We start from the raw sequence: 209,279 nt of genomic DNA on the forward strand, positions 1-209,279 counted from the left end.
GGGTGCCCTCTGGTCCCTGCTGTGCTCGGGCAGGTCAGTGCTACCCTGTGGGCGCTGCTGTTGATGCCTGGGGAGAAGAACTGTCCCTCTGCCCCAGGGTTTAGGGATCATTGGGTCTGTTCCCACCCAACACCTTGAAATCTCCATCCATCTCCCGCTGCATAGTGATATGGAGCATAGAGATTCTGCAGAGGCCTTGGAGATGGCTCCTTCTTGCCTGGCCAGTGACCATCCCAGCGGTGTTTTGAGTTTGATTTCACTGCTCTGGGATGCCTTGGAGCCAGCCGCGATGCTGAGCTGGATGATCCCCTGCACCACTGCTTGCTCAGCCCTGGGTCATGGGGCTGGTATCAGAGCTGAGCAAAGACCTCACCAGGCAGCTCACCCCTGCCCTGGGCTGTATGTCCCATCTGTCCTTCTCTCTGGCCCCGCCCTGGCAGCCCAGGATGCAGAAGCAGCACGGGGACACACTTCTCCCAGTGCTGGACTGCTCCAGTCCCCTCCTGGTGCCGCTGCAGGGACCCAGCCCCAGGCGCAGGGAAGGGGGTGCCGGCCAGCCGTGTGTCCAGACTTCTTCCCATGGTGTGGCGCTAAAACCCACTGCCAGCATTTCAGATTTTAGGTTCTCTTGTATTTTTTTAGCCATGCTCAGGAGGTGAGAGTGGGGTGTTGGGGGAGACTCAGAGCAGGGCCATGCATGGCTGTGTGCTGCAGGGAGGGTGGCGGTGCAGCCACTGGCCCTTTTGCACCCACGGGGTGCATTGTGCCATCAGCCGCAGGCAGTAACGAGCTGCTCGGGGATGCTCCTGCACCCCCTCCAACATGAACCCCTTCTCAGGGGAGCACCCAGATATTCGGGTAACACTTTGCAGCCTGCTGTGGGATACTGGTCGATACCAGGAGCCTGCACAGGGTGATGCTGTTCCAGCGGTCCCGTGCTCCTGCGGGTGCCTGCGGAGCGGAGCCCCCCTGCTGCCCCCACTCGCTCACTCCAACGAGCCTCAGGTTACCGGCAGCTCCGGCCCGGCTCCATTTCTCCCAGACGCGCCAGGGCCCCGGTGATTTCCCTGAAAGCTCCTGTCGTCGGCCCGGCTCCAGACAAAGCCCCGCTCCTTCCCAGCGGGGCCGCGAAGCGCCGCGCGCTAACCTGCGTCGCGGGGAGGGGAGAGGGGGCCTGTGGGGTCAGGCAGCACATGTGGGTGCCTGCGCTATAGGAACCAGATGCCCACTGTCACCAGGAAAGGGGATCCTCGCCGAGAGGCTTTTGTCTCTGAACAGAGCCTTTTCCAAGCCTTTTCTCGCCACGTGTGAGGCAGGAGGGGGCCGGGCACCGGGGGCACGATCCAAACGCTACTGAGGCACGCAGGCAGGCGCACGCAATCCCCCAGCACCTGCACTTTATTGGTGTGAAAGGTATTGCAGCCCGGGGCAGCGGGAGCGCAGGCGTACCCTGCGCCCTCATTTATTTGGAGCCTTTCCAGCCCTCCCCCCCGCCGATTGCTCCAGCATGTGCGTCGCAGATGAGGAGAGACGCACGGCACCGTCCCTTGCCCACCGGGCAGGGCAGGGCAGCCCACAGGGACCCGTGTCCTCTGCACCCAGCGGGCAGCAGGGCTCCCTGCCATGCCTCTCCGTTAGCTTCTTGTCACTCCCAGGTGACACCCAAAATGCCACCAGCAAGGTGGGTCCCTGGGTGCCCACCCGGAGCTCTCCCCTTGGCTCATGGCTCAGGCACAACCCGCCGACTGCCCGGGCTTTGATTTCTGCAGCTGCAATTCCGGAGGCGCATGATGCATGTGGCTATTGAGGGGAACGAGGGTATGAGATTGTTGTGTTCATTACCTGATTCATTAGGTGTTCATTAGCTGTCCTTAATGGTAAAGCATTTTGCTGTCGTAGGGGGTTTACAGAATTAAGGCTGGAATAGGCGATGAAAACGGACAAAGAGAACGCGTTGCCTGCGTGCAGGGCTTAAACACTCTTGAGGTGGCTTCTTGGGAAAAGGGCTCTGTATTGCCAGGGGCTAAAAGTGGGGGCTAAAAGTCAGGTTTCTGACCCAAAGTTTCAGTTGGCTTCTTCTGCTACTACTGAAAAACTACCGAAGTTTAGGCTTTCTCAAATTAAGCTCTGCAATCTGTGTTGCCCATAGTGTTTTGCTGGGTCTGGGGGTGCAACCGCCAGGGTTTAATCCAGTGGTTACTTTTGCCTCCCCCTTCACCATGCTGTTTTTTTGCCAGTCTCCAAAGGCTGCACACGTGTACCCCAGAACGACACCTGGGAGGCTGCCTGCCCCCTCGCTGACAGCGGGGAATCCTTCCAACGCTGCTTTTTCTCCTCGATGCATTTGAGACATTTCTTTAAAGCTTCATGTTTCGTTATGGCTCAGCTCTGCTCCAGATGTTGCCGTTGTTGGTCCCACACCTTCCTCTCTGTTTGGCCACTGAAAATTTGGCTGAATTAGAGCCAAATGAAAGCTACCCCCCACCTGTGCAAGGAATTAGCAGTGGGCATGCCAGAGTTTCATAGACTCGTAAAATGTGGCCATCTGCACCTTGTGACATTTTGTTTCAAGATGAACAGCAAAACAACCCCCACTGCAAAATTTATTTATTTAATTATTTATTTTTCAAAAAAGAGGAAACTTGTAAACTGAATTGCTTGAAAAAAGCCGGTTCCCGCAGAGGCTGGGCACAGCGGTGTGGGGCTCACCAGCTGGGGCTTGGCGTGAGCAAACTGCTTGATGGAGAGCAGCTCTGCGCGCTCACAGGGCTGATTTTGCAGGTGGTGAGGGCACAGTCCTCCACCTCTACCCCCCAAAACCACAAGTTTTGCTGGTGTTTTATGGCACGGAGGTGCCCGGATGGGATCCAGCCCTCCCATCCTGCCCAAGTTGCTTCCAGAAGTGGTGGTTTTGGGGCTGCCTGGAGCCAAATTCTTGCTGCATCTCCCCCCGCCCCCGACCAAAAGGGGTGATGCCGGTGGTGCAGACCTGCAACAAGCTCTGGGTGCTGAAACACCCGGCAGAAGGAGTACCTGTGCTCGTGTGCAGACCGATGGCTGCTGAGAGCCTTCTTTGGGATGCTTCCAAGCACATTAGAGATACATCTATCTGGCATGTAATTAACTCTAAATGAGATCGGCAATGAACACATAATTATGGTTCCACTGAGTTATTAAGCTCATAAAGAGCAGGTAAGCAGTTGTCGAGATACCCTCGGCCAGTCAGCAGCCGCTCGCCGTGCGGGCTGACGCAGCAGACAGGCAGAAATAACGGCGGGGGGATGAGGGGGGCTGCTAACAAGGGGCTGACGGTGGGGTCTGAGCCTGACCCTGTGCCAGCCTCGCTTCGTCTGGGAAAGGCAGAGGCACCACGGGCTCTCCCACAAGTTGTGGCTCTGGGAGACCCATGGGGACTTTGCTGCCTTCCCAGCACCAAGCCTCCCTTGTCCTGAAGCTGTCTGGGCTGCAGATGCCCCGTAATGCCCCACCAGGGTCCCCAGGCACCGTACTGAAGGTCCCACTACATCTCTGGGCTGCAGCTGGACGCGCTCCCGCACCATCAGCTTTGGCTATAGCAATATTTCCCCTGCAAATACAGTGATATTTCATGGTCTGGCTACATGGCATCTTCAGGAGGTGACTTTCTCAGCTGGAAATGGCCTTTTGTCAGGCTGGAGCACCCAGCAGTGTGATGGCTGGGTCCTCTGATGAGCTGCCAGCTCCTTTTGGTTGGGTTTTTTCCCCATACATCTCCGTAGGATAAAGAAATCCCCCTGCTCCCATAGGGGGAGTGTGACCAGATGCTGGGGAACAACAAATCAAACAGAAAAAGCACCTTTGTGCATTATCCTCCCCCAATCCCCGTGTTTGTGCAGTTCCAGCGTGATGTCAAACTGTTGTCGCTGCTGTGTCTTCGCCCAGGAGGGCACCAATAAGGGAGTAATTGCAGGCAGCCCGAGTTTGTTTCTGCATGGAAAAACGAGAAGTAAAATGGGGCCGGGTGGGGCTGGGAAGCTGCGTGGAGGATGTCTGAGGGCTCTGGATGGCACAGTTAATAGCTGGAGTCCTGGGGACAGAGGTTTGGGTAGGAAGGGCTGCGTCTGATACCCTACAGCTCTGCCTACTCTCATAAAACTCGCACATTTCATATATATTATTTTTTTTAAATTGAAGCCTTAAAAAAATCAGTCGGTTTTGGCTGCTTTATCCCCTTATTGGGATTATTTAAATCAAAAACAGAAATATGGGGCAGGGTCCCTTTGTAACCGCAGATGGCCTGCAGCCAGCTGCCTCAGTGCTGCTGTGGGCGGGCGGCGGATCCTGCGCGGGCACGGGCACGGCGGGGACCCGGGGATGGGGCCACCCCCCTGGGACCCCCGTCCTGCCCTGCCACCACCCCAAAGGCTATTTTGGAGAGAACAACATGGAGCTGAACCCTGGGCTGTTGGAGGGAGCTGGGACAGCACCGGGGGCTCAGGATAACCCTTCTCCTGCGTTGGGCACGCTGTGAGCACCAGATTTGCCCTCTATGAAACACCGCGTTCCCGTTCAGGTTTTAAGGGCCCGAACGGGTGGCACGGAGCGTGGCACAGGAGAGGCAGCTTGGGGGTGTTTTTGTTGTGTAAACGCTCCCCGAGCGGGGCTGTCTCCAGCTCGCTGGTATTGCTATAGCTACGGGCAATTTTCTGCGTTCAAGTTTTGCAAAACCATATTAAGAAAAATCTCGCCCTGGCGCTGCTGGCTCTCCTCCAGGCTGGAAATTGCATTCCCCTGCTTGAAATTCCTCACGGAGTTTCAGATGGAGAATGTACAACTTCACTTTCCATCTCGAGCTGCTGTCACACATTTTAATAACAGGGGCTGTGCTACACCCCAGAGGTGGCCGCGTGCCAGTATTTTGAAGCGAACCCGTTGGAGCGGTTGCGGTGAAGGCTTGGACGGCGGCGCAGGCGCTGAGCGAACGGTGGAGGAGAAGGAGCCGCGGCTCCAGCCCAGCTCCAGCCGTGTGCCGTGTGGCCCCTTCTGCCTCCCGAGCCCCGCTCAGCCCCTCGAGCGGAGGTCGGAGTTTGCGGGTTATTTTCAGCCTCCCAGTGGCCGCGGTGATGAGCTCCCCGCTGTCTCCTTCACCCCAGGTGATGGGACACCCCTGCTCTGGACAGGATCAGATCCGTTTGCTGCACCGTAGCACCCTTGATCCTGGTTAGGAAGAGACATGGTTCTTTCCTCCTTTATCCTCCTGACAGTCCCTGTGCTCACGTCCATGAAAACAGCGAGGGCCTGGCCCTAATGAGCTCCAAGCTCCTGTAAAGCCATCCCAGGTCTCTCCCTGTAAAAGCTGCCTCTTCCCACAGGGAGGATTAGGGCAAATCCCCCCATGCTGTTATTTCGAGGTCGGGACACCTACAATGCCCAGAGGGCAAACCTCAAAACTCTCCAGGTCCCTGGGGAAAGACTCAGTAATGTCACAGAGTAGCTGAGCCTGGTGACAGGGGTGGCCTTTGCTGGGACCCTGCAGGGGTCCATCCCCAACCTGAACACCCCCAAGGAGACGTAACCCGCCTCCTTAGCTGGCCTGGGCTGCTTTAGGGACGGGCATGGGGCTGCTCTTCTGGGAAACATCACTATTCGCAGGACTCAGCCATCCCCAGCCCCATCCGTATCCGCATCCCGGGGCACAGGTCTGGGCTCTGCCTCCCCGAGCCTCTCCTGGCTGCAGGCACCGCCTTGCCCCTTACCAAGCCCCTTCTCTGGCTTGCTCTTTGAACCCGAGGAGCCGGGTGTATTTGTAAAACACACCGCCGTAATCAGGGAAACAGCCGTCCTAATTGGATTGGAAGGGCCCTGAGTAATTGGCTGTTTGGGAGCAGCCGTTTCGAATCAAGCTGTGCGCTCTTTAATAAGTTTACTCGCCTTTATCAGCTTGACGAACTCCGCTGCGGAGGTGACCTGTTAAATGATCTCCTGTGTTTCTAAAGCGCTTTTTATCCCCGCTGATCCCTTGAGCCATTTTCTTTCTTTCTTTGTAACAACAAACTTCAGGAGACCCACAGCGCCCGCGCTGCAGCTCCCGCCTGCGTGCTGCACGGGCCGGGGAGGTCCCAGGGGAAGGGGCTGGGTGGGGATGCTCCGACCACTATCTGGGACCCCATCCCGCCCAGAGGAGATGGTTCGGGGCTGGGGGAAGGATGGATGAGGGGAGCACCGAGCTCACACAGCGCCGTGCTGATGTTGCTCTGCGTGGACTGTGAAGGACCTCGGCTGCTTGAGTCCAAGGGCTCCAGGGGAGGTTGTAATAAAGGGAAAATGGGGGCGAGGGCTGGTGGAGGGTGCTCCAGGTGAACCCCTGCATGGGGCACAGGCAGTTTTGGGGAATGCTGCCCTGGGAGTTTGCTCTGTCCTGGTGTCAGGATAAATCCCTGGTATGCTTCAGGGATGCTGGCAGGTATGGCCATGGGACAGGGCAGCCCAATGCACCTGGTCAGGGGGAGCCCTCCCCTACCCCCCAAAAAAACAATTCAAACCACACGTATGTGCACCACAATGTCTGGTGGCAGCTCCTGAGCTCGGGGATGTGTCTCCCTCACCTCTTCTGCACTGACAGCCGCTAAAAGCTCCTTCGGCCACGATCCACGGAGCATCTTTGGCCATGCAGATGCACAGCCACTGTGCCACGGCTCACCCCGGCCAGTTGTTAGTCCCCCAGTCCCTGGGGAGCTGCCAAGCCTGCAGTCATCTCCCCTGGGACCCCCGGTTAGTCTGCCTGGCCCCAGGAACGATGACCCTTCCCTTCCTCAGTGCAGCCAGTCATCTCCAGGGCTCGAACACCCCTTGCCCCTGCCAGGGGTTGAGGCAGTGGTGATGTAGTGAGTGCAGCGGCCAGCCCTCGCATCTCATCAATCAGGGCTCGGAAGCGCGGAGGCTCCCTCCACATCCGCAGTGTCTGCACGACGCTCCCCACGAGCGCTCGCAGCCCATCCATAACGCCGGTGACAGCCCGGAACACTTTCATCTGCATCTGCCAGGGCAGCCGGTGGCTCTCGTGCACCCCAGTGGCCCTGGGGACCGGCTGTGCCCAAGGGGTGCCCGCGGTGGCCCTTGGGGTGTGGAGAGGCTCCCCTCCACCCAGGTTTGGCTCCTTGGGGTGAGCACATCAGTGCCCATCGTGGTGGCATAGCTTGCTCCTGGCAAACGCGGCCCCATCCGGCTGGGCACCCGCGGCAGGGACCTTTCAACACGATCGGGAAACTCTTGAAAAGCGGCGCTCTCCGGTGGGTTTTGTTATCGGAGCCGCAGATGAAGAAATGCTAATGGAGGGAGAAGACAGGCAGCGTCCCGGCAGACAAGGTGGCCGGGAGATCAGAGAGGGCCCGGTCCGGATCCCGCATCCCGCTCAGCCTTCTGCGCTGACTGCAGCCACCGCCAGCCAGTGGCACTGCGCACAGGGACGTTGAAGCTGCTCATTTCAGAACAGCCTTTTTTTGGCTGAAGGCTGTGGAAATGCTGGCACCGAGACCCCCGGGCCCTTTCCTGGCTCACTGCCTGCACAGGACTCTGAAAGCGTGTCCCCAAAAATGAAGTGTTTTGTCCTTAAAAAGCTCCTCTACTCGATTTAAAATTATATTGAAATGACAGATTGGGAAGAAATCTCAAAGTGCTGAAAATTGCTACCCACCTATTTTGTTTCAAGTCAATTTGAATGTTCTAATTTTGCTGAAAAAGTTACTCCCGAGTGCTTGTTGCCTTCAGTTGTCTGAGCCTCCCGGCCCCAGCACCGAGCTCCAGGTCACCTTTTAGGCCTTTTCCCCCAGCCTGGCGGGCAGGCAAGGAAAAGGCGCTGCCCTTTGGGCCCTGCCCTGCTGTGCAGCGGGCAGATCGGGCGGTGCCAAGAGGCAGCACCAAAAGGCAGCACCGCACCATCCTGCTGCACCATCCCCAGCACGCTGGGATCCTCCCTGGGCTGAGGATGAGGACGGTGCGGGTGCCGCACTCCCCCACCTGCCTTTCCTGAGCCTCCCTGGCTGTGTTTAGACAGAATTTTGTCAAAATGCGTATATTCCTGCCAAACGTTTCCATTTTGACAAATTGGCATTTTCCAACAACAACAATTCCCCCCCCCAACCCAAACACGGAGCTGGAAAAATTCCCACCAGCTCTAGCCCCGAGTGAAACAGTTCCTATTTCTAATCACTTACGTAAACTCAACAAGAGCTGGCAAGTGCCGCGCGGAAGATTTTGGATGCGTTTTTATTTATCAAACTGCTCCCGATAACAGATTCACTTCCTCGTCACAGCCTTCCCTTCGCGTTTTTCCCCGGGGAACCTTCCTGTTGTGAATTGGAAGGTTTCTCCGTCGCGCCCGAGCGTTTATTTCCTCTTGTTGAAAAGCTACCGTGCGCGACGGGCCAGGCAGCCCCCGCGCAGCCTCCTGCGAGCGCCAGCCACGAGAGGGCACAAAGCCCCCTCCCGCAGCCGGGCGACCTTGCAGCTTTGCCATTGTGCCACCACCCAACCGTGCTGAAGTGTGCATTCAGGTGTCCGTGGCACCGTGCAGCCTGCCACTTGTGCCAGCGCCGCACAGGATTGTCACTGCTTGGTGGCGATGCCGCGGTGTTTGCGGAGCTCCGCACCCCCAGGTCTCGGGCCGTGCTCGCCCCCTCCCCGCAATGCTCTATCTCTTGGAAGACTTGGGGGATCTAATTATAAAAAGAGCTAATTATATTGATAGGTTAATTAAGGCACTGCTGATCTCAGAGAAAAAAAAAAAAAAGGCTTTATCACAAGGCTGGAAGTGAGGCTCGGCATTTCGGGTGTGTGCCGGGGCAGATCCTTGGAGCGTTTCAATGAAGCCACAGGCAGGCTGGGGGGACAACGGCCCCCAGGGGCACCCCCAAGCCGGGCCTGGGCTGGTTTGTGTCTGCTGCAGGTCCGTGCTGCCAGGAGGGCAGGGGCGAGCGGGACGGTGCTGCTGCTGCTCGTGAGGCCCAGGCCTGGCCAGCAGTGCCCGGGGATGCCACCCGCAGAGCCGCTCGCTGCAGGGTCACCGTGTGCCACCTGCACTGCAGCACCGCTGGGGTTCACTTGGCACCTTGGTGCTTTGGGATGGGGGAATGGCGTTTCCCCAGCTGGTGCTGCCCCCATCCCACTGCTCATTTCACATGCACATTTTGGGGTGCAACACCTGAGCTGCTGCTTTGGGGCGCATTTCACCAGGTGCAGGGCTGGCACCCCAGGTTCCTCCCATCCCAACCAAGAACTATACGCGCATGCTGGCTGCCTTTCCACGCTTGCAGCAGAGCTCGTGCAGCCCAATTAGCGCTGCCCCGGGGGTGCCGGCTGCTAATTGCGGGCCTTGGGGCTCCCAGCACGGCAAGCACTGGGTGCGAGTAGCACAGCCCCCACCGGGACCCCGCTCCCGGGTGTGAGCAGCTGCAGCACGGCTCCAGAAATGATAAAAGGAGGGGAAAAAAATGAAAAAGGGGAAAGAAAAAAAAAAGAGGGAGAAAGGGGAAAAAAAAAAAGAAAAAGGAAAAAGGGAAAAGGGAAAAAAAATGAGAAAGGGAAAAAAAAAGAAAAAGGAAAAAGGGAAAAGGGAAAAAAAAAGAAAAAAAAAAAAGGAAAAAGGGGAAAAAAAAGCAGCGGCTGGGAAATCGCCGCTCCCCGGCGGGGGCTGTCCCGGCGGGGTCTCTGCCCTCCCCGGGGGCTCCCCACGCGTGAGCCCCGTCCCCGGGCGGGGCCGCCCCACGCGCGCTCCCGCCTCCTCCCCGCGGGTGGGCGCGGGGGGCGGTGCGCGGAGGGCGGGAGGGGAGGGCTGGGACGGGCCGGGGGGGCGCGGAGCAGCGCGCAGGGGGGGCGCGGAGCGGAGCGGGGCCGAGCCGAGCCGAGCCGAGCCGTGCCGGGCAGGGCAGGGCAGGGCAGGGCAGGGCAGAGCGGCCGCACGGGATGCGCTGCCCGGCGGGGCGGCGGCGGCGGCGGCGGCGGGGGCGGGCTGCGCCGGGAGCGGCCCCCGATGGGATGTAGCGGGCGGCTGCTGGGACCCGTCGGGGGGCGCCGCGCCTCGCTGCTCCTCACCATGATCCTCTTCTTCACCTACTTCTTCTACTGCCTGCCCGGGCCCTGCGAACCGCTGCCCCCCGCCCTGCTGCTGCCGCCGCCCGCCGCTCTCCCCGACGGAGCGGCCCCGGGGGCGGCGGGGCCCGGGGGTCCGGGGGCGGCGGGCGGCGGCAGCCGGCGGTTCCCGCAGGCCATCATCGTGGGCGTGAAGAAGGGCGGGACGCGGGCGCTGCTGGAGTTCCTGCGGGTGCACCCCGGGGTGCGCGCCGTGGGCGCCGAGCCGCACTTCTTCGACAGGTGCTACGAGAAGGGGCTGCGCTGGTACAGGTAACGGCCCCCCCCCCCCCCTTCCCCCGAGCCTCGGGAACGGGGGGGTGCGGAGCTGGCCTCGTGTCCCCCCCCCCCTCGGGCAGGTGGCGGAGAGCTGGGCAGCGGGCGCTTGGCTTTTTTTGGTGACCCCCCCCGTTTGCGGTCGTGGCCCTACCGCTTTATTCGCAGCCGTCCCGTGGCTTTCACCCCGCCGACTTCCTCCTTTAGGGAGTTTTTTGGTTTTTTCTTAAATCTCGGTTTCTAAAACTAAAGGGAGCGAGGAGCTCCGCTCGCAGGACCTGACTTGATCCCGGCGGATTTTGGCATTGAAACCTCGAACTGGCGCGGGAAGGGGAAGGGTAAAAGCGTATCACTTGAATTCCCCGGGCTGCTTGTGTCAAAGGGCAGAGCTGTATTGATTCAAGGGAGTTGTTTAGTTTTGAGGGTTTCAATGGAATTGAGCTCTTCGGGCGATAAAGCATCGGAAGAGCAGCTACCGTGCATGTGTTGTCCATTAAACTCCCGTATCGTGGCCAACTCCAAAGTGGCCGGCCAAACCTAGTCGGAGCGCTAAGCCCCTTGAAGCCAGCGAAAGAATCTGGTCCGTTATTTTGAAGACAGTCCAAGAGTACAGATTTATAAAAGCGCCGCGGTGTTCTCGCGAAACATCTGAAAACAATAAAAGGAGTAGCTCTCCCTGTCCTTCCTGCTCCTCCACCGGGCTCCCTCCAAACCCCGCAGGGATACTCCTTCTTACGTGTGCTTAATGGTTCATTATGTTTTGGGGAAGGATGCAGCTTAGCAATGCTCGCCAAAATAATAACCTGTGAAAAATAAGCACGCTTAATGGGAAGCGTAATTTTAGTGGTAATTTTACCTGCAGAGTTTCGGCTCTGTAAGACCACATCTGGACTGTAAAGTTATTGACTTAACACACCTTTAAACGCAGTAAGTAGCACGCTTATTTTTATGACTGTATTAATATTGCTGTGATTTATTAGCTCATTTCTCAGTTCCATATGTATGTGCGGCGCACTAGGAACAATAATGATGATAGCTAATTTTGGGGGGGTGAGGATTACAAGATAGATCTTGCTTGGCAGGATGGGAGTTTAATGACCGCAAGCACGTAATTAAAGTGTGGAAGATCGAGCGCTTTCATATCGTTTGCTGTAGTCCGGTGAGGCATTTGCAGGATGGACCATGGCAAGAGAAGAATAAATAAAACTCACTTTGGGATTGCTGCGTAGGGAGTTTTCAGTGCTCTGAGTGCTCGCAGGGAGCCCGGCCTGGAAGCAGCTAGATGATATAAGATGATTCTCTCTGTATGGCTATGGTAAATTTGGAGAAACAGAGCAGGGAACATTTTTGGTGCAGCCAAATGCAATGCAGGGAAGCGTACCGTGTGCTGGGAAGCAGTTGCATCCTTTCTAGTCGGGGGAAAAATTATTAGATGTTTTGGTTTAACTCTGCATAGAGCACGTGTGTTTTCAATCATATGCACAACAATTTTTCAGAGTTTCCTCTTTTCCTTGCCTCTCCTGTTTTGTCTTCTTACAAGATCCTGCTATACTGAGGGTTTTTTTTCCCCTTGAAAGCCAGACAGAGCTAAATGTTTAAAGCTGGGGTGTGTTTGGGTGGAGGAAAATAGAAGTTGGACAGAAGTTCAGGTTTTTCCAATGATTATCTCAAAGTGGTGTAAACATTTTTAAAATATTTGAATGTGCTAGGAAACCAAAATTACACCAACTGCTTCTCATGCCAGGATATTTGGCCTGAAGGCACCTGTAGGTCGTTGCTTGTCTTAAGTCAATGTAAGGAGAAAAAAGGGAGAAGAAGGAAAAAACAACAACAACGACAACAAAAACTTAGAAATATTGCCACAGAATTTTCTTTCTTCATAGTTTAATCCCATAGGGATTTTGCTTCTGTGGAAGGAGTATCTTCTTGTGGGTGCCGAGTAGTTTACATTATAATGTAAGTCACTGACTGAAACCATTTGTTCTTACTGGAGCGTTTTATTTTATTTAAATTTGAAATAGCTCAAAACCCTCCTTTTTTTTTTTTTTTAAAGTAGTTCATTTTGCTGGTATGACGAAAATACTCGGTAAAAGCAGCAAGCATCTCATCTGAAATTCCTTGAGTTACTATCGGTTTAGCTAATTATAAGAAGATTAAACACCTTCTCTAGCCTGCAACATAAATTACCTAATGGATAATCCAAGCATGAAGTGAAATTTTATCCTAAAGCAAAACAGTGTTTTAACTTTTTTGGCACTTGGTGCTGCTTAGGGATAAACCCAAATAAAAAGAGAACGGGAGGGATATCCATGGGCGTGCTCCTCTCCTATGCAGCGGCGCTGGGAGCGCGAGCGTCCTGCCGGGGAAGCTGGCGTGGTGCTGTGCCCCTTGCCGCTGGCTGCCCGCCCCTCCACTTTGTGGCAGCGTGGGCAAAGGCAAATGTAAGAACCGAATCTGAGACGTTTCCTGGTGGTATTTCAAAATTCATCACAAGCTTGTGAAGCGGTGCTCGGTGTGATGGCACGGGGCTGATCCTGCCCTTGCTTGCATGGATATAGAAAAGTTGTGCTCGCAGCGGGCTGAGCGGCTGCAGGCTGCCACGGCCATAAACCAAGTGGTGCTTGTGGAGGCTGGGGTCGGAGCTGGGGGCATTTTCTCATTGTGGTGCCCGTGTCAGGGCACAGCTGGGAACCTCCCACTGCCTTCCCAGTTACCAGAACCAGCCTCATTTCCCACTCGGCCGCCCGATGCGGCTGTGCCCGCAACCAGCATCCGTCTGTCCCGCACCTAACTTAGCGCAGCCTCTGCGGTTCTGGTGCTGCTGGCAAAAGGACGTGAGGAAGGGGGGACAAGAGCAGGCGTGGGGCATGAAGGCGGTGCAGGGAATGGTCTTTGCGGATGTGGTTTTGCATGAAAGGAAGTTTGGGGGAATGCACGTTGCGAGCACTCGCTCTGCTGTCGCTCGTACAAAGTTCCCTTGTCTCCGTCCACTGACTCTTTGCAGTGGTAGCAGCTCCATCAGGCAGCTTTGCTCTGTCTTGTACTTCCTTGTATGATTTATGATCTGAGTCCTCTCTTCCCCATCTCCTCTTCCTGTTTTTACCCAATATCTAAAGAAAGCGCCTCACAGCCGGAGGGCTGGGCCAGGGCTCCCGGTGGCCGTTCGCATCGCTGAGCCCAGCGCGCCACACAAAAGCAGCCGTTGGCAGTTGTGCTCCGCGAAACTGCGCTCTGCGTGATGGTGCATGCTGGATTTCATAGGAATTGCAATTCCTCCCTCATTTTCTTCCGCATTGGGGCAGACGTAATAAATCTACCCAGTGTGGGTTTGCTGGTAACAGTTGGCAAATGCCTCCATGTGAGTGTTAAGGCTCGAGCTCCGCAGCGGCGGCACGCAGCTGGGTGGGCATGGCCAGCACTGCCGAGCAGCCCGGCGCTGCGCTCCTCTGCGGCTGGCTGCAACGATTCCTCCTCGGTTTGCCTTTTGACGGGCTGCAGCGCGTGCAGGTCTGCATGCTGGGGGCTGCGGGGGGAGGAACCCTTCATGTGGTTTGTCACGCTCAGCGCTGTGCTTCTGTGCATGCATCGAGCAGCCGATGGGTGCCAGGGCTGCGCAGAGGGCGTCCCAGATTGGGAGCATGTGTGTGCGCCTGGCCGAGGTGGACGGGGAGCAAAAGCTGCCACATGCGATGTTTTCCCCCTTCGAGCCCATTCATGGAAGCTAATAACGTTCTTGAAAGGCGTCCAGGATTTCTTGAGCCGGACTTTGTTATCTCCGGACCTTGCAGCCTTGGAGCCTTTGAGCGGCAGGGAAGGGACGCGGCTCCGGCGCTGCTCTTTTGACTTTTGCTGTGAGTGTTATTGGCAGCTGAAAAGTAGAGCTAAGTAGATGCCTTGAGGGGGTTTTGTGTGTGTTGTGGTTGTACAGACGGATCAAGACACTCTATAGCACAAGCTGTTGAATAAAACCCGGGCGCGGGGGCTACTCGGGAGTCACCAGGCTGCGTTTTGGCACGAAGCTCGGATCCCCTTCCAGGCAGAGCTTTTCACAGGCACATTTAAGAAACACATAGGTGGCAAGAGACAAAGGGATCTTGCGAGGAGTCAGATGGCGATGCACTGAGAGCTGCTCCGGGACATTATCTTTATTCATTGACACCGGCTAATCTGCTCTCCTAATGGACTCGCGTTTCAGCACTCTGCGCCTCAAAGTGGCCCTTGTTTTTCCTTCGTGCGTTTGCAGAAACTCAGTCCTGGAGCTTGCTTCTTGGGTTTACTACTCTGATTTTGTGATCTCTCATTTCTTTTTTTGGTTTTCGTTGCAAAACAGGGCCTTTTTGTATCCGCTTCCTCTGTCCTCACCCCCATGTTTAAAAGATTAAGAGCAATCCTAAAATAAAAAGAAAAAAAAAATGCAGGAAAGCTGAGGAAAAGCTGCAATTTTCTAACTACAAAGAAGATATTTTAATGCTTTATTTGGTGCAAGATAGTTCAGATTTGTCGTTAGATGGAGAAAAACATGTCCACGTGTACGGGGCTCTGTGTCCCTGCTGTATTGCTGGCTGTTGAGGCAATGCTTCAGCCCCAGCTCTGCGCCAAGAGGAGGGAGCAGGCGCTGTGCTAGCAGCAGGATGGGTCGGCCCCGCCACCGCGTGCCCCGTCCCACGGCTGCCTGGCTGCAGCAGCGCGTCGCATGCACCGCGTGATACGCGCAGACTTAGGTCTGCTGCAAAGTGCTTTCACGTGGGATTAAAAATAGCTTGTATTGCCACGATGAGGAATTAACATTTGAAAGCGTTTAAAGCGCTCATAGGCAGCCACCACTGAGGGCAGCGGGGCTGGGCTGGGCTCCTGCTGCCTCGGGAGCTTCTCCTGGCCCACCCTGCGCTGGGCAAGGAGCAGCAGGGACCCCTGGCTACCAGCTCCAGGCCACCGCTGGCCACCAGCTCAGGGCTTTGCTCCCACCCGCATCCTGCTGGAGCCTGTGTGGCGCTGCTCGCTGGTGCGGGCAGGTCTGAGCATCAGGGTTTGAGGCTGCGAGGCTCAGCTCGGGCTGGCTGCTCCGTGCTGTGGAGATAGCGCCAGGCGCAAGCGATTGAAGCTGCGTGTTAGTCTTGGCCCCGGGTTTTCTGATAGACGCTGTGACTCGTGGAGTGTAACGAGTCGTGGTCTTCCCGACTGAGGAATTCTTTCTCTGGTGCTGTCTCTTTTAAGTAAATGGTGGTTTTATATACATGCTGTGCACTGGAGTGTGTAGAAGTAACCCGAGTTTCTAAAAGATTTCAAGTATGCCAGCGTTGCTGTCCCAGGCTGCTTGAATAAATAGATAGGGCTGGGCACCTAGAAATCCTGGAACTGTTTTAAAAAATGAATATTGTATGAATCAGTGTCTTTGAAAAACACTTCCTCGGTCTCGGCCTTTTCCTTGGGTTCCCCAGTTACTCTTTTGTAACCTCAGGGGCTGGACATTTAAGCACATAAATGTGGACATTTTTTATTGCCCCCTTGTAACTCCGGAGAACTTTTGAGGCTGAGTGTAAGAAATTTTCATGGGCAGCAGTGGAAGCGGATGGGTTTCTAGGAGTGCAAGTGCCGAGGGGCTGGAAAAGCATTTGTGGCAATGTGAGGGGCTTGGGGTGCTAATGTGGGGCTTTGGCGGCCTTGGCCACGCTCCAGATGAGGCCAGGGGGCTGCAGGGGCAGCCTGTGCAAGCACCCCTTGCGGGGGGCTGCTGTGCTTCCTACCCACCCTGCTTGGGACAGGCAGGGTCCCCAGGCCCCCATCTGTATTGCAAATTGTCCCCTGTTTTGGCAACTTTGCCTGGAACCCTGTGGCAGCGGCGTGCCCTGCAGCGTGCATCGCGTTGTGCCGACACCCAGCGAAGCGTCGCTCAGCACCACGGGGGTTTCTTCTTAAGAGCATTCTGTTTTTTTTTCTTCCAGATTATTTTTAGACGCGGATTGTGACAGAAGGTGGAAAAGGCCAGGGGGTTTAGGGTGCTTTTATGCAAGGAGAGACTATTACTTAGGGGTGTTCAAAGCTTTTTACCAAACAGTAATTATCGTCCCTGGAGACGGAAGCGGGCAGCTCGCATCCAGTCGAGGAGGGAGTTACAATAGTTAATTGGCAAATATGCTTAAAAGCTTCTTCCTGACCTTTTAAAAAACTTTTCGCTGAAACGGGCTCCGGTAGAGATTGAAAACCTGACTAATGAAAGGCCAGGTTTAATACCAGGACTTAGCTCTAAATGGCTTTTCAAAGGGCTTTGGAAATCCGCCTGCTTACAGAGCTGCTCGGCGGCAGCCCGATGCTCCCGTTTCTTTCCTGCAGGGCCGTGCTCTGCCCCGGCGCGAGAGCCGACACCGGGGACAACGCTCTGCTCCCTGCCAGGGGGTGGCCAAAGGGCTGAGCATCACGGCGGGCTCGGGTTCCTGCAGGCATCCAGCCCCGCAGCAAGAAGCCAGCTGCAGGGTGCCCGGGGTGCTCACAGCCCTCGCAGCTCCAACGCCACCAGCGCCTGTGCGCGGGGGCGTGGCGAGGGGCTGGCGGTGCTGTGGGAGCCCCTGCTCTCCTCCCGCCGCATTTTTCTGGCGCGTTTGTTTATAAATGTATCGAGTGAGGAGAAAAGGGATATTGTGAACAGCTTTCTGCAGGGCTTTGAAAATCGCAGTGGCTGCACGCGAGAAATACATGGCAGCTGTCTGCAGCTGGGCTCAGAGGAGGAGGCCTGATCCTGCACCGCTCTGTTACTGGGGCTCTGCCCAAACTCGCGGGCATCACGCCTCTGGCCTCCCAGTGTGTGGGGCACTGCCCGTGCTGTGCAGGCAGGGACTGGTTTTGCAGCTGGGGTCCCCAACGCACTCTCTGGTCTCTCAGTGTGGCTGCCCAGGACTCAGCACGCTCTCGGTTGCTCACATTTCACGTGCTCACGTTTTGTGGGGATGGTCCTTGGCGAAAAATTTACAGCAGCTAATTCAATTTGGCCTCCTTCTCCCTCCGGGTGGGGACAGCTCGCAGATCACAGGAGTCTAGGCGTCTTCAAAATTATTCATGCATCTCTTAAGTGAGTCACTCTTGATCTGAAGAGTCATTTGAAATGCAAATGGTGAATATTGCAGTCAATCAGACCACTCTGCTGTCATTGGGGCACGGAGGCAGCGTGTCCAGCTAACCCAGCGTGAACATGCAAGCGATCCCCGTGTACAGGTTGTAAATGCCTGACCCCGAGGACTACTGCTATTTGCGGACCAGAGCGATGACTGTGTGCAGGAAACCCAGGCTTTGCCACGTGCCAGGTGCTGGAGAGCCGGAGACCAAAAAGAGCATCTATCCCTGCTCCAGCGCGCGCTGCTTGCCTGGCAGCCGGGGTTGCCACGAATCGCCCAGCACAGCAGCGCACGAAGCGCTCTGACCAACGCTGCTCACGTCTGAAATGTGGAGCAAAATGTTTGAAATCTGCATCTCCTAACCAGTTGCACTGAACTCCTGCAGCTGGACTCCTCTCAGAGTGATTTTGCAAAAAATGGCACTGGCCCGGCACGGACACGGCTCCGCGTTCCAGCCAGCAGCCCCGCGGTGGCTGGGGGCGGCACGGGAGATCTCAGTGTCAGAAGGAGCTGCGGATTTTAACACAGCAAATTGATTACAGGCAGGAGTGAATTACATTAATACATCCACTTGTCACCGAGGTCTTATTAGTAATCTCCGCTCATTAGTCTGGAGAGAATAAGGATGTGACCTTGTTAAGCATCCTTGCTGCTGGAAGGGCTGGCCACTTTGCTATCGATTTATTGCTTGGTCCCTAAGCAGCGCAAACAGCTCCGTCTTTTCATGCACACCTACGTGCACCCGTGGCTGCACAGGGGGCATTTGGGCGGTCGTGTTGGAGAATTTGTGATCTCGTGCCCGGCCACCACGCGCCCCTTGGGCTGGCCCAGCTGTGAGCTAGCAGCCGCTGTCAGCAGGCACCGCGCTGTGCAGGAGAGGGAGCGGGCGCTGAGTGATGGGAACGCACAGGGAACGTGACGGGTCCTGTCCCCAGGGGCCACATCTCAGCTCTGCCTCCTGCCGGGGTGCAGCGGTGCCAGGGCCATGCTGCCGGAGCCCTCCTGCATCTCCCAGCTGCTCCAGAGCCCACAGCATCCCAGAACCTGGTCCTGGGGGCTGAGCTGCCTGCGCCCGGCCGAGGGCAGGACCTGCTGCTGCTGCTGCTGGTAAAATTAAGCCCTCAGAGCAAAAGCCATGGCACAGCAAGGTGGTGACCAGCTGGGGCCCAGGGGGCAGCGTCCCCTTTCCCTGCTCTAAATGAGGGCGGTGGTGCCAGGAGCCTCTTTTTGTTGCTTCTGCCTCTCTGCACCCACAGGGCAGGACACTGAAATATATCTGCTGTGTGTCTGGTCCAATGTGAGAGTTACATATTTTTACGTAGCTCCTTGGATGCTATTTGGCCATGTGCAGCCAGGTTTTGGGCTGGACCCTAAACCAGCAAGAGCAGCTCCAGCATCTCTCCTAACGTTGGAGCACTTTTCCAGCTGCTGGCGGTGCCCTGAAGGTTTCCCTTGCTTTTCCCTCTGGATGCTTTGCGCTGTGTGCCATGCCACTGTTACCAACCTTGCTTGTGCCATTCAGCTCTCCCATAGCTCCGAGTGGCAGCATACCCTGCTGGCACCCTGACGGGGAAAAACATAAATAACAGTGGAGCCGAAAGAAATCCTCCAATTACTGGGAGCACTTGGGGCTGCCGTGGCGGCTGAAGGGGCTTCCTTCACTGTGCATTGATCAGGGCTCATCAGCACATCCCTCACTGCTGGCACTTGTCGATAGCTGCCGAGGTCCCCGGCCAGCGCAGCTGGGTGCTGCCGGGGCTGCCAGCGCCGTCCCTCCGAGTGACAGCTCCATGGGGGCTCCGTGCGATTGGCACCAGCCGGGGAGGGATGATTATTCTTCAACAAGAGCATCGGCCGCTTCCTCCGGCTGCCTTTATACTGCAGAAAGTCATGTTCCTAAGCCACACAAGCCATGAGGAAAAATTTCAAAGGGTCGCTGCCAAGTGCTTTGGGCTCAGAGTTTAGGTTTTGTTGAGGGAAGGGATCGTTTGTCTCCATGAAAAGCCTGTTTTGGGGGCCGGAAGGGGGTTGAACGTCCCCCGCGGTGTCAGAGACCCAGTGTGACAACCTGCATCCGCTCAGCTGCCGCTGGGATGTGGAGCTACTGCTGGTGCTGGCCCTTCCCAAAGGGGCTGCCGGGCAGGGTCTGGGCTGCTCCCAGCAGGAGGAGGGAGGGGGGCGTCCCCAGGGCCTGATCCTGCTGCAGGGAGGGTGAGTGGTGCTGCCAGGGCAGCATTCTGCATCAAGGTGAGGGAGGGAAGGGCCTGGCTGGGAGCATCCCAGCGCCTGGTCCGGGCAAGGCAGGACCCAGCTGGTGCCACTGGCGCCGAGGTGCCATTGTTGGAGAGGGGCTGATTGCTTCTCATCCCCAGGCATGAAACGCAGCCTGGTTCTTGCCCGGGCTGTTGGAGACCCCAGGGGCATCCCTGGCCCCAGGCACCCTGGCAGTGGGATGCTGGAGGTGGTGGCTGGCTCCTTGCACCAGCGGGTCCCTGAGCGCTGCCGCCTGATTTCCTGGTGCGGAGCTGGGCGCCGTGGAGCCCAGCTGCCTCGTCCTTGCCTGCAGCGCTCTTCGGTTTGAGCTGCTCTTGTTCCGTGGGTCACAAGGGACTGCCTTGTTCAGTTCTGGTCTTGTGTATATTCCAAATTAATATTCCTCCACTTCAGAGTGTATTGGGAAGTGTGCAAGGGCAGGACAGACCAGGGCTCTCTCTAAGGTCTCTATCGCATAAAAGGTTTGTAGAACTTGAACTACAGAGTGTGAAACTTGAGCAAGTGATTAATAGCATAAAGCAATTTAGCATAAAACATTCTGTTAGGGCAAGATCTCTTCTAAACCTGTTTCTAGGCAAATGTTAATTAAAATAAAAGGAGCTTAAGGCTGACTTTATGTGCTAGTCGCATCAAGGGCTGCCTTTAGCCCATCTGAAAACAGCCCTCAAAGCTTTGCTTCAAGTGAAGTTGGAGGTAAGTTCATGACAGAAAGAAGTACCATTAAAGCCATAGCTCCTGGAGTCATAGGATGGGGGAGAGCCTCAGTTCTTCCCTGAAGTGAGTGTGTCCTGAAGGTGAGAAACACGAGGGCTCAGGAACCAGAAGAAAGCTGTAAAGGACCGTAGTCTGTACGTATGTGCAAACTTGTGTTTGAAGACAATCCCATAAATCTTGGAACATGAGCTGTGACTGAGCTGAAGTTGCTTAGCGTTCTCACCTACAGCAGCACCTCTGCAGTTATTTCATGCAGTTACGAAGCCATCCAGAGACAGCTTACAAGCCCAAGATGAGCGCTAGCGACCAGTGGCTCCACCATGCTTTGTGCCTCTCTGTGGAGCAGGAGCGAGCGGTTCGGAGCAGCGCAGTGCTGGATGGTGGTGGAAGGTCCTGAACAGGCCTCGCAGAGGCACACGGCTTCTGCAACTCCTCCTCGTCGCCTGGGGTTTGAGGAGGACGCTGGACGCAGAAGGGGGAGGCTGCCGGGGCAGGGGCTGGGTGCTGTGGCCGCAGGGCCCTGCACCGGCTGAGCTGCCTCGTCCCCGAAGGCTGTTGGCGAAAAGGCACCGCACGTGCTGCACATTAGTTCCCCAAGTCACCGTGCAGGACATAGAGGAACAACTTTAAAGAACAAGTAAAACTGTTGCCACTTCAAAACTAGTCTCAGAATTGATGCCAGGACTCCAACAGACCGATGCTCCTTTATTCTCCTTTTAATTAATTCCTTTGCCTCCAGTGAATTTCCATCTTTTATTTCTGCTGCAATCAAAGGGCTGCGAGCAGCAAGGCTCACATTAGGAACAGACTGATCCAACCTTTTTTTAATCTTCCCGTATCAGTTACTTGTCTCTTTCTTGCACTGCCACGATGCATCTGAAGCACATATGCCAGGAGATGACTTGCTGAAGGAGAGATGGGGCACGAAAAGCCCCGTAGCTGCAGTTTGCTCCCAGCGGGTCTCCTTTGCTGGCAGTTTTTGTATGGCAGCAAGGAGTGAGAGGCCAGATAAGCTTGCTCGGATACACAAATGAGCAATTACGTGGTCACCTGAGAAGTGCCTGATGATTTATGGTGTTATTAAAAGGTGATGGTAAGAGTAGAAAAGATGTGTAACATCTGCATTGAAACCCCCAGCTCTGACCCTCGCACCCCAGATACCAACATATTAAATATCCAAACAGGCATTCGAGCCTGCAGATCGCTCTGACAGAGATCCCTGCACATCTGGTAACACTTGGCCTGATACCCAAGCCCCTGGACAGTGTGTGAGCAAAAGTAATTCACTCCTTGCCCTGCTGTGGGCTCGAAGAGCACTGTTCCTGCTGGAGGGGTGGCCTTCAGGGAAGCCTCGTGAAGGAGGAATGTGCAGGCACTGCTGGCGTGGCGGTGGCATCCCATGAAGACGAAGAAGTGCTTGGCTGCAGGACAAGAGGCCTGGCGCAGGTGGCAGGAGAGCTGGGGCTGCCGTGCGGGTGTCTGTCAGCAAGCGAGGCCTGGTCTCAGCCAGCAGCTCCATCTCCTTGCTGGGCAGGGAGCAGTGGTGGCTGCAGCTCCAAAACAGCCCCTGTGGCTCGTGGGTCTGAGCAGACGTCCCTGAGCACGCTGTGGGGACTCCTCTTGCCCTCCAAAGACTGTAGTGGCCAGGGCCGCGATGGGCTTGGGCAGTGGGAGCCTGCAGTTGCTGGCGCTGCCCTGTGGTGCCACAGGCCTCCTTGTCCCTTTCCATCCGTTGTTTGCACTTCTGGCTTCTGATCCCCCTGGACACGTCTTCTGCTTGTTACAGGGAAGAAATCATGGCTGGAAGTGAGAGGTCCAAACGGTGGGCTGATCAGAGAAGATGTTCTGTGGGGCTACACCTAGCAGGGGCGGCCTGGGCACGCTGTTGCACTTGTTAGTGTGCTGCAGGGCCTGCATGTAGGGTGGGTGGTTGGGCAGCAGGGCAGTGCATGTCCGTGCTTTGGCATAAGCAGGCGGTGATGTCCCCAAGGAGAATGGCACAGGAACCTTCATGGGCTCTGCTTCTCTACACCTGCTGCCAGACTTGGTGCTGCGGGCTTCAGGGGGCTGCTGCTGCTTGGCACAAGTGGGGTTTCCAACTCAAAACTCCATCTCAGGCTGCCAAGGCTGCCTTGTTTTTGTGCAAACATTGATTTTTGGGTACAAGTGGGAGAAATGTGCTGGTGGAAGTGGCTGTGATGGGCATGTTCACTTGTTAGGAGCCCGCACTGTGTGTGGAACGCACAGCCTGTGCTTTGTGCTGTGCTGACAGCGAGCAGGATGGAGGATGCACATGTTTTCAGAGCACAGGGGAGAGCTGGCAGTTGTGGGGATAAAAGCAGCATATGTCTGATTGAATAAATGGAGAAATGCAGGCCAGATGGCTGGAAATGCTAGGAACTGTTTAATAATTTCTAAACTCTTTGCTCTCTAGAGCAAGATTACGGGCACTTGCAGTCTTTTCCTCTCTGCTCAATTTGCCTCCTGTGCTGGCTGCATTACTCTTGGCTTCACGTAGAACATTTAATATTGTTTGTGACCTTCACAAATTTATGGAATTATTATCTGGGGTATAACCTCTGAGCATCTTTCAGGGAGCAGCCAGTGATTTGTGAGGGTGTCTCCTCCGTGCCTGGGAGGTGGAGCTTTGGAAATGCCTCGTGGCTCCCCGATCCCATGTACATTAACGGGTCCAAAACCAGCTCAGCAGTGCCTGGGGGGCATCCTGCATCCAATTCACGCCGACCTGGCTGGGTTGAAGTCAGGCTCTGGAGCAGCAGCCCCAAACACTGAAGTCGCAGGAGCTGTGCCTAGGACAAGCAGGCGCTGTTCCAGCTGCCGCACGGGAGCAGAGCTGGCTCTGGTACTCGCTGCCTCTCCTCTGGCTCCTACCAAACGCGTGACCCAACAGAGGAGCTTGGCTCAAACCGATCACATCGCAGCCATCGTCTTTCCTGGGAGGGGGTTGGAAACTGTCTCTTACCAGGTGCCATCTCCCTGGCACTGGCTGAACCACACATTATGTGGGGAAAGGGAGGAGGGGGGATGTGTTTGGAGGGCTTTGGAGATGAAGGTGCTCACTGTGCTCCTGGGGATGGGTCCTCGGGACCCACTGAGTCACTTTCTTACTAGCAGGGGGATGAAGTAGTGCAGGAGGTGGATGGGGGGGGGGTGTGTGCAAGGACAGGAACCTGCCTCCTGGTCCCTGCTGTGAGGTTAGCCACTGGTTGGCTCCCTGGGTTTCCAAGTAGATCCTGAGGTGCCAAAATGAGATGGAAAGATGCTGACCGAGCAGTATTGCTGACAGGACCAGGAGAGGAGACATTGCAGCATGGAGTGGAGCTGTGCTCTGCCACGGGCAGCAGCCAGCTCTACAGGTGGTGGAGCCCTGCACTGTGCCCTGCGCAGCAGCCCAGGTGTGCCGCTGGTGCTGAGCACAGAAGGGGACCCAGCTTGTCCCCACACATATGCCACTGCAGGTGTGTTTCCCTATGGTGCTGGTCTCCAGGTGAGAGGTGCTGGGGTGAGGCAGGAGCTGCAGGTTCAGTCCGGGTCACTGTACAGTTTGCTTTGTTGTGGTCAAAAGCCCCATTTTCTCCAAAGCAGGATTTTGCTTTTATTTATTTATTTATTTTTAACAAATTAAGAAAGTAAAGAACTTCTGAGGAAAACCTTGAATTTAGTGTTTCAAAACCAGGAAGTTTTTGAGCAGAAAACTGACTTTTGTGTTTCAGGGGAACACTGATCTTTTTACTGCCTCAGTACCTTGTAATCGTCTGCAGAGTTTCTCTGTGGCCACTTGTAAAAGTAGTTGTATTTTTGCTAAAACACTTGTTACTTTGGGCCTGTGGAACTGGTGCAGAGCCCCAGCTTGTCTGCGCAGGGCCAGATCCGGCCCCTGGAAGAGGGGTGTGCTCCTCCCGCTGCAGAGGGGAGAAACTGGGATCGTGGGGTGATGGCGATTTAAAAAATAATAAGTCCTAGTGTTCCATGAGGTGAAGAGCATGATAGGAACAGAAACTGCAATTCTAATAAGGTGGAAACCTGAAGTATTCCAAAAATAATGCAGGTTGCAGTTCTTGAAGGAACTTCCTTTCCTTGCGCAACTTGAGGGAGAAAAAAAACAACATATAAACCGTGTTTCAAGGAAAATGAAATGCAAATAAGAAAAAAACAAATTTGAGTTCTTTTTTTTTTTTTTTTTTCAAGCACAGCTCCATTCAACATTTTAAGAGTCAAGGGATTTAGGGATCTGGAGAGAGCATCAATGTTTTTTGGTAACAAGTACAAACTGTAGTGGGTTGTAAGACTTCAGAAGCTGTTTCTGATTAGTATCTTTTCTTTTGACAACTTCTTTTCTTTTCAGAAGAAAAAAAAAAGAAAGGAAAGGGTTTTTGTAACACAGTTGGGTTAGAGATGGGGGAAAATCTGTTTAAAATATGCAGGAACCTGAAAGAAAATCTTGAGTGAATAATAAGTTTAACTGACCTTAAAATATCCCATTGCCATGAGGGATTTGAGAGTAACACTTCAAATGGATTTTTGATGAGGCTCTCTAGGCTGTGGGGAATTGAACGTTTTACCCAACACGTTTCTGAGCTAAATTTTCATGATAACTAAGAGAAACTATTCTGAAATGCCTAAAGAAGTTTTTGTCTTGTTTTGTGTTGCTTTGTGGTGTGTTTTTTTTTGTTGTTTTGTTTGTATTGTTTTTCCTTTAAAGCTACTGACAGAACAAGGAAAATCAATTTACAGTAAGGCGACTTTTCCAAACTGCTTTTTCACCGGGCTCAGTTTCATGCTGGAGCAGGATGTGTCCCGGCAGTGGGTGCTGTACTGGGTGCATCCTGCTCAGCTCTCAGCCCGGCTTCGCCTCTGAGCCAGGAGCTGCGGGGCTGCAGCTCCGTGCCCAAGGTGCTCTGTCCGGGTCTATCTGTCCGTCCGTCCATCCGAGGACAAAGCAGGGGATGGAAACCTGGAGCTGAGCGACTGCAAACGGGTCTGTCTCGGGGCTGAGCGCTGCCTGTCCCTTTGTCTGTCCGTCTCTCCCTGCAGGCCTTGGCGCTGCATGTCCTGGGGCTCTGCATGCCCAGCGCTGGGGTACGGGATCGACCTGCATCGGGTTTGTCTGTACGCTCCGTCCCCGTGCTGCAAGTCCCAGATTGTGCCTATCCCACGGTGCTGCTGCCACCAGAGCCCAGCACCATCCAAATTGCCCACTGCGAGCCTGCTCTGCCCGGCCCTGAGCCAGGAGGGGCCTCTGGCGCATGAGGATAAATTATTGTCTTTGCTGATAATTATTATCACTGCTGATAAATTGAGGTGTGACAACTGCAGGCTCTGAGCGAAGAGCTGAGCACTTGTGGAGCACCCCGCAGTGCCCGTGCCCCTCCAGCCCTGTCCTGGGGAGATGCCTTATTTACGGGCAGCTCGGATGTTGCAAAAAACAAATAACAAAAAACAAAAACAAAAACAAAAACAGGGAGGTCAATGTGTGCTGTGTGCTGGCCTTTGGGAAGGTTTTCAAACTTAGAAATAAAAGTCAGCCCCTCGCTTCCTGGAAGCACGTAAAAATTGATGGCTGGAAGCAGGCCAAGTGAAATGAAATACGCGTTATTGTCCCTGCACCAGTGGAAAAGGCTGGGCAGGATTTGCTCCTCTCCTCTATGGGGGCCAAATGAATAGCAGCTTTCTGCTGCTGACAGCTTGCTGCGCTTCAGCCCTCGCTGCTCCGCTGGCCACCGGCTTCTGAAGGCTTAAGACTGTCTTGAGTACACATGATGGCACATAATAACTCGGGAGCAAATAATGTAGCCTTTGAATTCCTGTGCCGCTGGAGGTTCCCTCTTCCCAAAGCTTTGTGGGCTGTGAAGAAATGCCCTTTCTTTGCTGCTGCTCCTCTGCCCAGGGGTGAGGGCCGGGCGAGTCCATCCTGCTCGCACGTGTTGTCGCTGCTGATGGAGATGGTGTTGTGCCCTGCTGCCAGGTCTGCTCCTGCCCAGGGCTGGTCCCGCAGGGCTGGGCAGAGCTGCGGTGCTCCTGGGGACCATGACAGCACGAGGACACGGGGCTGGGCGTGCTGGGATGCTCGTCCGAGTCTTGTGCGTGGGATGAGGCCAGCAAAGCGCATTCCTGGTGGTGTTTTCCTGATGGGGCCGTGCTGGAGCTGCCTTTCCCCGAGCCAAGGGCAGCTGTCAGGGTCATGGCTCCTGCTTGGCCGCAGCTTTTCCTGGAAATGTGTAAAATTCCTAGTTTTGATCCTTCTCCATCAAATCAGATTGGAATGGGCCGGTGGGATCAGACGCGGCCGGGGGAAGACCAGCAGACAGGCGGGCGGATAGGCAGACAGACCGTGTGATTGCTTAAGCCACATTTCCTTAGGAAGCCAGGCTAAAAATAATAAAAATCCAGTCCTTTCCCACAAACAGCTCCGGTTGCCACAAACTGATGCTTTTCCAGTGCCGAAATGCTTTGTGAGAGAATTCCCAGTTGTTCCCGGGGAAGGGAGGACGTGGGGAGGGCCAAGAGCCTGGCTCCACTGCTGGGGTCTGGTGGAGCCCCCAGGCCCCATTGCTGGGCTGGTTTGGGATGGCAGGGGACCTGCAAATAGCCTGGCTGGGAGGGCAGGGATTTCCTGCACTGGGGACCAGCAGGACCCCCCCAGTGCCAGACGAGAGGGACGGATGCAGCCCGGGGGGCACCAGAGCCACCCCTGTGGGCTTGGCTGCCTTTCTGAGGCTTCTCCAAGGAGGGAGCGGTTGTTGGCACACGTGGGACGGGCTGCAGGTGGGTGAGAAAAGTCCCGTGGATGCAGGGAAAAGGCTCAACAGCTTGCGAGGGAGGGGAGCCCTTGGGCAGCCCCTCGGGGCTGGTTCCCCCTTCCTTTCGGTGGATGCTGCAGGTGGGTGATGTGGGATGCCCCTTGTCCCCGGCACGGCCCCGCATGGCACTGCTGCGCTCGGGGCGAAGCTCGCCTGCGCTCCTTGCCAGGAAACGGGGCTTTTTCTGATAGTAAAAAACAACAAAAAAAAAAGAGCTAAATTTGTTTCCCATCTTCCCCGAGGCTGTATTACAAATTTGACACAGATGGGGATTTTTTTTGTTGTTGTTTTTTCATTTTTGTGGAAAATTGGATACGTTTTCCATCGCAACAAGAGCTTTTCTGTGGCAGCATGACAACGTTCTGCCCGAGAGCAGCACCAAGCAGCCCGGATGGGATTGTTTGTCGCTGACAGAGGCGGGGAGGGGACACGAGCCCCTCGAGCCCTGAGCTGTTGCGAACCCTCGCACAGGTAGCGCGGGCTCTGCAGGGCGCAGGGTCTGCCTGGGTGCAGGGTCAGTGACTGTTACGGGGTGAGGGCTTAACTCAAAGCTTCCCTTGTTGAACCCACAGCCAGGGCCAGAGGCTCCAACCCGCAGCACCGGTGCCCTTCTCACAAACAGGGAGGATGCAGCAGCCACGCCATCGCCTGCTCGAGGTGTCGGGGACATCACTGGGGAGACGCCTCGGGGGGCACCGCCGCATCTCTGTGCACCCCCTGCCTGTGCACAGCTGCGGCATTGCTGTCTCCCCCCATGGGCAAGCAGCCCCGGTTCCCCGCACCGCAGCCGCTCGCGGGGCTGCTCCCACACCTGCTCCGTGCCCCATCGAGAGCCGGAGCCGCAGCTGGTGCCGCTCACCTGCCAGCTACCGAACCCAGCCTGGCGGTGGGCACGGCGGACCCGCGGAGATGTGTGTAACCCAGGTAATTGCACCAATATGGTGCCCTTCCTCCCTTGGGCCGAGTCCTACAGCTCGGGCTCTGGTTTGGGCTGTGGAAGCTGCTGGCAGCAGCACCCGGCTGTTGTGGTGTCCTGGCTTCCTGCCCCGTCCTGCTGCCCGTCGCCGCCGGGGACGGGGGTCCAGTGGCAGATGGGTTTGGGGCACGCAGTCCCTTGTGCGCGGGGATGCTCGCCAGCAAGCTGGGGATGCAGAGGGCCGGGAGACGTGGAAGCACAGGGCAAAGCGAGGCACCAGCTCAGCTTCTGCTTCAAAACCCAACGCAGCGCTCGGTGTTGTTCTCAGGAAGGCCGGGGCGGCTGCCTGCAGGAGATCACCTTCCTGGGGGGATTTGGGTGCTCAGGTACCGGCGATCTCAGTGAGCGTTAGGTTCCCAAATACCTTTGTGGATCTGGCCAAACGAGCTTAAAACTGTCGCGGGAAACTTTCCCGATGGATCCCAAAGGCTTCGCCGCAGACCTCAGGCCTGGCTGCGGTCCAGGAGCGAGGACTGATTTATGTTTTCGTAGGTAGAAACGAGACAGTTCTGGATGCGTTTCAGAATGGCTGGCGGTTAGCTTGAACCTGCAGCTTCGAACAGGACCAGCGCTTGTTCAGCAGCGGGAAGCCAAGCCAGGAAAGCATTTCCGCAGAAGTCTCCGTGGAGTGGAACCGGTGGAGTTGCCACGTGCAAAACTGGCACACTGGTGGTGGGAGGGCATCGGTCCTATGGCAGCGGGCAGGCTCTTGCCTCACTGATAGCTTCTTTGACTTCTAACTCGTCACATCCCACTGCTGCAGTTCTAGACCGGATGCTGAAGGTGCTGTGGGCAGTGTAATTGTATGAAAATCACATTAGTTAAAGCAATTGAATTTGCTCAGTTTAAAATACAGATGGTGTGAGCAGCTTTTACTGCTTATGGTTTACCTATTGGAGTAGGACCCAGGGTCCTCGGTCAGGGAGTGCAGGTTTCACGCAGAGCCCGTAAGATCGTGCCATGGGCTTCCAAGCCCTGGGGAAGCCCTGGACTGGCGCGGATGTGTTCTGAGCCCCTGGTCCTGTGTCACGGAAAAGAGCTGCTGTCCGTGGCTGGGTGAGGAGCGAGATGGGCCCGTCACTGCCGTGCTCCCTGGCCACGAGCCTCTGCGCACCCACCCGGGTTGTTTCCCCCTGGCTTTTTGTGCACGCAGCGGTTCCCAGCTGCAGGCTGGCCTGGCCTCCCTTTGGCATTAGGAGGGAACCTGCTGAAGAGGCAGGTCTTGTGGGTTTTTTTTTTGTCTTTTTTTTTTTTTTTTTAACCCTGAACGTAGCTTCCAAGCAGCCTTCCCCACACCACCCACTGCGTTAAAAAATATAAAGCTGGCTCTGTCCCTTGGCCAAATCTGACAGCTTTTCCACACCAGATTAGCTAACCCATCTCCGTAGCCTGCTCATGTTTCATGGAGCAGTTTCATCCCTAGGAGGAGAACGCCTGCCTGCGCCGTGCTCTGCACGGGGACCGGGGATGCTGCCCCTGCGTCCCGTGTGCGGGGCTGCACCTGCGGCCACCTGCACATTTCTTTTATCCTTATTTTCCCTGCCAATGCTCACATTTCTGGGTAGTCCCAGGGCATGCTCCCCACCTGCAGTGGCTGGCGATGAGATGCAGGGCCCTGCAGGACGGGGGCTGCTCGTGGCTGGAGATGCTGTCCTCCCCACACCCCCTGTCCCCATCCGATGCTCAGCAGTGTCACAGTGAGGGTTGCGTGTGCTGCAGGTGGCCCTACGCTGTCCCAAAGCTGCCCAGAGAGGAGCTGACAGCATCTCGGGGAGACCTCAGTGAGGGTTGTTCTCCATCCCTTCTGCCCACAGCATTTTCCTCGTGCTGCCTTGGCCTGGCTGTGGTCTTGCACCGCTGCCCAGCCCTGGCCATCGCTTCCCTGGATGCTGTGGTCCGGAGGCTGCCTCGGGCGGGTGGATCTGTGCCATACCACGGCGGGCTGTGGCCACTTAGTTACTCAGAAATGCATTCATTGTGCTCTACCGAGCATTGACTCGCTGATTGCAACAGAACCCGGTGGCCCTGGTGCAGAGCCTCCGCTCTCTGCTCGGGTCCAGAGTTCCCATTTCTATCCATGTAAAAGGGGAAATTAAAAATAAATAAGCGCTGGGCTCAGTTATGTTCATGCCATGCTCCCCGTGCCCCCCCAGCTGTGCAGGAGGTGCAGGTGCACGGGGGAAGAGCACCCAGCACCCTTCCCAGCCCCAGCGGGGCCGCGGGGCGCACAGCGCCGGATGGGGCGGCAGCGCCGGCCAGCCCCATGCTGAGATCAAATAAACACGAAGGCAGCGAAATTATTCATGGCTCTGGGGACTTCTCTTGATGCCTCGTCAGCATCTGCTGATCAAATCAAAGCATCTGTCGGTGCAGCGGCCGGCAGGAAGGTCTCGCTCTGGCAGACACGTGTGAATTCCTCCTTTCTTCCTCCCTCGCCTGTGCTCCCGCTGGTCCCACACCTGCGGCGATGCCGGGGCCGCGGAGGGAGCCGTGGTGGACGCACCCTGTGCTGCTGCGGGACGGGCACACCCGGCACATTTGAGGATTTTGCCCGTTTTTTGTCCCGCTGTTGCAGCTGCTCAGTGAGGCTCGTGGGCGTGCAGTGCCCCAAGGCCCCGCAGGCAGAATTGCAAAATTATAGGGAAATCAGCGTGGTTTTTTTTGTCTTTCCCCTCCCAAGGGCAGCTGATGCTGCAGGGAGAGGTTAACCCATGAGCGGTGCTGTGGGAGGGATGCGCTCCCCTCTGTTTTTTCACTGCGTGCCGGGGGCTGGCTCTTGGTGCACGCCTGCTTTCCTTTCACCTGCTTTGGCATCAGGATGCTGGGGAATTCCTGTTTATGTGGGAGCTGCCGGCCCTGTCCTGGGCTACCTGGCAGGAGCTGGGGTGCAAGCAGGACTCAGGCGGGAGACACGAGCCGTGCAACTTTAAAGCTGAAAAACTGAGATTTTGTGGTCTTTTTATTTCCTTCCTGAAACCAGGAAGGATCAGCCCATTGCTGCAAGAGGATACTTTAGTCAAAACTGATATGTGCGTTATTTTATTTGTAATTGTAAGCAAAGATTTTGTAAACTCTGGCTGTGCTTTGCCCATCTGGGGTGCGTGCCCCCCCCTGCACTTCGTGCTGCCCTCCTGCTCTCCCCTGGGCGTCTCACGGTGGTGATGCACAGCCCCAAGCCTGGCAGCCCCGCCGAGTTTTAAGAGGAAATTTTCCTTATTTATTGGAGCGCCCAAGGACCCGGTTACCGGAGGTATAAGATTTGTCACCGGTGCCTCCGCTCAGTTTGCAGCAGAGCATAATTTTTGTTTCGCTGCTCTCAGACGGCCCGTCGGGTATCTTCAGCGGGTCGTAAAACATAAGATGCACGGCCAGGGGAGAGCGTATTTAAACGGCTGATTTCACCGAAAGGTGTAATAATCTGCTGGATTACTTGCTGGGGTAGCTGCAGGAAAATTTACTGCCTTGGAAAGAGATTACCAGCAGCCGCTGCAGGCAGCGGATTTCTTCCTTTTCTGCTATAAAGGGAAGGAAGCTTTTCATTGAATTCCTGCTGGTTGTGCCCGTGAGCGATGCTTCCCCTCCCGCAGTTACACTGGGTCAGCTCGCCGAACTCTGAAGGGAAGAAAACAATGTGGGCAATGCCTGATATTGCTGTTATCTCCTCTCTCGGGTGTTAGAGGGCAATTCCAGCCTGGCACAGCGAGGCGCTGCCTGCTGGGAGCTGTGGGGACCCTGCAGGACCTGGGGCGCCTGGTGCTGAGCACCCTGGTGCTGTGCTGCTGGAACGAGCTCTGCGCTGATTGCACCAGGGATAGCAAGCAGAGACCGAGGCCCCGATCTTCGCCTTCTGCGAGAGGGGAGAAAACCCGTTCCTGAGGGTCTGCACCTCCCCGTCCTTGCAGAAGGCAGAGCGAGAGCACCGTCCCGTGCCTGAGCTCAGCACCATTCGTGGGCTGAGTTTGCAAATCTCTTGTCATGCCCCAAACTGTACGCTGCAGGGATGGGGCTGTGGGGCGGTGGGGGGCGTGTGGAGGGGTTGTTTTTGTTTTATTTCATTCCCCTGCAAGGGAGGAGGGCCGTGGCGGGCCCAGGCAGCTAACCCCTTTAATTGTGTGCAATGAAGGCTGACAGTGGCGAGGCTCGGCCTTTAAAAGGGGTACTGAACCTTTAATTCCTGAATAAATCATCTCCAGTCTGCTGCTCCTTCATCTGCAAGCTGTTTGAGCGCGGGTACACATATTCACTGCTGGGCAGGGTCATTTGGAGATCAGAGCCCTCGGCTGACCCGGGTCACAGGCAAGACACCTGCCGCCGGCCGTCCCTGCGCCCCCGGGGCCGGGAATCAAAGGGGCGCGGGGAGCCAGCCGCCGGGGAGGGCTCTAATTGCGGCGCTGCGGCCGCGCTTCGCTCCGGAGGGAGCCCGCAGCATCCCCGCTCCCCGTGCAGGTGACCTGCCTGCCCGCTCTTTCTGGAGGTGTTTTTCTGGGGGGGGGGATTCCTGTTGCTATTCTGTTTTTCACCCGCTGTAACTGTAAAAGTGGGTTCAGCTGCTTTGGCACTGGTGGATGTTCAATAGGCGTCTTTGCTCACTGCACGTGAAGTGCCGCAGGGAACGGAGGAGCTTTTTCCTCCTGGTCTCTCTCCAGTCGTGGCACCTGCGGGCTGCAGGCGTCCCCGTGCTGCTGTGGCACTGCAGGACCCTGCCCGGGGCGGCGCTGCTGGATCCTCGTCCCCGTCCGGCCAGCTCGCAGTGCTTGTCTGGTGTATGTGCAGGAGCACGTGTGTGTGCAAGCAGCCAGGCTTGCGAGCAGGAGCGATTGTTTTGGGGCACCCCGTGCAGCACCCCCTGCCCACCCTGCGCTGAGCGGCCTCATCCAGCACTGCCGCTCTGGGGCCAGAGCTGCGCTCGCATTGTCTCTGGTTTCTGCTCTCCATAATGGTATGCGTTGGGTGTATTCACCAGTAGCCCTTTTGGCCTTAATGACCCTGCTGGAATAACCACGGAAAGAAAACACCGTAATCGCTCAAAAACCTTCAGGCCTTCGAGCTGCCCATAATTGCAATTCCCAGCCATAAACATGAGCGTGGTCCCAGTGCAGATGAAGTGCGGTGGAGGGGAGCAGGCGTGCGTGCCGGGGGGCTGTAGCTGCCCCACGGTGTTAGGGGAAACGTCCTTTTCCTCTTCTTATGGCCAGGATTTGAGACTTGGGGTGTGCAGAGGGCTGGATGGTTTTGTAGCCTGCAAAAGGGACATGATTTATTCTTTTGAATGGCTTCTGAAACGGCCCTGCTTCTTATCAGGGGCTAATAACCGGGTGTCGGGTGACTCGTAAAAGCAGCCACTTGATTAGAAATGCTAATGCTGGCTCAGGCTTCTCCCCTTTCCATCACTCCACATCCCCAAGAACAGGATGCTAAATAGGTCGGAAAGCCTAACACAACATTCCCCAGCTCCTGGCTCTTCCCTGAGCCCCTTCTGCTGCCTGGCCCGGGTGGCACCAGGCAGGGACCCATCGCTGAGGCTGGAGGAGCCGCGGGTCCTCTGCATCAGCTCAGCACCTTCAGCCTGGTCCTGGGCCGCTGCGGGTGCTGGGGGCTGAACAGAGCAAACCTCTGGGTTGTTTCTTGTATCAGTCTGTAATTAGGTGCAGAGGGCGGGGGGGATGCAAAGGAGCATTAATAAATTATCTTCCTTGTTGTTAATTGACGTGTCTCGAGTCAGCCGATCACTGAGCCGAGGGCTTGGCTCCCCTTCCAGGCGCATCCCGGGCTCGTTACTGCCCCCATTAGCATATTCAGGTTTCCCTGCTTAAAGCCAATTAGCTCATGGCCAGGCCCGATTGGGAAGCTGTGGCCTCATTTGCACATTTTTGAATCGGCGAAAGAATCAAAAATAATGGAGGCAGGCGGGGAGGCAAAGCGCCGCAGGGCTCTGCCCGCCGGTGGGGGCGATGACGGCCCCTCTGGCCCCTCCGAGGGGGCGACGGGGAAGGCGAGGGGAAGAGCGCAGTAATGAGGAGCAAACGTGGCCGCGGCCCTAATTTGCTCCCGGGCGGCTTGTCGGGCTGCGGAGGTTCAACAGATGCTTTGGGAGGAGGTGGTGGAGGGGACCAGGGCAGGGACAGGCGGTGCTTTGGGGACGGGGGGGTCCGGTGTGGCTGCCCCCATCCAACCCTGGCAGTCGTGGTCCTGCTGCAGCTCCGTGCCCGAGGACGTGTGGCTGGGTCCGTCCCTGTGATGTCCCAGCCCTTAATGTGTTCTCGTCCCGTTCTCCGGCAGAGGTGCCGCTATCCCGGCTGCCTTACGGAGCAGCCCAGTATCTGAGAGTATCGCTAACTGGTTCCAGTTTAACAACTTCATAGCCGCTGCTGCTGCCACCACAAAGGCCGCCTTGTCCCCGCCGGGTGAGATAAGCCTTTGGGGCGATTCATATGCAGATCCGGGTGGTAGGGGTGTCTGCGGGCAGAGGGTAAATCTGGATAAATCTGTCCCGGCCCTCGCCCCTCTCCGGTTCCAAACTGTTTTACATTTACACAAAAAGGTGCTGGCCCCAATGAGCCCGTGAGGCAGGCCGTCACCCTGATGTTTGGGGGGTGCCGCGTCCCCCGTGTCCCCACGGCTCCGTGCCCCCTGCCTGCGCCGGCCGGGGCTGGGGAGGGCGACCCTAATCTGCGCCCATCCTGCTGGTTTTGTCCTCGGCATCACCCCTCGCCTTCCCGGCTGAGCGCCCTGAAAGAGTCGCTGTCTGTGGCGCTGCAGAAAGCTCTCAACCATGTCCACCCCGGCAGAAATCCCCTCGCCTTTCACTTGCTTTTGTCGGTGCCTTTTTTTTTTTTTTTTTTTTTTGTCAGTGCTCGTTTTTTTAATAATAATGGGGAGGTTTTGTTCCCCCTTTTCCCTTCCATGGGGTGGGTGATAATGCAGGACCTGCAAGCCCTGGTCCAACTGCCCCCATCACCCACGTCCGTGGTTTTTCTGGGTTTTGGGGCCGTTTTTCACTCCTGGCATGGGCTGGGCCCCGCTAAAGATGCTGCCTGGCATCGCCTGTGGGAGGCTGTCGGGCTGGAGCCTTCCTTATCAGCGAGCTTGTCCCGGGCAGGCGCATCCATTACTTTACACTCAGCCCATTCTTGGGATGAGTTCTCCCTCCGTCTCCAGCAAAACCATCCCAGAGCTGAGGAATCCTCAACCAATTAACCCTGGGAAGTTATGTCGGCCCGGGTTTTTGAAGTCTGCTCTGATTACCTGCCTGCTATGGCTGTTAATCTGTATTTCGTGCAGCTTTCTGCATTGTTATCAGGGCTGTGACTTACTGCACCTCGCTACCTCAAGAGAGGAGGTAATTAATCTAAGTGAGGGCCCCCGGGAGCACAGCCTTAACCCGCAGTTTCCCCCTGGCTATGAGAGCTGTGCCGTCCCAGGCAGGTTCGGCAGCGTGCCTCAGCCACGAGGGCACGCTCCAGACACGAGTCCCCCGGGGACCGACAGCCCCACGTGCCAGCACCCCGCGGCACATTTTGTATGTCTCCACATCTTGTACATCTCCACATAGGAAATCTTGTTTCCGATGCCTTTCAAGTGCCAGTCATCTCGATATTTACCAAAAATTGAAATCTATGGGCTTAATAGAGAAGCAGGACTTTTATCCCTCCTCCTGGGCGCGTGGTCTCTCTTGAAATACAACTTCCATCGAAGGCTGCCGGGTGCTCCCCCGTCGCGATGCCACATTCCCGTGGGCAGTGCTTGGCGCGCCCAAGGAGCTCCCTCAAGGTCAACAAGAATTAGCTCCAAGTTTAAAGTTTCCAGTGCTTTTGCTAAAGTGGAGCACAACAGGAGCCTGCCCTTCATTTGCTGGTTTTAGCCAGATCTGGAAGCAGGCAGAGCTTATCAAAAATTAACTGGGGTAATTCTTAGGGAGTTAATGAAAATGTGAAATAGCGTAATTGTCTCGTAGGTAGCCGGGAATCCGTGTGACGGAGCTGTGCAGAAGATACATGTCGTGCAGTTGTTTGGCAGCCACCGTTCCTAACACTCTCTGAGCACCAACAAAACCAGAGAGGTGCTGGAGCCCCGTGGAGGGTCCGTGGTAGCGCTGCCGTGCAGGGGCTTTGCTTATGGCCCTGGGGGTCTGCGTGGGGCATCGCTGTCCCCGGCGGGGACGGTCCCCGCATCCCTCGCGCAGCCCTCGCTGCTGCTCCGGTGGTGCGGAGTTGGGAATCCCTGCCTTGGTGTGGGCTTTTATTAAAAATTCCACTTTAATTAAATTTTCCTTAAGCCTAAGTAGGGTGTGGTTGACTTTAATTAAAGCTGGGTTGCTCCTGCATGCTGACAAGCCCCTGGTGGGCAGGACGCGTTCGGGGAAGGCACCGGTGGTGTCAGGCATGTGTCACCCCGCTTGTCAGCCCTGGCTGCTCTCCTGCGGGGAAGGAGAGGGCATAAAGCAGCTTTTGGAAAATATTTCTGGAAAGGCTTCTCTTGGGGTGTCCAGGCTTGCATCATTCCTCACGATCACCACGGCAGGGTGGGGGTCAGGTGGGGCCCAGGCACCTGTCCTGTTTTGGTGGACCTGGCCCCCCAGTCCGCAGAGAGCTCTGGGCAGGGATGTATTTTTATTTTATTTTTTTCCTAGAAATAACCCCTGGCAGCACAGATGGAGCGGCATGTGTTGGCACAGAAAATCTGGTAACTTTAAATGTTTTAGTGATTTTTTTTCTCAAAACCCTACCTTCTGTTAACTTTTTTCTGTGGCCACCCAGGTGTGCTGTACTGTACCTGGAGGTAAATCCCATCTGGACTAGCAGTCTGGGTCTCCTCCTTTCTTCTTTTCTTTCAATTTGCTATTTACGTGCTGTAAGAAATGATCAATTTTTAGGGTTGCGGATGCCAAGATGGGTGCAGATGGCTCAGGGCATCCCCGCTGATGGCCCAGGGAGCTCGGTGGTGGCAGCTGCAGCAGGTTCAAAGCTCTGCCTCTAACAAAAGCAGAGCAGAACTTGAGTTCAGGTCAAACCAGCTCCAGTTTGTGGAGCACAGACTGAGGAAAGCGGTATTTCAGTGTAACGTGGGCTCTCTGGCATCTCGGAGGGCGTCCTCCCAAATGTTGCATAACGAGCATTTTGTTGCACACTGGGGACAGTGACGGATTTAGGTCTTAAGCCCATGTGTGCTGAGAGCTTGAGCAGCACGTGGGAAGTCGCTCTCCTAGGCAGAAACACCAGCAGCGTCCCAGGGAAGCGCAGGCAGCTTGGGGACATTAGGGGACGTGGCTGGCCAGGAGCTGGGCTGGAGGTGCCCGTGTCCATCATCCCCCAGCCAGCTCTAAAGTGGCATCGTGGGCTTGGGTTTGGGATGTGTTTGGGGTTACAGGTACAGGGGAACGCGACAACCTGCTGGGCAGGAGCTTCTCCAGCCAGCTGTGCAGGCTCTGCAGGCTGCCCTGTCGCTGCTGATGGCCGGCGAGGCTGGGGACGAGAGGTGGCTCTGAGTGCTGTCACTGTCCAAAAAAAATCCAACAAAATAAAGCTGCAAGTGGCTTCGCCTCTCGTTCGGGGGAGGGAGTTGTGTGGAGCCCAGCGTTGCTCACAAATGCTTTTAATAAAGTGTTCTTTCCTGCGTCCAGGGGAAAAAACCGCCCCAAACCTCAAGCCTTTTCCCATTACATAAGGAACACGTGCTCCTGGGCAGAGCCCTGGCGTGCCGGCAGCGTGGCCCAGGCTGCTGCGTGTGTCCCTGCCTGGGGACCAGGCACGGCCCAGCGGTGCCACCGGGTCCGGGCAGAGCCATCGGCATCCCCAGAGCGCTGCCAGCTCCAGCAGCACGTGGGGGGGTTGCCCGTGGGGTTTTTTATCCCTGACCATGGTTGGCATTTGGGGCCGGGCAGTCTTGGTGTGGGGAGGTGGCCGTGCGTTTGCTGGATGAACGCAGGCACCCGCTCAGCACCTCCTGCGCGCTGTGTCACTGCCGGGTGCCTCGGTGCCTCTGTAAAATAGCACCTGCCCGGGGGGGGGCTGTGCTTCTGTATTTGTGTGTGTGGGTGGATGGGTGGATGGGCAGTTCCTGCTTCAGAAGAACCCGCTGGAGTGGTTTGGTCATTCCCCACGTACTAAGCCAGCCTCTAGAAGCCAAGCACCCCATCCCTCCCTGTCCATGCTGGGGCGGGCACTGGGCAGCTCCGAGGTGACCCCGCTGTGGGCTCAGTCCTGCACAAACCAAGCCCCTTCTTCACCGGCTGCCCAGAGGGGACGTGTCCACCCCCGAGAAGAAGGGGGACATGGGGGGCTCAGGGCAGGTGCTGTGCTGGTGCAGGGGGGCACCCTGCCGCAGCCCCCCTGAGCCTTCAGCCCATGGCTGCACATGCCTGTGACATGCCTGGGTAATTTCTCCAGCAATTAATGCCTCATTAAAGTGCACAAGGGAACAATCAGGGCAGTGAATTTTACACAACACAATGCCTGGGCCCTGAGAGGTTTTCCGCCTCTTTTTTTTAAAGGAAACAGTCTATTTCTGGCCTTAACTGCTTGCTGTCTGGAGGAGGTGGGAGCCTTGGTGGGCTTCTGCATCCCGGTTGGGTTGGGTTCGAGGTGGCTGGACTTAGACCCCAGGGTGCTCATCCCTGCTGCCAGGGCCGGGGGCTGGGGCTGTGCCAGGCCCCCAGGTTACCCCTTCATCCCTTTGCCCACCCAAATGGGTGCCCACATCCATGTTAAGGCTTACCTCTCCTCCTCTTTTCTCTTTGCAACCCTACGGAGCGTGTGAGCATCTGCAGTTGGTGTGCTCTGTTGGGTGGCCAGGACAAAAAAGCGTCCCTGTGCAGGAACAGGCATGGCACAGGGGCCTCTGCGTGGTCCTGGTTTGGGGCAGGTCCTGCGTCGGTGCCAGGGTGCTGTGCAGGAGGGTTCCAAACCGTGCGTCACACCGGCACCTCGATCCTGCAGGGCTCTCAGGGGCTTTTAACCCCGGCAGCTGGGTCGCTTTTAGTCGGGTTCCCTGCACGAGGTGCTCTAAGGAACCTCTCCTGCACCGTCCCACTGAGCCATCGTTCCTCCCCGGTCTCAAGCTGGGACAGGCAGTGGGGTGTGAACAGGGCAGCGATGGGGAACCCCTTCTGAGGACAGGCCTGGGGGGGCCGAGAGGGGCGAGCTGTTCAGGGGGGCTCCGAGGAAGGGGTCTGAGGACGAGGAGGTGACCGACGGGGTGTGACGGGGCAGGGTCACACAGCCGCCAGCTCTGACCGTGCCCCTTTCTCTCCCCAGGAGCCTGATGCCGCGGACGCTGGAGGGGCAGATCACGATGGAGAAGACCCCCAGCTACTTCGTCACCAAGGAGGCTCCGCGGCGCATCTACAACATGTCGCGGGACACCAAGCTGATCGTGGTGGTGCGCAACCCCGTCACCCGCGCCATCTCGGACTACACGCAGACGCTCTCCAAAAACCCCACCATCCCCAGCTTCCAGGCCCTGGCCTTCAAAAACGTCAGCACGGGGCTGATCGACACGAGCTGGAGCGCGGTGAGGATCGGGATCTACGCCAAGCACCTGGACAACTGGCTGCGGTACTTCCCCCTCTCCAAATTCCTCTTCGTCAGCGGGGAGCGGCTCGTCAGCGACCCGGCGGGAGAGATGGGCCGCGTCCAGGACTTTCTGGGTCTCAAGAGGGTGGTGACGGACAAGCATTTCTATTTCAACGAGACCAAGGGCTTTCCCTGCCTGAAGAAGCCGGAGGGCAGCAGCAAGCCCCGCTGCCTGGGGAAGTCCAAGGGGCGGCCGCACCCCAAAATCGACGGGCAGGTGGTGCAGCGCCTGCAGGAGTTTTACAGACCTTTCAACATGAAGTTTTACCAGATGACAGGGCAGGACTTCGGGTGGGACTGAGCCGTGCGCGGGGCCACCAGCAGCCTCCTCCCTTCGTTCTAATTTATATCGGACCTTTTCCGGCCAGAAGCGGACCCTTCCGGAGTAGAGAGAAATATTTAAGAAATAAAAACGCAGATGACCCCTCTGCCCCTGACCAGATTAAATATTCTTCCATATAAATCTTGCTAATCTATGTTAACTGTGGCCGTGCTGGTGGCGAGAGGGAGGGTGTGGGTGCACGGGCGTGCGAGTGCTGGGAGCCAACCAGCCCTGGGGCATGCAGCCGGGGCTGGGCTGCTCCTGCCCTGGGGCTTCTGCCTGTGCCCATTCCAGCAAGGGAGGTGGCAAAAATAACTTCTATTTAATAACGTGTGAGCCCCTGTGCTTCCTTCAGAGGGTTACCCACTGATTTTACTGTGAGCAGTGTCAAGCCTTAGACTATAAATTATAGGTACATGTTTGCGGCAGTTGATGGCAGCTGCCTTTTCCCTCCTTGCTGGTTGCAAGTTCAGCCTCTGTGCTTCCCATCAGTTTCTCTTCTGGTTTTCATATCTAAAGGTGAGATCTGTGGGAGAAGGGCTGTGAAGGTGACTGCGATGAGCTTGCTCCTCCCTGCACCGATTTTCCCCAGTTTCCACATTCTGTTGATGGAAGTGTTGTTAAAACCAAAATGCTAAATACGGAGCCGTGCTGTTCCTGGACGTGGTGAGATAGTTTGGTAGCGTTGGTCAAGACTGAAAAAGCTCCGGGTGCAGATCCCCTCTGCTGAAACGATCCTATGTGCAAAAAGTAAAATAAAAAAAGAGGGAAAAAAGGGGTGCTGGTGCCAGGGCACGGTGGGTGCTCAGCTGTGCTCGCAGCCCCTTCCCAGCCCAGGGCGGCTGCATTCAGGCAATCATCCACACTGGGGCCAGCCGCTGGCTGCCATGGGGCTGAGGCTGGCAAAAGCAGCAAACCCAAAGCACGGGGTGTTTTCTGCAGACTGAGAATCATCTGAAGGAATCCTCTAGTTAAGGACAACAACTAACGGTGGTAGTTTGGAATAAGTGCCAGATTTGGGGCTGGGGACGGGGAGCTGTGTATCACATGCCTTCCTATGCTCTTTGAGTAACCCAGATGATGAAGCGGGGCATTTCTCACCCGTAAGATAAAAATCCCTGCTTCCCCAGATTCACCCAAGCAGAGCAAACAAAAGCCCCAAACTCTGACCTTTGGGTTCAATTATCTCAATAGATTTTGAAATCTGCAGCCACAGAGAGCTATCACGGGAGGCTGCAGAAATTAGTTTAGTCTGAATTAACTAGTTTTCCCTTAATTAAATATGGGGAAAACATTTAATTAACCTTTAATATCTTATTAGTGACTTGTATTTGTTTCTTTAATGAGCTAATTACGTGTTTTCAAGGGCCCTCGGGCCCCGCATTGTTTGCAAATAGGCTTTGGCTGTGGTTTCCCCCTCGTGCCGCATCCCTGCGCTGACTGTCCCTCCATGCCGCCTTCCCTTCTGAACCGCTCAGCACCTCCGCCACTGCATGGGGGCGATGGATGCGGAGGGTACCGCTTGTCCTGGGATGCACAGCAGGCATGGGAGCTTTCCCTCGCTGTTTTACACTGGCACCTTGTGCCTTGCCCCACGCAGCTCTCCCCATTCCCATGTCCCGGCTGCCGGGACACTCTTCGTGCCCCCTGGAGCTGGCACGTACTTTCCGTGCTGGTGTGCGGTCAGCACGTTTGCCCCTTTCAGCCCCTGGGCTCGTCTGGTCGATGCCAGGACAAGCGACACGCACGGGACAAGTGACATGAGTGGGATTAACGTGATGCGGGAACTAGACGCGTACAGTTGCCCGTTCCTGCGGGGAGAGCACCACTGGCTGTCCGTGTTTCCATCCCTGCGAGCATCCGTGAGCAGCTCCGCAGCAGCTGAAGATGCCGGGGCTGTGGTGCACAAGCCCGTGGGCTTATAAGGCAGGAATTGGGGAAGTTTTGAAGAAGTAGGAACAGGAGATGAAGGCCGGACGCGGCTCCTGCCGTAGCGCCCCGCGAGCTCGGCGCGAGGGACCGCGCTCTGCCGGCCGAGGTTTTGTTTCCAGCCACGATATTCGACCAAATTATTCTCCACGAAGGGCTTTAAAATTTCCCAAGTGCCTGTGAAAGCCTGGAAACGCTGATAGTGATCCTATTTCCCAGCTGAGTGACTGCATTCAGCCCGAGCCGTATTGATATGCAAAGCGCTAAGGGTCCCGGCTCTAAAGATGGTTTCTGTCTGTCCTGTGAAAGGGAGCCATACTTTTTTAAAGCCCGGGCCTTTCTAAAGCTACACAATACCATATAGACTATGCCATTTAAAGCATCTGAAGCGACCCAAAATGTATTGAAAGCTTGCTTTGCAGACTCATTAAGACTACTCAATAGGTTCTGGCAAATACCGTGCCAGGGCTGACCGCACGGATTAAGACTTTTGAAGTGTTACACAAACCCCCTGCTTAAACTAATTGCTGCCCCACGGCTCATGAGGTCAAGTATTTGTATTCATTGCCTCCGAGAGGAGCCACTTGTGGGTCTGTCCAGGTGAAGCCCGCACTTCATTACATCAAGACAATAAAAGTGGCCTCGGACAGGCAGGGGGAAGGTGCCCGGGATGAAATCGCCCGGATCTCGCTCTGAGAGCAGCGATTGCTTGAAATCCCCTGTGGTCACCACGCACTTCTCCACCGTGCCGTGCTTTAGGATGGCATCAGCTCAGGAAATCGGTGCTGTCCATGGCACAAGGCAATGGTGTCCCATGATGGTGTTGGGGCAATGTGTCCGGCAGAAGGACCAGCCTGAACCATCCATCATGCTGCCCTGGTGGTGCACTGGTGGCCTCTCTGCGTGTGCATGGTTTTAGCCCTAAGCTGGGGAACTCCAGACTGCTGAGGGCAGGTGATGATCACTGGTGAAAGCCAAGATGAGATGGGTGAGTCGGAGCTGATATTGGAGCCGTGGTAGCTCTGTGCCGTGTCCTTCCCCAGGGCCAGGTGGGTGCCGACCATCAGCAGGACAGGGAGCCCACCGTGTGCTGGTGCAGCGTGTCCCACGTCTATCCAGAGGAGAAACAGCCTTTGGCGTCGCTGCATCGCTGCCCTAATTAAAAAAGGAGATTTAGGAGAAGTCAGCAGCTGATTTTCTGAAGTGTCAGCTTCCACCTTGGTGGAGGCACAACACCTCGTGTGCACCAAGAGCTGAGAAAGGGAAACTCTGCCTCTTTATTTTAGCTGCCTTGGTAGAGTTCATGCAGCAGTGGGCTCTTAAGGAAATGTGAGTTGAGCTGCCCATCGCAGTGCCTTCTGTACACACCAGGATCAGCCCATGGATGCAGTCTGGAAGTGGTGGAGAAGCTGCTGCCACTGCCAGGCTGGGGCGCCCGTGGTGCAGCACTTTGTGGGACCGACACAGGGATGGAATAAAGTTATAAGCAGAGCTGTGTTCATGTCTCCTTGCGTGGCACTGGTGTGGACTGGGGAGGGAAAACAGCCCCATGTGGGTGTGTTTATGACTTTTTTCCTTCTTTATGTCTATCTCAGATTGCTAAAATCCAGAAGCTTGAAAGATGATGTTTTTCCCACAGGATGGCAGGTGCTGGAAGTCCGTGCTTGAGACCCCAGGAGCACACCGGCAGCTATCGTTCCCCAGAACACTGCTGGCTCTTGCTCGGGGAAGGCACTTCTGAGCTACATGTCCATGTCTGCTCAATCTGGGGAGGATGCAAAGTTCCTCCGCTGCCAGAGCTGCAGAAATGCCTTTTGGGTACCAGGTCCCAGTGGATGTTAAACGGGGGAAGTGCCAGAGCAAGAGGGGGATGGAAATCCACAGAAGAATCCTTGGCTGCCAAGTGTGAAAAGAAGTTTTGTTCCCAGTCTCAGTTAAGCAGTTCCCATTTCTAACCCAATTTTTGTTTTTAAAAGTAACTCTCCAAAGTGTTGCTGTTCCTGTGCCCTGGGCCTCCCCATCTGTCCCGGCTGCTGCATACGCCAGGAAGAGCAGGGTTGCAAGAGCTTTCCAGAATTTTTATTTACGCATTTTTCTTCTTCTTTTATTCCAAATTTAGGAGGACAGAAGAGGGGAGAAAAAAAAAAAAAAAAAGCTCCACAAGGAAGTAATTAAAACTTTCCAGCCTTTGTGTAGGTCTGGAGATCCAGGAGAGCTGATTTGCAATTACACTTCTCATCTCGGTGTGCCCTGGGAACACATTTTATAACCTTTGACAAGGAAAGCCATGCTTTTCCCTGAAAACGCCCCCATCTACCCGCTCCCTGCCCGCTGCAGCATGTGGGGCTGCGTTCCCAGGTGGGGCTGCTGCTGCTGGGGTCCTGTGCACCTGCGGGCTATAAATGCAGGTGGTAAGGAGGCTGGCTCCTTGCTGCAGGATCTGCCCCAGCTGTGCAGGGGGCAGAGGAGGTGTCCTGGATCGGGGAAGGATGTGCCTGGTAAGAGGGGCAGAAGGCCGGCTGTGCTTGGTGCTGCGTGTAGAGCAGTGTGCCCCGGCAGGGTTTGGGGAGGGCAGTGTGGCTGCTCACGGTGACGGGCAGGGAGCACCTCTGGGTGCCTGGGCATCTGTGAGATTTCCCGTGTTTGTGCCTGAGATCTGTGAGAGGAGCTGCCCCTGTCCCGTGGGGCAGTCCTGCTGCTCACTGGGGGTTTGAGCACTCACCCCAGGGCTGCTGGTGCACCGTTAGTGTGTGATGGGGGCAGCGATGGGGTTTGGGGCTACCAGAACTCAAATACAAGTAAAGGTGGAGCAGGGAGGGCTGAAGCTGCCCACCCAGCACAGAGGGGAGCCCTCACAGGGCTATGCATCCCCTCAGAGCACCCTGCCTTCCCTGCTAGCTCCCCTGCCTGCTGCTTTGCTTTCCATCCTGACATAATCTCAACACATGGAACAAACTCACGCCACGTTCCCAGATAGAAAAGAGAATGCCCACGCCGAGGCAGAGGCCGCTGTAACTGCAACCACGTGCCCTGCGGTGGCTTCCAAGCCATGTGACATGCAGCCTGCATCACACGTGTGGGCACAGGCACCACCAGGTGCAGCCAGCATCGTGGGTGTGCAAAGCAAACAGAGAGCATGGCACTCACCTCCAGCCCCGAGGGATTTGGGCTGCTTTGGTTCAACCTGTGCCCCGACTGTGGGTGAGGTTATTCACTGGGTTAATTGGAATTGGGGTGAGACAAACGCGGCCTTTGTGTTCAGCCCTTCTGGAAGCGAGCGAGCAGGCAGCTAAGTGCTTTTAGGAAAGTTGTTGCTTACTGAAATAATTAACCAAATGATTTATCTGGGAGCAACCTGCTGGGATCAGTTCCTGTTCAAACTGGGACAGGGCACGCTGCTGGCACGTCCCCACCGCAAGTGTCTGGGGGTCCCGCTGCAAGCGAGGGCTGGAGCCCCCGCCCCACATCCCCCACAGCTCCAGAGAGCAAGCGTGGAAGGCGTGTAAATGGTGGCACTGCTGCAAGGAAACCAGCTCGACCAAGCTTATTTGCTTTTCTTGGGGCAAAACACGTTTTCTTTGAGCTATTTTGAAAGTCCAAGCTGCTTCTCTGCTCAGATCTTAAATCTTGCCTGTGCATTCAACCAGGAGCAGTGCCAGTCCCAGCCTCCTCCTGCGTGGGTTTAGCTCCATCTCAGGGCACATTTAAATGCTCCGGTCACCCCGCTCTTCCCAGGTGCTCGGGGTCATCCCCCTGGAAGAGGATGGGCTCCCTGGCTCGTGGCGTCCCTTTTCCCCCCAGTGGTCGCGGTGGGTGAGGGGCCAGATCCCGGCCAGAGGCAGCACGGCCCCGTTGGGCTCTGCACCCTCGCACAGGCTGAGCGCTTTCCCTTGGCAGCACAACAGCTTCGGGGATCGTTGATTAGAAACAGCCCTCCAGTGCCTAGCTTAATCCGTCAGTTTATATCAATAGAAGGAATGAATTGGGGCCTTTCTAGCAAGCTCTGCCCCACGGGAGGCGAGCCCCAGGCCTTTGTCGTGTACCCCCCATCACTTCCCACAGGTGTGGGCACATGGGGACACGTGGGACCGGGCAGTGCCACCACCTGGGGGACACAGAGCAGGGCAGGGGAAGGAGCGGGGAAGCTGCAGCCATCGGGGCTGCCTCGTGCCATGGCACCAAGTGATGCTGCAGCCGGATTCTGGTGTTAGAGGCAAGTGATGGAGCTGGACGGCCTCATCCAGCCCCATTTTCCCCTGGTTTACCATGAGGGGTGAGGAGTGGTGCAGAGCACAGCAAGATGACGAAGCTGATGGTCCCAGCACCTGGTTGGCATGGCCGTGCCGGCTTTGCACGGCAGGCAGCTGCTGCCTCCATCCATGCCTGAAAATCACAGAATATTTCACTTTTCCCCCTTGTGCTGTGAGTACGAGCTTCCCTTGCCTGCAGGGGCTGGGCGCCCCAGCACGCTGCTGGCAGGCGGCAGCGGGGAAGTGCAGGGGATGGAGGGCAGCAGGGGAGAGGCTGGGAAACTGGGAAAGGCTCCTGTGGGGATGGGAAAAGGGGCTTGTGCAACAGCCAGCCTTTAATTAAGGGTCTTTAAAGCGTTCTCGCAGCTGGTTACCATTGCCTTGCCATATTGGAGTGGTTTAGAAGCAGTGCTCCTCAGGAGTGCCTCCCTTCCTGTTGGCTCTGCTCGGGTGCCGCGTCCCCCCCACGCCTTCCCGGCAAACAGGGCTGAGGAGCGGGGCCGTGCGTGGGTGGAGGGGATGGGGAGCACACAAATATCTTTAATGCAGCTTCTGTGGTGTCCCGGGAGACTCAGGGCTCTGGTGTGGAGGAGCACACTGGGGGGATGGCGTTGGTGTTGGGAGGGAAGCATGTGGTCTTGCACCTGGGGTGCAAAGCCTGTGGTGCTGGGGGGACTGGGGGAGCTGGGTCTGGCTCTGGGGTGGGTGCAGGAGCCAGCCCTGGGGCTGCGGGGAGCCTTCGGGGACAGGCAGAGAGGTCACAGCTGCTCTGGAGCCAGGTAACAGCTGCAGTGCAGGAGCTCACCTGTCCAACAAGGTGGGTGCGGTGCGGGTGCGTGAACACTGGTAGCAGGCAAATCCTGCTGGCCTGCTGTACCCGCGGCTGCACGGATGGTTTTGTATCGCCTCAAAGACCCCAAACCCAGCAGCAGCCTGCCCTGTGTCCTGCTGCCTCCCCTGGGGTGCGGCTGTTCGCGTCGTCCCGAGCGGGTCAGGCAGAGCCAGGGTGCCTCTGCGTGCCCAGCTGCTCTCGGGTTGGTGCCGTGGAGCTGTGCCCACCGCGGGGCACATCTGCTTTTGCTGACGGTGCTCAGCCCCTCTCTGCAGGCTTCTTGCACCTGGTGCTGCGCTGCCTTTGGATCTGCCAGCACAGCAGGTTTTACACGCGGAGATGCAGCCATGTGTTAAGAGTCCTCCCTGGAAGGCTTCTGCTCTGGTCTTGGTCTGGTCGCAGAGGGGGAAAAATGTATTGAGGGGCCCTTTCTGCTGCAGTTTTCACGCTGTTCCCTCCATGGGGTGATGCAGCTGCGCCATTCAGCCCTGCCTGTCCGTAGGGTGATGACAGGGCCCCTGCTCGAGCTAATGGCTCTGCCCCATTTCTTCCATCTGCAGTAAACTCAAAGAAATGAGCTTTTTGCCCACCTGCCAGCTGGGGGGAGACTGTTTTGCACCTAAACCTGCACAGAGGTGTTCGTGCTGCGACTCCCCAGGGCTGTGTTTGCAGAGCGGGAAGCGATGCAGCCCCCTGCACCACCCTGGCTGTGAGTGAGCAGCCAGGGTTATTTTGATCAGAATGCTGGAAAAAGGAACTTTTCACAAAACAGCCCCCGGCTGCTGGAGCAAGCAGCATCACTGCGGCTTGCTCTCCCAGCCCCACAATTGTCCCTTGATCAAAGCTGGGGCTGAGCAAGGGGACAGCTGAGCACCATCCTCCTCCTCTTCCTCGTGGCTGCTGCATACCCTGGCCTCACCGCAGCGCTTCTGGTTCAAGCCTGCCCGCCCTGCTGGCTCCAGCGACATGGTTTGTGCCAGGGCTGCCTCAGCTTCCTCTGTGGTGCTTAATCCTTGGGGAAAAAAAAATCACAATAAAAGCTAAGAGGAAACTTTAATACCGTAATGTTAAATGGGGCTGAAAGAGAAGCGCTGGGAGAAAAGGGTGAGACAAGGGTTCCCAAGCATGGCTTGAAGGCTGCTCAGGGATGCAGTGGTAGGAAAAAACAATAAATCAATGTTTTCTGGGCTGTGCTGATGTGCTGAGCTTGGGCACAAGGCAGGACAAGGCTGGTACAGCAGAGCCTCCTATTGCCTCTAGGACAATTGGGGTAATTTAGACCTATCTGAGCTCAAGGCCCCTCTTGTAGCTGCTGGCAGGGGACACGATCCCGGTGCCAGTTGCCCAGGGACCGATTCCTGTGCCCAGCAGTGAGCAGGAGCGTGCCCGGCCAGGCACACAGACGTCGCTGCAGCTGCCTGGAGCGAGCGCCTGCAGACGGCAGAACAGGCTCGAGGTCCAGAGAGGCTTCGCAATAATTTCCACATTCCGTAATTTTTCTCAAGAGGGGAAGAAAGGCAAGCCTGAAATAATTACCCACACAAGCCGTCATTGAAATGTTCTTTACTGCGAGCACTGATCGCTTACTGTATTTAACAAGACAATTTTGGCTCTCGGCACATAAAAGCAAGCAATGATTAAAGCTCTTGTTTTCAGGATCTACGAGCCAGAGCACAAGTCTATCGCTAGATCCAAGCCTGAGCTTGGCAAACGGCTTTTGGCTGAGGAGGGAGCCAAGGTGAAGCGGCTCCCCTGGCTATCTGCAGGGCTGGGGAGCGCAGCGGGTGCTGGTCTCCGCCTGCCCCGGGCGCACAGGAGCATCCCTGGCAGCGGGGGCTCAGCCCTGGCAGCGAGCTGGGGGCTCTGCAGGAGGCTGGGGTTGTTGCAGCTCCTCGGGAAAATGGGAGAGGTTTCTCAGCGGTGGAAATGGGCAGGTGTTGTTTGAGGATAGCTTGGGAAGTGGGGCTGGTGGGGGTCTGCCGCTGTCTGCCTCCCTCTGAGGAGCGGGAGAGGATGTTTGGGGGATCCCTGGGGAGGCAAAGAGCTTTGGTGTGCGCAGGCAGCAGCGCGAAGTGGGGACTTACCTGGATGCGGTGACATCTGGCAGCACTGGATGCTGCGGGGCATCCTGCCACCACACTCCTGCTGGGCACCACGTGGGCTTTAACCCCCTGAGGCCATGGGTTTGTGCTTCCTGCAGCCGGGGATCCCACTTTGGTCTCCTCAGCCCTCTGGAACAGGGACCAGCTAAACTGGAAGGAGCCGAGCCCTGGTGAGAGGCTGCCTGGGTATCACGCTCGCCCCGGGGTGAATGTTAGAGCTGCTGAAAACACCCTGTTGTTTCACGCTGTGTACCACCCTGCTCACACTCACTGCCCCGGAATGAACTGGGATGAGCACGGCCAGAGCTGACAGCACCGCTGGGGGTGCTGCTGCAGCAGCCCCGTCCTGCAGCGATGAGCCGGGGGTGCTGTGAGGTGCTGGGGACGTGGGCATGCTCTGGGTGCCTCTGAAACTGCCTTCTTGCTGCCATAAATCAACCTCGCCTGGCTTGGTGCAGCTACGTGACTGAGACCAGGTCAAGGTCTGCTTCAGATCCTCCTACTTCGCTTGTTAAGCTTTTGTCCTTGAGGATGGTGCTGCTTCACCTTTGAGCCAAGGTAAATGAGTCCCAGTATAGCAACCCTAAATCTATCCAGCCTAGCACTTGGCTTTCCTGGGTCCCTTTTCTTACTGGAGGGTAGAGAGGGCTTCCAGGGAAATACTTGGGACAGCTGAGACACAGTTCTGCATGGATAGTGTTATGCAGATTCCCCCGTTGCCTTTCCCCTGGAAAAAGTGCAAGAATTCAGACATTGAATAAATTCCGCAGGCATTAACTATGCTAATCAAGCAGCTGCTTATACACAGGGTTATGTACTGCCTTCCTCTTCTCCAGCGTGGTCAAATCAAACCAAAAAAAATAAAATAAAATTCTCATAGGGACCTTTTATTTCTTGCAGTGGCCTCTGGACTCTCCTGGAGTGCGTGGTACTGTGGGAACCAGCTCCTGGTGTGGCTGTGTGTCCCTTGGACAGGGCAGAGGGGTTAGCTTTTGGCTGTCCCTATCCTTCTGGCATTAATCGGGAGCATCCCAGGGCAGGCTGCATCCTGTTTCCCCATGGATGTCCACCCAGCACTAGCCGGGCTGGTTGGAAGCCCTGTGCCAGCGCAGGGCACAGCTGTCACTGTCACCCACCCGGGGCTGCACTGGCCTTTTTGGCTTTGCTTTGTGTGAAAAAAGAGCATTTCAGGAGCTGCTTCACTGGCCCTGCTGGTGCAATCCTGCCAGCCCTGGCATATGGGCAGCCTTCAGCCACGTCCTCTAGTCATTTGGAAAATTGTGCCTGTTGGAGTTATTTACTGCTCCGATCGATAATTAGCATAGGTAGTAGGATGTATTTCGTGAATGAAGTGCTATACTCGTGCCTCCTGCTGTATTTCGAGAGCATAAATAACGCTGGGGCATCAGCAGAAATTAAAAACAAATGGAGCAATTTACACCCCGAATTTCCCAACACAGGGAAGGGAGGAGGAGCAGCTTTGTGCAGCACCATTGGGCTCTGCCCCCGTTTAACCAAGCCTTTCCAGCTGATTGCGGGCAGGCAGAGGAGCCGTGGGCTGGCTTCCCTCTGTCAGAGGCAATACTGGGCATCTCCTTCCAGCAGGGGAGAGCCACCTGCTTTCCCCGAGTCCCCTCACACGTGGGGACCTGGGCTGGCTGCTGCCACATGCGATTTCAGAGCTGCCTTTGGCACGTCCCGCCTGCCATCGTGGTGCTCTGGCTGTGGCACACCAGTGTTTGTTTTGGTAGAGGGCACACAACCCAGCAGCATGTGCCGCAGCCACCAGGCTGTTTGTTTTCCTCCCAAATGTAATATAGAGCTAATTATATGGAAACAAAGCATAATAAATAGTTGGCTATGCGGTGCAGCCCCCAAGCACAGGCCGTGAGCGCCCGGCTCCCCTTCCCTCTGGTAGCGTTTAACCATTTCCCCCGCATCGGTGACGCAGACGTTCTTCATAAATCAGCAGAGGTAGGAGCACATTTGCTCCCCCAGCTTTGAAGAGGCGTCAGATCTCCGAACAGAGGCTTCTTGCTGGGTGATCCTCCGGGGCTGGTTCTCATTTCCTTGTAGGAGGTGGGTCTGGAGCCCATTTTGTGCGTTTCGGAAGGCTCAGGGAGGGGGAAGGGGGAGAAAAATGAATGACTTCGCTTTGCTGACAAAAAAAAAAAAATCTTGACACCACGAGCACTGTGCACCATTAACATCCCACTGACACAATTATTTACCAAAAAGTCTCACGTATTGATTTGGCAGTGACAGCACATGCCGCTGAGGGTGCGGCGATGCAGAAAGGCTCCGTAAGCGTTACCCAAGCTTGCTGCTGGCCTCGGTGGGGCCCGATCCTGCCTGGGTAAAGCCTAATGCTTAGGTATCGTTGTGCTTTTTCACCCCAGCCTTGCTGTGTGCTCAGCCCCCACGAGGAAGGCGGTGGCACCGAGGGATGTGTCGGAGGTAATTGGGAGCAGCTGCTGGTGACAAGGACGCGAGAGCCCTGCTCCCTTCCGAGTGCTGCCGATCATTTCTGGCAGGTCCATCTTCTTGGCACTCTGCCCAATGTCATTGGAGACCTTCACGGAATGTCAGTCCCTGTTGAGGACCTTCACCAGTGATTGCATGCACGGCTCTTGGAAGAGGGGGTGGTGAAGGCTGGGGAGAACCCAGGACATGTGCAGGTTCCTGGGTGGGTGACTGCTGTTTTCTACCACAGGGTCCCTGCAGTGCTGGAGGGCTCGGGCAGGGTCCCCACAGCACATGAAGAGTCCCTGTGGCTGGTGCAGCAGGTGTTGGGGCTGGTGAGGGACGTGCATCCACGGTGGGAAGGGGCTGGTTGCTGTGGCTGCTGTCAGCCCTCGGGAAGAGCCTCAGGGTGCACCCAGTGTGGGGCTGCAGCTGCTCTCAGGTGGATGTTTTTCATGTGCCCCCCCAAGAGGCAGGGAGCGGAGGTTGGTTGGACATTGTCCTTGCTGCAACAGGGCTGGCCAAGTCGAGCATCTCCCCCGTGGGCACTCAGGGGTGCTGGGGAAGGGCAGCACCTCCTCTGAGCATTTGACCAGAACAGCTCTAGAGGTGAGGCATCAGAGCCCTGCAGCTTCTGGGAGCGTGCTGCAGCTGAGACGAACGAGGGGGGAGGTTTCCCATTCAGCTGTATCCAATTTTCACTCTCTTGGAGCAAGAGTTTTAATGCATGATGGCTGCACCGTGGGATGAGGTGTCTATTTCTGTACCACGACCCCAGCCACTCTCGTGCCCCTCCTAAAATCCATCCTGGGTATGCAACAACTGGAAAGCACCATCACAGAGATGTGTCCCTGCACCAGCTTAGGCTCCACGTTAGGGACGTGTTGAAGACGAGTGTAAGAGTCCTGTCCTGCTAGCCCAGCACATCTGCAGCGGCCTCAGAATGTGCTGGGCCACCAAGAAGCTGGGTGCTGAGAGATGAGACCCTGTGGACAAGCCCTGGGAGATACCTTCCCCCAGGAAGAGCTCGGGTGCTGCCCAGGAAAGCATCACTGGCCATGGTTGTACACAGACCCGCATCAGGTAGAAACTCCCTGGAGGAATTTTAAGGAATTTATCTGGCAGTTTTTTAAAGGTAATTGTAGCACGGAGGTTAAGCTGGAACATTTCTGCCTCACTGGGCTGTTTCTACCACGGAGCTGGCAGCAGGCAAGCTGCTGAGTGAGGAACTGGCGTTGCCATATGGAGCTCTGCTCTGGCTGCTTGCTCAAGAGAAAATCATACAGGGCCAGGACTTGGCAGCCCTTCTCCACAGAGACCACTTGTGTGAATGAATGTTACTCATTGGCGTTACTCAGTGCTACAGGATCTGGCCCGCAGTCATAAAGAAGAACTGCATTTGGCCACGGTTCAGCAAAGCACTCACATATGTGCTTAGTGCAAAGCACACCAGCGGTCCCAGTGACTCCCTGGGAGAAAATTTTTGCTTTAGCACACTCCTTGCTGGATCCACACTTCCATTGGACTTGTTTTTTGAATCTAAAATGTCCCTTAGCTTCCTCGGTGGAGGTAGCCTCCACGTTGGTGTCCCCATTGAGTTTGGCTGAGAAAGGAGCCCAACAAGAGGGGAGTGGGGGATTCGCAATGGAAGCAGGCTGGCAGGGCTGCATGTTATTTCTACTTGCTATTTCTCTTACGAGGAGCAGGGAAGAGGGAGGAAGATGCCTGGCCTGAACTGAAAAAGAACTGAACGCTGAAAGCCACAAACTCCTTGCTCGCATCCAACCCAATTTTCCGCAAGGTCCCTGCTGCTGCTGAGGCTGTGGCTTTCTCCAGCAGACACCAGGACCAGTGAGATGGGCTTTCATCCACGTGGGGATGGCTGCCCCTTTGTCTCTGCGTTCATCTCCAATCCAACTCGACCCTCTACAGCGGAGCTGCAGCAGGGACACATTTGGCCTCCAGTATTTACACACACAAGTGCCAATTTCCCCTTTCATTTCATAAATGGGTAGTTAAGTACATTAGTGAGCCATGTGAACTGGGACAGCGATCATACAGGCAAGCTCCAGAAAAGGAAATACTAATGTACAGCAAGACGAGAACAAATTCAAAAGAATAGAATAAACTCTTGTTAGATATGAAGTGCCTTGCCAAGCCAGTGAATCTGGATGTAGTTAGAGAGGTGTACAGTATACAGAAGAAGTCTGTAATATTTTATTCCAGGGATATATATTTCCGGGACAAGTTGTTAGGTTGACCTCTAGTGTTCATTTTCTTTACGGAAAATTTCTTGATAAAGTCCTGTTTTGATCAGGTCTTGTATCTTTGCACTCTGAAAAGGCTTTGGGGGGAGTTTTTGTTTTTCTAGCAAATGAAAACTGAAAATGTCAGTGTTGGGCTGCAGGAATTTTCTAACTAGCTGGCTGACAGGCAGCCAGGCGTACCGTGGAAATGTTGACACACCATTACCTATAGGAACGGGCTGGATGCAGTCCTGGCCCTCGGAGGCAGTGGGAGCCACGCCACCAGTGCCGGGGCCAAGCACTCAGCCAGGAGATCAAAGGTATATTTTTGCTGGAAAGTTTAGCTTGGACAGATCGTTTGCATTTCACTGATGTTCTGTTCACTGAATTCTGTGGTGGGGGAAAAAATGTTTTTTACTCTATGATTCCAGCTTTCTCTTACAGCCATCCCCATCTGTCTCTGAGATTTACATCCTAAATTTTCTTCCTTATGAACTGCTCGTGCATTGTGAAAAGGGATTGAGTTTTACACTTGGTTGGAAACCGAAGCAGCTGAAGTTTGGAAGGGTTTTCCCCCACATTTGTTGCTGGAAGACTCCCATCCCGTATGGTCTAATTGGTATTGTTGAGTATCATGTGTCTCAAACTGAAATCCAGATATAATTTATTTGGGTTTGGTTCATTGATTTCAATAGCTGAAAATGTTTGAATGGCAGCCAACCAATGCTAAATATCTTTTTTTTTCCTCCCAAAGCATTCTTCCCCAATGTCAGGGAGCTGTCACTAAAACTAATTTTAATTGTTGTATTTTTGAATTCATAGAGTTTTGTTGGAAAATATTCATCGTTTGTTTGCTCATAGAGGGAGGAGGAAGTTCTGGTCTTGGGGAAAGTGATGAAAATCCAAGTAATTTCACTGACCTCACTTATATTTATTTGGAATTACGCAGGGGAGAGGTTATCCTCTATAGCCTGGGTGCTCTCATACTGCTCAGAGGCTCCAAAAAAAAGCACTTTTCACCTCTTCAATTTTAGGTAAGCTAAAGAGCAGAGTGATTTCTCTAAAGTCCTCAGCAGTTAAAGCCTGATCTGCAGAAAAGCAAGGTAGAATATTGTGTGGACAAAGACAGAAGTAAAGAAAACTATGTGCCAGTGTTTTCAAACAATGAATTCCTACACGTACATCTTATTTGGGCTTTTTGGAATAGCAAAGGCACAGAAGGATTAGTTCTGAGATATGTTTATTTGCAAACTGCTGAAAATATACCAGCTACACAGTGATTATCCAGAAGGTCTTAGATTCTATTTTTTTTCTCTAAAATTCTGCAATGGTCACTTGATGTGAGTAGGTTTCACAGCATGTTTTGGCCTTGAAGGTTTGGCCTCCTCGCTGGGCTTGCCCACGTTATGTGACGTTTCTGCTCCATCATTGTGTGAGTGTTACAGAAGGGATTAATTACTGCTGAAATGGTTATGAACTGAGGTTGCTGGTGAGCAGGCATCTGGGGCCGACTTTGCAGGGTGAGCCCTGCTGCCATCCCCCAGCACGGACCTCACTGCGCTCAGGCCCTCCAGATGCTGCTCACTCCCTGCCCAAGGGGAAAGCTGGATCTTGTTTTAAGGAGTTTCGTGTGAATTCACCAGAGAGAACAAGGAGATGTCTTGCAAGCATCTGTTGTTTCAAAACTGTCCTTCCCGGACAGCTGGAAAGGGGAACACTTGCATGTCCCAAATAGCTTTACACCTTCAAGATGGCTTTTTTTCTTCTTTGTCAGCAGTAGGGCAGAAGAGAGCCAGCGGCACCCCCACTCCAAGCCCTTGAGATGTAGGGCTCCATTGCTTATGCACACACACAAGCAGCGCTTGCACTGATGCAATGCAGATGCAGCAGCCTCAAGTCTTGGTGTCTTCCCTTGACCAAATCAGCTATAATAAGCACAGATTACACTGAAACCAGCCATGATTCATACTTATTTTTTTAAATAAAGCGCATGTTCTTGGGCTGCAGGAGGTTGCAGCACTCCTCAGAGTGAGGAAATCCCACTGGAACAGCACAGGGATGAGTCCAGTGCTGCAGACCAGGACTGGGGGGAATGCAGGGCAAAGCGAGAGATGAACAAAGACTTACTGCATGATGGGGAGAAATTTAGGTTAAATATCCCTCAACACACCGAGCACCTGTTGGCTGCATCAGCACCTGCACTACTTCTGCTAAAGATGTCCATCATTACTTCATCAGCATTCTCCATTCTCATCCAGGTCAGGTATCAGCTAAAGCCGCTGAAGAGAGAATACCTTTAATAACTTGAGGCTTTTAATGCATTCAGTCAGGCCAATTACATAAAATTATGGGTCTGCCCTTTTCATCTTACAGATTCTATTTGTCCTAAGAGTGTATAAACGTTAAATGAGCCCACTCTGTAAAAACTGTGGGCGGTGTAAAACTTGCAGAGCAAATATTTTGATATGTTCAAGCTCTGAAAATCTTTTTGAAGATAATTTTGGAGATGTCCTTCCTGTTGCTGGACAGAGACAGCTTCTCCTGCATGCAAACAGTACTGATCATCAAATAACAAATCACTAAGTGAATTATAAAATGGCATTTGCTCTCCTTGACCATGCCAATGAGTGTAACTTAAATAAATCCATTCATGAAGGCCTAATTAGCAGGGACCATTCAATTTGCAGCTGTGCACTGGAAGTCTTTGCTAATCACAATTGAATCCGTCAGAGTGCTGAGTGCTGCTAAAGTTCTAGAGAGCTGAAATCACTCAGGGATCAAGCACTAGATCAGAAAAATACTAATTCTGTATTGGCACCCTCCTGCAGGGGCTGGTGCTCGTACTGGGCTGGATGTGCCCAGGGGTCCTCGTGTAGTACCTGGCCCGCAAGAAACTGCTCCTGGTCTTTCTCTTGCCTCTGTTTCTTCAGCTGTCAAATGGACATAATGATGCTGATTTCTTTTATAAGACCACTTTGAGGTCAGTTGAGGAGAAAAGCTTGAGTAAAGCTAAGTAACTTTTGGTTTTGTAATCTCTCTTCAGTATCTCTGTTTAAAAATTTCTAACTTGGAGAAGCTGCTGATATTGCATATTAGCGGGAGACGTTCAGGTTAGAAGACATTTGTTTATTATTAGCACTAATAAAGATGTTAGTTGTTTACAGTAACCTACAGGAGTCTGAATTGCTGACTGTCCCCTATTGTGACATGTGCCAGACAAATGGCAGAAGTCAGAATCACTGTGAGACAGGTACATCAATTAAATGTATTCTTGTCTCCGTAGTTGCAAGTTAGAAATTCAGCACCTAATCACATCTTCCAGGGAAACATTTTGTTCTCACATTCACTCCCCCGGCAGCTTTGTGCCTGTGGATGGATGGGTGCACCCCTTTGTGATGCTCCTTGCACCTAGATACACCTGAGAATGTCTTCCTAGCAGGAGCTACCACGGGAAAGTAAATTTCAGCCTTTTTTCAAAATGTAGGTGTGCTGAAAATGAGAGCAGGGAGTGGGACTAGACCACAAGGCAAAAGCACATGTTTGTTAACCATCTCCGGAGGCTGTAGGGATGTGGAGGAGTGGTGCACAACAGCATCCTTGTTCTGGCGGCTTTGAGACCAAACAAAGCCTCAGCCCTGGGCCGGGAGCACCAGCCGCCTCAGGTTTCACCTGCCCTTTGTGCCTGTGGGAGAAAAGCAGCTCAGTGGGACAAAACCTAAGGAAAGTGGTGCTCATGCCAGGGCAGTGGTGCAGAATCCCTGCTCAGTTTAGCGAAGTGGGTGCTCATGTCCCACCCAAACCTTGCTTGTATGCTGGACAAATCCAATGCCTATAAGTCTGCAGGGCGTGATTCTGCCTTGATCACCCTCTGCAGCAGTGCAGACCCTGCAGATATCATTTCAGATTTTTTTTTTTGGTTTGCCTTGCAGTCATGGTGGTAAGAATGAAGCATATACCTCCAGAAGCATTTTCCAGCCAGCGTACAAGTTCTCTTTCCCACTTGATTATGGTCCCATCACCATATTTGTTATCTGCTGTTTGTTCATTAGCTTGAGGTAGTGAAAACAATGGAATTAACAGAAAAATGGCCTGTGGTTACATGTTCTTTCTCTTTTCTGGAGACTTCAAACCTATGGAACAGAGTTAGATCTATAGATCGTACTGTATAAAATGTGACCTACAAAACCTGAGAACCCAGGCTGTCAGTTCTCTGGCATGCCATTTGTCATCAGCATGGTGTAATTATCATGGACTTTAGTGACACAATAAATATGAGAGCACAGGTGGTATCCATTTTCAGCTGTTTAACTGAAGAAATGAAAGATCCTGTAATACAGAACCAACACAGAGAATTTGTCAGGCTACACTAAAAACTTCAATAGCTATGACCTTGAGGTCATAAAATTACTGATCAGGAGTAGAATTTTTTATGACACAGAAGTGAAGAGTATCGATTAAAAAAAATTTATAATGCAATATAAATGGACAAAATGGCCCACTTCAGTCCTCTGCATGGCCTGAAAACCCAGGAATGCTGTGTGCAAATCAATACAAATAATGTCTTAAAACATAAATTTCAATTCATTTACGAAATGCAGGCTACATTTTTTTTCTCTTGGAGCTACCACAAAAAAGGGAAAAAAAAAAAAGAAAGGAAAAAAAGCCACAGGGAATCATTCCTCTAATTTTCTGAAATTAGAATTCTGGTGTCTTTTGCATTTATAATTGTGGCAGAATGAGGCTGACTTTTGACTCCTGGGCCTCATCAGCTTCATGAACTCGAGGAGCTTGGTAATAGTGCCCTTTGCTACAGCTAGGACTGCAGCCATGGACTGGAGGTGGACCAGGTTCAGCCCTGCAAATAAGAACATTTATAAATAATTCTGTGAAGTGAAACACAAGCTCTGCACTCTCAGCCAAGCTCTCTGACTGAAATTGAATGTGATGGCACTGTACTCCAGGCTGGTGCCTCTAGGTTGCTCACCGCTGGCCAGGCAGGTTAAAGCATTTGCCCTGAGACTTAAAATTTCTCAATTTTGTTTTGTTTTGTTTGTTTGTTTGTTTTTCGCAGCTGTTCCCTGAGGCCCAGAGCTGGCCCTTTAGGCCAGGGGCGCAAAGGCCTTTTCCCGCCCATGGCGCCCACCGCCATTTTGTGTCTCAGTCCCCTCCCGGTCCCCTTCACCCTCCCGCCTTCTGTTTCCCTCTCAGCAGCTGGCAGGGCCATGGTAAGAAAATCTCTGGTGTCAGGCTTTGAGGGTGCCAGCTCACCCGCTGCCAGACACCGGTTTGGGATGGGATGGCATGGCAGTGCCTAAGGTTTCAATGGTTTTAGTTATTCTGGATTCTGTCTCCTCCTTTTCCTCAGAAGAGGGTCTGATCCTGGGTGGTGCTGAGCAGGTGCTAAGAGCAGGTTCCCTCCGCTGACCCCGGGAGCTTAGCTCGTGCCTCAGGATAAACAACCGGTACAACTGGATACTGCGCTTCCCTGTTTGGGGCCTGAAGCACTTTAAATCTTTAATAGCCTCTCTAATTGTCCTTTGATCCATGTGTTCCCAGTGCTGTTGTCTTTCACCTGATTCAGTTGTGGTGTGAGGTACATCATTTAACAATATTTAACTGAGACAAGGATATTGACGTGCCTTGAAGGGATAGTTGACTTTCCTACATAAGTGAACATGCGTTCTTCCATGTAATGGGATGGCAGCAGGTTTGACAGCCACACGATTAAGTAGTTTTTATAAAGCAAATTTGCAGTATCTTTCTGAGAGAGATTAGTTTTAAATTCTCTTTTAGAGAAATCACTTTATAGTCTCAGATAACTGCTTTATAGCCTGTCTACTTTTCTAGTGTATTCAACAGATCGTTATACCAATGACTAATGAAGTGTTTAACAGTTCTCACGCAGGGTGCCAGGTGTACAGGTAGCAAAAGCCATGCAAGGTATTTGTTAAAGAGTTTGGAGTGGGTGTCCTCTGAAAACAACAGCAGTTCTCCAATATTAAAGGTTATTAACGTTTGGATAACTTGATGGTTCCTTTTACAAAAAAAGTAAAATCTGACAACTGTTCCCTAAATATCAGCGATGTCTCTGAGCATAGCCATGGAACTGAAATCCTGAAATAATGAAAGGCGTTCAGAGAGGCTGACAAAACAGCCGTAGCGCAATTTTGGCATCAATGGAGGGGACATTGGTAGCTCACAGGAATGGGCCTGTGAGCCCACTGGCAGCCTGAAAATAATTGACTTGTTTTGTTTTTTTTTAAAATAAATTCAAAACTTTTCCATTTTTGAGGAAGGGATGAACTCATGTTTTAAAGTAGTTTAATATTAAATCCAGAAATTCAACTAAGGTGATTTTCAATGCAGCACTTTTATTTCCTTCCATGTAAATGACCTTTCATATCCAAGCTGCCTTATTGAATTTGGTTGGATTTCCCAGACAGGAGAAGGAGAGTAAATATTTTTTCATGGCCTGTGCTAATGGAGTTATTTAATGCTTTACAGAAACAACAACTACCAACCAACCAAACATTTGTTTGAGAAGCACAGATAGCATAGTAAAACTCATGACTATTACATAGCTGAATACAAACAATAAAGAATTTTCTACTTTAGATGGCTTGAAATGCTTTTATTGAAGACATGCTATTTAGGTCAAAACATTTGTATTAAAAAATGCTTGTTGTTCTCCTTATGAATAGTTTTAAGTGATTTGTTTAGATCTTTTTAAAATCTAAATTAATTTTCTCAAATTACAGATAAATGGCTTATTACAGTTCAACACGGGACTTTGTTGCACTTTCAGATCTGCATCCAAATCTTGCTCGTCCTGTAAGTCTCAGTGCCATAGTACTTTTGTTCTCAAGTGAAATTGTATATGGCTGTATTACATTACTGCAGAATTATGTAATTAACATGTATTTAGATACTAATAGCATTAGTATAATTGTTAGATATAAGGTACCTTACTTTCTTTGTGCATAAACCAGGAAAATGAAAATTGATGCTGTTGTTGTCCATAATATGTGGATACTACAACTACAGATATTGACTGGACAATTCAATGTCTGAAAGTATCAGAGGTTTCTTTGTAATGTTTTAAATGGATTCTGAATTAGTAAAGGCATGTACAGAGTCAGCATTATGCAGTCACAATACATCTGTAACCTACAATAGTCTTTCACAACAAGCTATGAACATAAGGCCTGGTCCTGCAGTCTTTACTTGTGTGCTCAATCCCACTAAGCTAAGTAAGGTAGTCCTTAATTATTCAAACAAAAATCTTGTTGAATGGTATGGTCTTTTAACTGGATAAAAAATCTCACAATTACACATCAAATGGGATTGTTTCTGTTTCTTTAGAACAAAAAGCAGGTTTTGTGCTTGTCAGGCTATTAAGGTGCAAAGAATTTTGCTTGTGGGAGTATGGGAGAGTAGGATGAACCAAAAAGTAAATTTAGCAAACAGCAGAGTTTTGTACTTAGTAGTTCCATGCAAATGTTGGATGCCCATGTGTGATCTTTTTGTTGTTGTTGTCCTGATACAAATGAGGACTATTATCACAGAAGTAAAAGTTGAACAAAAAGGTGTGCAGTGTAACTCAATGTTTTTCTCCTTTGGGTTTTAGATGATTGAATTAAAAATAGAAAGTCTGGGGACCCAGTTTTTCATTCTTTGGTATCCAAGATTGTTTTAATACAAGAAGGAGAAGGCTACATGGCTCTCTCTTAATTATTTCCCACCCATCACTCTCTATAGCCCACCAGTGATAACGTTTTTTTTAAATGTTTGGTGCTGCTGGGAGGTGGTGCCTGGAGAACAAAACAGAGAAGCTGCATTTCCACATGGATGCACTGCCAGCTGAGCTGCAGTGCCCTGCTACAGCTGCATCTCCCCACATAGGGAAAAGTAGATGCACGCCTGCAGAGCTGTATCCCCCACGGAAGACCTGATGCATTGTGAGGAGCTGAAAACAAGTTTTCCTGTTGCCACAGCTTTTTGTTTAGAGGGGCACAGTTTACCACTTTTTTTTTTCTCATTTATTTTAAACATATGAAAGAGAAATCACGTTTTCTCCAACTTTTTATAAACTCTGGTCTCCAGCAAAGTTAATCTGTGAGTCACAGTTACTCACAACACAATGGTTCACTAACTCAGTTAAAAGCTTTTATTTTACAAATAAAACTAAATTTGAGTATTCCAATTAGCAAACATTAATAATAATAATAATAATAAATAATAATAAAAGAAAACACAGCAACTTTCTTTACAATAACTCACCATTATCTGATGATAACCTCCTAAACACATACTGATCAGCCTAAAACAGCTGAGCTCTTGGCATTCAAAGTACCTAAATGTCATAATTTTTTACTTCGGAGTTTATTTTTTAAAAGTGAAAGAGACTTTTTGAAAAGTCTAAGAAGCTTGCACTGTTGTAATGCTGTAGTCTCATGATTTGGTTGAGCAGTCTTAAGCAATGCTCTGCCAAAAAAGGCAGTGCAGCCCATTCCCTTGTGGCAGGCGTGTTTCACTCCTCCTCTTCTGGTGAAACTAACGCTTGTGTAGTTGCACAATAAAGTCGATCAAGGAAATGATCTCTGAAAGTTTTTATACCCCTTTCTCCCCCCATAGTTTTCAGCCAGATCGCTTCCTTCTGCCAGCTTGCTGTGCAGCCCTAGTACTAACATAAGAATGATGAATAAATTTGCAGCAGGGATAGTGGAGATCTCTTTTGGAAACTGCAGTTTTACATCAGCATAGTTTATGTAAAAAGTCATCCTAAATGTCAGTTCTTCCCACCAGTGGAGAGATACAGGGTATGTTGTAGTTTGATTTAATTGATTTTTTTTTAAAGAAGCAAAAGTAAAAATAGAAAAAATCCTAACTCATTACATATTGTGGATAGATAGAAAATACTCTGTGATAAAAAGATTGGAAGAACTAGAATGTTACACTATTTCCACATCCATCCTTCTAATGAGTTTATGTCCATCAGGACAACGCAGCTACCTTGCTCCATCTAGTGATTCAGAGTAAACTGGGAACATGAGACCTAATTTTTGAGCATGTACAGATATTGTACAGTTTTAGTGGAGTCAGTTAGGTTGTACTGCTTTGTAAACAGATAGAAAATTCAGCATGTGTTGATTATTAAATTGCTGAACTGTCCCTTACTGATTGACTGCTGTGTTTCCCCTGCTGGAACAAGCAAGTCACAGAGTACTGCAAGTAAACTTGGATGTGTGTGATGTGGAAGAGATGTGGCACACTTTGTGTTTTGAAGTACCCTTGGGAACTTAAGGCAAATACGGGAATCTGCTGAGAAATGAGTGTATGATGCTTATTTATGAAAGTCAGAAGTCGAAGATACCTCCGTAGCCTCAGAGCCTTGTCTTTCCACCTGTCTTTCTGCTGTGCTGCAGTGACAGTCACCCTTCCAGGCTTTGTTACCATACTGGCTTTCATTGCTTACCTCTTAAATTCCCAAACTAGCACTGCTGTGCTCTTCTCTCATGCTGAGGAGATTTTTTTTTAAATACCACATAGATATATATGATAATACATATTATATATTATTCTACATCAACAACAACATCACTGCCTACCTGAGGAGAGGATACTATAAACGGCCAAAATTATGAATGTTTTGGGTTGAACTTTTGTCCTCTCATTGTCTTTACAAACAGAAACAGATGTATTTCCTTTAATATTTTTAGTCACATTTTTTAAAGTAAAATTGTATGTGTATGTTTTAGTCCTTAGTTCATATGATAATGTGGAATAAATAGATTAAAATGATTACCAGTCAGAAATATGTTTATTATCATCAGTAGAGTACAAGTCCATGAAATCTAATTCATCATATACATCTGTGTTTAATACTTGTATTCTATAATCTTTTTATTTTTTAGAATGTAATCGGTGTGGTTATTGGGAAAACAGATGTCAGAGGCTTTCCAGACAGAAAAAGTAGAGTCTTTTTTTTAACCGTTTTTACTTCATTTTCTTATGTGGTATAATTTGGCATGTATGACTGAAATCGATATTTAAATGATAAACAGACCTCTTAGTGTAAAGTGTATGGAATAGAAATGAAAAAAAAATAATTGTGGGGGATGGGAAACAAGGAGAGAGCAGCATTAGTTTGGGTAAACCTTATCAGTTAGAATTCATTCTAAAAAATTCCAGCATGGAAATATTTCAGCATCTGAAGAAGATGGTACCATTCTGAACATGCTACTACTATAAATACTGTTGGAGTCAATTCTTCATATTCATTCTGTCTTAGAAATGTTAAGGAGATATCTTGAGTGAAATGAGTAATTTCTGGTATGGGTAGCACCAAATTAATATTTCTCATGAAAAAATGGGAATAATACATTGTTAATACACTGTTAATTGGAAACTGAAATCATGTACCTACAGATTAGAGACAACACAGTGCTAGGAAGCACCTCCGGCCACAATCATGCCAGCTCTGTGTGAGGGGCTCGGTTACGCTGTTGGTACTGTCATCACTGAGCCTACTCTAGTGGTGAATTTTGGGGGGAAGTCATCCTCATGAGAAGCAATTCTACATAGCTGAGAAATGGGGTGGTTCATGTGGATGCGTCCATGGAACTACAGCCAGGTTGCGCTTACTGTATGCAGATGGCTCTACAATTGTTACTGATAATTTGAAAATAACATGTTGCAGGCTGCTGTATGATCCATGGAAAGCTTGTTAATTAGCTGTGAGGGAAAAGGGAACACAGCGTTTCTGACTCTCACTGATACCCTCTGAATCATGAACTTCTATGGGGCTGGAAACCCTTTGTTTTATTCAGTTAGACCCCTTAGTACTATCTGAACTGTAATACTGCCTGTAATCTGCAGCCGTGTATGTCATCTCGGTCTTCTCATACATGGGCACAGCCGTCTAAAGACTGCCTTCCTACTAGAATATTTCTGCTAGTTCATACGCTCATTTATAACGTTGCCTGATGAGTTACCTTTGTTAATGTGTTTGGGTAGGATGACTGCTTTGAATGTTGTACTGTACAGTTCTTTAATTTGTAAGTTTATATGGTGCTGCCTGACGTTAAGTGGTACGTGTATGTGGATAGTACGGTACGGGTACAGTTTATGTAGGAATTGTAGCTGTCCCCATTCATGAACACCAATGCGTTTACCGAAAAGTCTGCTGACCTCTAGTGGTATTCACCAGATTGCGGATGTCAATTCTTCATGACAAAATCTAGCCAAACCTTCTAATACAGATTTTATACATATGTTCCAGATTGAAACTAAGGTGTGCTACTGAATGCTAATAATACTGCTTGGTTTTGCAGACATTGGGTCTGAAAGATACACCTTCGGTTTCACTATTCGTGATTCACCAGCTTATTTTATCAATGTTAGTTCTTGGGGCAGAGAAGAATATATTAGATCGCTTTCAGAAAGCTTTAGAGTTGGTGACTGTGGTAAGTTGGAATTTTTCTCTTAACGTCTCTGTTTGAATGTGGATTTTTTTTCCCCCAGTAATTCAGTGTTATGTGTTTGTGGTTTTACTATATTTTTCTCTGAGGGCTTGGAAAACAGTCTAATTGGAAACAAATTGTTCAGTTAAGTATAAAGAGGAAGGGAATAAAATCTCTAGAATTTAAATTCAAAACCAGTAAATATGTAAACAAAAAGGCCAGATAGAAATCCACTGAATGCAGCCACCCAGAACTTACCTATAGTTGAGTGGGTCTAAACTCTTACATTACATTCAGTTCTTACAAACTATGAAAAATAAACTCTGCAAAGTAGTTCAGTATTGTTTTTTGTTGTTGTTGTTTTCATTACTTATAGGTATTACTGTGATTGTCCATTAAAAACACAACAGCAACCTATTTATTTACGGTCTGTGCTTGTATATTAAGTTAATAAAAAACCTCTGCTGCCCACGATTGCTATATCAGAATGTTTGGATGAAACTCGTGAAAAGTATGCACACAAGAACGCTTAGTCATTTTATTTCAATTAGATGTCTAGAGGACACCTTTGGGACTTTGGCTATAATGTGAGCTGTCTGGACAGACACTGTTTTCAGTATGAAAGCATTTAACAGTAGTTGTACCACATATCCGTTATTTTCCATATCCAACCTGGGAAGCAACCATTTTTAAAGCTACTTCTCTTTATATGTATCTGCTTGCAGTTTTCTAGCATAACTTGTCAATGTTTTATTTCAGTTACAATTGAAAATCCTTTAGTCCAGTCAAAGGAAGGAGAAAGGGAAGAAAAATTCAACCCTGTAACTCCTAGGTAAATTTAAAGTGTAGACTGGTAGATCTTTCCAGTAAGATCACAGTTAATAATTTCTTTAATTGCCAGCTGATTGCAGCAGCATACGATTGGTAGAAGTTTTATGGTCTTGCTCACTCTTCATCTCTTAAGCTTTGTAGCAAGTGTATATCCATAGCAGTTACACTCACTACTTACTTTCTGGCTAAAAAGAAAGAAGTAATAGAACAAATGTCAGGTAGAATCTTCACTGGGGAAAAGAGCTGTAGACTGCATTTCTGTGAAATACATTTATCCAGAATATATTGATTATACCTTATTTCAATTGGCTAGCAGTGCATTTCAAACATTACTGAACTCCTTGGGCTATTTCTTTTGAAAACCTCCTATAAAATCCAATCCGACTGTAGTAGTCTTACTATGTCACAATGCCAAAACCTCTCAATTACCTAGATTACAGACGTTTCAGAATTTATTTTTAGTTATTGTTAAGAGCTGAGAGGCTTAGAAATATGTATTCTACGTTGCTAGCTGGCTTTTCAATTCTAAGTAAATATTAAGTACACAATAATAAATCTTCCGTAAGAGGAAAGCTCTAAAATTATATTTAAAAATTACTGAAAAGTTGTAATTTATATATATCATTTGAGAAAACAAAGGAGAAAATCAGCAATTCTTTTCCCATGTGAATTAACGTTTTAGACTGTTGATTAAGTGAAATGTGACTTGGTTTTGTTCTGTGCTTACTATCTAGTTGCTACAAATTACTGCTCAGTGAAAATCATTCAGTGGTGAAAACTTCTTCATGTTACGAAATGGACACCAAACTACTTTCACTGTTGCACCTACCGGTCAAGGACCCTCAGGATTATTATTCACTGGGTGATATCGTTGCAAACGGACAAAGCCTTGATGGAAGAATCCTTAATGTGCTTGCAGCTGTAATGTCAGTAAGTTAAGGTGCCACAGTGTTTTTCTACTTAGCATGGCTAACTTAATTGACTTAAGTGTGAATATTGATTTTGGGACTCAGTGACCAGGAATCAGTGTTGTTTGTTTAGGTTGGCAGTCATTTCAACTGTGTTGAAGTACAGTCTACTTAAAGTTTTCATCTACAACATGAGGGAGAAAATTAAGGGAATGGAAATGTCCTACAGAAGTTGCCTTTTTGAAATCATACGTGTGCAAGCAGTAGATAATTTGCAAATATGCAAAACATGGATTTTTATAAAAGTGTCATCTTCTCTTTCTTTCTAAAGGTTGGGGAGCCAAAGTATTTTATGACTTCAGACAAAAGAAAAGGTCAGAGATGTGAAGCGAAGCTGTATGATGAAACAGAGATGTCTTTTCCAATAGTATGGTAAAATGTTTTAATTTACTAAAATACACACATTCATACAAGAGTAGATAAAGAATGCATACTCTTTACAGTAGTCTTAAATGTGTTATTTGCGTAGCAATTGTGATGAGGCAGCAACATATATTAAACAGATAATAGAGTAACCTTACATGTATTGTCTAGTTGTATGATGTACTGACAGACTGCTAGCTCACAGATGCCAATATGAAACATAATTCCAAATAATTACATTTTTTATTCAGAAATTTGAACTAATTCAGGAGGTGGGATTTAAAAAGAGTTACAAGGGCAGTTCATTTCTTCCACAAACTAATGGGGGGGGGGGAAGAGGAGTATGCTTCATTTTTAAAGCCAAGAAGAATTAAGAAGTGGAGTGGAGATAGGTTGTGGTTTTTTTTTTTTTTGCTTGTTTGGTTTGTTTTGTTTAAAATATCACAGAAATGTTTTGATACTATTTGGCCATATTTTCAAACTGTATCCCATTTACAAACACGACAATGTCCATACAATTTATGCATGTGATATTTGTTTACATGGGAGCATTTGCATTTTGCCCATAGTTTTTTTCAATAAACTCATGGCTTATCTACATGCAAGGGTATGTGGGTATTCGTTTGCACTCAGTTTGCTGTCCCTTGGTTAAAATGACCTTTGTTCCCTAGGTAAAAGTAGCAAGGTAGCAGCATTGCATTCTGTGTCTGAGTTGGAAATTGTACTGTCAGTCAGTGTAGTGTTTAGCAGAGTGTTTGTATGCTCGTGAACACTAGTAATTATCTATGGTGTGCAGTTTTCTAGCCCTTGAGCTGCCACCAGTGTTAATTTGCAGTGGCAACAGCTCTGTTATTCTTGTTCTAGTGCTGGTATGTAGTGATACAGAGCTGTGTGCTTTAGCAGTCCTCAGGAGAGACTAGGTGGAGTTCCTGTGGTTATCTTAAATAGTGCCTTTTGCTCTTTCATGGAGTTATAGGTAGAGTCAAAGATTTGAGGAAATCCTTGAGCAACAGCATTATAGTGAAGATATTTCAGAGGCCATCAGTGAACAGGTGGCTGAGCAATACTAGATGAAAAGTAAATATCTGAAACCTTTTTGCGGGGATTGAGAAAAACAGAACAGAGCTGTGCTTTGGCAGTATTCTTGCCATCCAAACTTAAGAGGAACTGCTTGAGATTTTTTCAAGCATTTTCATTTTTGAGTGATAGCACTGACCTCACTCTAGGCTTATCCACAGTTTACAAGGGTTCCAGTGTTGGAAAGCTGGCTGAACATCTGGCCTAGTGATGTGAGCAATTGGCTTGTTCCCACAGAAAAGGCTCAGATGATAAGCAGCTACTTTCTTTCTGATTTGCTTTAATTAGAAATTACTTCAGTCAAAACTTTGAAATGCATATAGCATTTTTCCAAGTGTGTGTGACATTTAATCATTTTGAACAGCCTAATAGCCCTTTTATTTTATTCTGTTTGGCATGGGATAATATAGGGACAGTATTGGATCATTCTTAAATCATCCTACTGGCTGTGAACTAGATGCACATGGATATATGCAGTATTTCATTTGCATGTGCATGTAATAAGCGAATTGTTCTCTTTGATCAGTTTAATTATAACTGTATTATTTGTTTTGTACTTAACAGTTCTAGTGCTTTTTCAAAAATGTTTTGACCCACTATTTTCTCTTGATTTAGTTGGGATAATGAGTCTATCCAGCTTGCACAAAGTTGGATCCCACGAAAAACAGGTATTATGTTCTCATTTTGATGTTTTTACTGTAGTTCTTAATGTGATGCATATTCTAAAGTAACAGATTTTTTATTTTGTGCCCAGTAATATTTGCAGCAGATGTGAGAATAAATTTTGACAAATTTAGGAACTGTATGACTGCAACTGTGATATCAAAGACCATTATTACAACTAATCCAGGTAAGAGCTATTGACGTATTGCTGTGGTGTTAGTAATCATTGTAGACTAGAAAGCATGAATGAATCCATCGGAGATCTGATTTCTTCTACCAGCTTGCCTCAAGAAGCTCCCTGCTTCTTGTCTGTTACATAGTGACCACGTTTTGGCTTCCATTTCATATACATATATATAATATAATAATATATATATATATAAAATCTAAGCAGCCTTCATATATTCCATGTATGACTAATGGTAAAAGAAAAAAAAAACAAACGGAAAAGCATCCCTTGGCTAAATCTAAGAGACATGATAGTGCTACCAGAACTTAAGAAGTTATATATTTGTTATTTTTGCGTATTACATATATTCGTAACTTAAATATATATATATTTTTAAGAAACTGCTGAAGCAAGTGTTCTCTTCAGCTTCATAAAAGAGAGTGCACAATCAGGAGCTTTGCATGATAAAATGGAGGAGCAATCAAAAGAATCCGTTAACTGTAAGTTAAAACACTGAACTAGATACTGTAGTTTCACAGTGCAGTTGAAATTTCAAGTTCTTTGTGTGTTCATAGAAACTAAGCTGGAGCCTGCCTGAGTACTTCAAGTTTGGATGTTACCGAGCTATCCCTTATGTTACTACTTATGTATCTTCAGGCGTGGTGACTATGTGAGCTTGTGTACTGACATGTTCTTTTCTGGCTTTAATAAGTAAGAAAGTTGGAGAGGGAAAGTTTTGATCAACTTTTGATCAACTTGTTTTGGGTTGATACAAAGATTAAGTATAAGATTTTCCTGATTTTTCTTTTATTATTTTTTTTCCTGTAATTATAAGCTTGCTCCAAAAGGTGTGCGGGGCTTTTCTGATGCTTTAGATTAAATCCTCTGTTCTTTACTACCTTGAAGTCCTTTTTTTCTGTTGTTGATCTTCTGTGATGTTTGTTTCTCAGACACCAAACATGTCTTTTAAATTTTTAGTGGAGACTATAGTTAACGTTTATACTGTGAAGCAGCTGAAAGAAAAAGCTTTACAGAGTGATGGGAAACTTGAACCAGTCTTTGGCATTATTTATGGCTACATTTCTACATTGGACATTGATGATAATGTATCTAAAGTTATTCGGAACAGATGGTAAGCAACTGTTTCTTTTAAGTTTGTATTTAAAAGTGTTTATCCTGCTACCCCTGGCCCAAATTAGAACAATATTTAGTCTAGTTCCAGACAAGAAGTAAAACTGCTCTGGAGGAGGACATGAATTTCTGTTGCGTAGACTTTTCAGCATTAGCAAGAAAGAGGAGCTGGCTTTATGAAGGACTTTCTGGTCCTTCAGAAAAGAGGCCATTTCTTCTTGGATGGACTGAGTGCAGAAGATAAATTTTTTTTAAGAGTCTCTTGGGAAATCTCAGTCTAAAGAACAGGCTCAAGCAGGGAGGAATTACATACATGCTTTAATTATCTTTGTGTTTCAGTTCAATATGCCATTTTGTGGTGAATGAAATGTCAAACACATGCACTTTCTGTGGTGACATCTCTTCAAATTCAGAGTCAACTTTTGCAAGCTTTGACATCCTCGTTAATCTGACAGACCATACAGGCACTCTTTACTCTTGTTACCTGTCTGACTGCGTAGCTGAGGAAACATTAGGCTGCACTGTAAGTAGAAACAAATGAGGTTGTTCTTATTTGATCTGAGCTGTGAAGCCTGATGAAAATTGCAAATTCATCTGACTGTTCTTCATATATACATATGTTCTTCATTTATATATGTGTGTATGTATATACATACAGTGGTTAAGCTGTGTACATATGGATATGTATCTATACTTAGATATATATACATACATGTGGTTTTTTTTAAAAGTCAAAACTTGGAAGTCATCGACTCCTAATAAGAAGAGACATGTTAAATGTAAGAGTGAATACCCTATTCAGAATACCACTTTATCTAAATTAATTTACACTTTTCTGAGAACACAATTGGAATTCCCTAACTTTGATTCTCAAAAACCCTGTAATTTATTGTGATTAATCTGACTGTCTAGGTATGTGTATCACGGCAAACACTATGTTAAAAGAGAAAAAATACAGCTTAAAATTAATCATCATTTTGTTGTGATGTTACAGTTATATGCTGAAGTAGTGTTCATTGATGTCATGTTATTAACAGGTTCATGAGTTCCTCACCCTAACAGAAGAGAAGAAGACTGCGTTGAAATGGCAACTTCTTCTGGAGCGAAGCAAGATTTATTTTAAAGTTGGTATTTAATATTAATTTCAAACAGTGGCTGTTTCCCATTAGGTAGTGTATGTCAGTTCTGCTGAACTTTTCAAAATAAGAATTGGTTTTTGTACACAGAATATTCCAAGTAAGTAGTTTTTGTCATAATTTCAGCATCGGATGATGTCTCTTCAGGAAGAAATGTACATTATTATTATTTATTTCATGCTTTATACTGGACTGGACTCCTTTTTTTCATAGAACTGCCTGTTTTAGGACAACTCTAAATTGACTCCCTGTTTATAAAGTTATCCTTCTTAGCAAAACTGTTCTTACTCTTCCTTCTCCTCCACCATCTGCTTCTATTTCCAGGAAATAATGAAAGTGTTTTACTTCAATAGTAAGAGGTATATAACATAAAATCTGTGTATTCATGTTTAAAATAATGTAAAATATGTATAAGTAAATCTGTCAATTAAATATGCTGTGTGATATTTGAAAATAATATATATCAACATACTATAAATCAGATTAAAAAAAAAAAAAGAAAAAAACAACAACAAAGACCTTGAATTATTTTTACAGATCACTTTGTCACCCAGTTGGAGAACTGGTCTGAAGGTGAATATACTTTCATGCAAACTGGCAGACCCCACAGAGGCAAGTCAGAGCTTGTTGGGAAAAAGAAAGAGATGAAACCATGTGGACTGATAACAGCTGGGAAAAGACCATTTCCTCACTATGTTATTAGAGGTAGAAGGTTGTTGTATTTTGCTAAGTATGTTCTGATGGTAGAGAAGGAATATGCATTACTAATTGTTTTAAGTGGTCTTCTGTGGTGATATTTTTTTCGAGTGTTTGTACTTTGAAAAGTTGTCTAAGTCCTTGGCCTAAGAAAAGTTAGTTCTGCTGAATTCGTCCCTTTGGGGGTGGGAAGTAGAAGCTTTCTTCACTCAGTTTAGAAAACGCTTGAAAAAAACAGAAATAACAATCATACAAGACAAATCTCTTGAGCTTTGTTTAACTGCTATGCTACTTTTGTGTTACTTCTGTGTTGTTTCAATAAATAAATAAATAAAGTATATCCCCTTTCAAGTATTGTCTGTGTTTGTTATGTACATTGTTAAGTCCAAACACGGAACTTTTGGCAACTGAGGTGAGTTGGAAATAGACAAGATTTTTATAAGTCTGCTTTTCTTTAGGACAGGCTAAGTTTTATTAGAACAGACTAATAATTACCAGGGACCCCTGACAATCAACAAAACAAGTTAAGACTGTAGGTGGCAGAAAAGAGAGTGATTCTTCTTCCCCAGCACAGTTGTTTTTAGCTGAACATAAAGAACCCAGGTATGTAAATTTTGCCCTTCTCCAGGTATTTTTTTTTTGTCTAAACAACATGGCAGAAAGGAAGCGATGGCAGAAACAGCGAATTTTGAGAATCACTACACTCATATTGCACCTTTGCACTTTTGTGAGTCAGAACAAAGGTTTAAATGTACAAATACTGCATGTGTTGGGTCACTGCATCTCTGCTATTGCAGCAATAAACAACTGCAGACTATTAGCTGTTACATCTGGAAAGTGTTGAATGCTTCCAATAATTTTAATCACAACTCAGCTCTGCAATCGATACACGGTGTTTAAGACCAAATTACAAATAGTGCATTGTTGCTGTTGCCATAGACAGTAATGCTTTACGGGCACAAAGGAAAGGAAACATTAAAGAGAGTGAGTTTCATCCTTTTTCCGTCAGAATTATTCACCCTAACTTCCCTGTTCAGACCAGCTCAGTGTGCTCACTTTGCTGTTTGGCCCAGCTTTTCATTGACTTGCAACAAATTCAGAGCACAGCGTTCCCACTGACTCAAGGAACATTTTGATTTCTACAAGGCAGGGGCTGGTTTTGTTCAGAAGTAATAGCTGAATGTTTATTTCAATTGGCCTTGACTCCTTAAGCGTTGTTTACGTAAAATCTGAATTATGTTCACAGCATTTAGTTATTATAAGGTCTCATCATACAAAAAATTTTTACACACGCTTTAAGCCATTGGCTGATGTTAAAATGCAGAGAATTGAGATGTGTCTGTGTGTTGGCAGGATTAGTACCTGGTGGTGTTTGGGCATGCAGAGATGTGCTTAAGATGCATGCAGCTGGACAAGCAAAACAGAAATTGGTAGAAAAAAATACATGTTTTGTTATACAACGTGTACTGCTTTCTTTTACCATATGATTGGCAGTATACTGGAGCATGCTGCTCTTTAACAGAGGTACTTGTCTTTGGGCTGCCATAATTTGGTCTGTAAGACTCCGAATGTACATTTTGAAACAAAACTTCTAGCAGTTATTAAGATCTGGCTTCAGCATTTCGCTTCAGCATTCACAGTTATTAAAAAAAAATCCATCTGTTTTTCTCAGAAATTGGATAAGTGTGCAGCCTTTGAAAATGGTAAGTTTTGACGTTCATGGGGAGAGTTTTTTTATTAATATTTTATAACTTGTTTTGTCACTCCTTTGACTTGAAAGAGAGCTCACTGTCATGTAAACTGGTAGAGAGCATAAGATCAGTTGGAGTTTGGAAACGGGAAAAGTTACATGATGTGGCTTTTTAACAGCTGGAAATATTTTTTAAAAAACCTTAAAAAACTGTTGCACTGTGTTATGTAAGTAACGGCAATTGCTGCAGTTAGATTTTGATAAAGCATATTTAAATCAGCGAAAGTAAAGACAAGTTTACTGGTGATCTTTACCAATGAGCTTCTTTATTCTTTATCTTTTGTATTATTATACTTTTAGAAGTATATTTAAAGCTTAGTTTAAGAAAATAATCTGCCAGGCATCTGGCACACTTCTGCTGCATAACGCCCCTTGGAGTGGGAGGGAAAGCAATCCTCTTTTAATTTGTACACTCAAAAAATGCATGGAGGAATCATGAAACTACTGTGAAAAGCAAACATCTCTACATTGCAGAATACTCTGAGGAGAGAGATTCTTTCTGAAGCTGTAATTCTTGGTTTACTATTACATATGCATCTTCGATTTCATATCACATGGGTGAGCCTTAGCTCCTAATTTTAATTTACAACCCCAAATCCTCAATCTTGGAAATAAAACCACTGAAAGGAGCCCCCACCCCATGTGACATGCGAACCTGGGCTTTGAGAATGCCCAAGCGTAACTTTCAAAGTGGTGGCCTACTAAGGGATTAATTAAAACCCTAGATATCTATGGTTTTATAGATTATTCACTGTAATGATGAAAACATATGCAGTGCTTTGCAAATGTGCCTTTCCCCATAGGCTTTTCCATGTTTCATCACAGCTCTTTTCTGTTGCAGCTCCCCAGTGATGACGGGCCCCAGCACCCAGGTGCAGAGCACCTCTGACTGCTGTTTTGTTGCCCATGAGCCAGCTCTTGGAGCACCCCCAGCTGCAAAGACCCCACCTTGACAGCTGCCAGGGTGTGTAGCTTCACACCCTGGGTGGATTCCAGTCCTCAGGTTAAACTTTTATCTCTCGTTGTGTACGTATGTTCTTACTACTTTAATACCTCTGTGCAAGGAAGCCAAGCGTACGGGACACCTGGGAGCCAGGACATGGAAGCCTTCCTGCTAACAAGCAGGTACCATGGGGAGAGCTGCAGTCCTTACCAGGATCTCAGAGCATTTTCCATACATCACCATTTTAATGTTTCACTTTTTATTTTTTATTTTAAGGCAATATATAGAACAGAAGGGCGCACACACACAGTGAGAGTCTTGCTGCTGCATTTCCTGCCCTGTTTTCATCTCCCAGCACAGTCTGCACAGAAAGTTCCAAGGTACCGTTTAGGTATTAACCAGCTGCCCCACGCTGGGTTGGACTCCTGGCCTGGTCTCCGCTGTACAGCCTCGGAGGAGGCTGAAACCTCCGTGGAAATGGGGTTGTTTTGGCCAAAGGTCTTCAGAGCTCATGAGCTAAGTGTCCTTGACAACTGACAGTCCAGTAGATGCTTAGGCCATATAAATTTAATTCACAGGACAGTTTGTGTGTCTCTTCATTCACCAGATACTCCCCAAAAGGCCTTCTCCTATGCAGACAGGGGTCCCAGCCGGGCTCTCCGCTAGGAATGACGCGTTTGCTGTGCCACCTTGAACCGCATGGTCAGGATGTCGCTTATCCCAGCCTCTATCTCATCGTTTACTTGCACAGACCCAACTCCTTCGGGAGTCCCCGTCAGAATCAAATCCCCTTCTTCCAGGGTGACAATTTCGCTGATGTAGCTGATCAGGTAGGGGATGGAGAAGATCATAGAGGAGGTCTCCCCCTCCTGCCTCAGCTTTCCATTCACCTTGAGCCAGATCTTCAGCTTGTGAGGGTCCGGGATCTTCTCCCTGGGCACAAATTCACTGACCGGGCAGGACGTGTTGAAGGCCTTGGCCAAGGTCCAGGGCAAACCCTTCTTTTTACACTCTTGCTGGGTGTCCCTGGCGGTCATGTCCAAGCACAGGGCGTAGCCTGCCACATGCTCCATAGCGGCTTGCTGGGTCACGGCCTGGGCTCTCTTCCCGATCACCACCCCCAGCTCCACTTCGTGGTGCAGGCTGTCGCAGTAGTAAGGCCGGAGAATGGGGGATCCTTCCCGCAGGTAGGCAGAGGAGGGCTTGAGGAAGAAGAGGGGCTCTGAGGGTGGCGCGCTCCCCATCTCCTTGGCGTGCTCGGCATAGTTGCGCCCCACGCACACGATGTTCCTGCCCCACTCCCAGAAGCGGGCCAGGGGCCGGGAGGAGGCCATGGGCTCGGCGGCTCCTTCGCCGGGATGCCCTTGGGGTGTCCTTGCCGGGCCCGGTGGCGCAAACCCTGCCTGCAACGGCGAGCTCCGACCTCCTTCCTTCCTTCCTTCCTTCCTTCCTTCCCCTGCCTGCTGCCCTCCCTCCTTCCCCCGCCTGCTCCCTCCCAGGGACAGGCCGCCTACCCCCCCGCCTCCTTACCCAGCCCCTCCACGGGGGTTGGCAAATGGCTCGGTTGGGGAAAAAAAAAAGGAAAAAAAAAAAAAAAAAAGGGCCTGGCCCGGGCGTGCAAGGAGGGGGCGGGCAGCGGCCGGGCGGGAGCAGCGCCGCCCCCGTTGTACGCCGGGGCCGGGGCCGGGGCCGGGGCCGGGGCCGCCGCCGCCGCCTCCTCCTCCCGGGGCGGGGACCGAAGGTAACCGGGCCGGGCCTGCACCATGCGCGGCGGGGGCTGGCGGAGCCTCGGCACCGCCCTGCGAGCTGGGGCCCTGCTCCGAGCCGGTACGTGGGGAGGGAGGCTCGCCCGGAGCCCACCTGCCCCGGCGGGCACGGAGCGGGGGGCGGCCGGGGGCTGCCCGTGGGAGGGGGGCGGCCGGGGGTCCCCCTGCCTCCGGGGGGTCTCCTTGCTCAGGGGGGTCCCCTTACTCCCGGGGGTCCCTTCCTCCGGGGGTCCCCTTGCTCCGGGGCTGGGCTGGCGGCCTGGGGGCGCAGCGGCCCCGCAGCCGGCCCCGGGGGGGACGTGGGTGCCTGCGGACTCCCCCCGGCGAGCTGCCGAGTTTGACGATGGTTTCTCTTCTCCTTTGCCCCCTCAGGGGTGCGCAGAGCTTTTTAAGCTGACTCACAGCCCCAAGTAGGTCAGTATCTGCTTAGCTGGAGCCTGTCTCTGGTGGTGGTTGGTTTTCTTTTTTTTTTTTCCCCCCACTGATAACTGATCTCAGGGCTCCTGGAGTTTCTGGACTGCCACGGGTGCTGGTTATGGCTCTGGGGGACAGCGGGCTGGGAGCTGGAATTTTAACTGAGCTCAACGCGAAATTGTATCGGTAACGTTTAAAAAAAAAAAAAAAAGTCTGGGCTGTGCATTTAAATTTGCGGCCTAAATTCTGAAAGCGTCTCTTTGAACTGGAGCTTGGGCTGGGGCTTGACAGTGTCTCAGGCGAGTCTCGCCAGAGGCCTTTTGCATCACTCCAGCTTTAAGACCTGGCCTTCATGAGCAAGAATCCTTGGGAGTTACTGCCCGGCTTGGAAACCCTGATGTTATCTTGGGAACAAGCAAACCGACGGCCTGGCAGACCAAATTCCCCCATCGCAGGGTGTGCACGGGTCCCTGGGCTGGCTGCTGGCGGGGAGCAGGGTTAAGGTGAGCCGCCGTTCCCTGGGGGTGTGCAGCCAACGCGAGCTCACCCAGTGTCCAAAAATATCTGCGTGCAGAGCACATAAAAAAGTGAACGTAGTGTTTCTACTTATGTGGCAACGCAGGGATGTACATCTGGGGATGCATGGGCGGTCACTTTCGTGTCTGTGACAGCTACATTTGAAAGAGCAATTTTCCACTCTTTGCTGTAATTAAAAAAAGAGTAAAACAAAAATACTGTGGAGAAAATGTATAAAGCACCCCTTCACTGCAGTAACCTATTATTAAACTGTGCTGCTGCCTGCTTGCCCCTAACCTTGAGCATGCATGTGATAACATTAATGCTTCCCATGTGCGATCCCTTCCTCTTGGCGAGTCGGGCCGCGCTGACGAGCCCTTCCAGAACACCAAGCGTGTGATCCAAAGGCCTCTGCTGCTCCGTGAGCCCCTGTCACCTCTGCTTCAGGCATCGAGCCAGCAGGGATGTGGCACAGAACGAGCGAAAATGAAATTATCGGACCGTAATTTTGGAGTAGCCCTGCGTGCATCACAGTGATCTCGAAATGAGACCATTTCTTTAGGTGCTGGGCCAGAGCAGGGGTTAGGTACTGCTTGGGGATCTGGCGTGAACAGAGCTGGGGCTGAGCCTGCTCCTCTCCTACAAGCGGTGCTGGGTGTGCGTGAGAGCTTTTGATCCGCTCGTCGAACGGGCAGACTGAAGAGGTGCAGCTCAGCTGCAGATGGGAATCAGAATGAGTTTCATGTTGCGTGGATGCTTTCTCCTTCCTTTGTTTAAATCGCATCTCAGAAAACATTTCCGTATGTGGCGTAGTTTGTTTGTTTGTTGTGCACGAATTGTGAGTTAAACATGCAAAGAGTCTTGAGGATCACGGCCAAGGTTAAAAATGGTTCATAGGAAGAAAGCATTTTAACTGTGTGAATAATTCCGTTGAGTTCAAGCTAGGGTTGTGTTTTCTTTTGTTTTGATTTTTTTTTTTTTTATTTTCCAGTTGGCATCTACTATGCAAACAAACATACAGTAAATGTAGCTCTTGTGACTGATTACATCCAAAGGAAAAGTGCTCCATGTTACGCTAGAGCAGTTGAGGAGCAATTTCTTTTTTTTCCTATCAAGGAATAGTAAGGATTTGTTATTCTGTTGTTTTTTGTTTTTTTTTGAAAGGACTTTTCTGCTCCTAAGGACCGCTTGGCAGGTATGGATGCTTTCTTTAACACTACGTGCCTTCCATGTCGAATACCCAGAGCATGCCTACACTGTTGTGCCTTGGGATTTTTTTTTTTTTTGCATTTAATTTTACTACCATCTCCCCTCCATGCCTCCTTTCCAGTACAAGCAGGGGAGGTAGTGGATGCAGAAGGGGAAGACGTTCTGGGCAGGGTAGTGGTACTGGAGGGGCCCTGGGGGTGCTGCCACCCCTGTGCCTGGGTTTGCAGCTACACGCACAGCTGGGAGCTTTGGTCCTGGCTTTGCAGCACTGTTTGTCCATCAGCCTCCGGAGCTCCGGGTGGGCTGCAGGCAGCCTGCAGGGCCTCAGCTCCCTGAAGCTGCCTCTTATCAGGACCGACCTGTTTTGAGAGTGGGCCAGGCTGATTAGAGCATGGTGACCCCTCCCTTTGGCACCCGTGGAGGTTACTGAGCACCAAGTGTTGGGCTGGAGGCGGTGGTGCAAAATGAACCAGGAGCTGAGCCAGCATGATTCAGAGCAATGCAGGCACCTTCAGTGGCATGTGAGGGCCTTGGGTGTTAAAGACAACTGATGTGTGATTTGTAGAGGCTTGTGCCTCTCGCCCTGCATGTGCATGGACCCAGGCCTGTGTTGTGGATTGCTGGCAGTGGAAGGCCTTGTTGTCTTTGTTTTCCTTCCTTTTTTTATGGCAGAGCTTCTTATGACTCAGTTGTTTCTTTAAGAACTGTGCATCTGTGAGTTAAAGAGTGGGGAAAAATGGAGCACAGGTTATTTGCATCTGGAATCAGCTTTACTACTTGGATTTGATTAAACATTTAACCAAAAGCAAATAGGGAAGCACTGCTGTTGCATCAAGGTAGTCTGTGAGCAAGAACCCTTCCTGCAGTGCATGCCTGGTATCTGCCAGACAGGGAGCCTGGCCCTCCATGTACCTCCCCTCTCTCTGTAGCACTACGTAAGAAGTGATTTCCCCAATTAATGCACCACGTATTTCTGTTCTAGCAGTGTCTATATTTCTCCTTTTTTTTTTTTTTCTCCCTTTTGGTTGTAACATGGCATTTTGTGTTTTTGTTTTTTTTTTTGCAAAGTCATTGTCCCAGGCTGACCTTTGTCCAAGTGCTCCCTCTCTGTTCTGCTTTCCTGCCCCTTGAAATCTCTCCAATCAAGGTACAGTGCTTTGCCTGCATGAGTAGATCCCCAGGAGCAGAGTCCCATCCCTCTTCTGTGAAGCCGCAGAGCACCAAGATCCTCCCATGCTGCAGGGCACAGGGTGACACAGCCAGGCACTAACGCTTTGTCCCGTGGTAGCCGCTCTCCTCTTCCTCTGAAGGAGACAGATTGGGCTGTGCGTGCCCTTCTCCTTGGCTGCAGGACCTGCTGTGCAGTGTCCCACTCGTTCCCCTCCTGAGGTCTGGCTGTTTTTGGCTCCCCAGGTCCCGTGTGGCTGCGAGCTGTCTTCCTGCACACAGAGCACGAGCAGAGGAAGTCGAAGACGGTCACGCAAGCCGACATGAAGGTGGAGCTCCTCCCGGCTCTCACAGACAACTACATGTACCTCCTCATCGATGAGGAGACGAAGGAGGCCGCAATAGTTGATCCCGTGCAGCCCCAGAAGGTAATGCCGTCTGCTGTCCCCAGGAGCAGGCTGCTTCTCTGGGAGATGCTTCCAGGCTGCCACGTACGCGAGGGAATTAGTCACGGGCTGACTCAGGCTTGGGGAAAGGCAGGAAATGCTGGCCTCTCCTATGTACAGATAAAGCTTCACTGAGCTTCTGAGCACAGACAGCTTCTCCCTGACTTCAAGAGTTACTGACCTGATTTTGTTCCCTCCCCTAGTTTGCTCTTATGCAGAAAAGAGGAAATGGGACTGAGGCCTGGCTGGATCAGAGACCTTGTGTCCTGATCTGTAACAACTCCCTGAAGAGGGATGGGCCCTCTGCAGAGTTGCTGGGGTGTTTGCATGCAGGTGTGGCTCTCAAACCCTGTAGTGGTTGCACACAGGTGCCAGGTGTGCTGTTAAGTTGCTTCATGTGAGTTCTAATGCTCTCCTCGTGCCTGTGTCTGCAGGTTTTGGATGCAGTCAAAAAGCATGGCGTGAAGCTGACCACTGTCCTGACCACACACCATCACTGGTAACTTCATCTGCTGTAGTGGGATCGCCCTTTCCTCCGCATTAGCACAAGCAGTTAATAATTGTTTCTCTTCTGGATCAGATTTCTCTAGTCAGGAGCTTAGGCGTGAGGGGAGGATCAGAGCTCAGGCAGTGCCCCTCGGTCTGTCTGACACCAGGATACCAACTCTGTGCAGGGACACAGGTCCCTGGGTGTCCCGGTGGGCCTGGATTCAGCGTGCAGATGTGAGGACAGGAGTAAACAAGAAAGGCGCCAGCGGTGACAGTTCATCCTTGCATCTGGGCCTTGGTCATTGCCTTTCCTTTTTAACTGCTTTGGCAGTGATGCTTACTCATGTTATTGGTGGCTCAGCTGGAGCAGGCAGTCCTCTCAAATCTTCCTTGTAATGTAGAAAAGGGGCAAATGGAGTAAGAGAAGTCTCTAAGAGAGGATGGCTCAAATCAGCACTCCATTGTGTGCCCGTGGGGGACAGTTGCTATGGCTGTTCCCTGCCTGCTTATTTGACCAGACAGCTTGGAGCTACGACTGATCAAACGTTAGCACAGACTCAGAAGCACGGTGGAGAAATAATTTGTGAGGCAAAGGAAGACACTCCCTCAATCAGAGGTTGGTAAAGGGCTGCTTTGAAGTTGTATGTCAAGATTTTTCCTAGAAGATGTCCAGGTGCTAGCAGACTGGACACACCCAGGCTATCCCAACTGCTTTTTGTTTGTTTGAATAGCTCTGCGGAAGGACGGTCTGGTCCTTACCTGGTCCAGAGGCATGGTGAGTACAGGAGAAAGTGAAGTGCAGAGGAATCCGTATGAAGTAGCCGAGTGCACAACGAAGATGGGGAAGTCTTCCTGTGGCTGGAGTCAAGCCAGACTTTCTTATGAGTAATTCTTGCTGTGGCCAGGCACGTTGTTTAGACTACGAGTTCTCTGTGTTAGAGCCTTTAGCCTTCAAAATGCTGACTTCTTTTAGCTGGTCAGTGGAATAAACGTGTAGGTAGCTGGGGAGTGCAACACTGAGTTGCTGGGGCATGTCTCTGCGGCACGATACTTAGTCAGCACTTGTGGGAAGATTACCTGGGTTGCAGATTAACTCTGCCAGGGACGTAGGGATGAATGTTTTGCTTGAGCAGTTTTGCAGTGGTGAACCTGAGTCACCTCTCCCATGGGTCGTAGTGGAGCCACTGAATTGATAACTGTTATCCCAGTGATCTCAGTGTCTCAGTGCCCCAGTTACTAGAGAGGTGACTCTCATCCTCTGAGGCTGGTGTTTCCCAACCAGGTGTGAAGCTGACGGGGTTGTTGGAGAGACAGTGACCAAGGTCCTGTTTTGAAATCCTTCCTGAACGTGCTGCTCTACAGCCACCAGCACTTACTTAACTGGCATTTAAAGAAACTATCTCCACTAGTGCTGATGTAGCATGCTCTTTGATAGGAGGACGGTGTTAGATGTCAGGATATTGTAAGACTAGTTGATCAGAAATGATCACTTGGAGGTTACCGTTGCAATATGAATTAAGATAAAATTGTGTTCATCCTTACCAAAATCCCTTTTTCTGACCTTCCAGGGACCATGCTGGAGGAAACGAGAAGCTCGTTAAGATGGAGACGGGGTTGCGTGTGTACGGCGGGGACAGCAGAGTTGGAGCACTGACACAGAAGGTGTCTCACCTGACGACGCTCAAGGTAAAGGGAGTGATCTGTAGGACTGAGGACATCTTCCATTTGTGTCACAGCTTTGGAGGTGGACTGGTGTGGTCATGGCTGTTTTACCTTTTTAACATTTCTCAGAAGTAGTTGATGGTTTAACTACATCTTTCCCCCTTTTCCTGCCCTATGAGCCATAGCCCCTCTGGCTCCTTTTAGCTGGTGAGACTTCTCTCATGGTAACATTGGCATGGCTCAGACACGTGTGTTGCCTGGGACATGCTGGGTGTCTGTCTGCTCTTTGACAGCTGCCTTAACTGGGGTGGTCAGAGTCAAAATGCGAAAGCACAGGGCTTGTGTTCTGCTTAGAGCCTGGGTAGCACTGAGGAAATGCAAACAGTGCTCTCTAAATGAAGGCTGAAATACAGGGGGAAGAGAAAGTGGGCCAGCAGGGCTAGCTGCCTTGCATTGCTTTTCCAGAGCTAAAGTGGCAAACCTTGTAACGTGGCTGTTTATAGACGAGCTGGCAGATTGCATAAACTGCTATGAAATTTGCAGGCTGGCATGAATGTCACTGCTATTCCTGCAACGCACCTTTTGTGGGGCAGTCAGAAGCAAAGAAGGGAGCACAGAAGAACATAGGAAGGTGCACAAATTAAGGCTGTGGGGTAAACATCCTCATGAATGTGTTTAATCCCTCCCTTTTCTTGAGCGTCTTCCACTTCTACCCTTCAGCTTCATTTTTGTTTGGAGCTTTTTCCGCTTGATTAACTTTGTTTAGGATTTTGTATGGCTCTAGATCTATTTTCCCTTGCTGCCAACCAGACGCTGAGTCACTCTGCATGCAAATGAAAGAATCTGGCAGTTCCCTTTGTAACAACACCTGCTAAGAGGAAACAGCTCCCTTCCAAGTCCTTGCCATAAAACTCTTTTGCTGGACTCTCTCAGGAAAAGAGCTGATGTTTACTGACCAGCTACGTGAGAATTTGCCTGTAGGACTACTAGGCCATTGTAATAGTTGCAATTCTTTTCTAATCGTACAAATGCTACCAAACAGTAGCTTAAGCTCCAGTCTTCTGCCTTCTTCTCAGGTGGGATCTCTTAATGTGAAATGCCTCTGTACGCCGTGTCACACTTCTGGACACATCTGTTATTATGTGACTAAGCCAAATAGCTCCGAGCCACCTGCTGTTTTTACAGGTGAGGAGTTGGGAGGTTACACCGCCGGCAGTCTGTGTTGCGAAGAAATAAGCTACCCCTCTGCCTGTGTGCTCCTGACTCTGGATGTGCATTCGTTCCTTATTACCCGTGCAGCTAACTTAACTTCCACACCTTGTCCCCGCACCAAAAGCTACCTAGTAGTAATTGTAGATGAAACCGGTGAAACTCCTCTAGTTCTGTAAAGTATTGCTGGACACACCCTGCAAGCAAAATCAAGAGTGAGCCCTGGATGAGTCCTACCTCTAGCACTTTTTTTACAATGAAATGAGCTGGTTGTTGCTTTTTTGTTGTCCTCACAGTAAAGAGGACAAGTGTTCATTGTCCATTGTAGAAGGGACAAGAGCGGAGAGCAGACTTACAGGTAGGGAAGCTCTGGCATGGTGAGGCTGTGGGATTTCCTGCATAAGAAGCTGAGATTAGGTTAGAGAGGCATTTGTTGTGTGGGTTTATGTAGCACCGAGCCAGTGTGGGGCAGCAGTAAAGCCTGGCCGTCCCTGTGCCTTTCTGGTGAGGGCAGAGCAGTGTGAGCTGCAGTGAGGACAGCAATGGCAAGACTGAGCCCTCAGGGTGTTCACATCTAGGTGTGAAGAGTTCTGTCTGGTCCTGATGCCATGTCATGCCTTGCTTGCAGGTGACACGCTGTTCGTGGCTGGCTGTGGGAAATTCTTCGAAGGAACCCCAGAGGAAATGTACAGAGCGCTGATTGAGATTCTGGGCAGCTTGGAGCCTGAAACGGTATGAAACTCTTCTTTTATGCTAGTAAGGTAACCAGCCAGAAAGTACTACAGGCATCAGAAAAACCATCTTCCCAATAATACTGTTGTTCAATGAGACAATTTCTCGTGTTGAAGGAATGCACGCTTACTTCAGGAGTTGTCTTTGATGCTGAATAGCTGGAGTCCTTTGAGAAGGAAATGGGTACCCAAATACGCTTGTGTTCTGTGGGGAAAGTAGTCTGCTTTTTGAAACAAAGGCTGGAGAGCTTGGATGCCCCGGTTCTTTTATCAGGCTTAGTGTTAAATTCGCACATAGTACTGGCTGATAACTCCCAGCACTTTGCATCTGTCTCTAGTAGAGAGTACGGTGTATCCTGGGGACTTGACTCTCTTGTTCCTGCTGTGTACAGTAACGTTGATGATGGTACTTGGCACTCCACCTTTGTGCCCTCAGAGTTACCATGTGTAACTCATCCTTTCTCTTCCTAGAGAGTTTACTGTGGTCATGAATACACTATCAACAATCTCAAATTTGCTCGGCATGTTGAACCCAATAATGTAACTATCCAGGAGAAGCTCGCTTGGGCCAAGGTAGGTTGCTTCATGCTTTTCCTAAACTTCTTGTGTGCTTTCGTGCAGGAAGAGCCACTCTGAGGAAACAGAGGAGAGGGGACAATGGTGGGGCTCAGGGAAGGTAGATACCGGTGAGAAGCTGCAGTTTGGTTGCGCATTCAGGGGAGCGATGTGTTGGGGAACAGGGTTGGGTGTGGGGCCCGGAGGAGACAGTTTGCTATCCTGTGGAGATGTGACCCTCCCTGAGAACTCCTTGGTACAATTACAGGCTGGTTGTCCACATCCATGTGGGAGGATCAGCTCTGTCCCACGAAAGCTATCACCCAGGTCTTTCTTTCCATGTGTGCTTCGGTCCTTGTCTGACTGTGTGTGGCTCTGCGAAGGGCCTGGCCTGAGAAGCAGTTCAGGCAATTTGGTGCAACACTAACCCATCACGGTTCGTACACGGGACGTTCCTCATCAGGCAGAAATCTCTCCCTTGTTCTAGGCCAAGTACGACAGCGGCGAGCCAACCATACCCTCCACCATTGCAGAGGAGTTCACGTACAACCCCTTCATGCGAGTGAGGTAGGGAGGAGTGGGAACGGTCCCTCTGGCTTGGGGTGGAGGTGGGATGTGGGAAGGATGAGGTCTGTGAAGAAAGAGCCTTAAGTGTGAATTACTCTCCTGCTTCATACATTACTGTTCAGTGCCCTCAAGACTCTCCTTAAAGCATTTGCATTCCAAGAGTAAGTAAGGTAAAGTACTCGGTGTCCTGGCAGAAGGTTGTTGCAGTAAAATTTGAAGGGTTTTGGCGAGCATCTCTGCCAGTGCTGAAGTCCCTGACTCAGGAGCTAGAACAAGCTTTATTGTGTAATGATGATCCTTCATCACGCAGGGTTGGGCAGACAGACGCAGTAAAAAGATGCCATTCAAGGCATAAAAGTGTTTGCAACTTCCTCTTGCCCATGAGTGTTTAAACCAAGAGAGCTGATAAGCCTGCGCCAAAGCCCCGAGTCCTTGATCTTAAACAGAACATATCCCCTTGATACAGGCAAAATGTGGCAGTAGTGACTTCATATCCGAGATTTTATCTTCCAGCCTTTGCATTTACTGTCCCTGGCGTTCCTTCCTGGCAGGGAGAAGACAGTTCAGCAGCATGCCGGTGAGACGGATCCTATCCGAACAATGGGAGCCATCAGAAAAGAGAAGGATAACTTCAGGGTCCCGAAGGACTGAGCACTCTGCCTAGGTCACTTTACTGTCAGTTTCATAGCAACGTAGATTATTCAGATGTCTTAGGAATTGAACGTTCTGTTGTGGTCGAGACAGTCTTATTTAGGTTTTTATTTTGTTTTGATTAAGGAAAAAAAAAGCACTTTGCCCTTGTTGAGATACTCTACAGCATATTTATATTGAAGAATATTTATCCCTTTATTGCTGGCTCTCAAACTGTCACATGTCACACGCAGATCATTTTACAAGCGTTGGTACATAGCTCAGAGGCTGGGGTAGGGAAGGGCCAAGCCTTGAGGCCTAGGAAAAAAACTCCTGTTATTTTTGTAGGCGCCTAATGTGAATTCAGACAGTGGGATTGGGGCTGTTTTACGTGAGGGTATTCGGTCTCTGTTTAAAACGGGCAAAATGCAGTTAACTGCATTGCCATCTGAAGACAGAAACTTTTCTTCCATGCTGTTACTTAAACTATTCTAAGTCTGTCACTTCTGGCTCTACTAAAACCACTCTCAGTGACAGACCTGCTCTGCTGCAGCCAGTTTAGGGCATGGTTTGTAAAATATGCCGTGGCCTGACTCTTCAAATGGCACGCTGGGACTGTCCAGCTGTTTTGCAGGGATCTTCTCTTCTCTTTGACATTCCTTGTCACGGATCGCAGTAACTTTTCCGGGCAGCAGCATGCTGCCTCAGAGATTGCACTGTTGCTTATGCCCTTTCCCTGTTAACGTAAGCCTGCTTGCATGCACCTGCTTACTGCTCGTGGGTGTGATCTGTGTGTTACTTGTGTTAGTACCACAAAAACGAAGAAGGAATTTGTCTGCTGTTCCCTGAGAAGAAAGAACCTACCTAGTGTATAAGTGTCTTACAGGCTTGGCATCTGTCTTTAATGCATCTTCCTCCCAGGTATATTAAGTTCCTCGTTTCTTGATCTCAGTTGCATGCTGCGGATCTGCTCAAATAGAAGAGATTTTTAAACAAATGTTTCACAGGTGAAACTGTAATAACAGATTTGAACAATTTTGGTTCCAGTTTCTCTCCCTGGTGCGCGCTGGTTGGTAAGTAATGCCAGGACGGAGTGCACTAGCGCCTGGATTTCACCTCTGTAACTTGGTCTGCTGTTCTAAAGAGCGTGCTGAGTGGCAGTGTAGGAGCGGAGTTTGGTGTAGCACCATTTGCTTTAAAAAAAAAAAAAAAAAGGTAAATTTTATGTATTTTAGAAAAATGGTACCTAAAACTTTACTGACTCCTTAACTTGAATGCTGTGCTGCTACAACTAAGCATGACTGTACTGATGGCTGTTTGACAACTGAGGAAATAAATGCAGCTGTAAACAGTGTGGCAGTCTGGAAAAAAAGTGGACCTCTTAAACTCTTATTTTTTTGTACTGGTGATTAAAGTCAGCGACCTTGTAGCAGCTTTCCTCTAAATCCCACTGGGGAGCAGGTAGGCATTTGGGGAACATCTGAGGCTTTATTCAAGGTCTTGTTAAGACTGTATTTTTATTTTAAACGGAGAACAAATGGGGCGGGGCTGGGGGGAGCCGAGGGATTGATGACCCCCTGCATTGAACCGGTGGCTGCGAGAGGAGCTGCCCCCTGCCCTGTGGCTGCATTGCACTGAGAGCTGGGGAAGGAGGGAGGGGAGGGGAAAAGGAGGGAGAGAAGGAAGAGGAAAAGGAGGGAGGGGAGGGGAAAAGGAGGGAGGGATGGGAAAAGGGAGAGAGAGAAGGAAATGAAAAAGGAGGGAAGGGAAAGGGAGGGAGGGAGGGGAATGGAAAAGAAGGGAGAGAAGGGAGAAGAAAGGGAAAAGGAGGAAGGGAAGGAAAAGGAGGGGAAGGAAAAGGGAGGGAGGGGATGGAAGGAAGAGGAAAAGGAGGGGAAGGGAAGGAAATGGAAAAGGAGGGAGGGAGGGCAGGAAGGAAGAAGAAGAGGAGGGAGGGAAGGGAAAAGGAGGGAGGGAAGGGGACGAGGTTGGCCACCCGGCTCCGTGGACGCCGCCCTCCCTCTCGCCGCGGCCCTTCCCCTTCCCTCCCTTCCCCTCCTCTCCCCTCCCGTCCCGTCCCGTCCCGTCCCTTCCCCTCCCTCCCCGCCCGGCTCCGCCCGCAGGTAGCGGCCGCCTCCGCCGCCGGGGGGGGGGGGGGGGCCGGGAGGATGAAGGTGAAGGTGATCTCGGTGCTGGAGGACAACTACATGTACCTGGTCATCGAGGAGCGCACCCGCGACGCCGTGGCCGTGGACGCCGCCGTGCCCAAAAGGGTGAGAGGCGCCGGGCCCTTCCCCTGCCCGGGGGGGGGGGCTCTGCCCGGAGCGGACCCCCCCTGCCGACCCCCCCCGGCCCCCCCCCCAGCCCGAGCGGCCCCGATCGCTCCCCCCAAACCGCCCCCGTCCCCCCCCCGCTGCCGCAGGCACTGCAGGCGCCGGCGCTTTTTGTTTTGTTTTTCTCTTTTTTTTTTTTTTTCCCCTTTTTTTTTTTAAGCGTTCGCCGCTTGCTCGCACGTTTCCTTCCTCCTCCGGGAGGGCAGCCCCGGGGGGGGGGGGGGGGGCGGGCTGGGGGCGCCGAATTTGGGCTCCCCGGGGAGGCTCCAGGCGGCCGAGCCCCGGCTGCAGCGCAGGAGCCGGGGGGGGGGGGGGGCGCGGAGGGCGCGATGGGCCCAGAACGCCACCGGCCCCAAAATGACCCCGGCCCCAAAACAGCCCCCAGCCCCCCGGGAGCTGCCCCTTTGCACCCCCCTGCCCTGCTCCGAGCGATGGGTCCCGCACGTTGAGCCGTGCCTTGGGCCCCTGGCAGCCCCCCCACGCCGGGCCGCGCGTGGTTTTTGGGGTGCCTTTCCTCTTGCTGGGCCCCCGGTTTGTGGTGCAGGACCGATCCCGCGCTGCGCTGGGTGCCGGCTGCTCCGAGCGTGGCCGCGCTCTGCTGGGCGGCTGCGGGGCGTTGGGTGTGCGGCGTTGGGCGTTCATCACCTCCTGCGCTCACGTCCTGCTGCTCCTGGCCCCTTCCAGCTGCTGGAGATCGTCAGGAGGGAGGACGTGGTGCTGCGAGCCGTCCTCACCACCCACCACCACTGGTAAGTGCCTCTGGCCACCGCATGGGGTGCAGGCGGTGGCCGTAGCCATGGCCATGGCCATGGCCGGCAGTGCCCAGCGGTGCCCATTGCCTCCTCTCCCCGCGCAGGGACCACGCGCGGGGCAATGAGGAGCTGGCGAGGCTGTGCCCCGGGCTGCGGGTGTACGGCGCCGATGAGCGGATCGGGGCCCTGACGCGCAAGGTGGCCCCCAACGAGGAGCTGACGGTGCGTGGCCCTGGGGGTGTTTGCGGGTGTGCAGCCCCTGGGGCGATGCAGAGGTGGCACCGCTCATGTGGGGTGGGCACGCTGACCACGGGGAGAAGCCCTGTCCCCTTCCCGCCATGTTTGGGATGGCGCTGGGGCACCCCAAAGGCTGCGTCCCCCTTGGTGTTCCCCACCCCCCGGGCCCTGGGCAGGCAGCACAGGGGGGTTCGGGGAGGCCAGGGGTTCGCGGTGAGCCCGGAGAGCGCCTGGCCATGGCCCTGACCCTCCCTCCCCACAGTTCGGGGCCATCCACGTGAGGTGCCTCTTCACCCCCTGCCACACCTCGGGCCACATGTGCTACTTCATGTGGGAGGACGGCTCCCCGGATGCACCAGCTCTCTTCTCAGGTACCCCCATCCCGCTGCCGTGCACCCCACGCTGCCCACCCCATGCCCACCCCATGCTCGTGGGGCAGATCTGCCGCGTACCCCTGTCCGGCTGCGGGTTTGGGGTCCGCCCCCATGCCCAGCCCCACGTCCCCGCAGGTGACACCCTGTTCGTGGGAGGCTGCGGGAAGTTCTTCGAGGGGACGGCGGAGCAGATGTACACCAACCTCACCCAAGTGCTGGGGGCGTTGCCGAAGGAGACGGTGAGCGCCCCGGGTCTCAGCCTGGGGGGGGGCGAAATGTTGGGGGGGGGGGCTGATGGGGAGGCAGCGCCCATCCCCAGGGCTGCATGCACTGGGGTGCAGCAGGGTCGGATCCGGCACCAGGAGCGTGTGTGACGCCGGGTGCTTCCCACTGCCATTGCAGAAGGTGTTCTGCGGCCACGAGTGCACCGTCCGAAACCTCAAGTTCGCCTTAAAAGTGGAACCGGAGAACGAAGTAGTGAAGAAGAAACTTGCGTGGGCCAAAGTAAGTGTCTGTGCCCCTGTGGGGGTGATGGCGGGGGGGGGATGTTGGGTGCCAGCAGGTTTTTGGACGCATCTGGTTCCTTGCAGCAGCGGGATGACGAGGACTTGCCCACGGTGCCCTCCACGCTGCAGGAGGAGTTCCTCTACAACCCCTTCCTGCGGGTCACGTAAGCAGATCCGGCAACTTGAGGGCACAAAGGGCCCCGCATGGGTCAGCCCATAAACGGGGCCAGTGTCCATCCCTGTCCTGCTGCTCCCGGCCCCATACCTGCTCCCCCTTCCCCTCCGGCATCGCCCCTTCTCCCAGTGGCTTTGTTGGACAGTGGGAATTCCAAGCCCCGAGGGAGGGAAGGGTGCCTGCATGTGGGGTCCCGTGCTGCCACCGCAGGGTACCTGCAGACAAGCCCTGCGTGCCTGCAGTGCCCCCAGCATGAGGCTGTGCCCCCCACTGTCCTGGTGGAAAGCTGGGTCCCCATCCTGTCCCCGCCGTCCCAGCGGAGCCGTTGCCCTTGCAGGGAGGAGGCCGTGCAGAAATTCACGGGCAAGACGGAGCCGGTGGAGGTGCTGAGGGCTCTCCGCACCGAGAAGGATAACTTCAAGAAGCCCAAGGAGCGGCCCCATCCCCAGGCCGTGCTGGCCTTCGACTGGGGACTTTTCAGCCCCTTCCTGGAGAAGAAGTGAGCCGCGGTGGCAGCAGGCGGCTCCCCGGTGCGGCCGTGGGCACGGCCACCAAAACGCAGCGTCCTGGTGGTGGCAGGGGCCTCGCCGCTGGGAAGGGGCTCCTGTCCCGAACCTGCTCGTTTGCAGCCCAATCTGCTGTCGCTCCCTCCAGCGCTGAGCCCGGCTCCTGCTGCCCTCGGGAGCTTTGGAAGCGTGTGGCTGCCTCCAGCGAGCAGCCACGCCGGTCAGCCCTGCGCCGCCGGGACGTGGGTGCTGCTGCAGAGGGTGAGGAGGCGTTTGGGGGAGCGGGGAGACCGGCAGCACCCGGCGGGCTCCAGACCCTTCTGCCTCCTCCAACTGCCTCGTGCTGCTCCGCTTGGGCATCCCCGTGCCCTGATCAGGCTCGGGGCAGGGACGGGTGCGAGGCCCTGGGGACGCGCAGGAGGAGCTGCCGCAGGGCTGGCCCAGGGCTCCCAGCAGCCAGGGGACGGGCGTCGAGCTGGAGGTCAGCAGCAGCCACTGGACTTCAGAGCTGGGCTGACAGAAACCCTGCCTGCGTTGTGGTTTGTGTATTTTTCTTCTGTTTTTACTTTCTGGTTTTTGTAGGCAGTGTAGGAGATCATTTAGGGGTTTCTAAGGCAATTGCTGACTTACCGGAGCCATCCAAATTGCTTAAACCTTGCAGGATACATTCAGGTGGAGCTCAGGCATGGAGGAGAGCATGCTCTAAACCACTCTTTTTACAGTGCTTCTCAGGGTAGAAGAGCTTTTAGGCAGCAAGCAACAACATGCTGCTATGGATCCATTACATTTTTTTTTTTTTTTTTTCCCCAAGATAGAATACTGGAAAAATACTGGGTGAAACTTACGTGTACCTCGCCTTTCCTCTAGAATAAGAGTGAGGGAGCAGCTGGGTCTCCTATGCCTCGTTTGCAGCCCGCATTGTTCAGTTTGTGCAAAATCAGTACTGTATTGCATTTTATTTTATTTTTTAAGTCTGAGAAATGTGTAGAGCTTTTATTTTGCAGGTGGTGGTGAGTTGTATTACAAAACTGAGTAACGTAGTTTTGTAGGGAAAAATAGAGCTTGGAGGTAGCTCTGTAAATAGCTGTGAAAATCCCTCCGATGGGTCTGGTTCGGGGCAGGTTGCTCCGTGTTGGGCAGTCACGCAAATCTCTTTTTTTCTTTACTTCAGTTGTGCAATGTGCGTGTGGCTAGTTGTCTCGGTGTTGCTCAGTTTACCCCTAGTTCATGCAGATTAAATGAGAACAGAGAGGAGCAGAGGAGTTGGCCCCACAGCCCCATACCACAGGGGGTGTCCTTTTAAACAGCACTGATTACAAACTTTATAGCTCCTAACACTGGAATAGAGTTGACTTCAGGAGCTGTCGTGTGTGGACTGTGAATTGCATCTGTTAGCACTGAAGCCTGATTTACGGCCTTTTTTTTCCCCTTGCTAGAAACTTGACTAAGGTTTTCTTTTTTGCCCTTTTTTTTTTGTTATATTGTTAGAATTTACTCTTCTGCACAGGAAGGGAAGAGTCAGTCCTGCTGCACAAGTTGCCTCGGTACTTATTGCCTCCCAGTTACTCAGTTCAGATGCAACGGTACAGTTTGTAGGTGATGCCCTGACAGGCATCTGTTACCTGGAGAGTGCCTGTGGAATATTATTTATACTGTGAGCGAAGACGCACTTGGGTGCATGTGGGAGGGTTCCTGAACTACCACGGGGCTTGCTCGTGTTGACAGCAGCATGCAGCCCAAAGGCTGGGTGAAGCTGGAGCTGTTCTTGAGACCATGGCAAGAGCAGACACCTGGGAGAGTTTGTGGGAGCTGTGCTCTGGGTACGTTCTGGGTGGAGAGTCCTCTGACAGCTTTAGTAAGGTGCATGTTGGTAACCTGCTAACTGGAGGTGACAAAATGCAAATCCTCAGTCGTTTCATCTACAGCTAATTCAGCTTTACTTGTGCACTGCTGGCTGGATGTGCATGTCCTCAACAGAAACAGAATGTGTTTCTTTTGCACTGATGTACGCAGTTTATGGTCTCAGCACTTCAGCATGTTGGACTTAGTTTGCATTAGCACTGGTATCTCTTCCTGTAGATAAAAATGTTATGATTTAGCCTAACACTGTGTTACAGAACTATGCCTGGAGAAGGGCATTCACTGCAACTACCAACTTGCTCGTGTATGACTAGGGAAGGGAGGGGGAAACGGGGGGAGATTTTTGCCTTATGAACACTGTGAATTCACTAATTGATCGGTAACACCTAAAATATGTAAAGCTTTTAATTAAAAAACATTAAAATTGTCTTTTACACTGTTGGCTTACTTCTAATGAATGCTGGGAGGCTTTGAGAAGGACACAGGGAAGTGTCAGAGAAGCTGTTGAGAAGCAGGTTAAGGTCTGGCAGCTTTGCCTTTTGCCAGCCCTGAGCCCAAGGCTTGCAGTAACTGAGTGAGGGTTATCTCTGAAGAGGGTCTGGGCAAGGTTTCAGTGTGGGCTAGATGCAGTAATCAGCTTCGGCTGTTTGTATTTACTCTGAAGGAAGAAAGCAAAAGGGCAGCTTTGTGTTCGGTTCTCATCTACTTCACTGCTACGTGATGAAGAGTGACTCTGCAGAAAGGAACTTGGAAAAGGAGAAATATTTAAGTGAAGCAAGAACGTGATTTTTCAGTTCATTGTCACTTGCAGCTACAGCGGTCATGAGGAGATTCCACGTCTGCCCGTGTCCCTTCACCCTGAACTAAGGTAAAGCTGCAACTCCCCCCACTACCACTGTCCCCTTCCTATACACGTTGTCACTCTGTGAAACGACATTCAGATTAAATAGGCCAAAACAGAGTTAGTCATTCACAGTTTTTTTTTCTGTAAATAGTTCTGAAAACACCCATACGTAAAAATACAGATAGCGAGTCAAGCACACATCATCTCCTGTACCAAAAGACCAAATCTAGTTCACATCCACACGTGTTTTGGCAAAGCATTGTAATGCACCACATTAAATCAGATATATTTTTGCTAACCTCTTGGATTGTTCTGGTAAGCTGGGATAATGATTACATCCCACAGCCGCCTTTTTCTATGACCTTTTATAAATTAACACCTTTCAAAGACACAAGGACTTTTGTCAAAAAGAAAAGTGGCAATAAATTCTTACTTGAAGCACTGTAAAAACTGTTTGTGCTGAGTTTAAGGATATTACTCATCAGTAGCTGGCTGCTGAGGCCAGGGTAGATGTGACAGTTGTGTGTATCTCCCTGTATTTATGGAGAGAGAGATGTAATTGCCCCCAGTTATGGACGATTGTTATAATCAAAGGAAAAAAACACATAGCTTTTTCTTCTTAAACATTCATTTGAGTCACATTTCAGCAGGCCACAGAACAGCCCTAGAGATGATGCTTCTCACATGATTACAGGCTGCTGGTACCCGCCCCCCTCTGCCAGTGCAGAGATGCTGCAGCTGGACTTCAAGGGCATCCAGTCACGGCCAGAGAAACACAAAAACAAAACCCAAGGTCTAATTAGACCATTTATAACTAAACGAGGATGTCCCAAAAGAGACAGCCATAAAACTTAGTGCTGTGAAAAATACAGCAAAGCCTGGATGGGAAATACTCTTCAGGTAGCATAAAGCTCATCTCAGTGAGGTTACAGTGTACTGCAAGCCAAATCCTTCAGTACCTTAAATTTGTCACTTCTGTTAGGAATAGGATTGTAAAGGGAGTGCAGATTTAGTCGTTAACGACTGTAGAGGCTAAGATACATTACTGCTTCTCTTAACATGTATTTAAGTCACTGTTTGTCATTTATTCACATCATTATAATAATTATAAAGCTGTAGGAATTAGTACTGCCTGCCTATATGCACATTACCTTCTCCCAAGGAGAGTCAGAAAGTGCAGTTCACCAGTGATGGCGCAGAGCTCTACCTGTCTCTTGAGAATCTTAAATACAATCAACTTTAAAAGGCACTGAGTTTATCTGGGCTTCACAGATCTGCTTCCAGCATCAGTCTTCACCATTTGATGTTAAATCCGGTGCTTGTTTTCTCCACTGCGTGGTACTCCGTATGCAAAGCTTTCCCAGCCTTTTCTGACTCCGAGCCACCCAGCCACTGCTCATACAGTTCAGTTACAGTCCGGTTCTCCTCTGGAATTTCAGTCTTAAGAGAATTATACAGCTTCTCAACTTGCTGGAGCCAGTCCTTGCTGGATTCACCTTCCAGTTCAATCTGACCACCTCCATTTAAACAGCCTGCGTAAAACAAAGTGGGAAAATATCACTGGGTTTAGAAATTACTGCAGTTTTATCAGGAAAACAAAACCAACTACAGTTAAGCTTACTTTCCACCTGCGAACAGCTGCAGAAATAAGAACACACCCCCATTATCTAACAGCAGCAGGGCAGGCAGCAGCCCAAGAGGGGAGCTCATTGCCTGGTGTGACCCAATGCTAATTCAGCCCAGCTGTGACAGGGCTCCAAGGCTTCCTGGGAAGTGCCAGGGAGACAGAGATAAGAGGAAGCAAGGAGGGCTAGTTTTCTTCCTCTGTCGTCAGGGGAGGGGGGGAAAAAAAAGAGAGTATCCAACCTAGGCAAAAACAGCCCTGCAGTCTCAGCTGAAGGTAAGATAGTATCTTGGGATATGTTCTGGATTTACTATTTCGACGTGAAATTTAACTGTAATTACTTAAATCCTGAAGAATTCTTAGCTTCTGGGTGGAAAACATATATACTCCCTCTGAAATCCCACGTTGTGACTATCCCATCTTAAGAATTTGAAGACTTCGCCACAACATTCACGGATGTGAGAAGCTGCTGCTGTCTCACATCTTAGTTATAGCTTCATATGGCTGCCTACACCTATAGACTGTAGTAGTGAAATCCCTATGCAGCCTTACCTGATGGACAGGCCATGACTTCAACGTAGTGATAGGGTGACTTCCCTCGTTTCAACTTTTGCACTAAGTTTTGTATGTTTCGAAACCCGTATGCCAAAGCAAACTGGAGCAGAACTACTCCATCCTTCTCCAGTGTCACCTCTTGGAAGTCCTTGTTTCTGAGGAACAAGAGCAGAGAATGTCTTATCAAAACTAACTTCTATTTTAAACTTCAAAGAAGCCTGTGTTGAAATGAAGTTCTTCATAGAGTCTTACTTGATAAAGCCGTCCTAGTTCTTTGCCACCCAAGCAAAACAGTTGGCAGAGCTAGCTTACAAATCCTTTTCAGATCCTGTTTGAGGACCTGCTGCTTGAACTCAGTTTCCTGAAGAACACCTGTATTGAATAAATCCTTAAAACCTAAGCAAATGGAGCCTAAACTGAAGTTTCATTGTGATAGGCCACCTGAGCTGGCTTCAGCCAACTTACACATCAGCAAGGCTACTGAAGGAAACTTAAATTGTAGTGGCTCATAAAACCATGGAGTAAGCTATCATTGAAGGCTTCCGGACTCCTAACATTAGTGGAAATACCTGTTCCTGGTAATAAGTAATTTGACTCTTATCAAGTGTTTTGTTTGAGACTGCGAGGAACTGTTTCTATATTCCTTCTGTTTCCTACACCAGAGAATCCTATCGTTAATCAGGGCAGTAACTTGCTATAAGTGGCACATTAAGTTTATACCTAGAAGGCAAGCAGGAATCTCAGCTAAATGTGCCTCTATACCCAAACTAAGTGACTTGTTTTCTGTCTTACCATAACACTGTTAAAACAGAGTTCCAAAATCCTGACATAAGGCTTTTTCTCTTCCATGATAGCTACATCAGTAACAAAGCTACATTATTGGCCTGATTGCAGGTGAGACAACTCAGATCCATGTGAGCTCTGACTTCTAAGTTGCTCTAAAATTATCTGAAACTTGATACTAGGAAAATCCATCAGGCCAAAATAAAATGTGTGGGTGGTGAAGGGGCTAGAAGTCTCCAAGGGCCAGGCTGCATGGAATGCTGGCTGATTTATTGCTCAGCAACTGTGGGAGTGAGAAGCCAATTCCCATGCCTCGAAGTAAAATGTTTAACATTGCAAAGAAAGTTTCGGCCCATCAGCAAGATAAAGCATAAACAGAATTGCAATAAAAATAGTGCTTTCTGTAAAAACTTTAAATTTCTTACTTTAAAGGTTTGTACTGAATTGTATCCACTTGAATTCCAAAGAGTTCCTTGGCTGCATACTTGTATATGTGCTCCAAATAACCACCAGAACCACCTCCTGAGTGGCTAGTGAGTTCCCCTTCTGCAGCACTACTAAACCTGAGGAAAGGAAGAAAGAAGCAGTTTTAAGGGACTCTCCGACAAAACAGAACAGCCAGCACAAAGCCCACTGTTCCTTCAAACAGAAGTTTCATTATGCCAATGCTAACACAGCTTCAGTACTCCTAATAGAAGCATCATGTTGTTAGTCCTGTGAGGTTCTCTGATAGCAGAATTTTCATCCAGGGAATTCAAAAGCAACAGAACAAGCCACAGACCGGCTCCCTTTGAACTCCTAGCCTTTCCTTTTCTCCTGGGAAGAGACTATTTATAGCTCCAGTGCCCTGCAGATTTAACTCTATGCTGTCTAACATCCCTTGGGTCAAGCTCAATGGAAATACTGTCACATGCCCCCATAAGACCTGACCCCACTGCCAACTTAATCTTCGCACAACAAAACTACATTTGGGAACATTTGAGTTATGAGGGCAATTACCTGAGATGTCTAAGCGAATGCATTTTTTAGTTAGCTTCCTGTTTAATATCTCTACAAACATCCTGGGTTATACTTAGAAATGGGAGGAGGGAAATAATGAAGCACTGGGGGTATGGATCTGTGCAGCCTACGCTTCTCGTGGAGAACACAATCTAGAGTCAGTCAAGAGACATCGGTCATAAAGCTTTTCTGCAACATCAGCAAAAGCTGAGTTCATTATTTAAAGCTCTCTAGTTCTCTGTTACAACTTTTTTTTTTTTTTTTGAAAATGGGTACTTATATCTAGTTGCCAGGACATCAGAGAACGCTTCAGGGAGGTATCAGCGTTGTCTGTCCAAGCATGAAGAGATGAAACCTGTGTTGCTGTGGTTCCACGTGGCTATCAAAGTTGCAGAACATAAAGATGAACAAACCTAACACTGCCAGAGCATTTGCTCTGTACATGGTTGTCCTCAGCAAGAACCTGGTTCTAGTTCAACACGCCTCTGGTGTTGAATAACTGCGCTACCGTAAGTTCTGTTAATTCAAGTTCTGCACAAATAAGTCCATCTCACTGATATCCTAAAACACAACCAAGTACTTAGAGGTCAAGATAATGTTTCTTGAAAAACAGCTCACCAGATGGAAGCCACAACAATAGCTTTTGTTATAAGAGAATAATAAAATACGGGGTATGCTTATAAGCACTCATCAGGCAGTGACACTTGCATTCTCCTACTAACAGCTGCAGGAGGGAAAACACTTGAATTCAGGCCAAGCAGTTTCAAGTCAAATCGAAGATGTTGCCTCTTGCCGATAAAATCTTAGTTTTAGAAGAACTGCAGAAGGCAACACTTTAGCCTGTAATCACCTTCAGAAACTATTTTTAATTTGGTCTTGTTTACAGGAACTGAGCTTCATTAATGAAATGTTTCAGTGTGTCTGGCCTCACGTACTGCTACTCTCTTAAAACGAGGCTGCCAGTAAGCCTCAGTGCTGGCCTGGAGCAAACAGTTATACCAGCAAAAGTCCTCAGATTTCTGGCACTTTATCTCGTTCTTGCTGCCAAATATAATAACCTCTTAATGGGCTTTTCCACGTGCTGGAGGATAAAGCAGAACAACAGCCATTGGACTGCTTATGTTAATGCTCCAAGTTCTGATGAATACGTGCAGTTTGTAACCAGTCAATTTACTGAGTAAGTTAAAGCTAGCAAAAGGTTATAGAAGCACTTTATCACCGCAAGCATGAGGCCTAGTGCTCAGAATGTACTCCTAAGAAGTGAGCCAGAGATTTTTATCACGTAATTAGACATTTTGTTGTATGTTATAACTGACACCTCCATAATGTTATTTCCTAAGTGAATCCGAACACTTCAGAATGTTTTTTTTTTCCTCCTTGATATTCTGTTAATAGTATAGCAATAAAACAGGTAGAACAGAAGTGCTTGTTTACATGGGCAACTTCTGAAATTGTACCTTTGGGAATTAGCCATGCAGACGTTTATTACAGCTGAAGACGTTTTTTATTTTTTTTGATGTGAAAGCAATTTGTGCATAAGCCATGTTAGAAAAAGGCAATACTGGAATAATTTATAAATTCAGAATGCACAAATACATCAAAATGCTTTACATGCATATGCATACGCTGATGTAAACTCATTCAATATGTTAAGTTTAATGGCAGCACTAAAAACATGTTTGCATCCATGCTATGCAGTCTCTCAGTTCCTAAAGTTTTATCAGTACTCCAGCTATGCATCACCTGATATTATTTATATCACCATGTCTTTCAAGGCAGATATAGTAGTGAAACAAGATCAATTACAGTAAATGAAAAAAGAGTGACTACTGTCTTGGTGTGCCTTAAGTTCCTTAAGGAAGTCCTTCTGAGCAATGTGAATGAGAGACTGAGCTCTACAGAACTGATTCAGTGTATTATTTGGAAAGTCTTCCTCCTGCTACGGATCAGTGGTAACCAAGGTTCTCTGAATGCACATTTTAAATTTACCTAAAAGTGCAGAAGTAGCTGTATAAGCTACAAATCTCATTTACTACGGTTTTTCTTTTTGAAAGTATCCCTTAAATAAGAGGGATCAGACTGCAGCAAACAATCTCTCTCACATTCTTTTTTTTTTTTTTTTTCCAGAAGCACAGGAACGACCAATGTTCACAACAGTAAAAGCTAAACTGGGAAACAGGCCTCATGCAAGGATGCTTCTGTTCACAGCTCTGTCAACGTACATGTGCTGTTCAGACAACTCCTGAGCAAAGGCTGCCCATGGCACTTGGTTGTACTAGAAAGACTTAAATCCTATTTAGAAATAAACTACATTTCAAAACAAGCGTCGTATCTGCAAAGGGTACAACTGAAAACAGACAAGTGCCAATTCCTATTCATGTGCTATCTGCTGCATATTTGGGGTATGAAAATCTCTCCTAGAAACTTAGTCTGAACAGTAAACTTCTGAACTATATTGTTAATGATCTTTTAAAATTTATAAAGGTTGCTACATATGTAGTGTGTTTATTATGGCACAAAGCGCTACAGAGACATTTCTTCTAAACTGATGAAGAGAATGCTTTGGTTTAATGATCAGTGTGGAACCACTACTGCATGTCAACTTAGAGGGATAAAATGTGATTTTAATGTTTCTATAATCTCTTAGATCTCTGCAGTTGTCACTTAACCAGATGTTTTCAGTTAATGCAACCGAAGTCTCATCTGGTTTGCATACGTTTAAGATCATGTTTTTGCAAATAAAGACTCCCAGAGATTAGCTGAGTGACCTAAATATATTTTTTTATGCTTTAATACTGGAATCCTTATAGTAGCTCAGATAACGAATAGACACACGCAAACGTGTGTTTGCAGACAGTGCAATAACAGGCGTTGTTTCAGCGAACTCTTTTATCACTGACCTAGATTATTTCATTCCTCTGAGTATGCAGGTAGATTTTCATAGGATACCACCGGTTATATTGTGAGTAAAAGTAATGAAACGACTGTGATGCAATTTGTACTTCTCTGCACAATTACTTTGCTGTTATACTCTTACTGAGCTAGTTACAGCAATCCTGATGATTTACAGTGAGAATTGCTAATCCTTTAACTACTAAAATCTAGCAAATAGTTACAGGTGCTCCAAAAGCGTAAATTTGTCACAGATTGCTAGAGTACTTCATGCAGAATTGTACCGATTCAAAATTAGTGATGCAAGAAAACAAATAAATGCAAACACGTGCAGCCTTGTACACAGCAGAACAGTAGTAGTAGGTAACTTATGTTGAAGACCTTGGTATGAATAGTGGATGAACAAGAACATGCCTGAAAGGTACAAATGAGATTTTGTTCTTACATGGTATCCAGAGGAGCAGGATCTACATCTGATAGAGATACTCCTTCTTGTTCCAGTAACTTTAGCACTTCTCCTAAAACAGAAGCACAGCATATTTTTGGGATAAAGGAAAACAACCTACAGATCAATACCTAAGCATATATCTGCAGTCTTTGCTAGGACACGATTTGTATTATTGAAGTGAAATTATACAGCAATATCCATGCATTACTTCCTCCATCACCAAAAAAAAATTATTAAAACCAGTCCAGAAATTATCTAGACTGTCTCTAGCTCTTCTTACCTGTGGTGATTACACAGTCCACGTCACGAGTTTGGTACTCTTGGTTGAAAAAGTCTGGCCTTGAAGCCTCTAGCTTTTTGTCATAACAGGGCATTACTGTTACATGGTATATCTGGTCAGGTGTTAAGTGCTGGAAAAAGACACAGCAACGTAGCTGGAATGGTCAATATCAACCCTATCTTGTGCAAGATGTTTTCCAAGTACAAATGAGAATGAAGAAACTAATGCTGCCATGCCTCTGGAAATACTCTTGATTATTGAACATGAAAATATATTTTTTTTTCTCTCATAGAACCCAACTCGACTTCGTAGCAACTGTCAACAATATGGTCTTTCACAGTTCCCCCCCCCACCTATTGCTAGTGCAGATGATCCAATCAGCAGAGAAATCCTATTCGGTTACATGACATGTTTCTAACACACTACTAAACCCCTGCATCAGTGAGAAATAATGTAGAGTTATCCAAGAAATAAGTACAAGCTGAGGAAATAAGTCATTGACTCAAGGCCATTGTTTCGCTATCTTGTGCCAAATATTCTTAGTAGCTGCCAATTTTTGTAACAAGTATGCAGGTGTCAGCAATTATTTAATGCAAGCGTTAAACCACTGCTTGTTAATGGACAATAAATCATACAATCAGAAACGGTGCTTAATTGTGTTGCTGGACAACTCTGGGCTATTAGTATAACTCTAGTCTTTAAGTATCAAATTTACATTTGGAAAGATTCCAAAGGTTAAAGACTGAGAACAAAACTAAGTCAAACTGAAACAGAACATTAAGTTGGGAAAGAACAAGCAATTTTTAGACAAGACATGATCTGCACGTATGCACTGACTGAAGTTTTGTCTTAGGTTAATTTATTTTAAGTTATTCACCAACTGTGAACAGCATGAAAATACCACACAGTGGTATTTGAGATGTCAGCACAAGCACACTGAAAAATCAGATTCCCTAGCCTTCCTGAATAACATAGAGAGGTTTTAAGTACTCCATGAAGCTTAAGCTTAGTGTTACTGGCCCAGTGGCCAGCTTCTAACCAGCTGTGGAAGTGAGAGAGATGCTGCCTTTGCTGGCAATTCACAAGACAACTTTTTACTTTCAAGCTCTCTTGTAAAACACAAAGGAATATATATATATATATATCAGATATTGTTCAATAGAGCTTACCTGCTGTTCTGCAAAATGGCCCTTTATCAAGGAGCCCATGACTTGCTGCGGAGACTTGGTGGTGCTGATATAAGGAATGATGAAACTGCCATGGGTTTTCTCTGCATAGCAGATCCAACCTGAGGAGAGTCTAATTAGCAAACAGCTGCAATAAATAAAAAAACAACAAGCACCCCTTCAGGTGCCCACAGCCCCTCAACCCCATTACTACCCCCTCTTACTACCATTAATAACCATTTTCAGACTCACTTCAGTGCAAAAAACAAAGGAAATGTAACACAATTCATTTTTGAAAGATCAGTAGGCAGCTGCATAGACCATTATTGCTATTGACACCAAGATCTCTTTGTACTGAGAGGCAAGTAATCCTCTCAGTAAATTTATCCATGTGAACTTTTCTGACTAGCTTTCTGAATTCTTGTTTTGATGTACTTTAGTACGCCATTTTATTATTTCTGTAACTAATTTAATACCATACCTGGACAGGCAGAAGCTAGCATTGGCAAAGCCTTTTTGTCTTCAGATTGTTTTCGAAAGCGTTTTACAAACTCTTTTTGGCTCTCCAGCAGACTGAAGTTTCTTGAAAAGGTTGTATCAAATACGTAGTGCACACCTAGGCAATACAGCACACGTGTTAAAATTCACAGGGAAGATACAAGCAGCAAACTGCACATCATATCCACAGCTATCAACCTCTGCAGTTGCGAGTGAACTGTTTTCCCCAGCCTGTCAGCATAGACAAGACAGAAGTCACAGGAGAAATGTGAATCATTTAAAGTTCCTTCTCCCCATTACTCCAACTTTACTTTGTGACTGAAAATGCAGAATGCTTGCATTTTAGCTTAATGCGAAATACATACTGTTATGAATCCAGACGGAGGTTAATTTACATCTCCCTTGTGAGCTCATGAAATTTGTACCTACCATGCATCCCAGCAGTCCCACCTGTGATTACCAGAACACATGACCACACTTGCCTAAACTCTTTAAGAATGCAGTCAACTTCTTTGCTGTTTCCAGAACACTCAATTTGCATCTCGCAGCTAGCGAAGCTCTGGACTGTGGTGAAACAGAAACCACCACCAACTTCTGTTCATTGGGAGCTGCAGTCTTAAAAAAAAAAAAGTACCTGTTCAGACAGTACTAATAGAGCTCATGCAGTATTGTAGCACATTAGAACTTCACCAAGGATCTTCTAGTTTACCTCCCTCGTTACTAATGTAGGCTGGCAACACAAAAAGGACATTTCCAAACCTATGATTACTTTCTAAAAAACTGGAAAATGCACCACACTGCACCGAGAACGTATTCAGGTCCTTCCCATCTTTGAAACTAATTTTTGTGCGTGCTGTTTCCAAACATGCTTCTGCAGACACATCACACCAAACTATTAAGACCTTATTAAAACTTTGCAGCCTACCTCCCCCTCTCTTGTCACCTACCTTGTTAGAAGCTAGTATTTTGCAGAGCTCTTCATGGCTCTGCTGAGTGATTAACACACTCTCCGCTGATGTAATGCAGCCACTACAAGCTAAACAGTCGTTCAGAGTAATTTTAGCCTTCTCCAGTTTTTGTGCTTCTCCATCCTAGGAAGAAACAGATTAGACTTGGTTTTGATCCCAATAGAGAATTAGGCAGGGTGGCAGCTTCTCACCTTTACTCTGTTTAGTAACAAAGATATTGCTCCTTTTACCCCCCTGGTTTATTTCTTTCTTTCTTTTTCAGCAAAATAAGGAGGAAGACCTGTATCTTTGAAGGCTGCTGATTTTAATGTGATTATTCGGCATACCCACGCAAACATGTTGAGGAACTTCAGGATAAACTTTAGCAAGACCACGAACTTGTCAGCAAATACAGAACAGTTGCTGAGGCCACAGCTATTTCTGCTATCCGGTGGGCTGACATTGCTCCAAAACACTGAAATTGTATACTTTCCCAGGAGCAAATACGGCCTGTCTTGCTTAGTTTTTCAGCTTGTGGGTGGCTGAAGACTGGGCCGCCACGGCTGACATACTACAGATTGCAGCTGCAACTTTAACCACAGAACTGTAGACCACAGAGATCCTAAGCCTTTAGGAACCAACCTCCAGAGTGCACTGAACATTACGCTGGAGAAAGCACAACAGCTTTACCACCTCTATCAGACGCAGCTCGTATTATTGAATAGTGCTGGAGCTGTTTCTTCACAGGAGTCTTGAATTTCACTCCTGCTGAAGAAATCGTGTTACAACTACGACTTGCTAATATTTTTAGGTGACGCTGAATGTTCTGCAGATTTTGTGTGTGCAAAACTTACACAGACACTAAAAGGGAAACGTATGGCCGAGTATCATTGTGTGGTATGGCAATGGAAAGAAATATTTTTCATACTAATTGACCTGAGTAAGTCATTTTTCCAATGAGACTCTCCCTTAAACTTCATTTCTCAATAAAGTCAGACACAGACGGAGCAATTAGGTTCTATTAAATTAAAAATGTTAATAAGAAATCAGGCTCCTTTAGAAGTGCTATATCCCCTGCTTCCCCTTTTTTAAGGTTAAAAGATCATCTAATCTAATTGAATCTCTTTGTAAGTAACACTGCACCGTATGAAATAGTGCAATAAAAAAAGACATTATCTCAAATAATCTAGGAATTATTAATGCTTAAGAATTGATGGCAAAAAAGACTTAGCTTATCTGCTCTTATACTAAAAATCACCACTACTTAACGTCAATGTTTCAGAGCACAATGATAAACACAAGATCAGAATTATTACTTGTAAAATGCAATCATTAAGAAGTTGGACTTTGGAAAACAGATGTGACAATGCTGATGAAAAAAGCAACACTTAACACCTTGGTCCCCTCTGAGTATTTAAATAGGTTACAACTATTAATATGTAACAATACATTAGCATTTTCTTCATATTTCACACAATAATAAAGAAAAATCACAAATACCTGACCGATCTGAAAATAGCTCCCATCTGCTTCAATTCTGATCTTAGCTGCTGCTTTTCCAGGCTTTTTTTCCACCTTTACAGGCTTGATACATTCCTGAAAGAGAAATAAAACCCCAAAACGAGATGAGCAATGAAGCGTGGAAGGCTGGTTTCAAAGAAACGAAAATGATCAAACCCAAAGACTTGTTCTAGAGTGAACGCCTCTTACTCTACTTTAAGCAATGCTGGATATACTTACAGTGTTTATAACCACCAAGGGAAAACGTACCAGCAAAATCCGCTTACCCCTTTTTTACAGAAGGAACACTTTTTCAGCATCATACCAAAACCAGAGGAGAGTTTGTGTGTTCTTTCTCAAATAACACAGCTGTGTTTTCAGGAGCCTTGCCTGCAAAGTCCTCCTCTCTCGAATCTGACAGATGATCGTGCAGCCTTCATTGCGAATTTTAACCGATGGAGGCGTGGTCGCTACAGTCAACATGTGGCTAGTGCCAATGAAGTTTCATGCAATGTCGAAAGGACTCTGACGACCTCAGATGGACAGCTTCCAGTTTTCTGTATTGTTCTGTGATGAAGTCTCAGGGGTATTTTCACATTTTGTGCGATTTTTATTGTTTACGCACCTTATGACTCCTTGTCCTACTTCCACAGCTACAATTTGTTTTGCCTTTTAGCATCCTTGCTCTGCCAACACCTTTAAACAGAATCACCCCTAACTTAATCCAACCTTACTACATTTTTGTTCTGAATTTTGCCAGATTCAGAGACTGCAGGCACAAGTCTCTATGATTCTTCACTTCTGCTCAGTGAATAAATCAAGCACGGATCTCTATTTGAAGCTGAGCAGTGGGTCACATTATTTACGTGGGAGACTTCACTGGGAAACCCACAAATTACAGGGAGAGTTAACGGGATTTGCTCCACCCCATTCCATAGATTAAGGAGTTCTCTGCTCTATTTATCAGCAAACGTCTGGGATTTTGTACTTTTGCTGGTGCTCGAAGACTGTGGTAAGAAGACTCCGTGCCTCTGCTGCACTGCTCATTGCCCCCATGACCCCAGCCCTGCCAGGGGTGGCACAGGCCGACCTTTTGGGGTGGTTGGGTGACCTCTGGGGTGGCTCGGTGACCCTTTGGGGGTGGTTTGATGACCCTTTGGGGTGGCTCGGTGACCTTTGGGGCGGTTCGGTGACCTCTGGGGCGGTTCGGTGACCCTTTAAGGCGGCTCGGTGACCCTTTAGGGTGGCATGGTGCCCGTGGCAGCGCCCCTGGGCCCAGGCCGCTGGGCCCAGCCCTGCCAACGCCCAGCACCCACGGGGGAGGCTGGCACCCATGGGGGCCGCTCCCCCCCCGCGCCCCCGGCCCCTGACGGCGCCTGGAGGACGCCACCTCCCTCCCACCTCCTCCCGGCCCTCACCACCGCCCCCCCGGCCCCGAGCCGCCCCCGGCCCACCTGGGAGGGCGCGATGTAGTCGTCCAGGCCCGCCAGCCGCAGCGCCCCGCTCAGCCGCGACGCCATCGCTGCCGTCAAGCGCGGCAGCCGCGGGGAGGGCGGCGCTGCCACACTGCCGCAAAAGGCGGCCGCCACGCTGCCGTCAAGCGAGGCGCGGCGTCGTGAAAGGGGCGGGCGCGCGCAGGGCTGCAGTGTGGTACCGAGGGGTTGGGGTGCGGGCGCCGTGAGGAGGGTGCTGGGCTGCGTTTATTTCTGTTTGATTAAAGTCCTACAACTGTGTCTCCAGATACAGATCCAAATAGAGATGTGTGTTTCACCCCCTGATGTTGCACATGGCTCAGACCTAGAATTCTCCCCCAGATGATCCTTGCTGTAGGAGGTGGTGCTGCTGTGAGGAACCGCGGGCATCTTGTCCTTACTCATTACTGCAGTGTAAAGCCCAGGAAGCTATCCAGTTTGCTTGGAAGCTGGTGCTAATTTTACTACTATTCAGTGCATAGACTCCAGCAATGTCTGGGTAAAAGGCTTGTCGTTCATTTAATTTAGCTCCTGAACACATCTCTCCCAGATTCTTTTGCAACCAGTCTTCAGTCCTGGTTGTTCCATCCTGGCATGCTGATCCTGTAAACAAAACAGACCCGCACAGTTAAAAGCCGCAGCATATTCTGAAAGATGATGTGTCTAGGCATCCTTCCTGTGACTAATTGCTTAGCTGCTAACAGAAGAGTGGCTAATATTTGTACTGTTGCAGATGCAGGGTCTGGTCTGCTCTCTGATTCACTTTGAGACGGGAAATCACTACACCAAATGGAAATCTTATTTCTCTGCCTATCTCCCATTTATTCTGTCATATCACACCTCCTCGCAGCAGTATTCCCTGTAGCCTCAAAAGGAGAAGCAATTTCCCTTTCTGTTTCCCAGTGTTGTTGTGAACTTATGCAGAAGTGACTGAATTGCAGCATTGGGAGGATGTGTGATCATTAGGTGTAAAAGAGTGAATGTTTGGAGTACGAACAAATACCACATACACATACTAGTGCTTTACTGAGAGGTTATGTGTGGGCACCTTACCTGACTCCGTGAGCTGGGCTGTCAAATAGGCCTTCTGAAAATCATAAACAGCATGTTTCTTCCTTGCTGACAGTGCTGGATAGACTCCATCAATTGCTTCAATGCTGGGGAGCAAACCATACAACAGATCATTTCCATGTGAGTAAAGCAGCACAGATGGGTCTAGTGGGGTGAGGAGAAGTTCTTAATGTTGACAAACCAAAGGTGGCAGGTGCTAGTAGCTGGCCCATAGCATGTGACTAATGAGCTTTGTTTTCTGCTGGCTTATATCATTTATGGTGTGCTTGAGAGATAAAGACTAACATTTGGTAGCCCTCTACAAGAAAATGTTGCAATTAGAGCAGGGTCGTTGACCGATTTTGATTATCTTCATGTTTTACACTGGGCGTAAAAAGCAGCCCTTGCCCAATCAATAAATGCTGGTGCAAGAGCGACTGTCCCCACAGCCACACAGGGCTAAGGCAGCTGCAGCCCTGCTGGGAGACACTCACAAAGCTTGGTAGGACGGGCACAGCATGCTGAGGGGCAGCAGCTCCACTCCTCACGTTCACACTGGGGAGCAAAATGTGCAGTCTGTGCAGCCACGCAGATGTGTCTTCCAGGGACATGTCAGGAATTTGTGGGAAGACAATCTCAGCTGCCTTCATTAGCATCGTGTCTCAAACTTGAGCACTTCCTAGGAAATCAGAGCTCTGAGGAAGGAGGAAGAAATTGAAGGTGATGAGCAGAGCTGTTAGAAAGCCCTGAATGTTGAAGCTAAGCAGGAAAAGTGGTGAAGGAAAAATTGGCAAAGTAACTGCAATTCCTCCTCTTTGCTGCTCCCCTCCCCTTCCTTCCTCCCCCTGTTTAACAATAAAAGTTGGGAATATGGCCCAACAGTGGCCTTGTTGGGGAATTGACCTTGGCAGTTCAGGTTTTCTTTTGTCAGCAGAGTTGGACAACAAAGCAAGCCAGGTGCTTGGATTTCCTCTCTCTTACACTCCCACAGCCACTGCTTTTGTTACAGCAGTCAGCAGAGTGGTCATGCTATGTATAAAGTAAGGCTGGGGCAGGCTCAGGTTGCTCTGCTTAACTGAAGAGCCTCAGCTCAGCAGAGCTAGGACAAGCAGGAGAAGGTCTTTCTCACTCATACACACGTTTTAAGGGATGTTAACAAGCTTAGGGGCCTGGTCCAAAGCTTTTTGTTAGTCATTAGGTAACCACAGATCAGCAATAGCGAAGCCCTTGCTGTTTACATCCTGGCTCTAGGTTGGACTGTTGGGTGTGCTTCCCGAAGTTCCTCTGAGGAAGAACCTTTTTTACATTGGTTTGTGCACAGAAGTTAAGCCAGAGTAAGGGCTGGACTGAGATCAAATCATGCTGGAGCAGGAGGAACTCCTTTCTGACACGTCTTCCAGACTGACTTTATGTCTGGCCATGAGGTTCCCGGAGTTCAAAGTCTGAGAGTTCACCTCTGACCTGCTGTGCTCCCAGGGACTTGATTATTGCAGGCACGTGGATTACTCACCTTCAGGACAAAAGTGTTGAAGTCCTTCAGGAAGGCACTGGAGAGGCTCTTCCTCGTTCCCAATTAGCACCAGCACCATCTGGATGGCTGAGGGGCTGTAGATGGTCTTGCTATGAGCAGAGAGCTGGGTCAGTGCCTGAGCAACAGAGAAAAGGAGGTAATCCAGTTGAACTCTGTTCCTGTCAGCTGGTTTCATGGCTAAGGATAAAATGCCAAATATTTTATTTCTAGCCCTTGGCCCATGGAAGTTGTTTTTCATCAGACACGTATGTGCAGCTTAAAGAGATTAAGGCTCCCTAGCCTGCCTTACAGAGCACTCACTGCAGGGGGCATGGCAAGGCAGGAGACTGGGAGCTGAAATAAATCCCTTGCAGGGCGTTGCAAGGTGCTACATGGGGGTGAGGAGAAGTTACTCGAAAAGGGTTTTTAAGGCTGGGGGCCTTTGGCTGATGGGCTTTAGGGAGAATGAGGGATGGGTTTCGGTCGTGCTACAGACTGAGTTAGGCTTTCCAGGTTGAGCGGGATCTCTGACTTTCACTAGGCAGGCTCTCTCTTTTTCCCTCTCTTTTAGGGCTGTGTGTGGTGTCACCATCTGTAGGTGACTGTGTACACACCTGTGCATGTATATCTGTGTATTTATATATAAAGAAGAGAGGAAGGTTAGGCTGCTCTGCTACATCACAAGGTATCAGCCTTGTTGTAAGGGGAAGCAACTAAGAACACGTGAAGTTTTTTAGCTGGCAGCTGACTCATACAGGAGACCATTTTCTTGAAGCTATGAAATACAGAGACAGAGCTTCTTTGTCCTTGAGAATAAGGAGTGCCTGTCAATTATAGCTATTTTTTGCTGCACTCGAGTGCATACTAGAGATGTCCAAGTGCTGATGGTACCTGCGGCAAGGCAAGATGGGCAGAAGCATTGCTGGACACCCATAGCACTCACCGTGGGAATACTCCCCCTTTCATGCCGGGCACTACAGAAGGTATGTGCTTTGGGAGGATCTGCTCGCCCAAAAGACATGGGAGTTGTGAGTATGTGGCACAGCAGCTGACATAAGTAGCACTTTTCCAGAGTGCTGGATGCCAAATACTTCTAGTGCCTTGAGCACCATGGTACAGCCAGAACTGATGGCTGAGGGGCCGGTGTCGTAACACCCTGCTTCTTCCTGAGCTGGGCTGGGCTCCTCGGAGCATTTGTCGGCTCCGAGCCTCCTCCTGCTGAAATGGGATCTTCCAGCAATGTCACTTACCTGAAACCTGGTCCTGCTTCTGACTGCTGGCTGCTGATGTGTCAGGAGAGCCTCCAAGACCAGGCCCGGATGGGCAGCTGAACTGGTAGGGTTAGGGGAGTGCTGAGCAGGTAGGGTTAGGGGGGTGCTAAACACCGCTTCTGCTCTCTAGATCAACCAGTCAGTCACCAACACAAATAGAAACCTTGCCGAGAGAGGAAAATCAGACTGCAGACTACTTCCTTTTTAGCTTTCTTAGGTTTTTAATTCAGGAGGTGTGAGTGTTAAATATAGGTGGTTTTTGAGTTCATGCGACACAAATATGATTATAAGGAAGAAAGGGAGGTAGAAAATAAGCAAAATCTCTTGTGTAAACTTCTAGCAAGGTGTTAGCATGGAGGTTCAGTTGTACTTCTAGCTGTAAACTGATATTTGATACTGTTGGCCTTTTTATCCCAACTTTTACTCATCTCTGCTGCCTTTTTATTTATTTGTCTCCGTGATACTTCCTTTAGCAGTGTGCAGAGAATAGCTCTGGCAGTGCAAAGTGGTCAGAGCAGGGTTTGCTCTGGAGTTGGTGCAGTGGGAACAGATCAGGACTGAGTTTTAGTCCTGAGGTGGCCAAGGAGCCTGCGTGTCTGATGGTAGGCAGGTCTCTGAGACCCTCGACTTTCTTGTCTTCTCCTTGGCAATTTAGAAATAGCCTTAAGTGAAGGTTTGTTAGTGTAGGGGGTGAGGATCAAGTGACTTGCATGAGATGTCAGACACAAACCCTCAGAGTCAGGTTCTTGTGACCCCACTGGCACGTGTAGGTGTGGGCACAGTGACATCTCAAAGCCAATGATGTTTATTTTCACATTCCCTACTTGTAACTGAATGCTTAAGCAAGCAGAAGTGAGACAAGCTGTGTACTGAGCGAAATACTGCCTTGTTTATAAAAATCTCTAGCTGACATTTAACAAGCAGGTACGCAATACCAAGTCACATAGCTGGATGTGACCTGTGTGCTTACGCATTCTTCTGAAGATCTTCTCTGTGATAAGAATCAGTCTTGTCAATTCAAAACCACACTAGCACTTGTAATAGATCTGAATGGAGAACTTTTGTACAGTTGCTTTCTGAACCAATGGTCACTTCTAGCATGTGCCACCTATTGAGACAAAGCCATGCAATTCAATTGCCTGTGTGAAGGGTCAGCTCCTCTCCTAGTCTGAACTGCCTCCACTTGGTCCTTTTGAATCCATTGATGTGCAGAGAAAGGTGGCTATGGAGCCAAAATGGGCCAAAACATTCTGTGCTGCAAAGGCTGTGATGCCAGACATCATAGCTGCCTATTTATGCTGAAGCTCTCTTCTTACCAACACTGACCAACAGCATATTCAAGTGGAAGACCTTATTTGTAGGCTACCTGCAAGACAGAGCTTTCAAAAAATGCCTTAACCCAGAACCTTTCAGGCTGCTGACCTGGAAGATTGCTCCAGGCAAAGTGCTTTAAGTCTGATCCACTATTAAGGCAAGAGATGTTCTGACAAATGTTTTGAGAGGCCTCTTGACTTTCTTTTCTGCAAGAAGCAAATAGTGACAGCGGTTGTGGTCCAGGGCTGCAGGAGCGAGGGCAGGACAGTTCTGCAGTGGAAACAGTGAGCAATGGAGCAATACCTGGTTTGTTATCAATGAAATCACAGTTCTCAGATGTGGACGTTTATTTAGCACTATTTCCTTGTTTGCATTTCTAGAGAGATAAGGAGAGGAGAGGTTTCGCGGAGGCTTAGTTCAGTTACTGGGGAGTCTTCCTTTGTGTGCCAAGTCCCAGTAAGCCTGAGATCTGTACAGGGAGGATAACAGAAGAGCTAAGTGCAAGTGATGACTGTGTTATAACACCACTTTTGTGGGCTTTGATCTGTTTATACCTTAGGCCACAGGCTTTGCATCACTTCTGTCTTTATCCCTTCTGTCAACTCTAGACACAGCCCTTTGCAAGGGATTCACACAGCTCACCCGACTCTTACAGCAAGCTGGGCCTTTCCTTGCCCCGCCAAAGAGATTTGCTCTAGGCTGAGACTTAACCTTATCCACCTTACTTTCTGTTTCTCTGTCCAGTCTCCCTTGGAGATCTTCTTAAAAGCTGCTGTTGTGCCTGTCACCTTCTGACCTGTTTGATGGGGATTCACCTGTGGTGCAAGTATCTATCTGCTGACCTGGCTCTGCCGCCCCAGGGTGCTGGACCGAACTGATGGGAGCCCTGGCTTTTCTGGGAGAGTGCAAAGGCCCTGTCATTCTGGGGAAGTCCAATGATTTGGGGCTGAATGGGGTGTGTGGTGTGCATGGTGGAGCTGGGATCGAGGGAGATTTACTGCCTGTTGCCACACCTGGCTTACCATGGCAGGAACACCTCGGCAACCAGTTGTACCATTTGGTGTTGCTGAAGAACTCGTGAGTGGCACTTGATGCTCCACATGCAGAGTCAGGCCGGGTGAGAAGAGGGTTGTCAGTGTGCCGACTCGTTTCTCCATGGTACAAACTGCAGCTTAGACCTGGCCTGCTCCTGCCCACCCTCTGCAGATTTCATTGACTTCCCTCCTGCCCTGACCCTTCAGTGTGAGCGATGAGAGATCAGGATGCAAAGCCGGGCTTCACTCCCCAGTTGCTATCACAGGGAAATTCATGCATTTGAGAAGAGAGGGAGGTGACATGAAGGCTATTGGATTATTTTCCATTTCAGGAAACAGAGGGGGAGGAATGCAAGAGGAAAGAGAAGGCAGAAGGAGGTCTCCACAGTAATTGCAGCGAGCTAGAAGTGATTGTTTTTACAACTGAGCTCTGAAGTCCTCCTCACATGCCTATGCAATGGCCGGCTGGATGCACCTGTACCAGCCCAGGTATTTGCAGTTGCACCATGGCGCAAGGGGAGGGCTGAGACCTCTTCCAGCTCTTTGCTTCTTGGGTGAGAGGAGATCTCTGGTTGTCTCCCACTAAGAGGGAGTTTCACCAGCATTCCCATTGCGTGCGCTCTGTTCCCGTCTGTTTGCAAGAGACCTGAGGGGCCTGATGCTGCAAAATGAGAAAGGTTCATAGAGGGTGGGGAAAGCAGGGCTTAGGAAGGGAACGTGGTGCAAATGAAATTAATGACGGGGAGAGCTCTGCTTCAGGGGAGGTGGTAGCTGAGGGTGTGCTAGGCTCTGTCCCCTGAAAGACTTGTCTGCCCGGGTGCGGGCTGCAAATTCTTCCTTAGTCACAGTTGCTATCTGAATTGCTGCATGTTGCTAAGAATATTTTAGGAGTGAGGCTCCTAGACCACGTCCTCTCTGGTTAGCATGAAGGTTGTCATTGAATTATGGCATAAAATCTGCTTTTCTAGAGTCGTGTCACTTTGTGAGAGGTTGTGATGTTCTCCTCTCTGGCCATCCATCACAGGGATCTTATCCTGCTCTGAAAGCAGTGCTGAGCCTCCTGCATTACTGTGGCTGTGTCCCAGGCTGGGGCAGGCTGGCATCTAGAAAGTGCAGGAAAACCTGCAAGAGGCCCAACTGATCCAGTGCTACGGAGTGGTGTGGCTGGAGGTGGCATCACAGCCCAAACCCTCTAGCTGGAAGCCTATTTCAGGAGGTTGCAGCTCTTATTTATTCTTACTCAAGCAGATACAATACCACAAATCATCTCCAGCCTTATCCTGTGTAATAATCTGAATTTTTCTTTGGTATGATCACAAATGCCAGGTACTAGATACTTCTGCTCAGCCACCGTGTGAACAGAGTTAAGAAAAATAAGTTTGTTTACAGACGAAAGTTCCTCCTTGCCTTTGTGAACTTTAGTTTCTCTCCCCAGAAGGGAGGGTGCTCTGCACACTTTTTAGGTATGCATGATTTCCTGACTAACATAAGCAGAAAATCCTGACACTCCGCGTTGCCCGCCTCCCCTGTTTTCCTCATCCGCAGCCGAGGCTCACTGTTGATTTTTTTTGCTTTTCAGCTCTTCCCTGTTTTTCTGATTCACCTCCTGATACCCTGGTGAAGAGCCATGGGTCTGGCTGCAGATGGCGGAGGCATGCTGTGCCATGTGCTCTTCGTTGCTTTCTTTGTGGACTCTTTTGTGGACCTGCAGTTCTCCAGCAGCATGACCAGGGCTCCAGAGCAACGTGTGCCTGTCTGATCCCCCTTCCTGGCCAGCCTGCGTGCAATGCTGTCTTTCCAAAAGGCACAAGGCACTGAAAGCTGTGGTATTTGAAGCCTGATCGAAGGTTCTTCCATCCATCTCAAGGAGACTTCATTTGGATTTTCTGGAGAAGAGTCTTCTTGCTTTGAACTGGGAATCCACAAAGCTGACTATTTATAAAATTACGTGTTTCGAGTTTACATAGATAGAGGTAGCTTAGATGGGTGCTGAAGAGAGTTGCTTTCATGTTTGGCATCCTTTGGACTTCTGAGTCAGACAAACCACAAGTATGAATCAGTATTCTTATACTAGTTTCAAAATAGCTGATAAACATGTTAAGTGTGCTAAGAAAGCTGGGAGTGGGGAGGGAGCAGGGGTTTGGGTACGTGTCGTGAGTCAACACCGGCTTTTCTCCGTGTTGCCACAAACACCTGAGTTGTAGGTGGGCATGATGGGACAAGCCAGAGTTTGGGACACAACTGGCTTTTCAAACTTCTCTTGAAAAGCATCAATAAAGTGACCAAACAAAGATTTTTTCAAATCTGAGTACACAGAATTACTCACTTGCATCCAGAGAAATCAAGAGTTACTGTGGGCAATTTCTTAGTGGCTTGAGGACTCGGTTCTAAGGTTCAGAGAAATGAAGTCTGAACTAGATGAAAAATAAGTTGATGTCCATTCCTTGTTGGAATTTGCAGCAGATCTCATTTTTATTGCAGATTTTGCTTGCCACATTTTTCTTGATGAAGTCCTTACAACTGACCTTTAGCTGAGAGAGAACACAAGTTCAATCGAGGAGATCCCCCTGGCTGCTGATGTGCAATTCTGGGGAGGTCATGGGGAACCCCGTGTGTTGTTCAGCCAAAGGAGCAGGGCAAACCCATCATGGCATTCCTCTGCGTGCAGTTACTGCACACAGATCCCTTATAACCAAATGCAAGCTCTTTAAAAAGAACGTTGTTTACTTTTTGGAGTAGAGCAGCCTGCAGGACTGGAAAGCCCATAATGTTATGTTCTAGTAAATTTGCATGTTTGTTGAGGGAAAGGCCGTTTCTGGTGATAGGGAGACAGGGATCTCAGGGAGTATAATTCTGGAGCTGTAAGATTGTTGTGAATGGCAAATGGGTCCTGTGCAGGGCAAGGAAGGAATGCATCTATTCCCTGCCCTTGTCCCTCCACGCAGCCTCGCTGTGGGCTCCGCGTTCCCTGTGGTGTCCTAGGGAATGGCAAGCATTAACGAATAACACACATTTATTTGTACTGTTGAACGTTTGCATCTTCAAGGACTTACAGGTGTGTCCAGCGCTCCAAATCCATCCTGTAATTTCAGATGTAGTTTTGAGAAGCCAGAGACACACCCTGGTTTGCTCAGTCAAAAGCAGCCCTCTACAACTGGAGACCTGCACATGAAGGACACAGCAACCAGCAGCTGGAAGGTGAGTGCCACCGGTAATCAGGGCTCTGCAAACTGATACTGTCTTCTCCCAGAGAAGAATCTAGCTTAACTAACTGAATTATCTCATGTAATGAAGTGTTTTGCCAGACTTAGCAGACCCTCAATAGTTTTGTGTGCTTTGGATCCAGTTTCAGATAAGTTTTGTGAAGTGTGTTGATATGTGTAAGTTTGCTTGCAAGATAGTTATTTGAACGAGCACCTTTCAACTCTCCTATTTTTATTTTTATAATTAAGTATTGTTCATGTTTGATTTTTCTTGGCTGAAATAAGGTGATTCCTTGTGTGCATGGGCACTCTAAAGACCTCTGCAGAAATGCTGCCCTTGCTCCCACGGCTTGGCTTCCTCCTTTTGGTTGGTGAGTATTACTGTGAGGATGATGGGTGTCCTGGGAGGATTTTCCTTACAAACAGCTGAAGCTGAGATAGCCCTGAAAAGGGAAGATTGTGCTGAAATACCATTGAACATTACTTTGGTGGTTGCTTGAAATCCCCAGCCTTTAGTCCTGCTTATTATTGTGTCTGTGAACCAAAATATATTAGTTTCTATAATAAACAGAATGGAAGTACAAAAATGGAATTCATTTTCCTCCCGTCATCGCAGAGCTGTCTGCTCACTGCTCCTTGTACTGGAATATGCAGGTGTCTCTGGGAAACCTGATGAAAATCTGATTTTCCAATTTTATATTGACATCTTGTACAGGGAGAGAAGTCTGTCCAGTAGAAGTACACAGGTTGCTTGTAAAAGTTAATGGCTCTTAATGCAATTGTTTTTAAGACTGGCAGGTCAGTAATGCCTGTGGGTGACGGAGCTGGTCCCGTCCCTTACGGCTGCCGTGCCTGGGCACTAACAAGGCACAGGAGTGACAGCAGTGTTCTGGAAAAGCTTTGTTTCTAGAGCAATGAACACATATCTTTGATGATTCATGACACAAGAGGAGTCTGTAGCCCTTACATAGAATTAGGATTGTTGTGGTAGTGAGCTGGGGGCCTCCCTGATCTTGCAGAACGAGAAGCCAATCTTCCTCTTCCTCCTTTCCCACACGGATCTCTGAGCACTGCTCTTTCAGGTCAGTGGGATGATTTCCGTGCTTAAAGATAAACATATGTGTAAGACCTTTCCAAGGCTGGGGCCAGAGGGCTTGGCTATATTTTTCCAAGGTCCAATCCTGAGGTGAGGAGGAAATAATTATTATGGGTGGAAACAGTCCCAGCTCCGTCTGCAAGCAGGGAAGCATGGCCTCTGGCACTGAGCTCTTGGTTACTTTGGTAACTCCTCTGGGACTTTATCTAGGAGTAAATCTAATGTATGTTAGGGTTAGAGGAACACACGTGGCCACCTATGGGTATGGTTCCTTTGCCTGTTACTTAGTGGCAGTTCTCTATTAATTAAACGATTGAGAAGGTGTAGCAAGTAGTAATCAAAAAAGCTGTTACACTAATTAGGGACTCCTCTAATCCATCCCTACAATCCCTTTCTTTTTTTTTTTTTTACAATCCCTTTCTTAATGTGGGTCATTGTCTGGAGAACACATTCACACCCAGTAAGCCACTGCCTTCCATCTCCTCCCCCTTCCCCATCGCAGGTCAGTGATAAGGGTCTCCCATCCCATTGATTTGTGCCCAAATATTGCCATGGGTTTGACTGGGACTGTCCTGGTGTTGCACAGCCTAGGCTTTTAGCCAGAGGGTGTGGAGGAACCACAGGTCACAACACCATGCAGTACATCAGCATTTGGGGATCTTCTCCCTCTTCCCCAGAAGGGAGAACACTCCTGTGTGAGAAGTACATGGACAAAAACAACTCGGCAGTGACTTGGCACCACCCAAATCGTGCCTATTAGCCCTCCAGTGTAACCTCAGGAGCTTAAATCATTGTCTTTTCCCTCTCCCTGCCTCTGGTTTCATGTAGCATTTGTTGCAGTCATTTGTTCTGTCCTGTCACAAACCAATGGAAGTCCCTGTCTTAACCTTTTTTTTTTTTTTTCTTCTGTACACAAGAGATGCTGAGCTTGGCAGGTTTCTAATCTGAAGTAAATAATAGTAATGCCAAGGAGAATTGAGTTTGTGCATGCTGTTTTGATTTCTAAGCTCACATTTCACCATATTTTGAACTTCACAGTATTGGGAGGGGAGATGTAAGTTTACTTTGGGAACAATGTGTAGAGTAGGGAAGTTGTCGGGAAACAAAGTGTAGGGTAGTGGAGAGCTTGCACAGACCTGCCGAGAGCCAGCAGTGACAGCTTGGTTTCTTTTAGTAAATCCCTGCCGAGCTCTTAGGCAGGGCTGGAGCGAGGGCTGGCACACACGGGCATTGCCTGCGCCCTGTGCAGTCCTGCAGCGCTGGAGGGTTTTAATCCAGTGAAGGACTTAGCAGGAGAGGTGTGAAAAACAACAAAGGCTTGGCCACAGCTGACAGAAATGATTCTGTGAAATGTTGTGCCCAGAACGAAGAACAGAATAATGCAGTGAGATGAGTGAGGTTCAGGACCTATTAAGCCAGCTGGGGGTTGGACTGAGAATGAACCTCTGTCCTGCATTTGCTGTTAAACCATATCACATTGTCTTCCAGGTTGGCTGGCAGCTGATACAGCTTCTGGTGAGACATACCTGGTAAGGCAAACTCTGTGTTTGAAGTGTCACCCATGTCTTTACTTGCAAAGCACGTGTGGGTTGGTGGTCTGCGTGGTTTCTCCTGACGGCAGGGCATTGATGGGCATCAGCTGCTACAAACCAAATCCAGAGTGTTGTGAGGGAGGTGGGTGCTAACCACCCTTGCCCTGAGTGGTGTCTCCCAAGTGCTGAGCACAGTGGGGATGGCTTCTCCAGGTCTTTGCAGGGCTGCGGCGCACGCACATCACCAGACACTGCAGGGAAGGTGGCGCCCACTGACCACACTCAGATCTTGGGAGCAGTCCATCCCGTGGGCCTGATGCCTGAGTGACGGGAGGACTTGCATAACCCTGAACGTTCTGGCTGTTTAAAGTACAAAATGAGTAGTGATATCAACTTTGCAGATGGCAACTACCTAACATGTCAGGATAGGAGCTTTGGATGTAGGTATTTGTGTGTTTTCAAGCCAGATCCAAGTACAAATGGTTGTAGCGTCCATGCTTCTCTGTATGAAATGATCACAGATAACACTGCATTAACGTCACTCTGCAGTTACACTGGTATCTCTTTTCTCTCTTTCTCCCTGCTCAGTGCTCCAGCTCCCCTGTCAATGGTGAGTTTCTTACCAAATAATTTCCCTATGGAAGATTCAAACATGGCTCTGTATAGGTTTTCCTATCACAGTGCCTTTATCTTTGTCTCTCTCTCTCTCTTTTTGGGAAATCAGAAACTGCCGTGTGTGCTTCAGTGAAAAGGTATGTGAACCATCAGCAAATTACCTTGGCACCATTCCCCTGGGGAGTGTTACTGGTTTGTTGGGGATGTCACTTTGGGTGGCAGGTAGCCTCTGAAACCTGTTATAGCACCTTCCTCCCTGCAAAGTCCCAGAGATGCCTTTGGGCAGGGAGAGCCCTTGTTTTGCTGGATTGAACTGCAAAGGGAAAATGGTTTCCTGGGGCTCAGTGTCTGTGCAGGGCAAAGAAAGGCAGGGCAAGTCCCTGATGTGCAAGACAGCCTGTCACAGGTGGGATTTACTGCTCCAAGAACCTTGGCAGTGGTGCTGAGCTTGGCTTAGCTGGTGATGGGGGCCTAGGACTCAGACAGGTCAGTTTCAAACCTTCATTTGATTTGATTTCTACCTAAGGGTAAACAGTTTACAAGTACCTTCTCCCTGCTCCCAAATGGTGCCAGCAAATAATTATCATCGGGGTTGTTCGTTTGCTCTTCTGCATTCACTTTTTGGGCTATGCCTCATTAAGGCTGCCTGGCATTAACGGGTGGGCTGGACCCTTTCCTGGAGGGTAGCAAATAGCTGTCCTGCTGCAGGTATTTGAATGAACAAATATTCAGTGAGAAATGAGAATCATTGAGAAAGGATTGTCATGCAGTGCTGTTCAGCAGCGAATGACCAACTGCGCATCCTGCAGCTGGGCAGTTCTGCATGACACAGCTGTGCTCGCTGTAAACAGGAGCATCATCGGAGCTAAAACGAATCAGGGGAGATATGCACTGGAAATATGCACTGGAAAAGATCAAAAAGAGGAAAAATCAGAATCACTGCCTATCAGACCGGTAACCTCTCCTCCTTGTCTCCCACCTGCAGTCTCCCAGACAGATTTGTTTGCTACCTGAGCCCCTCCGCAGTGAACAACCTGAGCAGAGACGATGCTTTAAGCTTGGCCCACAGGATCACTAAGAACTGCCCGTTGAACGTGAAACACAGAGGAATAAATAGAGAGAGAGCTCCCTCCTTCCTGACGACAGAGGAACTGCAGGTAATCTGCTGTCCAGCCTCAACTCAGTTCTTCATTCACCTAGACAGTATTTTTGAGAATTGAGGATTCAACTCTTGTGCCTCCTCCCATTTACACTCCTAGAGCTCACCTTGGGATTTTGCTTATTTATTTATTTTTATACAATAAATAAATGTCTGGCTGGTGTTTTATGATCTGCAAATCTCAGTGGTAGAGGCAGTCCATCAACTGGCATCATCACACAAATTTTAGGCAGAAAATCCAGTGATTTAAGACATCCAAAGGCTGCAGGATCCAATAAGCTCATCTCATTATTCTTCTGACTTTCTTTTCTGTATGTGTGGGACCTCTGCAGGTTGCATCTTCCTTGGTGAGCAAGTTTGAGCATTTCACTCCTGCAATCCTGCGTGAATTGGGCCAGGTTGCTGTTGGGCTGTCCGTGTCTGATATCGAAAATAAAATAAGTGATGAAGACCTTGAGGAATCTCTTCCTGCCCTGGGTGAAGTTCGTGGCTGGAATGCTGACCAGTCCAGTGCTATTATCAATAAACTGCTCCGCTCTGGCTATCAGGTACAAAGGATGAGGTCCAGAAATGCACCTTACACCCAGTATAGCTAGTTGCACAAATGATGTTTGGCCCTTTGTGTATTCATGCCTGCATGTATTACCTTTCAGATTTCAGATGGACAGAGCTTGGCAAAGCTAGGGGGCTTGGTGGCTGGCCTCAGCAGCAGCACGCTTCGAAGTCTCCCTCCAGAAGTGATCTTGGAAGCCATTAAGTTGCCTGAGTTTGTCCAGCAGTTGGTGACCCTGCCCCCTGCTCTGAAAAGGACATTTGTGGAAATGGTGAAATTGTTTTTCTCTATGGACGTCACAAATTAGCAAAGCTCCCATGACTCGCAGCCAAGAACACTGGTTACCTGGGGCCAGGCATTGGCACATACCTGCACACACACAGCATTCCCTCGGGGGTGTTTGTCATTGCTAACCGGAGTGTGCAGCAGGACAGGCATCCCACGTCCCTATCCCTGGACCTGTGTAGATGTCCTTGGCTGACAGCCAGCGTGACCCACCAAGCCTCTTAGGGCCTGGGTCAGAAGAGACATTTTTTCTACAGGGTATACCTAGAAACTACTCCCCACTGACTTCATAAGATGCTGTCAGGGAAAGGTTATTGCCATGGCTTGGGGTGAGACCGTGTGAGAAGTGAAGGCTGCTCTCAGGAAGCCCCGTTTAGGACAGACTCTAGCAATGCACTATGCCATTTCCCTGTGTGACTGTACAGGTCTTGGACTTCTTTTCCCACTTTTCTCAGCCATGACTTTAACCTTCAAGTTCCATGTGCAGCATTTGAGTTTGTTGTTATTCGTCCTCCCTCCTGTAGGAAAGCCACTGACCCGTGTTTGGTATAGCCTGTAGCATGTGCTGGGGCAACGGGGCCGTCAGGGTTGTGCGTGATGCCTTAGGGAAATAACATCTCCTTCACCACAGAAGGCTCTGCAATGTGCCTTCAAGAGTTGAGTTATTGTTTGGGTTGTCAGAGAGGGAAGAAGTGTCCCTCCTCTCTGACCTACTAAAGGTTTTTAGGGCATAAAGCCAGGAGCCGGGGAAGTGATAGGGACAGAATCATTCCCTTTCATCAGGGCCTCAACTGTTAGCTCCATGCAGCTCTCCTAGTCTGATGCATGTGTCAAACAGGAAATATTTCATATTAGGTCTTTGACAAATGCCCAGATGATCAACAGAGGAATTTCCATGGCCTCTTTCCAAATTTTCATTTCTTCTACAGACATTGCTTATTTTAGCCACAGTGTTGGAATGATTTTATGTATATATGTGAATATATGTATGTATTGTTTGTTTGTTTTAAGATTTCTTCCAGTGTAAGCCACCCTGCTGAGTTGGTTAAACATATCCCTGATGCTCTGGCTAGTTACATCCCAAAATCATTGCTTGTTTTTGAGGATGAGAAGCCCAGTATTGAAGATCTCAACAAAAAAATGTGGACCCGAGAACAGGTAACGTGCTAGAAGCTGGTGTCCTTCTCACCCCTCAGTGTCAGCCTTGGACATTGCAGAGCTATGAGACCACTCTGCAAATCTGTTTGAAAATACAGGTGAATGTTGCAGAAGAGCATGGTAAACCACTATCAATTTGGCTTTGCTCCACAGGCTGCCATGTTTTTCAGTGATGTGATAAAGAGAGAGCCTGACTTCAGCAGGTAGTGTTTTCTTACTCTCTTTCTGTTTTCCTTGTTTGCTTTGCTTGTGCTATCCATATTTCCTTTGTCCCAAATGGCTGTCCCATCATTTTCAATCTATAGAAGGAGATGGGAAAATACCATGCAAACACAAACACAGGCATGTAGCACCAAGGCCTACCAGGGTTTTAGCTGCAAAATGTGCCTGTAAGCCAGACTTGCTTTTTAAAACTATGCTGCTGGCTCAGACTGCACTTGGGAACCTTGCTTCTTGACTGCCTGTGTGAAAGGCATTTCTAGTCAGATAGTGTGTCAGTCATATATAGTGTTCTTCCAGGGATTAAATAGTGTCTGTTGTCAGCTCGTGTATCTGAGAAGAAAAACGATGAAAACCTTGACGCACATCTGGAAAAGCAGTTGAACTGACACCCATGTCATGCTGATTTCACAAGAGCAGTTTTTTCCATATAGGACTTCTCCCTGAGCTCTCCCAGGTCATGCAGACTGTATTCTGTGATGAGAATCTGCACAGCTCCATTTCTGTTTTGATGTATAGCACGTACTGAAAGCACATAGAGGAGACTGATCTTGTACATCAGGGTACAGCAGTACTGCTTGCTGCAGAGAGTCTCCAGACCATGTTTATTCAAGCAGTGATGGCTTTTTGATCTCCTACAAAATTCAAGACTAGCAATTTTGAGTGGATGGAATTTGGAGAGCATTAAGATTTAAGGATGGGAGAGATTTATGCTTGTCATATTTGTCATGGTATATATAGGAGATAATCATTGACTTCTCTCCTGAAGTTCTCGCACCTCTGATTTGCTTTCTGTAAATGTTCAGGCTTTCTCAGTCAGTTCTCCAAGGCTACACATGCGCAGTTGCCAATGAAATAGGAACAGAAAGAGTTCAGCAGCTGGCCAAAGCCATGAAGAAGAAGAATGTCCAGCTAGGAGAAGACCAGGTCAGTTCCTGTGTTCCAAAATGCTGCATTTGATATTGCAATTGAGATATAAATTAGGATTGTTCAGCAAGAACAAGAATACTTTCAGCTTAAGGGACTAGAACAACTGGTCTTGGGTCTCGATCACACTGTTTTGAATTTCTTCAGGGGGAGGCAAAGTCAAAACCCAGTTGGCTAGGTGTCTCAGGACCAAAATCTCCAATTTCTGTCTTTTTCTTTCTTTCTATAGAGTGGGGTAAAGTCTTCATGTTTATTTTTTTTTCTGTGTTCATGCTGTTTTCTTTCTCTGATATAAACTCCGGTATCCTTTCAGCTGAGTTGCTTAGTGAAGATGGTGACGCTGCATGGGATTCCCAAGGATTTAGATAGCTATCCAAAAGACCTGTTGCTATTTTTAAGGTAAATGTGCTATGGTTTTCATGTTGTTGTATTAGGCATTGGTGGGAAAAAAAAAGGCATGACTTTATAAGCTAGCTGGTAATGACCAATTCGTGTTTGACATACATTTCCAATTTGTTCAGGCATCCTTACAGAAAAAAAAAATAAATCATATTGTGGAAAGCTTTCAAAACAGTTTTAAGGTCCTTTCAGATTTAATCATCCTTTGTACTGGTAAAACAGAATGAAGCTCTTTTTAGATATTTCTGTCTTAATGTGAAACCACCATGGCTTTTTAGTACTTTTTAGCCTCTCTGAGGGGGCTTTTCCCTTACAGCATCAGATGAAATAGACAGTAGAGTGGATTTCTTTGTTCCAGTAGCTATCCACTGTGGTTCTGTATCCAAATCTTGAACAATTTTAGCTGAGTCTCACAATAGAGTCCTTAAGGTGAAAACATGTTTTTGAAAAATGTGGACTTCAATCTTTGAGAAAAGTTTAGACTGTGGGTGTGGAAGATATTATATTTGACCAATTGTTTGATCTCACCCAGCAGAATTCACAATGTTTGTCTTTCTAGTCCTTCAGACTACGCAGCAACAGGAAGCTGTAAGCAGTACTTTGCTAGTGTTGGGAAAGCCAATCTTGATCTTCTGCAAAGAGAGTCGCCTGAGCGAAAACAGCTGCTGTTGGAAGCTTTAGCATGTCTGGTATGTGGTCAGGGGACAACTCTGCTCAAAGCTGTGGAGAGTTTGGGGTTGTCAGCTGTCAACAAGACCAAGAATGCTCTTCTACAATGGTATCCAGTTCTATTTAATGTCTCTGTCTTGTATTACTTCAGAAAATTTCTGGAACACAAGTGAACGAGGAAAATGCAGAGATTCTGGGTCATCTGGTCTGTGACCTGGGTGAAGAATACATTAGAAGTTCTGGTGGGAGTTTGCTGAAGCAGTTAAGCCAGTGTGAATCTTTCCTGCCTGATCAAGAAGAGGCTATTAAGAGTGTGATCAGCAGTGGTAACACTACATTTGGGTATGCATTTGTCTTCTTGGCATCAGCAAAACACTTCCCTAAAACAAAACCCTTGTCCTGTTGATACCTAAGTGAACTCCAGCTGACTAGCTTGATCATAAACTTGAATAATTTGTTTTAAATTTCATATTGGGCCTTTTACTTTGTTTTATTTGAACTTCTTTCAGTTGAAAATTTAGCCTGGAATTCAACTGAAAAATATATAGTCATTTCTGTGTCTCACCTGCTGTAGTTATAAAACCATTTTTTGTGGTCTGTTTTTCACTAACCAAACTTCTCTGAGATGGTCTTGATGAACACAGGTGGGCTCTAGCTGTTTGTCAGCTGACGGTTTTCAGAAAACATTCTGTTTCCACCTCCTAAACTGCCAGATGCTTAATAAGTCCCTTGCTGTCTCTAAGAGACATCATCCAAAGAGGCAAAATATTTTCCTTCCTGTGTCAAATGATCTAAGATCTTGGCACTGAATGGGCAGTAGTGAGCAGTAGATATTCTTTGGTTTTCATGCTTAAGAAAATAATGTGTTTGTTAAATGCCATTTTCTTATACAGCTGCCCCTATTCATGTTACTAACAGTTGCTTCTGCTCCACTGGAATTAAGGTTGGTGTAACAGGAAGTGACTGAGAAGTTTCAAGATATAAATCTTTTACCTTCTTAACTTAAAAAAACGTTATAAAGGCGTAATGCTGGCAGCTTTTAAGTTCCTTTTTTTTTTTTTTAATCCTTGAAAGCTAATCCCTGCTAATTTTTGTATGCAGGCCTCCTTCAGTGTGGTCAGCTTCTACCTTGAATGAGCTCGGTGGGTTGATGCCTGTATTTGATCACAGCATCTTGCAGAGGATCCCCAAGGTGGGTTACTCATAGGGGTGTGAGAAGTTTGGAAAACACGCCTAGGTTCTGCAGTATAGTAGAAGTATGACAGGGGTTGTTGACAGCAGTTGTTCATGCTTTCACTAGTATGTCTTCATCTAAAAACATGGTGACAAAGGGGCCAGATGGTCTATGAAAAGTGAGGATTAATCAAGTCAGATGGCCTGCAACTGCCAACCTAGATCACTATGATCTTCTTCCTATAACTGTCAGAAGAGGACCAGAGGTAGAAAGCAGTATTAACTATATACAGAGCTTTGTGAGGAGTTAAAATCATTTACAGGGCATGGAATACGGCAGAGTTTAAGCATTTAGAAATTAGACTTTGGCAAACCAAGGAAACGTCTCTAAACTGCTAGCAGAAGTCTAGCTGCCCATAGTATTTCAACAATAAGGCTTCTCCCCTGTGTGAATAATCACTTATTATGCTGATGATATACCCAAGATTGGAAAAATCTTGATTAAGCTTTTTCTTTGCAGAATGCTTTAGTTCTTTGGCTGAAAAACTTTGCACATGATTCGCCTTTGTCAAGGGAACAGCTGGCCACCATTGTTGAAGAAATCCTGCCTTCTAGGCACAAGCGTGCTAGTGGTATGGGAGCCTTCTCTGATCCATAACAGCAGGGTTCCCCCTGGTATCGGGGTTGACCCCAGTGCCTGTGGGACTCCCTGAATTTGTCTGAGTTGAGCTATGAAGCACTTGGTGGTAGGTTGCCCAGGGGGAGGGTGGAACAATGTATACCTGTCTATCTCCATAAAGGGAGCACTCAAAGGTTGAAGCAAAAGGATTTAACAAGGGGCAGTGGTGTTAGTATATTTAATACTTTCTTCAACAGGTTGCCCAGATGACAAGAAGATAACAGAGGCAGTTCTTAACAATGACCTGATGCCTATTATGTATACACCTGAAGAGTTACGTGCTTGCCTGAAGAATGTCTCTCTGGAGAATCACCTCTCTCAGATCCTGACCTATGCCTTCAGTAAAGAGCAATTGGCTGTGCTGAAGGAGAATCTGGATCAGGTAATGCCAGGCTGAGGAATGCCAAATTATCCACTGATGAGATTGCTCAGGAACTTGTTCAGTTGAGTTTCAGTGTCTCCAAGGACTGAGACTCCACCATCTCTCTGCACTCCTCTTCCAATGTTTGACCACCTTTACTGTGAAAATAGATTTTTCTTAATACCTGTTCAGAATTCTCATTGCTTGTTGACCCTTATCATTTCACCATGCACCTCTGAGAAGACTGTGGTACCATTCACCCTATAATCTCCCAGTAAATAGTTGAAGATGGTAATTAAATCCTCTCCTAGCTTCCTCTTGTTCAGATTGGAATAACCAGCTTCCTCAGCCCCACCACTCCACGTCCTATGTTGTGCCTCCAGTCCCTCAGCCAGCATGGACCTCTGCTAGACTTTCTAGTGTTTTCTAGACTTTGTCAAAGTCTTTATTGTATCAGGGAGTCCAAAACTGGATGTAGTATCTAGATGGGGTCTCACAAGAGCCAAATGGAGGGGAATAATCACTTCTCCTAATCTGCTGACTGTGCTGCTTGTCCAGTGTTTGGTTAGCCTTCACCGCTTCAAGGTACACCTCCACTCAGGTCTCTGTTGAGTCAGTTTGCATTGCTGCAGGTTTTGTTCCCTCCCTGGGGCCTGCTTGCCTGAGCTATCATACAGAAAAATGCATGACAGATGTGCTCAAGTAATCTCACTGGCTTTGGTTCTTCCTTGCAGGCCTTTTAGGCTTTTCCACAGTAATCTTGCAAGGAGCATAGGCATGATAAAGAGCATTCATAGCAATAACAACAGTCTTTCCACAGACATACCCTGATGGGTATCCTGACAGTCTACTCTCCAAACTGGGCCTCTTCATTAATTCTGCCACCGTGGAGGAAATTAAAAGATGGAGGATAACTTCACCTAACACTCTGGCTTTCTTGCTAGAACATCTGCCCAAAGATAAACAGGTGGGGATTTGGATTTGCTTTTCTGCCTAGGTTTGCTTCCTTGTTTGGGAACTGCTGGTTTAGAACCAGCTTAGTGGTTTCAAAGATGGTTGGTCCATCTTTGAAGTCCAAACAAGTAGATTTAAATGTTTTGGTTTTATTTTTGTAATTATTGTATTTGTTTTTCTTTTGAAGATGAAACCATAGATTCTGGCTAAAGTTAACTTCTGAAAAAAAATAATTGTGTTTCTAGGCTACTGCACTGATTGAACGTTATGTTGCCTTGGGAAATCCCTTGGACGCCACTGCACTGAAAGCAATTGATAGAAAACACTTGTGCCTTCTAAATGCAACTTTGCTGAATATGATAGACTCCAACAGCTTGAAGTGAGTCAAATATTGCGATGCTCTTGGCTGCTTGCAAAAACACTTTTGCATCAGCAAGTTCAGTTTAGTTTCTCTGCACTCAGTGAAAGGAAATCTAGGAAGCAACTCAGTACGTGCTTTGTGTCCTGGTTTAAAAGCCTGCTGTTCTCCATTCTGCCAGGAAGGGCTCCAATTTGCAATCAAATTTTTTTTATTGTACATCAGGTGACAACAAAAAACATGGTTTGCATGCATGCTTTTATCTAAAGGCAAAACAGAGTTGATGACATTTACTTTCCTTTGAAAGACTCCTAAATGAAATTAATTAAATAACTACATCTTTTCAAACACACAAACTTATCATTACACAATCAGAGCCATCATTACTTAGAAGACATATCATATTGAGCAGTAGCCTGAGTCATTATTTTTTTTAATTTAGCTTCTCTCCATACCTCTTCTATCTACTGGGAAATACCCAGGGTTATATGGAAGAGGAGGTAATCTGTCCTGTGTAGAGAAGCCCAGAGAGATACTCAGAATAGTTCAAAATTTATTCACATTGAAAATAATAAAAACTCTTCCTAAATATTCATTTTTCTACAGACTGGTTTCTCTGAATCTTTCATCCTGTTCACAGCTTACGAAAGACATCTTATATGCTAAAGCAAAACGTGCTTTCTCAGACCAGCACTATTTACCTTCTTACTATACGCACATTGAACCATATCTAGGTATGTAAAAGAACAATCTTTTACAGGGAAAGAGGGAGGTCATAGCCAGAAGCTGAGTGGGGATCAAATACCATCTTAAGATTTGGGAATTTTCAAAGCCAAACTGTTAAAAGTTCTGGAGGGTCCACATCCTTTTCCAACTTGTAGGTGGCATTAAATATTCTTGAAGGAATCTGTACCTGATTTAAAATTCCCCAAATCAATTGCCCAACTGCCACAGGGAAAATCAGACTCAGGGCTTCTGGGATGGGTCTGCTAGGTCCCCTGGAAATCCAGCTGCTCATGCTTAATGCTTATCTCACAGCCATTCCCCATGTCAACAACTTAGATTTTTCCTGTTAACCCAAGAATTTATTCACAGCCTGAGTGAACTCTTCTTCCCCCCTCCATCTAGCATCTGGCTTTGATGCAGATTGATTTAATGGCCAACATCATAAAACCCTGCAACAAAATGAACTAGCATCCATATTTTTTTTGCAGTTGGAACTTACTCTTTTAGCAGCCCCAGCCTAATAAATTTAGAAGACGTCACTGTAGCTCCAGTCTATACAGATACACATCACTGCTACCTTGAGGGCTGATCTCCATGCTTGTAATAAAACATTCTCTTTTTGGTCGCAGGTGGTGCTCCTGGCGTGGATCTCAGAGCCCTAAGCAAGGACAACGTGAACATGAAAGTTGATACTCTGGCAAAGTTAAGAAGAGACTCTTTGATGGTGAGCTGAATGTTGAAATTGTTTGACTCCTTGCATGTATGTCATGCTCTAAGGGGTTGTTTCTGGTTGCATTGTCCATTGGTGTAAATCTGGAGTCATTCCATCACATTCAGAGCGATAGTTGACTAGTGGAAAGTGGAGAACCAACCTGGAACTTCTGAAGAAGTTTAATTTGGAGTCATACATGGATGCTTACCCAATCTCACCGGGGAATTTCTTTAGTCCAAGCTCTCAGAGCAGTAGTAGGAGCCTTCCACTAGGCTACAGTACACAGCTATGTGACAAATTTTCTAACAAGAGTGTTAGCAGTAATAACATCAATTTTGGAAGAAAGCCTACTGACCTGGGCAACGACTGGGCCCTCACTTGGGTCAAGGAGATGTGTCATGAGAGGACAACAGATAGAGGCTTTGAAGAATCACTGTGTTTATTCCCCTAACCTAAGGCAAGATTATTCCAACTGAAACTACTCACTAGAAGTTTGTCTTTCTTGTTCTTAACACTTGGGCTAACATAAACTTCACCAGTTCCTTGATCAGAGGTATTGTTGCCATTCCTGCCTTTACAGCTGTAAGTCTTGCTGTTTGATTTCTCCTAGAGCCTGACGCCTGCTGAAGTTAAGGGCTTGCTGGGGGTAAATCTTCGTGATCTGGTGAAATGGCAGAACAAGGCTCCCATCCAGGAGTGGGTCCGAACACGGAAACAAGCAGAACTGGATAAACTGGGCATTGGGCTCACTGGGGGAACACAAGAAGGCTACATGATCGTCGTCACACCTCAATTTCAGCGTACGTAGTATGTTAGGGCCTCTGATCATTGTACTTTAAATATTTATTTTGGGGCCACAGTAAGGATAAACATCACCTTGTGGAAATGAGGTGCCTTTGGTCGTCTGTAAGAGAAGTGAGTGCACCAAGCTGATGTGGGCCCTGAATCAGGACCTTGCTTGAGGTGGTTGCCTTGGGCAGCACTGCCAAGCAGTTCTAGTCCTGCTCTCAGCTGTGCTTGTGCCAAGGCCTTGGACAGTCCTGCTAGCTACTCGTGTGTCCAGGAGAGCAGAGACTGTTGGTCTGGGCTACTGCAGACCCCTTCCAGTGGCATGTGTCACTGCCCTGCCACCCAGCCCCTCTAAAACGTTGGGTAGTGCTCACCTGCTCCCTTCGCCTCCCAGCATGGGGGGGAAGCAAATTCAGTTCTGCCAAGGATGATGGCTGCTTACCAGTTAGAAAGCCCTAGTCAGAAAGCCAAAGATCTTCCCCAGATGTGGCACAAAGAGATCTTCTCCCCATGGGGAATGATTCAGTTGTTGGTTTCTTTGCACTGATGCCTCTCTCTTTTTCCTCTAGCACCATCCTCATCTGCTCTGGGCACTGTGGCTATGGCAGCCCACCTCTTGCCTGCTCTGCTTCTCAGTTTCCTGACGACAATGGCCTTGTCTTGAAAAATCTTCCCTCAGCAGGCAGCAAGATGAGGGGGACCAGCCTGTGACCTGCTCTGAGGGAGGCCGGGGGGATAAAGGGGGACTCAGTGCTACCAGGCAACTGCTACATAGCCCGATGCTCATTGCTAGGTGCTTTTCTCTTTCAAATCAATAAAAAAAAAAAAAAAGTGTTCTATCTGAAGGGAAGATTTCAGACTCTTCAGAGCAGGATCTTTTTTTCCCTTTGTACAGACCAAGCCCAAGTAATACCCAGCCATATTGCTGCAACAAAACCAATATCAATATTTGACTGTGTAACCCTGGTGGGTGTAAGGGTGAGCAAATCAGCTGTTCTGCATGTTAACAATTACGTTTCTCAAAGAGCTCGATCTCTTGACACTGCCAGGACCTCTGAGTAGGAGTAAAGTTTTCCGGCTGGTTGTAAAGAAATGGTGGAACTAAGTAAAAAATGCCAGAAGCAAAATATGAGTTGCTGTTGTCTTCTCTTCGCACTGCCTGCACCTTACTGTCTGCAGGTATTGGATCAAATTAAGTGTCCAGGAGCCCCAGACAGGTCTGTTAGTTTTCTTTGGTGCTGACGGCTCAAATCTAAGGGGCTCAGTCTGTGCTCAGCTTCCTCATGGAAAGGGCGTAAGAACTTTGTATAAGGCTTTCAGCATAATTTTTCCACTCATTGGGGATTTCTGTCTGAAAAAGCCTTAGTGCAAACTGTACTTTGTCAGAATCTAGCCCTTGAAATCCCTTTTTCTTTCCCGCAAAGACATTATAAATGTTTATTGTCCGTGGTTTACAGAAAAAGAATGTGAGTGACTGGTCTGTCCATCATTGCAGATTTCGGGGTGGCAAGAGACATTTCCCCACTGTCTGCATCCAGTGGTGCTGGGGCACTACCTAGGCTGGGAGGGAAGGGGATGGGATTCCAAGTAAGGCAGCCCACATTTTTAACAGCATTTCCCCAAATCCTGATCCCTTAATAGAAATCTTGATTTGTTTCCTCATGCCTTGACTCACTCAATAAATGACATGTGAGAGTCTTCTCAGCCTGTGAAGAATTAAATTGGTGAGGTCTGCAAGCTGGAGGGAGAAATGCTTGCTTGCAGAAGAGCTATGAGAGAAGACAGAAGGAAGTCAGAGCAAAAGAAGTGGAAACTGTTCGGGTTTGTTAGCCAGAAAAAACAAAACAAACAAACAAACAAAAAAAAAAAACCAACAAAGCACTAAACACATCAAAGGACACATTTGATTAGGGGAAGAAAAAAAAAGTTGATTGATATTTTATTATATAGCATTGCAACAGTAATCAAGACAAACTATCTTCAGTTAATCTTCCCTCTAATCAGGCTTGGCGTAGTTTGAACAAACATTGATGAAAACTCTTACGTTCATGAAGCGAGTTAAATGCAGTTTAGTGGATTTCTGGCCGAGCTTTCTGGCAGCATTCGTGGGCCATATTTTACCTATCTTGCAGTGGCCAGTAACTTGAATCCCTGAGTTTTCCCACTGTTTTCAACAGCTCCCAGTGGGACTGCTTAGAAGTAAAACGCCACCCCGTGTGAGTGAAGCTGTCAGAACTGTACCCGCTGTCAGCATTAATGCATTGCCAGCTCAGTCAATGTTACTGATACTTGTACTATATAGAGCATCTAGGTAGTAATTATCTGTTGGGCTGCTTTGGGATGGAAAATCATCTGTCCTCCTTTCACTTCCCAGCTTCAAAAATAATGAGCAAATTCCTTGCTGGAAGCAAACAGACAAACTCTTTTACTTTCCTGAGTTTCTGTGTTTCAGCAGGGAGCTTGCCAGCACCATTATTTTGCAGAATGGTGAAAATTTTAAGGAGGGATCTAGTGAGTATGGTGCTAGAGGTGGTGGTGTAGTGTCAGAGAAGCCCTTGCAGCAGTGGTAAGCCCACGGCTGTGATCAGTATGTGCACCACGCAGGAGGAGAGCCTGGATCCTGATCCTGGAGAGAGAACACAGATGAGAAATAACTGGATTATCCATATCAATAGCACATGTGAGCTGTTAGGGCTGTAGAATTAATTGCTTTGGGGTACAGGTGCCCTGGGGGACTGCATGTGTAGGACAACACTTTTCTGCCTTTTGTGACGTTGGCCATACCCTGCACCTTCAGGCAGGAGCCTGCACCCCAGCTGCAAATACCACCTTGCCATGAACAGTCAGGAGGACTGAGTCTTCTCTTAATTTTGCTAATGTAAAACAGGAGTAAATCTGCCTGAGTCAATAAAACTACTGAAGTAGCTCTGTCAGGATACAGAACTTTAGATTTTAGGGCTTCTACAGTAATTCCTATTCAAGAAGACCATGTGCAGCTAAAATATGGAAGGCCTGTATCCTTGCCCTGTGAAAAATAAAGCAGAGCACTGGCATTACTGCAATTTCTCCAGCTTTCTGCAGAGCGGCTGAGGGCTGCTGTGCTCTCAGAACATTACAAGACCTCTTAAGATGCACCTTGCTGGACTTGCAGGATCTGAAGGCAGTATGCTGCAGACCCAGGGGCTATAAGGCCCTGTGGAGACACACTGCTACCTGACGTGCCAGGAACTATCTGGGGTTTCTTGTGGACAGCAGCATGCCAGTATTGAACCTGGCAAGGAAAAAGGCGGATCAGCTGCTCTGGTCAGTGAAGATTTCTGCCTTGGCATCGATTCCTAAGCCTTTCCTGACTCTTAACATGCCTTACCAGGTTCAGGTTGCAGATTGATGTATCCACCGGGGGTTGGTTTTGGTGGCTCTGGCACACCTGTGGGTGTTTTCTTGGTGTTCTCACTGCTGGAGGTGGTGGAAGAGGGTCCGAGAAGTGCCGGAGGGCCACCATTGCAAGCAAATGTTGTAGTCTTGACCGTTGAGGAGCTGCCACCCTTTTGGGTGGACACAGTGGTGTTGGGAACTGGGGTGGGCTTGTGGGGAAGGTTCGTTTCTGTGGCTGTGATGGCAGCGGGTGCAGCGGTCGACTTTGGGACAAGGGCACTGGGAGCACTGGGGGTGCTCGGGATGGTGGTGGTATGGGTGGCAGGAGCTGGGCTGGTGGTGCCCCCGGGTGCTGGGGCGTTACTGGGCACCAGCACGGTGCTGGTGCCGTGGGTGCTAACAGCCGGGTTGGTGACACGAGTGCTGGGGGGGGCACTGCCTGTGGCAGCTGGTGTGGGGACAGAGCTCGGAGAAGTGGCACTGGGGTTGGTGGCAGCAAGGATGGTGGCGAGGAGGGTGACAGCCGGCGTGCTGGTGGTCTTCTTTGGGGTGGCGGACTGGTGGGTGAGGCACGGGGCGATGGAGCCAGGGGCTGGAGCAGGCCGGGCTGTGGGGGTGGCAGCGGAACCCAGAGCGGTGCTGGGCCGGGGGGTGGAAGCGTGTGGGGCAGTGCTGGTAGGGAGGGTCGGGCTGACAGCGTTTGGGGTGGGGGTTTTGGGGCTGGTGTTTGGCGTACTAGGAGGGCGGCTGCTCGTGGCAATGGGGCTGGGGGAAGCGAGGAGGGCGGTGGGGGGGGGGGGCGGTGGTCGTGGGGGCGATACTGGCCGAGGTGGTGGGGTGAGGCAGGGTAGTGGTCCCCGTGGGGCTGGGCTCCTCCATCCCCCCGTGCAGGCCGATTCCCAGGATTCGGTCCAGTTCCTCCTGGGACTGTTTCTTGATCCAGCAGAGCACGGCGGTCTGATTTTCGGCTTTCTTCAGTTCTTGAACTTCTGTCCCAAGCAGGTTTTTGACATCCATGACACTGAGTTTCTGCAACACACATACAGCGCCTCTGGTCAGCCCCACAGCTGACACTGCCACAGAGTGCTTTTCTAACAGGGTGCAGAGCAAGGAATAACTTTAAAAAGGACACAAGGTAAAAAATAGAGCCTTGGTGATTTGATGGGACTGCAGCCTTGAGCCCCACAGCTCTGCCCTCGACTGGCCCTTCCCTTCAGCAGGGAAAAGAGCAACAGCGCACCAGGAACATACCTGCAGTTCATTGGGATTTAGGGCAAGAAAAGTGTCGATGCTGATGGTGATGCCAGCATTAGCCAAGTCCTTCAGGTCCTTTACTGGAGCTCCACCTTGAAGAAAGCATATGGGGCTCCTAAATACCTGCAAACACTTCCAATGCTGCAAGACAGGCTTTGGTGGCTGTTGGATGTCTTTACCTTGTCTAACCCCCACACACCCCCCAAACCAAGGATGACATCCCCATGCCTTGTTGCCGTGGGGAGGACGGTGAAGGCTGGAGCACCTACCCAGGTAGGGCCGGATCTGGCAGTAATAGGCTCTGGTGCCAGCCTGGCCAGCAAAAGCCTCCCGGGCTGTTCTGTACAGCTGGTCCTTCTTGCTTTGAGAGCAAGAGGAAACGTCCAGTTCTCCGGCACTCCTGGGGGAAGGGAGGGTCACAGGTCAGAGCAGGGGGCAGCACCCAAACCACAGCAAAAGCCCTTTGGATGGCTGGGGGGGACAAGTGGTTTGGCTCAGGCGGGAGCTGACAGGGGGACATCGCAGAGCCAGAATGGAGGTGGGAACATGCTGCCCCTCTGCCCTCCTCCCCCGTGATCCCAGGTGCTGACAAGTACCCCTATAAAAAGGACTGACAAATACCCCTATAAAGTGCTTTACCCGATTGCTTCTGGGGTTACTTTCTTGATCTGCTCCTCACTCAGGCTACACAGGCATCTCCCACCGATTTTCTGAAGCAAGGGGCCGGTTAGTTTGCCCCCTAGCTCCAGGTACCTTGCGATAAGCTGCTGCTTCTAGAAAACACAATCCACAGGGTTGTGGGTATCTGGGGGAGGAAAACGCTCCTGGGGGGAACGCGTGCGAGCTGCAAAACCCCCCTGTGCCATGCTTGGGCACTGCCTTTGCTGCCAGCAGCTGTCCCCCCATGTCCCCCAGCAGCACAGGTACCTGGGCAGCGCTCCACGTGCCGTCCAGGGGGCTGAGCAGGGCGCAGAGCGTGTCGCTGGAGGTCACCTGCCACTGGCTGATCTCCTGCGCCGTGTACTGCCGGGACAGCGGCCCCAGCAGCCTCAGCTGGTCATCCGGGATCCCCGCAGGGTAGACCTGTACGGCCAGGCCAGCGGGTCAGAAAAGAGGGTCGGGAATGGGGGATGCTTCTCTCGTTGTCTATGTTAAGACAGGAGGTGCTCTCCATATCCCAAGGCAAATTCCAGCAGCCCAACAAGCACTGAGAAACCCCTGTCCGAACAAACACCACCCTTCTGCTTTCTGCCACGCATTCTTCACCCAGCTCATTTCACCACCTATTTCCCCACCCTGCTGCCGCTCTGCCTTGCCCACGCCGTCCCCAGCCCCCAAACTCCTTGGTGCTTTGCGGGGCACAAAGGGGCATCACACCAAGCACCAGCCCACCCAGTGAGCACCTCCTGCTCCCAGCAGCGCCCAGACCCTGGTCCCAACCGTGCCAACCAGGGGCCGAGCAGCAGTCCCTGCCCTGCTTTATCCATCACCTCCTGCAGCTTTTTCTTCACCATCTGGAGGTAGTCCGTGGTGAGTGGCTGCTCCAGCACAAGTGCCAGGCTGTTTTTCAGAACCGGAACGCTCAGGCAGAGGTAGAACTGCTCGGGGGTGTCATAGTCAATGAGCAGGAAGCTGTCAGAGAGGGTGCTGGGGGTGATGGGCTTGGACATGCAGCCTGCAGGTGGGGAGGACAAGTTAGGGGTCGGCGTTTTCGCCCCACACCTGGCCCTGATCTCATCATGGGGCCTCAGAGCCACCCAGAAAAGCCCTATGGAACGGGCAGGTTATTGCAATAATGCTGCTCGAACCACCTCGTAGGGCAGGACTGTGGTCAGCTTCCCGTCCCCCAGTTCTCCCTCTCACTCTTGTGGCTTATTCACTTTCATTCGTCAGTTTTAAAGTTATTCCTGGAGAACGCGTTTATGTTTCTGCAGGCCATGTGTGCTTTGCTTTGTCTTGTTAAAGTCAATTAAAAGCTCTCTGGTACAGCACAGCCACACGAGCTGCACAGGTCCCACAGCGCTGTCCCCCCGCCGCTGCCCCCAACATGCGGAAGGAACATTTCCCACATTTCCCCCATCTCCCCGGTTCCTTTATGGGCAATCTCCACTTTCTGCCTGTCCTCTCCCCCTCCCTGGGGGCGTTTTTCACCCCATGAGCTTTGAGCAACCGAATGGATCCAGAGTGAAGGGAAAGGCTCACGGTCTGTGCTCCGCTTCAGCCGGGGGCGAGAGGCTGCTGAGGCCGCTGCGAAGGCGCTCAGGAGGGTCAGGGACTTCTCCCGCTGGGACCACCCCTGGCTGCTGTAGGTGGTCGCGATGCTCCTGGCAAACGCCTCCCTCACCGCCTGCCAGGGGAGGGCAGAGGGTGCTGGGTCCCACGGCCGTGGGTTGGCCCCAGTGGATGGGCACTTTGGGGTCGGCTTACCTTGGCCACCAGGCTCAGCGTGGTCTGGTTCAAAGCCAGCACGAGCGGCCCCAAACTTTGCAGAGTCTGCAAATCCCAGCCCAAAGGATCTCTGCAGCCGACAGAAGGCACGGTCCAGCATCCTCACAAGTACCCCCCCCCCCCCTACTCCTGCTCACCGCCCGGCAAGCGGGGGCTCCTCACCCATACGCCGTGCCGCCCCCGAGGAGGGCGGCATTGAGAGCACCCCGCTGAGCCCCCGTCAGCGCTGTGCAGAGCTTCAGGTTCTCCAGGATGCCGGGATCCGAGGCCGTGATGGTGTCCGGCTCCATGTCACACACCAGCGCCCCGAGGCTGCCCAGCTCCTCGGGGCGCAGGTGGGAGCTGCTCGCGCCCTGGGAGAGGGACGTGGCGCTTGTCCTATGCCCGGCACTGGGGACCCTCACCATCCCCAGCGCAGAGCCCGCGGCACAGCCCCCACTCACCACGCAGGCCAGAGCCCCGTGCAGGATTGCCCTGCGCCGTGCTGAGCCCCGGGGCAGCAGCTCCAGGTTCCCGCGGGCAGCCAGGGAATAAAACTCCTCGCAGGTCTCGCTGCGCACCTCAGCCACACTGCGGGGAGCAAGAGTCAGCGGTGTGGGGAGGGGTGGCCTGGAAAGAGGGGCACAGAGGCTGCGCTGCCCCCTTTTCGGGGGTGTGGGGAGAGTTGTTTTAAGGCGTCCCTCCCTTCTGAGCAACGAGAGGCATGGGGTGAGCTTGTGCGTTGGCCTGTGCTGGGGGTCTCCTCTTGCCCTGGGCAGGATGGGGGACCCGCACACCCCACGCCGCAGCCAGCGTGGTGCGGCCACACGCTGCTTTGCCTGGCCTTGGAGAGGAGCAGGGTGAAGAAGGGGCTGGGGGTCTGCGGGGCTGGGATTGCCCCGTGTTGGTCTAAAGATGCCACCAGCAGCAGGTGATTTTCATCACGTCCTTCCCCGCACGGAGCTCCCAAGGAGCACCAGGACACCCTCGGTACTCACTCGAAGAAGAGCAGCAGGTCAGGCGGGTAGCTGCTGAAGTTGGCCGTCAGGTTGTTGGCAGCGAGCAGCCGGGCCAGGCACGACAGCTGGGCAAAGAAACACTTTTATTAACCATGCCGAGCAGGTGCGAGCCCCCCCCCCCCACTCCAGCAGCCCCCCCTGCCCACCTGGGCACTGCTCAGCTCCACGCTTTTGTTCCGCATCTCCCGGGCGAGCGCGAGGATGGCGGCAGCAGGCAGGTGGTGGGCCTGGGAGCACCGCAATCCTTGCAGGACCGAGGCTGGAAGGCTGCATCGGGCAGGTACAGCTGCATCGCACCCCTCTTTTGGGTGTCCTCCCTTCCCTCTTCCCCCCGGCAGGGTGAACCTGCTCTACCCTTCGGGAAATTCCCCTTTGCCTTGTCTGTGGTTGCGTGGGGCAAGTGGGCAGAGATGCCGTGACAAAGAAAATGCCCTTTCAAAAGAGATGCCCTGACAAAAGAGATGCCTTGACAAAAGGGATGCCGTGACAAAGGAGATGCCCTACAGCCACAGGCACGTCTCCCCTGCAGCCTGGGGCGGTGCGGGTGCTCCAGCTGCAGCAGGGTGTCCTGGGCTGTGGGTAAGGCAGAAACCAGCAGAGCCCGGATTTTGGCCCAGGGGAGGCTCCTGTTGTGCCTGTACCAGCCCGGTAAAGGGAACGGCATTTTTTGTCTGTTTGTGCTACAACACAAGATGATGCAGCTGAAATCCTAGCCCAGTACCAGAACCGGCTGCACAAGGTTTTAAATCTTCTCCAGCCCAAGTTCCCTGTCACGGCGGTGGTGACGCACGCGGGGAGAAATGCGACATCCACCCCAGCCAGGAACCCCCGGCCGCACCCTGCGCCCCCCGCGCTCGCGGAGCCCTGCCAGGGGCCGGTACTTACTCGGCAAAGGGCTCGGTGGCGGACAGGACGGTGCCGAAGAGCAGGGCAGCCTGGGGGGAGGACAGGCAGACATCAGCTGCAAGGAGCCCGAAATCTGCCGGGGCTGGGCAGCACTCCCAGCCTGCCTGCTGTGCCCACAAGCCGCAGCCCTGGGGATGCTCCAGGTCACGCGCAGGTGCGAAAGCCACCAGAGCCCGTGTCGAGGTCGGGGACCAACCCATCAGCAGCGAGGCTCCCCCTGCTCCCCCTGGGACCCCCTCCCTTGGACTGGGAGCAGCACGGGGAGGCTGCGGGGCAGCTGTGAGCAAGCACTGTGGGGTCATAGCAGAGCCGGGATGGGGATGGGGCCAGGGCATGGTGACAGCTCTGCTGCTTTTGGGCCACTGCCGTGCCTTTGGAGCCCCTGAGACAACCCGCAGGGACTTACCGGTGCGGCTTGTGCCAGGCCCGTGGAAAATCCTGCAACAAAGCGAGACGGTGTTATAAAACGGGCAGGAGTGCATGTAGAGGTTATGGGGGTCTGTTCTGGATCAGCTCCAGCTTTACAAGCCGGAAAGATTTCCTTTCTCAGTTTAGCAATGTTTAGTAAATGCCGGGCCCCGATGTGGAGCCAGCTGCGGGCTGGCCAAAGCTCCCCCAGCCGCGGCTGCTGATGGCAGAGCCTGGGGAGCGCCAGCGCCGGGGGCTCGCGGAGGCCGAGCACAGCCCGGAGGCGGGCGGTGACTCACGGAGGCTGAGGACGAGGGTGGCCAGGGCGGGGGCCGCCAGCACCATCCTGCCTGCGCCGGGGCTTCGTCTGCAGGTGGGCACCGAGCGGGGGGCTGCGGCCGGGGGGTCCTGGTGCTGGTTGCCTCCGTCCGGAGCTGGGGCTGGAGCTGAGCCCCGGTGCTGCCTGCACAGGTCCTTGTGCAGCCGCGGGAGGTTTCTGAATCCTGTATAGTGGGTGACAGGTCTCGTTCTCTACCTGTTATTAAAATGAACTCCGTAAGGAGATGTCCTCGCTGGCACCCAGAGCTGGGTTCCCCGCGGTCCCTTGGCTCTGCACGGGGCCACGCCAGTGCAGGCGGGGAGAAATCCAGCACGAGGCGGCAGTCAGCCCCACACGAAGCCTGTGGGGCGCACAAGCAGGTGCTGCACCCCCTGCATCCCGACCCCGAGAGCCCCCCCTACAGAAAATAAGTCCCTGCTCCAGAAGCTGAATCAGCAGACTGTAGCACCGCACAGAATTACCTTACTGACCTTGGAGCTTTGCTCTGCCGTGGGTTTCAGGCCCCCACCTGCACCGGGAGCCCGCCTGCCCCGTGCCAGCCACCAGGGATGAGCAGCGCCGGGGAGCGGTGCAGCCCTTATCTCCTGCGGGGTGGGGATGGTGCTCTGAAAAACGGGGTGTGACGGAGGCAGTTTCTCAACAGTGTTTTGTAAAGTTGCTTTCTTTCCTTTCCCCATTTTCATTCTCCCCTCCTTTTTTTTTTTTTTTTTTTTTTTTTTTTTAAATTTTAGATTTATGTAAAGGGTCACTTTGAACTTTGGGGCTAATGAATTAATGCCTCTGGGCTGGCGGCTCCTGTGCTCCTCATGGAGACAAAGGTCCTCTGGGTTAGCCACAACCCCTGAGCTACTCAGGGATATATTTTATGGGGCAGCTGGGGTTCAGAACACAGCAGTCCTCAGGTAAGGGCTCGGAACCCCTTTTCCTCACTGTTATCCTCTTGCCCTGGTGTTGGACAATCTCTGTTTCCTTTCTTACAGTTTTTTCCCCGGAATTTCTGGTCGTGCTCCGTGATGCCATCCAGCACATGAAAAAAGGTGTAGAAAAAGAGGAAGCGAAGCCTTTCCAAGGAGATGCAATGAAAAGCCAGAGGGAAATGATGATGCAAGACAGCAAATGCAGTGCCTGTGACCTTCTCTGAGACCCGGGAGGAGACGGCAGCTGGGCAGCGGCGGGGTCCAGCTGCCCGTCCCAGTGAGGTGGGAGCTCCCCCTGCCCCTGGGTGCATTTTGGGGAACGTCAGCCTTCGCAGAGGGACCTCGCTCCCTTCCCTGCAGCTCCTGTTCGAGGGATGTGGGGGTCCTGTCCTGGTGCTGTCAGGGCTGGGGGCTGCTCGCTGCGGGGCCATGCGGCGCTCGCTGCCCCCCGTGTCCCCCCGTCCCCGAGCCGGTGAACCGGTCCCGCAGCACAGGGGCTCGGGCAGCTGCTGGCAGGGGTTTCTGGTTTCTATTTCAGAAGGATCCGTGATAAAAATAGCTGCCGCTGGAATGGTGCAATTACAGAAACTTGCTTGTGTGGGGCTGCTGCCAGGATGGGGCCACCGCCCCAGCCTTCCTGGCCGGTGGTGGGGGCACCGTGGGCTCCTGTGCGGGGCACCACAGACACGGGATCTGCTCAGGGCTCAAACCCGGCCCTGAAACAACCTCGGGGGCTGTGCAGGACCCATCACGGGAGGTGGCCACAGACCCCACGTGCTGGGGGCCTTTGCATTTTGGCAGGCAGCGCTGGGGACACTGCATCCCCAGCCTCCCGCATCAGGAGGCAGCAGGAGAGCCCCCGCTCCTGGCGGCTGCTTACCCGCTGCGGCCAGATCTACAACCCTAGAGGCTCACAACCTGAAAGCTGCACGTAATCTCTCTGGATCTTTGTCTCTCCAGCTGCGCCAAGCTGAGGAATGAACTACTGATGTAAAAGCGTCACCGAAAAACGACGCCTGTAGGCAGCGCTCCCCACGACCCCTACAGACCCCAGCAGTGTGGGGCTGCGCTGCTCCCGCCCGTCCTTGCCAGAGGTCTGCACTCTTCAGCACTTAGGAGAAACTTTCCTTCCACCTCTGTTGTTTGGTTTGGGACAGCCCCAGCCGCCGGTGTTGTCAGTCAGGTGCTTTTTGTTGGGTGACGCAGAGTTCTGGTTCTGGCATAACACTGCCAGAGGCTGCGGGGGGAAGAGGAGCCGGAGCGGCTGCGGCAGAGAGAGGCCAGAGGGGGCTGCGCCCACCCCGGGGCATGTGTGCAGGAGGGGACAGAGCCCCAGGTGGCACCCGGGGTCCCAAACCCCTCCATGCCCTCAGGGACATGGGGGGCTCGACCAGTGCCAATGCCAGTGCCAGGGCTGGGACCCAGAGCACGAAATGGGGTGGAACCGCGGGTATTTGAGATGGAAAAGGTCCCCGGGGAAGAATTGTGCAAGCGAGGACAACCAACCCTCCCAGCTCCCATCCCTGGGGACCCCATCTCTGGGGACGGCACTGTGGGGTGGCACAGGGGGCCCGAGGTTTGGGCTGGGGAAGGGCCAGGCAGCAGCATCTGCCCCAACCTCCCCGTGCATCCTCACCGCCTGCATGGGAGCTACCGAATCCCCCGCGGTGGCGGAGCTGCTCCAAGCTCCTCTGCCCTCCCGGGAGGGCTTTTGGGCGGACAATCCTGCTGGTTTCGGCCAGGGGGGTTTCACCAGGGTGAGGATGAAAGCCGGTGCCCTCACGAAAGTGGGTGCTCGCAGGACAGGTTGGCCGGGTTGCAGCCCCGGGGCCGGCCCCGCTGTGCCGGTCTGTGCTCATTCCTGAGAGCCCCTGGGCTCGCCTGGCAGCGCACGGTGCAGCGCGGGGTGAAGGAGGAGACCACAGGGGGAACTGCCGTGCCTGTAGGTGACGGTTTACTATGGTGATGTCCACAAACACACAACAAATAAGGGTTACTCCCAGAGGTACAGAATGTCACGAAACACGCACACCCGACCACAACCCCCCCACACTGCACATGCACGAGTGGATTCACACAAGATGCAGCAAATGCCCCGTGGAAGTGAGTGCGGACAGCACTGCCCACCGGTGCACGAGGGAGAGCAGGGGCAGGGCTCCGGTGACCCCCTCTGTGGGTAAGGAAAATACAGATTTCTCTGGTTCCTGCAACATCGAGTAAAAGTGCAACACACGACGGACGGTGCGGGATGCAGGGGCTCCTCTGGTGCTTCCAGGTGAATGCTGGGCGCCAGCCCCTGGCCTTGATGGTCTGCGTGACCGTCCCCATGTGCAGGGGCACAGCGTGTCCCCACGCGGCCGAGGGCAGCCCCTGTCCCTGCAGCCACCAGTGGCAGCGGGGACGTCCCCACCCAGGACCTGCACGATGGGCGCATCCTGGCTCCGAGGCAGCAAACCTCACCCGTAACCTTTTGGGCCCTGCTGGGCACATCGCTGACGCTAATTCTTTGGCAAACAGTTCATGTCATCAATTCACAGCCTTCCGACCCGCCTGTGGCTGCTTCCCCGGCCACACCTGGAGGTGGGGATGGTACCTGGCAGGGAGGAGGTGGCTCCAGCGAGCCTTCTGCCACCGCAGCGGCACCTCCCGAGCCCCCGGTGCCCGCTCGGTGCCCGCTCGGTGCCCGAGCCGTGCGCCCATCCTGACCCCCAGCAGCTTCACGCCGAGCAGGGTGAGGGCCACGTGCGATGCAAGACCCCATGCAGGGTTTCGGGCTGCTCTGTTCACCCACTGGCTAGGTGCGTTGTATGAGATTTTACACGGCGCATTGTACACAGACCAGGGCTTCTCGTGGGCTGGTGGGACCTGCGGCACGTGCAGCTTGGTGCCCGGGGCTCTGGCGCTCGGCGCGCAGGAACACGTTTCAGTGGTTCCAGTCCCTTCAGGCACCGTGGCCCACGCGCTGTCTCTCCTCATCCCACTCAAGCTGATCTGCTCTCTTCGTTTTCTCCAAGGGCTGCAGGGAAGCGGGGTGGAAACTGGAGAGCAAAGCAGGACGAAGCTGGCTGGCGAAGCAAGGGCGTTTTTGCAGAAACGAATCTTGGCATGTTGCAAACCTGAGCGCCAACGTGAGAGACAAGCTTCTTCCCGCTGCCTGCAGCAGTCTTCAGCTTTTCTTTTCGCTTCAGCCATCTCATCCGCTCCTCTCGCTGCTCCAGAGCCCTAAAAAAAGCCTAAGCAAAGGGCCTGTCTCCGGCACCACCTAGTGCCAACAGCCCCGCAGCGACCCGCCGGGCAGGCGGTCAAGCAGTAGGACCAAAACGTGGTAACTACTCCCCTTCGTTAGGGTAAAGCAGAAAGAAGCTTCTATCTTCTGATCTGTCTCACCAGGAGTTACCTCCACACCCAGGGAAAAGGTGGGCGCTAAGAAAAGGAAACGCTAGTAGAAAGAATAGTGGGATCTATTAGAAAAAGCTGAGGGACGCTGGCAAATTTAATACAAGGGAAGTACTAAAAATACGCGCATCTCTGGGACCATCGGTATTCAGAACTGCTAAAAGACTAGATTCTTCTCATAAAAACCTGAAAAAAGTTTAAAATCTCTTAGTATCAACTCATCCATCTTCAATAAGCCTTTAAAAAAAACGCAGCGAGGGGGTGAGGAGGGGTTGGGCAGCGCGTCCCCTGCACTGGGGGCCCTGCCGCTGACCGCAGGAGGCTGGAACGGGGGGCGCAGACCTCATGGATCCCGCGGCTGCACCCAGCACGGCCTGGTGGGCTGTCTTTCAGATCCCAGCACGGGTGGGCTTTGGAGCTGCCCTCCACGTTCCCGGCAAAGCCAGCGGCCATGCCCCAGCCCCGGCACAGGGCTGTGAAGCTCTGGGGTCACTCTAAGCTGGTGCGTGACGCAGTGGCGGCTGCTAGGCACACAATTAGGAAAGGGGCGTCCGGTGGCCAGATGGGTGATGGGTACGTTAAAAAAATAAACCGATCCTAATTGCTGCTAAAACCTGCCTAATCCCAGCCCCAGAAGTGAGGGATGCCACGGCATACGGAAAGTGCGGATGCGGAGTCAGTGCTGGGCTCTGGGACCCATCGGGACAAAAATGGAGCAGTGGGTTGGAAATGCAGGAACGTGGCTGGTGCTCACTCCAGCACCCACTCGGCCAGCCACTGCTCACACCGGGCTCGCTGCTCCTCTGTCTCCGGGCTCTTAGCTTTACTCAGCACCTCCTCTCCCCTGTCCTCAAGCATGGCTTTCTGGCTCTCCTCCGCTTCCTCCTTCTGCATCGCCTTGTCCTTTAGCTCCTGGATGGTGTCGTCCAGCCGGTGGGTGACGTGCTGGGGCACCCAGTTGCTGTCCATCGCGGTGACGAAGGGGTCGGGCGCGCAGACCTCGATGAGCTCCTTGCCGGTGGGGATGCGCAGGTAGTAGGCGTGGAGCATCATCCTGTAGGGGCTGCTGTCCTTCTTGTGGCTGTAGGTGAAGTCCCCCACGATGGGGTGGCCGATGGCGCTGCAGTGAACGCGGAGCTGATGGGTGCGCCCTGGGGGGAAAGCACGAGCAGGAACACAGGCTATCACCCAATTCCCAAATGGCGTTAGTGCCCCCCAGCCAGAGAATTCAAATCCTCCGTGAGCAACCAGCTCTGCTTGGCCCTTTCTAGTCTTTGCTTTGCATCATGCGGCCACCCTGCAGCCAAGCCCCATGGCTGCAAGCGCAGGTCCCACTGCAGGACCCGTCCAGCCTCAGCACCCTGCACTAAGGTCACAAGCACCGTGCTGGGTGAGCCCCCACGGAGCCCCCACCGCTGCAGCCGCCCCGTGGCTCCCACCTGTTAGCGGCTGCAGCAGCACTTTGGTCACGGGGTCTCCGCTGTAGGAGCCGTGCTCCAGCACGATCAGCTCCGACTGGCAGGGCTTGGGATTTTCGCAGCCTGCAACGAGATCCGCAGGGGTCAGCTCTGCGCAGCCCTCCGGGGGAAGGCGGCGGGGGCAACGCGGGCAGGGCGCTCACCCTCGGTCCCGTCGATGCACATCATGTGGGTCATGCCCTCGGTGGTGTTCTTCCCGATGGCGTACCGGATCGTCATGCGGCTCTGGGCGACGTGGCCCCTCACCTGCAGGGAGAGGGGACGAGGCAGCCCACGGGGCGAGCCCAGCACCGACACTCACTCCTCAGCGGCACGGGGATGAGCAAGCAGAGGCCAAGCTACAGTGAGCACGGTGAGACACCCAGGAGCAGGAGCTGTTGGGAGGCGCTTACCAGGGCGAGATAGGCTTTGGTCACCAGCCGGTCCTTAAAGCACTTGTAGGCGCTCCCTGCCGCCGCCTTGTTGAGCGCGACGCAGAGGGCCCCGCTGGTGGAGAAGTCGAGCTGGTGGCAGAACCTGGGAGCAGAGGGCAGGCGGGAGCACCCGGCCGCTCGGCCACCGCCGCACGGCCCTGGGCAGGGCCCCGCACTCACCTGAAGCCGTAGTAGGTGTCGGGGTCGGCCAGCTCGGGGAAGCGGCGCTTGAGCTGGCCCTGCAGGGTGAGGGTCTCGTACCACATCTTGCTGTCGATGCGCACGTCCCAGTGCTTGTTGACCACGATGAAGTCGGGGCTCTGGTACAGGATGCACAGGTTGTCGATGGTGCCCGGCTCCATGGCGAGCGCCCTGAGGGGACAGCAGCGGGGCTGGGGGCTGGCACCGGGACCGGCACCGGGGCCGGCACCGGGGCCGTTTGCCCGCCGCAGCCCCGCACGCCCGTCCCGGGGCGGGGGTCCCGCGGCTCCCCGCGGCCGCGGCCCCGCTCGCGGCCCCCTCCCGGCCCACCTGCGGCGCGGCCCGGCCCGGCCGGGCGGAGCGGCCGCAGCGCGTCACCTCGGCGCCGAGCGCGGATCGCGCCGGAACCAATCAGCGCCTCCTCCTCCGGCCTCGCCGCGCGGCGCAGCCAATCAGCGCTTCCCCCGCCGGCCGAGGGGCGCGCCGCAACCAATCAGCGGCCGTGCCGGCGAGCGGCGCGGCGGGAGGAAGCTCGGGGCGGGCAGCGGGTGGCCCCGGGGAGCGGCGCGGCGGGGCCATGGAGGGACCCGTGGAGGAGCCCGGGGACAGCCCCGGGGACGGAGCCGGGGACGACTTCTACGAGCGGTTCGCCGCCGAGCTGGAGGTGCTGGCCGAGCTGGAAGGTGCCGGGGCCGGGGCCGCGCGGTGCCCGGGAGGAGAGCGGCGGGGAGCGGGGAGCGGGGAGCGGCCCCGGGGGGCTGCGACTGCGGGGCCGGGCTCCTGGCGGCGGGGCCAGGAGGCAGCGGGCACGAACCGGAGCCTAGGAGGCTCCCTCTGGCCGTGCCGGAGGTGTGATGCCGTCCCCGGAGCTGTCCCAGCGCCGCCGGCTGGGACACCAGCTCCGGGTGGCCCCGCTGGGCTTGCCCCGGACGGAGCCGGAGGTGCCCGCTAGCCCCAAGCAGCCTCGTTCCGCGCTGCCCCGCAGGTTACCCGTCCCCGCCTGCCGGCCCCAAAATCTCCCAGTTCCGGAGCAGGAGGCAGCCGCTGGAGGAGACGGAGCCAGCCGGGGGGGGCAACCCCAGGAAGAGGGGCCAGGAGTGTGCCCTGCGTGGGTCCCCGCAGCCTTCCCCAGCCCCGGAGCCGCCCGTGGCCCTCAGTAGGTTTCGCTGAACCGGTGCTGGTTGTGGGGTGTGCTGGGGGCTCTGTGGGGCCCTGCTGCACCCGAGCCTGCTCTGGCGGGCTTCTGTCCGTGCCGCATCTCACAGCTTTCTCCTGCCTCCATCTCACGCAGCTCCTAAGCCGAAGCGGCAACGGCTGGAAGCCGTGAAGAAGCTGAACTTCGATGCGGACGATGAGTTGGTTCCCGATGTCCTGCAGGATGCTGCCACATTCGTGCCTAGCCCAGAGGCGCTGGGAGCTCCCCAGGCTGCCAGGTTGGCCGGTTCCCCTGGCGGCTTCATCGCTGCCCCTCTGTCACCATGATTCGCTCAGAGAGCCTTTTGGGTCTGCCCTTGGGTGGGGTCTGAGCGCTCCTCGTCTTGCTTCCCGCTAAAGGAGCCTGTTGTCCAGCTCGGAGCGCCTGGAGGTGAGCGGCATGGTGCCCCTGCAGGTCACGCCACCCTCCCACAAGAACCCAAAGCGGGTCCTCAAGCGGCCGCCCATCCTGGAGGACTACATCAACGTGACGTCCACCGAAGGCACCAGGGTCTTCATGGCTGTGAGGGAAGATCCCTCCAGGACAGGAGTGGAGGTGAGGGGGGTCTGGAGGCCAGGCTTGCTCAACTCTGCTACTTTCTGCGACCTCCATTTGGTTCAGGAGTGGAGCTTTGATGAAGCACAAAACATCCGTGCTGAGCATCGCTGTGCCCTCTGCTTCTCACAGCTCCCCGACTCCTTGGGCTGGAATGCGCGCAGGCCGCTCCACTTGCTGGGGGTCCCCTTCTCCTACCTGAAGGAACAAGTGAACGAAGAGGTATCGCACCTTACTGCCCTGCCAGCCTTTGGCCCCTGCTGCTCCGTTAGCAGCCTGTCCCTGACCCCCGTCTCGCCCTGTTTGTCCCCAAGCATCGGAGGCGTGCTCTGGAGGCGTCGCAGCAGTTGACGGAGATAATAAACAGGTGAGGTGGCCTGCTGCACTCAGATGTGGCCCCTGAGATGCTCTCGTGGGTCTGCCCCCAGCACCCTCAGCTTGGGAAGGCTGGGTTTAGTTCCCAGCCCTGCCCTGGCTCCCTGCGTGGTCTGGGACGTGTTAATCCTTCCTCGCAGTTGCCTTGAGACCTGTGACGACACTGTGGAGCCTCAGGAGGCAGCAGAGGCAGCAGACAAGGAGGAGTCCACACTGCACTGCCTCTGGGTGGACAAGTTTACTCCCCGGCGATACATGGAGCTGCTCAGTGATGATGTGAGCTCCTAGGATAAGTGAGGTTCGGGGGGGTTGTCACTTGTAGCTCTCCTTTAATGCTGTGGGTTGTTGGGTTTGCTTCTTGTGCATGCCGCACAGGCGTTAAGCCATGAAGGACAGAGCCCCGTGTCTGTCCTTACTGGGTGCTCCTCAGATCCCAGTGTGACTGCTCGCTCTCTTGTCTGCCACCAGTACACAAACCGCTGCCTCCTGAAGTGGCTCAAGCTCTGGGACACGGTGGTGTTCGGGAGGGAGAAGCCCGTGAATAAGGCAAAGTCCAGCGCTGAGGCTCATCCCCCGTTCAGACAGTCCAAGGAGCAGCAGAATAAGTGGAAGACGAAGGCCCAGCTCACGGAGGAGATTCTGGAGGCTGAGTTGGACCAGCACAAGAGACCCAAATACAAGGTGGGCAGGACAGGACGCAGCTGTGGTGAGCCTCCTTTCCTAACCCCACCACCGTGGTGAGCAGCAGGGTCTTCCTTTTCTCTTCTTTTCCAGTACAGATCCAGTAAAAAATTGATTCCCTGTTTCTCATTTAGAAATATATCTTTTTCTCATTTCTTCTGCTGTTTCAGCTTAAGTAATATGATAACAAGGGGAGGGGAACAGGTTTGAAGAGACTTGCTCCAGCCAAATTAAGTGGGCTGGTAGAGGAAAGAAGTACCCTTTTTATCAGAGGTTGGTCTGGACTTCATTCATGAGGGGCTAACGCGTCATGTCTTTGAGTAAGAGTTTCTGCATCTGGAAAAGAGCAATGGTGCTGAAACAGTAAAAGGAATGGAGATAACTACCTGTTTTACCAGACTGTTTTTCAACATATCCAGTGAAAGGATATAAAAACCAGGGAAACAAAAATTAGATGCTAAAAATGTAAAAGTGTTGTTTCTTGGGAGTGTTATTCTGGAAGAGGATTCTCCATTTTCTATCATCCTATAAATTTACAAAATGCATGAGAGGTCCACCTGCTAGCCAGGATGACTGTTACCTCCAAGAGCTCCTGTTACATTCCCCTTCCTCCAGTGACCTTCCCTGCTCCCAGTGCCCCTCCAGGTGCCCCAGCCAGCGCAGGGGCTTGCAGGGGCTGAATGTCCCCTCTGTGCCGCAGGTGGCCCTGCTCTGTGGCCCGCCCGGCCTGGGGAAGACCACGCTGGCCCACGTCATCGCGAAGCACGCGGGGTACAACGTGGTGGAGATGAACGCCAGGTGAGGCTCGCCTCTGCCCGGCCCTGCTCAGTCCTGAAAGCCGCTGGCAGTGGTGCCGCGCCGAGCCTCCCGCCATGGTCTTCTCCTGCAGCGACGACCGCAGCCCGGAGGTTTTCAAGACCCGCATCGAAGCTGCCACCCAGATGAAGTCAGTGCTGGGCGCCGACGAGAAGCCCAACTGCCTGATCATCGATGAGATAGACGGCGCGCCCACCGTAAGCCCTCGCTGCTGCCCAGCCTGGATCTGGCCACCTATTACTTAATTCTTAACACCGTTAGCGGCTCATCCTCTGCTCTATTTTATTACCTGTTCCTTGCTTCTGAACAGCAAGCATTCGTTCCCTTTTGTCCCTTAATTTTCCCCAAGGCGTCCATCACCGTGCTGCTGAACATCATCAACAGCAAGGAGGCGGAGGGCGAGGCGGCGCCGGGCCGGCGGAGGCGGCGCGAGGGCGGTCTGCTGCTGAGGCCCATCGTCTGCATCTGCAACGACCAGTGCGTGCCACTCGTCCTCCGGGGTGGGAAAGGGGACGGGTGGGGAGCTGAAATCCCTGCCCTGAGTGAGGTGACGGGTGCTGGTGTGACTTTCGGCTAGGTGTGGATGTACACAGAATCACCGAATTGTAGCGGTTGGGAGGGACCTCAAAAGATCATTGGGTCCAACCCCCCTGCCAAAGCAGGTTCCCTAGAGCAGGTTGCCCAGGTAGGCGTCCAGACAGGCCTTGAATATCTCCAGAGAAGGAGACCCCACAACCTCCCTGGGCAGCCTGTCCCAGTGCTCCGTCACCCTCACCGGGAAAAAGTTCTTTCGCATGTTGGTGCGGAACTTCCTGTGCTCCATTTTGTGGCCATTGCCCCTTGTCCTGTCCCCACAAACCACTGAAAAAAGGTTGGCCAAATCCCTCTGTCTCCCACACTTAAGATATTTGTAAACATTGATAAGATCCCCTCTCAGTCTTCTCCTCTCAAGGCCGAACAGCCCCAGGTACGGTAGCGTTGGCGCATGCACCGACGTGCAGCACTGTACATCTTTTAAGCACCACGTTTCTTCGGAGGGCAGCGTTAGTGGCTGGATTTCTTCTGTCGGGGGGGCTCAGACACCCTCTGCTTCCTTTTTCCAGGTTCGTGCCAGCCCTCAGACCACTGCGGCAGCAAGCTTTCCTGCTCAGCTTCCCCCGCACGGCCCCGTCCCGGCTGGCCCAGCGGCTCGGCGAGGTGCGCGCGGCCCCGGGCTCCTCTCCCTGCGCGGTGGCTGCACGGCCGGGGCCCCGCTCACCTCCCTTCCCTTCAGATCGCCCTCCTGCAGGGCATGAGGGCGGACACGGGAGCGCTGCTGGCGCTCTGCGAGAAGACGGAGAACGACATCCGCTCGTGCATAAACACCTTGCAGGTATTTGTAGCAGCGGGAGGTCTTGGGGGGGGGGATGAAGGCTTGCTGCTTTGCTTGACCTGATCTGGATTCAGGTGGGGATTAAGGGAAAAACTGTGTTCCAGGCAGGTCCCTAAAGTGTCAGTCCTGTCCCTGGTGTTATTTTTAACCTCGATTCTGCTACAGTGTGAGGAAGAACGAGGTGCCTTTGTCTCGGGCTGTTCCCAGCACCACAGAGCTACTGCTGGCACCCCCTTTCTCCTCCCGTTGCCCTTCTCCCCCTGCGCGGCACGCAGCCCCCTGCTTGTGTTGCAGTTCCTGCACGGCCGAGGCCAGAAGGAGCTGAACGTGCAGATGGTGCAGACGATGAAGATTGGCTTGAAGGACCAAAACAAGGGGCTTTTCTCCATCTGGCAAGAGATCTTCCAGCTCCCACGGGTTCAAAGGTAAACGGGGAATTTGTTAGGTCTGTCTGGCACACGCTGCTTTGTGGGCCCTGCTTGCAGGACGTGCAGTGGAGAAACCTGAACCATGCTGGAGACCAGGCTTGGTTTCAGCAAATTTATGTACTCTAGATGCTCTTTTAGCGCCCAATAATTTGATATTGGTATTGCCTTCAGTCTGGTTTAAAAGGGTCCAAATACTCCTTGCTGGTCCATCCAGCACTGCACTTTCTGTGCGTGGCCCGGGCCCCCCGAGCCCTGTCCTTGCTGCTCTCCGCAGGCACAGGATAGGGATGGACCCTACGCTGCCAAACCAGCTGCTGGGGGACGAGGACGACCTGTCGCACCTTGGCGTGAAGGCCGGCCTCAACGCGTCCTCCCACCGCTTCCACCGCGTCCTGCACCTCGCCAGCTCCTCGGGGGAGCAGGAGAAGCTCGCCCAGGTAGAGCAGCCTGGAGGGGAGAGCCAGGCGTGTGAGTCCTTGTCCATGCTCCTTTTGGATGGAGTACCAGGCTTAAAATCCTCAGATGGGGCCATTGCCAGTCTCTAACCCTGCTCTCGCCCGACCGCCTGCAGGGTCTGTACGACAACTTCCTGAACATGAAGCTGCGGGATTCCAGTTTCAGCTCGGTGTGCTTGGCCCTGGAGTGGCTGGGCTTCTCCGACATGCTGAGCAGGGCCGTGCTGCACGGGCAGAGCTTCCAGCTGATGCGCTACCTGCCCTTCCTGCCCGTGGCCTTCCACCTGCTCTTCGCAGCCACCAGCATCCCCCGGCTCGCTTACCCCAGCAGCCAGCACGAGGCAAGCCCCGGGTGGGCACGGTGGCCATGGGGCTCCAGCGGGGAACCGTGGGGACACCTGCGCTCGTGGCCAAGGCTGAGCTGTCCCGGCCCTGTCTCCCCCCAGGCCCTGGCCAAACAGAACCACATGCAGAACCTCATCATGTCCATGGTCTCGGGGATAACGCCCAGCGCTCGCAGCCGCACCGGGCAGCAGTCCCTCGTCTTGGAGGTGCTCTGCCTGCTGCTGGACATCCTCACCCCGAAGCTCCGGCCGGTGAGTGCCTGCTGGCCCCTTCTGGCTGCTCTGGTCCTGGGTGCTGGGTCCCCTCTGCAAGTGGCTCCTAGGGGGGCTGGGACACGTCCCCTGCGCTGCCCTGCCCTGGTGTGGGCTGAGCTGACGTCCCAGACCTCTACGTCCCCAGTTCAGGGTTGGCTTGGAATTGCACCCAATGCAGAAGTCAGAGGGGATGTGGCACGCAAACACCTGGCTGTGGGTGCACCTCCAGGAGCTGGGGCTGGGGGCTTGGCGCAAGTGAGGATTTTGGAGGCCTGGTTCAACCAGAACCACTCCTGCTCCCTTGGCACGGTCACCCTTCGGGCTGATGCAGGAGGCTCCCCTGCCCTGAAGCACAGGGTGTCCCTAATAGGAGACCGAACGTTTCTCCTCCCTAGTCGTATCCTCACGGGCATTCGCTATCTGTTCTCATATTGAGACAAGAAGCCTGCTTTGGGTTATTTTTGTGTTGCGAAGCTGCTCTAGATATCTCGAGTTGCGCTTTCCCCTTGCTCACCTCCCCAGTGGGCCCCGCTCTCCTCCCCAGGTGAACACGCAGCTCTACAGCCTCAAGGAGAAGCAGCAGCTCGCTGACCTCATCAGCACCATGCTGGCCTACAACCTCACCTACCACCAGGAGCGCCTGCCCGAGGGCCAGTACGTCTACAAGCTTGACCCGTAAGTCTCGAGTGACTGCTGTACCTCTGCCCAGTCCTCTTTCTGCCAGCCAGGAGCTCGTGGGTGCTGTACCAGGATGAGAAAATGAGTGCGCTGTCCTGGTTTCATGTGATGAACTTGTGCATTAGTAGCCTGCCATTGCTGGACCTGAGTCTTCGCTGTGTTTTAGGGATCTTCTGAGCTGTAAATGCTCCCGAGGCTTTGGTGAAATAATACAGACCCGACCAGAGCTAGGAGCAAAGCTAATGTCTTCCTGGTACAAAGTTAATTACAGAAATTAGCCTCTGTTAAATCAAGCCGCTGTATCTAATTACAGTGAAGCATTTTATTTTTTTTCTACGGAAACGCCTGCGGGACCTGCTTGGGTTGCGGCGAGGCATCGCTCTCCTGCCCCCTGAGCCCGGCTGCTCCGAAAAGCCGCCAGCAGGGTGCTGGAGCAGCGTGGAGCAGCACCTGGTGTGCTGTGCAGCAATGACTGGTGCTGCAGGGAGGTGCCGTGTCCTGCTGGCACCCCTCGAAAATGTCCCAGTGTCTGGCAAACAGAGCTGTTTTAACAGCAAAACCTTTTGTTTTCTCTGAGCTGTCACAAGCTGTTTTCTCTTGCAGTATATAGGCAGAGTGGTTTTGGAGATGGCAGTACCTGGAAGGACAGGAGCTGGGTTTTTACAGGGAAGCTCAGTGTCTGCACTGTTTGCTTTTCCTGCAGCAGCCTGTTCTGGTGCTGCCTTGTCACTACTGCTGCTCTTTAAAGGCAGCTGAGGGACCATGTGAGGAAACACAGGAAGAAAAATGACTTTTTAAATAGCAGATTTGACAGCTAACTTCTAAACAGCTGCAAATCCATCTGACATGCAAGTGTGTTCCCATTATTTGAAGGGAAATAATACTGAATGTGAATAAAGCACGGAATGGTCTGAATGGCAGACAAAGGAAACCAGACAGGTGCTCGGGCTGGGCTTTAACTGTGCCGAAAAAGGCTTAACTGATGTGCCAGCCCCGTTAAGAACCAAACTTCTCTGCTTTGCCCAAATGCCCACTCCTGGCTGCGTCCCCCTGGGGGGGGCTCCCTGCGGCCCCCCTGGTTCATGGCAAGGAACCTGCTGCCGCCTCTGCCTCAGCTGCGACCCTGTGGCTTGGGCTTTTTCAGGGCAGTCTGTTTGGCACAAACCTGTGTAATTTCCTGTTCTTGCACTCAAAACAAGATTAAGAAGTGTGTAATCTCCTGGGAATTGTCATTCAGCTGCGCTGTACCAGAGCAGCCTGGGTCTGCATGTCCAGCACCGCCCGCTGGGCATCTTCTAACGCTGCCGGCGCCCGCTGGGAGGGCAGCGGTGGGGAACGTGCCCCGGGGTGGGACAGAAAGGGGACAGGGGTGGCAGTGCTGCAGGTCTCGTCATGCACAGTGATGGATTTATTTTCTCTCCTCCTTGCCCCCATGCACCTGGCTGCTTCTGAAGGAACGTGGAGGATGTCTGCCGGTTCCCGGACCTGCCGGCTCGCAAGCAGCTGACCTACCAGGCCAAGCAGCTCATCGCCAGGGAGATCGAGCTGGAAAAGATGAGGAGGATGGAGGCTCTGCTGCAGGCGCGAAACCTCAGCGAGGTAGGGAGGTGGAGAGCAGGGGTGGGCTTTCAGGGCGCCTGTGGTGGTGGGTCTGTCGCCTGGGGTGCAGGTGGGCGATGGGGATAAATGAAGTCCTTAGGGCTGGTGTGGGGAAGGGTTCTTCCCAAAGCAGGAGGTGGTTGTCAGTGCATGCACAGACCCTGTTAGGGGGCCCAACTGCAGCTGGAGAGGGCCTGGGAGGACGTCTCGTCTCGGCTGTGTCCCCCCTGTCCCACAGTCTGGGGTTACAAAATGCACCTGCCCACCATCCCTGCCCCTACCAGCCGCCTCTGCCTGCTGATGGCAGCAGAGGCACACAGAGGCTGATGGCTTTTTCTCTGCCAGTGGAAATCCAGGATTAACCCCCCGGGTCCCCGCAGCCTGCCTGCCCCCCCTGCCCCTGCACATCTGCCTTGGGCTGACAGCAGGCGTGGGGCAGCACATCAGCCTTGCGTGTGGCAAGCCCAAACAGCTCATCTTTTTGTATGAGTTCTGGAAATACTCCCTCTGAGTATAAGCTATAAACCCTTAACCTCTCTAACTAGGGATGGGAATTTCAGTTGACCTGGCTGTGACTTATACACATCAGTGAAGGAGGTGACCTGCTATTTCCTGCCTGCACATTCCTGTTGCTTCACTCTGATCCTCCCGAGGATGCCAGAGCACCCTGGGAGGAGCAGAGCTCCCTTGCCCACTGCCAAAACCCTCCACTGCACGGAGCAGTGGGCATGAGGCAGGAGAAGGTGGAAGTGGGCAAATGTGGAGGCTGAGAAACAGCCCTGGTTTGGTTTGTGTAACTGCTGACTGCCTTGCCCTGGTGCCAGGGGGATAATTGATCCCTGGGAGCCCCTTCTTGCAGCAGAGGCAGGCGGTTCCTCAGGGGACACCTGTGGCAGAGAGATGGTGTAAAAACATCTCTGAAGGCTTTTTGTTTACGTGGTGCCAACCACAAAGTCCCAAGCAAAGGATCAGCACACACAGCGTGCCCCAAGTGCTGCCTTGGGCTAATCTGAAGCTGCTGCTGGGAGATAACATGATGAAAAACATTTATAACGAAGTATTGTTATCCAAATAGGTGGCAAATAAACCCCAGACTACAGCATAAAGATGACTATATCTGTAACAAAACCCATGAAATCCTCCTGCGTTTCCCAGGTGGGAACAGTCAGGTGTTTGTGTGTTGAAGGAAAAAGGCAGAGGTCCTCAGCTTGGGGCTTTCTCCCTGGTCTGGGCACCCAGGAGCAGCCCAGAGGGGACGTGCTCAGGGGTCTTTCCCCCACAGGAGCCAGCAAGAGGCCCCGGTGAGCCAGCAGAGAGCGGGGACACGGGGCCGGCAGCGCCCCAAAACCACCAGCAGCGCCTGGAGCACATTGTGAGGAGGGCAGCGGTGGAGGACAAGGTGAGGGGGGGACACAGTTATCAGCAGTAAGGTCGGAGGGCCCTTTACCCATCAGCGGGCTGTGCAATGTGTCCCCGGGGTGTTTCTCCTGCAGCCATGTGGCCACAAAACCCCTGTGGCTGCTCCGTTCCCTGCACCTGGGGATATTGGTGCCTGGGGAGGTGGATCCTGCAGCCCACCCCCTGAAGGCCCCATCCATGGCATCCATGGCCTTCAGCACAGCCCACGTACGCCTGTATCGAAGCACCCAAACCCCATCTGGCTGCAGCCAGGGAGGTCGGTGGGGAGCAGCCAGAGCAGCGCCAGGGACCAACCGGGCACTGCGGGGCTGCCCTGCTCCCGTGCCACTGCCCTTTGCCCTGGACTGAACTTCAGACTTTAGCCCTCAGCAAAACCCTGTTTAACACAGCAACCCCTAACATTTGTCTTTTCCTACTGATTTTGAATGTTGTTTGCATTTTACCAAGGCCACTCGCCCTTTCTGCAGGATTTGCATTCAGCTCCTGCTCGGTGGCTTCCTGCTTCTGCGCCAGGGGTTGGAGCAGGCACCGGCAGGGCTGCGCTGACCCCTGCCTTGTTTGTTTTTCACAGCCTGAGACTGACTTCTTCGGGCGGCCTCTTCTGCGGCAGCGGGTGTCCATAGCCCCGGGTAGGTGGCGGGGGGACGGGGTGCCCACAGGTGCTGCCGGGGGTCCCTGTATTTGCAGTGCTTGGACCCCACATGCACAGGTCCCCAACTGGGTGTTCTGTCCCTAAGCCCTGTCCCCAGCCTGGGGGAATGTTGGTGGGGTAGGAAAGGGAAACTGGGAAATGAACTGAGCTGGGGAGTGGGGTTATGGGGTCCTGCAAGTGTCTGTGGGAGCTGAGTCGTGGCATCAGCTGTGCGCCTGCAACCACCCCTGTGTGCAGCGTGAGCTCCCCTCTTGGCATCAGTGGGGCTTATGACAATAAAGGAGGGGGCTCATGACATGTTCCTTACCCCTGGTCTTCCTCCCCATACCCTGCCCTGCAGCCGCTCAGCCCTCTGAGCAAGATTCAGTCGAGAGACAGATGGGAAAGGCCGTGGGCAACAGCGACGTCTGGTTCCGATTTAATGAAGGGGTTTCAAACGCGGTCAGGAGGAACCTCTACATCAAGGACCTGCTCTAGCAGGGACCAGAGGGAACCCAGGAAATACCGGAGAGAGGAGCGAAATGATAAGCTGCCTTTTAGCTGTCTCACCCTTGAATGGAGCAGGTGCAGGTGGTGCTGATATTTTTTTAATAACCAGTTGTTTTGTTTAAAAAAAATAAAATATAAAAATTAATAAAATCTTGAAATATTGCTGTTTATTTCATTTATAAACCCTTAGTTGCCACATTTTGCCTGTTGTGCTGCAAACCTGCATAGCCTACAATATACAAAAGAGTAAAATCATTGCAAATGTTTTATAAAAGTTTTTTTCCTTTACAAGTTGAAAAATCGGTCACGTTCACAGAAGGGGGGCAGAAGCACGTGGAAGGCTGTACCTGCCCCCCAGAGAAACTTTCACTCCTCCTGTACGCCTCTGCTTCGACCCACACCTCTCGGCCACCTTGCCCACCCCGTGTCTGTTTTCCCAGGCACCCCATATAAAAAAGAAAACGCTTTTACTACTAAAAATAAAAAGACAAGATGAGGGTAGGGTTTTTCAGTTAGTCGTATTTGGAAGCTACCTAATAAAAAAGTGTACATTCACCGTTAGGCCGGGCGCCTGGCGGGCCCGAGCTGCTGCTGGCCCGCGGCCCTCAGAGGATGCTGCACTTCCCCTTCTCCACCCAGGGGTTGTTCTTCATCAGCTCCGGGTTCAGGAAGGGATCTTCTGGGATGCCGTCCTCGATCCACTTCACAAACCTGCGGGAGGGGTTGGGGGGCGTTACACAGCCTGGCTTTTTGGGGCTGCTGTGCACAAACCCTCCCTGATTTGCTCTGCACCGAAGCGAGGCCTGCACACGGTGGGCCCAGGGCAGCGTTTTGCTGTGGGAGCCATCGGGCCGGGGCCCCCAGCTCTCCGAGACCTCAGCAGCTGCCTCCTGTCCCCAGTGCCTGTGGCTGCCGTGTGCTGCTGGCCTCGGCACCGCCCTGTGAACCGTGCTCAGGTCGCCCTTTTCCTCTCCCCCCCTTACCGTGTAAGAGGGAGGCCGTGGGGATGGGCCGAGCCCCTTCGTGGTGGGCAGCAGCGAGGTGTGAGCCATGCAGAAATGCCCCTTCGTGACTGTGTTACACGTTTCATTTCCAGCTTTGCTTTGCAGCCTCTGGGCACCCACCCTCACACCCACAGCCCCATTTTGCCCTCCCCAGTCAGCTCGGGCATTGGTCCTGCAGCCCCCAGCCACCCCCTGGCAGCCCCGGTGCCCTGGCAGCGTTTGGGTGCGTGGCAGCATGCATGGCACAGGGTATGGGGGTGTTTTCACAGCACATGGGGTTGGCCTTCACTCCACTTTGGGGTACAGGAGAGGGTACAAGGCAGAGGCTGAGCCCAAAGCGCTGGGGGGCTCCCAGGGAGACCCAGGGGTCCCACAGCTGCCGCCACATCCTGGCCACTTGGGCAGCTTGAGAGGCACAGGCACGGGGCGTTACGAGCACCTGTTGGGGGGGGGTCTGGAGAGGCTTCAGCAGCTGGGGCTTGGGTGACCGCGGGGGGACGATTTCTGAACTCGTTTGGGGAGGAGATTTGGAGGGGGCAAGGGGAGGAAGCCCCGCTGTCACTCCCCGCCATGCCCACTCACTCGGGTATCGTCTTGGAGGACATCTCCCGCTTGTAGGCCAGCTGGTACTTGAGGCTCTCCACCTCCTTCTTCCACTGCGGCAGGTCCCACTCGTCCATGGCACCCGGGCTCAGCGGGGGCTCGGCGCGGCAGTGGCGGGGGCTGAAAGGCAGGGTGTCCGCGCTGTGTCTCTGGCTGCCCCCCGCCCCATCCCCGTGCTCCCGGAGCTCCCGGGGACCTTCCCAATCCCACCCATTGTGGACCTGTGGCTCCGAGAGATTTTGGGAAGTTTTGCTGCCTCGGCCGGTGGCGAGGGTTGCACTTACCTCAGTGGCACGGCCGGGCACAGTGGCGAGTGCCCGATGCCGCACTCTTGTAGCCACGCTGAGTCCGCAGGCACATGCAAAGCCTGCCCGGAGAGCCAGGCTGGATTTGACTGTGATTTGGCTGTTGGTGTGTGCAAATAACAAACCGGAGACTCTCTGGGGCGGGGGGCAGCGTTCTCCTGCCTGGCTGTGGCCCTGAGCGAGGGGCAGGAGGGATTTTGGCCCTCCACAGCCCTGGAGAAGTCTCAGTAGGGCATTTGGTGAGGATGTATTGCAGCCCCTAGGCCAGTATTTGGGGCTGGGTTGAGAACCACCCCCCCCTCCCAGCCTCACCCCCGGACTGCAGCAGCCCCCAAGGGCAGCACCGAGTGGCACCACCCACCAGGGAAGGAGGCCCTGTGGCCCCGGGGAGAGCTGGTGGGGGTGAGGGGAGCAAAGCACCGAGCACCCCACAGCAACACAGCTAATAGTGGGGACATGGTGGGGAAACTGAGGCACGGCACCCAATTGGGCACAAGCTGTGACCACAGCTGCATGAGTCCCCACTCCCCATGCTGTCCCAGGGACGGGTGGCACAAGGGGACGTTTCCTCCTGCCCGTGGCCAGCCACGACCCCAGCAAAGCCTGGGGCCGTGCTCTGTCCGGCACAGAGCAGCACCAGGCCCACCCGGCAGCATCACTTTGCACCAGGGTGACCAAAGCGGGGACACCCCGCATCCCGGGCCAGCCTCAGCCCCCACGCAGGGCAGGGCTCAGCAGCTCGGTGCTTCTGCTGAGCATCCACAGGAAAAATAACCGGCACGGCCAGGAGGAGGGTGAGCACCCAGCGCTCAGCATCCCTGTGCGCCCGCGGTCCGGCCTCCCCGCTGCTCCCGCTCCCTCCGGCGGCTCTCCCGGTGGAGAAGCATCCCCGGCCCCGCTCCAGCCATCCCAGCAGCATCCCAGTGCCACGGCCACGACTGAGCTCTCCACCTACCTCGGCTGGAAAAGGTGTTAGCAGGAGCGGGGGCTGCGTCCGTCCCCGCCGGCTCGGCAAGCTGCGCTGGCCTCGCCTCCCGCTAGCGCTGCCCTCGCTGTCAGCAAGCCCAAATCCTCTGTGTAATCTATTAATGCACTGCCTGTCCAGCTGCCTCCGACACGGCAAGAGCCGGATAATGAGAGCGTCCTCCCCTCCGCTGCTCCCGGGGGATTTGGCTCCACTGAACGTGAGCTCCGGGACGAAGGCAGCGTGCTGGTACCGGGGCTGCGGCGGCCGTGCTGCCGAAACGGGGCTACCCCGGCCTCGGCTGAGCTGTAAGGGATGGATGGGCCCCGGGGGGACACGTGTGGGCCGAGTGCTGGGACATAGCAGCCCCTCAGGGCTGCATCCCTGCCCGTGTCCCTGCTCCTATCTGTGCATATATCTGTGCCCACATCCCTGCCTGCACCTCTGCCCATGTCTGTGCCTGAATCCCTGCCTGCATCCCTGCTCGCATCCCTGCCTGAATCCTTGCAAAGCATTCCTGGGTGCCATCAGCAAGGACTTCCCCATATGTAAACCCCAAGACCCACGGCATTGCTTTCCCCTGGCTGGTGGCTCTGTGCTGCCCCTGGTTTTCTTGCACCTTCCCATTTTCCTGGTGCTGGCAGGGCCAGGAGGCAGGGATTTGCAGGGGTGCACATGGGGATGGCTTACAAAGAAGAAAAAAAAAAACAACAAATAAAATAAAATACAAAAGCTGAGCAGTTGGAAACTAAATATTTGGCCAGGGTGAAGGGCAGGGGAAGCACAAGTTGAACAACAGCATTAAAAAGCAGCAATTAGTGTAACTTACAGGGAGGAAAAAGATAAAGCAACACTAAGTGTTGTTAACTGATTAAAATCACCGTAATTGAAGCAAAAGCAAAACCGCAAAGGAAAAAACAAACAGAACAAAACAAAACAAGCAAAAAACCCACCCACATTAAGCAACCATTAAAAAAAAAAAAAAAGCAGATAACTATGATGACAGCAGTTTTTTGCTGCTTTAAAAAAAAAAAAAAAAAAAAAAAAAAAAAAAGCACAGACAAGCCCTGCCCCAGGGCAGTCTGCATGGGCACTAAGTGCCCTCCTTTGTGCTGGGCTGCTCCTCCTGCACCCACCGGAGCTGCACCCACCGGAGCCCGAGGCGCCTGCCCGAGGTGTCCCGGTCTCAGGGGACCCAGCAGGGCCACACGCCCATGGGGTGCTCCAGGGGGTGCAGGGCGATGCCGCAGGGTGAGCAGGGACCCCCCCCCAAACAAAACCGTGTGCTGAGCCTGGTGTCTGCCGATCACCTCCTCTGTCATATGGCAGTCCAAGCACATTTTTGCTTACTTTTTTTTTTTTCTTTTCCCCAAAAAACATACCCATTCAGGCCAGTATTTGTGACCTGGGAGACACCGTTTGCTTTTCTACATCCCTGCAGGCACAGAGGGAACATTTCCAGGAAGGGTGACTGCCGTAATTTCTTTCTCACCAGCCCGAGACACTGCTGACACTTTGTGTCTCCAGCCCCTCGTGCACCTTGCAGGCTGTGCTGACCTCTTAAGGCCACGCACGAGAAAGGGGTCCCCTGGCAGGGGCGGTGGGGAGCACCCCTACCCTGCTGGGGGGACGGCCAGCACGGCTCCGGCCTAGAGTTTGTCCCAGACACTGAGCTCACGAGCACAGCAGCAGCCTCCTGCTCTGCTGCATCTGCCCAATTCCACCCCAAAGAGATGAGCCTGGTGTTGCCAAGCTGAGGGGTTCCCTGTGTGCTGGGGGCTCAGGGAGCAAATTCCCTGCATTGGCCTGAGTGCCTGAGGAAAGGGAGGTGAAAAAAATATATATATACACACACACAATAATCGCTTGTATATATATTGTATATATACACAATGATCTCTTGAGGTCCCTTCCAACCCCTACAATTCTGTGATTCTGTGAATAATAAAATATGAAATAAATATGTACACTAGAAATATAGTAGACCATTTAGCATATAAAATTATATAAATATAATAAAACGTAAAGTATAATTAATATGTATTATATATTATAGAGGATGTTTGGTTGATTGGGCATGGGTTCTAATCCGTGTTATTAGAAGATAGTTACCGTTATTACATACTGTAAGGCATAGTTATTACAAAATCGTGTGAATCTTCAGAGGAAGACATTTTCTCATATGGAGACGACCGTGTCATTATCTATAGCTTAATCCTCATGATAAGAACTTTACTCTTTGCTGCTATCCATATCTCTCTTACACAAAGGCTGCACCTTGGATGCCTCTGGCAGCGCAGAAGCCCCTGCAGCCACCCGGGTGCCCTGTCCCAAAAGCTTTGCTGCTCCCTGCATGCAGCTGGCGCCCGCAGCCCGGCTGGCCGTGCTCTGCTGGCCCATCCCCAGCCTCTGCGGGCAGCCTCCACCGAAGATCAATAGCACTAACGGCCTCCCCGGCCTCCTAATGGGCTCACCGCTCCTCTCCCCTGCCCCAGGAGGATGCTGCAGGGAGCGGGGCTGGGCTGCAGCCAGCGATCGATGGATGGAGCCGCCCGGGGCCGGCGGTGGGATGCTGAGCCGGCAGCACCAGGAGGTGGCCCAGAGGCAGCGGTGCCTGTGCGTGTTTGTTGGGACACCAGCGCTGGGTGCTCTGCGAACGGCTCCGTGGTGGTGGCCTCCTTGGGTCGCCACCGCCCGGCCTTTTGCAAATGGCACCATCCGCCTGAAGGAGGTCAGCGATACGGCGTGCTGGCCCCCAGATTATCTAGCTGTTGACATCAGTCGTAATCTCCCAGCGCTGCCTCCAAACAATTATGGGAAAGGCTGGGGTTTAGCGATAAAATGACACTGGAGACAGGTTATTGGATTTCCGTGGATTTTCCGCAATCTGACTGCAGCAGTGGCTGAGCGGGGCCGGGCAGAGCTGCCAGGGATGGCAACAGGCAGTGCCCAGCGAATTTCAGAGCCATCGACACCATCCCAAAGCCGAGGGGTCCCTGAAGCTCATCCCCTCCTATAGCCACAGTCACCCTGGCACCTTTTCTTGGCAGGCTTTGGGCAGGGAGCAGGACAAGTGCCCCACGTGCCAAATCCCCAAGGGCCCACTGAGGACCCGGCTGCGCAGCCCCCGCTGTGCCCACCCCGCGCAGCAGATTGCAGGGCTCGCATTAGCAACCCCGCCTGGCTTTGTAGATTAAAGAATTATGAGCTCCTGAAGTTTTGCAATATTAATGATTGTAGCCATCTGTTAACCTGGCAGCCAGCAACGAGCTGTTTTTTTTTTTTTTTTTTTTAACTGTGCTTAGTCCAGTTATTAAAATGGAGTATTTTTGGTCTGGCAGGCAGCTGGGAGAAAGCTACTCCTCGATGGTGTCCTGAGGTGGCCGACGAGTGACTTCACCCCTTCGTTATCAGTGTCATCAGTGGGCAGCACCAGCACTGGTGGGCAGGAGCCCACATGCAGGGGACACAGCCCATGCCCGGCACAGCCTGGGGTGTGGGGTAAGAATGGAGAAAATACCTTGAACCCCTCATCTCAGACAGGGTTTGGAGCCTGGAGAAATGTGTCTCAGGGCCAGGAAGGTAAGCGGCAGCTTTGTGCTCTCACGCCAGGAGCCAGCAGGGATGGGATCTGTCTCAGCGATGTGGGCAAACGTGAGGTCAGCGCTGGGATGGACCAGCACCAGGATGCTTTCTGAACATGGGGACGTGGCAGGGAGCCTGCTGTGGGGCATGGGAGAGCGGGCAAGGACATTTGACATGGAGCTACTGTGGCAGCAACCACATTTAGCTGCTGCCTGGTTTTGGCTTCTTCTAGGACCGAAGCCCCATGTCTGCAGACCTGGAGAGCAGGGAAGGGATGCTGTGCCTGTCAAACACAGCCGGGTGCTGCACAAGCACCCAGGGAAGGACGACACGTGCCAAGCACAGCATTGGAGGGCAAAGTCCCACAACAGCAGCAAGGCACCAGCCCCCATCCACCCCCCAGAAAGCAGGGGTCTGCCTTCAGCACAGGCTGCTAATTAAGGCTCTCTTTGGAATGGTATTTTAGATAACTCAGTTCCCCAGTACACACTCTGAAGGGATAAACTCATTTAGCAGGTTAATTAGTGTCCTTGGCAGAAACAGCACCAGCTCTCTCCCAGCCCACTGAGCAGAGACAAGGCTGGGAAGCAGAGGGAGAACGAAGCAGCGCACATGGGGTTGGTCCTGTGCCCTCACCCACACTGCTCCGCTGTCTCCTTGGCCATGAACTCGCCTACTTGCCCTTTTCTCATACCACTCCACCCTGAGCATGAAGTTACTCATGTCAGGCTTGAGGTGGTGGGGTCCTAGTTGGCATTTTCTATTCAGATCTAGAAATAGCCCAGCCCTGCTGTGTGAGCTTAGGGTAGTGTGATTTGCAGCACCACTGCTCCAGAGCACAAGTAAGAACGACAGAAGTTTATGGCTGGCGTAAGGTAACCTTTTTTTTTTTCTTCCCTTAAATATTACAAAAGGACAAGTTTTTAAACAATTAGTTTATTAGCCACGTATTTTAGAAATCTTACCCTGATAAACTCAATATATGTCTGCTGATCACAACCAAGCACACATGCACCTTACGCTCCTGGGCTGAACGATGGCATTCCCTTTCCAAACATTATGAATCTCAAACAATTTCATTAGTTCCAGGCAAAATTTTATTTTCAATGCATGTGCTTACTTGCAAGTGTTCTACTTAGTGTTTGGCACTAGCAGCTGTATGTACTCTTGCTAAAACGGCAGAGTTCTGTTCGCTAAAATACAATATCTGGATCAGGCAACTTTAGATGCACATTTTCTACTCCGAAGTAGAAATTTCAATTTTTAATGAGCTCTGTTCATCTCAATTATACCTGGAGCAAAGCAGGGAAAAAAAAAAGCCTTAAATTTACCTTTGAGGTTACACTAGTCAGTCTCAGGGTACCAGGAAGATGTTTTCTGCTGTGGTTGATTGGGCACGGGTTGGATAGACAGGTACAGTTATTACAAAGTCAAGTGCTAATCTGCAGAGAAAGTCATTTTCTCATACATAAAAGATTATATCATTATCTGTAGTATAATCCTCACTATAAGGGCTTTACTCATTGCTGCTATAATTCATTAAAATTCAGCTGCAGATAAATAATGAATAAACATGCTATTTACTTACTGCAGTAGAAGCAGTTCCTGCCCTTCCTTGTGATGGTAAATGCAGACTGTGCAGGGTAAGGAAGCACTGCCCTCACCTGCTCCCGCTCCCTCCCCTGCCCAGCCCCGCTCCAGGCACCAACAGGATGGCACTGAGGAGCCCACACACTTCAAGCTGCGATGGCTTACCTGGCCTTGCACTTGTCTTTTTACATCCGCAGAGAAGTGAAACAAAGCGTGAGCGACGCCACGCAGGCTGCCCAGCCCCACCTCAGGCTGGAAAGGAAGGCTTGTAGAGCAGGGCGCTGCGGAGAGCCCAGACACCTTGAATGACGACTACAAAGAAGCTTAGCGGTTGCAGTCTCCTTCCCCACCTCTGTTACACGAGGAATGGAAGCCTTCTACTCATGTAGATGGGGTGAGAAAGATCACAGCATTAGGAACACACAAAAAAACACCTCTCTGGGAAACCAGGATGAAAGACCACGCTGCACGGGCCCAGGCCAGAAGAGAACACCACGTGGCCACCCCTGCCGCCACCCAACAGAACCATGTTCACCTGCAGCAGGGGACTTTACTGACCCCTGACAGCACAAGATAAAGGCACAGCAACTGCTTAAAAACACAACAAAAGAAACAAACAATAAAAACTCACAGAACTGACAACATGATGTGATTTCTACAAAAGTTTTATTAAACCTCAAGTAATTTTAGATGCATGTATTTTTTTTTGTGGAAGACTTGAATAACAACTCATTTTGGATAACAAAATGCGGTATAACTTTATCCCAACTGCCAAACCAATGCAGACAGGTAGCAGGCAGGGGGCAAAGAACAGTACAACGAGGCTAGAAATATTTCTATTTCTACCTTCACAGTTCAGGCTTCAAAAAAAAAAAAAACACAAGACAGCCATCAGCACCAGTTTGTCACCTATTGTAGAATATAAAAAAGCCCCACAATTAGAAAACCTCAAAAAACTAGATTTTTTTTTTTTTTTAAGTACAAAAAACAGGTTATGGCTTTCTTGATTCTGATTTCTTGCAGCAAATAAGAAAGCTTGAGGCTGAACCACACTAACTGAAGAGTGGTTTATTTTTTATAATTATGCACTAAAGAAAACCAAGGAGTGCAAACAGCATTAATGTATACTGTTGTACACCTGTGGAGAGGCAATTTTCCTCACTGGAGAAGCTTTTCTAACTGTTCTCTTAGCAGTTGCTCTGCCGCAGCTTTCTCACCCAGAACACAACTATCCACCTGTGCAACTCAAAAGCAAAAACTCCTGGTGCTTTGTTTTGTCCGTGTTTCTCTCCTCTCATACCTCTTGCATCCGCCGCCTCGGATCAGCATCTCTCTGTAGGCCAGCTCTTCCTACAGTGTATAGCTCTTGCCTCTTTAAATGACAGCTTAATACACATGCCTGAAAAAAGGACATTTCCAGAACATAGCTGCTGAAATACAGCCACTATTCACCACCTAAATCTAAAATTTTTGGATTTGTCTGGTCAGTTCTTAGGTGAACGTTTTTAAGTGAGGGAAGAGATGACAAAACAGAAAATGAAGAACCCAGCAAGAGATATGTCCAGTCAATACAAGTTGAAAAATATGCTTGAAAGTTGTGGCAAATTATAGTTTTTCAAAAATGCTTATGAACTTTGAGACTTCATGATGAGCTGCAGTGCCAAGGGGCAGATACCTTAATCCCTGTGCAGACAAAAAAGATAATATATATAAGTAATTTGTCAATTTTACAATAAATGACGTTACTAAATATTTCAAATATTTATCAATTATCACATATCTAATACATCATATATCAATGATGTATTTGTCATTTATAAGCTTTATTGTTAATTCTAAGATACAGAGATACTTACCACATTGTGAAAGAATCTGCAAAGGTGCTTTGCCCATGGACACCTGAAAAACAGATTTAGATATACAATTCTTAATCCATTTTCCACAGGGACAGACCTACCCCCCAGTTTCAGCCACACTAACAATTCAGCTTCCAAATAGAGAGTACTCCAGCATCAGATGTACAGTAAAAAAAAAAAAAAAAAAAAAAGATAGACCGTAACAGAAAGGATCTAATCAGATTCTCTTGGATTACTGCTAGAGCGTACTGTAAAACCTCACAAAATCTGAGATAAAAAGAGGCATTTATTAGAACCGCAAGTTTTTATATGAACTGAGTTATATTTAACAACTGAGTGAAGTTAGGACTTTTGTTTCCTAAGATACATACAACAAAGGCTTGGGGGGGGGGGGGGAAGCATTTTACAAGGTAAGTTAACTCACATATTCATGATTTCTACTTAAGAGAGTTACTAAAAAGTGAATTTTCAACATTACTCTGCTGCCACCTGCTACGTGTGAATTAAAAGTGCCAGAGCAGGCAGTTATTCTGCCTTCTGGTATGCAAGCATCGAGTCATTTCTTTTTAAAACTATTATGTCAATACATTATAGGATGTAAGGTGATAGAAGTTAATATTTTCCTGCACAACCCAGGAGAGCAAGGATTATATTTAGGAATATCTAGTGGTCTCCATAGTGACTTATCAGTGTTTTATCATCATTTGTAATCTAAACATAGTACTCAGACATTTTCAGAGCTGTTTTCCACTCCAGCAGCTTTGTGCTGCTGGTCAAATAGTCTCTTTTTTTAAACAGGATAAGACGGACGAGCACAAACTTAATCCTGTCCTCAGTTTGCATTACAGTGCCCAGATGTTCCTGAGTCTAGTTTTTAATAGGGATTTACTCCCTCACCACCACGTGAAACATCTTTTACAAGTTTAAAAGAAACGTTGACATCTGTACACCCATTGTACTCTGGCAGATACACAACAATATACATTTTGAGCTAATTTGAACTATTTTCTCTAAATGAAGTTTTATGCAACATTATACCTCCCTAGAGTCCAGTGTCTAAGTTCCAACTAAGGTTTTTGTTGTTGTTTTTATAAACCTAAATAGAATGAAGGGAGATGACAGTGACATTAAACTAACAGAACTAGACTGCACCTTATGATACCTTGACTGGTTACGGTTGCACAGAGCAGACACAACATAGGGCACTGGGAAGTTAGAAGGCCATTTGGTTGAACAGGAACATAGAATAATTTCAAATCTACTCAAACTATCACATTCAGTACCTTTACCATTGCTAATAATAAGGAAGTATATAAACCAGTAATTAATTTTGAGTTAAGCCTGTTAATTAAGAGAAAGCTACCAGCACTGTTGCAATGTATAATGATTTGCCGTTTGGCTATGATAAAGATTAACACTTACACATGCAGGTTTTCTGTAATTATATTCAGAGCGAACAGACCGATAGATTGCATCTTCTTATGTCTGCAAGTCAGGAACAGGCAAAGGAACTCACCCACATACTGGGGACCAAGGTTTTGCCACCTAAACAACATAAAACCAAGAAACAGAACATACCTGTTCAACAACAAAGACAAATGGAAATATCTGCGCTGCTTCTCTCTTGATGCTACTTTCTCATACTTCAATCTGCTTTAAAAATAGTAGCATCTCATTATAGGAATGCGAAAAATCACAATTTCCACTTAAAACCTTCTGATTAACAGTACATCTATTACGTAGACATAGCAATACCATGACCAGGCATTCTTTTTCCAGCTGGAACTATTTCACCGTGATAGGGGTTCCCATCAAGGAAAGAGACTTCAGATTGCTGCAGCTATTCCAGATGTACCTTTACTTGGCCAATAAGCATTACTGCTTATTAAGAAATACTACAAAGCTTTATCGCTGTATGAACAGCTGCACTGGGTCAGGTCAATGGCCCATCTAGCTCAGTATCCTCCCTTTACAACAACCGCGATATTTATTTTGGCCTTCTGCAAACCAGACACACAGAAGGAGATGCCCTAGATACCTCTTGTTTAAAGGAACAGATAAGGAATAGTGCTAGCTCATACAGATCTGAAGGAAATTAATTGTTGTCTAAGTACACTCTTATCTTCAACAGCTCATGAACTACCTCCTTAGGTCTGGAGTGCTATTTTCATGCTGGTTGTACTTGAGTCTTACAGCAATTTGCTTAATTGCTTTTCAGTCCGTATATATTTTGTTTCCACAACATTCTCTGTCATCCAAATTCACTCCTCCAAGTGATACAACCTTAATCCATCTTGTTTTGCCACGTCAGATTTCCTTTACACCCCCTGGTTCTTGATCTGTTAACAATTATTCCCTGGTCACCTTCAGCACAGAAAGCGTGATTTTATAGACCGTTATCATAACTCCAGACTCCGATGGCTGAGTCAAGTTAACCAATTCCTCTCACAGAGGTCATTCTATACCTTGAGAAGAGGTATTAGGATCACGCACAATATTCAAAACAGATGCATCATTTATGTAAGTGTTCTATTGTCTATTATTTCCCATTGATTCCTAGCATCTTATTTGCATTCTTGACTTAGAACACTAGGCTGGCCATTTTCAAAGAGCTAAGGATTGTATCTTTGCTAAATGCTACTGCTTCGAGATTGCTGTTAATGTTTTCATAAACAGATTTCAGGAAGCAAGTGTTTACTCACAGTTTTAGCATTGTTGCTTTCTGACGACTCAGATCTCTCAAAATCAGATTGACAGTGCCATGGAGAATGTGCTCCTGATAGGAAAGATGATCCAATAACAGCCTCAGAGCCCAGAAGTTATTCTAGGAAAAGAAAAAATAAGGGCACTGATTTAACTTAATTGCCTATCATTTCTTAAAAAAAAATACGTAGAAGAAATTAAAGGTCAGAAAAGCTTAAGGGGAACAACACCAGGTTGGTGTTACACAGATTTTAAATATAATCTGCTTTAATTTCTTAGAATAGAAGCCAATATCTAGGACTCACCCCAAAAGCCAGGGCTATCTCTAGGAAGGAAGTCAAGTATGGGAGATCACAGAAAAGCATCTGTTGTACTGCTTGCACTGCGAGAATAAGACAAGCCTCATGGTGTAACTGCAGGAAGAGATATCCACAAGAAGAGACGTGTATTTAGAAGTCTGCTTTCCCACTACTTGCATATCACATCCAATCAAATCAGCACTAAGTTACTACCATTGCAAGCACACAGGCTGGATGATAGACACAACATCCAGAAGAATCTTACAGTGACCAAAAGATGGGGAATAAAACAAGTATTTCTGTTTCTATAGCATGTTTCACCTGGGGCTTTCAAAGTCCTCACAGAAACATGAAGTCTCATACCATCACAGTCAAGTAGAAGTGGAAGAATTAAGGGGAAAAAACCTCTGGCCCAGGAGTCACGTACTTGGAGAATAACCTAACTGCAGTTTCCTCAAGAGAGATAAAACAGAGTAAGATTGCTCCTTAGATAGGTGATTGTATTTAATAAATAACCCATTTCAAGCCACTTTTAAACATGCTCCACACCTGAAACCATTGTTCAAAGCAAATTGGGAAATTCCGTGCTATTCTGAGTTTTGAGACAAACACACTGTTAGTATCAAAGGATAGTTTCTAATTTGAATCAAACAACACGAGATTATTCTATGTGAGAAGTTAATACAGAATCACTGATTACCAACCCTCGCTTTATAGATGCATAAATTTGGACAGCGACAAATTTAAATTTCTCCTGAATTGAAGATTTTCTTAGAGTCAGACCAAAACAGGCCCTAATAATTTCCTTACCTTCCAAGATTCCTGCTCTAACCTTTGGACTATGTGAAGAACAACAATCTTATGCCATTTCCCAAAAATCTTCAAGCCCCCTCTTAAAAGCTTTTCGTAATAATACAACTGCAGTATCTTTGAGAGCTATAAACCAAGTTGTCAATTTCCTTATTGCCAGATGCACACTTACTTGAGGAGAGAAAATAGCAGGTGGTAAAGAAACATTAACTTTTGCCTTCAGTTCCTGCAAGAGACTGCCACTGGCAGCCAGCACCCCCTGCAAAAGAAGTAATGAGTCACAAATCAAAGAGGATGCCTAGCTACTCTACAAACAAACTGCCCAAGACGATCTCCTTTAAAGTGCTTTTACTTATTTTTCAGCATTTTTACAGACGCAGTTGACTGTTCAACAGCATACACAAGGAAAGCTGAGGCTCTGCAACACTAACTAAACATACCATCATTTTAACCTACTATGCTTAGCAGACACTTATTTCTGTTCTTGTCAAGAAAACACCCAGATACTGTCTCAGGACTATTTGAACACATTTTTCTTAAATGGCTTTCCTATCCATTTTGCTGTTGTCTGATTCATCTCAACATTAAACAATATAGAATTAGTATTCAGCATTGAGCTGCAAAAGGAGTTAATCTATTCCCTGTCGCACTTAATGTTCCCGAATCACAATTTTTCCAAAGTCTTACGTTTGGCACATACTATAAGAATATTTGATGAAGTAATGTAACATTAACCTTAGTATTTAAAAGGATGAGGCAATGCCCACATCCAGTTATGTCTTGCATAGCCAGCAAAGACAACAGGTTCTTCCATCTCAAAGCCCCCTTTCGGTTACCTCTTGGAAGTCAAGCGGTGGCTCTTTCAGGGACAGAGGATGTAGGTGCCCACTTTTTTCTAGCAAACGGCTACTACCCAAAATCATGATGAGGGAACTCCAGCATTTAGGCTGAAACACAGCAGAACGTTTGTTTTACTGAGTCAAATCCACGCTTAGCAAGCTTTAGCGATCAGAATAAGTCCCCTTGACATGCGGACTTGCATTCATTCTTCTTCCTCTCTCTAATGGAACACCCAGGCAAAACTACACCCAAATTACATGTTAATGCTTGGGGTTTCCCAACCTCATTTGTCAGGTTGCAAAACAGCCCACCTATTTTCCCTCACCTGCAGTAAGAGGCTTTTTTCACCTGTTTTATTTCTATTCTATTGCCCATCAACAGACATGCTGCTGGTGTGATCATTACAGCCCCACTGTAAATAATCATAGCAGTAAGAACGTATACATATAGCAAATTTGATTATCCTTACGTTGGCATACTGCTAAACTCAGTAAATTTACACAAGCTGCATACATACAACATTTGCCATAATTTTATCAGACAGGTTCCAGCTAAATCATTTACAAAACTTGACATGTTTTGTGACAGAGCGCAGAACTATTATCTGAGAAAAGAGTTTGTTTTCTCCTCTCCCCCAAACAAGACTTTTTAAATGATCAAAAACCCCACAAGTAAAACAAAAGTCTCACAAAGGTATGAACTATTCAGAGAAAAGGGTCCTGACAGTAAATCCTTTCATTGAAGAAGTAACTGGACAAAACAGATAATGTACAAAACCACTCAATGGGGCACAGAAAGTTTTAATACAGACTCACATTCCTGTATAGTGACAGATTGCTGTACAGGAGTTTGAGTGCCTGCTTAATTAGAACGCCATCCTTCAATGGAGACCCTGCAAGAAGAAAAAATCCAAGATTTTTTTTTTTTATTGCCTGAATAACTACAGAGTATGGATACAACCAAGATAATAATTTAGTTTCAGATAGGTTTCTGTAGAAACCGAAAGAAAAAAAACAAGCATCTACAGCTATTTTTTAGAATATTTTGCTGTAGTTTTTCTATTCAGAACCTACATGCTATCCTGGAAAACTGTAAAAAAACTGAATGAAGTTTAGATTTTAGAATGTTATTAAAATAAAAGCTGTCATTAAGATTCTAAACGTTTGAAAGCAAGAAGTTACACTTGCCGGTTGTAATCCAGGGCGCAGGGTCTTGAATATCCTTTCCAGTGGGGACACTGCCTGTTCTGAACATCTTCAGGTAGGCCTCAAACTGAAAAGGTGTTAGCCGACAGGCAGTGCAGCACGCAAGGCTATTGACGGGAAACAACAGAGAATGCGCAGCATCAAGGAAGTCTCCAGTTTTACACAAATAGAACGGGATTTTATCTCGAAGGTCTCTTAACCTGGAAAAAAGAAGTGAACGAATACTTGATTTTTGTTCACTGGAAGTTTTACAATGTATATGTATATACCTGATTAAGTTTGAAAACTAATAAGTTACATCCAACAAGGCAGAATTTAGCTGCAGTACGGTATTATTTTCACTTGGTAAACAGCTGCCAAAATCCTGCTTTTCTTTCTGCCATTTTATTAGGCATTGAATAAAAGGACAGACTGGGACACAAACCTAAGACAAAGAAACAAAAATAGCTATTTACCCTTTGGTATCATTGCATTTCACAGCTCTCAGGTAGCGAACAACTTCTTTATAGCTGGGGAGAGAAAAAACAAGTGGGTAGGAAAAGAAAGAAAGTGTTAAGCTGTGTACATGTCAAATATTACAATTAATGAAGCAAAACAGTAGTTCTTCCCACATAAGAGATATTGCAAAAATAGGATGGAAATACAACTGGCAGGAAGAGAGACTGTTGGAAATAAGTTCTATAAAGCCACTTCTGAACACAGCAGATATCTGAATGAAGGAGCTATCCACAGACCATCTCTGCACTCTAGAAAAATAGAACAGGAGGCTGAGAACAGGAGCATCTTGAAGTGGACTATATTCTTTTGAACAGAAACTACAGAAGACTCAGAGACCAGAACACGCTTTTTTTCTTTTTTCTTTTTCTGTCTTCCATCTAGTCAGCCTTTGACAAACAGAGCACATTTTAAACATCAACATCTAAAACCTAGTGAGATTATAGAAACAATGAAATTTTCCACTTCTACATTCCTTTCAGGTCATGAAGTGTTCAAATGTCTTGATTCTATTATGAACAACTTCAAAAAGTAATGGCTTTGTTGACAGGAAGTAATAGGAATGAGCAGCTTCAAATATATATATATATTTTTATATATATATATATATATATATATTATATTTTTATATATATATATATATATATATATATATTATATATATATATTTTTTTTTTTTTTGCATGTTTCCCCATAATGCAAAACTGCTACAGATGTTAGGAAAAGACTACATTGCAGTTAATAACAAAGTTGAAATTATAAAATGAAAAAACCAAAACAAAACAAGACCAAACCAATCTCACTTCATTTTGTCTACTAATTTCTCCACTCGAGCCTGTATGACAGGAAGCGCTTCCCACAGAAATATTTTTCTTCCTTTCTGTGTTCTTTGTCCAGTGGTATTCTGGCCTTTTAGAACAGTGGTTAGCAAGACATGATCCCATGGCACGACGTTCAAGCTAGAAGCACAAAAAGAAACGTTAAGTGTATTTTGTTGGTGTGCCACAAAATATTTCCCTTAAGTAACATGAAGACTTACTAATAAAACATTTGAAGTTTACAGTTCAATTTGAGGGAAAGAAACAAAATTATCAATATACACTTCGCAATAGCATCAAACAACAATTTCTTACTACGGTAAGGACAGGATATGAAGTAGCTAATACTGAAACCTTCCAATAAAACGCACACATCTCCAGCACCATCAATGAAAGAACCATTCTATACAGCTGTTTTCAGATCAGCCAACTGTATGAAAATATATTTTGTAAACAAAAAGCAAAAAGAACATACCTATTTGAGAAGCCAAAACAGTGACACGGAAGTGAAATGGACTGGAAAAAGTTAATAAACTTCTCATATAAATTTTTTGGGAAGTCACACAACACCAGCATCCTCTGAAGTTGTGTTGTGATCCTGTTTTAAATAGGAAAACAAAAATAAAATGCTAAAGTTAAATAGAATTGTTATTTAAATTTGTAAAAAAAAATCCCATGGGAAACTACTTTACAGGGAGTATATACAGATTTCTTTAAGTGTCAGACAGTTTGGATCTATAAGCTTGTGCTTTAAGATTTGCAGTAAATACGGATATTGCTTTTATATTATTAATTTCAAACATCAATGAAAGCATGTATTCTGTGGTCTTATGTTTTAAAGAAGATCCCCGCTGAGTGTGCAAGAAACATTGCAGCAACGTACTGTAAGCTCGATAAGGAAGCTGATCAACCTGAGCTCCTGGCAGCTTCAAAGCTTGTGAAACCATTTTTGTCTTGACTGAAAACTGAAGATAACACACTGACACAAAGAAGAGCTTAATTCTTTTGAAACTGGGGGAGGGAGGCAAAGAAAATCCTTTTACTGTTCTTTTAAAGTAAAAAATTAATAAATTCAAGAATAGTCATTTAAAATGAAAACTGATATAGGATTTAGGTTATACCTGTCATAGAGGTGAGAATATTAATTGTTTTTGAGTGCTCCTAAAAAAAAGTTAATTCTTAATTCATTAACCTTCTGTTGCAAGTGAATTTGAGGTTAAAGGTGAAAAGCTAAAATGAGAAATGAATTAAGCCAAGTGAGCGAGATGTCCTCATTCGTTAACCTCTGGGGGAACTTTACTATGTTACATCCCCAACTACTCCATCCCAGTGGAGGACTACAAGGCTGCTGTTTTGATTCTGAACAGATGCTATTTACTCTTAGGCTTAGTAACCACAAGTAGCTACCCAACACCATCTTCTGGTCTGGCCCTACAGAACACTCCTAGATTACAGTCTAAAAGTAATCCATCTTCTTGGCTTTGAGCTCGCTATCAAGTTAGTCTCCTCTGAGGCAACAAAGAAGAGCTGAGTGTTTATGTGGCTCTAAATAAGGCAGATACTGCTCTTGTCCTTCACAGAAAGGGACTAATATGTATATGTAGAGATGCTAAAAAACCCTGATGTGTTGCATACAATCGTAGAATATGAAAGCACGCTGAGGTCCCTGCTTATCAGGCTGACTGGTGTGTGTAGTTTTTTATACTCTTCTGTCCGTCCCTACACATCGGCAGTCTTCACACGTGCTTCCAGCTCTCCATACTCTGCTCAAACAAACCAGTGCCTAACATAGTGTATTTAGGTCCTGTTCCCTGGTGCTACAGAACCATAAGACTCCATACCTTTATTTTAGAGCTGTGCAAGTTTACTTACGGCTTTTAAAAGCTAAAGCATGCACTCAAACCTCAAGCGTAAGCAGAATGCTTGCATCTAGCAACCATCTCATTGCCATCTCAGCATTATGCGATAAGTCTTACCTTTGCAACAAATACGGGACAGCAAGCTTTAGCGAATCAATATGACCAAGGTTCTGCCAGCTTCTAAGAGGGGCACAGATGGGGTGGGGGAAAGAAAAGCACTAATTAATTGGTTTTGTTTTTTCCTGCCTTCTCACCTTCTCTGTACACAACTGTTTTAGACAACACTTTTTTCTTAAAAAGCATTGGGAGCTATCATGCTAATAATCACTCCAAATTGATAAAACAAGTGATCGAAGCGTAAAACATTCTAGATTTAAGTTTTTCAGCAGTACCTAACCAACTAAAGCACAACCCCTCCCACCCAGTCACAGGAAAGCAGTACCTAACCTTCTAACCTGTTGTATTAGATCATTGCAGGCACATCTGTGCTTGCACGGGGCTGTGTATCAGCCCACAAGAGGGCTGAACCACATCCCATGTGAATACGGTGAATCCTGTGGGACTCACAGTAAGTGTACAGAGAAACCTACCCAAACAATGGTTCCAACCTTGATAACTCCTCAAAAATAACTGCAGAGGAGCTGCTGTTTCTGGCCTGTTGAACTAATCCACACCACATTCACTGCTGCTTTTTAAGAAGCCTTGAATTCTAGCTCCAAAATATTTAGATTCTGTTAAGCAAAGTTCCAGGACCTTGCTCAAGCCAGACAGCAATCAAGTATGAACCAGCCATAATATAAGCATGAAAATAAAAAACAGACTTTAAACACTGTGCTGTTTATTTATTGTTCAGTCCTCCCAGTGAAACAGGTCAGTTTCCACCAGACTTATGGGACAGCTCTAAGACTTACTACCTGAAAAACATCACGTCCTCCCTTCCAGTTCAGAAGCAGATGTTTCCTCACATAATGCAACTTGCACACATTTCTTTCAGGAAGGCTCCCCTGCCTTTTACCTTCTCCCTTAGAATTGATTCCCACCTGCCACCACCTGCTGTCTGTTACCCTCCCCGCTTCCAGTTCCCATCTCAAATTCCTTCATCGGAGATCATCTCTCTCCCTCACGACTCAATCCCATGCAACTTCTTCCTCCCACACGCAACCTTTATCATTCTCTGTTCCCCAGAATCCCTCCCTGCAGTCAGGCTCATTTCTTCCTCACGCATACTCATTTTCCTCTCGCTGTGCTGCAGCCAGGGCTATGACTTTTACACTGTTCCTACCCTTAATAAATGGAAAACCAGAACTCTCTCACTTAATCTCCCCGTTTTGAGGAGCAAACAGAGATCACACACTAGATATGGAACTGGATACTTACAAAGCAGGGTCTTTATGAAGGGCTAGCTCTTTAGCTGCTCCCAGAAGCATGACAGCAGTAGCTTTAGGATTCTCTCTTTCTGCCTGATTTAAAAATCTTGTTACCAGTGCAAAAACTCCAGAGTACCTAAGAAAGTTAAGCAGTCCATAAGTCCATAAAGTGTCTGGAACGAAATAGTTTGTAAACAAATAGCAATTATGACCATCCTACAGTTGGAAAGCAAACTAACTTGCCTTTCCTTGAGAATCTACGACACGGTAACATGGCATTTGCAAAGCATTACTTTCAGTATTTCAAAGGCATATACCACTGAGTAAAAGCTAAACCCAATCCTGACAAATTAGTAAAAATACCGACTTTAGTTTCATGCTTTCCCAAATTGTCATAATGAGGAATATTAGCAACTGTCTTCACATAGCACAAGAGACATATTTAAAAATATACTTAAAGGAGTTTTTGAATTGAACTGGATGTAGTTTAATTGCCCACTGACCAGTTAGGTTCCCTCAGCTGTTTCTGCTATCTCAGATGCCATGATTCTAACTAGCATGTAACTAAAGGAAAGCAAACCTGCACTGACCAGTCCGTACTGCTAGTTCTGTTGTCACTTACTTGTATACAACCTCCGGGTTGCGTGATCTGCAGATATTGCATTGGCCAGGAGGTAACTTTGGGAGACAAAAGCATTCATGTTGTATGGGAGGTATTTTTTCTCCAATCAAATACTTATTATATTCCACAGAAAGTTCCTGGATAAAATTTATTAGAAGACTTCCTAAGAGGGCAGGCAGAGATGTGAAACTGTTAGTGCATCAGTTTTCTTCAAAACTAAAAACTAAAAGAAACAGCAAGACATTCAGAGGTACCCTATGCGAAATATTTGTCAAATCCCCTGCATGCAATCTTAATGGCCAGGCATGCTTTGGTGCTTCTTCCAGGGGGAGAAAAGCAAGAAGCAAAAAAACAGACCTGCAGATCTGTCTGGTCTGTGTACGGCCCAGGAAGGGGATAGCAAAGAAAAGTTGCTACCTAAATAATTCACCAAGCCTTTGCAAGGACAGCTGCAGTCCAGACAAGCGGTCCTCATAGACTGTAAGTATCACTGAGCCACAGACTGAGCAGACACAGCGAGCCACAGGTCTCCCAAGACAGTATAAGTGCACTGTGCTTACCACCATGCCGAAGGTCTGCGTCTATTTCCGTGAGCTCCAATTTGAACATTACAAGAACACCAGCCAAGGCAAAATCACGCTGGTCCTTCCAGAATTTGCTTTTGTTATGTGCATTGCAGTGACAGAGGGAAGGGGTCATCCAATTCTGGCACTATTTCATGAAAAGGGAAAAACAGGGAAAAGTGTTTTTTTTTTTTTCCTCATTCCAAGTTAAGCAGACAAAAAGTTGTTCCTCTACCTTAGTGAAGGACTAGAATTCATTTCACGCTTTACACAGCTAGTCAAAGCCACAAAGAGGTATTCTGACAGCTGAAGCAAGAGACCAATATGGCAATAGCTTGTTATCGTGGCTTTAAAAGAAGGAAAAAAAGCCAGGCCCTCCCTCTTCCCCCCAGGTTTACCCTCATTAGTGAGCACCTTACAGGCAGTTAGGGTTCACACCCTCCCCATTGTAAACTGGTAACAGAGGATTGTTTTTGCATGTTTAGGCCAACTTTACTCAAAGTAAAGTTTGCTGAATTCTAAAAAACAAAAGCGAAACAAAAGATACACAAAATCCCTCCCTCTAAAACAAAATAAAAAACACACCAGAGAAACAAACAAACAAAAAAAACAACCCAAAACAATGCTCCCCCCTACTTCACCCCCTACTTTGGTTAGGAACATCTAAAGTTTGACCTTTGCCTAGGGCAGTGAGAATCAGTCCGATTTAGTGCAATGATTCCATGAAATACACCATGTACCCAAGGAAAACAGGAGGTACATTTGTTTTTATCAAATGAGTATCTACCCCAACAACTTACTGGAGTACTAGAAATAAATCCAGACACTGGCCATGTGTTAGTAGTGCTGTGAAGCTGACTGAGATGAACATTTAGGAGAGGAACTGTTAAAATAATCAAATTTTAAGTTTTGTTTATTGTTTTAGTGTGAATAAGACTGATGTCTTTTAAAGACTTAAGGAATTCAGTTTACTCAAAGTTGTGCATTTTTTTACTACAGTTCTTCCTTACCTCAGAAGCTAGTTTATCACAAATGTAGCAGTAGCACTGACTGCAAAAATCAGCATTTTTTCCAAGAGGCGAGCACGTATCACATTCCATTCTCCTGCAGAGTTAAAAAACAGAACATTACTTACAAAGCTGCTTGTGACCTTACCCAACTCTTTCTGTTTGTTAGCTGTTAAAATGCTAACAAGGTTACTTGACAAGGTGGATTAAATGTAGGAAAGGAAACCCCCGTATCATCCTCCACATCAGGGAACATACTCAAATGGGTGTAGCGTACAGTCGTATCTGGCGTGGGGCATCACATTTGCTTGTTTACAGAATGTAACCATGAGGTCACCTTCCTCGTCTACGACCTCTTCAGTTTTCTCCTCTTCCACGGCGGTCTTTTCTGTATAAAAAAGTCTAAATTAGTAGAAAGGTAACTACAACTGGATAACAAAGTCATCAGCTACTGACAAATCATTCTTTAAAACACTTTAAGATGCAAGTTTTCTTATAGTTTCATATGACGCAAATGGCACACAGGCCTGGGACAAAAGACTTGAAAACACTACCCAAAGAGCGGTAGGAGAGGTTTTTACAGACCTCTCTTGTAAGGAGAGCTTCGCAAGTGAAGAAGAGCCCAGTACTTACCTGACGGGTCTACTAACAGAACCGAACTCCCAAGCGTGCTCTCAGTTTCGTCGTCGCTGATCAGGATCACACCCTGCTCCTCGTCCCCTTTTGAGGACCCCATGGTTACCGAAGGTTGAAGGAAGCGCCACGCTGTTTGGCAGCAAGCAGGACAGCAAGCTAGCCCCCACTTCCCTCAGAAAGACCCCAAAACGCCTCCCCCAAGCCCCAAACCCTCCGAGCCACCCTAGGGACAGCAACGCCCAGCCCCGATCACAACCAGCAGCTCCCAAAACTCCCCGTTTTCCACCCAAATTTCAAAGAACGCCAAAAACAAGGAGGGGAGGAACAAAAAAAAGGCACAGAAGGGCGGGAGCTGCCCCCCGTTGGCGGGACGGCCGTCGGAACCACCGCTCACCGCCCCGGCCCCCACCGCCCCAGGCCCCAGGCGCCCCCCTCAGGCCGCCCCCTCACGGCCCGTCCCCGTCCCCGTCCCCGTCCCCGTCCCCGTCCCCGTCCCCCCGCTCCCCACCGCGCTCCTCAGCGCCCCGCCGGGCCCCGCCACTCTTTGAACCTACAACCGCTTCCGAGGCGGCGACCCCATTAGGGCAGGCCGCCCTGAAGCCGCCCGGCGCTACTTCCGCCCTCACAGCGGGCTGGGAGGGCCCTGAGGGGCCGCCATCTTTGGTGTGGGCAGGGGTGGGTGTGTCTGTGTCTGTGTTTGTGTCTGTGTCGTTCCTGGGGGCATGGCTGGCCCCCGGGGTGGAAATAAACCCCTCGTCCATCACAGCAAGGGGGAGAACCGGCATCAGGGCAAGGAGTGCCCTGTGGTGTGCGAGGCCTTGTAGGAGGAGAAGTGGGAGGCTGCCTCTCACGCCTATGGCAGCCTCCTTTTGGATCTAATTTAATTACTTTAAAGACACCCGTGGCGTCCCCTTTTGGGGGTCTCCGTGACTGAACCCCACAGATGTGGCCCCAAACACCGCACACAGTGAAAGAGTCACTTCCCTTCCAGCCAGGCCCAGCATACACCATCATGGCAGCTGCTCACGGAGCTTTGCTGCTCTGGTCATCGCCAGGTTTCTGGAAAAATCTCACGGCAGATTTCTCCTGCTGCCAACCCAGCAGGTGATCAGCGAGGAAAGGCCCACGTCCAGCAGATGTTTGGGATTTCCCAGTAACGCTAGATGGTACCAGAGCTCCACACTGAGGCCCCGGCAAGCATCAGCCGGTGGGACCGAAAGTGCCTCAAAAGTGGAAATTCTGATACACAGGAAGCTGAAGATGTAAAGCTGCAATATATTCATAAGCTGTTGGCAAAATAATCGCCTTTTCTATGGGAAAAAGCAGACAGGGTAATTGTGAATGAAATAAGGACACTTTTCACGTTTCAGGACAAGCGTAACATAGTACTGTCGGTTAAAAATTATCAGCAAACTGAAGGTATTACAGAACTTGTTAGGAGAGCATATTAGGACTAATACCCATGGAATGGAAATTTTTCATTACTAGTAGTTAATAGTACAAGGAAAATCTAGGAAGTATTTTGATTTAAGCTGAAACTGCCATTAAGTCATAAAAACGTACTACTTTTCTGGTATTGTTAATAATAAAAACTATTGAAACAACACTTGGAATATGATTACCTTTTTCTGTAAGAGGCTGCACACATTGCAACACGCTGCTTGAAATATTAATGCATTAAAAAAATGCCTTCCTGCAAATGAATATTTATTTCATGAATAATCTTTAATGTCTTCGTAGCTTTCAACTCATTTGGCAAAGTGTTTCAAGTTTCTGTGCTTACAAGGAAAAATTTAAACCTGACACCTAAATAGGTGGCCTGATTTCAGCTGCGTGGAGCACTTTCTGTGGAGCCATCATTTCCTTCACATAGTTGCCTCTGTAGCATGACAGCATTTTAACAGCCCAGAGTAACTCAACACAGCAATTTAGGTGATGAAATGAAGTATTGAGATAGCAAGGAGAAATAATAAAGGCAGAACTGGCACTTGGCCAGCAGAATTTTTTGAAAACTCCGCTCTCATGCAGCAGTCCTGGGAGATGATCTTATGGCCAAATATGGTCAGGACTCAGTGCTGTGTTTCATCCAAAACACAGCAACACTGGTGTTTCCTCTCTTTCCAGATGAAGAGTTGGCGTCGGTGTCCTATTTTTAGTGGTGTGGGTGTAAAGTATGTTGGTTAAATTTCGTATCGCCTCAGCTCAGTCTGCTCTGCCACGCAGCGTTTCATGCCCAGACCTAGCAAAGCTCTCAGTCTGGGACTGACACCACAGGCTTCTGCTTCATGGTCTTCATCTTGTAGGTCAGTGACTTTTGCATTTGGGGTGAAGAGACAGCTTTCCTGCTCCTTGAGCCCATAAGCCAGACACAACTCCCCATCCTCTGTTAAGACAGAACAATGAGAAAGCATCTGGTGAACTCCCATGGCCACTGCAAGAGTACCGTATAATACCACTGATTTAGGCTGGCATGCAATGCATTTCAATTCCAACACACCTGGAAATGCAAATGTATTCTTCTCTTTTTATCTCTAGCACATGAGAGAAGTAGCTTCCCCATCACCTCAGAGCACTGACTGCTTTGCTGTGCACTTGTCCCTGTCCTTTCTGTGCAAAGGCAGCAGGAACCTTGTTCTGCTGCTTGCTGGGGCTTGGCACAGCGTGGGCTCGTGTTTGTCAGGTGCCCGGAATGGGAATAAAAATTTATATAGGTGTATATTTGGGGATAACTGGTAGTCTCAAAATAAAGAAGTGGAATATAGGCAATAATTAGCAGCAGGTTGGGAAGTGAAACCTTAAGGGAGGAATGGACCAGTCTGGACCAGGTCAAGGAATAACTGAAGATGCAGAAGACTTCAGCTCAGTGGGAGTGAGCTGCTGGGGACCAGGGGAATGGATTTCTACCTCCAGCTCCTGAAGTAGAGGTGGAATTCCTCTCTGACTGGAACATCAGAGCTGTAGAGCAAACAGACCATTAAAACATCCATTCAAAAAAAAAATATATTCACGTCCCATTTATATTTACTGCTGCTTCATTCTGTTGAAAGTCAAAGGCCCATTTGTATCCGATGAAAGACTTGGGATAGATCAGTCGGCTGGAAAAGGCTCAGAGGATTGAGACCTACAATTCCCCTTGGACGAGTGCTAATCCATCAGCCTGCTGCGCCCGAGCAAGGTGCCGCAGATCTGTGCCGGCACTGCGAGCTGACTCCCCCTCGAGCTTGTTGGCCCCGAAAAGGATGTTCAATGCTAGAGCTGTGAAAGAGATTCTCCTAACGGAGCTGCTGGGAAAAGGCTTGCGGTCATTTCCAGCTACCTTTGGCGTCTCGGCAGAGTTGTTGCCTCTGTTACGGGCAAACTTTCCACGGTGCCTTGAAGGCGGTCCCCCCTCCCCTTGATCTTTGAAGTGCCTCCGAGCATTGCAATGGGCTGACGAAGTGTCATCTGCTGTGTGGCAGCAGCTCTGCTCAGGTTTCATACGGAAACAAGGCTTACGTGGTTATAATGTGTGCGTGAGTGAATGACGGGCCCTGTTTGTGTCCAGAAGTCACCAAGGTGGGAGGGAGCCATCCTTGTTCTCCAAAAGCTAGGGTCCAAGAGGGAGGGCTGAAAAAAACCAAGCCTCACTGTGCGTTAGCAGCTCTATACCTCTGTCTAAAGCAGACCAAGATTTTACTTGAACCCTGATTTTGTGAGGACATGAGATGCATGTGGTGACAGCCCACATACAAATGCCACCCCCGGTAATTACTGAGCTCTGGTGCTGATTTCAACCAAATGTACGGCAGGTAGAAGTTCCAAAAATGTAGTGATAAGAGATGTGTGTGTGTGAGGGAGGAACCCTCGGTTTATGCCTTTCCTGAATTCAACCCTGATCCAAAACCTTCAAATCTGGGAAGAGGTGGGGCAAAATTCCCCATCTGTGGAGAAGCCTTGGTAGCGTTCATGCCTGTGCACCACCCATGTCCCCAAGCAGGAGAAGCCAGCGGAGAAATAGTGTCCCCTACAAAGGGGGACACCCCTAATACTGTTTGGTTTTTAAGCCCATCAGCCATGAGGAACGAGTCTGTCGGAAACCAGGCTCCCTTGCTTCCAGCACTCACAGGATGACCCGACTTTTTCATGCTTGGAAGAAAACGGTTCGGTTAGCTCCTTCCCATTGTAATTTCTTCCCTTCCCCAAGATCAAATAAAGCAGAAATGAGATGCCGTGAGAAGGACCGCTCTCAGGGTATTTCGGGCCCTGTAAAAGCGGTCTGGTTTGTTGGCTTTTGGGGGGACCCCAGTGGGCCAGGGCAGGGGGACCACAGGGACACAGCCACGCTGAGTCGCTGCTGGCGGCGGGGTGGGGACAGAGGAGGTGGAGATGCTCCCCTCCACGGCAGCCAGCAACTCGCGATTTAAGAAACAGATGAACATGAACAGCGTTGGAATGCCTTCAAAAATCTGCTAGCACTCTCCTCCCTGCCGAAAACTGAATAAATCCCCTTCGTATTCCAGGCTCCTAGCGAGACCCTGAAATATTATCAGTGCTCTTTGACACCCTACCTGCCCCTCATCCCACCTGGCTTTCCACAAAACACATTTCCTCTGCTTTCAGGAAAAAAAAAGCCAGGTTCGCTCAAGCTCTGACACTTCTCTAGCACTGGGGTGATCGAGTCTCCTCTGTTTTATATTTGGTATTTTAATAGAGTTTCCTTTTAGACCTTTAATGAGTTTTTATTCCCCTTTGTATATCAGACGCTTCAGTCCGACCGACAGTTTTACTCACCCCATGTGGAGTAATCTGAACAGCCAGGACAACCTCTTATTCCTGTGGCAAGGCTTCCCCTGCCAACATTCCTCCTTTGCTCACAGCCAGGAGGATGTTTTGACCCTTTCCTCGCCACTGTCCCTCCCATCTCAAGCCCCCCGCAGGGACCTTCCCGTGATGCAGCACCAGGAGCGTGCCCAGCGCACAAGTGCCTGCAGCTCTTTTTCAGGGAAGGAAAAAAAACAAAACAAAAAACACAAATTAAGACAAAAAAAAAGCTCACGGGATGTGTAGCCTTGTGGCCATGCTGGGGAGCTTTTATAATTTGCACAATGCACACCGATGAGCAAACAGCTGGAGAACAGGTCTGGCTATGGCTGCTTCATTTATTTGTAATGCATCCTGGAGCCCAGTGCAGGGCGAGAATAAAACACAGGACAAGGATGCGAGCCTGAGCAGCACGGGGGACGAGGCCGTCCCCAGGTCCCCATCCCTTCAGCCAGGGATGGACGCCACGGTGGGGGCTGCTGCAGGATGCCCAGGATGTATGGGACTGCATACATGGGTGTTTTAATGGCCAATTTGGAGTGCAGATAGACATTTTCCTTTGAGTGCCAATCTGTGAACAGAGTTTTAGTTTTGTTCTGCATTTGGGACAACGTAGGTGCCTTCTCCTTGCTGCAAGGCAAGCAGAGTGGTTACAGGCATTTCTTGTGCTTAATTACACACGTCCAGTGGAGTCGTATAATTTAAAAACATATGCCATTAAAGGTTACATCTTAAGCACAGCCTTGGCTTTTTGATGTTGCAGAAGTCTTAGACTCATCTGCTGAGAATTAGGAGGTTATTATTCTGCGGAAGCTAATCCAAATTGCTTATTATCCATAGGCAGAAAATTAAAGGAATATTTAAGCCCATTCCACAGATTGCAAACTTGGTGGCATAGCTCTGCAACCAGTAGTATTAGTATCTTGCATTTGATAGCTGCCAATAATTTAAGTCAACTGTTTAACATCTGGCATTACTATATAATGTCTGGCTTAAGCTGTAACCCTTTTTTCCCCCTGCTTTTAGAAAAGGTTTTTCTGCTTTGAGAGAATTTTGATTACTAAAGCCCTTCCTAGGACAGATTTATCCTGTGATTTAACATTTTGTGATGGAGTCTCATTTTGAATCAGTTGAGTAATTGGCAGTGACTTTGGTATTAAACTGATTCATGATGTACATCCAGGCCCTTAAATAATTTACCATTATTGTCTTTATAATCGAAGCTCCTTTTTGCCCATTAAAAACTATTGGAAACAGCCTAGTGATCTGCTTTGATTAAAAATAAAGTGCAGAGGATTGGGAACGATTAGAGACGGCCAGCCTTCCCCACGGGCTCCTTCCAGTCCTCGTGCTTCCCGGGCACTGCACGTCTTAAATAACCACCAACAAGCCAGGCTGCGCCGCACGAAATGAACCTGGAGGGTCTCAGCCCAAGTGGTAAATAGGAAACCCACCCTGCGCGGCACCGGCAAGGCCTGGCTGCTGGCATAGCCCCGGTGAGCTGGGCCCTGGGATGAGCCCCGCTGCCACCCGGCGAGGAAGGCTCGGCGTCGCTCGGCCTCGGCACGCCGAATTCAAAGCTGTCCGCTTCACACCCCACTCTTCCCCCGGCCTTTGGCAGGGGCTATGATATAACAGGTTTTGCATAGCTGCTAGACATCTTCCTAATAGTATCCCCTGTGAATTCTAAATTTCAGTCACAGCCTCTAAATTTTCATTAAGAGCAGTCACACTGAGAGAATGATGGATTAGATTTTATTGTTGGAAAATCTCCAGATAAAATTAAAGTGCTTCTTTCTTTTCTGAAACCTTTACCTTTCCCCTGTGGTGCCCTATAAATAAGGTATCAAATAATGTTTATCCTTTTGAATTCTGCAATCTTACATGTTTCATGCTCACTCCTGACCACTTTCCTGCCTCTTCAGAGCTGTCACTCGTCAGCTGAAGCTCACGAGCAGACACACAACCTCACGGAGCTTGCTTTACTATAAAGCAGCCTGGCGTTGCGTTCCAGTAGCATTTCGGGGACTTTGCTTAAGCACAGGTACACACTTGTAAATACAGGGTTGCCTTCTTCCCTTTCCTGGAAGTCTTTCCTTTATTTCCCTTCTCCCTCTGCCCTGGCTCTCTGCAGCCTGCGGGGCCAGCAGACGAGGCTCCGCGTTGGTTCACGGGCTGCTTCTGCTGCGGCCAGGCTGGGAGAAGTGCTGTCCGTCCCAGATTCTTATAGCAGATGCTGTTTCCTTCTGCAGTGAAAAGATGAAAAAAGTGTTCTTTTTGCACAGAGCTCTTAAGCAGTTGTAGCTGCTTTTAGTCTTCGCTTTAAATAAGAAAGCAAGAGCCCTGCGGGCAGTTGGTAGGACGTGTTCAAGAGCTGGTGGTGCTGGCATGGTTCATACTGGTGTCAGCTCCTTTAAATTAAATTCCATGGAGATTTATCCAGCAAAGGCTCCGAACAAGTTTTAGACAGCATTCCCCACCCCACCCCTCTCACTTCACAGCATTTTAAATTAATGCAGGGCAGAGCCAAGGGCTGGACCAGGGCACAGGGCTGGTCCCCTGCCGCCTCCGCCTGCATCCCTCGGGAGATGTCCCCTGTCCCCAGCAGGGCTGCAGCCAGCAGCAGGCTTCTCCCCTCCCCAAAAGACACTGGCTGGCCTTTTTGAGAAGGAGAAAGGATTTCTGAGAGCGAAAAAGCACCCTTCTTCTCTTTATTGCACCTCTTGCCAGAAGCATGCGAGTGAGCTACCATCGCAGGTGATCTGTGCATGTCGAGCTCATTAAAATGATAAAAGTTTGACTAAGTAGCATCAGCTGGGCATCAGGCCTGTGGCTCTCACTCCAGTTTTGATGAGCAACCACTGCCCAAGAGGCTGGTACCTGAGCAGGGACCCCAGGCTGACCCACCAGCACCCGCGGCAGTTGTCTCTGTAACTATTTTCCCTTTAAAAAAATTCCTCTTCTTGCACCAGCGGAAAAATTATCCAATGGCTGGGAACCAAATAGGAAAGGATCCGAGTCTCATCCTCTCTGCTGCGCTGTAATGTCATCCCAAAGGAAGCGGCGCTGCCTTGGCCACTTGCAGCAGAGGAAAGAAACGTCGCGGGGTTTATTGGCTGGTTTTATTGGTTTGTCTGTGCCACGTTTCGCAGGTGGCTGTGCCAAGAAAACACCGCGGCTTCCCAGAGACGAGGCCTCAGCGAGGCAAAGGTAAGCCCAGGAGAAGAGTGAAAGGCTTGGAAGGAGGAACCTTGTAAATTTGGTACCAGCAAGGATGGAGTGGGGCCAAAGCTGACCGAAATCTGCCACGAAGCGAATGAGAGCGCAGCCTTCCCTGCACAGAAGTCATGACGCCCACAGCTGGGAGAGTGGCCAGTGTTATTTTTGGGCAAGCTTTACGCAAGTTCCAAGCAGAGTCTCAGCAAAAAGAAAGCAAGGGGGAGAGATGGAGGCTTCTTTTTAACAGGGAGGTGCTGGGAAGACATGGAAGGAAGAAGACATGGAAGCAGCGAGCAAAGAGCTACGGCACCTACCATGGGGTTGAATACCTTGGGGATGGACAGGCCAGGGGCAGCCCGAACCTGGCTGCGGTTTGGCAAGGCCCCAGCACTCTGCAAACACAATTCAGCTCAGCAGAGACAGAGAGGGGCAGGATTTGGCCGTGTGCTATAAAGTCCTTCAGGAGGAGCGGAGCAAGGGGCACAGGCTAGCGCAGGACCTTTAACTCCATTTCCATTTGGGAGGGAGGTGCTGACATTTTAAATGCCGCAGATGATAGAGAATTGGCAGTGTCTTGGATTCATGAAGTCACTGAAAAGCGAAAAAAAAACCACCTTTTTTTTGCTGCCTGTGGTAACAGTCCAGCACTGGGCCATGAGCGGCGGCGCGGCGTGCCGGGAGCTGGGGAGCTCGGTGGCATTTCGCAAAGGTCGGCTGGGCATGGCCCCACCGTTGTGCTGCTGCTGAACTCATTGTGGTTTTGTGTCCCAAACCCACCCTGCTCCCAGGGGATGGGGCAGAGCAGCTGCAGCTCCATGCACCAGGCACAGCACCCCTCTTCTGCTTCCCCGCCACCTCCCTGGGGCCCCGGTGTCCCCAGGGAGAGGTGTGGGCTGCCCAGGCCGTGCTCCTCACCTTGTGCCAAGCTCACAGAGCTGAGCAGAGGTGGGCCAGGAGCAGTTCCTAGCTGGGGGATTGTGCTTGTGGGGCTGCCGATGGCCCCACGCAGGACCACCAGAGGTGCCACCACTCAGCATGCTGTGAAGGTGGGGTGTGGTCCTTGCTAGGAGCAGGATGTGCAGGGACATAGCAGAAGTCCCGAGAAATTCAAACCCTGGGGATTAAGGAGCAATCTGTATGTTGTTTTGCCAACATCCCCTAATTTTGTCCCTCTCTGGCTAATTCTGATCTTAGGTACACTCAGATAAGCCCCAAGACATTGTGCTGAAAGAAACAGCTAGCTCAAAGGACACGTGTGGCCTTATCTCCTCCCTGCATTCATTTGAATAAATCCTTCCAAAGATACTTTACATAAATACATTAAGGACAAACCTTGGCTCACCTCTAGGGACTCCGTGTTATCAGTCAGGGCTGTGGGAGGCTTTTAACTGACTTAGAAGGGCACCGCCGTTGCCCTTAGGAAAATGCACTGAAAGCCGAAACCCCCGGACCTGATTCCACTTGCGCTCTACCAAACCAGCCGTCCTCCGGTGCATAGTTTTCCTGTTCATAAAACCCGAGTAATTAATGCTGAGTAACCGCCGAGGGATTTTACAAGTCTCCGTCAGAGATCTGTTATTTACAGAGACGTGGAAGTTCACCTCGGAGAACATCACATGAAAGCCGGTGTGAGAGCAATGCTTTAAGGATGTTTTTATCAAGTGGAAACTAAATGGTTTGTGGCAATGAGGGATATCAAAAAATATCAAATGGAAGCTATTCCTAGGTAATTAGCTGGAGCAGATATATTGTTATTTTAATATGGAGATGTGTATGAGACAAAGACCAAAACCAACCGTGTATCCATATATCAGTAAGAACAAACGTCTTTGCTAAGGAACTCATTGTGGACTTTTAGAAAGAAAGCCACTTTAAGGGAAACCATCCCCACAATGTATTTTTTTTCTTCAACCAAAATACGGTTCTGATTTTTACCAACAACAATAATTTTCAGAAAGACCTGGATTACCTCGAAAGCTATTTCACTTTCACTCCATTCCTTTTGCCCCTCCACAGGGAAATCCTCAGTGCACAGTTTCCAAATGTTAATGAACACCAGTCCTGTCTCTGTACCTTTCAGGCCCTGATTCACCATGATCATCCATAAATATTACTTTAAAAACTTTCCCGAGGAGCTCCCGGGGGCTGTGAGAGCAGCCGATGTCAGGAAATGTCAGATATTTCTCCCTCTCCTCCTCGAGATGCTGGTAGCGTGGTTGGAAAAGAACAGATGCGTTAAATGCTGGGAGATTTACAGCCCCCCCACCACACGGGAACCATAAAACGACAATTTGTTCAATTTCAAAAGCAGACCTCTGCCCGTTGCAGGACCTTTCATCACTGTTTATAAAGCTGGGCTTAAAAAGCCCAGGATCTTTTATGATAAAGCGGACACAAAGTTCATTTTTCAACCGTTGCAGTGCCTGGAGGATGGAGACACCGGCAGCTGCAGGGAGCAGGGGACGAGGTGCTCGCAGCAGCCCCTCGTGGCTCCATCCTGCTCTGGGCTGGCTCCTGCTTCTCCTGGGCACAGAGGTGTCCCTCACTGGGCAGATTTTGGGTAACAGGGCCAGGAGAGGTTGGGAAGCCTGGTGTGGCAGCTTGAATGCTGCACAAGGTCTGCTGCCAGACTGTGCCTGAGTCTCGGGCGACCACCGATGGCCCTTGTACCTGATCCTACCTCCAGTGGGCACGGGGGGGGCAGTAAGCCACCAAGAAGTTGTTTGGTGCCACAACATGACAATGACAGTCCCGCCTGTAAAACCTGCCCTTGAAGAAACTGTTTGCACAAACACCTGCAGACCGAAATCGCCATCCTTCCTCTTGCTCTTCACCTAGGTCCTCCTTCACCTCTGCCTCTAGGATCAGCGCTGAGTAGCCAGGATGCCACACATCTTTCCAGAGTCCGACATATCACCAGCCACAAATTAAAAAGAGATTTGGGGATTTGACTCAGACAGTTTCCTCGCCTCCACAGAGCCCACAAGGGTTTAGTTTTGGTCCCAGATCCAAGTGGTCCCAAACTAAAGCCCCGGATCACCGCACCTCCCTACCACAGGCCTGTAGTCTCCGCAGCATTGATTTGTCTCTGAATTTGGGGCTGGGCCCTCCTCTGGCATCCCAGCCCTGGAAACCAAGCGAGGAGCAAAGCAACCCTACCCACGTAATGGGTGAGTAAGAGCAGAGCTCTGCATTTATTGCTTAAGTAGTTGGAAGTGATTGTAATGCAGCCAGATTTATTCCTTATATACAGTGGTGGGCTTATTAAACTTAAAGGAGCTCTTTAAGCTGTCATTTGGGGTTTAATTGCAGAACACAACTACCTGCTGCTCAAAGGTGGCTACGCACCAGTCTTCCTCTCACACACATGGTTCTTCTGCTCAGGAGGAGAAGATCCCCAAAAGCACAAGGGGTTAAAACTGGCCTGCCTCATCCAGTCCACCCCCACCTCCTCCAGTTTGCAAATGGTAGAAAGGAAAGGATTAGGGAGGAGAGATTTATGGGGTAGCCCATCACCGAGCCTCAGTTCGCACTTTGATGCTGGGGGACAGCCCCTCTCCAACAAAGGGGCCGTAAAGCATGCCCACCGGTGAGCCATCTACCGGGGGGAGCCAAATCCCTCCTTGGATTATTAGGGGCTCTGCGAGTCCTTGGGAAGAAAGGCTGCACCTTTTTTATTGCCGCGTTATTAATAAAGAGCTGGTGAAATACTTACTGCTGCTCCGTAAATCTTCCCAGGGCAGCAGTCGGCTGCGCAGACGTTAGGGCTGGAAGGAAACGGAGGGGCCGCTGGGCCTGACCTGCATCCCCCATCCCCGCCACGGTGTCTCCGGACAGCCCAGCCCCGCTCCCAGCTGGCCACACGCAGGGACTGTCCTCGAGGCCTGACATCCCCCGAGGTGTCCCCTCATCCCCGGGGTGCTGCGGCTGAAGCTGTGCCGCAAAGGTCCCCAGCTCTGAGCCACCACCAGGCTGGTGGAGTGGCCCCATGTAGCTGGTCCCAGCAGCCCAGGGGGCTTTGAGCCTGTCTGGGGGGCTGGGGAACAGCGGGGGCTGCAGGGACGGGTGCTGGGGCTGCAGAGCTGCCCTGCCATGGCCACGCCAGAAGCAAACACCCAGCTCAGAGCTGCAGCTTTCATCTCACCCCGTGCAACTCATCTGCTCCAAGCACCTCCAGATGTAGTAGCCCCCTACGCTCACTACAGCTGACCCAACAGGGAAGGACAGGATGACCTTTAAAACATTACTTTTTACCCTTATATACATACTACTTTTTTAGCAGGGGAGGGAGGAATTCATGGGCGACCAGAAGTACCACCTTTAAGGTGAGAAATGGCAAAAAAAACCAAAACCCTGCTCACCTGAAGGTGACAACAGCCACAATGGAGGCCAGCACCCAGCCCCTCGCACGGCCCAGGGCACAGCTGCCTCTTGACAGCACCTGCTTGGAGCAAACACCCTGAAAAGCCCGGAGTGCCGAGCCCCAGGGCTGGCTGCCTTTCAGAAACAACAAAAATAAACAGGCCCCCACGACTACCCACAGCATCCAGCCCACGACAACAACAAAAAAAGTTTCCTTCCTAATTTCAGCTTCTGGTCATAAAATTTTACTTTCATGTAGCAGCATGGTATCTGCACAACTGGAGCAGGGGTTTTTAATAAAAGGCAGAGTTGATGTAATATCCAAGCCAAGGTGTTTTTATAAGCCAGAAGAAGAGAGACAGAAACACAGAAGGAAAATAATTTTCTTGAATTCCTTCCAGAAAGGAATTTTACTTAGATTTGCTTCAACCATACTGAAATTCTCCTTCCCCTTGTTGCAGAGGATTTTCCCTGTTAAAAGCTGTCCCTCTTAACCTGTGCATTAATGCCGGCAAATCCAAGCCCCTCATTTCTCCTTGCATCTCAGTCCTGGCTAGTTTAAAATGTTTGCACACCAAGGAACTGAGCCACTGCCAGCGTGTGTGGGGCCCCACGGTGCCCCAAATCCCAAAGCAGCGTGGTGCAAAGAGAAAGGTGCAAAGCGTCTTGCACCTGGCGAGCCCAGGACAATCCTCCTGCAGGGAAAATTCCTCCCTCATCCCAAGGCACCACAAGGAACATTTTATAAGGCTCGTTTTGGGGCCGGACCTGACCTGTCTTGCCTGACCTGAGCTGCTCCTGGCACCGTGTTCACCCCAGAGCCAGCTCTTCCCACACCCATGAGGATGTCCCAAAACATGAGGTTTCAGCAGAGAATAACGTCTGCTGAAGGGCCAGAAACAGCTCTCAGCTCAGTGAAAAATGACTTCCCAGTGCCCCCTGCTCTGGGGATTTTACAGGGGAAGATGGATCTTCCTATCTGTTTTCCTTTCTTCTTCGTTTTTCAACTCTTGACCTACGCTGTGAAGAGAAACCTCCCGAGCGCGAGCCTTCGGCAGAGGAAATGCTTCCTGCAGTTCATTTGTCTTCGGTGCTCTGCACAGCTGAGACCCGTGGGGCCGGAGCACCACTGCCCCATCTGCCTCCTCCCTGGCTGCCCGGCGGGCAGGACTGGCAGCCTGTTAGTGGGGATGGCACCGGCCACCCCTCAGCTGGCCCTGTGCAAGCAGGTGGCAAGAGTCAGAGCAGCCTTGGGCTCACTTTCATGCGACATGCAGCCCCAGACAAATAGAAGTGGGTGTATCTCAAAAAAGAAGAGGTTTGGGTGCTCACCTGGGCACGAAGAACCGGACCTTCAGCTGTGTCAGACATTGGGTGCATCGGCATCAACTGACCCTACTGACAGCTGGTGGGAGCTGGAGCTGGGATGGGCATTTTTGGGCATGGACCCCAGGTGCTATCCCCAGGCAGCGATGCAGGTCCCACGCAGCTGCTCTGGTTTGCTCACGGGGCCGCCCCAAAGCGTCCCTTCTCTCAGGTCAGGGCATGAGACGAGTCACAGATTTCAGACGCAGAATTCAAATGCCTTAAAACCCGTAATTCCCAGCCCAAGGTTCAAGGGCAACATATTGCCACAAGATGTTCTTGCTCCCAGCATCACTCACGGTCACTGGAAACCAACACAGCAGCAGGGCTGATGGGGGAAGGACGGTGTGACTCGGTGCTGGCACTTGGGCCCGCAGCTCTTGTCCCTTCTCAGCTGGAAGATCAGTAGAAATGTCCTTGCATGGTTTTCTGCTTTCTGACAGCTGCTGAGGGGTTGCACGAGATGGGGGCTTAGTTAAGCCCCCCAGACGGACTTCCCACAGCCAGGAAAAGGAGGCTTCAAGTGCGTATTTAGGGAGGGAGAGGGGCAGAATCTGAAGACCCCTGTGAGATGTCAGTGCCACGGCTTCTATCGTGGACTTGGCTGCCCACTTGAGAAGGAGCAAATGTCAGTCCCAAGTTTACAAGCTGGGCCTGTCTCCTTAGAAAAACAGAAATCAAGAAAATAATTTTTACACGACAATTTGTTGCTTTCGTGCAGATTTGGGAAAGCCAAACTGCCCGGGCTACAGGACAGCTGTGGAAATGGCCATGGCAGTGTCCTGGCCGCTCTGTCCCCCTTCAGCAAGAAGGTTCCCATCGGTTTACAGCAGCCCATGCTCCAGGGGAAAAAACAACTGCTGCTGTTATTCTTTATGAAGGCAGCAAGAGGGCTGAATAAGAGAGGCCGCATCCAAAGCACAATATGAGTTGAAAACGACATCCAAGCTCCGTGGCGCTAGATAAAACAAAGCGCGCACACAAAAAAAGAACCAAATGCTGAAATATGTATTTCTTGTGGGTATGAATAGAACCGTCTATGTTTGCCTTGGAGACCAGGGGAAGGAGGCCAAGCGGTTTAATCTCAGCAGGTATTGCTTTTCAGTACAGAGACATCGAGCAATGTAAAGACCTCCTGCCAGGCCTTCCCACCTCGCTCCCCGAGCTGCTCGGCGGTGGCCAGCAGAAAGGCCAAGGCCACTCTGCAGCCAGGTAGGGGCTGCACTGTGCCCATCCTGTGCCCATGTCAGCAATACCAGCACCCCCAGAGGGTCAGGGCAGCAAACCAGCCCTTTCCCTCAGCTCTACCCTGCCTTCGCCCCCTTTGCCCCATCCTGCTCCCATCGCTGGGACCACCTGGCCTGTCCTCGCTCCCCGGAGGTCGGGGGCTGTGGGCTGGGATGAGTTAGATCAGCTGAAGGCCATGGGGTGGGGTGGGCAAGGGGGGTTTGCCTTCTGGTGAGCTGTGCAGTGCAGGGAGCTGAGAGCAAATAGCTGCCACTGCTGGAGCACCGGGATGCTGAAGAGCTCCTGTAAGGCCAGGAGGAACCGAGATGCACATCTTTATGCCTTCATAAAGACACTGAACAAGCGCCAAAAAGAGCTGGCTTTTCACACATGATAAAAGTTGATGTGGAAATGATAAAAAAAAAAAAAAAAGCCAGATTACTTCAATGATGAAACATTCCTATCTTCAAATATATATTTATATATATATTCAGAGACCCAAGGCAATGGTCACCATGGGGTGAAACCCACCTGCCAGGGAAGCCAGGGTGGGATTCAGGGTGGGATACCCCCTGTACTGGGGTATCTGTTGCCTTGTGAGGTGCTCAGGGGGCTGCAGGACACCTGGAGGAGCAGCTGGGCAGCTGAAGTATGCAGAGATGGAGATACTTGGCCCTATTCCTGCAGGTCTGGCACAGAGCACTGCACTGACAGCGTCTGCACCTGGGACAGGACTCCTCTGCTCACAAGACCAGAGACAATCCTGCTTTCTCAGCCCTGCCTATCTCAGCAGCAGTGAGATCTGTAGTGCAGACACTGGTTAGCAGGAGGACTGTGTGCCACCTGCCATGGCAGGACAAATCACTTAAAGATTTCCTAAAAGCAAGCGTCACATCAAAGCTGTGGCATCGACATGCACTTTGGACAGCCACCCCTAGCTGTTCTCAACAGAGCTACACTGGCCTCTGACAAACACAGGATACATCTCGCGACAGATCGGTTGTTTTAGCAGTATCCTGTTCTCCAGTTATAATTTGGGAAGATAATTTGCAGCCTGGAAAGCCACCGGCCAGCAATTCGCAGAGTCTGCACACAGTTTGCAGCCTGTCAAGCTCCCCCATCCCTGGGCATCCATCACTCTCACACCTCACTGTGAGTGATGCTGAAATAACAAGCAAGACCCTGCAGTGGTGCTGAGACCCCCAGCTGTACATGGGGACAGCTCTCGGGCAAATAACCTGGTTGGGATGAACATTTTCCTGCTCCCATGGTGGGTAAATGCAGGTTTTGAGCTCGAGGTGGGCTCAGGGATGGGGAGAGAGCTCCTGCAGAAATGGGCTGGGTGGCTGCGAGCTTGTGGGCTGCCTGGAAGCATCACCCATCTCTGCTGCCAGGACATCCCATGCACCCTGCTCTTTTCCACTACCTACTTGTATCCAGCAGCAATGAGATCTAGCAAGAAAAAGAAAAAATAAAATAAAATCACGGAGAAGACATATGCCTGTGCCCTCTTTTTGGAGCACGAGGCCTGCTTGCTGCCTGCACAGACATTCAAAGGGAAGAAAACATTACCAGATCGAAGGCTTTTAATCTTCCCCGACTGTTTCTTTGTTTCTGCTTTAGGAGGAGTGACGGGAAAAGCAGCTGGCCAGGCGCGGGGTCTTCGCAGTGGGACCTCGCCTGATAGCACGGCACCAAGAGGGGTTTTCACCTGACGCTGGAAACAATGCCATCCATAGAAGCCCACATTGTTACCTTGACATTTGGAAGCAATTACCTGCATGTTATGTAAAACTTTTATTAAACGACTGGAGAAATTCGGTAATGTGTTAATCATTGGTTGAATGACATCTGCTTAATACCAGAGATTTTTGAACTGCAGGAGAAGGGTTCAGCAGTTCAGAATGATTACCAAAACATATTGCTCCTTTTTTCGTTCTCCTACGTGTTAATTTTTCAGATTTATTATCTTAGGCTCCTGCGTCTAGTATTTTCACTACATGTCAACATCTGTTATATCTCTGCATTTCACAGCTCTTTAGTCTTTGCCCCATGAAGCCTTAGGCACTCGGATGAGAGACGCAGCCAGCTCTAACCCAAGGCTTATGCAATTTTCCAAACTAATCCAAAGGACAATTACCAGGGAAATTTGGCTCAGGGAAGCACTTCTGGCATCAAAAAGGGATCGGTAGATGGACTCAAACCCAAAGAAACCAGTCAGGTTTAGAGACAAACTTGGCTGTCAGGACGAGACCTGGGAAGTCTGGGGAGCTGTGAGGCTGCCGCTCCTTGAGAACGTGTGGTGGGTGGAAATGTGTCATGGAAAGATGCTCGGCCCCTTCCCACTCGTGTTCAGTCTCTTTCTGTGGCATTGCCGTTTCTCCTGTGGATCCACCAAAGCCTCTGGTTCCTGCCTTCCTCCAGGCTGCCCCCTGCCACCCTCCCTGCACGGAGGAGCTGTCCTGGTTTAACACGTCTCTCCGAGAAAAGGCTTTGCAGATGACTTTGCTGCAGGTCGTGCACATCCCAGTGGCACTGAGATCTGAGGGGTCCGTGAGCAGCCAAACTCCTGCTGGCATTGGGATGGGCAGGGGCAACCTCTGAGCTGTGCATCCTGGCAATGACATTCCTGTGTCCCAGCAGTGACGTTCCCATGTCCTGGCAGTGACGTTTCTGTGTCCCAACGGTGACATTCCCATGTCCTGCCACTGATGTTCCTGCACTCTCCTGGTGACGGAGGGTCCTGGAGCCGCCTGCAGTGCTGCTTCATGGCACATTGCATCTTTTCCTGGTTAAAAACCAGCGTCTCCAAGAGGCAGCGCATTGCCCCACAGCCCAGGGCACTTGGAATAGGACGGGGACCAGCACCCAGCTGTGCTGGATGGGTGCAAGAACAAGCAGCTGCCCCCAAACCATCCAAACCTCTCCTAAGGAGAGAGAGGAGAACTACAGGGTGTCCCGCTGGGCTTGTATTGGGCTTAAAAGGTGCACTGGCCGTGCACTATGAATTGCATCCTGTCTATATTAAATATATGTACATACCAAACCGGAGCAGCGCCATGCGGGCGGTTGTTGTAGGACGTGGGTCAGGAGCAGTAGGAAGCAAGGAGCAGCAGTGCCTCTCGGGGCACCCGTCCTTGGAGCCCTTGTAGGGAGAGTTCACAGTAATATGACTTAATAGAAAGTCTTTTTGCAGGTAATTTCCATGTGCCGTGCTGGATCATGTTCCACAAGAAACGCACATTATATACGAGCCAAACACTTTCGACTCCCAGCCGTCAAGCCGTGCTTCTAATTTATGTTTTTTTTTATTATTTTGTTCCCTCACCCATGATCTGTCCCCCTCCCCAATAAAAATTACAGCTTCCATTTATCATTTTCTTCTGAGGGTTGCTATAAATTCAGCCATGCCTCGTCTCCACCGAGGAACCTGCTTAACGCAGCGCAAACTTCCCCTCTGCCTCCCTGCGTAGGCTGCGTTATTTCGGCAACCTTACGCATCTCCTTCCCGCATCCTCTTTGAGAGGAAAAAAATAACAAATAAAATAAAAAACCACAAAAACTAAATAAAAATACAAATCTTGAAAGGCCATCTCCAAAACCACAGAACGCTTGGTACTACATGCAAATAAGGCTTGTGGTTTCTAACGGGGGAGCTTCCTGCTTTTTTAGGGATGCTTTCAGTAATTAGCAACAGCTTGGGAGCCAGGGCAGTGACACTTGCTGCCCTCTGATCCCCAGTAGCAGGGGTTATTCAGGAGGGCTTGCGTTGGTTTTGCTCGCAAGCCCTTTTGCCACTGTGACATGCGCAGGGTTTGCACTGGTTTTTGGAAGCTCACAGAGGAACGAGCGTTCAGAGGTCTGCTTTCTGTCGTCGCAGTGCCGGGAGCCTGAAAACGCTTATTCTTCCTGACCTCCCTCCTGGTTTGCTTTGGGAAGACAAAGTAATAAAAGAAATCATAAAAACTCTGGGATGGCTGTATTTCCCCCAGGCCCTGGGTCTGTCCTCCGGCAGTGGCAGGGCACCTCAGCGAGGAGCCGAAGTACCTCAGGGTGCTTCAGGCAGCCCTGGGACGTGCTGCTCGGTGGGAGCTGCTGCCTCGCTTCGGCGGACCTGGCTCCAGCCCTGAGTTTGTTCTTGGAGTTGGCTGGGACAGGGGCTCTGTCTGAGAAAAGCGCTGATGGAAACAAAAGATTTTTCCTGCTTGTTGCGACTTGTTGCATTTTGTTGAAAAACAAACAAAAAGTCCTCCTTTTCTCCATTGAGAGCACAGAAAACCAACGTTTCAAGAGGTCTTCCCATGGAGAGGAGAACAAGGGTCGCCCCAGAGCACCCCGTGGCCTGACCTCTCTTGCAGGACACCGTGCCCTGCTCCTCTCCAGGTCGGGGCTGCCGTGGGTGCTTTCAGCCCTGGACTCAAGGAGGAAAACAAAGAATTTCTGCAGAAATTCACAGCAAGCTGCTTCCAAGCCTAAGATGGAGCACAAGGAGGGAAGAAGATTAACAGCTTATGTGCAAACCTAGCCAACGGCAAGAATTTTTGGGAGACTCTAATTTGGACTTTCTGTTTTAGACTCAGCCCTTAAAGATGCTGCTCTTCACTTAGAAATGACTTTAAACTGTTAAGCTCTGGCAGTAGTTCTCCTAATGCACAAATGTGTGACCTTGGATGACACCGACCTGCCAAAAAAGCAGGAAAAAAAAAAGGTGTTGCTGATATTTATTTATTTTATGCTCTGATTCCTCATTCATCATCAGGTAAATTTGCTCTTGGCACCGCCGGCAACTTCCTCAAACGCAGCCAAGGTGACCACTAAAATTAGCATCAAATCCCAATAACGCTTTACATCATGTACACGTTATTTTTCACTGGACATAAATTGTGAGGTGTTTCGCTTTTGTTTCGGCTCCCGGGGGGGCAGGTCGTTAATCCGGGCAGCGGTCCACGCTGGGGACGGGACCGGCCGATGCGAGCGACTCCAAGCATCCAAGTGAAATTCTCTGTTCCACTGGAGACATTTTCTAGGTCCTTGCCAAGACGAATTACTAAAACGTCTGAAGAAACAGCACTGACTGAGACCTCAGACAGTAAAACATAATTTTCATCCCCTCTCATAAATTTTTGCTTAATGAAAAGTCCTCGAGGAGCGCATTTCTCTGTCAGAGCCAAGGAAAACAACCGTGTGCGTGGCTGAGCAGCACCGATAGCCGTGAAGGCGAACAAGACTTCACGTGTCCCGGTGTTATTAAACATCTGCACCTAAATTCCTCGCGGAGACCTCCCCATCACCCCGGGCAGGAGAGCAGAGGGACCGCGAGCCTGGTGCTGCTCGTTGCGCCCTGTGGGTGCCATGCTGGGAGCACCTAACGCCCTCCTGCCGGATTGTTCCAGTGGTCCCAAAACACAGACTTTTCCTCAGCAGAATATAATGCTGTTTGGCTGCGGATAGCGCGAAAACCCTGCAGCAAGCAGTACGGATATTAGGAGAACACAGCCCAGATGGGGTGGACGTGAGCATGCATTGGTGCTGGACTGACGGCCGCATCCCTCTCATCCCCAGGCACGGTTCTGAGCTAGAGGAGGGACATGAGGCAGGTGACCCTCCCGTGGGGTGCAGCTGGGTGCTCACGAGGTCGTGGCGTGGTGCAGGGATGCTCACAGCTCCCTGGGGCACGGTGCTTGTAGAGGCATTTGCAGAGGTTCAGTGGGTCGGGGGGGGGGTGTGTGTGGGAATCAGATGTGATGACGACCCTTACTGAAACAAACAAAAAACCACCACCACCACAGCAGCAACAAATCCCCAAAATCCAAGAAAAAAGCCCAAAGCCTAGCAGGTGCAGCCGCACTAGAGGGCACTGCTGCCCGCCAGGAGCCAAAAGCTGGCGGTGGAGCGAGGCGCTCCCTGCACATGCTGCAGCTTCCCATGGTGCTGGGTGCAGGCCGCAGTGCTCCTCCTCAAGCAACGGGCAGAACTGAATTAAAAAAATTAATTAAAAAAAAAAAAAGCTAACTTTTTTTTCCACATTTCAACTCAAACACTCGGCCCTGTGCCAGGTCGGAATTAGCCAGGACAGTTCCTGGGCTGGAGGTGGCCAGACCTCTGGAGGGTGCAGCAGGGCTGCGTGTCCAGCTCTGGATTTCTCTTTTGCAGGTGTGAGTTGACTTGGGATTTTGCATCAGAACGACGAGAAGCAGCCCTGGGAGCACAGGAAGGCAGCTCCACGAAGGGCTGCCTGCAGGAAAGCAGTGGAGCATGTTTCCACAGACTAAAAAAACCTAACTCGCTAAACAAACTAATTGAGAAAAACAAAACAAATACCAAAAAAATAAATAAATAGTGAAATGCATCGTTCTCAGGGCACAGCACCACAGCACGGGGGCTGCTGTGAGGACGCAGCCCGGCCCTGGCAGCGAGCAGCGCTGAGCTGCACAGCTGAAGCTGCAGGAACCCAGGGGCAGAAGGTGAATTCCCACGCTGGAATTTGGCCAGGACCCCAGGGCTCACGCTCCTGGCTCTTGCAGGAAGCGCCGCAGGACTTGTAACCATGAGGTGGTCAGGATTTGAGTTTTACATCGTACCTATTTGTAGGGGAAGAGATTAAAGGCCTTGCAGACTCTTACAAAATCCCTGGTAGCAGCGGCTCTGGTGACTGGAGTCAAATCAGTTCCAGACTGAGACCTTCCATTCACGGAGACCTGCTAGGGGAAAAAGGGAGAATATTTCATTTGTCTCCATGAAACAGTGATTTCCACCAGGACCTTTGTGGTCTGCAAGGGCTGGGGCTCTGTGGGCTCGGACACAGCTCAGGGCAGCCTCACCCCATGGCTCGCACCCACCCGCAGCAGCAGAGGGCCTTAATAACCCTGATTTACACCACGAAGGCAACCTGTGCCAGCTCCACGAAGCAGCCAGGACTTCCAGGAACCAGCGGGACCTGGCAGGAAAGAAACCACCTTGAAAACACCTTCAGAAAACGCTTTTTTTGTTGTTGTTTTCTGCAAGGCGAAGTGCTTTTAGCAGGAAAGCACGGGCAGGAGAAGGAGCGAGGTCTCTCCTGGAAGCCACCTGCCCCCAGCGCGGGGCTGGGAGTCGAGAGGTGGCTTTTTGGGCAGGGGCACCCGGCGGTGGTTAACTCCTGCCTCCCTGCAGCCCCACGCACCTCCCGTCCCCCACGAGCAGATCCTATCTGCTGGAGATTTATTTCCAGTCTTCTTTTCAAGACATGATGTCAGGATTATAATAACCTGACTAAGGCAAATGTTGGATGGAATTACTATTGTGTTTATCAGTTTCCTTTTTCTCCTTTTGTCTTGACTAATCATGGAACAGTGCGATGGAAAAGTCCTGTTAGACCAACCTGTCCCTGGGCCAAGGCAGGACCGATCTGTCCATCCACTGTCTTGTGTTTCATCCAGTCTATTTTTAAAAAATCCCTAGTGACAGAACTTCTTGAATAACAGGAGCGAGAAATGGAAAAGACCTATTAGATCATGCAGCCTGTCTCCTGGCCAGTGCAGGCTGTTCCCTGAAGCCCAGCTTTCAGCTTCCACCTTTCCTTCCCCTGGGAGACCATTCTGCTGGCTAGCAGCTCGCACACTCAGGTTTGCTTGATGTCATGCTGGAAAGCAGAAGTGGCCGGCACTGGCCTCAGCTGACTGAACGCACTTTAACCCCGAGCACCCGAGGGATGAAGGCATGGCAAGCGACCAAGTACAGCAAAATCTCAAAAGTCAAAGGCTTAGGGCAGGGACAGCGGGGTGCTGGCAGCCCAGCCACCCCATACTGGTGCCCACTGGGTGATGGGCACCTCTGTGGTCTCGTGGAGGAGCCCAGCCTGCTAAGGAAAATGACCCCGGGGTCAGAGTGGGGCTTGCACGGATCCTGCACTCCAAACAGCCCAGCTCTGCACCCAAACAACCCAGCACAAAGGGACCCCAACCCCCTTTTCTGTTCCTCACCTACCATGCAAATGGATTTGGTGCAAACAGAGGGTGGTAAATCATCTGGAAGCTTCTCGTTTCCTTGCCCATGCTGACTCCTGCCGGCGCTGCTGCACCGAGACCGGGCACGGCTCATCTCAGCTACTGGGATGGCTCCTGCCCTGCTCAACCCCTGTGCTCCCCTGGGCTGACTCCATGCTGGGGGCTGGCAAACAAGATGGACGGACCAGCCACAGGCAGGCTAATGAGCTCGGCAGCATCACTGTTAATTGGTTTTTAGGTGGAAACAGCACACACCTGCCTGCAAACATCCCCCCCAGCTTGCCTGCGGCACACATGTGCCTCCTTCGTGCCCACACCACGCACGCCTGCAAAGCCTTGTGCAAAACCCTCAAACCCACCGTGCTGGGGGCTCGCATGGGCACTGGGGGCTCGCATGGGTGCTGGGGGCTCACACAGGTGCTGAGCCAGGGAGCAGCACAGCTGGCGTGCGCGTGCCAGGAGGTGCCTCCAGCCCCTCTCCCTTGCAGCACGTGGTTCTTGGTTCTACCCCAGCCTTATCTGCCTTGAGTAATCAAAAATAATTGGTTGCTCCCCAGTGGACTGATCTAATAGCAGTACGAATAAAGTTATTTTGAACAGTTGTTCATGAGTTCATCTCCTGGAAAGCCTCAGCCCCAGCTGTTGCTGTGCTTTTGATTAAAAAAAAAATATATATATATTAAACTCAACCCGGGGATTATCAGGGCTAAGCACGTCCCAACCCTCCCTCCTCCCAGTGTCAGGTGCCCGGCCGGGCTATAAACCGCTCTTTGTGTGCAGCTCCCTCGCCCCTTTCTCTCCGAATTGGCACGGGTCGGCTGAGATTTGGCACCTCTCCGCGGCGTGCCGATGGCGGGGCTGCTGGCAGAGCCCGCGCGGCTCGCTGGTGCCCGGGGCTGGCGCGCGCGCCGCGGCAGAAGGTTTATCATGCAAATGGTCCCCGGGGCCTCTGGCCAAGTCCATTTGTTAATGGTCAAACTATGGGAAGCCGTTTAGGGAGAAGCAAATTGAATTAAGCACAACTGGGGAAAGGGAGGGTGGGAGCCGGGTCTCTGACCGCTCTTCTGTCCAGCAACGGAGGAGGTTGGGGAACGGCGAGGGGGGTGCGTGGGGACACTGTGACAGCAGGGACCTGCAGTGAGCATGAGCACAAGCCTCACGCCCACGGTTCCTCCCTGTCCCCACACGGCCCACGCTGGGTGCTGACCACGTCTCCCTCCCCAGGACAGCCAAGCCTCCTGCTGCACCCATCTCCCTGCCCCCAGCAGCCTGCACAGGAGCAAAGTGTGGGATTTTCCCAGCAGTCACAGAGCCACAAGGCATCACCCCAGAGCAACAAGCACTGCTTGCACCCTGGGGACAGACCCTGAGCCATGGGGCAGGGATGGCTGCTGCGGGGGACAAGGGGACACCTACCTGGTACGTGCCTGGCCTGCAGGTGAGCACGGTGCCCATCTCCTGCATGCAGGGTTCACTGCCCTAGAGAGAGGAAACGGACAATACAGAAGAGTTTCACACTTAACTTTCCTTGTCCAATCAAATATGCAATAACTGCTATTCCCTACATCCGCCTAAGGAGCCCCCTCCTTCTTCTGAATGAAGGTAACTTTAAAAGCAAAATGATGAACTCGCACCAAGGTCAGGAAAACAGTACTTCAAAACTGAGAGGTGAAAAGAGGAGAACCGGACCAAAAGGCAGCAAAAATTCCTGATAGAAACAAACCCCGAACACATTCAAGGCTGAATATGCAGTGTCCCACAGCAACCTACACAGCTGCATGGAAGGAGATGTGCAGTTGGCCTAACAGTCACCGCAGGACCCACTGAGTTAAGACTGATTCACAACGTCTCAATCTCCTTCACTAATTCTTTTCCCTGATTGTAAAAGAAAGCATCCTACCCAACCCAGAGCAGGTTTCTAGAAGCGAATTTCGCACAGCGTCCCGCTCGCTTGGCTTTCTCTCGTAGCTCTTATTTTTCCTTTTCAGCATCAGCATCTAAACATCTGGGTCATGGTGGAGCTTAGAGCTGGAAGCGACACAATATAGTGAGAAAGGATGTTTTTGTGCTATTTCCAACCTTCCCAGAACAGAGAAGTTCAGAAACCCCTTCACAAAGGCTGCTTTCTTCCTCCCTGCTACTTTGAAAGGATGGGTGAGATCCTCACTTGTCGGCCTCTACCAGGCTTGGACAAGACAGAGACGATCAAAAAAGAAGGGGGAAGGGAACCATGAAAAACACGGCCAAGTGTTCTTTCTTTCTTTTCCTTTTTTGTTTGTTTGTTTGTTTTAATTTCTTTGGGTGAAAACTGCAGTTGTGGAGCAATCCCTGCTTGCTCTGTACTGGGGGAGGACAGAGGAGCCGAGCGACTTACTGCTAAAATTTCATTTCCCTGCTGAAATGTTGAAAGGGAGCGATTTATTTTTATTTCTTTAAAGATGCTTCGCTCCCCAGCACACCAGGGCTTGGCAAGCCAGCACTGTCCCTCCGAACATCCCTCCTGCCAGCCAGGAGCCCTGGGTGGGCTCGGTGGGCACCAGGGCAGCCCGCTGGGCTACCAGTGGGGACAAGGACATGTCCTGACCTCCCTCCTCCATCCAGAAGGGCTTGAAGGGCACAGCCTGGGGCTCCTCTAACAGCACTGATGGTGATGCTCAGCCCCATCCCCTTCTCCCACCCGTTCCTGGCCAGGCTGCACCCACGGGAAGGGCACAACGGGGGCAGCAGAGCTGGCGTGGGTCCTGCCGACCCCCTCCTCTCGTCCCCTTCTGGGACCAGAGCTCACCCCGGATCTGTCAGACACGTTTTGAGCCTGTTCGGGAGGGGGCTGCCAGAAGCAGCGGCGCTGCCAAGCCGGCGCGAGGCGCTTGTTGCGGGAGGTGGAGTCAGTCTGCGGGGTGCTGGGCTGCGAGAGGCCTTGGCCGCTGCTCAAATATGCTCCTGTGATCCTGGCCGAAGGAAGCCCCGCGTTTTGCCCCCTTCTGCAGTTCTCCCCAGCTAATCCCCAGCTGCCCGGGGGCAGACCTCCGTTTTCCAGCTAGCCTCAAATCGAGGAACTGGATCCTTGTTGCCTCCCCCCTGCTGCCAGCAAACACTTGTGCAGAGCAGCTTGTCCCCACACGGAGAGCCCCTGGGCTGCCCTCGTCCCCCCACTTTTGGTCCCGCATTGCACCAGGACCCCGTGTAGAGCTGGGCTGAGCTCTGTGTGTGCCTGCACCTTGGGCGGGCACCCAGCTGCACCTCCTCGGATCCTTCTCCCGCCTCGCCCCTCTTTTGGGGTAAAATCCCCTACTAGGAAGCTGGAAACGCCAGGTTCTGTTGCCACACAACGCTGCACCCTGCATGTATGGAAATCCTCACCCAGAGAGCTATCAGCTCCAAAGACAGCACTGATAAAGCTGCCCTCACTGAGCTGCTCCCTGCTCGGAGCACCCTGATGGTGGTATCCGCACCCAGAGCTGCCAAACTTCTCCATCACACCCAGCCCCTGCCGAGAGCCCGGCGCCGTGCACACCCCTCCTGCCCGGGCACCCCAGACACTCCATTTCCAGCTGCTGTGCCACCAGTACCAAACTGGGCATGAGCTCAGAGAAGGGGAACCGAGCCCTGAGCCCTGCCCTGCCCCATCCCAGCAAACAAAACTGCCCCAGGTAGGGGGCAAGCAGGCAGCGCCGCTATCGCAGCACATCCCTGCTTGCAGGCGGCCCAAAAGAGAGAGTCAGTAGAACATATTTTATCATATACATAATCTTGAAGAAAAAAACCCTCGTCTTCTAGATTCCCAGACAGTACACTCAGCATCCTCATGCTACTGATGTAATCTTGGAGAAAGGTCCCCTGGGCCCACGCTCGCTGATCGGGAGCTGCGCCGAGACCTCGCCGCAGCCCCATGCTGGCTCACAGAGGTGGGTCATTGCCCAGCGCCCCGGTGCTGCACCACAGGGCACGTTACGGACCCGTTGGCACACCTGTGAGTGTGTGAGTGCACCCTGCACTCATGGGGACGTGAGTAGCTCAGCGCAACTCCTTGCTCATGCAGTTCTTGCTGTCCTCTGTGTTTGGCTGCAGTAAAAACGAGCCAGGAATAAAAGCACCATCACCGTAGATAGGAAGGAAAACATCAGAGCATATTCCTCAGGTAACTTTGCACACGCAAGTACCCACCCTCAGCACCAAGGACTTGCCAGTTAACTGACAGCCCCGCACAGCAATCTCTCAGCTGAGGTACAACAAGTGAAAGGCAAGATAAGTCAGTGGAGTTGCGCCAGGGTGCATATTTGACCCAAATTGCTTCAACTACAGCTGGTTGAGTGATTCACCGCGCACAGCTCTATCAATGAGCTTGGCCTGGCTTTCTGTTTGTGACTTGTCTCCGGAGAGACGGAGGGTTTCTTTGTTTTGTTTGTATGAACGCCTTGGTTATTCAGGGAACCGTGACACACGCTGTGGGAACATTGGCTGGCTGCTCCTGCAGAAGATGCACGTGGTGGGGCCACGCTTGGACCTGGCTGCCCGGCTCCCCTGGGACCCCTTCTGCCCGCACTTGACCTCAGGAGCATCGCTCACGGCTTCACGTCATCCACAGCCCTGTTCTGCTCCCCGGCTCACCCAGCACAAGGGAGCCCATGGCGCTAGACTTGTGAGATGCTTGTGGTGCGTGGAGGGAGAACACAAGGGCTTTGCTGGATCCCAAGGATCCCTCAGTCTGGTC

General features: G+C 50.4%; 12 protein-coding genes across 17 annotated transcripts; 6 read left to right on the forward strand and 6 right to left on the reverse strand.

The window, feature by feature from the left end:
- The first annotated feature begins 10,006 nt into the window (after positions 1-10,006).
- Positions 10,007-40,142, forward strand: HS3ST6 (heparan sulfate-glucosamine 3-sulfotransferase 6). The gene is made up of 2 exons (XM_035563384.1): positions 10,007-10,377; positions 39,524-40,142. Exons 1-2 carry the CDS (start codon positions 10,007-10,009, stop codon positions 40,140-40,142), a joined length of 990 nt encoding a protein of 329 aa, XP_035419277.1.
- Positions 40,143-60,747: 20,605 nt separating this feature from the next.
- Positions 60,748-72,433, forward strand: MEIOB (meiosis specific with OB-fold). The gene is made up of 13 exons (XM_035563318.1): positions 60,748-60,816; positions 63,900-63,957; positions 65,319-65,450; positions 66,207-66,279; positions 67,013-67,208; positions 67,518-67,618; positions 69,302-69,354; positions 69,441-69,536; positions 69,917-70,018; positions 70,497-70,650; positions 70,989-71,172; positions 71,687-71,773; positions 72,323-72,433. The coding sequence occupies exons 1-13, from the start codon at positions 60,748-60,750 to the stop codon at positions 72,431-72,433; spliced, it is 1,416 nt and encodes a 471-aa protein (XP_035419211.1).
- A 2,983-nt stretch (positions 72,434-75,416) lies between these two features.
- FAHD1 (fumarylacetoacetate hydrolase domain containing 1) lies at positions 75,417-76,671 on the reverse strand. Its single transcript, XM_035563349.1, has one exon. It carries the CDS (start codon positions 76,506-76,508, stop codon positions 75,837-75,839), a length of 672 nt encoding a protein of 223 aa, XP_035419242.1. The 5' UTR covers positions 76,509-76,671; the 3' UTR covers positions 75,417-75,836.
- Positions 76,672-76,848: 177 nt separating this feature from the next.
- Positions 76,849-87,960, forward strand: HAGH (hydroxyacylglutathione hydrolase). 3 transcript variants are annotated; one of them, XM_035563345.2, is made up of 9 exons: positions 76,849-76,915; positions 80,493-80,674; positions 81,127-81,191; positions 82,750-82,867; positions 83,920-84,028; positions 84,681-84,784; positions 85,255-85,356; positions 85,826-85,905; positions 86,457-87,960. In XM_035563345.2, the coding sequence occupies exons 2-9, from the start codon at positions 80,570-80,572 to the stop codon at positions 86,554-86,556; spliced, it is 783 nt and encodes a 260-aa protein (XP_035419238.1). In that variant the 5' UTR covers positions 76,849-76,915; positions 80,493-80,569; the 3' UTR covers positions 86,557-87,960. The 3 variants fall into 3 exon arrangements, with proteins under 3 accessions (XP_035419238.1, XP_035419237.1, XP_050569778.1); XM_035563344.2 differs by having other exon boundaries at positions 76,860-77,001; XM_050713821.1 differs by lacking the exon at positions 76,849-76,915 and adding an exon at positions 77,336-77,354.
- A 651-nt stretch (positions 87,961-88,611) lies between these two features.
- On the forward strand, positions 88,612-93,719 carry LOC118256401 (hydroxyacylglutathione hydrolase-like protein). Its single transcript, XM_035563340.2, has 8 exons — positions 88,612-88,808; positions 89,553-89,617; positions 89,725-89,842; positions 90,120-90,228; positions 90,367-90,470; positions 90,634-90,735; positions 90,822-90,901; positions 91,250-93,719. Exons 1-8 carry the CDS (start codon positions 88,704-88,706, stop codon positions 91,413-91,415), a joined length of 849 nt encoding a protein of 282 aa, XP_035419233.1. The 5' UTR covers positions 88,612-88,703; the 3' UTR covers positions 91,416-93,719.
- On the reverse strand, positions 92,884-107,401 carry CIAO3 (cytosolic iron-sulfur assembly component 3). Of its 2 annotated transcripts, none has more exons than XM_035563338.2 (11): positions 107,269-107,401; positions 105,815-105,910; positions 104,315-104,458; positions 103,850-103,982; positions 103,351-103,485; positions 102,873-102,991; positions 101,704-101,833; positions 101,421-101,493; positions 97,510-97,647; positions 96,299-96,456; positions 92,884-95,654 (listed from the first exon to the last, which is right to left on the reverse strand). In XM_035563338.2, exons 1-11 carry the CDS (start codon positions 107,332-107,334, stop codon positions 95,416-95,418), a joined length of 1,431 nt encoding a protein of 476 aa, XP_035419231.1. In that variant the 5' UTR covers positions 107,335-107,401; the 3' UTR covers positions 92,884-95,415. The 2 variants fall into 2 exon arrangements, with proteins under 2 accessions (XP_035419231.1, XP_035419232.1); XM_035563339.2 differs by lacking the exon at positions 107,269-107,401 and adding an exon at positions 106,102-106,230.
- MSLN (mesothelin) lies at positions 106,675-132,155 on the forward strand. Its single transcript, XM_050713835.1, has 25 exons — positions 106,675-106,826; positions 115,045-115,514; positions 116,558-116,663; positions 116,954-117,039; positions 119,253-119,293; positions 119,885-119,906; positions 120,021-120,048; positions 120,897-121,068; positions 121,403-121,618; positions 121,724-121,894; positions 122,920-123,066; positions 123,220-123,269; positions 124,092-124,212; positions 124,526-124,611; positions 125,171-125,300; positions 125,432-125,622; positions 126,382-126,472; positions 126,974-127,085; positions 127,330-127,514; positions 128,314-128,460; positions 128,693-128,826; positions 129,412-129,539; positions 130,161-130,255; positions 130,854-131,043; positions 131,602-132,155. The coding sequence occupies exons 4-25, from the start codon at positions 116,970-116,972 to the stop codon at positions 131,694-131,696; spliced, it is 2,622 nt and encodes an 873-aa protein (XP_050569792.1). The 5' UTR covers positions 106,675-106,826; positions 115,045-115,514; positions 116,558-116,663; positions 116,954-116,969; the 3' UTR covers positions 131,697-132,155.
- An 806-nt stretch (positions 132,156-132,961) lies between these two features.
- LOC118256382 (mesothelin-like protein) lies at positions 132,962-141,347 on the reverse strand. The gene is made up of 15 exons (XM_050713863.1): positions 141,223-141,347; positions 140,721-140,956; positions 140,420-140,451; positions 139,993-140,042; positions 139,254-139,374; positions 139,087-139,172; positions 138,553-138,679; positions 138,272-138,462; positions 138,089-138,179; positions 137,864-138,008; positions 137,152-137,336; positions 136,589-136,744; positions 136,301-136,434; positions 134,400-135,079; positions 132,962-133,658 (listed from the first exon to the last, which is right to left on the reverse strand). Exons 2-15 carry the CDS (start codon positions 140,764-140,766, stop codon positions 133,576-133,578), a joined length of 2,127 nt encoding a protein of 708 aa, XP_050569820.1. The 5' UTR covers positions 140,767-140,956; positions 141,223-141,347; the 3' UTR covers positions 132,962-133,575.
- Positions 141,348-145,046: 3,699 nt separating this feature from the next.
- Positions 145,047-147,572, reverse strand: RPUSD1 (RNA pseudouridine synthase domain containing 1). Its single transcript, XM_035563414.2, has 6 exons — positions 147,497-147,572; positions 147,146-147,337; positions 146,945-147,068; positions 146,696-146,798; positions 146,514-146,615; positions 145,047-146,225 (listed from the first exon to the last, which is right to left on the reverse strand). The coding sequence occupies exons 2-6, from the start codon at positions 147,325-147,327 to the stop codon at positions 145,825-145,827; spliced, it is 912 nt and encodes a 303-aa protein (XP_035419307.1). The 5' UTR covers positions 147,328-147,337; positions 147,497-147,572; the 3' UTR covers positions 145,047-145,824.
- A 146-nt stretch (positions 147,573-147,718) lies between these two features.
- Positions 147,719-158,599, forward strand: CHTF18 (chromosome transmission fidelity factor 18). 2 transcript variants are annotated; one of them, XM_035563341.1, is made up of 22 exons: positions 147,719-147,849; positions 148,152-148,322; positions 148,458-148,599; positions 148,721-148,916; positions 149,049-149,138; positions 149,231-149,283; positions 149,432-149,567; positions 149,760-149,972; positions 150,673-150,770; positions 150,862-150,985; positions 151,138-151,265; positions 151,892-151,985; positions 152,062-152,160; positions 152,455-152,585; positions 152,863-153,025; positions 153,160-153,384; positions 153,490-153,639; positions 154,187-154,317; positions 155,775-155,919; positions 157,202-157,318; positions 157,910-157,967; positions 158,331-158,599. In XM_035563341.1, exons 1-22 carry the CDS (start codon positions 147,744-147,746, stop codon positions 158,465-158,467), a joined length of 2,907 nt encoding a protein of 968 aa, XP_035419234.1. In that variant the 5' UTR covers positions 147,719-147,743; the 3' UTR covers positions 158,468-158,599. The 2 variants fall into 2 exon arrangements, with proteins under 2 accessions (XP_035419234.1, XP_035419235.1); XM_035563342.2 differs by having other exon boundaries at positions 147,736-147,849; positions 148,736-148,916; positions 158,331-158,564.
- A 485-nt stretch (positions 158,600-159,084) lies between these two features.
- Positions 159,085-160,175, reverse strand: GNG13 (G protein subunit gamma 13). Its single transcript, XM_035563412.1, has 2 exons — positions 160,066-160,175; positions 159,085-159,190 (listed from the first exon to the last, which is right to left on the reverse strand). The coding sequence occupies exons 1-2, from the start codon at positions 160,161-160,163 to the stop codon at positions 159,085-159,087; spliced, it is 204 nt and encodes a 67-aa protein (XP_035419305.1). The 5' UTR covers positions 160,164-160,175.
- A 7,006-nt stretch (positions 160,176-167,181) lies between these two features.
- Positions 167,182-182,216, reverse strand: LOC118256397 (uncharacterized). Of its 2 annotated transcripts, none has more exons than XM_035563333.2 (20): positions 182,165-182,216; positions 181,608-181,739; positions 181,233-181,362; positions 180,978-181,071; positions 179,965-180,115; positions 179,405-179,567; positions 178,793-178,918; positions 177,533-177,595; positions 176,032-176,154; positions 175,542-175,697; positions 174,699-174,752; positions 174,226-174,443; positions 173,854-173,930; positions 173,035-173,145; positions 172,371-172,457; positions 171,395-171,502; positions 171,089-171,210; positions 169,809-169,931; positions 168,387-168,429; positions 167,182-168,213 (listed from the first exon to the last, which is right to left on the reverse strand). In XM_035563333.2, exons 2-20 carry the CDS (start codon positions 181,708-181,710, stop codon positions 168,136-168,138), a joined length of 2,130 nt encoding a protein of 709 aa, XP_035419226.1. In that variant the 5' UTR covers positions 181,711-181,739; positions 182,165-182,216; the 3' UTR covers positions 167,182-168,135. The 2 variants fall into 2 exon arrangements, with proteins under 2 accessions (XP_035419226.1, XP_050569740.1); XM_050713783.1 differs by having other exon boundaries at positions 182,119-182,176.
- Between the last annotated feature and the right edge of the window lie 27,063 nt (positions 182,217-209,279).

Source organism: Cygnus atratus, chromosome 15 (genome assembly GCF_013377495.2).
Source record: "Cygnus atratus isolate AKBS03 ecotype Queensland, Australia chromosome 15, CAtr_DNAZoo_HiC_assembly, whole genome shotgun sequence".
NCBI classification, from domain to species: Eukaryota; Metazoa; Chordata; class Aves; order Anseriformes; family Anatidae; genus Cygnus; species Cygnus atratus.

Coding starts and splice junctions, on each gene's coding strand:
- HS3ST6 (XM_035563384.1), top strand. CDS start 10,007: ATGGGATGTAGCGGGCGGCTGCTGGGACCCGTCGGGGGGCGCCGCGCC. Junction 10,378..39,523: donor AAGGGGCTGCGCTGGTACAG/GTAACGGCCCCC, acceptor TTCTCTCCCCAG/GAGCCTGATGCCGCGGACGC.
- MEIOB (XM_035563318.1), top strand. CDS start 60,748: ATGGCTTATTACAGTTCAACACGGGACTTTGTTGCACTTTCAGATCTG. Junction 63,958..65,318: donor AGGCTTTCCAGACAGAAAAA/GTAGAGTCTTTT, acceptor TTGGTTTTGCAG/ACATTGGGTCTGAAAGATAC. Junction 71,173..71,686: donor AGGAAACATTAGGCTGCACT/GTAAGTAGAAAC, acceptor TGTTATTAACAG/GTTCATGAGTTCCTCACCCT.
- FAHD1 (XM_035563349.1), bottom strand. CDS start 76,508: ATGGCCTCCTCCCGGCCCCTGGCCCGCTTCTGGGAGTGGGGCAGGAAC.
- HAGH (XM_035563344.2), top strand. CDS start 76,938: ATGCGCGGCGGGGGCTGGCGGAGCCTCGGCACCGCCCTGCGAGCTGGG. Junction 77,002..80,492: donor TGGGGCCCTGCTCCGAGCCG/GTACGTGGGGAG, acceptor TTGGCTCCCCAG/GTCCCGTGTGGCTGCGAGCT. Junction 84,785..85,254: donor GCAGCTTGGAGCCTGAAACG/GTATGAAACTCT, acceptor TTCTCTTCCTAG/AGAGTTTACTGTGGTCATGA.
- LOC118256401 (XM_035563340.2), top strand. CDS start 88,704: ATGAAGGTGAAGGTGATCTCGGTGCTGGAGGACAACTACATGTACCTG. Junction 88,809..89,552: donor ACGCCGCCGTGCCCAAAAGG/GTGAGAGGCGCC, acceptor GGCCCCTTCCAG/CTGCTGGAGATCGTCAGGAG. Junction 90,229..90,366: donor TGCACCAGCTCTCTTCTCAG/GTACCCCCATCC, acceptor ACGTCCCCGCAG/GTGACACCCTGTTCGTGGGA.
- CIAO3 (XM_035563338.2), bottom strand. CDS start 107,334: ATGGCGTCGCGGCTGAGCGGGGCGCTGCGGCTGGCGGGCCTGGACGAC. Junction 104,459..105,814: donor GCTATTTTCAGATCGGTCAG/GTATTTGTGATT, acceptor GTTTCTTCCTAG/GATGGAGAAGCACAAAAACT. Junction 95,655..96,298: donor AGTCATGGCCTGTCCATCAG/GTAAGGCTGCAT, acceptor TGTTTTACGCAG/GCTGTTTAAATGGAGGTGGT.
- MSLN (XM_050713835.1), top strand. CDS start 116,970: ATGGGCACTCTAAAGACCTCTGCAGAAATGCTGCCCTTGCTCCCACGG. Junction 117,040..119,252: donor TGGCTTCCTCCTTTTGGTTG/GTGAGTATTACT, acceptor ATTGTCTTCCAG/GTTGGCTGGCAGCTGATACA. Junction 120,049..120,896: donor GTGTGTGCTTCAGTGAAAAG/GTATGTGAACCA, acceptor TCCCACCTGCAG/TCTCCCAGACAGATTTGTTT.
- LOC118256382 (XM_050713863.1), bottom strand. CDS start 140,766: ATGGTGCTGGCGGCCCCCGCCCTGGCCACCCTCGTCCTCAGCCTCC. Junction 139,375..139,992: donor GCCACCGAGCCCTTTGCCGA/GTAAGTACCGGC, acceptor TGCCCGATGCAG/CCTTCCAGCCTCGGTCCTGC. Junction 138,009..138,088: donor CGCTGAGCCTGGTGGCCAAG/GTAAGCCGACCC, acceptor CTCCCCTGGCAG/GCGGTGAGGGAGGCGTTTGC.
- RPUSD1 (XM_035563414.2), bottom strand. CDS start 147,327: ATGGAGCCGGGCACCATCGACAACCTGTGCATCCTGTACCAGAGCCCC. Junction 147,069..147,145: donor GACACCTACTACGGCTTCAG/GTGAGTGCGGGG, acceptor CTCTGCTCCCAG/GTTCTGCCACCAGCTCGACT. Junction 146,226..146,513: donor GCTGCTGCAGCCGCTAACAG/GTGGGAGCCACG, acceptor CTTTCCCCCCAG/GGCGCACCCATCAGCTCCGC.
- CHTF18 (XM_035563341.1), top strand. CDS start 147,744: ATGGAGGGACCCGTGGAGGAGCCCGGGGACAGCCCCGGGGACGGAGCC. Junction 152,586..152,862: donor CAGCTCCCACGGGTTCAAAG/GTAAACGGGGAA, acceptor TGCTCTCCGCAG/GCACAGGATAGGGATGGACC. Junction 157,319..157,909: donor GGGCAGCGGTGGAGGACAAG/GTGAGGGGGGGA, acceptor TGTTTTTCACAG/CCTGAGACTGACTTCTTCGG.
- GNG13 (XM_035563412.1), bottom strand. CDS start 160,163: ATGGACGAGTGGGACCTGCCGCAGTGGAAGAAGGAGGTGGAGAGCCTC. Junction 159,191..160,065: donor TCCTCCAAGACGATACCCGA/GTGAGTGGGCAT, acceptor CCCCTCCCGCAG/GTTTGTGAAGTGGATCGAGG.
- LOC118256397 (XM_035563333.2), bottom strand. CDS start 181,710: ATGGGGTCCTCAAAAGGGGACGAGGAGCAGGGTGTGATCCTGATCAGC. Junction 173,931..174,225: donor TGCGCCCTGGATTACAACCG/GCAAGTGTAACT, acceptor TTCTTCTTGCAG/GGTCTCCATTGAAGGATGGC. Junction 171,211..171,394: donor AGATAGCCCTGGCTTTTGGG/GTGAGTCCTAGA, acceptor TTCTTTTCCTAG/AATAACTTCTGGGCTCTGAG.